At 55.1% G+C, this 270,319-nt stretch overlaps 16 protein-coding genes across 22 annotated transcripts in view; 9 read left to right on the forward strand and 7 right to left on the reverse strand.

Annotated features, from left to right (window-relative positions):
* TANGO6 (transport and golgi organization 6 homolog) overlaps positions 1-16,668 on the forward strand; it is a 25,680-nt gene extending 9,012 nt beyond the window's left edge. Inside the window, exons 8-17 of one of the 2 annotated variants that reach the window (XM_086469146.1) lie at positions 1,444-1,620; positions 2,830-2,956; positions 3,883-4,062; positions 7,497-7,631; positions 8,708-9,217; positions 9,385-9,442; positions 11,631-11,783; positions 14,302-14,453; positions 15,604-15,717; positions 16,435-16,668. In XM_086469146.1, the coding sequence (XP_086325272.1) occupies positions 1,444-1,620; positions 2,830-2,956; positions 3,883-4,062; positions 7,497-7,631; positions 8,708-9,217; positions 9,385-9,442; positions 11,631-11,783; positions 14,302-14,453; positions 15,604-15,717; positions 16,435-16,611 (1,783 nt within the window). In that variant the 3' untranslated portion in view covers positions 16,612-16,668. The remainder of the gene's footprint in view (positions 1-1,443; positions 1,621-2,829; positions 2,957-3,882; positions 4,063-7,496; positions 7,632-8,707; positions 9,218-9,384; positions 9,443-11,630; positions 11,784-14,301; positions 14,454-15,603; positions 15,718-16,434) is intronic. The other variant, XM_086469147.1, reaches the window with a different exon arrangement.
* A 3,868-nt stretch (positions 16,669-20,536) lies between these two features.
* Positions 20,537-22,862, forward strand: HAS3 (hyaluronan synthase 3). Its single transcript, XM_086469322.1, has 3 exons — positions 20,537-21,157; positions 21,737-21,838; positions 21,939-22,862. Exons 1-3 carry the CDS (start codon positions 20,537-20,539, stop codon positions 22,860-22,862), a joined length of 1,647 nt encoding a protein of 548 aa, XP_086325448.1.
* A 1,010-nt stretch (positions 22,863-23,872) lies between these two features.
* On the reverse strand, positions 23,873-24,973 carry CHTF8 (chromosome transmission fidelity factor 8). Its single transcript, XM_086469445.1, has 3 exons — positions 24,951-24,973; positions 24,688-24,805; positions 23,873-24,592 (listed from the first exon to the last, which is right to left on the reverse strand). The coding sequence occupies exons 1-3, from the start codon at positions 24,971-24,973 to the stop codon at positions 24,380-24,382; spliced, it is 354 nt and encodes a 117-aa protein (XP_086325571.1). The 3' UTR covers positions 23,873-24,379.
* Positions 24,974-25,755: 782 nt separating this feature from the next.
* UTP4 (UTP4 small subunit processome component) lies at positions 25,756-30,961 on the forward strand. Of its 2 annotated transcripts, none has more exons than XM_086469120.1 (16): positions 25,756-25,914; positions 26,397-26,588; positions 26,704-26,788; positions 26,924-27,013; positions 27,136-27,344; positions 27,490-27,661; positions 27,769-27,857; positions 28,223-28,319; positions 28,695-28,759; positions 28,886-29,008; positions 29,123-29,282; positions 29,579-29,685; positions 29,865-29,960; positions 30,137-30,392; positions 30,424-30,584; positions 30,832-30,961. In XM_086469120.1, exons 1-16 carry the CDS (start codon positions 25,756-25,758, stop codon positions 30,946-30,948), a joined length of 2,178 nt encoding a protein of 725 aa, XP_086325246.1. In that variant the 3' UTR covers positions 30,949-30,961. The 2 variants fall into 2 exon arrangements, with proteins under 2 accessions (XP_086325246.1, XP_086325247.1); XM_086469121.1 differs by having other exon boundaries at positions 30,137-30,322; positions 30,474-30,584.
* An 888-nt stretch (positions 30,962-31,849) lies between these two features.
* SNTB2 (syntrophin beta 2) lies at positions 31,850-38,573 on the forward strand. Its single transcript, XM_086469249.1, has 7 exons — positions 31,850-32,340; positions 36,344-36,554; positions 36,948-37,158; positions 37,383-37,525; positions 37,741-37,937; positions 38,124-38,305; positions 38,481-38,573. Exons 1-7 carry the CDS (start codon positions 31,911-31,913, stop codon positions 38,571-38,573), a joined length of 1,467 nt encoding a protein of 488 aa, XP_086325375.1. The 5' UTR covers positions 31,850-31,910.
* A 2,170-nt stretch (positions 38,574-40,743) lies between these two features.
* On the forward strand, positions 40,744-44,104 carry VPS4A (vacuolar protein sorting 4 homolog A). The gene is made up of 11 exons (XM_086469001.1): positions 40,744-40,804; positions 41,210-41,321; positions 41,442-41,589; positions 41,688-41,749; positions 42,063-42,182; positions 42,355-42,511; positions 42,815-42,963; positions 43,074-43,155; positions 43,237-43,456; positions 43,554-43,694; positions 43,810-44,104. The coding sequence occupies exons 1-11, from the start codon at positions 40,784-40,786 to the stop codon at positions 43,909-43,911; spliced, it is 1,314 nt and encodes a 437-aa protein (XP_086325127.1). The 5' UTR covers positions 40,744-40,783; the 3' UTR covers positions 43,912-44,104.
* A 271-nt stretch (positions 44,105-44,375) lies between these two features.
* On the reverse strand, positions 44,376-45,426 carry PDF (peptide deformylase, mitochondrial). The gene is made up of 2 exons (XM_086468847.1): positions 44,898-45,426; positions 44,376-44,772 (listed from the first exon to the last, which is right to left on the reverse strand). The coding sequence occupies exons 1-2, from the start codon at positions 45,424-45,426 to the stop codon at positions 44,615-44,617; spliced, it is 687 nt and encodes a 228-aa protein (XP_086324973.1). The 3' UTR covers positions 44,376-44,614.
* Positions 45,427-45,660: 234 nt separating this feature from the next.
* COG8 (component of oligomeric golgi complex 8) lies at positions 45,661-48,673 on the reverse strand. The gene is made up of 5 exons (XM_086468848.1): positions 48,354-48,673; positions 47,815-48,022; positions 46,922-47,740; positions 46,010-46,178; positions 45,661-45,890 (listed from the first exon to the last, which is right to left on the reverse strand). The coding sequence occupies exons 1-5, from the start codon at positions 48,671-48,673 to the stop codon at positions 45,661-45,663; spliced, it is 1,746 nt and encodes a 581-aa protein (XP_086324974.1).
* A 92-nt stretch (positions 48,674-48,765) lies between these two features.
* On the forward strand, positions 48,766-49,845 carry NIP7 (nucleolar pre-rRNA processing protein NIP7). Of its 2 annotated transcripts, XM_086468990.1 has the most exons (5): positions 48,766-48,827; positions 48,971-49,057; positions 49,173-49,311; positions 49,392-49,532; positions 49,616-49,845. In XM_086468990.1, exons 1-5 carry the CDS (start codon positions 48,772-48,774, stop codon positions 49,733-49,735), a joined length of 543 nt encoding a protein of 180 aa, XP_086325116.1. In that variant the 5' UTR covers positions 48,766-48,771; the 3' UTR covers positions 49,736-49,845. The 2 variants fall into 2 exon arrangements, with proteins under 2 accessions (XP_086325116.1, XP_086325117.1); XM_086468991.1 differs by lacking the exon at positions 49,392-49,532.
* Positions 49,846-50,499: 654 nt separating this feature from the next.
* Positions 50,500-52,732, reverse strand: TMED6 (transmembrane p24 trafficking protein 6). Its single transcript, XM_086468992.1, has 4 exons — positions 52,523-52,732; positions 51,268-51,394; positions 50,904-51,055; positions 50,500-50,727 (listed from the first exon to the last, which is right to left on the reverse strand). The coding sequence occupies exons 1-4, from the start codon at positions 52,721-52,723 to the stop codon at positions 50,500-50,502; spliced, it is 708 nt and encodes a 235-aa protein (XP_086325118.1). The 5' UTR covers positions 52,724-52,732.
* A 1,042-nt stretch (positions 52,733-53,774) lies between these two features.
* Positions 53,775-62,454, reverse strand: TERF2 (telomeric repeat binding factor 2). Its single transcript, XM_086469010.1, has 10 exons — positions 62,262-62,454; positions 61,918-62,013; positions 61,293-61,423; positions 60,897-60,983; positions 60,097-60,243; positions 59,278-59,693; positions 58,372-58,758; positions 56,287-56,372; positions 55,566-55,618; positions 53,775-54,782 (listed from the first exon to the last, which is right to left on the reverse strand). Exons 1-10 carry the CDS (start codon positions 62,437-62,439, stop codon positions 54,624-54,626), a joined length of 1,740 nt encoding a protein of 579 aa, XP_086325136.1. The 5' UTR covers positions 62,440-62,454; the 3' UTR covers positions 53,775-54,623.
* A 6,024-nt stretch (positions 62,455-68,478) lies between these two features.
* Positions 68,479-80,777, forward strand: CYB5B (cytochrome b5 type B). Its single transcript, XM_086469157.1, has 5 exons — positions 68,479-68,631; positions 76,627-76,755; positions 77,280-77,306; positions 79,151-79,182; positions 80,110-80,777. The coding sequence occupies exons 1-5, from the start codon at positions 68,479-68,481 to the stop codon at positions 80,198-80,200; spliced, it is 432 nt and encodes a 143-aa protein (XP_086325283.1). The 3' UTR covers positions 80,201-80,777.
* Positions 80,778-96,864: 16,087 nt separating this feature from the next.
* NFAT5 (nuclear factor of activated T cells 5) lies at positions 96,865-163,426 on the forward strand. The gene is made up of 14 exons (XM_086469183.1): positions 96,865-96,937; positions 121,637-121,762; positions 134,860-135,418; positions 140,289-140,481; positions 144,938-145,128; positions 147,057-147,229; positions 150,741-150,875; positions 151,049-151,101; positions 152,186-152,318; positions 152,870-152,947; positions 156,105-156,253; positions 156,752-159,191; positions 160,372-160,618; positions 161,511-163,426. The coding sequence occupies exons 1-13, from the start codon at positions 96,865-96,867 to the stop codon at positions 160,608-160,610; spliced, it is 4,542 nt and encodes a 1,513-aa protein (XP_086325309.1). The 3' UTR covers positions 160,611-160,618; positions 161,511-163,426.
* Positions 163,427-169,870: 6,444 nt separating this feature from the next.
* Positions 169,871-172,653, reverse strand: NOB1 (NIN1 (RPN12) binding protein 1 homolog). 2 transcript variants are annotated; one of them, XM_086469230.1, is made up of 9 exons: positions 172,576-172,653; positions 172,363-172,495; positions 172,114-172,247; positions 171,969-172,040; positions 171,736-171,873; positions 171,391-171,600; positions 170,968-171,065; positions 170,694-170,838; positions 169,871-170,439 (listed from the first exon to the last, which is right to left on the reverse strand). In XM_086469230.1, exons 1-9 carry the CDS (start codon positions 172,651-172,653, stop codon positions 170,170-170,172), a joined length of 1,278 nt encoding a protein of 425 aa, XP_086325356.1. In that variant the 3' UTR covers positions 169,871-170,169. The 2 variants fall into 2 exon arrangements, with proteins under 2 accessions (XP_086325356.1, XP_086325357.1); XM_086469231.1 differs by having other exon boundaries at positions 171,391-171,572; positions 171,708-171,843; positions 172,576-172,638.
* Positions 172,654-172,759: 106 nt separating this feature from the next.
* Positions 172,760-215,007, forward strand: WWP2 (WW domain containing E3 ubiquitin protein ligase 2). 3 transcript variants are annotated; one of them, XM_086469315.1, is made up of 24 exons: positions 172,760-172,799; positions 176,398-176,481; positions 177,174-177,321; positions 177,593-177,711; positions 184,841-185,122; positions 185,774-185,870; positions 190,994-191,133; positions 193,832-194,048; positions 200,436-200,525; positions 202,341-202,515; positions 205,686-205,740; positions 207,605-207,686; positions 208,312-208,440; positions 208,736-208,814; positions 208,970-209,041; positions 209,133-209,221; positions 210,433-210,592; positions 211,631-211,764; positions 211,892-212,032; positions 212,594-212,714; positions 212,866-212,970; positions 213,558-213,654; positions 214,536-214,608; positions 214,845-215,007. In XM_086469315.1, exons 1-24 carry the CDS (start codon positions 172,760-172,762, stop codon positions 214,942-214,944), a joined length of 2,829 nt encoding a protein of 942 aa, XP_086325441.1. In that variant the 3' UTR covers positions 214,945-215,007. The 3 variants fall into 3 exon arrangements, with proteins under 3 accessions (XP_086325441.1, XP_086325443.1, XP_086325442.1); XM_086469317.1 differs by having other exon boundaries at positions 184,841-184,978; XM_086469316.1 differs by lacking the exon at positions 172,760-172,799 and having other exon boundaries at positions 176,412-176,481; positions 184,841-184,978; positions 190,994-191,178.
* Positions 215,008-217,759: 2,752 nt separating this feature from the next.
* PSMD7 (proteasome 26S subunit, non-ATPase 7) lies at positions 217,760-223,965 on the reverse strand. Its single transcript, XM_086468952.1, has 7 exons — positions 223,892-223,965; positions 222,934-223,025; positions 221,574-221,666; positions 220,609-220,706; positions 220,223-220,303; positions 218,911-219,002; positions 217,760-218,244 (listed from the first exon to the last, which is right to left on the reverse strand). Exons 1-7 carry the CDS (start codon positions 223,963-223,965, stop codon positions 217,806-217,808), a joined length of 969 nt encoding a protein of 322 aa, XP_086325078.1. The 3' UTR covers positions 217,760-217,805.
* Between the last annotated feature and the right edge of the window lie 46,354 nt (positions 223,966-270,319).

The following is a 270,319-nucleotide window of genomic DNA, read 5'->3' on the forward strand; positions in this document are numbered from 1 at the left end:
CTGGGATCTCTCTCCTCCTCCTCCCTGGGATCTCTCTCTCTCCTCCTCCTCCTGCCTGGGATCTCTCTCTCTCCTCCTCCTCCTCCCTGGGATCTCTCTCTCTTCTCCTCCTCCTCCTCCCTGGGATCTCTCTCTCTTCTCCTCCTCCTCCTCCCTGGGATCTCTCTCTCTTCTCCTCCTCCTCCTCCCTGGGATCTCTCTCTCTTCTCCTCCTCCTCCTCCCTGGGATCTCTCTCTCTTCTCCTCCTCCTCCTCCCTGGGATCTCTCTCTCTTCTCCTCCTCCTCCTCCCTGGGATCTCTCTCTCTTCTCCTCCTCCTCCTCCCTGGGATCTCTCTCTCTTCTCCTCCTCCTCGTCCCTGGGATCTCTCTCTCTTCTCCTCCTCCTCGTCCCTGGGATCTCTCTCTCTTCTCCTCCTCCTCGTCCCTGGGATCTCTCTCTCTTCTCCTCCTCCTCCTCCCTGGGATCTCTCTCTCTCCTCCTCCTCCTCCTCCCTGGGATCTCTCTCTCTTCTCCTCCTCCCTGGGACCTCTCTTCTCCGATACGTGCAGGACCTGCCTCTCGGCAGCTCTCCCTCCCGCAGTGCCCAGTTCTCCCATGACTGATGTACGGTGGTGAGCGCCACGTGTGTCAGTCATGGTGGCGGGGACAGTGGTGACCAGGTGCTGGCTGTCCTCTCTCCTTTCTCCTCCCGGGCTTTCCCGGGGCTGCCCTGAGTTTGGGCCAGCCTGGTAAATGTACTCTTGGCTGGTTTACACTTCGCTTTGGTGATACTGGCATGTGGGTGCTGGAGGCTTTCCCTAAAAGGTCTGTGTGAAGACGGCCTCTGATATCATTAAAGGCGTCGTTAATCACTTCAAAGAGCAGCGAGTGCTGTGGCAAGTTCGTAGAGCAAGCCAAGTTAGCGCTGCTGCTGGGTGAGCGGAGTCGCTGCTCGCTTCTCTCTCTGCAGAGGAATTTGGCAGGGGTGACTGAAACCGCAGCTGCCTGGAAGCGTTCGGCTTTCCAGACCCCTGGCACAGCGCACAGCGCTGCTGCTCCACCTCGTGAACCTGCCTCTTGCCTTGGTGGGGCTTCCCGTGCCGCCCTTACAGCGCTCCCTGCCCCCTTCCTCCTCTGCTCTGGCACCGCTGGCAGCCCCGTGCTTGGTGGCGTTGGCGTGCGGGGGCTGCGTGGAAGCGGCCGTCGCTGTTCCTCGCCGGGCTGAGATCCTGAGGGGCCCAAAGCCTTCCGTCTGGGAATGCCAGAAGGACAGCGTGTGCTGCTGATCCCCTCGTAAACTGGCACAAGCGCCTTCCGCCGCCAGAGCCGTCAGCCAGAGCGTCCCATGGTCGCTCCAGGGCGCTCTTGTGGCTTCCCTTGCCCCCAGACGTGCGGTCCCCTCGCGGGGCTGGGGCGCGGCGGGCAGAGCACGGCCACCACCGCTTCCTCTCTCCTTCCCAGCTCCCCGTGCCAGGAGATCCTGCTGTGGTTCTTGGAGAAGTCGGAGCGGGAGGTGTCGCTGGCCGTGCTGGAAGGCTTTGCCGGGCTGAACGGCACCGTGCCTGCCCTCCACCCGCGGTGCCGGTTCCGCGCTGGTAGCGAGGGTGGTGCCGCCGTCGCGGTGGAGGAGACCGTCAGGTGAGCGCTGCTGGGGCAGTGCCAGCCGCGGAGGGCAGTCCCCAGGCATCGTAGGGCTTCTCACGGTGGGCCTGGCCGTCCCACCGCGGTCTCGTCCCCCCGGCCACCCGGGTAGCGGGCTGCCTGCGCTGAGCTCGGGCAGGCAACGCTTCCACCCGGCCCCCCGGGTGCCCTGTGCACGGCGCAGAGCTCTGACTCTCAGCCCTGAACGGCAGCACGCTCTGTCGGAGCGGTCGTGTGCCCTCTCTGCGTGCTTGTCCCGAGCCCCCGAGTCCTGCCCGCGGGGTGTCTGGGAATGGGACGTGCTTCTCCAGTCCCAACGCTCCCCCCAGTTCTCCAGCCTGAGCCTGTCTGGTGGCAAGGGTGAGCGGAATCCCTCGGGCACAGGCGGCACCGTCGCAGCAAGGACTCCGGTGATGCCAGCGTGGCAGAGCCAGCGACTGAACTCCCCTCCTGCTCCTGCAGATGGTCTCTGCAAGGAGAGACAGAGCGTGGCCATGTGGGGAGTAAACGGCAGCCGTTAGACTCCAGCCACGCCAACGGGGACCGTGGCATTTGGTTTGGAGAGGGGTAGCTGTTAGCTGGCAGGTAGAGCCCGAGGCGGTGCCATCGAGCAGGCGGAGCGCACGGCTCCTGCCCAGGAGCGTCCGTGGGCTGGGGGTGCCGGGAGCTGTGTGCACCCCTAACAAAACCCCCTGCAAATACGCCCGATTTGGTTTCGTTTCAATCTATTCCCGACCTGAATTAGAAGGAGGTCTGCGCTGGCTGAATTGGGTATGCTTTAAATTGACTCCTTAACTGGGTATGCTTTAAATTGACTCCTTAACTGGGTATGCTTTAAATTGACTCCTTAACAGCTGTGGCTCTGCCCATGTCTGTCCTGCTTTTATGGCTGTGACCGCTGCATGAATTAGCCAGCGCTAATCCCCTTCTTTATAGGGTGGCTGGATTAAACGTGTGTTTTGCGCTCCTGGTTTCTGCTGTTTCTTTAATGAACGCAGGTAAATTAATGAACTGAGTGCCTGATCACGTAGGCCAAATGAACTGAGCAGTAATTTGGCTCAGCTGCCTTCAGGCTTCTGCTTTCTGGTAGCGCTGTGCAGGAAGGTTTCCCAGAGAAGGCAGAAGCGGGATTTCACCTTGCTGTGGGGTAGTTTAGACCCCACCAGCTGGGTACGTTCGTGTTGGTGACCCGGCGACCTGTTTCAGCGACGAAGACGAGGCCCTCTACCAGAAGGTCTCCTCAGAGCAGTGCCGTGTGGAGAGCTTGGTGGAGCTGCTGTCTCACTGCCAGCGGAGCGGTCTAGCCGGAGACTTCTTCATCCGCTGCCTGAAGGTGAGGGCAGGCAAGGCTCTGGTTGGGGCACATCTGGAGGAGCGGATTCCCTGGGCCAAGCAGTCTGTGTGGCAGGTGGCAAAGGAGAGCGATCGTCCCCTTACGTGCCCCGGGAGCACTGAGCCGGGGTACGGCTCGCGGTGGAGCGGTCCGGCTGGGGGCCGGGCAGGAGAGCCTGGGAGAGGGAGTCAGCCCTGGTCCCTGGGGGGCGGTTAAGCCTCATTCCCCCAGGCTCTTTTGACAAAAAGGAGCATGTCTGAAGTGTAAGGGTGTGTTTGAGGCTGTGAATAATCCCTGTTGCTTCCTGGGCTGTAGCAGAGGGGCCGGGCACCTGCGCTCGGAGCCCCCGGGGTTCCCTCCCGGCCTTGCCTGGGCTGGGCTTTCTGTGTCCTTGCTGGCAGGAGGAGCCCCAGCCCGTAGTCACACGGGGTTTGCAGCATCCCGGGTGTAGGGACGCTGCTGTGACACAAAAGGGACACCCAGGAGCCGTGGGGCAGCTCTCAGAGACCTTCTCGATGTACCGAGCGGAAGGTCCTGGTCTTGTGGGGAGACAGCACGAGCTCCGCGAAGGGGACGGGGCGTCTGGGCGCCTTCGTGAGCAGCCACTGCCAAAAGCGAGGCGGCAAGCAGAGACCCAGCAAGCCTCGCAGCCCAGAGGGTGGGTGGCCTTAGGAGAAGCGCTCGGTGGTGTCCACGGGGACGGAGGCTGGCGAGGGTTTGGGCCTGCTGGCAAGTGTGCGTCTGGAAGGGGGTGAGGCTGGAAGAGGGGAGGTAACCGGGAGCCCTCGGCAGCAGTGTGGCGGCCGGGGTGACGCAGACCTGCTGCACCCAGGACCGCTGCTGTGGTGACCACGGCGTTCCCGGCACTGATTTGCCTGTGTTTAACCCCCGTGGCCTCTCCCTGCCCTGCGCTTCCTTCCCGGCAGGCGCTGACTCGCGTGGCTGCGGAGGACGAGGCGGCTTCGAGCTCGGCTGCGGCGCCCGGAGGAAGCCTCCTGGAGCTGGAGCGGTACCACGCCGGGCAGAGGAGGAAGCTGCTGGTCCTGCAGCTCGTGGCCACGCTGTGCGAGAACGTCTCGGGCACCGTGTTCGCTGACGTTGCTCAGGTTGGTGACGGCGAGGCCCTGGGGGGCCGGCAGCTGGAGCGCGGGGCAGGCCGAGCCCTGGGCTGCTGGGCTGTAAGGAGCCGGTGGCTAAGGAGCAGCTGGAGGAGGCTAGGGTGTCCCCAGGAAAAGCGGTTCGTCGCTTCGGTTGCACGTGTGTCAAGCCGGCGCTGTCCTGTGCGGTGGCAGCAGGAAGGACGGCCAGCGGCAGGGACAGCAGGGAGCCGCCCAGCAGACGTCTTCGTGCTTGTGCCCGTGGTGGCGTTTTAAAAGTCTGGGCGTTCGTCAGAACTCCGACTTACCAGCTCCCCGTCTTTATTTTGAGCCGAATTTACTCCCAAGTTCAACAAAGCTTGAAGGCGGCTGCGCCCGACAGACCTTTTGCTGCCTGCCCGCGGTGGCGGTGCCTGGCTCTTCAGGCGTGTCTCGGCAGCCACCTCCGGCAGCTGGGCGCCCAGCCAGACCGACACGGCACGGCGCCGCCGCATCCCGCTCACCCGTTGTCCCCAAACAGGCCGTTGGTGGCTTTTGCTCTGGTTTCTGCTGCTGGGACGCCCGCACCGGGTGGCGTGGGGGGTCGTCGGGGTTGGCGTGACGGCGCTTGTCCGGGTCTTGGTGAATGGGCAGCCCCAAAACGTATGGAATGTTGTCATTTCAGGGGCCAGCTGGGGCTCCTGGGACCTGGTACCAGAAGGGGTTGTTAAAATACGGCGCTTCTGTCCGCCCTGAGCCCGCGCTGCGGGGCCTCGGCCGTCCTGGGTCGGGAGGGCTGGTGGGTGCCGAGGGCAGCGCAGTGTTCCCCGACTGATCCGTGTGTTTTGACTTTCTCATCCTGGTTTTTGCTGGTTTTTTGGTTTTTTGTTTTTTTTTTTTTAACTGGGTGACCTGGTTATGCCAGTTAACTGTGACTGGCGGAGCGGGGGCAGTCGCGGCTAGCGCAGGTTTCGTTACTTTTCCCCTTGGGACAAAGGAGCCTTTGTGTGCGCTCTGCAGTGACAGAGGGGACCGAGCCAGCGCCGCTTTGTCCTCACCTGCCTCTCCATCGCACCCACCCGCGCGCGACCGCCTCCGCTCCCTGGGTCGGAAAGTCGGGGTGGGAAACGGGGAAGGATTTGGCCGGGTTCCTGGGTCCAGCCGTGAGTCTGGCGTAAAAAGAAACAACCACCAAAGGAGAAACCCAGACAAAAAAGCCATTATGCTTCCACCTGGGGGTTGGATTTCAGGGAGGGCTCCCTCGGGTTGGGACAGGCAGTTTTGAAGCAGGTTCTGCAGCACAGGGTTCCTCCGGGGCGTTTGTTCTCGCTGTGGGCACGCGGGCTTTGTGCTGAATGGGGTCGGGGCGAGCGGGAGCTGCCTTCCCAAAGCCGGGCCCCGGGAACGGCAGCAGCTGTGGACCCCCTCGGTGGCACAATTTATTTTATTTCCCTTTCCCTCCCCTCAGAACCAAGTTTGATGAGATGGGCTTGATTTCCTTGCTGCGCCAAGGATGCTCGCTCTCCTCCTGCACGAGGCAGAAGCGAGCCCCAGTGTTTTATTTTTCACGCTTTTTTCCCCCGTCCAGGTTAAAGTGGGTTTTTTTTCCTTCTAGATTGGTTTTTAACTTTATATTTTTAGCAGCAGCTACCTACCAATAGCTTATTTATTCACAATGTCCCTGTTTTTTCCGTTCAATACAGCTTCAACCCGTTCAGCTTGTGTGTCGCTGCTTTGTGAGAGCAGATCTTCTGACACTTGTTTTGACTTTCTCGCTGTGTTTGACGGCATTTCTTTTCTGGACTAAGCAGCCCAGAAGGTACCTAAGCCTTTTCCTCAGCCCTTCCCTCCTCGCTGCAGTAGGGACGTGCTGAACGAAGCTGGCAGCCACCAGCTCTCCTGCTGCTGAGGAAACGCGTTGCTTGCACCCGGTGCCTCTGCCCTGGGGGCTGGAAGTGTGGGGTTTGGTGCAATAGCACCTCCCTGCCCTCGGACTTTGTTTTCCAAAATAGTTCCTCTTCTTTTGCAACACGCCTGTTACGACGAAACGACCCCGATCCAGCCCCTTCCCAGCACGGCCGGGTGCCGCCGCAGCTGGCGAGCTCGCCCCGAGCCGTGCGGTGCCGGCGCAGCTGGCCAAGGCACGGGGAAAATAAACTCGCCGATTCCCAGCTCCGTTAGAAAGGCAGGAAGCCTGTGGGATCAAAGATGTCAGGGCCAAGTGTCGGGAAAGCCCGTGCCAGCCAGGCGGGATCGTTATGGGCTCGGGGAGGGGGGGGGGGAAAAAAAGTATTGTGAGAAAAATCACAAAATAAGTGCCCCGCGTGCTAAATGGTCCGGCTGCGTGTGGGGGAGTGGGGTGTGATCCTGGGGAGCTGCGGGGGGGGGGCTGGCAGGAGCTGGTGGCTGGGAGCAGCCCCGGGCTGGGAGCAGGGGCAGGGGCAGGGAAGGGGCTCTGGAAGCTCACGGGGAGGGCAGGGGCAGGGAAGGGGCTCTGCTCGTCCCCGGAGCTCACGGGGAGGGCAGGGGCAGGGAAGGGGCTCTGGAAGCTCACGGGGAGGGCAGGGGCAGGGAAGGGGCTCTGCTCGTCCCCGGAGCTCACGGGGAGGGCAGGCAGGCGCGATGTTGGTGTCGTGAGGTGGGTCTGAGCCGTGCTAACTCCCCGCTCGGCCCGGGGTCTGGCCATCGGGGCCGTGCACCGGCCGTCTCTGCTTCCAGCGGCTCGAGTTTTCCAAACCCCACCTTTTCTCCCGCACAACGTCGTAGGAACCCTCCGTGTTTCCCTGTCGCTGCCGCCATCCCCCCTCCTTCCTCCTCAGACCCATCCCAGTTGGCTTCCCAGCTGCCATCCCACTGCCCGGCCGCAGCAGAGCTGGAACAGGAGGCAGAGGAGGGGCTGGGCTGCCTCTCCCTGCTCCCGCAGCCCCCACGGAGGGGCTTCTGCTGCCGAGAGGGTTTGACCGTTGCCTTGTCCCAGGGGCAGATGGGCAGCATGAGCTTGCCCAGCCCGTGCTGGGGCCTGGCTGCTGGTGGACTGGGCTGTCCGGCTCAGCCACCCTCCCAGCCCTGCTCCCTAAATCCTCGGCCGCTGATTCAGACAGCCCGGTGCGGGGCTGGGGGCTGCGACCCCGGGAAATCGTCCCATCCGTGCCACTGCTGGAGGGGTGGTGGGCGGCAGCTCGGGGGGTCCAGCACCCCCGCAGCCGCCTGGGGAGCCCCAGCTCCCTCCTGCATCCCTGGTGCAGCCGTAGCTGGGCTGCCCCAGTGCCCCCCGCAGCCATCCCCCAGCTCCCCGATGCTGCTGGGCCCGCTCCCCGAGGCCAGGGGCACGGCGAGAGAGCTGGGGAGGTGCTGGGAAGGCAACTGGGATGGGCCCGAGGGGCGGGCAGCGGCAGCCTCCTGGGAGCACCCAGGGGATTCCCCCCCCCCTCCTCACTGCTCTCCCCCGCGCTCTCCGCTGGCAGGTGGTGGAGTTCGTGGCAGCCACGCTGCAGCGGGCCTGCGGCAGCCCGGCACGGGGCCCCGGCGCGGCGGCGGAGGCGCAGACCCTCGCCATGGCCATGGGGCTCGTGGCCGCCATGCTCGGCGGAGCCGTCCAGGTGAGGGGGCGAAGCCGGGGTGTTCGGTGGGTGCGGGGATGGGGGGGACCGGGCACTGTCCTGCTGCTCCCAGGGTGCTCCCTGCAGCCGGTGCTCCGGGGTCTGGGTGCTCCCGGGGTTGGGGTGCCTGTTCAGACCCAGTGTGTGTGTATATGTGCATATATTGTTATACATATATGTATATATTGGTTTATATATATATATATATGTATATGTTGTTATATATATATATTATTTTTCCCTGGAGTGGTGCTGGGGCGTTGGCCGAGGGTTTGATCCCAGCAGGGCAGCCCTGAGAGCCCGGCGAGTTCCTTGATAATCCAGAATCTGCTTCCAGTGACGGAGCAGCGCAGTCCCACGCAGCATCCTCAGATAACTGCCTCCTCTGCCTCCCTGCACGACCACAGGCTCCGTCTCCAGAGCGCCATGAACACCCCCGATGCGGGCTGTAGTTCTTGAAACCCCGCCGTAGGAGCGGTGCCTCGCTCGGTGACGCTGTCACGCGGTGTCGGCTGAGCCATCGCACCCTCGGTAGTGCAGCGGTCGCTCCGGCTTGCGCTTGCATCACTGAGCTGCCGGGGTTGCTTCATCCCCGGACTCGCCCGAAGGAAAATCCAGCTGTTAATGGAAAAAAAGATAATTTATTGTGTCTTGTTGCTAAATGCCTAACGTTGGGGAAAAAATAACATTAGCTGGAGTAAACTTAAAACCAGAGTCTTGCGGCTCTGATGGGCCCCCTCCCAGGCGAGCTCCCGCTCCGGCGTTAATGGGAGGAACTTAACTCGCCAAATTGGACGCAGAAGGTTTCGGAGGCAGCTGCAAAGCTCTTTGGGTTTCAACGGCCAAGGGTTTTTCACACAGCCATCCGAAAGCTCCCCAAAATCTCTGCCAAAGCGTCACTTTTGAGGTCTTACAGCCCAGATTTTGCTGCGGCAGTTAAAGCCAGGTTAGGGCAGGAACTTGCCGCCCCTGGGACAGCTCGGGATCCTCGCAGGCAGGACCGAGGGCAAACCCCCCCCACGGCGCTGGCGAGATGGTGGGAGGGACGTCACTGCTTCTCTTTTCCCCCTCCCCAGCTGCAACCCAGCGACTTCGCCGTGCTGAAGCGGCTGGTGCCGTGGCTGGAGGAGCTCTCCCGCGCCTACCCCGAGCCCCTCACCCAGGAGCTGGCCGCGGACCTGCGCATCGCCATCTGCACCCACGGGGCCTTCTCCTCCGGCGCCGTGGGCACCGCTGCCGACGGCGTGCTGGGGAAGAAGCCGGGGCTGGGAGCGCAGAGCCCTGCCGGCATCCCCGGCGGAGCCCCAAGCCCCGGGGGTGGCTGGGCGCCATCACGGCACGGCCGCAGCAGCCCCTCGGCTCCCGGGGAGAAGAGCGAAAAGCAGAGCCTGTGCCACGAGCCTGGCGCCGCTGGTCCCACTCCAGCCCCGTGTGCCGAAAGCCCGGCTCCGGCGGGGCTCCAGGAGCTCCTGGTATCAGCCTACGACCCCCAGCCCCCCGCCCGGGCAGCCGCCCTGCGCCGCCTCGCCAGCCTGATCACGCAGCGGGATCCAGAAGCGCTTCGGCTCCAGGAGAAACTCCTGCAGGTACCAGGCTCCCGCCGCGGCGCGGTGGTGGGCTGGGGATGGTCCGTGGTACCGGATCCCTCCGACCTCACCGTCACCGTTGGCCGAAGGTGCCGGGTGAGAAGGCACCAGGGCCGCTGCCGGCCCGGTGCGGGGCCGCTGCCGACAGCGCTCCCCTCTCCTGGCAGGTGTTCCTGGAGAACGTGCAGCACGAGGACGCCTTCGTCTACCTCTCGGCCGTCCAAGGTGAGCGATGCCCGGCCGGGGCGAGCGCTGGTGCTTCTTAGGAGAAGGTTTTGTGCTGGTGGGGGGGCTTGGGGCAGTGAGAGCGAAGAGCTGCGGCCGGGCTGGGGGCTCAGCGTCTCCCACCCTCCTGGGCTGTGCCGTTCGGTCGAGCCTGGAGCCGCGGGCGGGCCCTGCGCCCCAAAGCCGGCAGGCTTCGTCTCCCCGTTGTGCTTCCTCAGGGGGTGATTAGTTCATTTACCCTCTGACTGAGCGGCTGATCTGCCCAGACCGCCAGCACCTCCTCGGGGGAGCCGGAGCCTGAGGTGAGGGCACCCTGGGCAGGTTCACCCTCCGGGCATCCCCTGGCCAGAGGACACCCAGGAGCCGGTCACCGTCCCCACACCACATGGGTGCTGCCAGCCTGGGGCTGCAGGTTCAGCGCGGTGCGGGCAGAGCCCCGGCACCCCGGCCCTGCACCCAGCTGGCATTTTGGCTCACTGGTCTGTTCAGCTGAGGCTGGCAGGGGCCGTGGGGACCCACTGGTGCTCCCTCGGGGCTCTACCGCATCCATCCCCACGGCCAACGATCAACCAGCCGCGTGGATGTGGCACCACGGGCGCTGCCGCTGGCCGTGCAGGCGGGAGGTGGTTGGCAGCGGGGAGCAGGCAGGGGGCCGGCAGGCGGGCAGCGTGCCGCTCTGCTCGCTGCTGGCCGCCCTCTTCGCCGCGCCGGGCTGCTGCTGGGGGCGCCGAGGGCCACTGTTGCTCACGCCGCTTCCCAGGAAACCCTGGAGCCCGCGCTTGCCTCGGCACGCTCGGCGCAGCCCCGTCGGCATTCGCAGGCAGGTGCCTCCGCACCCGGGGTGACGCGGGCGGTCCTGCGCGGTGGCTGTGACGGCAGGTCGCGGTGCGCCGGGTTACGTGGAAGGGAAGTGCCATTCCCACGGCCCAAAGCGATGCCGGAGCCGCCGGGAACCGTTGGGTAGGGAACCTTTGGCAGCAGCAGCTGGAGAAGGAGCTTATCACCGGGCTTCCCTCTGCCTGTACGGTCTTGAGTGGGACGGGTCTGTCCTTGCCCTGCAGGTGAAACACAAACGCTTCAACCGTCCCCGGGTAATTAATACACCCCGTGCAGCTGCCTCCGTGTTTCGCCGCCCGGCTGCGGCTGTGATTAACCCTGACGCGGTGCCTTGCGGTGGTGCCTCACCCGGCTCACGCCACGCTGGCAGCGGCACCTGCGGCGCGCCGTGCACGGTGCCAGCCGGGCTCCCCGCTGCCCCGCTCAGGCTCCCCACCACCGCGGCAGCAGCCAGCCGTGCTGGGGCTGGGACCGGAGCTGGCTGTCGTGGCGCTGCTGGTTATCCCGGAGCCGGGCTGCGGCGAGGCGATGCCAGAGGAGAGGTCGCTGCCCCACCAGGCGTGCCCGGGCTTGCAGAGGGTAACCCACGCCAGGCACCTTCCGATAACCGGGGAATGGGGTTGGAGGTGAAGGCGGCTGCTCCTGGAGGGCAGGGGAGCTGGGGCTCACCGTGACTCAGCGCTTGGCACTGCCGGGGCAGCCTCTGCCGCACGCCCTTTCCCTGGAGAGCAGCTGCCTTTCCCCATCGGAGAGGCGCCCGGCGCTGCCGGAGCCCTGCCTGGCTCTTGCCGCCAGCCTGCATCTCCAGAGGGATGGCGAAGCCCGCGCGGCCCCACGGCGTAGCCCGGCACACGTCCCGTGGCCGGGCTCTGACCCACAGGCAGCCCAGGGGCTTCGTGGAGACCCGGCGGGGACGAGGACACACCAGCAGCGTGTGCCCGATGGCCGGGAGCCGGGAGCAGGGGCCAGACCCTGCGCCTGAGCGTCGCCTGCGGTGCCCAGCTGCCCTGACACTGGGCCAGCCTGGGGCGAGCCCCGCGGCGTCCGACGGCCGGCGGGCCGAGCCCGCGCTCGGTCCCTGAACCCTGACCGGCGGCGATTAGCGGGCGCCTGCTGCCAACTGCTAAATTATTTATTTCTCACCTTGGCACCCAGCACCGGGCTGCCCCGGCGCCGCGGCCTCGCACCGAGGGGCTGTGGGGCGAGCCGCGGGGCCGCGGCGCTGCGGGGGGACGGTTGCACCTGCTGCGCCGAGGGTGCCAGGGCGGCGCAGCCAAGGTGTAGTGGCGCATGCCGTCCTCGTGCCTGGCCCTGACCCGCGCTTTCCTCTCGCTCTCTTCCCCCCACCCAGGCGTTGCCCTGCTCTCCAGCGAGTACCCGGAGCGGATCCTGCCCATCCTGCTGGCACGGTACGGGTGTCCGGCACAGGGCACAGAGGATGCCGCGGCCACCGTCACCAGGATGAAGCTGGGCGAGGTGCTGATGCGTGTCACCCGGGCGCTGGGTGAGTCCACGGCCACGTCTGCGAGCACGGCGGTGCTGGCCGCTGCCGGCCGCCGCGGCACCGCTCGCCCTCTCGCTGCTCCCTGCCGTGCCACCACGGCCAAGGAGTAAAGCCCGTGGGGGCTTTTTCTTGTCCCGAGGTGAGAACCAGCTCCCTTGGCCCCGCCACGGGGGTGTCTGGAAGCCGAAGGGCAGCTGGCCGGGGGTTGCCGGTGGGCGGGAGAGGGGCGCTGGACCCTGCCAGCAGCCCCCAGTCCCCTCAGCCGGCAGCACTGGGCTTGGTGGCTGCCGGGAAGCGCCCGGACACGCAGGGCTGAGGGGTAGAAGCTGGAGGAGGCCTTTCCGGCAGCCGCTGTTGGGACACGTCCTAAAACGCCTTTTCTTCCCCGGCAGAGGCCCGGCCAGCGGGAGCGCGCAGCCGGGGAAGGCGACAGCCGGGCGGGGGTCCCCGGTCCCTGGGCGGGTGCTTTGTTCCCATCCAGCCACAGCAGAGCCGGGGTTGGGGCTCCCCCAGGGCCTGTGCCACGTGCCGGAGCTCTCCTCCGGGGCGCAGCCACCGCAGCGGTGTCCCTTGGCCGTGGTGGCGTCCCTGAGCTCTGCGGGCATCCCACCGGGGCCAGGGGTCCCTGGGCCAGGTCGTGGCGCTCCCCCGCCCTGCCGCCGGGATGGGGACGGGGCATGCCACGGGCCAGGAATCCCGTCCTCTCCCCTGGCGCTCCGGTGAGCGGGGCGAGCGGCGGCAGAGCCTCCTGCTCTCGGCAGGCCCCTGGGCGCCGTCCCTGCGTCCAGCCCTCGCCTTGCCCGGGGCGGCAGCCGCACCGCGCTGGGTTTCCCTCGGCAGCTGCCCACGGGACGGTGGGCACGGCCTCCGCTGCGGCTCTCCCCCCGCTTCCCCGTGGTGCCTCTGCCGCGGGCAGCAGCTCCGGCGCGTCCCGGCTCGCCTGCGTATTTATAGAACAAATTGCACGAAGTTGTTTTTGTTGCAAAGCTTCAGGATTCAAGAGCGAGGGTTTACCCGGCGCTTCCAGAAACGCTCCGCTCGGTGCGGCAGCGCTGCTGCGCTTCGGGCCGCTCCTGCTGCTGCCTGGGGACCACCGTGCCGCCCTCCTGCCCCGTCCCCATCCCTGCCTGCCATCCCGCTGCAGTGGCTTTTTCCCAGCCGGGAGGGGATTTTGCAGCAGGCGCCTGTCGCCCGGCAAACGGGCAGCGTGGCTGGAAGCGTGCGGCACCACCGCTCCTCTGCCTCCACCAACGCGGGGCCGAGCAAGTTCGTGGAGACCTGGTGCCGACCCGGTTAGCCACGGCAAACCGTTCCCCCTCTCCGCCAGGCCGCGCTGGCTGCAGGAAGGGGAACGCTCCGTGCTCTTTCGGTGGCTGCCTGGCACGGCGCCGGCGCGCTCTTGGCTTCGGAGGAGATGCATCATGCTGGGATCATCCGGCGCCGCTCACGCTGCCGTAATACCGACTCCCGGGGTGCGGGCACGCAGCAGGCTGCGGTCCCCAGCGAGCGCGGCCGTCCTTGGCGCCGCGGCGCTGCGCCGAGCGATCCATCCCACCCTGTGCCACGCGGGAGCCGTCCCTGCCCCGCCGAGTGCGCGGACATTTAGGGGGGGGCCACGTGCGATGAGTGAAGCGACAAGGAGAGGGTCCTACCCCAGGACCCGGCTGGTGCCGCCGTGCCTGGTCCTGCCCAGCACAGGCAGCGTTGCCCCTGCTCGCGCGCAGCCGGCGCTGCCGGCGGTGCAGGGGCTGGCCGGTCCCCAGCCCCTCGCAGCAGCGGCCTCGAGCCCCCCTGTGTAGGGCGCTGGGGACCCTCCGCTGCCCGTGGGGCTTAGTCCTGTCCCTGCGACCCCCCCACTGCCTCCATCGGCTGCGGGGCACCAGCGCCCGAGGGGCTTATGGCGAGCCGGGAAACCACCGAGCTGGCGGGCCGGTGAGCCCACCGGACCTTCCTCCGGTACTCCCCTCCGCCGGAGCAGCCCCTGCCCGGTGGGAGCCGTGCCCACGCCGGGGGGTGCACAGCCGCCGGCCCGGGCACCTCTTGTGCTGGGGGATTGTGCATGCCGGTCACGGGCTGCGCCGCCGGCCTCTAATTAGGCGGCTCGCACCTCGGCGGCGCCCGCGTGTGCTAATTGGGGAGGGGGTTGTGCGGCTGAATGACGCGAGGGTTTGGGCCTCGCACTTCTGTGTGCTGCGTCTGCGGGGGCCGGGGCCGGGGGGGGACACACACACGTGGGATGTGCCGAACAGCCCCAGACAAAGGTCCGTGCCGCGGGCCGTGTGCCGGCGGGGTTTGCCGGCGCCCCGGGGGACTGCGCCGCGGCGTCCTCGTCCCTGGCACCACCGAGGCTCTGCCTGTGCCTCGCTCAGGGCTGCGCTGGGCACAAGCCGTGCTCCAGATGTCACATCCAGCTGTTCGGCAGTGCAGCGAGGGGTGGGACCGATCCGGCTGCTCCCGGTGGAGCCGGCGCTATGGGGTTTTCCCTGCCCGTGACGTGCCGCTCCGCTCTCTCTTGCAGGGGACATGGTGTTCAAGCACCGGGAGCCGCTGGTCCAGGCCTTCCTGCGGGGCGCCCGGGACCCCGACGGCACGCTGCGGGCCAGCAGCCTCTCCAACCTGGGCGAGCTCTGCCAGCGCCTCGGCTTTCAGCTCGGCTCCATCGTCCAGGAGGTACCGGCTCCATCCCGGCGCTGCCGGCCCCTTCCCCGCCGTCCCTGCCTGGGGAGCGTGGGGCTGTCGCTCGTTAACGGGGGCCATCGTTAACGAGGGCGGTTCGTTAGCGGAGGGCAGGCCTGCCGAGCGCTTGCTGCTGGGGACGCAACAGCCTGGGGTTTCCATAAAGGCCGTGGGGGATATTTACTGGTAGCAGAGAGCGTAAAACTCGTTGGATCTAAAGCAAACGCTGGGGAAATTCTAGCCCTGATTTTTGGGGCTAAAAGCTTTATGAGCAGCTGAAGGTCTCGCTCGTGCCGGGAAGCAACAACAGCCCAAGGAAAGGCGGCGGTGGCGGCTCCACCCGTGGCGATGGCCCTGCAGGAGCGGACCTGGGGGCACCGTCGGTACCTGCCAGAGGCGCCTCCTCCCGCTTAGTGAGACCTCGTTGCCCTTCCCCTTCGCTCCGCGAAGGCGATGGCTGATCCCTCGCCCTGGCTGCGGGCTCCTGGCGAGATGCAGTTGCTGGAGCCGCTGGAGCTGTGGTGCCGGTGGGCTGAGCCCAGCTCCTGGGGGTCTCCTCCTCGGCGGGTTGGGGGAGGCTTGCCGGGAGCTGCCAGCGTCCTGGCGCGGCGGCTCTCGAGCTGGTGGGTCCGTGCCCCTGCGGGAGCCAGAGCTTCGGCCGCCAGTGCCTCCCGGAGCAGGAGGGAGGGCCGGAGACATCAGGGATGCGGTGCTCGGGCTTCTTCCCCGGTGCCGGCTCGCAGCCGCTCGGCGTCGCCGGGGCACCGGCTGCGTTGGACGAGATGCCGATGCGCCACGCGCTGCTATTTCGGGAACACGCTCGCTCTGCTCATTCTCCCGGCTGTCACTGCCGGGGGTTTAATTACCTTCCTTCGGCTCTGCCTGCTTTTGATGAAGCTTGCCACGGCGGCTGCGTGCCGCCCGGCCCCTGCGAGAGGGAGGGCTGCGCCGGGCCCTGCGAAAAGCCGATCCCCCCCCTGCTTGGGTGCCGGCAGGGGAACGTGCGGCTGCCCCGGGCTGGGCGCAGGGCTCCCGTCCTCATCGTCCAGCCCCAGGCCACCGAGGGACATCCCCACCACCGTGGGCAGCTGCTCTGCCGGGTCCCCGTGCCCGTGCTGATGGCCCCCTCGCCCTGTCCCCTCAGGTCACCTCCTGCTTGACGGCCATAGCCAAGACGGACCCCGAGGCGGAGGTGCGGAGAGCTGCCGTGCACGTGGTGGTGCTGCTGCTGCGGGGGCTCAGCGAGAAGGCCACCGAGGTGGGTCACCTCCCTGCCTGTCCCCAGGGCAGGGGCAGCCTCTGCCAGGCCCCTGGGCATCACCGGGCACCGGTGCTCCTCCGGGACAGTCCCTGCCCCGCGGGGGGCTGCAGGGCTCGTTCCCAGGCAGCTTCCAGGGAAAGTCCCGTGGGACCGGGACCTCCAGCTTGTGCCTCCCCCAGCAAAGGGCCCCCCCCAGCGCTGGATCCTTCCCAGGGCAGAGGGGACTTCGTGGGGGTTGTCCCTCTGAGCTGCTTTGCCGTGCCGTGCCGCGGGGCACTGCCAGCTCTTGGGAGCCGTGGGAGTTGTTCGTCGCTGATTTGACTTGGAAATGCCCAGGTTTTTTTCCACGGGCCGTGGCCTTCCCAGCAACGAGCGTGTTGGGACTCAGCTCCCATGGAGGAAACAGGCAGGTTCCCCACGGGAATCCCCGCAGCGGGGACCTCGGCTTCCCCTCGTGCCCCCGGGCCGGAGAGACGCCGCGATGTGCCTCTGCGCTGGGCTGCGCTGCGGGCGTGTGAGGAAACTGAGTCACGGGAGGGCCGGGGCTCACGCCTGAGGCAACGAGGTGGTGGTGGTGCCGCCGCCGTGTCCTGGCACCGGCAGCGTCGGTGGAAGGGGCAGCGCCGCACCTGCCGGGGCACGCCGAGGGTTGCGTTCCGGGTCGCGGCGGGCGAGACGCCGGTGGGTGCTGACGGTTCTGCCCGCTCTGCCCAGGTGCTGCGGGACGTCCTGCGCGACCTCTACCGCCTGCTGAAGCACGTGGTGGCGGCCGAGCCCGACGGCGCGACGGTGCTGCACGCCCAGCTGGCGCTGGAGGAGCTGGACGCCGTGATGAGGAGGGTCCTCTTCCCCCCGCGGGCGCTGGAGAAGAAGATCGTGGTGCTGCCGTAGCAAAGCCGCGACGGCAAAAAATGAACCGTTCCCGCCCCGGCGTCGGGGCCGAGGGGCTCCCCGAGGGGACGGCTGCGCTGTGCCTCCGCGGCGCTGCCGGCGGGTGCAGCCAGGGAGGAAACCGCAGCCTGGGGAGGGTGGGTGGTGGCCCCTGGGCTCGCTGTGGCCGGGCAGCGCGGGCTCCCTGGGACGGGGCAGGGGATTAAACGGAGACGTGCTCAACCCTGCGCCTGTTACCTCTGTGGGAGCCGCGCGAAGCCCCCGCGTGCCGTCCCAGTCCGTGGCTGGGTCGTGCTCACCCTTGCGCTCTTGGGGTGGTGCCCTAGCGAACCCCTGCAGGGTGGGCATCAGCCCCCAGCGCCGGCCCGGGGCTGCGGGAGGACGGGGCTGGTGGCTTGGGCTCCGGTGTGGGCAACCAGCACCCAGCGCCGCGGCTGCCCACGAGGGGAGCTGGGGGGGGGGGGGGGGGGGGTTCTGCTGTCTGCACCCTGCAGCATGGGCACCCCGGGGGCCGGCAGGGTGCTGGAGGGTCCTGGGGCTGCCGAGCCGGCCGGCAGCTCTCGCACACTTGCACACTCGCTGCTGGGTGCCCACGGGTGCGGAGGGAGGGAGCCTTTCTGGGTGCCAGCCCTGGCCGAGGCGTGGGGACGATTCCCTGGAGGCAACAGCCGAGCCACTTTCTAAATATTACGGTTTTTAGCTAAACCTGATTTTCCCGGGGGAGCAAACGTAGCCAGCATCGGGGTCACCCCTCTCCCTCCGGCCGGTGCAGCCCCCATGGGTGCTGCAGCACCGCGAGCCCCGCTCCTGCGCCGGGAGCGGCCGTGCACCCACAGGGCAGGGGCAGCAGGGCTGGGGAGGGGGGTGCCGTGGGGTCACACCAGAGCCCCTGGGGACCCAGCCTGGATTCCCCCCCTCCCTGGGCAGCCCCCCTCGCACCGCGCAGCCCCCAGCCCCGCTGTGCACAGCCCCGGGTACCCGTTTCTCAGCTGCCCCGTGCCGTGCCGTGCCGGATGGTGTGAGGGGCCCGGTAGCCCCCTTCCCTGCAAGGCTGGGGGTGCCAGGCTGTGTCTCCACCCCCGGCAAAGCCGCCTGCGCCAGGCCCACACCTTGCCGTGCCGCTCGGCCGGGTGTGCACGGGCAGCGGGGAGCGCATTGTCCTCGCCGGAGAGCGGCGGCGGCCGAACGCTCCTCCTCGCTCTCGCTGCCGCCAGCCCACACCGGTGCCGGTGCCGGTGCCGGACCACGGGCACGCGTTGGGATGCTGCCATACCGGCTGTGCCTCCCCGGGGCCTGCCGTGAGCGGCGGAGGACGGGTTTTGAATGAAAAGTCTCTTTTGATGCCGCTGGCCGGGCGTCGTCCAGCCGTCCTGCGGTGGGGAACAAGGAGGCGGCTGTGCCGGAGGAGGAGGGAGTTTGGTTTTCACCTTGGGCAGCCGCTGGCCGGCAGCGGGGAGAGGTGCCCGGCGGCCGCACCGAAAGGTAAGGGGCTGCGAGGCAACCCTGGGGCTGGGTCCCCGCAGAGGGGCACGGGGAGGGCTGCGGGGTGGGGAGGTGCCGCCCCTGTCCCCCTCCCCGCTTCCCGCCGGTGGGAGCCTGCAGCCACGGGGGACCCCCGACCACGCCGTGTCCGACCCCACCGCGTCATGTTTCGCACCTCGCGCCCCACCGCTGCCGCGCTCAGCCGGGCCACATGGGCTCCCTGCCAGCGGTGCCGAGGGTCCTGGCGCGTCCCTGCCCCGTCCCCACCGTCCGCAGGCTCACTGGTTCCTCGCCACCCGCTCCGGGCGCTGCTCCGGCACCTACGGTGGGGAGTTTCCAGCTGGCATCACCGCGGTGCTGGAGGGTTTCATCCGAGTGTGACCCACCTGGCCGGGGTGCTGCTGCCGGAGGGATCCCCTGCCCCGGCTCGGGGGGCTGGGAGAGTCCGGGCCTCATCCCAGCGTCACCTCGCGCCTGGCTCCCAGCCCAGCAGGACCTGGTGGTCCCTGTCAGGGTGAGGAACCCAAAAGTGCTGGATTGGAGCCCAAAGCCGAGGCTGCAGCTCCTCTGGACTCGGCAGTGTCCCTCCCAGAGCTGGTTGTCCCCAGCTGTCAGCTTGGCGCGGGGACATTGTGTGCGCCCAGCACAGGGCTGCTGTCCCCAGGGTCACCCTGGTTCTGCCCTGGGACCCGCCGGCCGTGGGGGACAGGGTGACACCGCGGGGCAGGCCCAGGGCGTCCCCAGGTGGCTCGTAGCCATGGAGGGGGGACACGGTGGCGTGGTGAGGTGACATGTGGGCGTCACGAGAGGGGCCCCAAGAGTGGAGCAGGGGAAGACGGGGTGGTCCTGGCGGGGTGACCCGGGTGGTGCGTGGGTGGCCCAATGCTGCTCCGGGTGATGAGCTGTGGCCAGTGTCCGGTGCGGTGCTGTGCCGGTGCCCGTGGCGCCTGCCGCCGTGCCGGGTGACGCCGGGGGATGTCGGTTGTGGCGCTGGTGCCGCGATGCCGGTGCCGGTGCAGCACCAGCACCGGGGGATGCCGGTGCCGGGTGATGCCGGTGCCGGTCATCGCTCCCGCAGTGCGGGGCTGGGGCCGGTGCCAGGCGCTGCCGGGGCCGGTGCCAGGCGGGTCCCCGCGGGCTGCGGGCGGTGCCGGTGCCAGGCGCTGCCGGGGCCGGTGCCGGGCGGGTCCCCGCGGGCTGCGGGCGGTGCCGGTGCCGGTGGTGCCGCCGGTGGTGCCGGTGCCGGGCGGGGCCCCCCGCGGGCTGCGGGCGGTGCCGGCCCCGCCGCGGTATAAAGGGGCCGCGCGGGCCGGGCCGGGCGCACAGCGGCGGCGGCGGCGGCCGGGGAGAGCGGCGGCACCGGCACCACCACGGTGAGTCCCGGTCCCGGTCCCGGTCCCGGTCCTGGTCCCGGTCCCGGTCCCTCCTTCTCTCTCCCGGCCCCGCCGGTGCCGGTGCCGGTGCCGGCTCGGGGCGCCTCCACCCCCGCGGCGCTGCGAGACCGGTCGCGGCCCCACCGGGAACGCGGAGCCGGCACCGGGGGCTGCGGAGCCCGGGGCGGGGGAAGCCGGAGGCGGCCGGGGGGCTGCGGGGCGGTGGCTGCCGGTGGCGCCGGAGGGAGGGGGGGGGGGTGTGTGTGTGTGTGTGTGTCGGTCCTTGGGGCTGGCTCTGCACCCCCTGCCCGCACCCCCTGCCCGCACCCCTTCACGTGCTCATGCACCACCCCCCACCCTGCCCGCACCCCGCGCCCCCCTGCCTGCACCCCGCCGCTCGCGCTGCCCTGCCCTGCCCGCACCCCCCAGCCCCACGGCCGTGCCCCCGCTGTGCAGCTCTGCGGTCCCCGCTGCCTGCACTGCCTGCCCGCGCTGCCTGCACTGCCTGCCTGCACTGCCTGCCCTGCCCGCGCTGCCTGCACTGCCTGCACTGCCTGCCTGCACTGCCTGCACTGCCTGCACTGCCTGCCCTGCCCGCGCTGCCCGTCCCCGGGTCCCCAGCCCGCAGCGTAGGGAGAGGGGAGGCGGGTGGTCCGACTCCTGCCGGGGGTCCCGCCGCAGCCCGTCGGCGTGGCCGGGGGCTCGGGGTGGCTGTGAGCAGGCAGGACCCCTCACCCCTGGGGACACCCCGGGGCCGGGCTCCCGGTGTCCCCGTGCCCTTCCCTGTCCTCCAGCCCGGGAGCGGCTCTGTCCCCGCTCGGCGGGACGGGGCCGGGCTGAGGGCGCAGGCAGCGGGGATGCTCCGGACCCCCGCGCCTCACCCGGCCCCGTGGAGGCACTGGGAAGGTCTCACCCCCCCCCAAACCGGTGACCGGCAAGGGACAGGGTGGCCGCGGGGCAGCGGACAAGCGGGGTTCCCCGGCTTTCCCCTTCTGGGGAGCCCCGCGGTGGGTCCCACGGCAGGTTGTCCCCTCGGCCCTGCCCTGACGCTGCCCGCTGTGCCCCCCCAGATGCCAGTGAGCCTCTCCACGGCCCTGCGCGTCGTCGGGACCAGCCTCTTCGCCTTGGCGGTGCTGGGGGGCATCCTCGCCGCCTACGTCACCGGGTACCAGTTCATCCACACGGAGAAGCACTACCTCTCCTTCGGGCTCTACGGGGCCATCCTGGGGCTGCACCTCTTCATCCAGAGCCTCTTCGCCTTCCTGGAGCACCGGCGCATGCGGGGCGAGGGGCGGCCGGTGCGGCTGGGGCGTTCGGTGGCCCTCTGCATCGCCGCCTACCAGGAGGATCCCGACTACTTGAAGAAGTGCCTGCGCTCCGTCAAGCGCATCGCCTTCCCCGACCTCAAAGTGGTGATGGTGGTGGACGGGAACGGCCCCGACGACACCTACATGCTGGACATCTTCCACGATGTGATGGGCTCCGAGCGCTCGGGCAGCTACGTCTGGAGGAGCAACTTCCACGAGTGGGGCGAGGGGGAGACGGAGGCCGGGCTGCAGGAAGGGCTGGCCCGTGTCCAGGCGCTGGTGCGCGGCACCACCTACTCCTGCATCCTCCAGAAGTGGGGCGGGAAGCGGGAGGTGATGTACACGGCCTTCCGGGCGCTCGGAGACTCCGTGGACTACATCCAGGTGGATGCGCGGGCTGTGGGGAGTGGGTGGGTGGGTGGTGGTGGGGGGGATGTGGGCAGCGAGCGTCCTGCCCGCACAGAGGGTCTGCGGGTGGAGCAGGAGCCGCCCCGTGAGCCCACGGTGACACCCGGCTGCCTGGCGCAGGAGTCGGCCCCACGCACCGGCTGCAAGCCACCGGCACGCCGGGCTTGGGGGGTGAAGCACCCACCGGGGTGGCCGGCGGGGGGGGTTGAGCCCTGCCTGCGCCGCTGCCCTCAAGGGTTTTGCATCCCCTCCTCGGTGCGTCCCCTGCCCCAGGCTGGTGTCACCCCGTGTGGCACGCTGCGGGGTGCCAGGCCCCCGCAACGTGGGCGAGGGGTGGCGGTTGGGGCAGGTCCCACCGTGGCGGGGCTGGGTGGCCCGGGGCAGAGGTGGCCGGGCACCGCGGGGCGCTCCCGCTCCCTGCCACCGCCTGCCGGTCTCCGGAGCTCTGCCTCGTCTCGCCGGCCGTGGCTCGGGCTTGCCCGGCTGCGGGTTGGGCCGTCTGCCGGGCGCGCGTGGGCGGCGGGAGCGGGGCTCGACGTTCCCTCTGCCCCCCAGGTGTGTGACTCAGACACGGTGCTGGACCCCGCCTGCACCGCCGAGATGCTCCGCATCCTGGAGGCCGACCCCCGTGTCGGCGGCGTCGGCGGCGACGTCCAGGTACCCCGGGAGGGCACCCGCGGGGTGGCCATGGGCGCCGGGGAGGACGGGGCGGTGGGGGTCGCGGCGGTGCCGGGGCTGACGTCCGTCCCCTCCCCAGATCCTGAACAAGTACGACTCGTGGATCTCCTTCCTGAGCAGCGTGCGGTACTGGATGGCCTTCAACGTGGAGCGCGCCTGCCAGTCCTACTTCGGCTGCGTGCAGTGCATCAGCGGGCCCCTGGGCATGTACCGCAACGCCCTCCTGCAGCAGTTCCTCGAGGACTGGTACCACCAGACCTTCCTGGGCAGCAAGTGCAGTTTCGGGGACGACCGGCACCTCACCAACCGCGTGCTCAGCCTGGGCTACCAAACCAAGTACACGGCTCGCTCCAAGTGCCTGACGGAGACGCCCACCCGCTACCTGCGCTGGCTCAACCAGCAGACCCGCTGGAGCAAGTCCTACTTCCGCGAGTGGCTCTACAACGCCCTGTGGTTCCACAAGCACCACCTCTGGATGACCTACGAGTCGGTGGTGACCGGCTTCTTCCCCTTCTTCCTCATCGCCACCGTCATCCAGCTCTTCTACCGCGGCCGCGTCTGGAACATCCTCCTCTTCCTCCTCACGGTGCAGCTGGTGGGCATCATCAAGGCCACCTACGCCTGCTTCCTGCGGGGCAACGCCGAGATGATCTTCATGTCCCTCTACGCCCTCCTCTACATGTCCAGCCTGCTGCCCGCCAAGATGTTTGCCATCGCCACCATCAACAAGTCCGGCTGGGGCACGTCGGGGCGCCGGACCATCGTGGTGAACTTCGTGGGGCTGCTGCCGGTGTCGGTGTGGGTGGCGGTGCTGCTGGGCGGGCTGGCCTACACCGCCTACAGCCAGGACCTCTTCAGCGAGACCGAGGTGGCCTTCCTCATCTCGGGCGCCATCCTCTACGCCTGCTACTGGGTGGCCCTGCTCACCCTCTACCTGGCCATCGTCGCCCGGCGCTGCGGCAAGCGGCAGGAGCAGTGCGGGCTGGCCTTCGCCGAGGTCTGACCGTGGCGAGCGCCGGCGTGGCTCCCCCGGCCGCGTGCCGGGGCGACCGCTACCGGTGCCCTCCTTGCCCGCCACCAGCCCCGGCACAGCCGGCACTGCGCCGTCGGGTGCTGGGCAGCGCTGAGCGCGCCCGCCGCGGCGGGTCTGATCAAGTCTTGTGCTTTTTTCTTTTTCTGTTCTTGTTGTTTTTTGGGTTTTGGTGGTGTTTTTTTTTTTTTTTTTTTCCTTCTTGTGCTCATTTTTCTGTACAAACGGGCTGCTGGCTGGGGAGAGGCCGAGCCAGGGCTGCCCACTGCAGCCTCGGCTGTGCCGGCGGCTTCACCGCCGCGTGCCGTCCCCAGCACCCCGGCGTGCCGTGCGGAGCGCTGCCGGCCGGGTTCCCCCCTCCCCATCGCCTCGGCTGGGGCTTCCACCCCTTTTCGGTGCTTTTTTTAAACGGGGATTTCGCCCTTTCCCCACCACCACCCCGTCCTCCACGGTGCTATGGCAAAACCGCCCCGTCTCCGGCACCGCTGGCTGGTGCTGCCTGCCGCTGCCCCACGGCTCTTGTATGTGCGGGCACGTACCCACGGGAAGCCCCCCAGCCCCCTTCAGGGGGATCCAGCTGCCCCGGGAGGGCAGCACCTCCCTTCAGCTTCGCCAAAGAGCCAAGGGGGGGACCCTGGCACGCAAAAAACAGGGGAAAACCGGGGCCGTGGCTTGGCCGGAGCGTCACCGCGGCCCGGTGGGCCGCGGTGACGCTCCGGCCAAGCCACGGCCCCATCATACCAACCCCGTTGCCTTCCCGGCGTCTGTCTAGACAGCGGGGAGACGCTGGGTTTTGGGCTCGGGCACGCCGAGGAGGGCGGGGAAGAGCCGGTTCCCAACCTCTCCCCACCCCGGGGAATTTATCCCGGTGTCTCCCCTGGGCCCTCTTTTTTTCAGGGCTTTAAAAAAAAAAAAAAAACAACAACAAAACAAAAAAAACCACAAACCTTTCTACGATGAGGCTTTTAGATTGTTTCGTTTAATTTAATACGAGGTTTTTTAGGAGACTTTTGTAGCTCTTTGGTATTCATACTTATTGCTAATAATTGTTTGTAAATCTATTTATTTTTTAACCTGCGGGGTTCTGTTTCGGTTTATTTTTTTCATATTTTGGAAAAGTCCGGTTTTTATACCCTGATGGATTTGTCAAAATAAAGACTTGCACAGAGAAAGGGAGGTGTGTGGGGAGGACAGCGGCGGGGGGGGACACAGCCCTGCCTGGGCTCGGAGGAGGTCCCTGCCCCTCTCCAGGACCCATCTCGCCTGCGGTGGCAGCTGGGTTTGAGCCTCAGGGCCCAGGAGCTCCCAGAACTGGACTCATTACCATGGGGACAAGCGCCCCGGGAAGGGCTCTGGGTGCCCAGACCCACGACCCAGCACCCTGAGGTGACCCCGGGAGTCCTCCATACAGGACAGGGATGAAGATGGAGCCGGCCCTGGATCTCCCCAGGCAGCAGAGCGGAGCTCACAGCAGCCCCCGTCCCGAGCCCTCACGCTTTCTTGGGGACGTTGGTGATGATGGGCTTGGGGCGGGTCTTGAAGAGGAGCTTGGTTTTGATGAGGGCGGTGACGGCGTAGCGGGCGTGCGGCTCGGCGGGGCCGGGTTCGCCGGCTCCTCGCTTCACCAGGACGGCAAAGGGCTTCTCCAGCTGCACCACCTTCCCGTAGAGGATGTGGTGGCCCACGATGAGCACCGGGATCCCCTGGAGAGAGCAGAGAGAGGCGGAGGGTGGGCAGGGCCCCGGCTGCCGGGGCTGTGCGTGTGTCCCCCCCCGGTGGCGGTGGGGGGCTGCCTCACCTCCCGGGTGTAGTGCAGGTCTCCCAGGAGGCTCCCCGCCAGCCCCCCGCTCTGCCGGGCCTCAACCTCGCCCTGCAGCTCCACCAGCACCCATTGCGCCAGGCTGCCAGCACCCTCGCTGCGGGCGAGAGAGGCAGCTTCACCCAGCGGCTCCAGCCCGGGGACGGGGGGACACAGAGCTGGGCATTGCCGGGGGGGAGGGGGCAGGATCCGGCCCCCTCCCCCCCCCCCCCCCCGGGACGTGCAGCCCACGGTGGCCTCACCTGGAGATGACGATCTGCACCATGCTCCGGGCCCTGCGGGGTACCGGCAGAGACACGGTCAGCGGGAGGCGGGGCAGGCCCTGCTGCGGTGGGAGCCCCCCCCCCCCCCCATGCCCGGGCCCTGAGGCTGCCCCCGGGCCCATAGACCTCCATGCCCAGAACCCCCCCCGGGCCCCATAGACCCCCATGCGCAGAGAGCCCCCAGGCCCCATAGAACCCCATGCCCAGAATCCCCCCCGGGCCCCACAGACCCCCCCCAGCCCAGAGAGCCCCCCCCGGGCCCACAGACCCCCCATGCCCAGACGTCCCCGGGCCCTGCAGCCCCCCGCCGCCGGGCCCCATAGAACCCTATGCCCAGACCCCTCCCGAGCCCCATAGACCCCCATGCCCAGACCCCCCCGCGCCCTGCAGCCCCCCCCCCCACCCCGGGCCGCCGCGGTTGCGCGGGGCGCTGGTGCCCTCCAGCGGCGCCGGTGGCGCGGGGCCGGCCCGGGGCAGCCTGGCCGGGCCGCTCGGCGGGGCCGGGCCCCTCCAGCCCACCCACCCCCCGCCCGCTCCCCCGAGCCCCCGGCCCGCTCCCCGAGCCCCGAGCCCGCACCCCCGCCCGGGCCGGAGCCGCCGCCCGGCAGCGCCCGAATCTCCCGCCGCAGTCGCGCTGCTTCCGCTTCCGGTCACGCCCGCTCCGCCACGGAGGGGGGGAGGGACACACTTCCGGTTCCGGGGGCGCCGCGCGCACGTGGGGGTTGCGCGGGGCGGAGCGGCGCCGGGGCCGGGGCCGGGGCGGGGGGCGCGGGGCGGCGGCGGGATGGGGGAGTTCGAGGTGCACCGGGTGCGGTTCTTCGGGCTGGTGCCGGCCGGCGTGCGCTGCCTGGCCTGCCACCCCCGCGGCGGCCGCCTGGCCCTGGCCCGCACCGACGGCGCCGTCGAGGTCTACAACTTCGCCGCCAACTACTTCCAGGAGAAGGTGAGGGGGCCGTACCGGGCCGTACCGAGTCGTACCGACCTGTACACGGTCGTACCAGCTCGTACCGAGTCGTACCGAGCTCTGCTGGCCCATACCGAGCTGTACCCGGTCATAACGAGCTGTACCGGGCCGTACCGAGCTGTACGCAGTCGTACCAGGTTGTACACAGCCGTACCGGGCTGTACGGAGTCGTGCCGAGCTCTGTCGGGCTGTACACGGTCATACCGGGCTGTACACGGTCATACCGGGCTGTACACGGCCATACTGAGCTGTACCGGGCCATACTGAGCTGTACCGGGCCATACTGAGCTGTATGTAGTCATACCAGCCTATACACGGTCATATCGGGCCATACCGAGCTCTACTGGGTCGTACAGGGCCATACTGGGCTGTATCGAGCTGTACCGAGCCGTGCCGGGCTGTACCGAGCTGTACCGGGCTGCACAGCAGGGTACCAGGTGTCCCTCCGTGTCCCTCCCCAGGTCATCCCCGGGCACGAGGCCCGGTCGGTGGAAGCGCTGGTCTGGGCGGCAGGAGACCGGCTCTTCGGGGCCGGCCTCGGCGGGGACATCACCGAGTACGACCTGGCCCGGCTGTGCGCGGCCTGCTCGGTGGATGGCGGCGGGGGGCCCATCTGGAGCATGGCGGCCAACAGCAGCGGCACCCAGCTGGCGGTGAGTGTGGCTGGGACCAGGACCGGGACCGGGGGGGGGCTCTCCCACCCCCAAAGCGGCGGTTGAGGGAGAGGGTCTGCCTGTCCCGCCGGGGCTGACCCCACCCCCGCCGCAGATCGGCTGCGAGGACGGCTCGGTTAAACTCTTCCAAGTCGTGCCCGGAGGGATCCAGTTCGAGCGGAACCTGGACAGGCGGAAAGGTGGGTCTGGGAGGGGGTCGGTGCTGCCGCGGCGGCGTCCCTCTGTCCCTCCTGTCCCTCCCGGCTGCCCTGGCCCTGGTGACCGAGGGGCTGCGAGTCCGCAGGGGGTCACGGCTGGAGCCTCCTTGCCCGCAGGCCGCATCCTGTGCCTCTCCTGGCACCCGTCGGACGCTCACATAGCAGCCGGCTCCATCGACATCCTCCGCGTGTTCGACGTCTGCTCAGGTACCTCCCAGCCCGGGGGGGTGAGCCCGGCCTGGCCCCTGCCCCGGGGACCGTCGGCGCATCCCGCGCTTTGGAGGGGGGCTCCCCTCGCCACCCCCCAGCCGTCCTTTGCCGCCTCTCAGGCCAAACGGTGCAGAGAATCATGGTGAACTACCACGTGCAGAAGGTGAAGCGCGAGTGCGTCGTGTGGAGCATCGCCTTCCTCTCCAGCGGCACCGTCGTCACCTCGGACTCCTTCGGGAGGCTGCAGTTCTGGGACTGGGAGCGGGGCACGCTGCTGGAGTCCCACACCGTCAGCACCTCGGCCGTCCTCTCGCTGGCCGTCTCGGAGGTAGGCGAGTCCCCCCACCCCGAGCCCCGCTCTGGGCTGGAGGAGCTGCCTGGCTCAGCACCTTTGGGCAGGGGGGCTGCCGGTCCCTGCCCGCCTCCCGGTGCTGCCCTTCCTGCAAACCCCGTTGCCTCGGTTTCCTCCCCAGAAGGAGGACAGCATCGTCGTGGGCACCTCGACAGGGGCCACCTACCAGTTTCAGCTGCTGCCGGTGAAGATGGGCAGCCTGGAGAAGCGCTGGGTGCGGACGAAGCCCTTCCAGCATCACACCCACGACGTGCGAGCCGTGGCGCACAGCTCGACGGCGCTCATCTCCGGGGGTAGGACCGGCTGCCGGCACGAGGAGGGCTTGCATCTCTCCTCCCCACACACACCACACCCCCTGTCCCCCCGGTACCGGTTTGGCTGACCTCTGCTTGGCTTCCAGGCCTGGATGCCCAGCTGGTGATCCGCCCGCTGATGGAGAAGATGCAGAAGGGCTACGACGCGGTGCTCCGCAAATTCACCTTCCCCCACGTGAGTGCTGCGCTGAGCGGCGTCTTGCGCCCGGCAAGGGGAGGCTGGCGGGGCTGGCTCTGCCTGCGGGAGGAGGCCCGCCCTCCCTGCCCCCTCCGGGTGCCCTCCCTGCCCCCCTGCGTCCCTTCCCTGCGTCCCCTCCCTGGCCCTGGCATGTCTGGAGGCTCCTGCCACAGAGAGGGTAGAAGCTGGGCAGCCCATCTTGCTGGTCCTGCCGGGTCTCCCATCTCCAGTCTCCCATCCCACGGGACTCAGTGCTTTCTTCCTGGCCTGAGTCGCCGTCACCCTGGGACGTTTCGGCTTTGGCCCGGCGCTTCGTGCCAGGCTGGGGGGGTTCACGTCGCTTCGCCCGTTTCTGCCCGCAGCGACGCCTCGTCTCCTGTGCCAGGAAAGCCCGGCTGCTCCTCTTCCAGTTCTCCCAGCACCTGGAGCTCTGGAGGCTCGGCTCTACCGACGAGACCGGTGAGTCGCGAGGCCCAGCTCTCCGGTGGCGGAGCCCGTGCTGCCTGCGGGGTTTCGGGCATGAACCGTCCTGCTGCTGGGGCAGCGGGGGGGTGGGTGAGCCCCGGCCCCTTCTTCCCCCCAGCCCTGCTCTGGCGGCGTTTCCCAGCGCGGTGTGTGCCCGGGCACGGGCTGCGCGGCCGGTGCGGGGCTGCGCTCGTGCTTCCAGCGGAGCTGGGCCGGGCCCTGGGGAGTTCAGCCCCCGGAGGGGGGGGGGGGGGGGGCAGTGTTTGGGGAAGGGTCTGTGCTCTCCCTCGGGACCCCCAGCCGCTCAGCAGGACCCGTGGCGCTTTCCCCACCGCCGCTGATGCGCCGCGGGGTTCCTTGCCGCCCCAGGAAAGGACGGCGAGGTCCTCCCCTTGTGCCGCATGCCCGAGCACCTCGTGCAGCTCAAGAGCAAGGTAGGGCTGAGCCGGGGGCTGGGGGGGTCCTGCCCCGGTGCCTGCCCCTCTGGCTGCGTGTGCCAGGCGGCCGGGGGGGGGGGGGGGTGTCTCACAGGGCCCTGTTGAGCCCCGCTGCGTTCCCAGGGTCCGGAGCACATCTACTGCAGCTGCGTCTCGCCCTGCGGCAGCTGGGTCGCCTACTGCACCGCCTCCCGCTTCCACCTCTACCGGCTGCGGTACGAGGGCAACGGCGTCAGCGTCCAGAAGGTGAGGGGGGCGACGGGCCGCGGTGGCGGCGGGGTCCCGGGGGGCTGGCACGGCCGGCGTTGCTCGACGGCAGTGGTAGGGGGCTGCCAGCGCTGCTTTGTGCCCCCCTTCAAGGTCCCCAGACCGCCCAAGCTGCTGCTCCCAGCCTACCAGCTCCAGTTCTCCGCAGACTCCGGCAGCCTCTTCGTCGCCTCCGCTCGAGGCTCCGTCCACGTCCTGCAGCTGCTGGAGCCGGGCGGCTGCAAACACCTGCACACGCTCCAGCCGCCCTCAGGTTCGGGCTGGGGGGGATTTGGGGAGGTGCTGGGGGACCCTGGGCTCCACGTCCCCTCCCCACTGTGGGTGCAGAGGGGTGTGCAGGGCTGAGCGTGCCCCCCCTTTGCTGGCCTGGGCTGTGTGGGTCCTTCCCCTCCGGCAGCCCCTGCCCTGTGTTTGTGGCCTGACGTCGGTAGAGGAGCGGGGTGCCCGGATCAGGAGGGGGGCCGTGGGTCTGGAGGTCCCCTGGAGGTGGGTCTGGGGCCCCGTGCAGGTCCAAGCACCCGTTAGAGCTGGTGTTGGGTGTTCCCCCAGGGTCCCCCGAGGCCGTTTACCTGCTGGCGCCGAGCGCAGACGGGCACTGGCTGGCCGCCGCCGGCGGGGACTGGGCCATCCACGTCTACAACCTGAAGGGCTTCAAGGTAGGAGCGGGCGCTGCAGGGCTGACCCCCGCTGCCCTCCTGCCCTGGGCGGGGGGCCGGGTGACGGTGGGCTCAGCGGGGAGGTCCCCGGAGCGGGGCTGGGGGTGGGCGTGAGGGAAGGGGGGGGTGGGAGGCAGCGCCGCTCGCTCCCGCCAGCGTGCCCCCCTCCTGCCTCGCAGCACCACTGCGCGGTGCCCATGTACGGCTGCGCGGTGACGGCCCTCGCCATCCACCCCGGCACCAACAACCTCGTCATCGCCTACTCGGACCAGCAGGTAGGAGCTCGCCCGCTCCCAGCCCTCGCGGCCCTGGCCCCTTCCCCGCGGCTCGGGGCTCTGTGGCCCGCACGGGGACCCGGCTGGCCTGCGCTGCCCCTGTCCCCGCGCTGGGCCGCAGCGGGGGTGATGCCATGGAGGACGGGACCTCCCGAGCCGCCCCGTCTCCCCTCCAGCTGTTCGAGTTCAGCATCCCCGAGAAGCAGTACACGGCCTGGAGCCGCACGGTGCAGAACCGCGGGCTGCACAAGGTCTGGCTGGAGAGGGACTCGCCCATCACCCACATCACCTTCAACCCCAAGAACCCCTCGCACATCCTCCTCCACGACGTCTACATGTTCTGCGTCCTCGACAAGTCCCTGGTGAGCCCCTGTGCCCGGTCGGGAGGGCTGGGTTTGTGCCCCAGGGTAACTCCCCGGCCCGGCTGTGCCCGTCCCCGCTGGGAGCGGTGCGTGGCGCCGAGGTGGTGGCGGTCGGGGCAGCGCTGACCCTTGCCGTGGGCTCTCCTCACAGCCCCTGCCAGACGACAGCGCCCTCCTGATGAACCAGAGCACCCTGAAGCAGCTCCCGGAGACCGCCCGGCAGCGGCAGCTCCACGCCTTCAAGATCTGCAAGAAGTTCCAGGTGGGTGATGGCCTTGCTGGGCACATCGAGGCAGGGGTGCTGGGGTGGTGGGGGGTTGCCCTGCACCAGTGGTCCCCACAGCCTCTTGTGCCCAGTTGTTGCTAGCTCCAGCGCCAGAGCAGAGCTGGGTCTCGGCCCCCGTCGTGGCGCAGCGATCTCGTGGGCTCCGATTGCCCAGCCCCGGGTGCTGACCCTGGTTAGGGCTAAGCCGTCACCGTCACCACTCTCCTTGTCTCCTGCCCCCCAGCCCCTGCTCTTTGCGGATCTGCTGGACGAGAACTGCCTCGTGATGGTCGAGCGGCCCATCATGGACTTCAAGACCCAGCTGCCCCTGCCCGTCCAACGCAAGAAATTTGGCACCTGAGAGCAGAACGAGCCGCTCCGGCTCTGTGTGTGGTGCTTTCCCAGGGCGCTGCAGGAATAAACCCCGCTGTGCTGTTACGGCTGCGGGCTCCGGGCTCGTCCTTGCCCCGTGGGGCTCCCTGGTGGGGGAGCAGCAGGGGCAGGTTGGCGTCGGACCGAGGACGTGGCTGCCCTGCCCCGGGGCTGGGGGGAACGAGGCGGCACCCCCAGTCTCCTGCAGGGGCAGCGTCAGCTCCTGGTGTGGCTTCTCTCCCTGTGCTGGGTGGGTCGGTGGGCACTGGGGTGCTGTTTGGGGCAGGGGACTCCCATCCCCAGGCAAGCCAGGCTCCACCACGGGGGTGCTCAGCACCCATCCAGCCGCACCTCGGGCTGGGCGAGCAGCCTTGTACCCCAGCTCCACACCTCGGGAGAGGCACTGGCTCTCTGAGCTGCATCCCCGTGCGATTTTAGGGGCGCAGCTGAATAACCGGGCGCTTTCTCCAGCCCTTCCAGTAACACCAGTACTCCCAGTTTGTACCCTCCGCGGTAGGACCAAGCGGTATGCCCACCCCTTCCAAAAAAAAAGACCTCTCCCCAGCCCCGAGGAGGGGAAAATTGGGACTGTAGGACCAGTTTCCTTAGGAATAACGGGGGGGGGGGCGGGGGGGGGGGCGCGGTTTTGGGCAGAGCCCGGGAAATGGAGCGCGGGGCGGGAAATGGAGAGCGGGGGGGCGTGGCTAAGGCGCCCCTCCCCACGCCCCGCCCCCTCCCTCCGCAGAGACCAATCGCAGCAGCGGCGGCGCGCCGCTGCTGCGATTGGTCTCTGCGGAGGGAGGGGTGGGGCGTGCCGGCCACGCCTCTCCCGGCTGCGCGCAGCCTACCGCGGCGCGCCATGCGGGCGGGGGCGTGGCTGCGATGCCACACCCCCTCCTCCTCTAGGCCACGCCCCTTCTCCCGGTACGCGGCGGCGGCGGCGGCGGCGGCATGGCCGTGTGGACCCGGGCTTGCAAAACGGGGCTGGTGGAGCTGCTGCTGCGGGAACGTTGGGTGCGGGTGGCGGCGGAGCTGAACGGCGAAGCGTTGAGCCTGACGGCGGAACCGGGAGGCGGGGAAACGGCGGTGGTGAACGGCGTGGTTAACGGCAACGACGCGGAGGCGGCGCCCGGTTGCGTGCGGAGGGTGCGGGTGGTGAAAGCGGAGGCGGGAGGGCTGGGGATCAGTATCAAGGGAGGACGGGAGAACCGTATGCCGGTGCTCATCTCGCGGATCTTCCCGGGGTTGGCGGCGGAACGGAGCGGGGCGCTCCGTCTGGGCGACGCCATCCTCGCCGTTAACGGCGTCGATCTCCGCGATGCCACCCACGATCAAGCCGTCCAAGCGCTGAAGAGAGCCGGCAGGGAAGTCATCCTCGAAGGTACCGACTAACTTCCAATCCCCCGCACCGTCCCTGCGACCGGTCCCCGGTGTTCCCTCGCTCCTCTCCCGGGTGCCTCCCCGCCCCGTTACCGGGTCCCCGGACACCCCCTTGCCGCTGTCACCGGGCTCCCGGAATCCCGCTTGGGCCCCTTTTCCCCCACCCCCATCACGGTACATGTGTATCCCCCCCCCCTAAAACCCCCAACCCCGCTGCTGGGTCCCGGTGTGACCCCGCCTGGCATGGGGACAGGGCTGTCCCCTCCCCAGCGCTCCTGCTTGCGGCGGGACGGGGACCCCTCTCAGCACGGGGACAGGGACGGGGCCATCTCTGCTGACCGTGGGACAGAGCTGGGGTCCCCTGGCTGCGGCATCCCCCTCTTACAGACTGTCCCCTATCTTTGGGGTCAGAGCCCCTGGGGTGGGTGCTTGTGCCCTCCAAGTCCCCAGGGCTCCCCGGGGGGGTGGGTTTGGGGTCTGCCCATGTCTCCATGGGCTCCGTGCCCGCGGTGCAGCCAGCTCGGGCCTGGCCTGGCACAGCCACCAGCTCCTGCCCGACCTGTTCCCGGCAGCCCGGCAAGTTTGGGCAGGACCCGCCTGGCCCAGCGGCACCGGGCTCGTGCCATGGGGCACCGCGCCCCGGGCAGCCGGGAGGACACGAGCCCCCCATGCCGTGGGTCAGGGTGACCCGTGCAGGTCCGTGGTGCCACAAGCACCATCCTGGCGTCCTGGCAAGGCCGTCTGTCCTCCGGTGTGTGGGGCTGCTCCATGGACGTCATGCCCAGTGGGCGCTGGGCTTGGTTGGCTGTGCCCGGCTCGCCCGGGCTGGCCGTGGTGACGGGCGCTCCCGCTCACCCGCTTGCTCCCAGTATGCTGCACCAGCACGAGGGCAGGTGGTGGGCACCCTGGTGCGGCCGCATGTGGCTCAGGGTGGCTCTGTGCAGCTCGGCCATGGCCACGCTGCTGTGGTGAAGCTGCAGCGTTGGGTCAGGGCCACTGTCAGTGGCAGCGAGAGTCCCAGCAGGACTCTGTGCCGGATTCACCATCTCCCCACCGCGTCCTTCCCTCTCCTCCCGTCCCGCGGCCGTTTGATCCTGTCCCGCAGGAGCTCCGGCCCTGTGCCGTGTTTGTCTCTCGTTTCCGCCACCGGCACGGCCGCCGCGGCAGCCGCCCCTTCCCTTCCCGTCGGGGCTGCTCATCCGACGGCTGCAGCCGCCCCGCAGCCCGGCAGGACCGTCCGGCGCCTGGCTGGCCTCTGCGGGCCCTGGAGAAGAGCTGGGGAAGACCTTGGCCGCGCCACCACCCCCCGTCCCTCCTCGCCAGCCCCTGGAGGTGCGACCACCCTGGCAGGTGCCGGGCTCCCAGGCTGGTGCCGGGGCTTTGCCTGGGCTCTGGGCTGGCGGTGGAGCTCGGGAGCACCAGTCCTGCGCCGGCTCCCCAGTAGGGTTGCAGCCCCCAGCCTGGGCACTGGGTTTAGCCATAGGGACCTGCACTGGGCGCCTTCCTCTTGGGGTGCCCATAGGCACACGGCTCTGGCGCGCTGGGGGAAGGGAGCCCTTCCGCCTCTGCGGGGGAGCTGCGGGCAGAGCTGCCGGCCGGCGGGCACCGGGGCGGGCCGGGTGCTGGCGAAGGGGAAGACCGGTTGCAAAAGCCGACCCACGTGCAAAATGTGGGGAAACCTCTTCGGTGTTTGCCCTCTGGGTGCCGGTGGCAGGAGGGGGCTGCGGCCCTGGCAACAGACCGATGCTGTCCGGATGGCGCATGGGGGCTCGGCCCCAGTGAGGCTGGCGCTAACCCGGCGTTGCCGTGCAGCCGGAGCAGCTGCCTTCCTGCGGCGGGTCGGGCGAGGGGTGCAAGCAGCGGCCGGGTTTCCTTTGCGGTGAGCGCGTAGGTGGGGAGGCAGCGGCTGTGCCGGGCTGGCTGTGCACCGGCCGCTGGGTCACCAGAAGCAGAAGAGGTGGTTGCAGGTGCCACCACCCTGGTGCCAGTTTTGTGCCCACCCGCACGGGGGTCTTCATGCACGTGCCGTAGCTGCATCTCCCCCAAAAGCAGAGAGCTGGCTTGGTGCCGGGGTCTGCCTCCCGCGGTGGCCGAGCTGGCACGGCCTGGCAGCAGCTGCCTGCGGGTCCCAGCCACCACCAAGAGCCCGGCCGAGCCCACGCTCCTCCGGCAGCGCCCCAGCACAGCGCTCGGGCTGCCGCACCACCAGCTGCCTGGCTCGGCCTCTCGCCCTCCCGGTGCTCTCGGTGAGCCTATCCTTCGGGGAGGTGTTGGCCGTGCCGCGGCGGAGGTCAGCACTGGCACCGCAGGGCCGTGGCACCGTGAGCTGGAGCCTGGCTGGAGGGTGCCGGGCTCCCGAGCGGCGCTGGAGGCAGCTGCCAACATCTGGCAACCAGCTGCCGAGCGGCCCTGCGGCGGGAGCTGCCGCCACTGCCGCTGCCCCGCGGCGCTGCCCTGCCCTGCCTGGCCAGGCAGCGGGATTAGGGGTGCGCGGGGACGGCGGTAATCCCGGGATCAGCGCGGCGGGAGGCTAATATTAACTCGTTTGCTGCCCGCAGCAAGGACAAGCGCCTCGTGGCAGCACGTCCCCCACCCCGCCACGCTGCCCAGCTCAGCAAATCCGGCGGGTGGGTGGGGGGCTGCTCCCCATCCCTGCCGCCATCTCCCCGCCGGCACCGCAGGCAGGTGTCGGCCCCCGTGGCATTGCAGCCGGCGAGCCCAGGGCCGTGGCAGGCGCCTGACCGCGGGGTCTGGCAGCGGCACGACAGGCCGAGAGCAGGACCTGGGTCCCGCCGGTGCTGTCGCTCCGGTGAAGCGCCGGTGGGCCGGCTGGCCTGGCTGCGGCTCCGCGGGCGCTTTCACCGGGCGGCAGGGAGCTTCGCTTCGCGGAGGATTACGGCTTATTTGCTTTTTTTTTTTAGCTTGGTTTTAACTCCCCGCTGCCCCGAGGGGTGTGGATGTTGCCGTTCCCAGCACGTTCGTCCTTCGGCGATGGGCTGTCGGCGCTCGGCGCAGGCCGGTTGCTCTTGTGCCGGCCGGAGCGAGCCGTGTCCAGGGCGTGGAGGCGCGGCGGGCAGGGGTCCAGCGCCGGCTGCAGGCGCCGCGTCCCAGGCTGCCGTCGGCGCTCGCTCGCAGCTTTCCTGCCTGGCCGGGCGGCCTCGTCCCCGCTCTGGCAGCCGGCTCGGCTGACGCTCCCTGACATCTTGGAGGCGTTGGCCGTCCCTGAGCGCGGTGGCTGGCTCAGCCGCTGGCGCTGGTGAGCCCACGGCGGCACCGCTGGCTGGGTGAACCAGGTTCTGTGGCTCCCACTCACCCTGTCCCGACTTGGGGTGGGCTCCGGGGTGCTGGCGCCTCGCCGGGGCTCTGCTTTGGCTGGGCTGGGTGGTGTTTGGTGAGGGAGAGTCCGAGGGGAATAGGAGCCGGTGCCTCCTTCCTTCCTGCCTGGCTTGGAGAGGAGCGTGGAGCCGGGATGTCCTGGCTGCAAACCCTCCTCCTCCTCGTCCTGCTGGGGTCAACTCGCCGTCAACGCCTGCAGCGCTGGAAACTTGGCCGGTGCCATCCTGGCAGCGCGGCAGCCGGGGCGGGCAGGATGGGCTGCAGGCTGACCTCCTGCCTGGCCCCATTGTGCTGCGCCGCCTTCCCTTTCCTACACCGGCTGCTGGTAACGGGGATGAGCCGCCGGCGCCTGTTGCCAGCTCAGAGCAGGGTGGGACCCCCCGGGCCGTACCCCAGTCCCCAGGGCTGCCGCACCCCCCGGGGCACGAAGGCAGGATCCCCCCCTTTCCTGCTGCCTGTCCTCTGCCTGCGGCACGAGGGGCACGGGCTGGGCTGGGGGACATCCCGCAGCCCCCCAGGGGCTGGCCGAGACCCCGTGCATGCTGGCGGGGGGACAAAACACCCCCACGGTGTGAGCATCCCCGGGGTGCAGGCTGCGGCGCAGGGGTGTGGGACCCCTGCCCAGCCCTAATGCGTGTGTGTGTGTGTGTCCCCCTCTGCTTTTCCAGTGAAGTTCATGAAGGAGGCGACCCCCTACATCAAGAAGCCCTCGCTGGTGTCGGACCTGCCGTGGGAGGGGGCCGCCCCGCAGTCGCCCAGCCTGAGCGGCAGCGAGGACTCGGGCTCCCCCCAGCACCAGGGCCCCCGCGACCGCAAGGTGATCCCCCTGAAGATGTGCTTCGCCGCCCGGAACCTCAGCATGCCCGACCTGGAGAACAGGTAAGGGCAGGGGCTGCCCGTACCTGCCCGCCCCCCCCCCCCAAACCCAAATATTGCTGGCCTGGGGGACCCCGCTCCCCACGGACCCCCCTTCCCTGCAGCTGTGACCTCCCGCTTCCCCCCGCCGAGCCACGGACGGAAAAGTCGGGGGGTTTGGCTGGGGCCAAGGCTGTGCCGTGCCCCCCCCCAAGCCTGCCAGGGCGGCTGGCTGCCTCTCCTGCCTACAGAAAGGGGGGGTCCCACAAATCCCCCCGGCGTTGCCTGCCGGCAGGGCTGCCACCAAGCTGTGCTGGAGGCTTCCCAGCACGGCCGGAGCCCCAGACCAGTGCAGCCAGTTTGCCAGGCTGGGCACGGGCAGGGCCACGCTCAGCTGGGCGCCGCGTCCCCTCGCAGGCTGATCGAGCTGCACTCGCCGGACAGCCGGAACACCCTGATCCTGCGCTGCAAGGACACGGCGACGGCCCACTCCTGGTTCACGGCCCTGCACGCCAACATCACCGCCCTGCTCCCCCAGGTCCTGGCCGAGCTCAACGCCATGCTGGGCACCGGCGGCGCCACGGCCGGTGGCCGGGAGGTGAAGCACATCGCTTGGCTGGCCGAGCAGGTATTCCATGGATTCGCTGCCCGGGAGCCGCAGCTCTGCCCGGGCACCCCCCGGGGGCTGCCCCCCGGCTTGGCTTTTTGGGACGGCCACCCTCGGCAGCGCCTTGCAGAGCTTCACGTGGGCGCTGCCGAGAGCCCGGCAACGCAGAGGTGCCGGCTTGGTGTTGGCCCGGTTGGCAGCTGCAGCCCCCGGTGCCCCTCACCGTGCCCCCGTGCCTCTTGCAGGCGCGCCTGGACGGAGGGCGGCAGCAGTGGCGGCCGGTGCTGATGGCGGTGACGGAGAAGGACCTACTGCTGTACGACGGCATGCCCTGGACCAGGGACGCCTGGGCCTCCCCCTGCCACAGCTACCCGCTGGTGGCTACCAGGTGGGCTCCTGGGGGGCTGCATCCACCCACCCGCCCGCCTTCTGTGGGGGGCAGCTCCCCTCGGCCACATCCAGCTCCTCCGCTCGTGCCTTGCCTCTGCCTCTTGCCGGCGCAGGGTGGGGGAGACCCCAAAACGCCCGTGGGCACGGGACGGCGCTGGTGCCGATGTCGCGCCCCTGATCCCCCACCTCCATCCGTTCCCCACCCATCCCCAGGCTGGTCCACTCGGGCTCCGGACGCCGCTCGCCCGCCCTGGGCTCGGAGCTCACCTTCGCCACCCGGACGGGCTCTCGCCAGGGCGTGGAGATGCACGTCTTCCGCGTGGAGACCCACCGGGACCTCTCCTCCTGGACACGCGTCCTCGTCCAGGGCTGCCACGCCGCTGCCGAGCTGATCAAGGAGGTGACTGTGGGTGAGTGCTGTGGCTGGGGGACACCCCCCCCCCCGGGGCTCCCCACTTCCCTCCCGGGGCTCTGGGGTGCCGGCAGGGCTCGGGTGCAGCAGGATCTGGGTGGCCCAGTGGGGACCCCCGCTCTGGGGGGGGTTCTCGCGAGCGGCGGAGCGGGCAGGGGGTGCTGAGCCCTGCCTGTGCCCGCAGGCTGCACGCTGGGCGGGCAGGAGGTGCAGCTCTCCCTCCATTACGAGGGCGGCTTCACCATCAGCCGGGAGGAGCCGGGCGGCAGCGTCCTCTTCCGCTACCCCTACGAGAGGCTGAAGATGTCGGCGGACGACGGCATCAGGACCCTCTACCTGGATTTTGGGGGCCCTGAGGGGGAGCTGGTGAGAAGGGGGGGGGGGTATGTGTCTTCCTCCAAGGGTGGCTCTTGCTTCCCCCCATCCCTGCAGATTATGGCTGCCTGGACCCACTCGGTAACACACCCTGGCAGCGGGACCGGGGGGTTTGGTATGCCGGTGGCGGGGGCTGACGCCGTTCTCCGTTCCCCCCCCTCCCCAGGCGCTGGACCTGCACTCCTGCCCCAAGCCCATCGTCTTCGTCCTGCACACCTTCCTCTCGGCCAAAGTCACCCGCATGGGGCTGCTGGCGTAGGTGGCCCCCGGCCCCCGCCTGCCTCCCCCCACCACAAACCAGCCGGGGAAAGCGGAGGGGCCCCCCCTCACCCCTCCTGCCCCACCAGTGCCTTGCCGGGGATGGGACTCGCTGCCCGGAGAGCTGCCGGGGACATGGCAGGACGGCTGCCCCGGGGGGGGGGGGGCCAGGGGGAGCCTCTCCTGCTCCGTGCCGGCGGTCCTGGTCCCCCACTTTGTGCTGGGGGGGCCGGGGCTCAGACACCAGCTTTAATCCCCCTGGGCCTGAAGCCATCACTGATCTCACCGCCTGTGCCTTAGAGCGGGGCGAGCCCGGCCCCACCACCCCCCCACCACCCTTGGGGGACCCCTCGTGTTCCCCCCCCGCCCCGGGTCTGGGGTAACCAGCGCCCTCCCTGCCGTGGGACTCCCCCTGGGGGGGGTCACGTCAACCCCACATGGGATGGGGATGGGGGGTCCCCCCCATTGCTGCAGCACGGGCTCCCCTTGCCCCATTCAGCGGGGGGGGGGACACACACTTGTCTTACTGGGGGCACTCAGGGGTACAGAAGGGGGGGCTCGTCCCTGGGGTGCAGGGTGCAGCAGTAAGCCCCCCCCCCCCCAATTCCAAAGCCAGAAAACAAACGTTGTGTCTCCGCTGCCCCGGGCAGAGGGACGGGGGCTGCTGGAGCCCCCCGGGCTGCCACCCCCCACGGTTTCCCCCCCCCCCCCCCGCTGCAGCCTGTGCCCCCCTGCCTGGGAGCTGCGGTGGGGTCCGGCCCCGCGCTGCCGGGGGGGGGGGGCTCGCAGGCCCCTCCGGATTTGGGGCGGGACGTGTAGATTGATGCACTTTCGCTTTTTGTATTTTCTCTCCCACCCCCCCGCCCCAAGGGGGGGGGGCAGCTCCCGCACCCCGGGGTGCTGGGGGGGAGCCCTGGGCATAGTGGGAGTGGGGGACAACCCCCACCCAGGGGTCCCCCCTCAGCCAAACTCCTCTGCACAATTTTCTGCTTGGCGTGGGGCCACGCTGGCCGGGGGGGGGGTCCCGGGGGGGGTGTGCCAGCCCCCGGCCCGGGGTTGCAGCTTGCACACAAGCACTACATCCCCCCCCCCCCCCGCACCCCCCCGGGCGCCGCCCGCCCCCTCTATTTTTGTATTCTTTGTAAATGGCTATTTATACCGGACCGCCTGCCGGGGGCTCCGAGTGTCACTCTGGGGGTGTCGGGGGGGCTGGGGGTATCGGGGGGGGGGGGGAAGGGTGCGTATGTCTGCTGGGGGGGGTGCAGTTAATTCCAGGTCCAACACGGGGACTGGGCTGCCCAGTATACGAGAGACTGGGATGTACTGGACTGAACCCGGCGGGGGGGCTCAGAGTTGTCATAGACCCGCCGGTGGTTGGGGGGGGGGGGGGGGCGAGGTGGGACACACACGTGTGGGCGCGGGGGGGGGGGGGGTGTGTAGGGGTGTGCACACGTGTGTTGGGGTGTGAAGAGGGGGTGTGGAGGGGTGTGCACACGCACACAGGTGTTGGGGGGGTGTCTGCGTGCACACGCATGTGGGGGGGGGAGTGCGCACACAGGTGTCGGGGGTGTGTGCACACGTGTGTAGGAGTGGGGGGGGTTATAGAGGTGCGCGTGCACACACAGACACAGAGGTGGTGGGTGTGCCTGCACACGTGGGTGCAGGCGTGGGTGTAGGGGTGCACACAGGTGTTTGGGGGGTTGTGTGCACACGTGGCTGTGGGTGTTTGTAGGGGTGTGCACATGGACACAGGTGTGTGCACACGCATGTAGGGGGGGTGTGTGTGGGGGGGTGTATATACACACACACACACATGGGTGTTGGGGGGAGGGTGTGCGTATGTGTGTGTATACACCCCCCCACCCCCCCCGTACCCGTGCGTGTGTGTGCACGCGCGCATGTGCCCACGTGTGTGTGTGTGTGGGGGGGGTGTCTGCAGGCGCCCGCACGCGCCAGGGTGCACACGCGTGTGCCCGCGCGCGCCCTCGCGCATCCCGTGCGCGTGTACGCGGGCGCCCCCGCGGCCCGGGGGGCGTGGCGCGGGAGCGAGGGGGCGTGGCGCGGCCCCGCCCCGCCCCGCGGGTGCCGGCGGGTGCCGGCAGAGGGCGCAGGCGCGCACAGCCGCAGTCGCGGGCGGTCCCGTGGGCCCCGCCGCCGCCGCCGCCGCCGCCGGGCCGGGCCGCACCAGGAGCGGCGACACCGGGCGATGAGATGACAACGTCCACCCTGCTGGTACGGCGGGCGTGGGGGGGGGATCTGCCGGGGCCGGGCCTCGGCCTGCGCCTCGCCCCCGGCCCGGGGCCTGGCCGGGCCTCCGCACGCCCCGCTGTGAGGCCGCGCCGGGGAGGCGTCACCCGGCCGCCGTGCTGGTCGCGGAACGGCCTCACCCGGCCCCGGTGCGGTGACGGTCGGCGAAAGGCCTCCCTCTGCGCCGGTGCCAGGCCCCGGGCCCTGCCGGGGCGGTGGGGAGGAAGGAGGGGGCGCCTCGTCCTGACGGGTGCTGGGGAAGGGGCCCCGCTGGCCGCCCCGGTGCGAGCAGGCCCGGCCCGACCCGCTCCGGGGTGGAGAAGGGCCTCGTCCTGCTCCGTTCCCGGTGCCGCTCCCCGGCTAACAGCCCTCCTCCCCCCCCCCCGCCAGAAAGCCATCGACCTGGTCACCAAAGCCACCGAGGAGGACAAGGCCAAGAACTACGAGGAGGCGCTGCGGCTGTACCAGCACGCCGTGGAGTACTTCTTGCACGCCATCAAATGTGAGACGGGGGCCAGTGTGTCCCCCCCTAGCCCGGGGGGGCTCTGGGAGGGGGGTGCTGGCTGTGGCACAGGCCCACGGGTGACATTTGGTGGTGCTGAGGGTGTGTGTGCTTGTGCAGATGAGGCTCACAGTGACAAGGCGAAGGAGAGCATCCGGGCTAAGTGCATGCAGTACCTGGACCGGGCGGAGAAGCTGAAGGAGTACCTGCGCAGCAAGGACAAGCAGGGCAAGAAGCCGGTCAAAGAGTCCCAGAATGACAACAAGGGGTGCGTGGGGGGGTGTGAGGGGGGGTTCCTCCCTGCCCGACGGCGGAGCTGGCAGGACCTGGCTGGTCCCGCTCCTGACTTGTGTCTCCTCTCTCCAGGAGTGACAGTGACAGCGAGGGCGAGAACCCCGAGAAGAAGAAGCTGCAGGAGCAGCTGATGGGTGAGGGGCTGCGGCAGCCGCAGCGGGCAGGGTGGCACTGGCTGGCTGCGGGATCAGCAGAGGGATTCCTGAACGGCTGTCGTGAGGGGGAGGCTGCTGGGAGTGGGGGGACAGACTGCGGCCCAGAGGCATGTTGCTGGGGTCTGGTATCCCCCAAACCAGCCTCTGAGCCAAGGGGTGGTGGGATTGGCGTGGGGGGGGCGGGGGTTTGGTGGGGAGGGATGGTGGCTGTGGGTCTCGCGGCTCTCGACGGGCGGCAGGAGCGCAGTGCCCATCTCCGTGGGGCCGCGTGAGCAGAGCCACCCTCTCCCAGGTGCCATCATGATGGAGAAGCCCAACGTGCGGTGGAGTGACGTGGCCGGGTTGGAGGGAGCCAAGGAAGCCCTGAAGGAGGCGGTGATCCTGCCTATCAAGTTCCCGCACTTGTTTACCGGTGAGCGTGACGGCAGCACCACGGCTGCCACTCGCCCACGGAGGAGGTGCTGTGGGGTGGGCACGTGCTGGGAGGTGACCCCGAGCAGCGGGGACATGTGTCCCTGCGGGCCCAGGCAGAGCTGGGCTGCACAGGGCCACGGGGGAGCCATGACACTGGCCTCTTGTCGCAGGGAAGCGCACGCCTTGGCGAGGGATCCTGCTCTTCGGGCCCCCTGGCACCGGCAAGTCCTACTTGGCCAAGGCTGTGGCCACCGAGGCCAACAACTCCACCTTCTTCTCCGTGTCGTCCTCGGACCTGATGTCGAAGTGGCTGGGGGAGAGTGAGAAGTAAGTTGGCAGCAGGGGGGCACAGCTGCCGGGGGCCGGGCTGGCAGTGGCGGAGCTCTGGTCGGGGTCAGGGAGCCACCGGTGCCGGTGAACGCTGATAATGGCTCCCAGGGGAGAGCACGGGCCCTCCTGAGGCTCCACAGCCCGGGGGTGGCCCTTGTCCCGGCCCGGCACTCGCCTCAGCACCAGCGCAGGGTTGCCGGGGCGGGAGGAGCCGGTGGCGTGTGGGGCTCCTCGCCCCGGGGCTCTGGGTGCCGTTGGTGGTCCCTGAGCCGGGACCCCGTCCCCCGCCTTTGTTCTCAGGCTGGTGAAGAACCTCTTTGAGCTGGCGAGGCAGCACAAACCCTCCATCATCTTCATCGACGAGGTGGACTCGCTGTGCGGCTCCCGCAACGAGAACGAGAGCGAGGCGGCGCGGCGCATCAAGACGGAGTTCCTGGTGCAGATGCAGGGTGCGCGGGGCGCCCCGGGGGGCCCAGCCGGCGCGGGGAGAAGCTGCCGGGCGCCTTCGTCCCGCGGCTCCCTGGGGGTGGCTCTGAGCTTTCTCCGTCTCTCTGGGCAGGTGTGGGGAACAGCAGCGATGGGATCCTGGTGCTGGGCGCCACCAACATCCCCTGGGTGCTGGACTCGGCCATCAGGAGACGGTGAGCAGGATGCGGCTCGCTGCCGGGGGGGTGGCCGTGCCGCGGCGGGGGGGCGGGGCTCACGGCCCTGCCTGCCCGCAGGTTCGAGAAGCGGATCTACATCCCGCTGCCCGAGGAGGCGGCGCGGGCGCAGATGTTCAAGCTGCACCTGGGCAACACCCCGCACTGCCTGACGGAGGCCAACGTGCAGGAGCTGGCCCGCAAGACCGACGGCTACTCGGGGGCCGACATCAGCATCATCGTGCGGGACGCCCTCATGCAGCCCGTGCGCAAGGTGCAGTCGGCCACCCACTTCAAGAAGGTGAGCTGGGGCGGGGCGGGGGGGCTGCTCCCACCGGGGCGCGGGGCTGGGCGGGGGGGGTCCGTCCCCATCACCGTCCCACCCGGCTCCGCTGTAGGTCCGCGGTCCCTCCCGCACCACCCCCGGCGCCTTCGTGGACGACCTCCTGACGCCGTGCTCGCCCGGCGACCCTGGTGCCACCGAGATGACCTGGATGGAGGTGCCCAGCGACAAGCTGATGGAGCCCATCGTCTGCATGGTGAGTGCGGCCGGCCCGGCGCCCGTCCTGCCGGCTGGAGGCGGCTCCCACCCCCCCCCAGTCCCGTTTCCCCCCACGCCACCGGCTCTCAGCCCCCTGCCTGCCTGCGTTGCAGTCGGACATGCTGCGCTCGCTGGCCACCACCCGCCCCACCGTCAACACCGAAGATCTCCTGAAGGTGAAGAAATTCACGGAGGACTTTGGACAGGAAGGTTAAGGTGGGGGGAGGACACCAGTGTGGGGCTGGAGCAGCAGTGCCCCTGCCGCGTGTGTCCCCCTCCTTCCCCACTGCGCCGGCCGTGCCAAACGGGTTCATCTTCCCCTCACTGCTCACCCCATCCCACTGCAGCACCCGGCAGGGCGCGAGGAGCACGGCCCGGGGGGGGGCTGACACTACGGGGGGGGTAGCATCAGAGCATGGCCTGGGCGGCTGGGTGCTCCCCCTGGCCGCACCCCACTCTTCTTCTTCTTGCTCTTTTTTTTTTATTTTTTAAATTAATGCTGCTTTGGGTTCTGTCTTGTTTATATGAAAATAAAAACAATCCAAAAGCTTCAGCCGGTGCTCAGCCCCTCTCTGAGGCTTTGACCGCACCGGGGGACCCAGCCCGGCCCCCCAAGCCCCCCCCCCCCCGGGTAACGCACTGCCTCAGGGCTGAGGCCCCCAGCTCTGCCTGTGCCCTGGCGGGGTGTGGGGCTCCCCGCGCTCCAGCCACCCCAGACTGGGATGTGTGGGTGGGCAAGAAGGGCGAGGAGCTGGGCCGAGTCCTCACGGTGTGTATTGGCTGCAATAAAGCTGAGTGGGAGCCCCCGGGGCTGTGACTCCACGCCGCTTCTTTCACCGGGGTACCGGCGGAGCCCCGGCGCACCGGCACACACACCTGGGGCTCCACCACGGCTCTGCTCCCCCGGGGCGGTGAACTTCAGTCCAGGAGCTCCATCCAGCTGATGTTGGTGAAGGTGCGGGGGTCCATGCGGTCGATGTAGAGGGTCCCGTCCAGGTGGTCCATCTCGTGTTGGGCAATGCGGGCGGCCCAGCCCGTCGCCTCCCAGCTCACCGGCTCCCCGCGCTCATCCACGCCTGCTGCCAGGGAGAGCGGCGGTCAGGGGAGCTGGGGAGGGCCCGCAGGGCGATGGGGGTGCAGTGTCCCACCCGCAGCACGGCAGAACCCCCCCACCCCCACCCCGGGGTTGGGGAGCCCGTACCGGAGACGTGGACGGCCCAGTGTCGCGGGACGTAGGCGGAGAAGCCCTTGAGGCTGGCGCAGCCCTCGGGTGCGGTGACGAGCCGGGCGTCGAGGACGCGGAGCACGGGGTTAACGAGGAAGCAGAGCGGGAAGGGCTCGATGCGGTGGGCGCGGCGCAGCGCCGGTGGGTACCGGTGGCACAGGTCCGGGGGTAGCTCGGCGGCGAAGACCCGCCACGGTACGCCGAGCTGCGGGGCGCTCAGCCCTAGGCACGCCCCGCGCCGCAACCCGGTCGCCAACGCCGCCGTCAGCTCCCGTAGTTCGGGACCCCCCAACAGCTCCGGGGTCACGGCGGCGGCGGCGGCCCGCAGCACCGGAGCGCCCACCTGGCAGGGAGCGGCGAAAGGCGGCGCGGGAGGGCCCAGCACCTTCCGCCGCAGCGCTCGCCAGTACGAACGTTCGCGTTGATACCAACCCACCGAGGTCCCGCACCCGCGGCCCGGGAAGGTCTTTCCTACCAGCCGCCATCCCGCCGTGAAGGCCGCCATGGAGGAGGAAGGGCGGGCTGCGCATGCGCGGCGCAGCGGGACGGCGCCCCCTGGCGGCGGGGAGGTGCGGCCTAGCGCACGGTGCAGGCGGAGCCTGCACCGTGCGCTAGGCCGCACCTCCCCGCCGCCAGGGGGCGCCCCCACCCGTATTGACCGGGGATTTTGGGGGGGGGGGGTGGCTGCCCGGTGCAAGCAAGAGCCGTGAGGGGGTGACCCGGCCCAGCCGCAGCCTCGCTACCCGGTGGTCGCCGGGATATCCGGTAGCAAAGCCCCCCCGGGAGGGCTCTGCCGCCCTTGCGGAGGCAGGGGTTCACGGGAAGCAGCGTCGTCTTCCCCGTTTTGGGGCTTCTGGGCCGGTTCCTCCTCGCCAGGCGCCGGCAGGAGGAAGGCTAACGGCTCCCTGAGGGCGACGGTGTCGATGCGACCCAGGCGGCCGAAGCGCTGGAGTTGGGTAGGGGGAACGCCTGCCGGAGAGGGGGAGAGTGGGCTCGGGTGGAAAGCGGGGGGGGGGGGGGGCCCCCTCCACAGGCAACACAGCACCCACCCCCTCCCCAAAGGTGGGAACCGGCGGGAGAGGTCTCACCCAGCGCCTGCGCGATCTGTGCCGGGGGAAAGAGGACCTGGAGGCAGCGGTTGAGGTAGGGCAGCAGGTCTTCGAGGAAGGCGGCGCAGAATTGGGTGAAGAGCTCCTGCTCCCGCTCGCTGAAAGCCGCCTCCTCCGCGCGGTGGAAGGCCAGGATGGTTTTGGTCACCTGCGGGGAAAAGCAGAGTCGTTAGTTCCTCAGAATCATTAATTCTGAACATGAGCCGGCCGTGGGACCAGGTGGCCACCTCATCCTGGCCTGTGTCAGCCATGGTGTGGCCAGCAGCAGGGAGGTGATCGTGCCCCTGTGCTCAGCACCGGTGAGGCCGCCCCTCGAATGCTGGGGGCAGTTTTGGGCCCCTCACTGCAAGAAGGACACTGAAGAGCTGGAGCGTGTCCAGAGAAGGGCAACGGAGCTGGTGAGGGGTCTGGAGAGCAGGTCGGGTGAGGGAACTGGGGGTGTTCAGCCTGGGGAAGAGGAGGCTGAGGGGAGACCTCATCGCTCTCTGCAGCTGCCTGAGAGGTTGTGGTGAGGTGGGGTCGGTCTGTTCTCCCAAGTGACAAGCGATAGGACGAGAGGGAACGGCCTCAAGTTGCACCAGGGGGGGTTTAGGTTGGGCATCAGGAGAAATTTCTTCCCCAAAAGGGCTGTCAGGCCCTGGAAGAGGCTGCCCAGGGCAGGGGTGGAGCCACCACCCCGGGGGTGTTTAACAGCCGTGCAGACGGGGTGCTGAGGGACAGGGTTCAGTGGTGGCCTCGGCAGCGCTGGGTTAACGGTTGGGCTCGATGGTCTCAAAGGCCTTTTCCATCCTAAACAGTTTTATGCCTCCATCCTACCAATACCTGGGGCAGGGCGAGCCCCTCCCCGTGTTCTCCCAGGACAAGGCCCAACTCCATCCCCCAGCGCCTCACCTCCCCCAGCGCGTCCTCCAGGCAGGCGGTGACATCCTGGGCCAGGGCGACCGGGCAGCAGAGCCGCAGGTCATTGAAGGCAACGAGGAGGCCATTGAGGAAGCAGGCGAGGGGTGGGAAGTCCAGCAGCACCATGGGGGGCTGCAGCGTTCCCGGCTGGGCCGTGGGCACCGGCACCCCTGCGCTGCCCCCCAGGACGGCCGGGGTGGAGATGAGCGTGTAGGAGTTCATCTCCTCCCGAAATTTCTCCACCGCCTCCTCCACCGCCTTCCTGAAAGCGGCGGCGGCCACGTGCTGGAAGAGGGGGGCCAGCTGCCCGCGGAAATCGGCCCCCACCCTGCTGAAGGAGAGGCCGAAGTACATGCACTGCCCCAGCAGCGAGTCCAGGCGGCCGCCCACCCCGCGCCGGAGGTCACGCTCCAGCGTCCGCAGGAACTCGGAGACCTTCTGCAGCACCCAGCCGTGGAAGATGGCCCCCTCGTTGAGGGCCTGCCCCTCGGCGGGCAGGAGCGGCTCCTCGTCAGAGAAGATGGCGCGGTACTGGGTGACGATGTCGAAGAGGTGGACGCGGCAAGCCTCGATGGTCTTGGTGAGGTGGAAGTAGGGGTCTGCGTCGGGGATGGCGGCCTGGATGGAGCGCAGCCAGGCGTCCCGTGCCTGCAGGAACTTGATGCGCAGCTCGGCCTCCGTGAAGACGTCCATGCGCCGCAGGTAGCCGATGACCCGCAGGCAGGCCGGCAGCGGGATGTTGGTGCGGAGCTGCTGGATGAGCTGGCTCAGCATCAGCTGGGCCGACTGGCGCACCTCGGCCACGATGCCCTGGGGCGGGAGAAGAGGCCTCAGCCGCGGCGGGGGCCGGGTGTGGGGCGGCCGCGGGGCAGAGTGGGGCCTACCTGGATGACGGGGATGGTGCTGTGCTTCCTCTCCAGGCGGCGCACGTAGGCCGCCAGCTCCAGCGCCTCCTCGTAGTAGCCGTTGCGGACGCAGGTGTCCATGAGCTGCGGGATCTCCAGGATCTCCAGGATCTCCGTGTGCCGGTTCAGCGTCAGGCTGTTCATCCGCCGGCTGCAGGCGATCTCCTCGGCATCGCGCACGAAGTTCCTGCGGGATCGGGATGGGATCAGTGCGAGGGTCGTGTCCCCCTGCTGGACCCCGGGACCCTCCCACCCACGCTGGCCTCTCCCCAGCGCTGCCTCTGCCCCCAGTCGCAGCCGGCCCCGATCCTCACTGGGCCCAGCGCCAGGACCCCTCTCCCAGCCCAGCCCTCCCCTGCCCCCAGGGCCGCTCCTTCACCTCATGCCCCGTCCCAGCCTCACCCCAGTCCTTCCCGCCCCCCGCCTCAGCCCCTCCACGGCCACCCGTGCCTTCCCCGCTAACCCCGGTCCCAACCCCGCCCCGGGTGCCCCCGCCGCCCCGCTCCCCGGCCCCGCACCGGCAGGCGTCCTGGAGAGCGGGCAGGCGGTCCAGCAGGCTGCCGAGGCGGCTCTCGATACCGCCGAAGCCGCGGCCGGCGCGGCCGGTACACTCGGCGGAGCGGATGAAGGCCCGGTAATGCTCGAAGGCCAGGCGGCGGGTCTCCGCCCCGACCCGCGCCCGTTCCGCCGCCAGCCGCGCCGGTTCCCGGCCCAGCTCCGCCAGCCCCAGCGCCGCCAGCTCGGCCACGTAGGCGGAGAGCTCGGGGCCGCCGGGCCCCGCCGCCGCCGGGCCGCGCAGCCAGGCCAGCAGCCGAGCCTCCTCCGCCGCCGCCGCCATCGCGCCGCTCTGGCCGCCACGTCTCGGTGGGCCGAGGAGCCACTTCCGGTTCCGCGACTTCCGGTTCCGGCGCGGTCCAGCGCGTGCGGCGAGGAGCGATGCGGCCGCTAACGGAGGCGGAGACGCGGGCGGTCTTCGAGAAGCTGGGGCGATAGTGAGGGGCCGGGCACCGGGCACGGGGGTGCGGAGGGGCTGGGGACCGGGAGGGCTGGGCCCCGGAGAGCAGCGGAGCGGCGGTAGGAGGGGGCCGGGGAAGAGGGGACCGGGACCGGGGCTCACGGGGTCTTGTCCCCGCAGCATCGGTGAGAACATCCAGCTGCTGGTGGACCGGCCCGATGGCATCTACTGCTTCCGCCTGCACCGCGACCGCGTCTACTACCTGAGGTGAGCGGGGCTGGGGAGGGGGGACAGCGGCGGCGGGGGGGACCGGGCAGCGGCGGGGGGGGGGGGCCGTTGGCCTGCGAGCCGCTCCAGCTCTGTCCCTTGGCTCTCCCCGCAGCGAGAAGCTGCTGAAGGTAGCTGCCAGCATCCCCCGGGACAACCTGGTGTCGCTGGGCACCTGCTTCGGCAAGTTCACCAAGACGCAGAAGTTCCGGCTCAGCGTCACGGCCCTGGACTTCCTCGCGCCCTACGCCAAGGTGGGACACGGCCCCCTGCCCCCCAGCCCCTCACCAGCCCCCCGCCCCAGCCCCTCACCTTCTCTGGGCCTCTCTTACAGTACAAGGTGTGGGTGAAGCCCGGCTCGGAGCAGTCCTTCCTCTACGGCAACCACGTCCTGAAGTCGGGCCTGGGCCGCATCACGGAGAACACGGCGCAGTACCAGGGCGTGGTGGTGTACTCCATGGCCGACGTCCCCCTGGTGAGCGGCCGGCGCAGACCCCACACTTCCCAGGGCTGGGACGTGGGGAAGACCCTCTCTCATCTTTCCTTTATCCCCCTCAGGGTTTTGGAGTGGCCGCCAAGTCCACCCAGGAGTGCCGGAAAGTGGACCCCATGGCCATCGTGGTGTTCCACCAGGCCGACGTTGGGGAGTACGTGCGGAACGAGGACACGCTGACCTAAGGGACCTCGGGCGTTTCTGGGCAGAACAGACCTTGTCCTTCACCGTGGGTGCAGCAGCGGTGGCGAAGGGACGCGCAGGGAGCCCGCCCCGAGCGGGGCGGAGGGACTGAGAGCTGCCAGCACGCAGCCCCGCACCCGGGGGGGCTGCTGCCAACGCCAGAAGGAGCTCCCCCCACGCCAGACCTGCCCCTGCCGTCACATAAAGCCTGTTCCTTCTCCCAAAGCGCCTGTTGTCTAGCGCGGAGCCTCGGGGCGGGGACAACCCTCGCCCCTTCTGTGGGTCTCTGCCCGCCTGGGGTGCCGCTCCAGAGGGGAGAAGCACCTCGCTGGGTTCGGCAGAGGGGGCTGGGGGCGGCTCGCAGCCCAGGGCTGAGCTGTTGGAGGCTTCAGGGAGGGCAGGACGGGGCAGGCAGGCGCCTGCGAGGCAGGACTGGCTTCGCCCAGGCTTGCAGAGGGGGGACGGGGGCAGCAGGCTGTGAGCGCTCCCCTGGGGGGTTCCTTTATTTGGCGCCAGGTAGAAAAGGCACGTTGGGACGTTAACAGCAGGTTGGGACGGACAAACCGACCCAGCAGGCAAAGCCCAGGCGAGCGGGTCGTGCTTTTCTTCCCTCGGGGTGATTTCAGCCGAGGCAGGGCTCGAGCCGGCGGCAGGAGCGGGGCGGAACTCTCCCTCCTCCTCCTCCCCGAAGCAGGATCTGGCTTTCCCTCCCGCCCTGCGGTGGGGCAGGGGGGCAGCTCGGTCCTGCCCGCAGTTCTGGGTGCCGCTAGCACTTCTGCCGGCTGGAGGTGGTCTGCACGTTGAAGAGGCGCTTCAAGAAGTAGAGCTGCAGCACCCCAGAGAGGACGATGACGCAGCTCTGAGCCATCGACCACCAGCTGACGTAGCGGTGGTTGGACTCCAGAAGGAAGGAGTCAGCCCCTTTCCGCATCCGGGCGAAGTTGTAGAACCGCCACATGTGGAAGATGTGGAGCTGCAGCTTCCGGATGCTGACCTGCGGGAGAGGGGGGTGCTGGGCAGCGGGGCCCGGGGCCGGCAGGAGCTGCCCGCTGGGCTCGGCGTTACATCGAGCTGCAGCTCAGCCAGGGGCAGGTGCCCCTCTCCGTTCCCTTGGGAGGCCGTGCCCATCCCCGCTGCGTTGGGGCGCCCTGTGGTTGCCTTGACACTCACCTCGATGGCCTCCAGGGTGTTGTTCAGCTCTTTCCTCTCTTCCAGCTGCTTGTTTTCCGCATCGAAGCCTTCGTAGTAGACACCGAAGTTGAGATACACCTGCATGAAGCCAAAGTGGTTTTGCTGGTTGTCCAGGCAGAGCTGGTAGAAGCCTGCAGAGAGAAATGGGGATTGTTGTTTCCTGAGCAGAAGAGTCACAGCCAGGCAGACCCACCCCCAGCGCTCGACTCATCCTCCCCGTTGGGAAGGAAGGCGTGATCAGACGGATGAAGGCTCAGGGAAGCGCTGGCTGGCTGGGCAGGTTCGGAGCTGCTGCTCCTGCCCGCCTGCAGCTGGGCTGGGCAGGGGCCGGGGCAGCGGGGACCTGTCTCCTCGGTGAGGAAGTCGATCTGTCCTCGTACATCCCAGGAACTGCCAAGCTGGAGGCCGTTGGGGTCACTTGCCGTGGCCAGGATGTTCCTGCCGGTGGCGATCCCAGTCGCCCGCTGGACCTGGAGGCAGGAAACACCCAAAGGGCATTCGTGGGCCTGACTCTGCACCCAGATGGCAGCCCACAGGAGCCCTCGTGCGCAGGGCAAGGACTCAGCGGGGACCTGGGCATTGGTTTGGGGTCCGTGGGGAGCTGCCCCCTTCGCTCCTGTGAGCTGAGGCCAGGAACAGCCTCCAGCGAGCTGCCAGCAACACGTAAAAGAAAAACCCCACGGCCTGCAGGCAGGGAGCCCTGCGGTTCCCAGCGCCTGCTCATGGTGCCGCAGGTGCTTGCACCGACCCCTCGTCTCCCACCCCACACGCCCACCCCATCTCCCTGCCGCCTGGACTGGGCGCTGCCGGCCACCGGAGCGTTGGGAGACGGAGCTGTGTCGAGCGCTGGGGCTGCACCGTGTTCTCACGGGGCTGCTCTGCCGAGCACAGAGCCGGGGTGAAGCTGCCAGCGCTGGGCACGGCCGTGCCCCGGCTCTCCTTCAACCAGCCTAGTGTAAACAGGAGATAAAAGGGCTGCAGTTTCCCCTGGGGGAAGGGGACCGAGCGCGGGGACAAGCAGATAGGGCTGTGCCCGAGACCTTCGGCGTGCCTGCCACCTGCGGCTCAGAGGGCCGAGGGCTGCGCAGCGGCCTCCAGCCAGCCCAGCCAAGGGCAGAGCTCCCCGCAGTGCCGGGACGCCCTGGAGCTCGCTGCCAGTGAGCTCGGGGTGCTCAGGCACCATGTCCGGAGCTCTCGGCACTGCTTGATGGTTTTAAAACAGGTATTTTAAAAAAATAAATGGCATCAACGATGGAAATGGCCTAAAAAAAGCACAGTCCCTGAGATGAAGCATCCAGCTGACTGCAACCGTTCCCTGTTTTGGCTGAGGACCTGCCCCACGCGAGGCAAACCCCTGGGGGCAGCAGGTCTGGAGTTCAGCCAGCCCATGGTTGTTATCCCACGGGGTCTCCTTCCACGCCTAAGCCTGGTCACAGCACCAAGGTGACGGAGGACTGCCCACCGCGGGACCCGCCGCGCCCTCGGAGCGGGCAGCTGGCACCGGCGGCAGAGCTGCGGCGTGGCACCGCCGCTCCCCGACCCCCACCGGCAGCTGCGCCGCGCCGACAGCTTCCCGGGACGCGTCCCGCAAGGCCCACCTCGTAGCTGAAGAAGAAGTTGCCAGTCTGGTGTGCGAACTGCCAGAAGCACTCCACGGCGCCGGCGGGGATGACGATGGCGAAGTCGTAGCGATCCGCCCCACGGAAGAGGGGCTCCTGGCTGGATCCGCTCAAGGGCTCGGTCTTGGGGCAGCCCGCGGGGCCCAGCAGCGCCAGGAGCACCAGCAGCAGCAGCAGCATCCTGCTCCCCAGCCTCCAGCACCCCGGGGCAGGGCAGGGCAGGGCAGGGGCCGGGGCCCGCGGTGGCAGGGGTAATCATTAACTGCTCCGCAGCGGCACTCGGCAGCGCCGGAGCCGGTGTCAGGAGGAGCAAGGCGCAGGATCCGCTCCTCAAGGTGATCTCGGCGCAGGGCAGGAGCTGGTCTGGCTCGTCCACGTTGGGGCTCACCCAGCTGAGCCCTTCTGCCGGGGCCGAGGCTGCTGCGGAGAAGCACCGTGGCCACCAGTGGCATCTCCCGGCTGCACCGAGCCGGTGCCCAGCCAGGCCCGCTCCCCTACGCTCGGCCAGTCTGTGCCTTGGGAACAGGGAAATGAAGCAGGAAAAGCTCTTTACTCCAAGGAACTGCCAGTTTAAGCCTTGGTCTGTGACACCCTCCTGGCACAGCCGGGGGCAAGAGCCCGGCACAGAAGAGGGAAGAACAGACTCGGACCCACACAGCACGAACGCGCCTCCTTCCCCCTCGGCACGACCACGGGGCACGGCCTCACCCCGGCAGCTGCCGGTCCAGCTCGTGGCTCACGTGGAGCGTCCGCAAGCACCGGGTGCTCCTGCCTGCACCCAGGGCTGCTCCGAGCCCAGGGCAAGGGTTTTACAAGCAGGAGGGGAGGGAAACGCACGGCCCCAGCCAGGTGCCAAGGGAAGCTCATTCCAGCAGCTGCTGCTGAAGGACGGAGGGGAAGCAGGTGTTTCCCCACAGGCTGCTCCCCAGCCCCGGCTCTGCCGCCAAGAGAAGCTGCTTTGAGAAAACGCCACCCCCGGCCCTTCGATTTCAACAGAAGTCTAGTCTAGAACCTTCTGCCTCACGCCTACGCCGATGCGGCAGCACCTCGCACCTCCAGGGCGTTGCTGCTCCACCCCAAGCAGCCGCTGACACAACGGCGCCAGCCGGCTCAGGAGGCAAAGGGGGAGCCCCCACGTTCCTGGGGTGCTGTGTGCCCCGGGCAGCGCCCCCAGCTGCCCCATTTCCTCCACCTGCGAGGTCCAAGCTCACGCTTACTACAAACTCCGAAATCCAACAAGAAAGGAACTTTATTTTACACGTGGCTCGGACACGGACTCCAGCGTTGGCACCCTCGGAGCTTGCAGGGATTGCGCACAGGAGGAGGACGTTACCAGGAAGGAGAAGTACCAGTAAGACATGACCAAAACCAGTAAGCACTGGAAATTCTAACATGGGAACAACCAACATTTAAGCACTAAACAAAGAAAATAATGTTTTTAAAGTCTCAAAGCTGGGAGGGAGAAATTCCCACTCACAGAGAGCCGTTTACAAAGGAGAAAGAAATGTCAAGGAAAAAAAAAAAAGAATCTAAGCAGATCACCTTGCCTAAATCCCTTCTTCAGCCCCAGCAGCTCTGGGACTACGTGCTGCCTCTCCCACAGGGGACCGAGCACAAACAGATGAGACAAGCAATTCACAGGGCAGACGATTAAAACACATAAAAGTAGCCACTGACGGGACGACCCTGCCATCCGACAGCGTCCGAGCAGAGCAAACTGTCGTTTCAGCCGCCCCTCAGGTTGGGATTCCTCCCACACGGGCTGCAGGTGTCAGGTGGAAAAGGAAGTCCCACTCCAGGCCGTTTCCGAGCACGTGCGATCAGGCCACGCAGCTCCCGCCACGCACAGAAGACCCAAACTTTGCAGCCCCAACTCGAGACACGAAGCCCCTCGGTTCTCGCCCGACATGGTTTCCGTCTGCCGCAGCAGCCTCGGGGACCAAGAGCCAGAGGCGCTCCCCACGCTGGCCCCAACACACCCCAGGGAGGAGCACAGCAGCCTCCCCGCTGCTAGAGCTCCGGGCTGTCTTTCAAAAGAAAAATGAGGTTTTTTGCACTGAAGGTCCCGAGGCGCCCAGCTTTAGAGGATCCCCAGCTTTTTCATGGTCCGCCAGCGATCCTTGATCATCACTGCTGTGCGGTTCTGGAAGGGGTATTTCTGGCAAATGGCCTTCCACCTCCCTTCTCCGAACTTCTTCACGCCATCTTTGATCCACTCGCTCTCTTGCATCGTCCATTTCTACAAGAGAGCAGGCAAGCAGCGTGCTGTGAGGACAGAGCGCGGGGCCAGGGAGGAGCTGCGGTCGGCAGAGCGCCACGCTGCAGCTCCTTCCTTAGCCCCCCTTTACCACCCGTGCTCTAACACGGAGGAAAGGCGGAGATGTCACACACACAGCGCTCAGTAATCACTTCACCGTGGATGTGCCCTCATCACTGTGACAAACCAGGGACGTGCTCAGCTCCAGCACGAGCCCAGCAGCAGTTCTGCCTCCCCGAGCACAACACTGATCCCGTGAAAGCAGAACATGAAATAACTGAAGCAAGCCGTTACCGGGGACAAGTGCTGCGTGGTGCACGGCAGCGCAAGAGCCAGCAGCCGCCTTCCCACCAGCAAGGGTGAGAGTTCCCAGCAGCACCAAACTTGGGACCTCTTCCCAGGTACAACAGCTGCCGTGCGTGTGTCCCGCACCCCAACAAGATGCTGAACTCTCCAGCACGTGGGGAGCTCGGCAAAGCCACCTCTGAACCACGGGCACCAAGGGACTTCGTGCACGTACCCAGCGCCTGGCGCGTGGGAGGCACAGCTTTAGCCAACTCCCAAACCAGACTGGTTTAAGAGAACCTCCAGGCAGCTCTGTGAACGAACAGACCTGCACAACTCGGATCAAGCCTGGATATTGCAAGCACCGGCCTCGGGAAGCAGCAATCCTCCCCAACACGCTTCAAACTGTCTGTTTGCTCTCCTATACCGACACGTCCCGATTTCAGGCCTGACTGAAAGGACTTAAAGGCTCCACGTTACCTGCTTCTTGGAGCCGAAGACCGTGGTGTTGTGGCTGTTTGTCCCAAATGATGCTGAAAAACAAGGCAGGAGGATTACACTTCACCATACCTCAGGCGACACAGACCTCCTCGAGAGGACTACGCAGTCAGCCCGCAATGAGAGCGCCCCGTGACAGACAATGAACCCAAATCCCTTTAATCCCTCCCTCTTCCGCCGCTATGGCGTGCACAGCCTTTCCATCCCAAGCCCCACTGGCTTTACGGAAAAGCTTTCCAACGAGATCTGTTTTGTTTTCAACCAGCCCGTACGTCAAAACCAGGGCTGTCCATCCGGGACGTGGCTACGCTGCACACTGAGGCTGGCATTAGACATCCATTGTCCAGCCCTTCCCACCAGCTAAGCCCTGTATTTAGCTGCAAAGGGGACTGGACTGGAAAACTGATCCGGCTGAAAGGGTCAGCTTAACCTTTATTCCACAGCACTGAAGTGGGCACAGGGAAAGGGCTGTCTGTCCTGCCAGCTAAGCGTGGTTGGTCTGAAACCTGACCAGGAGCTTCTGGCAGGCGCTTCAAGTCAGAGGTACAAAGAACAAGTATCTCGCAGTTGGGCAGCTACCCACTGTCTTGGGCGTTTCTGGTTCCAAAATTCAGCCACACCGAAGGCGGCAAGGCACCCGTGGATGAGCCCCAAAGCCAGGAGCATCATCAATTAACGCCTGCACCAGGGGCTCTGTTCTTACCCGTGTCCGAGAAGAGCTCATCCTCGTCGCTCCAGCTGTCTTTTTCTTCTTTGCCATACGAGCTGTTCCACCTTCCTTGGAAGGACCTGAAAGCACGCAAGCATTTACTTGGGCTACTGGCCAGGGAGAAGGTTTTAGGGGGAGAAGGTGGAGGGACACCTGGAGCACAGCGGGCAGGCCTGCGATGAGCAGAGAAACGCCCCATAAAGCGACTCACGAACCCGCCGCCACCTCCTGCTCCCCCCTCGGAGCGGGGAGGGCTCCTCAGGAGCCCCCAGCCGAACACACAGCATGCAGGATCGACCCGCAAGTGCAGGGCTGGGTGTTGTAGCCAGCTCTGGCAAGAGCAAGTGGCTGGGTATTAACTGCGCGATTAAGCGCTTTCAGCCGCACCCAGCGGGACTTCCCCCGCCTTCGCGTACGGCACAGACTGGCCGGCAGCTGTGGGGAGAAGCCTTTACTCTTCCCAAGACACATTTAATCCTTACTGTTTCACTGCTACCACCACTGAGGTCAACCAAGCCACAGAGGCCTCTCCAGGAGATCAAGTGCCTCAACGCGGTCGCCTCCTTCCAATCCTCCAGCCCAAACTTGTGGGATGAAATCAAGTCTGTCAAAACCCACCTCAGCAGGTTCGTCCCTGGCTGTCACATCCAATCTAGCTGAAGCCAGTTACGACTCCAGGAAAACAACTATTCTCTATTCTTACTTGAAGTTGCCTCTTTGTTGCACATAAACATTCGAGAACCAGCTGCCGGCGGAGAGGCACAGGATGAGATTCCCAGACCGACGTCACTGGCACCACTGCCACCAGTCCTGACCCTTGAAGGCTTTAAGACAAGACAGCCCCACAAGCAGCACGGACAGTAAAGCACTTTCCAGCTGAACTGGAAACCAACTTGCACAGCAGCAGGGCTGAAACTGGAGAACTGCTCAAGGCAGCAGCAGCTGGAAGTTTATTAAGTTCCCAGGTGACCCTATGAAGCGGACAACAGGGCGGGAAATCCCTCCTGGGCATCGCCTCTGACAACCAGTTCTACACAGACACACCAGCAAGACGTCCGAAGGATTTCACCACCGAGGTGCTGCAGCACATCTCCACTTGCAGCCGCTCTCCCGTGCTTCAGCGAAAGCCACTCCACCTCCCGAGCAGCCAAGCTGCACAGAGCACCGAGATCTTTACTGCCCGCCCTTCAAAACCAAACCTTGGCGTCCTGGGCATTCTTGAGCCAGGGACTAAGGGAAATTGCATTCTAGTTATCTTTTCAGAGACATCAAGCGCTCCTCGATCCTCCCAGTTTCACTGCTGGGGATCCAAGACACGACTACTGCTGGCTGCTGCGCAACTCCACTGAGCAAGCGGGCGGCAACTCGGACATTGAAGCAGGAAGCTTTGCTACACCCTGTCGAGATACTCACAAGACTCTCGGCTTAATTTTAGACTTCTGCCAGCCTACTCTGGCGTTTTCTGTGGGAAATCCTTATAAAAAGGAAAAGACCCAAGCACACCCCCACCTCTTATTGCAGTCATTTCAGCTGCAAGGTAAGCGATAACTCATACTGAAGAAACAGTCTCACAGCTACGACTAGGAGTTTCCTGACCAACACAGGTTTCAGGAAAAAAGAGCTTCAGTGAGGCCAGCGTGGCCTGTCTCAGGAGGTGGAAAGGAGAGTTTAACCTGTCCCACCAGATGCACCTACGAACGCTTTCCAGCTTCAGCGTCGCTAACCGAAGCGCAGAGAAACCCGCGACGCGCGCTGGCATCACCACCAACACCGACTGTGCTACCCCTGCCTCGCCGCCACGGGAAGCTGGACCGTGTTCCCCTCTCCACTAACCAAACAGCGCAGCGTGAGGACAGCTCTGCCCACGCCCCCACGCGGGACCGGCAGTACACTCATCCTTGGCAGTGGCAGGATAATGACTGGACTTGATGATCTTAAAGGTCTTTTCCAACCAAAACGACTCTATGATTCTACCCTGAATTAAAGAAAAAGGTCTTTGTGGTTCAGGCTACCGACGTCAGCTGCAAGTCAAAAGATGGGGTGCAGATTAGAATATACCACAAGAGATGGGCTCCATACTTGGCACTCTTAGTAGATACAGGCTGGTCATGCAATTTCTGAACAGGTCTGGAAGCAGAAGATACAACTGGCTCCTGGGAAGAGTCTGGGCTCTCACTCGACTCGCTGTACTGGCTGTCTCGCTCCATGACCAGTTTGCTTATGGTCAACAAGCGTTTGCCCTTATGGGATATTTCAGGAGGGTCTGAGATCTCAGAATCTTGGTTCTCCTCTTCTTTCCGTCTCTTGGTTCTGTGGGATACAGAAGGAGACAGTTGCTTGGGGAAAGAAAAGTCTGTTTCGTCCAGTTTGGTGAAGAGCGCATCAGAATCCCGGGAGTCCGACAGGATCTTGAAAGCTTCTCTCAGAACAGAAATCCCATACGCGGTTACGGCTCCAGAGGGCTGCCTACAAAACAAACACAACTGAGCAGGTTGTAGAGGTATCGCTAAGGTGGCTCCACTTCACCGACACTGGGCTCTGCCCCTACGGTGTCACCCTCAACAACTGACCCCAGGGTGCAAGTAACATCCACCAGGCGGGCACGCCCACCCCTGCCACCCGCCCTCCTCCTAAACGGCGCCGTGGGCAGCAGGTCTCGAGAGCGCCGCTGGGCGCCCTGCTCTTGCCCACCGAGGGCTGAACCACACGGGCACCGAACGCTGCTCCACGAGAGCCAACCTTCTGGCAGCACTGCCCTCCCTCCCTAGTTTACAAAAGTACTGCACATCTTCAGGAAAAAAAAAACCCACCCAATCCCAAACCACCTTAACAATTTTGGTGCGATCCAGCAGAAGTGTCACAGGGATAACCTTTGGGGTGGGCACACGGGGAAGTTAGGAGCTGCCTGGGCAGAGCAAACTACCCCTCGGAAGAGAGCTGCTGCCGCGCTGCATCCACAACGCAGGGCCAGATTCCTCTGCCCACCTTTTCGAGTCCCTGCAGGACACTCCTGGAAGTTCTGGAGCTGCTGCTGGTGGTTCTTTAGCTATTTCCATAGGCTCTGAAGCACCTTCCGAGACGTTAACCGCGGCTGCTATATGCTCAGGGGTCGCTGCTGGGTCAGAAGCTCCTTCCGTCGGCTCGGGGGCTGCTGTGGAGTCGCTAGCTCCTTCCGTCGGCTCGGGGGCTGCTGCGGGGTCCTCTGCCCTTTCTGCAGGGTTGGGAGCTCCCTCCAGGTCTTCTGCTGTCTCCGCAGGCTCTGGAGCTCCTGCTGGGCCCTCTGCCCCTCCCGAGGGCTCCGGAGCTGCTGCCTGGTCCTGTGGCCCATTTGCAGACTCAGGAGTCGCCGATGAGTATTTTGGTTTTCTGGCATGTTCTGAGCTCAAAGTCTTTCTCATTACCTTGGACAGAGAAAAAGCACGTAACCCAAATTATAAAGACAATTCCTGGTACTCCCAGCCCATTTCACCCCCTCCCAAAGGCTTTTTAAGCTGCTGCTTGCCGTTCCATCGGCACCACGTACAGAGCTCACCTCCATCAATTAACACTTGAACACATCCGTGTACCAACTGTATAAACGGACTGGATTTAAAGTATTTTGGATTCAACTCGCTGTTAATTAAGTGCCTAAGCTCTAACTCATCACTGGCACAGGAGGCAGGCAGAAGGCAAATCACTGGATTTCATCGCCTCGTGGCGAAGTAAGAGGCGGTTCTCCCCAAATCCTCACCTCGTGCCGCTGCCCCGCGCTGGGGCAGAAGCGAGGGCGGGCCGGGCAGCCCGGCGAGCCGGGCAGACACGCACCGTTAGCAGCAGCGGCTCCGAATCATCCACGTAGCTCTTCAGGAACTGGAACACACTCTGCTGGAAGTTCTTGTAAGAGAAGTTTTTGACGACCGGATGCGTGGAATTCTTCTCCCGGATGACAGTCAGCAACTCGTTCTTCTTTTTCTAGAGGAGAGGCAAGAACGCTCTCAAGGGGTTCGAGGGTACAACAAGGACAACCGCAGGCGCTGGGATCTGGGCGAGGACCGGGATGTTCTCCAGGCACCGCTGACACTGACGTGAGGTTGGGCAAAGGCCCGAGAGCAGGAGACCCATCTCGTCTCGGCAATCCTGACCTTCTGCTTCCAGAGCCCAAGACATTACACTGCCTATGGAAACGGGAACAGGGATCCTTCTGCTCTCAGGACCAGCCCTTCTCTCTTACTGGTGCTCTGTGTGTGAGCTGGAGGTTGCCTCGAGGCAAAGGATGAACGTTGAGGGGAAGACCCCTGAAGATACGTGAGGGAACGTGAATAACAGAGGGAGCTCCAAAGTGATGACGGACAGGTTTAGAAATGCCACTGAGAAACACTGAGGGCCCATCCTTCGAGGAGGATTCTTTCCACTTCAGCACCCTCACCCTTCCTCCTCATGCAGGCTTCCCCAAGAGGCACGCTTCCCAGGGAAACCCTTTATGCCTGCGATACAGGTCACAAGCGCCCCTCCCTGCCAACACCCCATACGACCTATCAGACCCCCCCCAAATATCCCCGCTCCCCCCGACCCCACAAGACATACCGGTCCTCAAGCAGCCACCTCTCCTTCCAGTGCAGACCCACCTGGCTTTTGGGCTCCTTCCCCATATGCCTCTTGACAATTTTTGAAGCTTTATCAAACTCTCTGTTTTTGATGCAGACGATCACAGCCTACAGGAGAAGACACAGACCAGTTTCTCTGCTGACACTGAACCGGCCGTGCTCTCTAGGTGAGCTTTGGGAAAGCAAGTGCTGTGATCAAGCACCACACCCAGGTAACAGCTCAGCACCAGCACACACAGAGAAACAGCTTGTGCGTTCACCGACGGAGAAGCGCACACACGCAAGATACACGGCTGCAGCCCAGTCAGTCCCGAGGACAGCGTTCCGCACACGAGGCAATTCCCACTGTCATTCACGCAAGACTTTTCCAAGACAAAAAATGAGCTGAGTATTTATTGAGAAAGAAAAACGACTTACAGCTTCCTTCACCATTTTCTGAACAGTTTCCATCGTCTTCTCAGCCACGGAGAACTCTCGCTGGATGAGCTCCAGGACACCGATCGCCGATTCAAGAGGGGTGAGCTCCGACTCTTTATCAAAGGTGCAATCTACAAGAATTCACAGACCACCAGTTACTCACCTGCACAGTGTGACTGCAAATTCTAGAGCTACTGAGGACGAAGATGGGAGGGAATGGCAGAACCTGTGCAAGATCCCACCCAGGCACGGAAAGCTATAGCAGCACCACCTGACTACAGGTACCTGGCCCGGGGGAGCGCTGCAGAAGCCACGAGGGGCAAGTTCAGGGAGACAGCCCTGAAGCCTGGGGTCGAGCATACTGCTCTTGGCTAAGGGCAACAGCCCTTCCCTTGCGACGGCAGCGCAATGCAGCCACGACCAGCCCTGCTCCCTGTGCCCTCGCCCTCAGGGAACAGCTCCTACAGCGGAACAGCTTCAGCCTGGAGCTCTGTTCTGCGCAGAAACGCAGCTCCAAGAGCGCAGGGACACGGCCGCAGGACGGGGCACACTCTAGCCAGGGCAGCGGGCTGCGAGCCCACACCGGGGCTTCCCCGGAGCCTTGCTGGGGGGGTTGGGGACCCACCGAGGTTCTCGCCTTCCTCCACCCGCGACAGGAGTTGCATGATGCGCAGCATCTGGGCCACCATGGGCTCCTTCTCCAGGGGCCGCATAAGCAGGGCTGTGGGACAAGGGGCAGGTTACATCGGTACAGCACGGCCCAGCCCCCCCCCCCCCCCCCCCCCCCAAACCCAGCCCTCCCTCATAGCCCCCCACCCCCATTCCGGGCCTGCCCCTTCCCAGCCGCCGCCCTGCTCGCCCCTCCCGCCCCCACAGCCTGTCCCCGCTTCCCGCCGCGGCCAGCCCGGCTCAGCCCGACGGCCGCCGCGAACACACACCCCCCCCCCGGGCCCGGCCCGCGCTGCCCACCCTGCATGATGTCGCGGAGCTGCCGGAAGTCGCGGTTCCGCCCGGAGCGGTAGGCCGCCAAGGCCTGGTGGAAATAGAACTGCAGGATCCAACCGTTCATCGTCTCCTCGGTGACGCCGCCCCGCGCCGCCGCGGCCATCCCCTCCCGCCGGGCCTCCCGCTCCCGCTTCCCCACCATCCCGCCGGGAACTGACGCCAGGCCTCGGCGGAAGTGACGATCGCGCCGAGCCGTCGTCCCCGCCCCCGGGTGCCGTAGCCGTATTACGCACAGGCGCTTGCAACTCCCGGTGTGCACCGCGCCAGCCCCCTCCGCCGCGCCTACAACTCCCAGCGCGCACCGCGGCTGCGCCGCGCCGGCGCCCTCTGCCGGGCGGGGGTGCGGGGCCGGGCCGGTGCCCGCGGGCAGGCCCGGTGCAGGCAGGGGCGGCACCGGCGGCACCGGCCGCGTCCCCCGGGGCCGGGGACCCCCCGCCGCCCATCTCCGTCTCCTGGGCATCGAGGGGGCTCCTGCCGGCCCCCACGCTGCCCGGCCTCCGCGGGGGAGAGGCCCCTCCGGGGCAGCCACGTTGCACCTCGGGCACCAAGGCCCGGGGGCGGCTGTGAAATCGTTCCAGCCCCTAAAGCGGAGCCGGTGCCGTCTCTGCCGGGACGGACAGACGCTCAGGGCTGACGGCGGGGGGGCAGCGCGGACAGAAACGGCAACCGGACCCGCCCAGCGGTCCTGCAGGGCCTCATGGGCGGCCATGTTAGAGCAGGGGAGCGGGAGCACCGGCCTAAGCGCAACCTGCGTTCGCAATGCCGCCGAACCCTTCAAGTATGAGATAGGAATTGTTATTTTCTACTTTATTTGTTTTTTTTTTTTTACTTTATGCTTTTTTTTCAGCCTTCAAACAGCCAGGATGTTTTCATAGGTGGCTGACACCTGTTCCTTGTACTCCAGCCGCCCCCAACCCCATTCCCCTGACCTGTAACAACAAAACGACGTCCCTGTTCCAGGGTCTCAGGGCAGAGATTTTCAGGCTTTGCGTAACGGATTAGAAGCCCTGCCTTCCCAGTGATCCCCGTGAGCGAGGGCCAAGAAGAACTGGTGCCCTGAGGAGGCAAGCAGGGCACTGGCAAGCAGACCCTCTGGATTATGGTGCTGTTCTGGGCTGCTCCAGGGTCTCTCTCACTCGGACACAGCGTCGCTTTGGCCTGGGGAACATCACTGACACCATTCTGTCTCACCTGAGGTGGAAAAGCACGTGAAAATTCCTCTGGCATTAGGTTATCCAGGATACTCCCTTCCCTCCACCCCTGGCCAGAGGAGAAGGAAACACACATGAGAAAAATCACATGGAAAACAGTAAAACTGGGAGGGATTTTTTTATGGGCAAACAAAGGGAGATAAAAATAATCCGTGCAAGAAAGGAAGGTGGCTGTTCCCCCCGGCGCGGTGCGACTGCCCTGGGGTGGGTGAGCGCAGAAAGGGAGCGGGACGTGGTGCCGCCGTGCCGTATGGGCAGCGAGCCGGCGCCGTTCAACGCTGGGAAGGATGCCGGGAGAGATCCCGACGGCTGTTCCCTGGGACGAGAGGAGATGGCAGAGCGACGGGCTTTGGTTAAAGCCCTTTCCCGTGTGAAACACTCGTGAGCAGAACAGTTGTGCTCTTTTTTCTGTCACACGCTGCAAGAACAGGGGACAGGGCCGGGGCTCTGCGCTTTGCCGTTCTCCCCTCGGTTCTGGGAGATCAGCCCCACCAGCAGCACCGCACCGTTCCCCACCGCGGCTTTTCGAACGCTGCCCGGGCTCTCCCGACCCCAAAACTCCCGTTTTTTCTGAGCAGCTCAGCGCCCACCGCTTCGGCAGATCCCCCCAGCACAGGACAGGGTTTGGGCTTTTGAGCCATTTCGTTTATTTCTGCTCAAAGATCAGAAAGAGCCCCTGGAGTCCTCTGCCAGGGGAAACCAAGCAAGCTTTCCCTCAGAGATGCCTCCACAGAGCCATTCGGGGGCAACCTGCCTTCTCCAAGCCAGGCTTCGCTCAGGAGCAGCAGCAGTTGTTGCTCGCCAGGTTCCACCCCCTCTGCCCCTCCAGGGCTGCCCTCCCCTCCTCCTCGCGCCCACCAGCGCCTCCCCAGCGAAGGCGTCGTCCCTCCAGATCTCCCAGGAGAGCTGCTCATCCTCCCGTGGGATGGAACTGCTCCGGGTCAGAGCAGACCGACGAGGTTTCTGCAGCTCCTGGGAGGGTTTGGCCAGGAGCAGCCGAAGGAGCCTTAGCGTGGTGACGCTGGCAGGGAGCAGAAACGGGCACGGCAGAGCCGCGGGGCAGCTGGGGAGGTGCTCACCTCCCACCAGGCTGCTGGAGCCGGGAGAGGGCATGTGGCAGGGGCCGCAGCCGTGGCATCTCAATCCAGGCTTCCTCCCCCCAGGCCTTCGCGGCCTGCCTGGGCCTATTGTGCGTTAACAGCACCCGGCACGAGCCCGAAATGGGGATTTCTAGAGGAAACCCAGAAATACAAACCCTTGTTTCCCTCTGTGATGAACGAGAAGGACGCAGGGATTACGGAAGCCGGCAGTGGGCCTGGGATGCAAGCGGCCCCGCTGTCCCCTTTCACCGAATCCTTGCTTGGTGTCATCATCAGTTTTCTCAGGAAAAGGTTTGGCGTTTCACGTGCCAAAAGAAACACCGGGCAGGAAGGCACAAATTACAGCCGTGTTTGTGCTTTTTAGTCGTAACTAGGTGATTGATGGATTTTGATGAAGTGATTACAGATGAAAGAAAACATTCCGGGGAACAAGATCTGCACGTTGCTGCGGTCTCGTGCCTGTCTCTCCGTACGAGTTACAGTGGAAAAGAAAACAGGAAAATCCCCGGGGGCAGCGGGTCGCCACGCGCTCCGTTCTCTGCCGCAGAGAGAGAGAGAGAGAGAAACCCGCCAGGTGTCCGTCTCGAGAGCGAGCCCAGGGCTCGCTCTCGAGACGGACACATGGCGGGTTTCTGGCTTCTGTTAGGGCCTGGTGATGGCAAGGAAGAGCAGGGATGGAGTTTTGCCGCTCGATAAACACACACAGAGCTGGTTTGTTACCTGCTCGTTCCTGCTGACGTGCCTAGAAAGCCCGGTCACGGACCAGGATGCCGCTGCGTTACGTGCCAGTGCAGAGCAGGTCGCAGAAAGGCAGCGGGCAGCTTCAGAGAAACAGGCAGCCACGGCACAGCGGGAAAGGATAACGAGATTGCCTTGCACAACACGCCGAGAAACCCTCCAAGCGGGAGAGCTGCAGAGAAGAAAGCACAGAGGCGCTTCTGGAAAGAATTTATCAAGTAGGTTGTAGAAACTGATGCTGTGAGGCAACTCGAGGCAAAGGGAAGTAGTTCATATCGAAACTGAGACAGGCAGGAACGTGCTGGGAAGGATCTAGAAAGAGAGACGTCGTTTGTGATGCAACCAAGGGATGGGGCCAGCAGAAACGCGGCAGGAGGTGGGTAGCCTGGTCAAAGCGAGAGGGCAGAGTCATCTTTGCAGCAGCTCTTTGCGTGGAGCTGGCCAAGCCCGGGCAGAAGGGTGTTGTGGCAACGGGGGCGCACGATGCTGAAATCCCAGGTCAGTTTGCAGGACGCAGCCTGGCTGGGGGAGCCTCCCCCTTAGCCACCTTCCACAGTGAGGGAACAGCGAGGAGCTAGAAACACCTCCGTGTCAGAGAGGATACACACAGGCTCAGGGAAACCTCCCCAGTGACTGGAGAAAGGGACACAGAAAGGATCAGAAGCGGCAGGAGCTCAGTATTTCATCTCTGCTGAGACTGAGCTTTTGGTTAGGTGACTGTGAAGAGGTTTCAGGACAGCAGGCCAAGACTTTAACAACATACGCTATCTGGTGAAGTAGACGTACAGGCTTGCCCAAACAGAGAAGATGCTTCATCTGTAAACGCAAACTGGGGTGTCCGTATTGCTGTGAAACAGCTGGGGAGGAAGCTGCGAGGCCTGCGCCCTCCGGCCTGCAGCAAAGCTAGAGAGGAAGAGGAGGCTGAGGGTGTCAAGCACAGCGTGACTTCAGCAGCTGCTGGGCACAGCCCGAGCAGGTACAGGCAGAGCGCTGGTTCTGACAGCCGGCTTGCAAAGAGGCACTGCAGACCTCACTGGGCAGCGAGGGGGTATTTAGAGGAGGACTTCAATGGGCGTGCGTTGCCTCAGCGGAAAAAACCCAGCGAGCAGAGATGAAAGGGCCGAGAGGGAGAGGAATAGTCTGGCTTGATGGCTGCCTCAGTAAGTGTCGCAAAGTAACACGAAGTTTAATCTAGGGGGTGGCCACACAGGAGCCGGCCGTTCCCCAGAGCAATCCAGCGAAGGCAGCGGTGCAACCAGCCGCTGCGCCGCCCACCAGGCTGTGGGAAAAGCAGAAGCCCCAGCTGGCTGTGCCAGCAGAGCGGGAGGAAGAGCTCTGACGGGGCCGAGAAGCTCGCTGGGAAGCACGGGGCGGTACGTGCGCTTAGAGACGAGCGCCCTTTGCTACAGCGGCGGGAACCGAGCGTCTTGAGGAGCAACATGAGGGAAAGTCACCGTCAGGCCAGGCACCGAGGGACGGGACACGTTCAGCGAGGTTCAGCCGTTGCTGTGGCACCTCCAGGTTTAGAGCCGACTTTCTGGGAGAGAACACGCCGGCAGCAGGATCTGAATCCTGCACGGACTGATCCGACTCGAACGCCTTCTCCCCCTGCACTTTATTCTCTACCCCACAGAACAGCTTTATTGCCTCACTGCTCCTTTGATGGCCCCTCATTTCCTCGCACAAACCCAGCAGAACGAGGCCAGGATAAGCCAGTGTATGACACCAGCTGCCACGCCAGGCCTCAGCCCAGAGCTTCAGCCGCTCCCAAAGGCTGCGCTACGGCAGCGACTGGATCGGGTGCCGTGGCCGCAGGCACCACTGGGGCGACTTCTTTCTCCCCAGCAACAGACACCCTTCGTCCTTACCAGAGAGTGACCCAGGAGATTTGACACACAGCCTGGGATCTTCAGGGAGCTAACCCGGCTTTGTACGGCAGTGGATGTGGACAGACAGCGGGGTCCGTTGGGATAACATCTTTGGAGCTGATAAATCTCCCAGCCTGTACCACTAGGTATGTCTCATTCCCACAGGGATCCCAGCTTAGTGGCAAGCCAGCTACCTGCTTCCCTTGTGCTCCTTTTAGAGGCCCAGCTGTAGCAAACTGCACAGGGGTTAGGCTGCCCAAATTCGCTTTGCACGCACCTTTCATCTTCAGTGTGGATAATGGCATTAGCACTTCTTACAACACAGGGCATTTCTGCCTCTGCAGCACTTATGTTAAAACAAAACAAACAGTCCAGCGTTATACCTGCACTGCAAGTGTAAGAAAATAAATTCCACAGCCACGACTGCGAGTTCACGAATGAAAATGACCCGTTTTACAAGTTACTGAGCTTCCAAACAGTCTCTCTGTCCCCAAACCCGTTCAATATGGCTGGCAGGGAAGAGGCAACTTGCCAAGCGACTCGCATCGGATCTGCATGTCAACACTTTCCTTCAGAAACCGGTAAAATGGCAGCGCTGGGAGGCGTGCTGCGCCTCCGCTGCCTCAGCGTAAGGACTGCCGAGATGGCCGCCCGTCGTGCGTCCTTGCAGAAAGAATCGAACTAAAAAGAGCAGCAAAAAAGCCGTTCCTGTTGGCGCTCGCACCACAGGGGCGCCTCAGCTCGGCCAAGGGACCCTGACAAACGACCCCGGTTCCCCCTCACCCGCCCAACGGGCCGAGTTACCAGAGGCTGGCGATGGACACCGGGCTCCGCCGCGGGCAGGCCGCTCTCCGGCGGCCCGGGTGGGGCGGCAGAGCGGCCGAGGCTCCAGCTTCCCGCCAGCCGCGGCCCGGGGCGAGCCGGAGCCGGAGTCGGGGCGGGGGCCGGGGTCGGGGCCGCACCGGCAGGGCCGGGCCTTGCCTCGCCTCAGGCGGCGAACTCCGGCCCGGCCCAGCGCCTTCCCGCCCTGTCGCTCTGGCCGCTCCCTATTGGCCAACGTCCGGCGCCGCGCCCCTCCCATTGGCTGCAGCCGCCGCCAGCCGTGGCCCCACCGCCGGTGTTGCTCGCTTCTCATTGGCCGACGGGCTCGGCCGGGAGCCGCCGCGGGCCTTTAGCTATAGGGGGGCGGGCGGGGGCGTCCGCCATCGCTACGGCGGCCGCTGGGGGCCAAGCCTGTCGTTCCGCGAAGCTGCCGGCGGCCAGCATGGAGCCTGGGGAGCGCTCAGAGGCCGGGGGCTGCGCGGCGGGGGCCGGGCCCGTCTTCACGCTGGAGGAGGTGGGGAAGCGGAGCTCCAGCCGCGAGGCCTGGCTCGTTATCCACGGGCGAGTCTACGATGTCACCCGCTTCCTGGAGGAGGTGAGGCCAGGCGGGGCGGGGTCCCGGCCAGGCGCCTCAGGGGCCGGCGGCGGGGGGTGGAAGGACAGGGCCTGGGTGGGGAGGGGGGAGGGAGGAGAGCGCCAGGGGGGCTGGGGCAGGGGGGGAGGGCGTTTGGGGCTCAGAGGGAAGGGGAGGGCCTGAGGGGGCGGGGGAGGGGGGGCAGGAGGGCTGCCATGGGGGCAGAGATCCCGGGGCGAGGGGGTCTGCAGGGGGAAGGGAGGGAGAGCAGCCCCCGAGGGGGGAGCTCCTGTGTCCCGAGGCAGCTCCCTGGCTCTCCTCAGCGGCCTAGCACTGCCCGAAGGGGGGGTGGGGTGTCGCCGGGGTGTCGCCAAGCCCTGAGGAGGGGCGCCAAGAGACCCGCTGGTGCGTTGGCCGCCTGTGTGGTTTATACGCTCGGGGCAGCTCCTGTCCCTGCTCAAAGACACCTGGAAGAAACAGGACAGAGGTGGCGGGTCGTGTTGGCAGAGGCCAGCAGAGCACAGGGGTTGTGCTTTTACTTGTTTGAGTTAACTTGTGTTTTCTTGGGGAAGTCTGTTCAGGCATGCCTGACGTGGGAGATGCAGCTCCCCTTAAACCGTGTTACTTCACTTCTGGTCTTGTAAACAGCATCGGGCTAGGTCAGTGGTTTAAATTTGACGTCTCCAGGGACACCCCAGAACATAAAGGAGAAGGTCATGGTGGTTCAGTAGGTGGGCATCTGCCTTCCCAGAGGTGACCACGCACGAAGTGATGCAGTCGCTGCTGCACAGTCTCCAGCCCTCTTGGATGCGGGGACAAAAGTAGCTTCTAGACTCGATGCTTTTGACTTCTGCTCTTGACAAGGTGGAGAGCGGCATCGTTTCTGTCTGGAGCTGAAAACAGAGTGGGAAGAAATGGTAACAAAATTTCAAAGGGCTTTTATCCCAGCTTCAAGTAACACCAAACCCTTTGTAGCGTCTGCAGGATAATGCCCAAAGTTAGTCTGAATCGGCTGTAAAAGAAGAGCCCTTCACTGAAAGTGCGCATGTTGCTGCTTGTCGGTTTTTGCTTGTCTAAATTAGACTTTCATTTTCCTCCAGGCACATAGGATTAAAGCATGACTGCTGTGTAGTCATAACACAGAATGACAGAGCTGCCTTGGCGAGGTGTAGAGGCTGGTCAGATGGGAGGGGAGAAGGATAACCTGGCAGCTCTTTCACGGCGGCCTGACAGCTGGAGGCAGTGCCTTTCTGTGTAGCTTTCCGTATTTATTTATAAGGCTGGACACAACCTATTTTGTTTGTTGCAGCCGGCATCGTAACGCTTCGTTCAGAGTCTGACTTGGAGTCTTCCCCCAACATTTATTTTAAGAGAGCCAAAGCAGGGAGTGGCCTTTACCACGGTGGCTTGAGCTGGCCTTTGCTGTGGCCAGTTCTGCGCTGTTTATAGCTTTTATAATGAAAAATCCCTCAATGGCTCCTGGCTGCTCTCTCCTTGGCTCACCGGGGCCTGCTGTTGGTGCTCCAGCACGGTCCGTGGATGCCTCCGTGTCAGGTGCCGGCTCTGGAAAGCTGCCTGCTGGGCAGCTGCTGTTCTTGGGTCTTTGATACTTGAGAGAGACTTTAGGCACCAGAGGACAGAAAAGTATGTGAGACCGTGGGCTGGTGCCCGGTGGAGGCGCGGCAGCTTGGCGCTACAGGGCAGCGGTGGCCTCAAGAGTGACCAGCTGATGGTCAGCTGTTGGTTCGACAGGAGAGCCTTCCGGTCCAGCAGAGGGGAGGGACTGGTTGCACGTTTAGTCACATCCATCTGCTGTTGATTGCGAGGTGCAAACTGTGCTGTGGTGGGGTGGGAAGGAGAAGACAGTTGCATTGAGTGCGGTTTTGACTCGGGAAGCTCTGAAATGGTGGAGCTACGAGCAGAATGAAGGTACTCGGATTCCTGTTCCAGGGTCAGTTCACGGGACCAGGAGTTTCCCAGCTGGTACGTGAGGATTTTTCGAGCCTTCTCCGTGCGCCCCCTCCCACGTCCGGGTTCCTCCCCACGAGGCCAAACCTGCCATCGGGCACCTGTCACATTCCTGGGAGAGCGCAGTGGAGCACAGAGCTGCGGCCCGGCTACCTCTGCTGATCCAAGGGCACGGGCAGGGGGCGGGTGTGTTTTAAGGAACGTTTGTTACTCCGCTGGTTTCTGACATCTTCCCTGTTTGCCCGCGTCTCGAAGTCCAGTACCAGAACCAGGGGACATCGGAGCCGCTGGCTGGAGTCAGGTTCAACACGGACAAACGGCGTTTCTTGCCGCGGCAGGGAGCAGCCCAGGGGAACTCCTTGCCAAAGGCCGCTGTGGGGGCACGAAGGTTAAGCAGATTCAGGGGAGGACGGGGCGAAAATGTGGAAAAATAATTCACTGCCGGTTTCTCAGTAACCAAACGCTGTGGGTTTAGGAAGAGCAGGACCCGCAGGAAGCGCGTGCCTCCCTCACGCTCCCCTCCGCGTTCCAGTTGCGGTTCCTGCTTGTCGCTTTTCAGACTGGAGCGTTAGAAAAATGTTTTCAAGATATTTTCCCTAGCGTGAATGACGCTGTGTTTCAGAGCACGGGCGCTGTGTGCTGGTCACAGTCTTCATCCCGGCATTCCCTGTGTCAGAGGGCAGCTGGGGCGTGCTCCCTGGGACACCTTCGGTGGCATCAACGAGCCCAGGAAACCCCCTCACTGCCCCCAGCGAGCCAGGTCTAGCAGTGCCCTGAATGTTACCTTGAGATGATATTTCACATTGCCCTTTCCAAGCCCTTTATCCCGTTTGTGCTTTTTCTGACATGAAAAATCTCTGCTTGGACTAGGGAAAGGAAGAAGGCGGCGGCTGCTGTTCCAGCTGGGCCAGCACGGCCGACGCACCGCTGTGCTCTGAACACCGCTCGCTGACACAGTGAGACTTGTAAACGTAGGTCAAGGCCTCACTTATTGGCAAACCCCAGTTTGTATCTGTTACCCCGCTGCAATCAGCCGAGTGACAGGGGAGCAACGTGCAGCTGATCGGAACCAGGAGCGTTTGTCGTGTTCAGAAGTTGCAGCTGCCTGACGAGCCGCCCTGCTCTGGAGCCCTGAGTTGCTGCAGCTGCAGCTGTGAGCGTTGCAGCGGGTGCTGTTTCCCCGTGATCCTGCGCAGTCCCTGAAGCGGTGCCTGATTGTTGCCTTTTCTGGCCTTTGCTCGCAGATTATTTGAACAGGATTGCCGAATTCCGCGGGAGCGTTTGCTGCCTCGGAGGGATTGCGCCACCTCGAAGCAGCCTCGCTGCGGAGGGGCGGTGGGGTGTTGCTGGGTGATCCCTGCAGGCTGCGCACGGCAGGTCAGCCGTTAGCCAGCCGACTCCAAAGCCGCGTGATGCTTGAAGCGTGCGTCGGTTCAAACTTCCCGTTGACTTTGTCATTTACCGTGTGAGAGGAGTGACAACGAGGACATTGATCACACAGTAAAATTCTACTGAAGTGTAAGAACGTGAACAAAGTGCGGGAGACGTGCAGAGACGGCAGCTGAAATGTCACAGATGTTTCTGGGAGTCTGCGGTCTCTCGTGCTTCAGAAAGCCTGTAAGTGCCTGAAGTGAAGTGTGATGGTTTGAAATCTGTGGCGCTATCGCCACGAGGCTCATCTGCTCCCAGATTTGGGGAACTGGACCACCAGAACACGTGTTAGTGCTCCTGACTGCAGTAGTCCAGGAAAGCAAGTGTAGACTAAGGCTAGACAAAAGGGGCTGGCTGCCCAGGTCGGTGTGACCGACGAGTGAGGAGGCGGAGGAAGGCAGACGTACCTCCCCGACAGGCGCTCTGAGGTCTGGTACTGCTCGCCCTTACTCCCTCCCCACACTGGTGTTAAAATCTGTGGCTTTTGTGCACAATCTGTGACAGACTTACGTTCACAAGCATTCTTACGACAGAGGGACATGGTTTATCTCCATTTTTACACACGACTAGAAGAGTTTGGAGACAGACGGTTCTTCAGTCCACCCTTTTGTCGTTATCTGAGTCCGCAAGCGCAGCAGCCACTGCAGCTTTGTGTCTTGGCACGTGCTGCTGCTTCTGATACCCGTGGTACGTGTGACTAGAAATCTGTTTGAACCGGTTTCCGAGGGGAATGAGCCTGGGTTGTGACAACTCTAACCCAAATTGGGCAGTTGGCTTCAAGTATAATGTTCTTCAAACTGTGCTTCAGAAGAAGGGCATACTCTACGACCCACAGCTTCTCCTGAAAATGATGTGCTTCTGACAGAGGTTACGCTCTTCCCGGGCAAGTGTACAGCTGAGGGTAGGGTCTGTGCTCGGAAGAGCTGGTAGTTAAGTGCATTATCATTGAGATGGAAGTAAAGAGGAGGGAAGTACCAGCTGGTTGCTTAGACCAAAGAGGCAGCAAGTTTTTAGATCCTTACCTCCCTCCTGCACCAGCAGGAAGAACCCAGTATTGACTACCCAGTAAGAACCCAGTATTCAATAACCTTCTTTGTCTTTCTGTGTTCAGTTCCTGCGTACTCTGGCGTAGCTGAAACCAGAGCTGTGAGGGAGAAGGAGGAATGTCAGAGATCTGGATTTGCTCATGCCGACTGGCTTCAGCTTTTTTTGGAGAAACCTGTTGCGTGTCTTAAGCTTTGAAGGATGTGTGGTGGGCGAACGCCACTTGTCTAGGTGGCTGCTTGTCCTTGTTTTCCGCTCTGCGTGGTACCTTACGCTCCGTACGCCTTCTAAAGGCTACGCAGGTGGAGCATCTCCTGAGGCCCCGTGCGTAGCTGCAGCCTCGCTGGCTGAGCGCAGGGGATGGACTACGGGAGCCGCTCGTTAGGGAGCGAGTCATCGAGGGCAAACTTTCTGTGCTCGCCGCCTTGGAGCATCAGCGACGTTTAAAGCGACATTTCAATGGGGTTGTACAACTCTCTACCTCTGCTCTTCCTCTCTGGACCCAGTTTGGAAGCTGGAGAACTTCATTCAAAGATCCCACTGAAGGGATGCTTTTGAGAGCACCTGCCGTAGCCCTGGGTATCGCAGAGCGCGAGGAAGTCTTGGGTTTTCTCCCCCCCTAAATCAGCTGATGTGGCAAGAGCGGGCTGCCCTCCCTCCTGCACCGCCAGGAGGGTGCCTGGCGCTGGGGATGGCTGTTGGGCTTTCGTTTCCAAAGGAGAGGCTTCTCCCCACGAAGCTCTTTTCTCTGCTCAGTGGTGTCGGTCGTCCCCTTCCAGAACTGGTGCTTCCAGGCCATTGCCGCTGTTGCCAACGTGATTTCCTGGGCACGCCGAAGGCTCCGCTGACAAGAGGTTCCAGTTCCATTGCTCTTGTTGAGGAAGGCTTCTGAGGGCTGGCAGTTGGGCCCACCTCTCTTGTTCTCGTTTGCTTTTGTCTGTTTCTTTCCAGAAGCAGACATTTTCCAGCCCTTGTTTCCTCTGGAAGTAGTTTGTTTTATTTCCCCCCCCCCCCCTCCACATTTTGCAACACTTCCAGTTTTCATGTTTTCCTGCAGGAGCTGTAGCTTTGAGACGTTTTGTGGCAGAGTAAATGCCATCCTGTATAAATAGTCTGGTTTTGCGTTTGCTCGGGCATGACAAGGTAAGAATTGTCCGGCTGCAGCCGTGGTTGTCTGGACTAGGGAGCCCCTTCAGAAATGTGATAGGCCAGGATGTTTTGAAATTTTTTCTTTGGGCTTGGTGATTGCAGTGAAGGACAGATGTGCACGAATAAATAATTCTTTTTCTTACTTGTGGATTTAGCAAGTGCGTGGGAAGGCTTCAGACCTGAAGATGTAAAGAGGAGTAAACTTTACTGCTCGCTCCTCTCGTGCTTTACCGTTCTTCTTCTTCTCTCTGGCACGTGCAGACGGGATGCCACTGAAAGTCAGCGTGCGCTGCATGTTCCCTGTCGCTGCAGGTTTTTGCCTGCCCTTTTAGGGTGGATGATCAGGAAAGCGAGGTTGTCTTCTTAAAATTCAGTTCTGCTGTTTTTCCATCTGAAATGAGGTTTCTGGTGAGAGATCCCTAGGGAGTTCTTCTAGAGGGCTCAAAGTAAACGGCCAGCTTTTCACCCCCCAGTTTCTGTGGCTCTTTGCAAACACACACATAAACCAGCTGGAAATTGGTCAGTTGTTCTGAGTGCTGTGCGTGGACAACACGCAGCATCCCACCGCTGCGGGCAGGTCCGGGAGTGTGGTCTGAGGGGCGCAGGGATGATCTACAGGGCGGTCTTGCTGCAGCCTGCGTTCCCCTTAACTCCCCTGTGTTAGAGACAGGCATCCGGCTCTGTAGTGAGCTCGTTCACAGCTACCCCAGCGGGTTCCTGTTCTTCTTTTTTGGTAGGGTGGGTTTCTGCTGGGGTAATCCCTGGTCTGCCTGCCTCTGAGATCGCCTGAGCCTCAGGGTTGGCGTGGGAGAAGCGGCAGCAAGCCCTGCAGCCAGGCACGGCGGGAAGGAGCGGAGTGGAGCCTCGCTGGGTTTTTAGTGACTGCCTGCGAACCACACCGTGCCCTGGGACTGCAGACTTTGCCCTGCGTGGCCGCTGAGAAAGCGCCACGTCGGGTTTGTGACATACCTGGACAATAAAGGGATTTATTCGGCACGAAGAGCTGCGATACGGGGATTGCAGAACTGGCTGCAGCAACTCCCTGGAGCGAACAACTGGGCTGTTGTTGTGTCCGTACCGAGTATGTTTGGTATGAGGTGTGATAGTCAAGTGGGAATGTTTAGATTTTGGCAGGAAAAACACAAGCTGGAGGAAGAGGAGCAAAGGCAACTGTGTCTGTGGGAAGGAAAAGGACACTACAGCGAAAAACAGGTGTGCTGGGCCTTTGGTCGGAAATTTAGTCGAACGTCCCTTCTCCGGTTCCAGGCTCGTGGCTGTTGGAGGCGTTCCAGGCAGCCAGCGAACAAGTCTCACCTTCTCAGCTCATCACGTTGGGTGCTCGTTGCCCGATGCTCTAGAGACCTGGGTTAGTCCCCGTGCGTGCGCTCGGAAGCCTGGCCACGTTATCGCCGGTGGCTTCAGCTGAGCTGTTTGTCCACGCTCGCCCTGGACAGGGGTCGCACTTTGCTGGCTTTGTGGTTAGGGCTTCCCATTGCCCGTCCGTGCCCGGAGCTGCGGTGCTGACTGTGCTAGAGAAGAGCCCAACCCACCGAGGAGAATAGAATTTTTTGTCGGTTCGTGCCGCTGGGTCCGACAGAAATGCCCGTGTCGTGGTGGAGCGTCCTGGGGATGTGGTGCTTTTGGTGTTGTCACTTCTGAACCTCTGAAATCAGTATATGATGGCAAACAGTGTAGTTTTTCGCGATGCCTTTTTTTTTCGTTTGTTTTTTCCTCTCCCCTGGTCGTTGCGTGGTTGTACGCTGCGTCAGGTTCAGTAGGGGTGGGCCTTCAGGAGTGTCGTAGCTTCTTATGCCGCTAGAAAATGTATCTCTCCTCTGTTCTTCTCCCCTCCTCGTTGCACAGCTGTGTGCAGAGAGACGCTGTCGGCCAAATACTGCTGGTTTTTGTAGCATCTGAAGAAGCAGAATATCCTTTCCTCCACGGGTGCCTGTAAGGGCAGTGTTGTCATGTGCTTCACTGACAGCTGCGTTGCCTCAGGAAAGTTCTTGAGAAGATCATGCAGGAGAGGCTCCTCCTGCACTGATTCATGCAGTGAAGCCCACGAAAAGCTGGGATGAGGATATCCATCCTTTGGTAGTGTTTCCTTGCCCAAATCCATTGCAGAATCTCGGAAGGGATAGCTTGGCTGTAGGGGACAAAGCTGTGCTCCCCTGTGAGTGTTGGGGATTCGCCTCTTTTGAATGATAAAAGTCCTCCCAGGTCCGTTCCAGGCTGTGCAGCACACGTCATTCTCTGAGAATTCCCAAAGGAGAGGCCAGACCATAATGAATCTTTGGAAGATTTCATTGATGATGTTGGTTTGAGGCATCCGTGACGAACGGAAGAGGTTGGGAGGAGGCTGCTGACACTCTTGGTACGTTTTTCGCACCCAGCCCTTTGCTCACCTGAAGTTTTCTCTTCCAGCACCCAGGTGGCGAAGAGGTTTTGCTCGAACAAGCTGGTAGAGATGCCACAGAGAGCTTTGAAGATGTTGGGCATTCCACAGATGCCAGGGAAATGCTCAAGCAGTACTACATAGGGGAGATCCACCCGGTAAGGACCAGCTGGCTGTGACAGCCTCTTTCAGACGCAGGATGGGACTGGGTAAAAGTGTGGCACTGCTTTGTGTAACCCACTAAACGCATACCCCAGGGTGTGTCTTGGGAAATAGGAAGGTAGTTAAGGGGTTTAGGCAGTGTCTGTGTCATCCAGGATTTCTGCTGAGGAAACAAAACCGATTTAATCTTCTCTTTCCACCGTTCAGAACAGATTTCTCGCTACAATTAGATGGGGGCACGTAAAGAAGCTGTTGTAAGCGGTTCCCTCCTTAGCTGGTGGTACCATAACTTCCCCTTGCCTTGGAATTAGAGCTCAGGAGGGTGAGAGATCGCAGGGGCGTGGTGCAAACACCAGCTCCTGCCTGCTCCGCAAGGAAGGACTCCTTTGAAAACCAAATCTGGGCAATTACCCCGTGATGAGGAGCGTGTGCAGGGCAGTTCCCTCGTAAAGACTGAGGGTTTCTCTTGAAGTCAGTGCTTATCTTTTTTTTTCTCCTTTTTTCTTTTTCCCCTTGACAGCACGATCGTAAAGAAGAAGGTTCCAAGGTAAGTGATTGGTGTTTCACTTTTCCATTGTAAGGGAGTGCTGGTGAAGCAGTCTTAGCTCACAGACCAACAAGGAAGCTGTCACATGCCCCCCCCCCCCCCCCCTTTTTTTTTTTTTTCTTTTTCCTGTGGCGCTTGTGGCTTTATGTTTACACAAACTGCAGTAATGAATAAATCTTCCAAGCAAATTACACCTTTGTTTTTGCTCTGAAGCTCAGCAGTCACCACAGAGCGAAATTGGAAGTGGTTTTGTGCCCCCTCTCCCCTGACATCAGCGATGTTATTTCCACACCTTGAGCCACAGCCCGGTTTTTTGCGTTCCTTGCTACATCCTGACCACTGAACTGTTGGAGCTGTTACATCCAAGCCAGGAGACGGGCGCAGCCCCCGTGGGGTTGGCTGCAGAACAAGAATTCTCTGTTAACTGCCCTCGTAATCGTCGGTGTCGCTTAAAACGCCGGTGCTCCTGGATTAGAACAGGGCACGGCGTTGCAAAAGCGCCTTTGAGATGGCCGGGGAGAGGGCAACGGCGGCGAATAGGATCCCGTCGGAGAGGTAACCGTGTGCCTGGCAGCCGGCTTCTCGTCTCGCCGCTCTGCCTCCAGCCACGCTTTCCTCGGGGGCTGGCCACAGCAGGGCCGCCCGCGGAGCGGCCAGATCCCAGCGGGAAGCTGTCACCAGGGAGGGCGGCGGCTGGGCCCTTGGGGGTGTCGGCTCGCTGCAGCCAGCCGCAGGCAGAGCGGCTCGGGCCGGGTGAAGCCCGCGCTTAGTCGTACCGCGGGACCGCGTGGTTACACGTACAGGATGTTGTTCGGTTCAGCTCCGTTTCGCAGACAGAATCGTGTGCCTGTGGTGCCCGTAGAAGTTAAGTAGGAATCCGAGTAGCTCCCTTGGATACGAGTTAAATATTTTTTTTCTAATATTTTGCCCTTCTGAGGAGGAAGTCCAGTTAGTCACGTCCGGCTCAGGTCTTTCTCCAGTGTACGTCACCTGTGTTAAAAGCAGGCCCAAGTATAATGCCAAAATAGCAGCAAGAGGTAGAAGTCAGTGATGGAAAAATAAACAGGGGGAACCACGGAAAGAAGTAAAACTTGCAGGTGTGTGCTCCCGTGACGTGGCTCAGAGGCGGGTCCCCGCAGGTCGGTGGCAGCGCTGAGCTCCCGCCGAACGTACGATGGCAGAGAAGCGAGCGCCGGGGCTCTCGGGGAACAGAGGTGGTTCTGTTTGGGACGGGCAGGAGAGGTGATTTGTGCTGGTGCGTGTTGATTAAACTGGAGAGCAGCGACAGCCGGCGAGGAAGAGGCCGCAGAGCTGACGAAAGCCCAAGTGAGACTTTCAGCTGCCTGGAAAAAGTATTTAAATTCTCCGAGTTTTATGAAGGGAGAAGTATAAAAGTTCGGACCCAGGCTGCGTGCGAGGGGAGAGCCGAGGGGAACGTGGCGGTGGTGCTGTGCGCCAGCGGGCGGGCGGCGGGAGAGCGAGCGGGGGCGTGGGCCGGGGTCTGGAGAGGGGGTCGCAGTGAAGGGGCTCTCCGTGTCGGAGCACGGGGAGTCACCCGTAGCGTGGCAGACGAGCAGGACCTTCTGTTGAGAGGGGTGCAAGTTGAGAGGGGTGCAAGTTCCAGTGCGAAGGTGAGGAGGGATGGGATTGAGGGAAGGGATGTGGAGGTGAGGATGAGGGCAAACATCCCCAGCAGCATCCGCGCTTGTGACAGAGGGTGTGTGGGAGAGGACGGGGGCGTTATTTTTCCTCCGTATCTGTAACCACATGTTCAGTCTTGCAGTCGTCTTAGCACATGTTCAGCGTTTCCCTTTCCCTCACTAACTCCCTCTTTCCTCCTTCAGAATCCAAGTGTGACGTCCTCGGGCCAAGCAAGGTACAGTATCTGCTTAAAATATGAGTAAGAAACCGAGGGGTTAGGACCCTCCCGTTGTAGAACAGCGTGTTCACCTCAGTGGGCAGGGAAAAACCCCCGGGGGTCTCCTGCACCGTCCTTCCAGCGAGCAGACGGCCCAAAACAAACCACCAACCCGCAGCTCACGGCGTGCGCCTCCCTGCTGGGAGGTGGAGACTCAGCTGGCAGCACCAGGTCCCCCGCGCCGGGCTGGGCAGAGCGGGCAGCCCGGTGTTCCACACTGCAGGGCTGGCTTGCTGCCGGCCGCGGGGCGACGCAGCCCAGCCATGGGCCTTTGGTTGGGGGGGTCTGTCCCGTGAGCAGCCCCATTCAGCTGGAAATCCTTCCAGCCAGAGCAGGGCCTCGGCCTTCTGCGGCTGCTGCAGAGCTTTTCTGCTGAGGAGGCTGCCGAAGGTGAGCCTGCGGCCTCTGGGTTGCGAGCGGGGAGGATTGGGGGGGGGGGAGCTGTAGCAATTTCCATCCTTGAGTCAACTCAGCTGTTTGTGTAGCACAAATTACCGTCTGCCTTATTTAAGGAAAAAAAAAATAACCGACCCCAGAACCACCAACAAAAACCCCAAATTGGTTTCTGTGTGTGCCGGGCTGGAACCCTGAGCGATTCAGCTGCTATTTCACGAGCCGCCAAGCCGCCCTGGCAGGCGTGGGGGCCTCTCGCAGGGGCCGGGCAGAGCCCCGAGCACGGGGACGGCTAGAGCTGCCGCCCCTGCGAGCCAGGGGCCGTGGGGCTGCTCTGTGAGCTGATGGGGGACGCGTCCCGAGCGTTCCCTAGAGGAAAGCAGACGCGTCGTACGTGATGAGCGTCTCGGGTGAGTTATTAGCTCCGTGTACTTTCTTCCGTTTCACGTTGTGTGTGCCTCTTGTTTTGTTGGTTTGTTTTTCTCCCCGTAGTTTCTGGTCGACGTGGCTAATCCCCATCTTCGGAGCTCTGGTCCTCGGTTTAATGTATCGCTACTACGTGTTGGACGGGAGAACCTCTTGAGCGGACCCAGCCGGGACCTCGGGCAGCCCGAGAGAGGGTGTGAGAGCGCGCGTGCACGCGGCGCCTGGAGTCCCGCTTCCCTTGACCTCCTCTGCCTTGCTTCTAGCTTTCAGTCTGCCAAGCAGGGTCCATATCCAGGCTGGGACCAAGCTAACGCCAAACTCTCTCTGTCCTGACTCTGGGACCCTCGGACCTGTCGTACCTTCCTCTCGCGGCGGCAAGCGCGACTCCCCGGTGTTCTCGTGGGCCTGTGCGCGGTCCCCTCGCGTGCGCGTGCTCGCGCGCTCTCTCTTGCTCTCTCTGGCTCCCCGAGGTAAACCACAGACCACCTTTTTCTTTCAATGCCTTTTCGTTGAGCCGGATGACGTGAAGCAGCTGCTCGTGAGCCTGTGGATTTGCCTCAGTCCTTCGCGTGGCGTTGTCAGAAACAAACTGCGAGCTGCCCGCAGTCCTCTCCAGACAGGCTGCCCGGAGGGTTGGTTCCGCCGTCGCTCTCCCAGTGCATGCAGGCAACGCTAATTGGAGCAGCAGGAAATCGTAGCTTCGCTACCTCTTTCTGTCCGTGTCTGTTTTTAACGGTTCAACAAATACAAGTGTTTTAAAAGTGATTCTGTTCATTTTGTAATATTCGTACTTGTCCCGTTAAAGTCTGTTCTGTGAAAGAATTGATACCTTGAATCCTCGTGTGTTTGGGTGCTTTTGTGCTGCACGTGGCCATGCCAGAGGGGAACTGGCGCGTGGCTTCTCGAAACACAGGTCTGTCTTTCTCCCCGAGGTCTTGATGGGGCGTGTGGATTGGAAACAAAACTCATTCTTACTGACCGTGAGTGTGCACCAGATCGGGGGGACACACACACAACAAATACATCCAATTGCTTCTCCCGGGGTGAAAAGGGAAAAGAAATCCATTTGGGATTTGTGCACAATGCTGGTGGTGTCTTGGAACAGAGGAGAGTATTTCTCCCCCCTTCTGTTCCGGTGTGTCGTGCAGTCGGCCCCCAGCGGAGCAGAGACAGCGTAGGGTGTGCTGCGGGACTCCTCCAGCTCTTCCAGCATCTCGGTCCGTGGCTTCGGGCTCTGCCAAATAAAGGGAGCTCCTGCTCTGGTGTCCGATGTCCTTCAGCGGGATGCGGCGCTGCTCTGACGCTGGCTCCCGCTGTGAGCATCGCAGCGCAGCCGCTCCTCTCTGGCTGGTGGCCAAAAGGGGAGCCAGGTCCTGGGGTCCTGCTTGTGAGAGCCTCCTGTCGGGGGTGGGCTTTCTCCTCTTCCGTGAAACCGCTGCGAGCCCTCGGGGGTCGTGTAGAAGAATTCCTTGGGTGTGGAATTACACTCTGCCTTTCTAACAGCGAAGGCCAAGGAGTCGCTGGGAGCGGAGGGCACCGCTGGGGCCGCGTTACTCCCTCCTCCAGGGGCCACGGGCCGGTCGCTGCCGCGGCTCCTCGCGCTCGCCGTTTCGGCAGGGGCGCAGCAGCCGTCCCCGCGCGGCTCCGACGTCCCACAGGGCTCTCTTCGGTGCCGGCGATTGTTTCGTCCCTCGCGGTGAGGGAAACCTGGAGCTCACGGGTGCTGAAGCGGCTCTGGGGTGTCCTGTGGCGAGCCACGGTTGCCCCTCGTTCTGCCCTGGCTGCTGCGGTTTCTGTTTGCTCTGTCCTAGCGAGAGCCTAGCAGAAGAGCAGAAATCTGAGCCAAGGGAAATCCAGTAGGAAAGACCTGGGAAACTCGATTTAGCTGCATTTTGAAGGGTAGAGGTGACAGGCCACGCAGCTGGACTTTAACGTCGGTCCCAGGCTGAGCGCTGGGTCAGGCGATGGACCTCTATGGAAAAAGGATCTTGTCGGTCCAACGCGATATTTTTGTGTTCCAGACTAGCTGATAATACAGGGATGCGCTGCTTAGGCTTCGGCAAGGCGTTTGGATCGACACGGTGAGGGGCATTGCCTGATTTGGCAAAACCAGTGCAGAAATCCCCAAGGACAAATCGCGAAGGGAAAGATTCAACAGCGGAAGGGCGGGAGTCAGTTGGTGAACGTGTTCCAGATTCCCCCTGAAGGGCGATCCCTGCTTGTTTAACTCGTGGCAGTGACCTGGAAGGAGACAGATGCTCCCTGGAAAACGGGCGAGCTTGGTGCTGGCCGCCTCGCACAGAGGGTGAGCCGCGGGCGCTGCTGAGGTCGGTGCGAGGTTGGGCACGGGAAGGCGAGGCGGGCAGGAGCGCTGGACGTCGGGCTGCAGCCTCGCGGCGGGGAAGCGGCAGAACGCGGTGCCGCGGGGTGAAGGTCCGGCGTGTTCCTCTCGGGCGTGGGTGGGAAGGCTGCTCTGTGTTCGGCGCTGGCGCTGCGGTGGGTGAACGCTACGACTGCGCCTTCGGCTTTGAAAACTCCAGAGAAATGCCACGGAAGTGACTGAAAGCTTGGAAAACGTTATTGACGGTGAGAGGCTTGAGCCCAGCGTAGCTTATCGAAGGGGAGGTTACAAAATCGTAGCATGGAGGCGCTCGCACGTGGAACAGAAACCTCATCAAAGGGCTTTTTGGACTAGAGGACGGTGGCCTAAAAAAGGCCACTAGCTAAAGCTCGAGCAGTTCCAACCAGAAATAGGTGTTTTTTCACGTTTATGGTGAAGTCCTGGACCTTGCAGGCGGTTTAGTGAGGTTTGTAGTGGATTCTCTGTCGATGGAAAGGTTTAGAGCTGGGAGGCACATGTTGGCTGAAGCATCGCCTCGCCGAGTCGGGTTTGTTCAGGGACGCGTAGGGCCCTACAGAAGTCGGCTGCTTTGATTGCAGGAGCGTTGGGCTCGCCTGGGGAGCGGGGCTGCTGTGCCAGTGCCCGGTGTGGTGGTGGCAACCTGTCTCTTTTCTCCATAGGCGTCACTTTCGGCATCACTTTTACCTGGATTTTGACAGCCTTATTTTTATTTTTTTTTAAATACTGACCGTTCTCCTGGCGCTCTCTACGTTCAGTTGCATTTTGGCTGCTGTAATTAATTTCTGCCATCATCAGCTCTTGCCCTTTGCTGTTGACGGTCGGGAAAGCTGCCTGTGGGTGCCCGTTTGTTACAGAGCCCTTCAGTTGTTGCTGCTGTTTCCTTTGAACCGATGAACTGCTGGGGGGGGAGACCTTCAGTCTTGCTCCAGGGCTTCCGAGCGCTGTGGAGAGCCTTGTCCAACGCCTTGCGGAAACCCCAGCGGCCTCTGCCCAGCAGCCGCCCCTTTTCTCCGCACGGGCCGGCTCCCTCAGAAACCTCGCGGTGATTTACAGAAGCCGCATCAAAGTCTTCCCACTCCTCCATCGCTGACAAGCTTGGAGCAGCGTCTGCGCGCCCAGTGCCGGGATGGGTTTTACTGGTCCTGCGGATCCCTCCCGCAGCTCGCTGGGGCTGGGGCTGGTTTGAAGGGCGGCACGACACGGTGGAGGCAGCCTGACGTGAGCCCGGTGCTCTCCCCTGCCCGGGGCTTCCTCCGGCGAGGTGGTGGGGCCAGCCCGCCTCTTCTCATTCCTTCCGTCTTTGCTGCTGGCTGAACGGTGGGTCCCGCAGGTGTGAAACTGCTCTGACCACAAAGGAGGCACTAACAAAGCTCGTTTGCCCGTTGTATTTGAGGATTAAAAAAAGACAATTCCGAATCTTTGTCCCTCCGCTGAACTTCTCGCCCAGCGAACGTTCGTTGCCAGGTCCCCCGCACAATGCAGGCACTGTCTCAGCTTTCGCCCTGCGAGAAAACTCTCCGGGTGAAATTAAAGCTGGGCGTGTGTGTGCTTTGCTTCCTGCAGGTGCTTTGGAGAAGGAGTCGAGTGGAGAACTGTAAACATGAGAGCGTGGAGGCAGCTTCACGGTTAACGTGGCGGCGTTAGGGCCGCCTGGGGCAGGGCAGCAGGGCTGTGCTGGTCTCTCCTGCCTCCCCCCCAGCCCCAGTTCCTTGGCAAAGCAGAACGTAACTGTTCGTTAGGAGGGCGGTTTGCAGAGGGTGGGTGGGAGGTCTGAGTGTGGTCCTGGTTTTGCTGAAATTGGCTGAGAAAGGGAAGGAAAAGCGAGGGGACGAGATGCAGAGCTCTCTGTGGCGCCAGGGTCGGACCCGGGAGCCTGGGCTGCTGCCCGGGCAGGGGGCGGGCTGGGGTGCTTGGGCAGCGCTCTGCTCCGAGGCAGGAGTACCCATGAAACGCCGTTCCTCGTACCCAGAGACCGTCTGCCCGGCGAGAGGTGCTGGGTTGGGGATTTGCCGTGTTCGGTGAAGGTGTGCAACGAGCAAGCGCCCGATTCCGTCCTCCGACAGGCGCAGAATGTTGAGTGGCTCTGCCCGCGCGTCAAGGCGCTGCTCGAGTGCCAGCCTGGGCGGCCGCCTGCTGTATGGGGCTTGAACATCCACCGTCCGTTGTGTTTCACAGACCTGCCGAGCTCCCGTCGCCCGTAGTTGAGGCACAGGGTCTCTGCTGCCCCTCGACGGGAGTGACAATGCCTTTGGGGGGGGTTGTAGGGGTGTTCAGCGGCCGCTTGCTGTTTCCCAGAACAACCCCCCCATTCCACTGAAGTCTTTGTGGGGCCAACCAGCGCTGCGTCGGTGGGAGGGGGCTCGAGCAGTAAATTGAGTTCTTGAAAATCGCTCCGTCGGGATGTGGGGCGGTTTGAGCAGGAAGGTTTTGGCCACGGCAATTGTTCTGCTTAGAGCTGAGCCGGAGCTAGAGCTGAGGAAACGGTGAGCTGTGGTGGGAGCGGGATTTGTCCTCCTGTCAGCAGAGGAGAAATCTTTCCGTTGGCATCAGTGAAGGCTGAGCCTGTGCCAGGGAGGATCAGCGGGGCGCAGTAACCGAGCCGCGCGACTGTTCTTGCGGCGTGTGGGGGGAGCAGCAGCTTGTGGATGGGCACCGTGCGAGCAGCGCTGCTCGAGTGTTTGGGGTGAGTGGGGCTTCCACGGAGTTCAGTGCCTTGTGGTCTAAATGTGGGTCGTTATTAACCTCGCCGTAATTAGGCCTTGTGCAATCGTTCTCCTCCTGTTCTGCCATTGCTTATTTGTAACAAAGATCCCTGTGACCAGTGGGTGCTTTTACCTTGCTGAGCGCTGTCGCACTTTTCCAGCGTGGAAAACGTCTGCTCTCGGATCACTGAATGGTGGGAGCTGGAAGGGACCTCTGGAAATCATCTGGTCCAATCCCCCTGCTGATTCACCCAGAGCAGGTCACACAGGGCTCCATCCAGGCGGGTTTTGAGTATCTCCAGGGAAGGAGACTCCACAACCTCTCTGGGCAGCCTGTTCCAGTGCTCTGTCACCTCATGTTGAGGCAGAAATTCCCATGCTCCAGTTTGTGCCCATTGCCCCTTGCCCTGTCACTGGGCACCACTGAGAAGAGCCTGGCCCCATCCTCTTGACCCCCACCCTTTAGGAATTGAGAAGTGTTGATAAGGTCCCCTCTCAGCCATCTCTTCTCCAGGCTAAATCAGCGGTTGCTGATTCTGTACAATATTTCCCTCTATCATCACGATGGGGCTTTTAATCATGCAGCGGGGGGGCTGTGAAGGCTGCCTACGTAATCCTGATAAATTCCCGCTACCACTTACGAAGTGTGATGAGCAAGTGGCCAAGAAGCTATGGAAGCAGGTTTGTTTTCAATGGGAAGATGAGATGGAGACCACGAAATACATCTCTTTCTTAACATCTGTACATATAAAAGACTGTAACACCCCACTCCCACAGCTGTCAGCAGAACCTGGCTCTCAAAAACGTGCCCAGTCGTGGCTCTCGCAGTGGCTGCAGCAGCCCGAGGGAAGCGGGACCCGGTCAGGTCGTGCCAGGAGGGAGCAGATCAGCAGGGCAGCTGACCCGCAGCCGCTGCCTTGAGCAAAGGGCGAGGGAAAGTCAGTGGGAACCGTCTGCTTTGGGCCTGGAGTGCAGCTGATGCGATGGGGGGAGAAAAGGCCGTTACCTGAGTGGGAAGTGGAGGTTTTGAGGGGGGTGCACACGCTTTGTAACCGGCGCTGGGTAACGGGCGAAGGCCACTGTGCATCTCCTGGGTCTCAAATCCGCTGTGTGCCCTGGGAGGCTGATACTGCGGTCGCGGGGCAGGACATCCTCGCTGTGCTGGTGGGAAAGGAAAAACCCCTTCGCAATGTGAAGGAAGGCTGTGAGTTATTTTCTTGGCAAGCACTATCGCGCTGTAAACTTTATCTTTGATCAAGGGGAATTGGATCCAAAATCCACAGAAAGAAAGTATTCTGAACTACTTTTAAATGAGCTTCCAAGTACTGTGGGGTCATTACCGAGCACAGCCTCGCTCCTCCAAGCATCGAGCAGGGTTTGTTCTGGTGCCTCTTGTTAGTCCCACGTCTCGGCCGTGGCTCTGTGCTCAGTTGTAGTTGCCCTTCGCTAGTGAAGGGAATGCTGAGATGGGTCAGGGAGAGGCAGGAAAGTCCCCCCAGTGCCTGCGACGGAGGAGGAGGTGACACGGCGACGGATGCGTTGGTCTGTCTGCACCGTCCCGTCCCGAGGTCTAACGAAGTGAGCTGCTGTTCACGTTTTCACTGCTCCCAATCAGCACATCTCCAGTGAGGGCTGTTATTTCTTTTCCCCTCCAAAGACTATTTTTACATTAAGAGTATCTTTTGGTTCTTCCTCGGAGGAAGCATCAGCTGGAGAAGCAAGTGCTTTGAAACGCCCCTGGGGCCGCGTTCGCTCCGTCTCGGTCCTCCCAGCCCTGTCCCAGCAGCTGCTGCAGCACTGGGTGTCTGGGCCAGAGCCACCGCTGCCGTTCCACCAGGCCGTCCCCACACACCATCCACCCCTACCTCCGCATGTCCAGGGGCAGGAGCTCAGTTCCCTTCTCTGCTGATTCGAAGCACGTTCAGCACGAACACCGCCCCGTGCTGGTTCCCAAGCCGTACCCAGAGCTCCGGAGGGGAACCCGTCAGCATCGGCCGCCTGCGTTTCCAGCTGAAACGGGGCAGTGGGGAGGGGAGAAAGAGGAGACAAAACACGAGTGCAATCCGTGTGCTTGGAGGGGGACTGGGTCACAGCTGCTGCCCAAACCACTGCTCCTTTTCCAGGGACGTTTCGTGCCGGCGGCAGGGAGAGGCGCGCTTGGGAACGCCAGCAGCCCTCCGGCTGGCTGGTCTGTGGAGCCGCGGTGCTCCCGGTGAAGCAGTCTGGCAAACGCCGGCCATCTCGGGAGCGTTCCCGCTGGGATGTGCCACCCCGTGCGGCATCGCCGGCCGAGCACCGCTGCTGCGGAGGGGCAACAGCTCCGGGGGGGACAAGGCGCCGGCACGGGAGGAGGCTGCTGCTCTCCGCACCTCCGGACGGGGCCCGGCCGCCGGGTCCGCGGTGCCTGCGGGGCTGCGCGGAGGAACGGGATTGTTACCTCGGGGACAAGTTCCCCGCGTGGGTGCAGCAGCGCAGGAGCCGGGGGGACGTGTCCTGGCCGGGCTCCGCAGCGCCCGGGCTGGGGTCCAGCTTTGCGGGGATGCTCCGACACCGCAGGGCCAGCGACGCCTGAGGAAAGCCGCGCGATTTCCGACGGCTCCTCTCCGCCGTGGAGGCCCTGGCAAGGGCTGGATCGGGGCTGCTGCCTCTGGGGAAGGTGGAAAACCTGCAGCTCCTGCCCCCGGGAAGGACAGTCCTGTCGCTCACCTTGAGCATGTCCAGGCTCCCACACCCGGCCCTGCTCGCCCAGGAGAGGCAGGATTTCGGCGCTGCTGCTTTTGCAGCGCTGCTGGGCTCTCCTCCAGCCACAGGCTGGTGGCACGAAGGTTTTCTGGGCAACGACACTATTCTGTAGGGAGTTAATTTTTAGTGAGGATGACAGACAGAAGGGCCAAGTGTTTAACTCGGACGAGCGCTGCCGAGGAGTCGCCTGTCCAGTTCGCACAGCCGAGGACGATAGAAATCTCCCACGTCCTCCGTGGGGGCTGTGACCCAGTGGGAGCCCAGACACCCGCTGGGTTCAGAGAGGACAGTGGTGGCAAGGACCTGCCGCTCTGCCAGGGGACAAGCAGGGAGTCTCCAAAATCCCGGAGAAATGTCTCTGCACGAAATGCTCCGGATGAACTGCAGCGCGGGCAGGCGGGGGCCCGGCTGCCTCCGCTCCCCGCAGCAGGACCAGGCGGTGCGGGGGGGAACCAGGGAGGCCCTTCCAGAGGGATGAAAAGGGCCTTGGAGCGACGCCACAGCCCTCCCCAGCCCAGAGCACAGTTACCTTTGCTGCAAGCAGGACCCACACATCCGCCGTCGTTTCAGGCAGCAACTCCCACCCTCCCCTCTGCGTCCCTGCCAGCGCAGCCGGGGGAAGTTGAAGGTCAGAGACCATCCCAGGGTGGTTTGGGTGGGAAGGGACCTCCAAGATCACCTAGTCCAACCCCCCTGCCATGGCAGGGACACCTCCCACCAGACCAGGTTGCTCAAGGCTCCATCCAGCCTGGCCTTGAGCCCTGCCAGGGATGGAGCAGCCACAGCTCCCTTAGGCAGCCTGTGCCAGGGCCTCACCGCCCTCAGGGCGAAGAACTTCTGCCCTGTATCTAGAAGCTCGTAGTCAGTTATTAAAGCTTTTACTGGACCAACTCTCGCCTCCTTCGCACCGACAGCAGCCCTGTCTGTCGCAGACAGAGGATGGATCCTGCTGATATTTAGACCGAGCGACACTTTCTTTTGCTCGGTGAACGCAGAGGACCCGAAGCGCGGTGCTCAGACTCTCAAAAGGCCCGGCCAGCCCGCGCTGTCGGTGCCCCGCAGCACCCCCGTCCCGGCAGCCCCGGGCTCGCTGCCCTCTCTGCGCGGGAGCTCAGTGCCCGGCGGCCGGTGCCAGCCCTCCCACGCCCCGAGCTGTTACCCTTACACGTAACCCCTCGTGAACGCGGTGTGAAACACATCGCTGGGCCTTTCGGCTCGCTCTGCTGTGCTCCTGCTCCCACCAGACGGGGTCCCACCATTCTGTCCTGCGATGATGAGAAACTCTCCTGATCCCCAGCCCCGATGTTCCTGGGACCAGTTCATACGTATGGGTCTTGTGTCATTACTGTCCTTTCATTTATACCCGTTCTCTTCCTCCCAGGTGTTCATGGAGATTAACCTCAGCATTCCCCGTGATAAATTAAAGAAAAAAAAAAGATATTTATCTTCCACTTATGGACTAGGCTCTGCTTTCCCTTGTAGTCACCTCCTGCAGCTGCTCCAGCTGGAACTGATGCTTTGTGACCGCAGTCGCACACAAAACATCCCAGACGAAGGTTTCCTGGAGCCTTACACCCTGCAAGACCCGATTCTCCATCGCTGTGGAGAACCCTGCCCAGGCTGCGTAACAAAAACCCCGCACCGGCAGCCGCAGGCACCTCGCAAGCGCCGCTTGTGTTTCCCCCTTTGCTGTTTCCAACTAACAGGGCAATAATTTATCACAGAAAATCCCACCAGTTTTTAAGCTCGTGACCTTGTGCTGTGGAGTTGCCCGTCGCCTCCAGCGCGCCGGTCTCTGGGGTCGCGCCGTTACCGGTGGTGGCATTCAGACCTGGCCGTACCGACACCCTGTGGTGTGGCTGTTCACTAGCCCTAACCCACCGTTTGTGACAGCCTCCTGCTGTGCTGAGATTTGGGACAGTGTTATTGCTCATTCTGCACAGTGCGGGGCACAAACCTGCTGACTGCAGCCCCTGGAAAGTCCTTTCAGGAATATTTCATGAAACGTGAGGAAAAAGCCCAATGTACTGAGCACCTTCTAGTGGTAAACACACCCCTGCCGCGGTGTTAGGCTGACCTAAATATAAACCAGTTACATTTTTAAAGAGGAAAAACGTTATTGAGTTATGCTGTGGCAACCGATACAGCTATTTTCTGCAATTAAATATAAACACAGGAGGTTAAACACTGCAGCTTTAAAAATACCCTCTAACCCCATCGACGGCCCAGCTGCCTTGGTACTACTGCAGCCTGAACACCAGGTTTTGCCCAATGATCTGGCAGGGACAGGGAGCCATCGGGAACAAACTCCTGCCCTGGGACATGCCTGGACAGCAGTGAAGCCTGAGTGAAGCCCAGGCTGGCCACTTGCCCGGCTGCCGACAGGCCACAGAAGCCCCGGTGCCTCCTGACGGAGCCAACTTGCGCTGGCACACCGCGGCTGCCGCTCTCGGGGGCACCGACGTTTCATTCCTGGGCTTGCCTGGGAAGACCCAAGGCTTTAACGGGTTGGAAGTGGCCCCTCTTTCCTCTTTTTAAAACGCTTTTGCACCAGCCAAATAGCGAGGAAACCAGTAAATCACGCGTGCCGGCTCCCAGCCCTTACAGTCGACCCCTGCCCGGCCGTCAGCCACGCAGCCCGGGATCCCCAGTGTCCCGTCCCCGGCTCCAGCCCGAGGTCCAGAGGTGCCGGCGGCTCCAGCCAGCAGCAGCCGCCGTGCGGCAACCCCGACGGCTCCCGGCCGCCCCGCGCCTCCATCACGAGGGCGCAGTTAACGCCGCTGTCACACGCTCCGTGTTGTCTCTTCTCCAGGGACACCGCTGACAGAAATTACTATAAAACAAGTTTCCTGCCAACCTCGGCGGCTCTAATGAGTCAGGAAGCAGCAATCTGGGAACCGGGGAGCTGTTGACAGAGCCTAATTATTTTCTGACAGTCTCTCTAACACAGTTAGAAAATAAAACACCTACGTGAGCTTCGAAATTGCAGATGGGGTTAGCAATATTACGCATGCACCTGCTAATTTATCCCCACGATCCTGGTTTAGACTCCTTCCCCCTCACACCTGCTGCTACCCAACGGCTCCTGCAGGGAGAGGAACTTCATTATAAAAATACCTTAATTACACAGAACACGTAACTTTTAACGGGAAGGCTCCTGTTTCAGTGCCTGGCAGTTAATTGGTTGGGATTTTTGAGTATTTTCGTCGCATTTATTCCACATATTGTAACTGCAAAATCAGGACACGCGCAGAACGCGTCTCCACACTTCACAGACGTGTGAGCGAGGACGGACCCATCGAGGTGCCGTCTCGGCCACGCGATGCTGCTCCTCGGTTCACTCAGGTCCCTGACTGGAGCCAGACGAGGTTCCCCCTCCGCCTGCCGAGCAGCGGCCCCAGCGCACGCTCCGGGGAAGAACACGCGACAAAGAGCCGACGCGGATGGGGATCCCACCCCGGGAGCCTGTCCCAAGCTTTGGGCATCGGCAATTCCCCAACCCTGGACTCCAAAAGCCGAATCCCAAGCGGAGCCCATCTTCTTCCAAACCTCTGCTGCGGCCACTGGAACACCCCACGACAGCCCCACTGCAATCCCTCCTGCTCCCGAACGGGACGCAGATTTCCTTCACCCTGTGTTTCAACTTCTCCCACAGGTCGGATCCTGCTCACTGCTTCCACCACAGGCACCGGCTGGAGTTTGCCCTTTCGGGACATGAAAGGTTTTGCCCATCAGCCAGACTGACAGCTGAAAAGGATCTCCAGAGCTTGTCTGAAGAACCCCCCAGCAAACCTGCCTACAGCTGCCATTGAAACCGCAAGTTGACCCAAAGCAAAAGGCACAAAATGTTCAAAAATCATAAAAGTAAAGCAAAACGCACAACAAGCTCAGCGGACATTCATCTACAGCTCCCCTAGCAATGAATTCCTTTGCCCCCCAAAGGCAGTGGAGCTACCTGCTCCATCCCTGATTGCTCCGTCCCTCACCGCTGCCCTGTCAGGAATAAGATCCGTTTTCCTTCCCTGTCACAGACCGGCTGCCAGCAGCACCTTCTCAGCAAGCCTCTGTCCCTCCTTACTCAGACAGGAGGTGGTTATAGCCCAGCCTTACATGTTTTTCCCCTGGATGCTTCCCAAATGGTTTGATTTTCTCATGCCAGAGTGGAGCAGCTCCCTCTCCTCAAGGGAAAGGCACTCCTCCCTCACCTGGCACAGACGGATCCACCTTCCCTCCCCGGGCTGGCAGGTACGTGACTGCCAAAGGGGGATTTTTCCCTTCGGCTCTTCCGAACATGACTGCTCCACAGCTTTTTCTTTCCCCCCCTCTCTAAACTTCCCACCATAAAAATAATTGCTGGTTGTCCAGTAAATTCATCATCTTATCCTTTTAATTCCGTGGCTGTATAATCTAAGCCTGCCAGTTCGCACAGGGCTGTGTATGCTCAGCTCTCCTCTTTCCTCCCGCGTGCTCTGACGGCTGCACAAGGCCCCTGTGCACTCCAGCTAAGTAATGCCTTGGAAATTCTTTCTTTCTTGGATTTACAGCCGGTGTTTGCCCTGATTTCAATCCCTTATCATGGCCACGTTTGGCAGATCGCTTTGCTGGTTTTCACGTTCTCAGGCAGCCCAACCGTTGAGGCGGGCTGCGGTCCCGCAGCCACGCTGAGCTGAGCTGAGCTGGGGGTGGGTGGGCTGCCCCGAGCAAGTCTCACCTCCCCACTGCACAACCTGCCCCGTGCTGACACGAGCGCCGAGCGGGATGGACCCGCGCAGGATGGAAACCGATCCCACTGCAAAATAACCTCACCAAAGAGAAGAACTTGCTTCGGGCAGGCTGCCTGATCGGCGCCGCTCGCCGCGGGACTGCTGGAGCTCCAGTGCCAGGCGCGGGAGCGGGTGGAGCACGTGGGTTAGGGCACCACTACCTCTTTCTACGGCAGCTTCCAGTAACACCGGGTTGCAGTGACCGTCACCGCTGCAGTGACGGCTGTCGCCAGGGCTGCCCCATCGCTGCCCGCTCCATCACCCTCGGCGTCCAGCCGGGCGTTTTGCCGAGGGGGTTCTGTGCCTGCTCAACCAGCGGAACCAGCGCGAATGGCGTGGGACGCGGCCGGGGCAGGCCGGGGCGGCGGGGTCCAGCAGGAGAAGCACTTTGTGCTGGAGCAGCGGGCGGTGGGAGCAGCAGCGCTCCCCCCCTTCGAGCTGCGGTGAGCAGGAGATGGGCTCGGCCGCAGCAGCCGGCACGCTGAGCTCGGCCAGCGCGGGGCTGTGGTTCACCAGCGGGGTGGTGGCCGAGCTGTTCAGCTGCTAGGAGCTAAACTGGGCAGGTCACAGGAGGAGATGTGCTGGAAAACACACCAGAGCGCCTTGCAGCACGGCCTCCCCCTCCGCGATACGAACCCCGCCTGGCAGGAGGGCACCCGGGGCCAGCGACTGGGGCTTCAAATTTAACTTCAGTTGGTCAGATAAAGAAAAAGCCCGAGCTTGGGCCCAGGAGGGGCAGAGTGCCCTGTTCAAGCCCGGCAGAAAAGCAGGGCTGGTATCCCCGGCGGAGCTCGACCGCACGTTGCTGTTCGCCAGGCAGCGGTGGCCCTGGCAGCTCTGCTGCCGCAGTTCACGGCTCCTTCCTACTCCTCGGGCGCGGGAGCGATCCCGTGTCTTTCCAGGACAAGAATCAAGTGGCAGCAACAGTTAAATGCGGCGCCTGAGTGCCCTGGGTGATACACAAAGCTCACCGTGCCTGTGACCTTCCACTACGGACCCCCAACGGCCCCACATCAGCCCTCCCTGCCCCGTTCCCCAGCTGTGTGCTGCCCACCCCAGCTTCCCACAGCCGCCGGTCGGGAGCTGCGCTTGTTGTCAGGGTGTCAGCCGCTTTCGGAGAGTGCACGCACCACCCCGCCACCCCTGCGGGCAGCTCAAATCACAGGCAGCTTCTCGGCGGCCAGCAGACCACGGAGCTGCCCATGAAACGCCTTCTTCAGCTGCAGTTCCAGGTCTGCCTCGCGTTGCTTCCCTTTCCTCCATTAACAGAAGGATTTTTGGCTCTGGTAACACTTCCAGAATCAGCTCTCTGAAGGACTGCTGCTGGGGCTCCTCATCTCCTTTCAGTGAGGGTTTTTTTTTGCCCAAGTCGGGCACACAGAACTCGGCAGCGGCACGCTGCCCTCGGAAACTCGGTAACATCAGGACAAACTTTTTCCCTGTGAGGGTGGCAGAGCCCTGGCACAGGCTGCCCAGAGAGGCGGTGGAGTCTCCTTCTCTGGAGACATTCAAAACCCTCCTGGACGCGTTCCTGTGTGACCTGCTCTGGGTGGTCCTGCTCTGGCAGGGGGGTTGGACTGGGTGATCTCCAGAGGTCCCTTCGAACCCCTGACACGCTGCGATTCCCTGTAACCCCTCCGTGCCATCGCCGTAACTTAAGGAACCGCAAAGCAGACAGCAGCGTTGCCACAAGGAAACGTCACCTGTCGGCTGAACGGTGCCGTAGTGATTACAGCAAAGCTCTCGGGAGGATTTTTAACCCGGGAGGATACTCGTGCCCAGCTTGAAGCACGTGAGCAACGTCCTGGCGTGACGCCGGCTGCCCGCTCCGCTTGGCACAGGAGCGGAGGAAAAGGCCTGCGCAAGCGCCGGGCACGGGCAGGGGAGAAACTCGCTTGGCGCTCCGGCGAGGCAGCAGCAGAGCTCTGCGGGCAGCAGCAAACGGCCGGGGAGGCGTCCAGGGGGCCTCGACAGCCTGTTCCGAGCAAAGCACCCGAGGGCCGCTCCTGGCTCTCGGCGCAAGCGGCCGGGGCTGTTCCCAGGGACGGTTGTACTCGCTGCGAAGGGAAGGAAAACACTTTGCCTCGTCAGTGGTTCGCCCTCAGACACGCTCTGCTCTGTAGACACGATAAAGATAACAGGTTTAATAACAATCCTATTGTTTTGTTGGGCAAATCCTTACACACCCGAGCACGGCCGGTGCAAAACTGCAAGGGGTGAGCACGTGAGGGGGCACAAACAGGGGACACGGCAGGGCAGACGGTGACAGGAGAGGAAGAGCCTAAATACAAACGAGCCCCCGGGCAGGGCTGAAAAGTTCAGGCGCGCGCCACGGCGCGAGCACCGTGCCCTCTCGAAACGCCAGGAATGGCGACGGAGTCAGGCAGAGGAGAGGAGAAGCCAGCGCAGCTCCAGGGGATTAGAGCGGCACGTCTGGGGTGAAAGAGACACCCGACTTCAAAGGCCACCGCGCGCGCGGCGCCCCGTTGCCATCATTCCTCCGCAGGTCTGCGAAACCGGGATGCCGTGTGCGTGCCGTGCCACGCCGACGCCCCCGGGGAACGAAATCCCGGCGCTCGAAGCGCCGAAGCAACGGTGCCGTGGGCGCGGGAGCGCGGCCGGACGCCTGGTGAAGACACCGGGCAGGAGCCTGCCCCACGGTGATCGGCTGAGCGACGGACAGCCGCCTTCAAGGAAACCCTCCCGTGCCCCGCGGGGTGCAGCGTTTCTGGAAGCTGCCGAGCGTTTTTGGAGAGTGGTTTTGTCGGGACCCGAGGGCGGACGGGCACGGGAGCCAGCTGTGGGAGGGATGGGAGCCAACCTTCTGGTGACACGGTCCCAGCAGGGAAACCGGACCCTCTGCCGCGCCGGAGGCACGCGTCAGCTGTTCACAGCTCCTTCCTCCTCCATTTTTCACAGCTTAAGCATTCGCTCGGCACCTCGGCTCGCTCACATGGCCAACCCTCTCGCTTTCCTGCCCCTTCCCCATTTCCCAAGCAGGTTTTTATCGCCCTGGAAAAGGGATTTTAAATCTGTGCGGGCGACCTTGCCGTAGCTCCTCCCGCTTCTTGCACCTTCTCACAGGGAGAGCAGCTCCCAGACTCCCTCACCTCAACTTTTTAGCACTCGGGTTCTCCAGATTCCCCAGGGCTGGGCTACTTGTTGTCTTAGGGTGTACGCAGCCCTCGTCTCCCTTGATTAAAACGCACTGTTGACACGCTTTCGACCTTCCCATTTTGTTTGATTCTTTATTTGGGGTAACGCAAACAGGAGTTTGGGGGGATGGCACGCTCTCCGCGCCGCGACTCACCATGGCAGAGCGCCGAGGGTGGCCAAGCCCCGCCAGGCTCCGGCGGACGGAGCTGCGATGGCCGCCGGGCCCCACGCCTGCCCCTCGCCTCTTCCCACCCCGGGCGAGGAAGGCAGCGCCGGGCCCTCGCCCACCACAGCCCAGGGGCTGCTGGGCCAGGCCCGATTTGCTCTGGGGACGGCGCCCCCGCAGCCCCGGGCCCTGCTCCCTCCGGCCTTCGGGGCCTCCCCCGCAGCCGCCGGTGCCGCGGTCCCCGCAGCCACCCCCCCCCCCGCGCTCATAGGCCCGCAGGGGCCGGACACCACCCGGTGCTGCCCCCGAGGCAGCGGCCGGGCTCCTCCCGGCGCCGAGGCCTCCCCCGCGGGGCCGCCCCCGCCCCGTTCTAGACGGTTCCGCGCCCCCCGCCACCGCGGCGGCTCTTCCGGCCGGCGGCCCCCCCGCCCTCCGCCTTCCCGCCGCGTTCCGCCCCCTCCCGCATGCGCGCTGCGGCCCTGGCGGCGGCGGCCGGGGGAACGCGGCCGCGGGTCCCTCCGCGCAGGCGCGCAAGCCGCGGCCGGTGGGCTGTTCCGTCGTCGCGTCTCCCCGCCCGCCGGGGCGCATGCGCGGGCCGGCGGCGTTGGGGTTCCTTGTCTGCGCCCCCCCTTCCCCGCCGCCCGCGCAGGCGCAGAGCGGTAACGGAGGGGGCGGTCGGGCGCGTTCCGTTGGCAGCAGCCGGTTCCTGTCAGCGGCGGCGGGTGGCGGTGCCCGGTCCCGACGGCGAGCGGAGCCCCCGGCCTGGCCCGACCCGGCCCGATTCGCGGCCCCGACGTGCGGAGCGCCGCGCTCTCGCCTGCCGGTGTCTCCCCTCCCCACCCCGGGGCGGCGGAGGCAGCAGCGCCCCCCTCCCGGCCCGGCCCCCTCCTCCCGCCGCCCCCCTCGCCCCTGCCGGGCCGCGGAGCTGCGATGCCCTCGGACTTCATCTCTCTGCTCAGCGCCGACCTCGACCTCGAGTCCCCCAAGTCCCTCTACTCCAAGGGTGAGTGTGGCACCGGGCCGGGGAGGCGGGGCCGCGGGGGGGGGGGGGGGGGGGGCGCCGTGCCCGCGCCGCTAACCGTCTGTAGCGCCCGGCCCTGCCGCCCGGGGCCGCGCGTCGGGCCGCCCCCTCCCACCTCCTCCTCTTCCTCGGGCCGGCGGAGAGCTTCGCCCGCCCCGAGGGCGCCTCCCGCCCGCCGCTGCCGCCGGCCTCGCCGGGATGCTCGGCCGCCGGCTCCCCGCCGCGAGGGGCCCCGCGGTCCGCGCTGGGGCTGAGCCCGGCTCCCCCGGCCGCATTCCTGGCCCGGCCGCGGCGGCCTCAAGAATGTGTCCCGACAGGTTCCTGCGCTCGGGGCCCGGCGGAGGCCCCCGCGGGAGCGGCGTCGCGGCGGGGGGCTGCGCGGCCGCGCCACAAGGCCCCTTCCCTCCCTTCCTCCCTCCCTCCCTGCCGGTGCCGGGCTGGGAATGCGGCCCCGGCCCCGCTCGCCGCCCTGTTTACCGAGCCGTTTGGCGGCGCATCCGCAGGGATGCGGGCCGAGCCCCGGCGGAGCCCGGGCGGGGACGGGGAGGGGGGGGCGGCCGCTTCGGCCTGGAGTTGGGAGCGCGGAGTAACGGGGCGGTGGGAGATCGCCCGAAAGCGGCTCGTTAAGTTCCTTGGAACAAGCGGGCTCGCAGAGGACGGGAACGTTGCGATTTGGGTTAGAAACTGGCAAAGAGCCCGAGGGGTGGCGGTACCGGGGGGGGGGGTCAGACGATCTCCGGGCGTTAACCCCGAATGTTGGCGTCTGAGGGGGGGAGCAGGGGGTCGAACGGCGGCGTAGGGGCGGGGGCGGTGGAGCCCGGGAGGGAACGTGGGGAATGCCGAAAGGAAGCGAACCGAACGCCCATCTTCATAACACCCGAATTTTGTTTTGACAAGCGCGCGGTGACAAGGAGGCTCTTAGGAGAGAGGTCACGCACTGCCCCAGCCCGTCCCTCGCCTGCGCTCGCTTAAAAGACTCCAGAGCCACCACTGGGAGTTTGTCGAACACATCTGCCCGCAGCACAACGGACAGGGAGAGGTTTTGGGGGTGTATGACACAAGAAAGGGAAAGTATTTTATTTCCCTGAAGTGAAGGCAGCTGGTCAGAGTTTCATTACAGGGATTTTTTTTTTTTTTTTTTTTAATTTTTGGAACTAATTGTAATATGCTTGTTAACTCCAGGTTGTGTGTTGTCAGTGGTGAAGCTAAAAAATAAAAAGACTTTAATGAGTCAAAGCAGACCTTTAAAGCTCTGAAGCTGCTTTAAGTCATTGTCTTGCTGTTTAGGGATCTTAAAAGTTACCAGCAGTGTGTAGTAGTTTGTAGGTTTTTTTTAAAGATGTTACTACAGGGGTTTAAGGCTCTCCTGTTATTTAACATGTGTTTCAGTCGTAGTGAAGGCAACAGAAGGGAAGGAGTATTTTGAAACAGGACAGTTCTAATTAAAAAAAATACAGATGATAAACCCCCATCAAAATGGTCATTTATCTACTGGAAATGTGAAAAGTGTGCACTGTTAAAATGATTTGTAAAACATTTAAAATAAAAAGGTTCCATGTAAGTTGCGAAATTCCTTCAAGGACTCGTGCTTCATTGAGCAGAACTTGTAAACTCAACAATCTTGCTGTGAATTCTCAAAATTTGTTGTATTTAATGAACTGGTTGAGTGTCTGTTCCGGGTAGGAAAAGGATCTTGCACTGATACATCAAGGGTGTATTTTTTCTTTGATGGTGTTGGTGTGGGTTCAGAGCCAGAAAAGGTCCGGAGAAGGATGCTGGCTGCTTAGGAGTGGCCGTAACGAGCCGCCTGATCCAAACAAGACGGCATATGATGGAGGTGTATGAAGCAGTGACGGGTTATAAAGAGGTTAAAGCAAGGTTTACTTTTCCTATTCGGTCATCGTAAGCGATCAAGGAGTTGTTGAAATGCAGTTTAATTTAAATTAAAACCTAGAACAAATGAATATACTTTTCCAGAATGAATAATGAAGTGATCCTCTTTGCTGTGAGGTTTATTAGTATGATTTTTAGCTGGATTTAGGAAAAGGTATTAGTGGTTATCTGATTAGTCAGAACACACTTCAGCGTGCTTTTTTTTTTTTTTTTTTTCCTAGATAGATACAGATAAACTTATCCTGTGGACAGATGCTGTGGATCAGAGTATGAATACAAGTGATGAGATAAAGGGAAAGGTCTGAACACAGTGAGAAAGCCACAAATATGCGTTTGTGAGGAGGGTGTGTTGGGAGCGTGTAGTTTCTCATAACTGCTCTCCTTTTAGAAATGCAGCTACCCCGCCGTTTGGAATCCAGCTCGCAGGTTGAATCGGGGCCAGTAACTTTTCCTCTGAATTGCATTCCTGTGTGCGCGTCGGGACGGTTGCGGTTGAATGAGACTGGTCTTGTAAGTTGGTTGAGGATGATCGCTGTGGGGTTTTGGAAATACAGAGATGATGGAAGGGAGAGAAGCTGTAGGATTGGGGTGGTCTGGGGAGTAACAGGGGTTTTCTAATGTATGAACTTCAGTTTATTGAAATTAAAGTAGAAGCAGCTTAGTGTTACTGATGAAAATACGCTCGCCTGCTCTTGAAAGTGAAGTTATATCGAAAACCCAGTGAATCGAGACGCAGCTTATGCCGGTGCAGTGTTTTATGGTGTGGTTTGTGCCGCTCCCCCGACAGACCGAGTCATGCCATCCGTCTGTCCCCACGCTGTGTGTTAAAGTTTTGGCTCGCCTGGCCATTTCAGTTAAGATTTTTGTTCTCGTATTCCTTGAAAAATGTTCGGCAAAACTTCTAAAAGCACCCAGCCCTGAGGTGAAACGGCAGCACGGACAAAGGGAGTCTCGTTAATTTAAAATCTGATCTGGTAATTCATTGGAGTTATTTCTTTTCATTTATGCGTGGCTTGGGAAGGAGAATATTTTTCTTGGAGTATCTAAATACTTTATCTTTCAGCTTGTACTCCTGCAGGTGTGGTTTCACGAGCAGTGCCAGCCCGTATGAATTCCCACTTGCCAAGCTGAAGCAGTCTTGTCCCCTGGCTTTTCCTTGCTGCTCTGCTGAAGGCAACACTCACGTGGCCATGCAGCGAACTGGGTTGGGGAACGGATCGGGTTAAAAGTAACTCAGCTTTTCCCTTACTCCTTCTTACCCTGCCCCCCAACAAGGAAAAGGAAAAGGGGAAGAGAAATGTTGATTTTTAACTAGGTGAGTGTCCTGGTCATGTTTGCTGTGGGTCTTCGTGAATGGCTCGTGCTGACTCAAGGCAAGGACATGTGAAGACTAGCAGCGGGGAAGGGTGGGACTGTTTCTCTCGGCAGCAGTGCCAGCTTATGTTGGCCTGAAATGATAGTGAAACCACTTCAGTGCCAGGCCTTGGAATATGACTGGTTATAGCTGTTAAAAAATAAAAGAAGTGCAAAGTGTTGTTTCCAAGGCCTGTCGCTGAAGCTCATCCCCACAGCTCCTGAGGAACTGACTTGGGCTGAGGACTAAACCCGGTCTTTTTATGTATAATCAATATTAAAAAAGGTACGTGCTTTGTAACCATTGCAGAAGGGTGGTGTCTTCTAATAGGAAGGTTATAGATACATGGAAACGTGTGACTGTTTCCTAAGATAATAGAGATATGTGTGAATATCTCAATCCTGAAAATGTTTGGAATGTAATCGGTTCAATTCCCATCTTTACATAACATACTGTCCTTTTTGAAATAAACCGACCCAAATGTGCATACAAGTTAGTAATGCAGTAGAAAAATCACTGGGGCGGAAAACCTAAAACCTTGAGGCTAGTTGTTCTGTGGTTGAGTATCCCATGCAGCGTTCAGATACAGCAAAGTTAGCTAGTCGTAAACAGGCAGGGGTGAAAGACTGCGATTAAAGCAGTTCATCGAACGTCAGGTACTAAATCAATTAATGAAAGGCGTGATTAATTTGGCTAATGCATTCATTTTGAACAATTGCAGAGTAACGTGGGTGTTCCAATAACGTTGCGTTTTTGCACTGCAGCAAGTACAATCAGAACTTTTATTCACATCACAAACCCCGCCCCTCCCACCTCATTTTGCTTTGTCCAGCTGAATAACTGTAAAAAAACTGTAAAAGGAGCAAGAAAGATGTTGGTAGTGTCCTGAATAGCTCTTTTGCCCTAAAAATGTCATATAGTTGAAACTCAGTTTTCCTCCATGGTTATATGTTAAAAGACAGTAATCTGCTTGTGTTTACTGAGAATTGTTGATACAACACGTGCATTTTGGTGATTATTTTTTTTTCCCTACTAGAACCTTTTTCTTTCCTTGCTCCAAGGGATAACTCTGGTGAGACACTGAGTTATCAAAGAGGGATGGAACAGATGCTTCGTAAAAACAGTTGGAGCCTGCTTTTAGTTTTGAACTTTAGAACTAGTACTAGCAATTTTTTAGGGCTAGAAATAGTACTTAGCTTCTTTCCTAGCTCATAGGTGGCGCCGTGTGCGACGCAGTGCTGAGTGTTAGGTGAAGGACGGCCTGCATACGTCCTGCTGCAGCTCTTCAGCTGCCCCCAGGATGTTCTGACTTAGGTCAACTGAAATGGATTCTACCAAAGTTCCTTTAATTCTGTGTTGGCCTTGTAAATGTCCCTTTCTACTTTGAATCTTGCTGGTTTATTTGCTTTAAAACCAAAATCGTGGAATATGTTGCTTCGAGATGCTTATGTGTGGTGCTGGGGGTAGGGGGGAGGACTTTGAGTTCACAGCTTTTCACGCTGTAATTTGAATATTCCAGTGACGGAGCTGTTCAAACAGACCCTTTTCCCTGCCGTCTGTTCTCACCCATGTACTGTTCTCTGAATTGTGCCAGCACAATAGTGTTTTGTGGCTGCAAGATGAATGGGATTAGGAAACCAATCTGGAATGAGTACACTGTACTTCTGATAGGATTTTCTAACATTGTTCTGCTCCCCGGTCTGGTTTACTGTGCAGCTGCACAAGTGGTGGTGTCAAGGCAAGAAAGATGGGGGGTGCTGAGGACTGGGATTAGATGGTAGCAGACGAGATGGAACTGGTAAACCGGCCCTGCTGCGGAAAGAAGCGCTCCTCACGTTGTGCCTCCTGTTGTGTTTGCTGTGCCTGCGCTGTGTGCCGAGACCAGGAGAGCCAGGCGTCCGCTCTGGGCTGGGTTCTTGGGGCTCGGTGAGGGAAGGCGTTTCTGGGGCTCGGGAGGCTGGGCGGGACGCCGCAGCACCTCTCCTGCTGCACGTGTGGATGGAGGAGCGGCAGACTGTTCCTGCCTTGGGTTCTCCTTTGCTGCCTGTTTGTATTGGCGTGTAAATGTGTGGTGAGGATCAAGGAGTAGGGGAAAGGAAGAGGAATTAATAAGCTTTTTCTTTAGTTCTAAGACTAGTTGGATTTTTTCAGTTGTCAGTTTTACTTGTTTTGGATATGGTATTTAGGTCTCTGGAAGTTGTAGATTTTTTTTTCTGTAGAGAATCTCCATACGTTGCCAGATTTTCTTGTCCTGTTTCAATCTAGATGCTCAAAGAAACCATAATTGAACCGTGTGTTTCAATCCCGTGGAAGGATTGGAGTATTGCAATGAGGGGCTTGAATTGGGCTTGATTTAGCGAGATGTCGGCGTGAGCGTGGCAGCGTGGCAGCGCTGCGTTTCTCAGGGAAGCAGGCGCCGGGGCTGCGTCCGCCGGGGCTGCTCCGGGAGGAGGGCGGCTGTGGAACAGACGCGTTGGGTTCAGACTTCTTCCACGTGCAAAGTCAGACGGGCACGTTTTATTACACTGTTTTAATTCAGCAGCGTTTGAGGGTCCTTGGGGACCCAGAGGTTGGAAAACTGTGTTGAGTTATGGTGCGGCTGTTTCTGACGGTGCGTATGCTTTAGAGCAAGACGCTCTTTTCCCGACACTTGTCTTTCCGCCCACCTCGGTCTTTCTTTTTTCAGCTCATCGCATTCTTCTGTGGTGCGAGGTTATGCCGTTCAGTGTCCCTTATAGTTTGGTTTGTTCCGGAAAATTCTTTGTGCAGGTTTGACACTTGCTGTAATGGACATCTGAGAATCTTCAGAATATGAAAATATTAGGAGTCAAGAGTACTTGGGCTTCAATTAGCTCAGGATCTGCGTGTTTGAAATCCATAATAGCTGCTTGTAAGGGGAAGCCGTAGAATACTGCTGTTTAGTATAGTCAGGAAATAGATTTTTTTATCATGTGTTTCCCAGATTGTAGGTTAAGATTTTTTTGATTTTTAGAAAGCATCTGATCTTTATTTCCAAGCTTTCCACAGCATAGTTACCTTTTGGGGTCTGTTGACTAAAAATGGTTGTCAGCCTGGAGCCTTGATCTGATTTTGCACCGGGACACAGATTGCTTGGCTTCATGTGGAGGTGTACCTCTTTGGGTGAGGGGGAATGAAAGAGAAGTAATGCTTTCTTTTCTACACAAAGGCAATGGCCTGAATTAGTCCTGAAGTTTAGACGTGCTGGTAAACCCTAGCAGGAATCGGTGAGTGGCCAAAGTGCAGGTGAAGTACGGTACGTGGTCATGTCTCTGCAGTTTATCACGTTTGTTATCTTCTCTGTGTTTATGTAAAGAGTAAACTGATGAGGTTGAATATTCAGACAAGTTTTGGCTTTCTCATCAGCAAGTAGAGTAATTATTTTAGGAACTGGCTGAAATGAACTCTCAGATCTAGCTTTGAACTGTGTTGTAACGGCGGATTCTAATGGGCACATAGCAAAATCTAAGTAACTGCTATTTCCAGAAGCATGCAGTGCTTCAGCAGTGTTTGAAATGTAAGTGCTCAACATCAGTTACGTTCTGTTGTTAACTCCTGTAGTTGTTAGTGATCCCTATGGTGGATATCACCACACCAGGCTGAGAGGAATGTCTTCACTATTTACGTAAATAGGCTGTGAAGAATCGTTCTTCAGTTCCCCTTGATTACTTGTCCCTCCAGCAGTTGGAGAGGTTTTACAGTTGGTTTGTAAATAATGAGAAAGAATTTCGGGTCACCTTACGAAGTTTATAGAACTAGTGCAGCATGCCAAGGTAATGCAAAGTGTTGATGCTAAGGGCAGGTTTGAGTTGCGGTGGAGTTCAGGCTGTTTGGCGAGCAAAGGGGAGATGGATAGCGGTTCCTGTTAACGCCCAGAGAAGATGAAGCATACAGGAAAGAGATTTAAAGACAGTAGTAAAAAGTTTTCAAGTGTTGGAGTTCTGCTCCTGCTCAGAAAACCTGACTTTACAAGCCAGTTGTTTCGGTCTCTCATTGTCTAGAGGCCTGATTTTTTTTTTTTTTTTTTTTTTGTATGGGCTCACTCAGCAGAAGAATCTCTAAGTTTTGATAGTAGCACTACAGAGTGATTGGAAAAGAATCAGCTGCCGAGTCCAGCAGCTGCTGTTCACTATGGCAGGTTTGTTTTGTGGGTGGGAGCACGTGACGTCCTGGTGTGCCCATCAACTGACAGTGGTCCCGCAGGCTGCTTCGTACAGCGGGGCAGGAGGGTGCGAGTCGTAAGTGACCATCTGCCTTCGTTAACGTTACGTTCCGTTCCGCTTCCCTCGGTGCTTGTCCTCCGGGAGCGTTGATGGCAGCAGCGGCTGCCCCTGAGCTGCGGGCCGTGGCGGAGCTACGTCTGGGTGTGAGTAGCACCGGTCCCCCGGCAGCGTGGCGCGGTTCGGCTGCGTCTGCCTTGGCAGTCAGGTTCCCCTGTACGCGTGCGGGTACACGCTTGGCTCTTTGGGCTGGAACAGCAGCATCTAGAGTCTTACTCAGGTCTCCTTTGACTCCTGGTTGGTTTTTGGATTCAGCAAGGAATTCCACAGTCCAGTTGTGTACTTGGTGAAGAAATATTTGTTATCTTCCACTTCAAGTTTACTCCCTTTTCAGTTGAATATTAGGAATGAGGAGATCTCTGGGTTTAAAATATTTTGAGTATGTTTTTGTTTCTTAAGGGGGAAAAAGGCGGCCTAGCTTGCAGGAGGTGTTCCTGTTAAAGGAGACTTGCTGAGGAACTTATAATTGCAGTTCCTAATAGTCTTGGTTATATCTCTTAAGTAAATGCTACAGACACGAGGAATCTGATTTAGGTTAAACTTTGGAAAACAATCAGATGTCCCCGTTGCGCAGGGTGTGGGAGAGGAGCAGGGCGAGTGCTTCTGGAGGCGCTGCCAGCTTTCAGTCACGCAGTCGTGGAGGTTGGCAGGGACCTCCTGAGATCATCTAATCCAACCCCCGCTCAAGCTGCGCCAGCTGGAGCAGTTTGCCTGGGACCACGTCCAGTTGAGTTTTGACTGTCTTCATGGATGGGGACTCCACAACCTCGCTCGGCAACCTGTGCCAGTGTTTGGCTACCTTCGTGGTTAAGATAATTAAGACGGAATTTAATGTGTTTTAATTGGTGCCACATCAGAAATTCTCATGTCTAGTGTTAGATTGCAGTCCTTTTCTTACTGGGGCACTAAGTCAGGTTTTTCCTTTTGAGTACAGCCATTTATTTTTCTGAAATCTGTCAGAAATGTACACTGAGGGTTACACCGGTTTATCCAGAGCGTGTTCCTTTGAAAATGACTTTCTGGGCATTCCTGGAGCTGGATGCTCCGGGCACACTTGGCACATTCGCCAGTTTTGAACTCCCGTCTACATTTGTTGGTGATAGAGGAAGAACTTGTGTCATCTCTTGTCTGTAGGTGTAGTGGTGTGAGTGTGATCAGTGCCCTTCCTTTGCCTCTGTCCAGATTTCATCGGGGAATAAATCTTACTCTGTTTTTCTTTTAGGGCATCTGAATTCTAGACAGGGCCATCTGCCTCGCTTTGAAACTTGAACCGCACCTGGAATGGAGTTGGTCTTTAATCAGAGGGGAAATCATTTGGTTTCTTATTTTGTGGCCTGAAAGGATTTGGTTTAAGCTTCAGTAATTCAGTTATCTGCTGCCACTTGAGTAAAAAAAAAAATAAAAAAGAAGGTGTTTTTGGAGGTGTGGTAGCAAGGAAGGGATTATATTGTTTAGAGTAAATTTAAGTACTCCTTGCTGTGCAGGTATTTCAGTACATTAATACAATAGCAAAAGAATGCATTTAGGAAGATTACTGCCTTTCTGCACTGGAGCCAAGGAGTCTACAGGCTTTATTTTTACTGAATTCAGCTTTTAGACATAGAGGAAAGACAGCTGAAGTACTGTGGGTGTTTCAAACACACTTTCTCTGGTGGGAGACTGGTTATCTATTGATGAAACTCTAGAGGGCAAGTTTTTTTTCCCCCCTTAGAAGTCCAGGAAGGAAAGACAGTTTAATCGAGCCGGAGAGATCTTCAAGTCTAACAGCATATGATTTTTGAGAAGCTGGCCATAGCAGACTGTAACAGCTCAGTTTATTGGGGAGTGGGGTGGGGTACTCGTAGACAAAGGATTTTGGAATCCCCAAAAGCGTTTGACTGGTATGCTGCATCCATCCAGATAGGATCTTTAGCTGCACGCTTGCCAATTATCCCCATGAACTCTAACCTCAAGGGGCTTATCTTCCATTACATTGTCTGTCCTTGAATCAATGTCAAGCTTTAGGGATAGCCAAGGAAAGCCATGAATGGTATGGCACAGAGAAATAGACCGTGCTTAGTTACTATTTTTTGTGACTCCAGAGATGTAAGACACTCAATGCAATGACCAGGCAGCGATTCCAAACAAAAGACAGCCTTGTTTTTCCTCCTTCTTCCCTTCTGTACACCATTTAATTGTGGAAACAATTGGCAGATGTTTTGGGTGGTGGAAGGATAAATGATTCAAGAATCTGTTAGATTTGTAGAGGGTATCCCTGTTTAGGAAAGCCTGTAAATTAGGGAGTCCGTAGCCGACTGTTAGAGTTTGGAAGGCCCGTTCTAAGAGAAACCCTCTAAACTTACTGGTTCTTGTAAACCCTTCCCTATAGGTTGCTGCTATCAGAGAACAGATGTGGGCTGATCAGTATTCGGTTTGATTTGTTACGACCACCCTTAAGTTTTACGTAACTTGGCAGTTCCAGCTCTGATTCTTTGGTTGCTGCTCTCCCTCCGATTCCAGTGGGGTTTTAGCTCTGTAGTGCAGAAAGGAATCTTTTATCCACATTTTGCTGTTAAATGGTTGGCTCAGGTTCCCACTTGTCTCCTGAGAGTCATGTGTGAACATATTTGGAGAAGAACTTGCTTAATAGTTTCAAAACCTGTTTTTTACAAACAGCTTGCATCTTTATTTCCTTGAGGAATTCCTTCCAGGTGCAGTACTTACCGCGGAGCTCTGCCGGTGGTTGGGTATGCACCTCATTAGTTGCATCTATCTTTATCTGCAGTCGAAGGGAGGCTTGGTGTGGATCAGCAGCGCTGCTTGTTAGAAAGAACAAAGGGCTTGTAGACGTAGAGCCTGAGATGGAACTGTAGCACCTTGTGCTTGGTGAAGCTTGCTTTGAACAAACGCTGTCTGTAACACATGTTCTGCTGTATCATTCAGGCTCACTAAAAAGGATTTTATTTATAACCTGCTTTTTCCCCTTCCTCTTTTTTTTCCAATTTCCAGCACGAGCATGTTCAGAGTAGCTGCCGTTGGTGCTAAACGTGACAAAGCTGAGCAGGCAGTCTGGGACTCGGGTGCCGAGGAGCCTTGTGACTGTAGGAAATGCGTGTGGAGCATCCAGGCTGTCTCTCACTGCTTTCAGTGTTTGTTAACGTGGATGCAGTTTCACCTCCTAATCTGGGTTCTTGCGATCCCAGAGGGAGGCTGGTGAGGTACAAGAGTCCTGGGCTCCGTCGCTTTCACACAACACATCTCTTTGACCTACCTTATCAGTCAGTTTATTAGAAGTGGTGGTACAGATGCCAGGCCTCAGCAGAGCTTTCTTTTAGCTGTGCCAAGGAGTATTGTTTGTTAAATGTTACTTCATGTTTGTTTTTAAAGATTATGTTTATCATCAAACATAGTGGTTGAATTCTAAGTAGAAAGCAAAACGATGGTAGGAAGCATAAATATTTCTCAGTTTTAGGGATGATGAAAGGAAATACCTCTTAATGTCAGTATCTTACTAAAATGAGTAAAGGGAGGGAGGCGTGAAGATGGTTTGTGGGCTTGAGGTGCTAGACATCATGCTAGGAGTTACTAGGACATGTGAAGCCTCATGAACATAGCCTCCACACCCAGGTTTATGATAAAATACTGGATCTGAGAGGTGGCTGCAATGTATTGAAAGTCTCTGCTTTTATTCTTCATGTCAAATATCGTGGTATAGCCTCAAAAGAAAAAAGTATGTGTGTTTTTCATTGCTGGTGTTGCGTGTCTTGTTCTACAGCAAATGTAAGAGATGGCAAAAATAACCCCAAGGGAAAAAAATAGGCAAATCTGAAAAGGCTGAGAAACGTCGTTCTGAGCCACCAGTAAGTTGAGGGTCAGGTGGATGTCTGCGTGGCTGTGAACTGGGCTGGTGACTTGCACCCACGGAACCGGCATAACTGGCTGGAGTGCCTGATTACCGCTCTGTTTCGGTGAACTTTGATTTTGAAACAATAGCAGTTTAGAGTGGTTGATAAATAGCTATTATTAGTATTCTTTGGTCATGCTGTATTTGAGTTTCTTTGAGCGTTTCAGAAATGAAGTCTTTGTAGTGACAGAATGTGAAGATGGGGAGAAAACCAACTATCCTTAAAATGCAGTTTAGTATAGAAACACAAATAAAGAAATGCTGTTGTTGTGATGACTGTATATAACAGTGTTACTTGGCAAAATGAGGTTGTTTGATTTCCTTAATTGAATTTTCATACCTATCATATTTGGACTCTTTCCAAACATAAGCTTAGCTCAGTTTCCTGCATGCTGGAAGATTAAAACATGGCAACACTGGATTTATTTCTCTTTTTAATTCTTAAGGTATTATGAACAGATTGATTTTTTTTTTTTTTAATTTCTTTTTTTTTCCTGCTCTCATTTTGGGTTGTTTATGAGAGAAATGTTCATCTTTGCCACATACGAGGAGTAGTATTTAAAGCCTTTCATACATGTTGCTGAAGGGTTCAACTGTTTAGCGGAGCAGAACCCTCTTATGTTTACGTACTCGCAGTTCTGTCCGTCCGTAGTTGCTCTGCCTTGTCCACTGTGCTGTTTTCGTAGCATCTTTTGAGTTCTTGGGGTTTTGTCTGCAGTTTACAACTGCACAGGGCACTTTTCACTAAGTCATTACTGGTCCATTTCTTGAAGTGACAATTACTAAATAATGTTGTTCTCTCTTTCCGAGATGTGTAAAATTGGATGCAAACAAGAGACAGGATTTATACTGCCTGTCTACATTTATAAAAGTACTCTTTGAGCTGTGAATGGGGATGACTGAAACACAGCCAGGAAGGCTTTATTTGATATTTGGATGAACGCCATAACTAGAATTCAGCTAGCACATGCCTTTGTCAGTTGTTGAAATTCAACTTTGAAAGGATTAATTTCTCAACCCTACCATGCTGTGCAGAATCTTGAATATTGAGATTAACAGCTTTGCTGAAGGTGGATAGAATCCTGCAGTAACTGATTTTTGTGCAGTTGCAATTGCTTGCAAAATTACCTTTTGAATACTAGCATTTTTGGTACTAATACTTGCGCTTTAAAAAAAAGTGCCAGAAACAACTTTTAGCTTTCATTTTTATTTTTAAGTGCAAGAAATAATGATACTGCAGTTGTGATAAAATTTTAATTACTTTGGTGGTTAATAATATATTACTGATCATCTTTCGTTGAAATAGAAGGGGCTGTCTTTCAGCAAACTCCTCTCTTCTTCACTAACATACTATAATGTGCGTTTCAGTGTTGTGTAGTGGCATTTGCAGGCAAGATTTGGGTTTTTACAGTGCCCAGTGCTACACCATCCACACAGAGTGCTCTGACCCTCTGCTGATTCTTCAGAGGGGAGCTGCACCGACACAAACTTTGTAATTATGAAGTTTTCTTGTGCGGGCAGAACCATGGCATCTGCCTTTCCCTATGTGCTCACGAATCGTGTTGGTTTAGGGTTCGCTTCTTTTGTCTGAAGCCAGAGGGAACTGGAAGGAAGATTTTCTGTTTGGCTGTGTAAAACATCCTTGTATACACTGCGGTTTCTTTGAAAACCTGCCACTGTTGCTGTAGCAGCGATATAGTTCTGCCAGTATTGACAATAACAGGAGCACTGGCGGGAAGACTCGCTTCCAGTCGTTCACCGATTTACATCTACAGATACTCTGCGTGTAGCGTGGCAGATGAGGGAGGGAATGGTACTCTAGAGTTTCTTTCCACTGTCCCCTCTTTAGAGGTGCTGCTGAAATGAAGGCAGCAGGACAATGGCAGGAAGTGTGCAGAGTGTCTTGCTGACCTACCTTCAGTTGAGAGCTCTCTGAAAAACAGTGGTCCAGGTGGTGCTGGGGCACTTACTGAGCATGGGTCGGTGGGTGCAGGAGCAGGAGGAGGTAGGCTTTACCTATTTTGGGTTATGCTGTCAACCTGAACTGAGTCCTACGTTTAATCACGTTATTCCGAGGCGTACCCAAAGACATGAAATGAAAGCCTCGTTTTGGTGAGTGTTGCCTAGTGGATGGAGCACTGGGTAGGACAGGTTTGATGTGTCCTGCTGCCGCCTGGCTGGGGAGCCCTGGGACTTATGTTCTTCCTACGACTCAGTTGTTGCATTTGGAAAAATAGGAGTAATCAGACTGACAGCTTTGTGAAATGTTTTAAGGTGTCTGCATCAAGACTCCTGAGCAGCGTGTGGTGTCCTTTTGCTCAGCTTCACTGACTACAGGCTTGTTCTTGCTCTTTGGCTTTTGCCCCACAGTTATGCAACAAGTATCTGTGGTTTGGTGGCAGCGTTAGGTTTACTGTTGGACTTGATGGTCTTAAAGCCCTTAATGATTCTGTGATTCTTTGAACAGCGCTGCGTTTTATCCATTCTTGTGTATGCTAGAGCAGGCTCTTCCCTTCTCGCTCTGGGTGAACCTTAAACCTGTCTTCAGGGCTGTTTGCCTTGTTTTAACTGCTGCTGAGCGAGCCTGGGTTAAGTCTGCTGAAGTTGCAGAGATGTTAGGAAATACAGAAGCTATGGTAGTCTGTAATATATCATAAATCCTCTTTTGACAGATAAAGAACAAAACCTGATTTACTCTTTGTTGTCTATTCTTTCCTTCTTCCAAATCTTGTTTGTAACTTTATCATATAAAATCTCTGCTCTACCTTGAGTAGAGCTGCCATTGTCTGCAGTTTTTGTGGGTGATTCTCACTTCTACAAATGAGAGTTTGAAACTCAAAACCAACCAACCAATGAAACAAAAAAGAAAGGAAAAAAACCCAAACCCAAACAACAACAAAACCACCACAGTGGAGCAGAAAGTACTTTAGCGGTCACGGATTCATCTGGCCTGTGCCTGTCCCAGTCTGTTTCTGTTCTTTTTTTATGCACTAGACTCTCTGTCTGTCTTCTAGTTGCCTTTCTCAGACTCTCAAAGCTTCCTCTGTTGAGCTTCTTACTGAGTCCTCGTTATCCTGCTTTGGCTTCCTGGCTGCGCTGTCCCTCTTGCCGTGCCCCGCGCCGGGCCCCGTATCACCGTGCCATCTCCTGGAGCAACGATTCTTAAAGCACCCCGCTGGCTACGGGCAGGTGCCGTTTCCTTCGCACGCAGGTGTAGGTGTGTATTCTCAGTGTAGCTGTAGTAACATTTCCTCTCGCTAACTCGGAGATGGAGAAGCAATAGACTGTATTTTCGCTGCAGGGTTTATCCCAGTGGGTCCTGGTGTTACTTCTCCCAGCGTAGCCTGGATGAAGCGAGAGCAGTCACTGCGCTATGAAACATGGAGCCTCTGTACTGGTTCTAATGCCTGGTGTACTTGAGGGTGGCCTGAGGTTTCTGAAGCGTGTCCTTCGTTCCCTGTGCTGTAGTAACCAAACTTGGCCAGGAAATGCTTTTCCTGGGATTTGCAGGAGAACCTGTTTGTCCTTGGTGGGTGTATGGCGGGAGCTGTGGGGAGGGCGAAGAACTGGAGGGCTCAGCAGCTGGCTCTTACAGGTTCTTCCTGACAGCTTCAAAGTGTTCCCACACCCAAGCTCTTCTAGGCAGAAAAAGCCGTGCAGGTCACATGACACTAACATTTTGCAAGAAAGCAAGGCTTTGGTTAGATGGCGAGTATTTAGAGCTGATGTAACACCCCCCCTGTTCCCCCCATCGTTCTTTAAAAACGTTGTGAACTAGACTATTGTGGTGGAGTCGGTGGCACACAATACACTCAACCACTAAATTATGTTGTTTATCATAGACGCTGGACTTCTGAGTACAGAACATGAAGATAAATGAACAAACCACAAGGTCTTCTGGCAGATTCAGAGGCCAAGTTTTTCAGCTGTGGAGTAGATTTTGGTTTTAGCATCTCTAACAACAAAAGTTTCTGGAAGATACTCGGTTGCGTGTATAGTTTTATTAGTACAGCTACCTTTGGGGCAAGGAGTGACAGTCAGGCCTTTAGTTGACACTTGGAACCTTGGGAATACGGGATTAGCCCAAAACTGTGTCTTAACGTGAACTGATCAGCGTCGTAGAATCTTGATACATGTGTGTTTGGTTACTCTGAACGTGAATTTGTATGCTTAGCTGGGGCTGTGGTGGAATATGGACACCTTCTATTTTTTCCTTTATAGAGTTTCCTTAATTAGCTGAGCACGTGTGCTCCTTTTGACTTTTCTCACCTACCTCCCGTGTGGCAGAGGCTACCTGCAGGTTCATGTGTTTCTAATTGTTTTTTAATCTTAGTTCCATATAAACAACTCTTTTTGCCTGTTTGCTTGCTTGGTTTTTTGATCAGCTTAGAGTACATCATTAGAAGAGATTTCTGCTTGGATGCTGCCAGCTGATTAGAAGAGTACACCAAGGTTTTGTCTAATCTCTGGTGTGACCGTCATGTGCTGCAGCAAGGAAATGGCTTTGGAAGAAGCAGCCAAATCTGTACGGGTATTAAAACATGTTGAGGAGACTAGTATCAGTGGGGATCAAATGGGCAGCCATTCAGTGCAGGGAGCTTATTAAAAGACAAGGATTAACTTTTTTTTTCATGAGGTCATCGAAGTGGTAAGGGATTTCCAGGATGTACCTACCCTTAAAGGCAAAAATGCCAGCTGCAAGTGGAAGATGCTCTGTCTCTGCCGCCGCTGCAGAGAGTTTGGCTGGTTCTCGTCATCACCCGTTTATTGATTGTGCTCGCCCGTGCGATTGCCTTTTGAGCAGGAAGGCTGTCACTGCCTTGTAGTCTAGGAGAGGGGATGAAAGGGGTGATGCTGAGGGACCCCCCAGCATTAGAGGGGGTGAAGTTGCAGGAGCAGGTCACCGTGGTGGAGCAGACGGATGGGTGGGCAGGGGGAGAGCTGGGCCTGTATTTCAACAACCTCCTCAAGGCTGGGCCTGGGGAACAACCTGGAGAAGTGGCCTTGAGGTGGGAGTCGGAGCTGCCACCTGGTTAAGTGATGTCTGACATCTTTGTTGTTAAGAGGAAAACTGTAGCAAAAAAAGGGATTTTCCACATCGTGATCAGAAATTGATTTAGAGGCTGTTATGTACGTGGAAGGATGGCTTCAGCTAAAGGCAGAAGCAATACTTTTTTCCTGGCTTCTGGTCTAGTGGGAGGTGTCCCTGCCATGGCGGGGGGTTGGAACTAGATGCTCTTTGAGGTCCCCTCCAACCCAAAGCATTCTATGAATCTATGATTTTATGATAACCTGCTAATAACACTTCTCCACTGTGTCAAGCTTAACTAGTTACTCTACTGAATTTACATTGATTACTTAAAAAAACCCCAAAAACGAGAGGGGAGGGGGAATTAGATGCCTAGAAAGCAGAAATGGCTATTTTACTGGATATTGCTCTCTTAGTTCTGTGGCAGGATTCTGTGGACCTGTAGCAGCCTGGAGTAGATGACCTTTCCACACGGTGATATCAGTCTCCCTCGACGTTAGTTCTGGCCTCGTTTGCTAGTAGGTCAGGGCAGAGTTCTTCATCAAGTTCGTAACTTGGCTTCCACGTGTGGAAGTTCTGGGTGGCATGGCTTTCCTTCTGGTACAGCCTTGGTGTATCTAAGGAGCATTCTGTAACGTTTGAGGCGTTTGGTGATACTGGCGGTACGAGGATGTCTACATTCATTATGGATGAGCCTGCTGTTGCTTTTAAACACTGGAAACGGGTATTCTCTGCTGTTTTCTGTATCTTCTGTGCTCCCAGTGTCACCAAGTGCTGAGTTACAGGAAGCAGCTCTTTGGTCATCCGATCAGAAGGGTCCTGGTTAGATTCACTGGTAGGCTAAGAAAGCCTCACAGAAATTTGAGGACAGACAAGTTCTTTTGTAACCTCATGAACCAGCCCTAGCCCAGCACAGGTTACTGAGGCGCTATGTTACTAGAAATCGCAGTTCTTTATCTGTATAGCTGAAATTCTTGTGTAGATGCAACCGAAAGGTCATCCAAGATTCATTAAAGGTGGGTAGCTGCAGAAAGGTCTTGCAAGTGCTGCATGTGATGGAATGTTGGATCCACATGCACTGGGTTTGCTGCATTACAGCTGAACTCATTATTTATGACTACTTTCATTAGCTATTTTGGGGAAACTGCTCCTCTTTCCTTTTCTGCATTCCGTCCTCTTGAAGTGACAGCATCTATCTCCATTTCAGTGTTGAACTTGTGCTATTTAACAAGAGACCCTTACTTTGAAAGTGGCTTCTCTTCTGACCTCAGGAGGTTATCTGGAATGCTGAAATGAGAATTCTCCTTTTTTGTTTTAAGGGAGAGCATTCTCCATGATGAGAATACGTACGCTTTGGAAGAAGAGGGGCTTTCTTTGGAACATGTCCAAAGCTGCAGTGACTTCTTACAGAATCTTACAGTTGCCTTAGCACACCCAAACAGGAACCACTTTTGTTGTGTTCCCTTTGCTTCCATAAGCTTAACTGCGATGTTCCTCAGATAGTTTAATAGAATCACAGTTTCCTAGTGAGTATGGGGGAATCCAGTGTTGCTGGTCGCAAGGCATGGTGTGTATCTGAAAGGTCCTTTGATCCTGTGGTGATGAGAACGATTTAAAAAATTCAGCGCAGTGTTTTCTGTTGGTGGCAATGGGGGAAGGCTGGAGTGCTTAGATTTTGCTGTAAGCCCGGGTGCCTGTAGGGTAGCCTGGTTAGTCTGTGTGTAGAAATCTAAAGCCAGCCCTACGAAAGGGGCAGCTCTGTGTGTGCACTATGTGAGTAAAATAGGGGGGAAGGAGCACTTAAAGATTTCAGTTTGCTGTCACAAACCACCAGCCTTCTGTACTTCCACTGTGGTATTATCAGATCAGCTTCACCCACTGTTTCCGACCTTCTCTGAGGTACTTTGCCTAAATCTTTCCAAGGCCTCTCCTCTCTCTCCCTCAAAGGCAGAAGTCCTGTCACCAGCTGCTGGGACTGATCTGCATACATGTAGACCCAAGGATGTGTTTTGTGCAGAGTGATCATAATGCACCCAGCCCTTTCACAGATAACTTTTGTTCAGTTCTTTTGATTTTAAATGGACTGATTTCAGTTGTTTGTAGCAGGTGAGCATCCCGTCTAGCAGCATTGTATATCCTCTTGAGTATCTTCAGGATTTATTGCTGCTCTTTCAGTTTTTTGAGAGAAGTGGTGGTGAGTACCTTTCACCCGAGACTGGATACTGGCTCGGCGGCTGCTGGTAGCCGAGTGTGCTGGAATGCTTATTGTTGGGCTGGGGCGTGCTGCTTTTGATGTGCTGCAGTAACAAGCAGGTCCAGTATCTTATTACTTGATTATTTTTCATTAATATTTCAATTCTGAATGTTTTGTGCACTTTCAAGCAGTACACTAACAAAATCTTGTCCTGCCCAGATTTAAAATTTTGTGGTGTTGGATCTTGACCTCGTGTTCGGTGCTGTTCTGGTTGGTACAGCCATGTGAAATACCACTTTCTGAACTGTCAGTGTAACTGGCAGGAAGATCAAAGTTACAGGCAGCTGATCTTGGATGAGAGATTATAGGGGTAGGATAATCGGATAAAGGGCAGTTGAAGAAATTTGACAGTTAAAATACTTTTTCGTAAATCTGTCTGTCCCGATTTCAGCAGTAGAATTTGCAAAGCCTGGGATCATCCAGTTGGTCTAGCTGAGGTGTTTTGAGGGAAGATAGGAGATTCAGTAGTTCATTGTAGATAGGATGTCTAATAGCTGATTACGTGGATGGAGGTGAAGGTTTGTATGTGGAAACGAGTGCAAATGCGCAACTCTTAACAAAAGACTGATCATCAGCTATTTTGTTTGTGTGTTGATCTTGTTTATATTTGATAATAACAGTAACCCTGAAACACATGTTCCTCTCTTCCTGTAGGCAGAAAGAAAATGTGTTTAGGGGAGATGTTGGGTGTAAATGGAGCTACTTCTAGCAAAAAACCCGTAAACTTGAGATCAGCTGATGTATCTGTCAAGGGGATTTGAAATCAGCAGTAGGTTATAAGACACTTTGTGCTGTCAGCCGGCTGGAACTTGACTCGGTTCAACACGGTGGCTGCTGAAAACAGGATTCCTGTCTATGTGTTTTTTCTTGGTAATTAGGTAGAAATACGTAATGGTGCTGAATTTTTGTTTCTACCTTCAAATGTAATGCTGCATTTACATAACAGCCTTTTCTTTTCTGTGGGTATTTTCCACATAGAATAAACAGAAAATTATAGCAGAAAATTTCGTATGCTCAGTGTTCGTGTGTGTGCACGCGTGTGAAGACGTGGTGATGGAGGGGAGGCTGATCAATAGGGGAGGGAGCTTAGCTATTTAAATGTGGTATCAGGCGTAGAGGGAAACTATATCCTCTGGGGAAGAATTAGTTTCCTTGCAACAACTCTAATCTTTCTGGGATTTGTCAGTTTTTGCTTTAATGCTATTTATAGTGCAGCATATATAAACATTGGCCTGTGTTTAGGTGAAAACACAAAGTTTCATTTGAAGTCTGATTTGTGTAGAGCAGGTTCGTTGCAGCGAGCTTTCTTAAAGGTACCCAAACAATTTCAGGTTCCTCTGAGAAGCGTTGAAATGATAGCTCCTAGTAATCCAGTTCAGACTGTGAAGCTACATCTGTTCTGAAGAAAAGCCAGGAGGTGTGTTTTCGTGTGGTGGGTGGTTTTTTTTTTGTTTTTTGTTTTTTTTTTTTAGGTTTGGATTTGACCTTAAACTTCTGCCTTGTGTTCATAGAATAGTTTGGGGTGGAAGGGGCCTTTCAAGGCAGGGATGTCTCCAACTGGATCAGGTTGCCCAGAGCCCCGTCCAACCTGACCTTGAATGTTTCCATGGATGGGGCTTCTACCATCTCTCTGGGCTCCTCCTAAGAGCTTGCTCTGTCCTCTCATTCTACAGCTGTCAAGGCTAATGCCAGCTTTTTTCCCAAGTGTAGGGCACATCTTCAGTTCTAGGTGTGGTATCCAAGTGTTGTAGGATTGAAAACTGGGTGTCGTCTTTTAGACCGGGTTTCAAGTAGTTTGGTCTTTCGTCAATGAAGCATGAAATTAAAAGATTTGCCCTCAGTGGTCTTGTGATGTTTGGGAATGTGCTGCAATTCTAATGCTAGCTTTTCCCTCCCTCCCTCTCTTTATCGTATTGTTAGAATTATTCACAACGATTATAATTGTGCTTTTGCGGATTACTGATAAAATTATGTGTTCCCTGAGAAGGAAATATGCTGTGGGAGTTTTGTATCTGAGCATCCCTTTAAAGCAGCAAACTTGACAGAACCTTTGTCACATTTGAAAGTTAAAAATAAATTTATTGGAGGAAAAAAAAAACACAAACCCAACAACAAACCCAAGGAGAAAAGCTCACTGTTACCTAATAACTTAGCTTTTGGAAATGAGGCTTTGTAATTGATGCCAAGTATCTTATGAGTCATGACAGAATTATGATGATGAGAGACTTTCTCCTCAAAGAGGATTTCTTGAGAGACAACAGAAAGGAATGAAAGTGTGTGCATGTATATGCGACATATATATAAAACTGTAACGGTTTCTCAACATACATATATGTGTTACAGTCCCTCCTTTGGGGCCTGTCACTAAACATAACCTTACTCAGAGGCACAGGGGTGTCGAGAAGGGCAGTACCCTCTCGTGTCACAATGGTGTTTCTCTTCGGCTGGTGTATCTGCTTTTCATTGTTGGGACAAAATCTGAACCTTTCGTTCTTCAGTCTCTTGCATTAAGATACTCTTCTTGAAGGAAATTTGTCCTTCAGCAGAAAATAGAGCCCCACACATCTCGTGGTTTCCAAAGGCCACATTTTGCTTGGAGAATTTTTTTGATGTATTGATGGCAATGCCAGCAGCCAGGCTTATAGGAGCTGTTCAACGTGGAAATGAGTCAACATTTTATCTGAAAACTGTTTGGGATTTTGTGGTTCACAGAAGCTTTCTCAGAATGCAGCATGACAAATAACAAACATCTGCAAAATATGCAGCGCTGGCTGCGTTTCTGTGCTTGCAGAGCGTGAGGTGGCTTGGGAGGGTGAGTTAGACCCGCTTGTTTTTGGAAAGGTGCAGACACGCGTGTTTCGTTCTTTCACGTAACTTCCCCGGGCTCTGTCCGTGAGGACTGGCTTCACAGCTTGTGAAGGAGAGGGAACTGAGACTGAAAATCCCCAACAGCCCTCAGTGAGTATGTTAATAGAGTTCTCGCTCTACTGCTGCTGTGTATTAAACCAGATTTGAATTTACAATGACACCTGTGGATAGGTTGTGTTGTCCTTACAGCGCCAGTGCAGAGGCTGCCTGATGGTGGCTATTGGAAGTAGCAACTGGGCTTCTTGGCTTCCCAGTTTGGGTTTTACACTGCCCTCCCTGTTAAAGCTGCGACTACAGCTGCATGGAGTCTTACATGCCATTAGATCAGACGGGCTCCTTTTTGCCAGCCAGGTAATACACAAATCTCTGGGCTCCTTCAGCAGATGATCCAGTCAGAACTTGACTGGTAGTTTTAAATGTTCTTTTACCCAAGGCAGAGTGGGTCAAAGTCGATCTTCTAGTGCCGTGTTTGTTCCTGCCGGTCTAAGAGTGCATACCTATTGCATCTCTTTCCCATGGATTGAGCACTTGTGGTTCACTGGCAGAAGTATATTCAATACAAGCAAAATAAAAATTCCCCGCTTCCTTCACCTTCCTCAGATGTTCTCGTTCAAATAGCAGTATAACTTTTTGGTTATTTAGTCAATGGGTTTTTCCCTCTGCACTCCCTTCCCATCTTCAAATAGAACTGTGCCTTGGTAGCCCCCTTTCTTCCCCCTCGTTGACACAGCAGGCGTAAGGAGATGGTGTTTGGGCAGTGACAACTTTAAACGCAACTTAGTTTGGTTTTTAATTTTTGAATTGGATTGAAGCCTGTATGCACATGCAACTTAGGTAAAAGTTGTATGATAAAAGATAAAGGCATGATTCACCTTTTTTTAATAAAGGCTAAAATTTAGAGAATGTTTAAACTATGTAGGTGCTCACCATACACACAAAAAATATACAGTATTGCTTAATAACTTGTAAATCACTAAAAAAGAACTAACCTTTTTTTGGGAAAAATACATGAAGTATAAAATGAGGAACATCACTGTAACCGTGTCTTCACATAACCAATTTTAAACTGGTCTAATTTATTTTACTTTGAAAGCCAGTTTTATGGTGTTGAAAATCACTGGTTCAGAAGAGTGAGAAATCGGGCCTTAACAGCTGAGGAAAAAGTTAATTTTAAAAAGGGAACTCATCTTTGAGGGAAATGCTAATGCAGCTGTTCCTGACAGCAAAACAGCATCAAAAGTGTGAACAAATGTCTGTCTGCTCCCTCTGCCTTTTCTACCTTTTCTTTGGTAAACACAAATAAGTATCATCCCCCCGCCCCCCCGGATTGTTCTGAAGAATAAAAGTTACAAATTTATAGTTAGTTAACTTGAGCTGCCTCAAAATTTTCCTTGTACGTTGTCTCAGCATTGCGGGTAACTCTTACTGAAAACCTCTGCAGGGATTTCTGCTAGGGATTTGGAGTGCAGCCTCTGGTTGCCAATATTTCAGTTATCCGCTTAAATGGAAAAAAAAATAGTTCTGTTTTGTGTATTTGTCATGGTACTGAAAAGTTAGTTCTCCGAAGAGTGGATGTAACTGGAAAGAAAAAAATATTGAAAAAGTTTTGCAGCAGATGGGGCGCAGTTTGAGGGGCTGTGGCGCTGGCTCCGGCTGTACCTCGCGGCCGGTTCGCAGGTACAGCATCGTCTTGGGCTCTTTTGATGCCGTTTTGTGGTGAGAGTGTTTGCCCTCTTACCCCGTACGGTAACCGTTCGAGTTTGTGGCATGGGTCCCATTTCTAATACAAGTACGTGTTGCTGGGTGTGGATGTATGTACCTGTGCATTTGCCTTGAGTCGGTTTCTTTTTTCACAGGGCCTAATGCAGATGAAGCTCTTTAGTTGGCAGCTCCATGGGTTTTCTGATTTTTACAGAAGAACTGCTCCTCAAACATTGTGCTTTAGGATCAGTTGTGTATAATTGTTGCTTCATAGGGGGAAAAAAGAACTTTCGAAAGGCACATTGAGTTTTCCATATCTGTCTCGGGCACCTATATAACACCTGTAAAGGAATTTCGTGCAGTTCTGTGGTGTGCAGTTGTTGATTCAGTTTATGGGTGTTCGTGTAGGTTATTTACGTCTCCAAATCAGGTGTTTGAAATGATGCATCTTCGGCGTATCCCCCGCAGCGGTGCTTTTACAGCTGTGTGTACTCCTGCCTGCGTGGAGCTGTTGTTGTCTCGGAATAACTCAGTGATGCATTCCCAGGCGTTGGGTGCCGATGGAACTCCGAAGGAGCCATCGGACTAGGCAGTGGCTTGCTTTGAGCTGTCGGCCAGCGTGGAGAAGCAGGTTGAACTGAGGCTGTTGACTTCACTCCTTGTGTCTTGGCTGCTGAAGCTGCCAGGTGGGCAGTGTGGGGTGCCCGTAGCTGTTTCACAATAGAGAAGGCATCAAAAAATTTCTTAGAGGTTCTGCTACTGTACAGGATCTGCCACAGTTATGTCGAAGAGATTTCTCTGTGAAATGGAGCGGCACTAGCCATCTTCGTAGGGGAGACTGCTTTCTCTGGAGCATCTGCCTGAGCCTACAGGAGTTTGAGGTAGAAAGAAATGTTGCAGATAAATGGAAGTAAAGGATCTTGTGTAACAAGATCTGGCACTTATTGCATGGGAAGACTTTATAGGATGTTCTGCGGATGGTGGTACTAATGAGGCTCTTTTTCTTTGGAAGTCAGTTGCACAGTTTGAGTTCTGAGAACAGGTTTGTCTTTGATTCTCACGTGATTTGTCGTACTTGCTGTCAGCCCCTTTGCTCTGAAGGGATACAGTTTCTGTGGAAGTTTGTGAATTATTTCTTTGTTTGAACAAGTTTGTATCCTTTTGTTTCGGTCTTGAGAATGTGTACCTTAATGTTTTTGTTTGTTTGTTTTCTGAAATAGCTTTATTCCATGATGTTAAGATCCCAAAGTGCTTAATGTAACTTTTACAAATGGTTCTCAAAAGGTTGGAATAATCCAACCAATGTTGGAATAATCCAGTTCATCTCTTGGGAAAAAACATTGTTTCTTTTCTCTTGCAGAGCATGAATAAATTTTTGATTACATGCTTTTTGTTCAACAGAATCTGTCTATGACCTTCTCCCAAAGGAGCTGCAGTTACCACCTTCCAGAGAAACATCTGTAGCATCCATGAGCCAAACAAGTGGTGGCGAGGCAGGTTCGCCGCCTCCAGCTGTAGTTGCTGCTGGTAAGCATTCCCATTTATTCAGTGGCTTTGTTAAGGTTTGCAACGTTCTGGCCAACATGAACAGTGCTGGCAAAGTTTTGATTGTAAAAAAGAGCTTGTGGACAAGTGACAGAGTTCATTCTAGGAGAATTTAGGTACTATAAATTAAACTGGGCGATAATAAATTATCGGATATTCTTTGTTAATGGTTGCTGTATTTCATACGTATCTATCTATCTCTGTCTGTCTGTATCTGTCTTCACAAGAAATACGTTCCCATTTTGCTGTTCTGTTGCAGCACAGGCCTGTCAACTCCTAGAACGCACTCTGTCTGCAGAGGTAATAAATACCTGTCTGGAACTAAGGCACGATGCTGACCGACTGTGAAACGGCGAATTTTAGCTAGGGTAAAAAATGAAATGGGAGATTGTATTTTGGGCCATGAAGCTTCTACCAAGCTGCAAGGAGGAGGAAAGGTCATGCTTTCCTTTAAGAGGCCTGAGGAAGCTTAGTATTTAAACTCCATTCACACATCTAGTGTAATGTGCTACAAAATTCTCAAATGCATGAGAATATAATCTATGTCAGGGTGGCACTTTTATAAACTGATAAATTTAAATCAGTTATTTTTCTAATTGACAGCATATAAAAATGAGGCATGACCTTTTTATCGTTGCCTTTATCTTATTCCCAGTTTTATACTTTGGTCTAAAGACTCTCGTTGATCTTCATTAAACGTGAACAAGTGAGGATTTAAGGACCAAGTTCTGATTTGTGAGGTTAGCTTTTGAGCTGGGTTGCATCTGGGATTCTTGTCAGTAACTTTTATATATTATAAACATCCCTGCAATGAGGAAAAAATTATCATTATGCTCATGGTAGATACAGCTTTCTTCATTGGATATGGGTTTGGGGTTTTTTTGGGTTTGGTTTTTTTTTTTTTGCATAATTTGATCCCCAGATTTCTTACAAGGTCATGTTCCACTTTCCTAATTGGCCTTAAACTGTTGCTTGAGGAAAAATGTATATATTTAAGGTGAGGATTCAGATAGCTACATTCTTTTTTCTCTCTATGAGTTCATATGCATTAAATGTTTGTGTGAGACTGTTTCCCAGATTTGCATGGTACAGGAATCCTGATCAGAAACTGAAGTGATTGTAGACTTGCCAGAGAAACTTTACAGCACTGCTCACCATTCATGTTTTGCCAGACCTCTTCTGAGAGAACCTGTGGATTTAACTGTGCACAGTGGAACTTTGGTCATTGAAAGAATTTGATGTTTTTATTTGTGATATTGAAAGGATTTGATATTTTTTATATCACTCAAAAAATAATTTGGGCATATATTTCTAAAATCACGGTACTCGGTGATCGGTTTGGTTCAAAGACGTAGCAGCAACCAAATCCTGTAGAAACATGTATCTTATAAACAAGGGAACAAAAAAATCCCACAAACCCTGTTACACTCTAAATCCACAGATAGACATGAACTGCTAATTAATTCTGTATCTAACAGAAAAGACTTAAAAACTTGAATGGAACTAAATGTCTGTTACCTCCAGGTATTTAGTGTCTGCTAACAGCCAGTCCAGTTCCTTCTAAAAAAACTAAGAATGCATTAGCTGTGTTTGGGTTAAACTGCAGCACAATTTTGTTGAAAAACTTCAAAAAATAGTATCGAGATTTTTTTTGTTAGCACTGAAAGGAGACCTACCCATGCAATTAAGGACAGTTTTCAATGTCAGAGATCGCGTAGTTTCACAAAGGCTCTAAGCTGATGCGGCTGCCGAAAGAAGAGCTTTTCACGTGCGTGCTGCTGAGTGTTGGCTCAAGGACCTAGGCCAGGTTAGAGTTGTCACAGGCCAGGTTAGAGTTGTCACAGGCCAGGTTAGAGTTGTCCCGGGCCAGGTTAGAGTTGTCCTGGGCCAGTTCACAGCGGGGCCGCACAAACGCGTTTGGTGGCACAAGGGAAGGAGGAATGCAGGGCAGTAGTCAGAGAAGGTGGAGCTGGCTTCTCTCAGTGGCTGTTTAAGTTGTGCTGGTTTAAATTGTTTGCCGAACTGTGGCTTTGGAGACCTTCTGTCGGTGTTGGGACGAGACGGCGAAGTTTCTGGGTGCTGTTCAAGTCACGATCAGAAGTATAAAGCACAAGCAACTGCAGTTCTCCAAGTTGTTAAAAATTATGTTTAAAAAACCTAACCAGCCAGACAAAAACCCCCAAACAGAGCAAAGACTTGTTTTGTTTTCGTTGCTGACGTCACTGTCCACTGCAGTGAGGGCAAGAACAATTGAATCTTGGTCTTTTATAAACAGAGAATTGTGATGACCAGGGTCCTTCATGTGCTGCGCCCACGGGGAAGGAGAGGTGAGCCCCAGCCCGAGGCGTGGAGCTGGTGCTCGTGCTGGCAAGCGGGTGCCCAGCTCCCGTAGGTGTCGGGGAAGGCTCAGCCTCAGCATTTTGGCAATGAATGATGCCAGACAGTTTTAGTGTAACATCTTAGTGGGGTTTTTATTCTGTAGGGTTTTTTTCCCTCCCCCCACTCCTCCGTCACATCCTTGAAGGAACATACATGTGTCTTAGATACGTGTTTACCTGCAAACCAACTCTGTAGGCTGTGTTCCAAAAGGATAGAGACAGAGCAGGAAGCTGAAAAGATCAGTCCCTGCTCCTCCCTGTGGTGTTGGGAGGTAAGATACAGGGAGGTGTGTGGGTATTTTTTTTTTTTTTTTTTTTTTAATACAAAGTTATGCCCCAAGGGTGGACAGATGGTTGGGTATTTCTGGTAAGTCTGAGGCCAGAGGTTTTTTTTCCTCTTTAAATCTGGGAACAGAGGAAGGAACTTCAATGTCCACAAAAGCTGTAGGTGAGGATATGAGGAGAGGTGAGTCTGCTCTCTGCAGGGGGTCTCAGTGGATTGTTCCATAGTCAGAGTCCCTCCTCCCACAAATTCCTGCTCTGTAGTGGCTGATTAGGATTCCTCCTCTAAGCCAGCTTGAACTCAGCGCTTCTGAACTGGTGCTGGTACCCGCAGCACACCGCTGCCTCGGAGCAGGAGTTCTCCAGTGTTCTCAGTCTCCTTCCAGAGTCCCGGGAGAGCCGTGGCTTTTCGTGGAGGTTAGCTGGGTTTCTTCTGCACCCGCATCTCTCCGCTTTCTCAAGAGAGCAGGACACAAGTGTTTTCGGCTGCATTCTTCCTGTAGCTGTACCATGTTTCTAGATAACAGGGTATCACGTTTTACTATTTTTTTTTTTTAAATTGTTTTAGGATTTGTACAGTGCCTTTGAAAAGTTGCTGCCACGTTTTCAAGCCCTGTCACCCTGCCTCGTGTAGCAGTGAGCAGCCTGGCTGGGCTGGGCTCTGATTTCTTAACAGGAAAGGAAGAGGAAGATCAGCCTGGGCTTTGTGCATGTCTATATGCTTATACCAGTAAAACATAAACACATATTTTATATTTATATTTTAAAAGACCAAGATTGACTGTTCATTTGCATATATAAAATCCTCAGTAGCAAACTATAGGCACATTTTTGAGGAGCTGACACTGTACAGATGATAGGGTGAGGAGGAAAGATGACTTTGGCAACTTAGTGTTCCTGTATCTGAAACTTCCCACTTGTTTTGTGTCAGTCTCTGTCTTTTAATTTTTATGTCGGCTGTAACTTGCTCTGAAACCTCACTTTTTTGGGAGATGATAGGGGAACAGTAGTTCAGTCTCCATAGCATTGTAGGTAATCTCATTTAGCCTTGTTTTTAAAAGGAAGGGCTAATTTGAAATGCTGCTGGCACGCTGTATGTAGAAGTCAATTGCAGATATGATTACTCTCGATAATGAGGAGATTATGTTGCAGGGAATGATCTGAAGTGGTGAGAGCTTTATACTACTCCTGTAACAGTTAACACAGTTTGTTCTCCGCTTCCCACAACATGGAGTAAGGTAGTATCTGGCTGAAATTCAGCTTACTTGAGGCCTTTCTGTCACTCGCTTTGCTGTGAGGTTTTGTTCCATATAAATCACATCATAGGTGAGAAATATATATTGCTGCAGTTAACTTCTCTGGTTTTTTTGGAGGAGCAGGATGGGCTGGTTTTAGCAGCGATGACCTTGCAGGGGCAGACTTCTAGTTCTTCCATTTGGAAATTTGTTTTATGATTTACAGAACAGTTTTAAGAGTTTTTAAAATGGAATGTTGCTGATTGGATTTTCATTAATTTGTTAATAAACGTGTATCTCATATTCATTAATCCAGACAAAAGAGGTATTACCCACTCTGAATATCAAACAGGCAAGTATAATTTAACAGAACTCTAGGATTTTGAGCTGCCATGTTCACAGCCTAAGCTGCTATCTCAAGCTTCTAGTTCTGTTACTCTTCTGGAAAGCAGAAGGGAGGAAAAGGATCTGGTGTTACCGCTAGAAACTGCGCTTGCCCTTTGAATTGCAAGTGTCTTTGTTCAGGGGACAGGAAAAGGAGGATTTTGCCTGGTGAGGTACCATAAACACATTAAATATGAATCATCTTCTAGGCTCTTGAAATACATGCGGGTGTCATGCTGAGAAATGTCATTGTAAGCTGTGCCTGGACAGTTCTTATACGAAATAAATGTGCCTGGAGCTTTAGTAATGCCTTCTACACAATATTTTAAGCTCCAGTTGCAAGGAGGGATGCTTGATTCTTTTCAGTTGGCTCTTAACGGTTGAACAGTTTTTTCGTGTTGATCAAGACACACTGAACAAATGCTTAAAATTTACACTGCTAGGTTAAGTCCTTTCTCAACGATGCCTTTCTAGTCGGTAGGTCACACCTTATTCTTGTCTCTTGGGGACGATTCAGGAGTGTATTCGACCATGTACTTCAAGCAAGCGTTGCATTTGCACGTTTCATCTCCAGTAACAGGAATGCTCAAACCTTCTGAACCCCAGTGGAGAAAACTGTACAGAAACTTACTTCTCTGCTTAGCATCCCTTCCTTCTCTCTGTAGCAGATCTTGCAGTGAGCTGCTTCAGCTCATTGATGATCTCTTAAGCTGCTCTCCAGTTTCCACAGAGGCGTATATCTATCTTCCCATATTTTTTATTTTTTTTTTACTGCTCCCCAGGACAGTATTTCCTGCAGCGTTTCCATTCTGACACTTTCCAGTTCTTATCTCAAATTGAATTCTCCACAGAGTGGGGTTCTTGCTCTAACAGAAGGGAAACACTTTTTATGCCACTGAAATGTATTTGCTGATCTCTTTTTTCATTCTTCATATTTGGATACAATTAATCTGTGATGTATTGAATTTTTCTGGCTCCCAGACATCTATGATTGTGTCCTGGGAAAGTATTTGATAAACAATGAAGCTTTACCTTTTTGTGGTCATGTCAATTTTGTGCTCCTTTTTAATTAAAGGGACAAACTACTTGTCCCAAACAGGCGTAATTGTCTTTTTTGATCAGAGTTATTACTGAAATACTTGCCATAAGCATTTTTGGTCATTTTAGTTATGAAAATAAGGCTTTGCTTCTCAATTGCTACTGTAGAGAAATGGATGGAAATACTTGCATCACCTGTGGGGTAGAGACCGGGTATTATGGGGTATGGGTCACATTTTCCACTGCCAAGATAAGGCTTTTTCATCATTCTTAATCTAGAGGTTCCAATAAAAGCCTCAAAAGAGAGAGGTGGGATGGTTTTTGGTGTGTGGCTGGTTCCCCCCCCCCGACAAGTGGCTAAAGTCAGGGTTCTTAATTTTTATTTTTAATGAAAATATTTTGCCAATTTATCATCCTTCCTGGTGTCATTAGTCAGTTTTTCCTGTTGATACAGAAATAATTACCAGAGATTTCAAAGGGGATATCAGTGCTGCTACTAATTCTATTCTCCTGGGCTTGTAATTACATGTTGTAAACAAATTATCAGAAAAAAAGATTCTTCTTTGTAGTTGGTCTCCAATGCCTGTAAAAACTTCCATTTCTTTGTAGGCTTTTCCCTTCCTCTTCCCACCACCCTCCCAGTTGGAAATGCCTTCCTGTAATTTCCTAGGAGGATGTCTTCCAGGGATTTCTGTCTGCAGCGTGCTTGTCTCAGTCACGTGTCAGATACTTCTTTCTTACAGCATTAATTTAAACGAGATCCTAATGCTCTTCAGGAGTGCATCTTCCTGGCGCTGTATGTTAGTGCGGTGCCCTGGCGTGGTAGCGCCAGCACGTGTGTGAGTGACCGCTGGCGAGAGCGCCACGGCGGAGCTGACGGCGTCAGCCGGGGAAAGGCCGGGGCGAGGGGCGCTGGAGGGGTTCCTTCATGGCGCTGAGCCGTCTGCTGATGAGAAGCCCTCATTTGGGAGCTGCGAAAGAAAAGGATTCCTCTTACTGTTTCCCTTTTACGGAAACCGCTTAGGGAGCGCGTTCTCGGCGAATTCGGTTAAAACGTTGTAGCTGTGGGGTCGTGCGTGCGTTGAGCGCGTGCCTGCTCCTCTGCATGCAGCACGGCTCCCTTATCGTTGCTAGAAAGCATTGTATCGAGGTACTCTAGAGCATCTTTTTTTCTAGATTAAGATTGTTTTCAGTGTTCCTGAGTCTCATAGGTAGTCACCAAACCCAGTTTTCCAGAACTGCTCAATCAAACACAAGCTGTTTTATCGTTCTGAGAGGTTTTTTTCATGGCAAATTCTTGCATTAAGTGTCTCCTATTCTTACATCAAAAAGGCTTGAGAATTACTTCGAGACAAGAGAATCCCCTGTTCCGTAATGAATAGTGAAAAAGCAAGCCAGTGACGGGTGGAAAGAGAACAGCCTTACTGTACTGTTGCTTGGGCACCTCCTTGCAGTAGCAGCGTCAAAGACTTCATGAAGGCCAAGAGGAGTTCTTCATTGCTTAGAAAAAAAACCAACCATATATCTAAAGAGCAAAAGAGTCCGCTTCTTAAATGGAAGTGTTCTTTGTCCGCGCCGTCAGTCCTGGCACCATCGTAGAGTCGCTTTTGTAGGGTGGCGGCTGTGGAGGGAGCTGAGGAGACGGCAGGGAGAGCTTGCAGGGAGCAGCTGAGCGTCCTAGAGTTCTGACTTGCTTGTGCGCAGCTGGTTATCGCTCCGAGTGGGGAGGATCCAAGATACATGGAATTGGTGTGTGTGAGCCACTAACAAAAGTGCTACTTAGATACCTAAACTTGAGTGTTAATTTAATAACGGATGTCATTGATAACAAAAACAGATTGATTGATGTATTTACCCAAAGTATAATACACTGCTTGGTTCAGCATGTGAATGTAAGGGGAATTTACACTGTTGGGCTTAATGTAAATTAAATTAACCTACCTATCTTGAATCTGAGTGTTTTTAATAACTGGTGAATTGGATTGCTTTATTATATTTGCTGGGATGCTAGTTTTTTTCTCTATTAATACACTTAACTTGCATTCTAGCTTCGCCATTCAGAGACAGGCATCGAGTGGTGGGTTGTGTGACAGTGTCTGTCAATAGTGAAGACAAATAGTGCCAGAGACACTTAACCCATCCAATCTCACCCAGGGTATAGGTCGGTCTTGTTTTCAGACTTCTTCATAAGTCTCTTTTCTTTCTTTCTTTTTTTTTTTTTTGTTTTATTTCTAAATAGTGGATTGATACTGATTTGAAACTAAACTTTTTGGAAAAGTTTTTGACATTACATCAGTAATACAAGAAGAAGAAAAAAAAGTAGAAACCCAAGTTTGGCATGTGAGGTGTTGAAAGCAGGTTTGCAGCCACTTTGTAAGTTCTGGTTTTTACCTTTAAAAACCTTTGGCAACGCAAGGGTTGATGCTGGAAATTTTGCACATAGTATCCTTCTGGTTTTGTTCTGAAATTGTTCTTCTGTGTCCAGTGGTTCAAATAAACCAATTAACATATGAAAGTCTTATCAAGAACATGACATGTTAGATAAATTAACAAATTTGATAAACGGGTCTACTTCATATGTTAAGCTAAACCTCAGCCCGTGTGGTGAGTTTTCGTTTTTAACACTTCATTGTTTTCTGAACATAGCCTGCGTCCCACGCGACCCCCGATGCTAGGTTCTGAGGAGAAGGCGAGTTCTTTACCGGCTTTTTGCTAGTCCTGGCTGTTCATGCACAGGTGGCCAAAAACCTTGTAAAACCAAAAATACCTCCAATTTATTTGTGTTTGCAAGCTTAAGCTTGCCAGTCTGGGAAATGACTTGCTTGGCACTCCAGCGCAATTTAAAAAAGTCATCAGGATGCTGTTTGTTTCTTTTTGAGGACTTGGTAATCCTTGTTGTATTTAAGGATCTCTTTGGAAAGAATGAACAAGGATTTCAGGATTGGCTCCACTTAAGTGTTATCTAAAGATAAGACCCCCTCGATGCCAAGTAGTGATTTTTTTTTTTTTTCCCCTCTCTCCTGCCTTTCAGACCTTTTTTTAGAGGCTGAATGCCTTGTTTGACTTCACAAGATAGTAGGATGTAGAAATACATGTCATTGCCGTAGTTGCTAACTCAGGAGGTAGTGAGTTTTCTTTGTACAATGCTTTATGTTATGGAAAAGAAAAAGACTGCACTGATTTGCTCATGGGGATGCTCTTGGCTGTGTGTTCCCGCAGTCTCTGATATTCGTTAGCCCGCGACTTTTCGCAGCATGCTGTTGTGCCACATGCGTGTTGCGTCCCTCCTCCCACCGCCTGCTTTTTGGCTGCTTTTTGTTTTCAGAAAGAACCTGAATTATTCGCTCTTGGGTGTGACAGTAATTCTGTTCCCTGCCTGAAAGCGAGGGAAACGTTTGGGAGCGGTAGCACCTTGTCAGCCTTTCTGGGAAGCGAACGTACAGGTGACTGGTGTCACGAACAGCTGGATTCCTTTGAAATACAGTCCTCCTAGGAGCAGTGCGGAGTAACTGGTTCTCTTCAGCTGCATTCTGGACTCCAGCACTAACCGCTTAGTTTGTTGGTTCTTGGTTATTTTCTCTCTTTATTTACACATTACAGAACCGCTTGTTACTGGTGTGTAAATTCTGATGTCCAAAACAGAACCAGGGCTCCTGCTGCTGAACTGTTTGATGCCACTCTGCCTCTGGCAGAGGAAAAAAAGCTTGTAGGGCAGGCAACAGATCTGAATTACTCCCTTCAACTACCTTACATGTGAGAGGGATGGCAATGAATAGATTCAGGAGGTTTAGTTTCAACAGTGATCAAAATTGCTCTAATGTAGAAGTAGTTTTCTTTTCTCTCTTGGTTTGTTTGTGGTTTGTTTTTTTTTTTTTAATTAAGAAAAAGGGAAAACCCACCCTGTGATGCTGGTGCATGTTTCATTTTTAATACTGTGGCTGCATACTTGCCATAACATGCACTTGGCTTCTATTCAGTGTTGTTGCTCTGAAAGCAATTTTTATTTTGAGGCTGTGTTAAAATACATTCAGTCTTATATTTCAAAATGTCCGTGCTCATTTACACTACGTATTTGTCATTGCAAGCACTGTTCAATTGCAAATGAAAGACCCACCTGTAACAGTTCCCATTAATATGTGTCTAAAGAAAGTAACCTCAAATAAAGGAAATGCTTAAACTGGGGAAGGCGTCTGTATGTTTCCACTCTGACCTGTCAGACCAGTGGCCAGGTACCCCCCTCACACCGAATGGCCACTGGTTCTGTTGGGTTTATTATCCGCGTGTTGGGGAAAACTTCATTCCTCAAAACCAGGAAATGCAAAATACTCTCACCTTTTCGGGCAATACCAGTCAAGTTGGAATTACCAAAAACTTTAGAATAAAACTTTTTTTTTTTTCCCCAAAATGCAGCATATTCAACCAAGAGATCTCCTTTGGGTATCAGGTACACGTGTGTTGTCACTGGCCTTAGAATAAATTGATAAACCAAAACGGGAGCCATGTAAAACACAGCGGTTTATTTATTACAGTAACTTTGTGAATTCTTATTTGATTGACCCCGTTTATTAGCTCAAGGGAAGATCAATTGGCTAAAGGCCTGCAGACTCTGTGAGAAAACATAGATTTTGCTGTGTTTCTTACTATTTGCATAACTTAAAACATTGCTAAAGCAATTACTAATTGATCCCCCAAAACAGAGTTTTGATTTGTGTATTTGAATGTTCTAATATAGCCAGTTTATTTCACTGGCTGTAACATTTGCGCACTTTCTTACATTCTTTTAATTATTATAACAGAGAAGACACTGGCCTGTACGTGCTTTAAAACACGTGCATGTTTCTGGCTGGTGATGGAGTCGCTGGAGAGTATCTGAGGCTCAGGAGAGGTTTTCTTGCCATTACCATTTGGCTTGGTAGTGTTCTGATAACTGTACTGTTACACAGGGGTATCTCTGGTAGATGGAGGAGAGTATAACCAATTTATAACAGGCAGTGTTTCTTTCCTTTTTAAATGTACGAAGATAAAACATATACACATATTCACACACACACACGCTTTTTAACTTCTAGGGGAAAAAAAAACTGGAGAAGGAATTGTTTTGGATAGCCATAATGATAGCAACTTAAATATTGCAAAGTGCTGCACCCTAAAATAATGACACCATTACCAGCTCTCTTAGCTTATACCGAAAAGTATTTTGTTTAGTGATTTATTTATTTTTTTTTTCCTAGGAAAGTGAGGGGGAAAAGTACAATTGTTGCATTTCTGGACAGGATATGCATTGAACCGTTTGATAAGCAGGGTACGGTCAGTGTTTGGCAGACCGGTGTATGGTTTGTCACTTCGAGTTTTTTCTTATAGAAAGGTCTTAAAAGAACTTTCTAAAACGTTCCCAGTACTTGCTGCAAAAAGATAAATCTTTGATATCAACCTATTGGAGGAAGAGTCTCCCACTTCTAGAGCCCTGCTGCCTGGTTCAGCGTGCATAACTGCTGGTTTGTCCGAGCCCTTGTCGTGCACAGGCAGACACGAGGCGTGCAGGCGCTGCGTTGCACAACGCACGGTACTCGGGTTCATCTGTTAAAAGAAGAATTAATTTTAAATGGGGGAAATACTGCTGTTCGGTAGCCAGTCCCGCAGCGTTACTGCTGCGTGCTCCACGTCTTCGTTTGCAGACCCTTGCGTGCAGCGTATACGCTGCGCGCTGCTGCGGGCTTCTGTTTGAGTGCGTAAATGATGGATGGAAACTAATTCTGTTTTAACAAACCAAAGTGAACATCCCAAATGGCAACGATCTTGCTCAACTCAAAGTGGCTGCAAATCAGCTCCTAAGTATTGTCACTGAAATTGATATCTAGATTTAATAGTTCTTGCCAATCCTATAAATGTTTTTGAACAAAGCATTGCATTAATGCATGACATAGAAAGGATAAATTTGCCTTTAAATTGGAATGCAGTTCAGAGTGACTGAATTCTCCAATTTCAGCCACTGTATTTGCCAAAGAACGAACTGGGAAATGGAACTGGTATCATTCATCTGCTCCTGGTTCACCGGGAGGTTTGGGGAAGGGACTTCCTATGAAGATAACAGCAGAACAGTTTATTGATAAGCTGTAATGACCACTAATTTTTTCAATCTGAAGGGGTGTAGGTTTGCTTTTAAATTCATTTAGCATAGAAAAGCTGTAAGAAACTGTAACGGTTTAAAAATTGTTCGTCATCAGTCGTTGCTACCCCCTGGCAATCACAAGTAGGCTCATTTATAGGAAGGTTTGCTAAGTGTTGCTCTTAGTTGAAGATATCTCGTGGCTGAACATACTTATTCTGTTACTTTTAAATAGCTTAAACAGGATAAAATAGTTCATGCATCTCTACGCTTTTTAGACTTGAGAGATTAATATAATATTTTGGATTTTAAAAAAATCCCAAAGAAAAAAACCCAAAACCGTGATGTTCCTCATAAGAATAGGTATTACCTCTGCGACACCAGTAGCTAGCTGAACGACAACGTTGTGTACTTATGTATATGTGTTCTGTACAACTTGTTTCCGAAATGAGGCTGTGCTGTGGTTCTGGTTTGTTGTGTAAGGTGCGGTCAGCAGTGCAGAAATACAGCAAATAGCATCTCCCCCCAGGAAGCTTAAATCTGAATATGAAATTCGGTTAGTTATTCCTCAGTGAGCTGCAGCGGATTTGAATAAATAAAGACCTATGTTTGTCCGTCCTGCTTCCTCTGAAACGTTTCAGCTGATGTTTTCGGCTGATTTGTCCATTAAAATTCCCCAGTGGAGGTGGTTACGATGCTCTCCAGAGATCTGCAGGGGTTTGTTGCAATCGTTAGCTGGCCTCTCGTGCTGCTAAACCAGATCGGTCTGTGTGACCGCCGGAGAAATCACAGTCGCACTGTTTAAAATACCCTGCTTGGTAGGAATTTTTCAGAGGTCTGTCCCAAGCTGTCTTTGTTTGCATAAGGGACTCGACTAGTAAAGTCTGAGAGAAATCGGTCTCGGTGACGGAAAGAGTCAAATTACAGAAATTTCGTATCGTCTTGTATCAGCGTGTCACCAATACAGCTATTTCCTCCCTGCTTTGAACCTTCAAAATAAACAGCTATCTCATAGTGACTGATACCAGTTCCATTTTGCCTACCAACTCAGTTGATTTTATATTTTATTTCTCATTTATGATGGAATAATCAGCAGCTCTTTTTCTCATTTATTTTCTCATATTTTTATTCCAGGATTTGCCTCTGAAGCAGGGAGTGTCTGCATTAAAAATGACCTGTAGTTCTCTGCTTCATAGGTTAGAAACTTATTTTAATATTTTGTGGCTAAGCACAGTCCCGTCTTTTTCAAAAATAAAATTTTCCAACAATAAATGGTTTAATTGGCATTGAATGTGGAATATAAGCATTTTGCATTGGGGCTTCCATTATTTTAGAAGAAATGGCTTCTACACAAATAATTAGTCCAGCTGAGGCAATGAAAGCTCTGTTTACTTGCAGCCATTTTTATGAATTAACATTAAGTTTTAAAAAAGTTGATTACAGTGGATCATGCTAAGTCTTATTTGGACATTTCCAAAGCACTGTACCAGCTAGGCTGTATTGCTTTAAGCACTTACATTCTAAAACGTACCAAATTCCAAATATTCCTTGGGGGAAAGAAATCGGTTCATAAATCACTTTATTTCAATGGGACTGCTATAGCCAGCGCACACCAAACCGTGTATCTTGTATTTACTTGTGAATTATACACCGCAGATGCTTCTTCAGCTCCTTCCTCTTCCTCCATGGGCGGTGCTTGCAGCTCCTTTACCACCTCTTCCAGTCCTACCATTTACTCTACCTCAGTCACCGACAGCAAGGCTATGCAAGTGGAGAGCTGCTCCTCAGCCGTGGGGGTAAGTACCAGAGGGGTAAGTGAAAAGCAGTTAACCAGTAACGCAGTCCAGCAGCAGCAGTCAACGCCGAAGAGACACACAGTCCTGTACATCTCGCCACCACCTGAGGACTTGCTGGACAACAGTCGGATGTCCTGCCAGGATGAGGGGTGTGGATTGGAGTCAGAACAGAGCTGCAGTATGTGGATGGAGGATTCACCCTCCAACTTCAGTAACATGAGTACCAGTTCCTACAATGATAACACTGAGGTGCCACGTAAATCACGCAAACGAAACCCAAAGCAGAGGCCAGGGATCAAACGCCGAGATTGCGAAGAGTCCAACATGGATATATTTGATGCCGACAGTGCCAAAGCGCCTCACTATGTCCTTTCTCAGCTCAGCACGGACAGCAAAGGCAACTCAAAAGCAGGAAATGGGTTGGTATCTGCTTTTTTTTTTTTAAAAAAAAAAAAGTTCTATCGCCATATGTAAAACCAAACTAATAAAACTCCCCCCGTGCCCCGCCAAGTGTTCTGCTCAGGTTCTCACATAAATCCCTTCCCTTCTCTGCTGTTCCCTTTGGCGTCCTAGCCCCTAATCAGTTCTCATTAGACTTGCTAATCTTTGTTTAGAAGATAAAGCTAAACTTTACTGCAACAATTGGACACACCACTGATGAGCTCATCCATATTCTTGTTTAAGTGAAATTCCTAGCAAAGGTTGCACAATTCCATTTAAAAAATGGCCATGGAAACACTACTGTATTTAAAAAGAAAGGCAGAAGTGGACTGGACGCACCCTAAATCTTAATGGTGTTTGCAGGATTTTATGTGAGGATTTCAGTCCGTACACTTTACCTGCTTCTGTTTGTCTCTTTCTCTATTTATCAAATAGAGAGAGTGAAGGGAGTAGAAGGTAATGCCGTGTTAGGATTTCTCATCGTTTGAATTAACACATGCTTTACTTTTTTTATGAAATGTTAAGATGATGTGGTGAACCAGATTTTGTTTTTTCTTGTGAATTCACTTCTGTATTTGATTTTTTTCAGAAATAAATCTCTAATCCTGTTTCTCTCTGTGCTTCTGGGTTGTGTGCATGCGTGTGTCTGTACGTGGGCACGCCTGGGTGGTGGTCTCTCATCTCTCTCACTTCACACTGTTCACTAAACGCATTTCAGTAGTTGCTTAAAGAGGAAAAAGTCCATCAGTTTACAACAGTGCGTTGATACATCGTTTTATTTTATTTTTTGACTTGTGGCTTCTTTAGTACTTTTAAGATGGTCAAGTGGGTAGATTTGGCTATTTTATTTTATTTTATTTTTTTGGAGAGGGGAGTGTATTTTGTTTGTTTTTACTTTTCTGTATGTGCTTGCAGTACGTTCTAATGTTCATCAGAGTAATGGTGAATATTAAAATTTGACTGATGGGAAAGATTATGAACTTCTCATATTCCAAAGGGAAAGAGCCTGGAGTCTGTATTCCCAGGGTCATTGCAGTTCCATACTTAAAATTTCACTGTGAGAAAGTGATTCTGAGAAACTCTCCAGAGTGTGCCAGCCTGGGCACCGCACCGGGCCAGGCGGAGCGGGCTGGTACCGGGAGCCGCGGCTCTGCCGCCCGACGTGTCCCTCGGACCTCGGCGACAGCCCCTCTCAGCTGGGCAGCAGTTGTCCAGCGTGGCTCGTTGTCACCAGCTGCCATGGATGATAAAGTAAACCAGCACCTGGTAGAGGGGAAGGAGCAGGTGAGGGTGTGGAAAGCAGCTGCTGGGAGTAGGGAACGGCCTCCCCGGAGCAGGAGGGGGTCAGGCTCTCCCTTGCAGAGGGAAGGGCAAGGGCTGCGTGGCTGTAAATGGGGTCTCTGGACAGAAAGGGGAGATCTAGTGACCTCTGGATCAGTACACATGATGTCAATCTAAAACATCACAAGACTGTAACGTTGCCTGAAATCCTTGGGGCTAACCAGTGAACGTTCCTCGGTTCAGCAGTACTCTGTGAGCGCAGGGGTAGATAAACATCATTTTTTTTTTTTTTCCCCACTGTGTCGTACACAGGCGAGGTTGAACTGCAGAAAACTCTTCGGTAACAGAATTGTCCTTTTAACTAAAAGCTCTGGGATAAGAAATGGCCAAGATACTAGAAAACCCAGTTCTGCATTTGGAATATGGGGATTGAGCATTACAAATCTAGGTCACAGCAGTGACTTTTTTTTTTTTTTTTTTAAACTTTCCAGCCTGATGGAGTTCAGCCAAGGGAGTTCATTTACTTTTGGCTTCAAGAAAAGAGCAAGGAAAGCACCCTTGCTCATTGGTGAAGCAGAAGGAGCGTTTGCCTCAAAAGAGACTTCTAGTCAGTTGTCCTTAGGAGCTAGGAAGGAAAAGAACATATTCCTGTGGAAACTGTTGGAGTCTGTGAAAGCCTTTTTAGAAATGGATGAATTGATGGTGATTTAGGGCAGTCTCAGGTTTCTGACACACTTGGTCTCGCTTTCGCTTTCAGGTCTTCCCTGGGAACAGCCCTGATGCCAGTGCAGGACCAGGCAAACCTTAACTCAGGAAATCTGTTTTAATAGAATTGTGGGTTTTGCCACCTACAGTTCTTCTTTAGAAAAGAAGTGCTAGCTTGGAGGAGACTTTCTGGTAACAGTGAAGCTCATCAGGAAATGCGTGTGTATGAAATACTTTACCCTTTGTATGTGCATGAGTATTAGTATTATAAATTAAATTAAAAGGATGTGTAAATGATATATCCTGGTAGTTTGAGAAGAAGGACCACTGAAGTTCTGGTGAAGGCTTTACAATTGCTTTCAAGTTCAGCTAGTGTGATGGAAAGTAATGATTACTTTAGGTTTCTGGAGGGAAGACTTACGAATTAATTGTTAGGCAGCATCTCTTTGCATAGCTGCGGCAATGCATAAAATATTAGTATGTTGACAACTGAGGTAACTTGGGTTTAAGAGTACTCTCAGGAAAACAGTGGTGTTGGAGAGGCCAAAGTGTTAACGTCACACCGCTAAAACAGCGCATTTTGAGTGTTAAAAGGGAATTTGATCTTGATGGCTGCCTCTCTAGGGCTTCCCTTCAAAATTCAAGAATATCTCTTCACAGCGCTGGAACTTCCAAGTGTGACAAGGTCAGACGGAGCAATCCCCGTGCTGTCTTTACGTGGAGCGCTGCAGGCCCAGCCCGCCTGGCCCGGGCGCAGGACGCACGGCCCCAGCACGGCGTGCGGAGTGACGCGGTGGCGTTGGCAGCGGCCGAGGCTGCCGGGAGTTCCCCCTCGTGTTCCTGGGGAAAGCGGAGAGATTGTAGCTCCGTGATTTAAAATTCTGAGTGAGAAAAAGCGAAGGTGCCCACTGGAAGTTTGTAAATGTATTCCTTTTAATTACTAGTCCGTTGGAGTAGCGTCCTGACAGGAAGACTAGAGAGAGTGATTATCTAACGAGCTCGGGTTTGATTAGTGTTTCTGCTTGACTTTACAGAAGCAAAGAGCGTAGTGGAGGTGATGACAGCTTTAGTGCATTGCAGGTTTTGTATAAGCTACATTGGAGAATAGTTTTGTCCCTTTTGTTTTCCTGAAAGAAGGTAGGGTTTTAGGTAGTGTTTTTAAATTTTTTTTAAACAGCCTGTTTGACTAGGCAGGGGCAGCGTAGTCAGGACGCCTTGGCAGAAAGGTGGCACTCTTGCAGGTTTTTTTTTTTTTTTAATACTATTTTTTCATCCTGATCCTGCCTCTCTGCTGGGTTGCAGACGAGCGAGCAGGGCAGGGCTGCTCAGGGACGAGCGCTGGGCGCCCGTCCTGGGCTCGGCTGGGTGAGCGGGGGCTCGCTGGGCAGCCCACCAGCAGAAAACGACGTTCATACAAAGCCCAGAGCTGGGAACAGCGCAGCAGTGTTCACTTTCACCCTTTGTGGCACGTGTTAGAAGATTTGGAAGGCTTAGTAGAAATAGGAGCGTTACAAACAGGACTCACAGGGGTGTGAGATGGAGTTGGGGGCGAAGCGCCCGACCTGCCCCGGGGCAGGAGAAGGCCCTTCAGTAGGACGAGGCTGGCAGGGGCTGGGGATGCCTTGGAAGTAGCCGTGTACTACGTGCCCTTGTGCTGTTCGTTGCACAGTAGGAGCTTTAGGGGAGAAAGGTGCTGCTGATGTTTGTTAGTGTAAATCATCGGGTAAGTGGGAAGAGCGCGCTGCGGGTTACCCCAGCCTTCGGGTCAGCGAAAAGCTCATGCAGTGGCAAAGCTCTCGCTCAGCCGTTTTGGAGAAAAAGCATTTCTTTCACCCTTCTCCCTGAGAAGAAAAAATCCTGGATAAATTACGTCCGTATGTTGCACCTTGAAACAGGATTTGGTTTTTTTAAGCAGTTCACACCTGTTATTTTAAACTGCTTTCTTCAGTCATTAGCTGTTAGAAACTACTTTTTGGTAGTAAAAAAGACGATTACGTTGGCGTGAATTCATTGAGCCCTTTTTCTGCCTGTACCGTTTCCCATGGCACATTTACATTTACTAGTCTCAAATGGGTTTATTAGGCTTCATTCAGGTTCGTTATACAGACCTGCTCTGTGTAAGATCACAAGTTATTTTCCGTTGTGCTTTAAAGTGGACACAGAATCGATCACACGATGTTACGCTTTGGAGGGCTTCTTCATTCAGGTTTTAATTATGGAACTGAACACCAGCACATCTTAAGGGACGCACCTGGAAAGAAACAGTCTTTTTGCATACACTGCAGATTTAAAATTGGTGCAATTATGTCAGAGCTTTTTACGACAACTAATTTGGTTTTAACGTAAATTTATCAGTCTGTTTTGACAGAAATTGGTATCTGAGTTTGCATGGATATGCAAGTTCGGGTGGAGACAGGCATGAGGCTGTTTTCCTATTCAAAGAAGTATCATTTAACCTTAAATCCATTCAGTGTGTGTGTGTACATATGTTCATTTGTTACAGAAGCGAAACAGCTCATTCAGGTAATGTCAGGCTGTATCGCAGACTATGAAAAAGCAGGTTATGAGCCTTCTTCTGTTTGTTAACATAGTTTAATGCTAATTGCTTTTTCCTTCCTTTATGTTGACACTGAAAAGCAGTTCCTATGTGCACTGGATGGAGCAGGCAGGGAAGCACCGTTCCTCTTCATCCTGCAGTTTTCCTTCTCTTGTCAGAAAGAGCATTCCAAAGTTTGCTCTCAACTATAAATCTTCTATCCATTAATATACACCCTTTACCTTTTTAGCTTTTCTGTGATTTACTTCGTTTTTACTGGGGAGCAGCTTATAACATCTTTTTAACGGTGTGCTTTGGCTTCCCAGAGCATCAGAGAACCAGAAAGGAACTGGAGGGAAGAAGACCCCAATGTTGTGTGGTCAGTATCCGACTAAGAGTGAGGGGAAGGAGCTGAAGATAGTGGTACAGCCGGAAACCCAGCACAGGGCTCGGTACCTGACTGAAGGCAGCCGAGGCTCAGTGAAAGACCGGACCCAGCAAGGCTTTCCCACTGTGAAGGTAGGCTGCTCAGCGTCAGCTGATGCGGGGACTCCTTTCCGAGGGATGCTCTGGTAGGATGGGAGACTGGTTCAGTTCAAATCGGCCTAGAGTGTCTATTTTTAGAGCTGGGGGGGGGCACTTTGCAGTCTCTTTGCTGTAGAGACTGTGCTGTGTCTCTTCTTGCAGGTAACAAGAAGGCTCATTTGCATCACAAAGTTGCAGGAGGAAGGAAGCTTTATGTCCAGGCAATGGTACATAATCTGTGATGCATGCCCCGCTAGACAGCAGTGATGTGAGCTGTGTAAACAGGCAGACACTTGAAGCGTGTGAAACTAGGGTAGTGAAATGCTCTAACTGTTTGATTGCTGATGACAGTGGGTCTTCGTTATGCCTTGTTGGTAAGGACATAAAACTGGGTTTCATTTAAAAAAATAAAAGTGGGGGTTTTTGTTTGTTTGTTTTTAATCAGAAGCATCTGAATCCGCACATCCGGTGTCTGTCTTTGGAGCAGAGCCGTAAAGACCTGACTGAGGTGTACCTCAGGGGTCCTGCTGCTCGGCAGGGTTAGCAGTAGTGAAGTACCTGTGCGCTAGTGGAGCTGGAGAACGGGTGGAAGAAAAGAGGAAGCAGTTGCACGCACGCCTCAAACGCAGCCTGCTCCCTCTGTAGCCCTCGATGCCTTGAAGTCGAGGTGTTGATAGTCGCTTGCTCTGAGGCAGGGATGAGCGGCACACGGGGCTGAATGGCGTCCTTCATCCTTCTGATCGAGGGGAAGGATCTGGACAGAGCACATGCAGTCAGGAATCCAGGGCCTGGCTGCAGAGCTGGTTTCTCCAGCAAGCATTTAGCTTCTTTGTTCACCTTGCTTCGTTTGGAGGGAGAAAAGGGTGACTGAGGTGATTCGCCTTACTCAAAGAGGGGAAGAATTGTTGGTGACCAGGCGTGCCAGCCTGGTGAGGAGGGCTTTCCTGTAAGTTCATTGGAGGATGGAGACCAAAGCAAAGGAGGGAAGGAGGAGCTACAAATGGGAGAAAAACACAGCGCGGCTACAAAGAGGCCTTTCACATTCCTGCTCAAAAGGGAGACCATTCAGGGGCTGTTTGCCAGTGCCTGCACACTAATGCACAGTGTGAGTTTGCAGGTCTTGTTTCCTCTCTTGCGCGGTCACAGGGCTGTGACTTGACGGGAATCACAGAGACTTGGGGTAGCGTGTATGGCTGGAATGCAGTCGTGGATGTGCAGCAGCTGGTTAGAAAGGAGAGAGGACATTGTGTAAGGAGCTCCCTGACTGCTCAGGCCTGCAGTGTGGAATTGGAGACAGGCCTGTGAGATCCGTGGAGGGAGGAAGCTCAGGGACAGTGTTTTGGTGCCTGTTACAGACTGCCGGGCTGAGAAGACAGGAGGTGATGCTTTCTGTAGGTAATGAACAGGAGTCTCCTGCTCACAGACCTCTCTCATCGTGAAAGGTTCCAGCCATCTGCCTCCTGCAAGGATGGCTGCAGAGCCTGGTGGAAGCAACGGAAGAACTTTGGGACTGTGCTTGGGAAGGTTTCCTAACGCAAACGGTAGGGAGCCTTCCCGGGAGCGCTGCGGTGCTTGGCTTCTGCGAACAGATGAGCTGATGTGAAATACCGAAATACCATCGCAAAAGTTGCAACGACCACAGTGTGAACGTGAGAGTGGACACTGAACTGAATACCAGCCAGCATTGCATGCTCGTTGGAACGACGGCAAATGGCATCCTGCTTATATTGGCAGGATTGTGGCCAGTAGACAGCTATAGATGTTATCATACATGTAAGAAAGATAGAAGACATTTCCTTTTGTACTTTTTCTTAGTCATGCCACTTGGAGAAAGCAGCAAAGCTGTTCTCAGTCCAAACTAATTTACCAGGTCCACAAAGAAATGTTTATGATACAGCCCTTAAAATTTGTGCAGACGGCTGCTGGCAGAGTATAGAAGTGTACTTATCTTTAAAGTCCCATTCAACAGTGTTGGAAACATCTCCTGAGTAATGTGGAAATCCAGTAAAGTTCCATAAGAAAAGAATCCATTCATATAGTCCTGTTGCTATGGTGATTTAGTGCTCATTTCTGTGAATTTTCTTAATGGGCCTTTGTTCATCTGAATTTCCTTTAAATTCTTTTCCCAATTACCCTTTAGCTCCCATCAGTGAAAATTCTGTTTGGAAGAGTCTCATGTTACTGAATTCCTGGAAGCTCGAGCTTGCTTTACCAGTAGGCAAACTAGTTCATACCCTGCCTGTAAAAGTCTGCCAGGGTTGGACAGACGAAGTGAGTCAGTGGATCTTCAGGAGATCTGAACTAGTGGAAAAAGATACGTATAAGAAGGCTTTTTGTTTTGTCTGGGGTTTTGGGGAGTGTTTTAAAGATGGGGAAGAGCAGTGTAAAAATGTTGGTAGTTCAGTAGAGATCTGGTGCTTGCTCTTCTCTGGCAGCAGCTGTGGCGGGCAGCCGTTCAGATGCATCACTCCTAAGCAGACTGAGGAGGAGAAGCAGGTTCTGTGGTCCTTTAAAGAAGACCATGTTACTGATGACTTGGAACTACAACATTACAATTGGATAAACAAACCTTAGTCAAGGTTTGTCTGGCAAAAGAAGGATTATCCTGAATGCAGTGTCAGCGGAGGTGTCCCAGCCATCGGTGGCAGATTTCCGTGTTTCCTCACTAATAGCGTTGCAAAGCTGGAGCAGATGCCATCCAGGTGATGAGAGATGCTCTTGCCCACCTTTCTTATCTCCTAACAAGAACACTGGGGAAGAAAAGCAAGCCTGGCTAGCTGTGGTGCTGCTGCTTCTGGCCAAGGAGACCTCGGTGACATGGCACAAAGACTGTTCATTCGGCTTTCCATCTAAAGGAGATTCAGTGTAGAACGTCGTCCTCTCGATGGCTGTTTTCATGGTCTTTTGTTTATTTGTGTGTCTTAGCTTCTGAGCTCTTTGGGCTGTACCTGTTAGCCCGCAGTTCATCCATGGGAGCCTGTACTGGGCTGGCTCCAGAAATCTTTTGGCTTTCCCCATCCGTGACGGTCGTAACCCGCCTGCCTGCTGTAAGCTAATTGCTCCTTTTGGACACGAGAAGCACATACTATCGTTTTGTCAGTATTTGCTGATTTTTTTTTTTTTTTCCTTTTTTCAGAAGTGCTAACAACTGCAGAACTGCATTTTCGAAGTGTGTCAGGGACTAACCCCTAAGAGATCCTCTGGAGGATTCTGCTCCCGTTTGTGTCTCCTTACTAATAAAGATTGAGATTCTTTCCACAAGTTTTGACTGGGCTTCCGGGCCCAGGATGAAACATAATGTCGTCACCCAGAAATAGTCTAGCAACAACTATGGCTTAATGAAAACGTTAAAAATACTTGGTTTATCTCCTCCTAGAATGCTGTGGCAAAGAATTTCCATCTCTGGCCTGGGAATTTGGCAGCGATCTAGTGTTTCTTTTTATTTGGAGTATTTTTCTTCTATTACCTAAAAAGAGTGAGAGAGGTTACTTCATAATGCAACGTCCAGCTTTACTTCGAGACATCTTTTACGTCAAAGTGTTTTTTAGTACGTAGCACCACAGTGGGATTCTGCTAATAAAAAAAGCGTTAAAAGGACAGAAACCCTTTCATGCTGGGATGGCGATGTTATAGTGACGAATGCATTCTTCATTAACGTGTTCTGGGATAATTATGGCTTGCGGACTGGGTTGCAGGAGGACTGTTAAATCATTGTGTGAAATACATGTCTGACCTGCTTTTATTTATGAGGGGTTTCAGTGAATCCTAACACTGGTCATAAACTTTTAAGTAGGAGATGTCAAGTTGCCATTTTTTATTTTTATTTTGGTGTCCGAAGGAAAAGCGGGTTTGCATGGTTGGACCATACAGTCATTCATCCCATTCCTCCCTCTGCTTTCTGCCTCATCCTGGTCTGACTCAGCCCGTGGTTTTGCAAGTGTTAGACAACTTTAATCTGGTTTCACAGAGATTGCAAGGTGTGGCTGGCGTGCAGATGGGATCCTAGAGGCGTAGCGTGCCCACTGATGATCAGCATACGCATGCTTGTCGCCTCTGGAACCAGCCACAGCAGACGTTCTCTTTCTCAGCTGACTGGTGGATGTAGATGCTGGTGGGGAAGCAGGATCCTGGAAGAGATGGGGAAACAGTCACGGTTGGGGTGAGAGGAAGGCGTCATCAGAGACCTGAAAGTTGGAGCGGGGTTAATTCTGTGTGAGGACAGATAGGATTCAGGCTGATTGAAATGTATATTAAATGGCTGGTGTCTCTTAATGGGAGAACTAATGATAAAAAATACTAGCGTTTTGTTTATTCCTGCTTCCCTTGGGATTGTTTCCAGCCACGCTGGGAGCAGATGCACTTCAAACTGAGCTGCATAAGATGTTTCCTGTTTTAATTAAGGGGCACTGCTGGCCAGTTGAGATCTTTAATGTGTGTTGTCGCGTTGCAGCTGGAAGGTCACAACGAGCCTGTGGTGCTGCAGGTATTCGTGGGTAACGACTCTGGGCGAGTGAAGCCACATGGGTTCTACCAGGCCTGCAGAGTTACTGGGCGAAACACTACTCCCTGTAAGGAAGTGGACATAGAGGGGACTACTGTTATTGAGGTCGGACTGGACCCCAGCAACAATATGACACTTGCGTGAGTAGTTCTTTTTTTTTTTTTCCCTACCTATTTTAATTTATTACCTTGTTTTCAGAAACTGATTTTCCATTTTTGGTTGGATTAGTAGTTAAAAGTCTGGACATCTTGGCACACACCAGGCACCTAGCGAGGCTACGTGTGTAAGGAAAACACGTAAATCACATTCGCAGTTTGTTTATTATACTTAACGCTTGATCTGGTCTTCCTTAAACCTCATCCGTTGCATTAGTTTCGTGTTCTGTTTGATCAATAACGTGCACATTCAGGCATTACCTGAACAGGTCACTGGTTCTGCTGGATGTCTTCTCTTTTAACGAGTACAGAATTGCTAATCAGAAGAGGGAAGGAGGATATGGGGATCTTGAGATCCCTCCAGGCCCAAAAGGCTGGGAGCTGTGGATGGTGAGGCTAAGCTCCAGCTTTTCTCTTCTCTCTTGCATCGCTTGTTCCATTTCCACCAGATGGTCCTTTGGCACAGAAGCCTCCTGCTCGGCCGTCTTTGCAGAGCTGGGCTGGTCGAGCGTGGGCAGCGTTTTGGGTGCAGTTGGCAGGCGCACTGCTCGGCCGCTGCTGAGCAGGGGTGCGCTCTGCCCGATGGCAGCAGTTGCCTGCGGTGGATTTTTGAGCCACTGGCCTCATCTGCCCGTGTGGTTTGGATCTCCCAAGAAACTTTAGATACAAGCGATTCCCTGATAAGCTTTTCACAGGTATCTTAATATATAGAAGGGAATTGATCTTCTTTCAAAGTATTCTTTTCAGTAGGATGTCTTTTTCTACCACTCTTCACTTAGAAGCTTGTCTTGTTTCAAGAGAAGAAATGTTTCTTCAACGTAGTGCCCGCTTTTTAAGCGGGATAACACAGTTTGCTAATAGACTGAATTGATTTTATTATTTATTTTTTTTTTTAATATGAAATACACTCCCATGATCAGTTTGGAAACTGCTTCTTAGAGAGAATTCTCTAATTGTCTTTAAGTGTTTATGTAAAGCCATCCCAGTGTAGAGATAAGAGAAAGACGAATTTGGAATTGTCTAGGGATAAAAGTCTTGCCTAGGCTGTGTTTCCAAAACCTATCTTGATGTCTCGAAAGAAATCTTCCTAATGTTTCAGTGGTGCTACAGCACCTCTCTGTTGATGGCAATGCCAGTGCCACCTTCTGAACCCCAGTTCCCTCCTCTCTGCTCCCTAGCTGTGCATGTTGGCCCTCAGGCAGCACACACGATCACTGTACTCAAAGGAGATGTCAGGTGGTGCCTGTACTTTTTGGATGTAGGGCCTAAGATCCTGGTAAACTTACAATACTATTCTTCTTAAACATCAGGCTGCATGTTGGATTTTCTTTGTCGTTTGGTTTCTGCTTGAAATCATTTCGGCATCTAGCATGTCTTTCTGACACTGGGCCCTGCATCACTCTCTCACCCTGGCCCTGTGTCCATTTCCCCTAGGACCACAGTTATGGTATGACGTATCTATCACTTCCCAGTTCCACTGAGCATAAAAAATAATATGACTACAGTAAGTTTTCTTCTACCACTGCTTTAAGTGAATGCAGAATATTTCGTAGTAGTAATCCTGCAAACCCAGATCTAGCCCCAGGAATGGAAGAATGAAGATCTGTGATTATAAATGGAATGCTTACCAGAATTGCTTGGTTACATTGCATTTTCTGTTTTATTTGTGCTGCTTTCATAGTCCTTCCTCCCATGATTCGTCATCCAAATTATGTAGAGTTGAATTGAAAACTGGGCTGTGTAATGAGAAAGGTCATGGAGAGATTTCATGTAAATAAAAAAATTAATCTAATAATATTTCAGTAATTACTTCAAGAGTTTTGACTTTGAGGCTTATGTAACTAGTCGAGAGATTATTAAGGAGGCTGAACGTATTAAACTCTCTTAAACTCTGAACTATTTTGTGCTGTTAGGGTTGATTGCGTGGGAATCCTGAAGCTGAGAAATGCTGATGTTGAAGCTAGGATAGGGATTGCTGGTTCGAAGAAAAAAAGCACACGTGCTAGGCTGGTGTTCCGGGTTAACATCACTCGCAAAGACGGTTCAACTTTGACTCTTCAGACACCTTCTTCCCCAATTTTGTGCAGTAAGTATCAGAGTAAAAGGGTGGTATCAGAGGACTCTGGGGTTTAGTGTGATTGCCGTAAAATGCCTTGGGGGAAAAAAAACAACCCCAGTGTTAATCTGTGATGATTTCAGAACTGCTATGGCTGAGATCACATGGGTTGATTTTTATTTGGGGTGGAGTTAAAAGTTAAATGACTGACCAGTATTTAAAAGAAGTTACAACTTTGATTAAATGGATTTTTGCCTTTTAAAAGGTCAGAATTTTTGTCACGATTGCTTTGAACTTATTGTATGACTTTTTGATACAGGTTTTAGTCTCTTCTGTGTTGCCATGTTCACCTCTCGGCTTTCAGCGACAAAAGGACTTGTGATAAGTCAGTAGGCATGGCTCTGTGCAGTTGTGGTGGTTGGTTGGGCCAGAGGCTGAATCTGTTCTGGTTCAGTGCAAGAATGAAACTTTTTATAGCTCTTTATTAAAATGCTCTGTTTAGCATCGGGCACAGATGGCTGCCCTGGCTGCTTAGGCTACACTGAACATCAGGGAAGAGGAAATCAGAGGAGGCAGCAGTACATCAGGGGCTGCCTGTGCCTCTGGGTGCTGGAGTGACTTCCAGTTATGGGCAGTTCTGCTCGTCTGCCCACAAGGAAAGACAGGGAAGTGCGTTCAATGCAGCTGTTGGTGGGACTGCTGATACTTCCTGGTGAACAAGAAGACAGGAGAGGTTTTTCTGCATCCATGGAACACAGTATGGTTATACAAGCTCCCGGGCACTGGTGTTGTGCGCTCCCCATTGTCTAAAAAGTTACGGGGTTTTGATGTTTGGGGTTTTTTTTCCCCTAAAGCCTGTCAGTACCTATTGTGTCAGGGCTCCTATTCAGCTCATCAGAAACTGCAGCTTTGTTGCCAGCAAAAGAACAGATTGGAAGAGGAGATAATTAGAAACATGTGAGCTTCCAGATCAGATACCACCGTGCAACTCCAGTGCCGCAGGGGAGAGGCGATTTGGCAGAGGTGGCGTGTAGCCCGCCTCTCCCTCCAGTGCTCTGCGCTCACAGAGGATCCCTTTGTAAGACCTGGGGAGATCAGGAGCCCTGCAGAAAGCCTGGAAAGGCCGATAACTGCCACTGTGATGCAGGGGAGCACTCTGCTTTTCTCTTCAGCCATGTTCTATGCTTTAGGCAGCAGTTTGATGTTTGGGGTGCTCTTCCAGAAACGTCAGCTCGAGGTGTTCCCATGCCTCTTTTTTTTCCTCCTCCTGCCGCTTTTTGATAACTTTTTGGTTTTTCCAGTGTTTTTTAAACTGAGGTGTTTCAGAGACAGATTTTAAAATAGGCTCTTTAGCCAAAAGAGCTGGATTTGATGCCCTTCCTGCTTGGCTCGTTGGTGAGGCCGTTCCACTGTTGCCTTGTGGGGGTCCCTTGTAGTCTTCAGTCTTTGCCGAATGCATCCATTTGTGCTCATGCCGTTAGTAGCTGTGGCTTGAGAGGTGGGCAGTGAGTAACAAGCAGAGTGTGTGAGAACAGTGACATGCTAAGGGACATTAGAAGAAAAGGAAGGAGGAAAGAAGGAAATAAAAGTTATCCTTCCATAAATAAAGTTCTAAAAAAAGTACAGTAAGGAGTATTTTGGTTTAGTTTTTAGCAAGCTGTGTTTTGGTCAGGTGATAAAATCTTCCTGGTTCTTTAGGTAGCTAAGAGATTGCCCAGGAATTTTACAGCATCTCTGTTGCTGGAAGACTAAAACAAAGAAACAAAATACTCTGGTTAGACTCGTGTCTTTGAGGAATGATGTGGGTGAAGTGATGGGGAGGTTCAGAGGGGGATTCTGGAGGCGCTTTCCAGGGTTCTGTGCTTGTGCTGGTTTAACTTACTGCGAAGGTGCGGTGACTTGCAGTAGGCCTTAGCCAACCAAATCGTGCTGGTACGTCTATACTGGCTGATCGGTATGGCATAAAATTTTATTAAGTTATTTGTTTATATAAATCACCTCCTGGAGCACATTACATCTGGTTTGTTTGCTACGTCGTATTACAGATGTGTATGGTACCTTCTCATAATCAGGTTTACATTTTCACTCCTCAGAGCCTGTTTATCTTGTGTTTTAAAACTAATGTCGCTGTCAAAGTTGCAGTAATGTTCCTGACGCCATAGGAAAGGCATTAAGTAGATGCAGGCTCTTTATTTGAGGTCTACGTTTTAAATAGGCTTTGTTAACTTGCTAGCAAACCTAAATCCAGTTACTCTTTTCAGAAGTTCATGTGCCTTAAGCATATTTAGTAGTTGCGTAATGGTTGCCTAGGAAGCCGCTGCAACAGTTGTAGAAAAATCCTTTCTGAAAGGTCATTAAATAATTTGGAGTGTTACAGTATGTATGTGCTTCCAGGTAGCGAGCCCAGAGATTACTGTTATTAAACGTTAAAAGTGGGCCACGTGAGTGCAAAGCACAAGTACAAGCTTATGCTACTGGGGTTTTATGTTGAACAGAAACGGTGGTTGAGAAACCTTTATGGGAAGCTGGATTGTTTTATAACGTGTTAAATGTGACAAACTCAAAACACGTTCTTTTCAAATGTACATCTGTATTTAAATTGCCTTTGGTGCTCATTTCCCTTGAACACACGTGGTCTTACTTGATTCGGGCTGTAAGAAGCATAGAAACAGTTTGCAGCAAAGACAATTTGTAATATGTGTTATATAAATCATCGTCTGAATCACTGGCAGAGGGGCAGGGGTTTCCAGGGATATGTGTCTCTAAGCCGCATTCCCTTTGCTAGTTTATAGGATAGAAATTGCTGTAATCCCCAACTACAGAAATGTGACTTGCAGGGATTTGTGTTAGCTGAAGTATATGGGCCTAGAAAGTCACAGAATCACAGGGTGGTTGGGGTTGGAAGGGGCTGTAAAGAGCATCCAGTCCAACCCCCCCGCCATGGGCAGGGACGCCTCCGCTAGCCCAGCCTGCTCAGAGCCCTGGGTTAGTTCTTGCACCCACCAGAAAGCTACGTCATGTTGAAGAAAAAAAAAAATCTGTAAAACCCCCCTAGGTAATCTGGGAATTACCACTTCTACATTTTGCATAGTGGAACAAAATAAGCTTAACAAAAAAACGGGTTTATGAGCTTAAGGGTAAGTTTGAAGGCGTGCTTCAGCTGTGTCTGAGGGCTGATGGATTTGTTTATCTCTCTCTATGCCACGAATTTACAGAACCGAATTTTCTTCTCCTCTGAACACTTGTTGAACTTTAGCTCAAACACTGAAAGTTTAATTTTGAAGATTTGATAAATGCAGGAGAAAAGGGAAGAGATGATTAGTGGATCATTTACCTAAGTGTGGTTTTCAGGAGCTCATTACGTTCAGTGAGGAAATAATAGAAACTGTTACCTTCTGAAAAGTTCTGTCATGAGTGATGTAGTAAAGGAAGCAGCTCAGGAATGATTTTGTTCTTTCCTTTATAATCCTGTGAGTAAAAGCTTTTTGTTTTGGATGTTGATATTTTCTTGATTTCAAACTATGTGTTTTTTCAATTGCAGCTCAACCAGCAGGAGTTCCAGAGATCCTAAAGAAAAGTCTGCACAGTTGTTCAGTGAAGGGTGAAGAGGAAGTTTTTCTGATTGGCAAGAACTTTCTAAAGGGAACAAAAGTGATTTTCCAAGAGAATGTTTCTGGTTAGTGTGAAAGCAGTAGTGGCTCGGGGTGCTGACGAGAGCGTGATGCTTGGTTTTACATCAGTGGTTAAAGTTGAGTTGTAGAGAGCAAACTGAGAAACAGAATCGAAAGCACGAAGATAAATTGCTTTGTATGACTGTGCAATAAACTATGGTTTTTAACTTTCATTTAGATGAGAATTCTTGGAAGGCAGAAGCTGAAATAGACATGGAATTATTTCATCAGGTACTTCTGTATTGCTATATTTAATAAATAAATAAATAAACCAACTTCTGTTTCCAGAGAAAAATCAAATAAGCCTTTCACTCTTCCTGTGCATTTCTAGACATAATACTCCTTTTCTTCAGATAAGTTCTTTAGTGAGTCCAGTAGAATGTCTTTGTTTTGGGTTTACACAAGTAAATTGTTCAATTTCTGATTGAGAACTTAGATACCACAGTAGGAGCGTGGTATCTGAACTTGGTGAGCAAGTCTTTGCTCTTACATACAATGTGATTAAAAGGCCTAACAGAATTTTCCCAGTAGCTTTCCTAAGGGCACATTAGATTACTGCTGAGTGGAAGCAGATTGTGTGTGTGCCCTGGTCCTTACACCTGCTGAATTTCTGTTCCACTCTGAAATGCTTCACCAAGTATTTGTTTCCTCTTTTTGGCACAACTTAGTGTCTTTGTGGACTGAAATTAGAGAAATTCGTGGATGTAAATGACGTCGGACAAACGGCAGCTTGCTCCCCCTCTGCAGGCGGCGTTCCACGTGGGCACTGGGAGAGGCGGTTTCTCACTGTAGTGGGATGGGTGGGTGGGTGGGGAGGGGCAGCTCGCTCACCGCTGTTGCTGTCGGTCAGTGCCTGCAGGCCTGGTTCTGGGGTCTGCTCACTGTTAAAGCTCCTGAAGCGCGGTGGGAAACCACGTCCTCCGTCTGCTCGCGCTGAGTGCAGAGCCCTGATTCGGCAGAGCGGCGAAGTGCCCGCGCCCAGCGGAACTTGGTGCAAGCTGGCTGCAGTTAGGGAGGCACGTTAGGCATAAGCGTATGTCCCAGGTCCTGGACTTGGTGGGTCTTTGCTTTCCGCACCTTCCATTGGAGCTGTAAGTTGCCCATGAGCACGTGTAGGCAGGTTCTTCGGATCTTTCTTCTGGCACGTTGGTTATCAGTGTACTTCATTGAAAGTGTAACTTGTCCAAGTTTCCTCAATGTCTGTGGTGTTTATCAGTTTGTTTCTCTGTTTGGATGAATATAAATACAACTAAGGACAATAGTCATGAAATAAGGTTGCTAATATGGCTTTTTTTAAATCATTTTTGCACTGCAGAATCACCTTATTGTGAAGGTGCCACCATATCATGACCAGCAAATAACCTCAGCTGTTTCCGTGGGAATATATGTGGTGACCAACGCTGGAAGATCACACGATGTGCAACCATTTACGTACACTCCAGATACATGTATGTAAACCAGAAAGCTGGAGGAAGGCACGGGCAGTTTCACCTGCTAAACATCTCATTTCTGATCTCGTAGTACTTAGTCCATACAACAGAAATGTTAACTAACGTGGATCTTTTCAAAGTCCTCTTGCTGGCAAGGTTTGCTCTGTTAAATAATAAAATCGAAAGGCTTGGCTTTTCTCGTTTACGTGGCAAGTATCTCAGGTTTCAGCTGCATGGAGACAGCTGTTCGTACAAAGCAGCATCCGTTCCTAGTGTAAGGTTCAAAATGAAGCGGAGCAGGAAAAAAGTAGATGTATTACAGACGCTGCACCAAATACAGCCGAAAAATAGCACCAGGCTTTATCCTGAGGAAAGTGGTAGTTTGACCATATCATGTCTGTCTGTTTGTTTATTTATCTATATTACAATACACAGTGCAAAAGTTTGTGTGGGTTTCAAAGAACCTTAATTTCTTTAAGATATAAGTAACTGTTTTGGTTTGCTTTGTTTTTTTTCACTTGTTTGCTGTTTTAACATAAGGAAGTCCTCAATGTGTTTTGTCTCAACAGCTGGTACTCTGAATGTTAATGTGAAGAAGGAAATCTCCAGCCCAGCCCAACATTGTTCTTTTGAAGAGGCTATAAAAGGTACTAAATTGATTCTTATCGTTGTTGTTAATAATTTAACTATAAATTCCTACCCAGATTTGGAGGACTGAATCAGACGTCCTGTGAATATAAGTCTGTGCTTGTAAAATCTGTCCATATTCTTACAGTGAGGTTTGTTTTCTGATTCTGAATATTTTGCTTTATAGCAGTATTGCTTCAAGTATATTTTAACGTGAGCTAGTATAGAAGAAAAACTTTGCCAAAAACCAAATTAATTTTCATTTTTCACACCTCAGGCCCTGCAGTCTAATCCTCATTTAATATGCTTCTAAGTGAAGAAGGAAAAAGAGAGAAGCCTAAGATGGCTGGGAATACAAAGGATTTAGAAAATGTGTGGTGTTAATTTAAGCAAAACCACACATAAAGGTAGAGGTGGGGAAGAACTGAGTACTGAAAACACGAATGTGCGAACTTGCTATTTTTCGGAAGCTGTCCTGTGTGTTGATAAGACCCCTTTCCGTGGGTCCAGTTAAGAATGCCAGTTCTGGCAATTTCAACTTAATCCCTTCAGTGAGTTGTTTTTTCTGACCATTCTGTCCATGCAGACGTCATCATTTTGTTCCAAGGGAGTAATTTTTAGGTTTGCCTCGTTTTTAAGTGTGAAGTGAATTGATCCTTCCAATAGTGAAACAGAGGAAGGAAATGTTTCTTAGTTGATTGTTAAAACTATGATAGTGTACAAAGGTTAATGGAAATTTCCATGGCCTGCTCTGGTGAAGGCAGGTTGAAAGGTAAGCAAATTAACAATGTGATCACAAGTTTGATAGGAATCCGTAGCTTCAGGTTAAAATCCCGAAGCTCATGTTTGAAGTTAATAGCTTGGTCTTGGCAGGAGCTGTATTTACAAGTTGGCTTTACAGCTTGTTCGGGAGGATAATACAAGATAATGATGAGTTTAAACCTGCAGAGAATATTTGGGGGTGAAATATGCAAAAATATTTAGGGCAATGAAACAAGCTGATAAAAGGACTGGTAACCTTCTAGGTGCAAGATGAAAAAGATGAGGAAATTAATAGCTAATCTATCAGGGCCAGCCTGACATCCATCTGATTTTGTATGGAGGCTTAACCAAAGGAAGATGCCAGCTGCTTAGTTTACACTCTTGTGTGGGCCAGCTCGTTTTTTGCTGCTCCGTTCCAGTACCTGTTCGACTCCTGGCTGGTCACGCACCAGAGGTCAGCCCGTTCTGGGTGCTTTATGTACTTTGTCTCTGCCTGTGTCCCAGTCTGTCCTTCCTCGCTGTGCTGAAGTAAGGACCAGGTGGGGATCCAGTGGGATGCTACTTCCTTCCCATTTCCTTTCACTGGGGCAAAATCCTAGAAGTCATGATTCTTAAGTGATGTCATTTCCAGCAGCCCTGGCCAAATCGAACGACCCGTTGCTGCCAGGGCCGTGTACGGTTATGTGCTGAGCTACAGGCCTTTCTCTTCCTGTCACAGGCAATTTGAATCTTTGTCTCGGGTGCCTTTGAATATTTTTTAAAATAACTTGTATTACGACACCTGCGTATGTAAAAAACCAAAGCGTGGCTGCCCGAAGCCGTTACAGACTCTTAGCTCTAGCGCTTTAAGAGTCTGCAAGTTTGACAGACCTCAGTGACGAGTTACGCTCCAAGACAACAAATTTATGATTCTAAGCTGTTCTGTAAAACTGGAGGAAGACAGGGGTGTGTGGAGAGCCATGTAGTTCAGGTCGTTGTCTTCTAACACCGAAGTAGCGCTGGAGCGTTGGTTTTTAAGTGGTTAATGATGGTTTCAGTTTCCAGCTTTGGGAGAAAAGGGAAGGAGGGGGTGTGTGCGCCTCGATAAGGTGGTAACTATTCCGAAGTTCTAGACTAAGTGTGTTACCAAAACCAACAGTGTTTCTCTGCTTTTGAGACTTCTTTATTACTAATCTTACTACTTTTTTTGCATTCTTCCAACCAAATATGTTACTGTGAACAAACATACCGTTGCTAGAGTCTAATCTGTATGCCATTGGCATTTTTAAAAATTACTTACCTTTTTTTTAATTGTTTCTGATGAACACAACATGATGAAGCACATGGAAGAGAAACCCTTGTAAATTGTGGCTACAGTGTAGAAAAATACTGACCGCTGCCTTTAAATGCACTGTGTGACGAGCTGTCCTGAAGCAGACGTATTTTAGAACAGTCTCACCCAAATTGCTGTCCCTGCCAGCGGCACAGCCCAACACGTCAGGTCACGGGGCTTGTGTTTCTGGAGCCACCCCAAACCTGTGAGTTAACAGAAGGAGAGAAAGAGTTTATTTGGCTGTCGGTACATTGACAACTGTTGCCATACTGACGGCTGAGAGTTTATTGCTGAAGATAGAAAATAAGATTTCAGGAGAGAGTCTTTGGTTTTACAGAGAATAAACACACAAGAACCGTTACTGAGGACATGGCATTCTGTTGATATAAATTTGCAGGAATTTTACTGCCATGTTACTGTAAGATTTAAATTTGTTTAAAGCACAAAAGATCTGTTGCGTTGTGTGGAAGATTAATTCTTTAATTTACTTTTAAAATACTGATGGAACTGTGGTTTTTACAGGCTTTCCCATTAGTTTGTTTTAAAAACCTTTGTTTCCAAAAGGCAAAATAACAATTTGGTCCTGCTCCAGAGCTGGCATGCAGATTTATCAAGGTTTTGCTTGATTAGTCCTTTACCAGAGTAAAATTACAGTCTGAATGCTTTGAGCACTCTGTTCGCCTGGCTATCTGAAAACAGATGTTTTTCAAAATGAAATCAGAGAAGTTGCACGGTTAAAGTGCAGTAAAGTTTAAAATCTGATAATTTGTGGAAAGATGTCTTAAGGTTTTCTGTCGGTAGTTTAAGCAGTTGGTGGGTGGCCACCCTGCTCTGGAAAGATACGAAATGGAAGAAAACCAAAACTATGGCATTGGTGTAGGTCTTAAAAATAACCTTGGAAGGTTTTGGGTTTTCTAGGATTATTTGAAGTATTCGGATGTTTGCAACGCTCTCTCTGCACGTTACTGTCTTACTTGAGATGTGAGAGCTCTTACGGTAGGGCTGAAAAGTGAAACGGGAAGCAGGCCACCGCTAGAAACCCGCTCTCTTCTGTAGTCAGTGTTAACGTGCGGTTACCCTTTTATTTTTATTTGTGCCTGCAGCAGTGAAGGCCACTGGCTGTAACCTGGAGAAGGTAAACATTCTTCCTAGTGCCTTGATAACTCCGCTCATCCCAAGCAGTATGATTAAGAATGAAGATGTGGCTCCAATGGAAGTAAGTGCAGAAAAAAGATCTCCCCCTGTCTTCAAGGTGAGTTTGATCGTGATCTGAAGACAGCGGCTTTAATAGTCTTGGTTACATCTACCCATCAGTCCTTGTTGTGATAGTGGAGGGGAGTAACACACAGGGAAAACGTCCTGTCTGAATCGGTCTGGGCCAAACATACGATCACAGAGATGATGGAAATAATAGACAATTTCCTTTGAAAGTAACTTACCTTGTTCCTGTGTTCAAACAGAGTGGTTGGTTAGTGATGCTGAGATGAATCTGTTTTGTCCTGTAACACAGCACTAGTAAAATAACTATAAGAATACTATTTTAATTGCTTCCTGGCATTGCTTCCATTAAATTGTACTTTGACTCCTTCCTTGAAGTAGCATTTCCACCGCTAGTCATCTGCTTGCTTGTTCGGCCGTGCACGGAGAGATACACGGCCTTCGGTCTCTTCCGAACGCAGCGGAGTGGGGGAAATTTTGTAAGCGTGACCTGAGTAAGTTAACGAATTGGTTAACGTGTTGCTCTCTCCAGGCTTCAAATGTGGTTGGACCAACTCAACAAACATTGGAAAACAGTATGTCCGGCATATCAACTTCTGCTTCCCATCTACCTTCTGAAAATGAAAACCAGCAGCAAATACAGCCCAAGGTGTATAATCCAGAGACACTAACGACTATCCAAACGCAGGACATTTCCCAGCCCGGTAGCTTCTCAGCGGTCTCTACGCCAGGTCAGCTGCAGAACAGTGATGCGTTGCTGCAGCAAGCTGCACAGTTCCAAACGAGAGAGTCCCAAACCAGGGAGGTCTTGCAGTCAGATGGCACAGTAGTCACTTTGTCACAGTTAACCGACGCATCGCAGCAGCAACAGTCTACACTGTCAGAACCAGCACAGGCGTTGCAGCAACAGATTTCATCAAGTATTTTCTCATCAGCAAGCGGCGTGAGTCAGTTACAGAACACTATACAGCAACTGCAAGCTGGCAATTTTCCAACAAACACTGCCACTGGCAGCAATAGAAACGTTGACTTGGTGCAACAGGTATTGGAAGCTCAGCAGCAGTTATCTTCTGTGTTGTTTTCTGGCTCAGACAGCAGTGAGGATGTTCAAGATCAGCTAAATGCAGATATCTTTCAGCAAGTTAGCCAGATACAAAGTAGTGTAAACCCTGGGATATTTTCCTCGTCAGACACAGCTGTCCATTCCAGACCAGAGAACCTTTTGCCTGGACGGGCTGAAAACGTTCACTCACAGCCTGAAAACGCGTTGTCCAATCAACAGCAACAGCAGCAGCAGCAGCAGCAGCAGGCGATGGAGACTTCTGCGGCAATGGTGATAGGAATCCAGCAGAACATTTGCCAGGCTGCCACACAGATGCAGTCCGATTTGTTCTCTTCAACAACTTCAGGGAACGGAGCCCTCCAGCAGTCACCTGTTTACCAGCAGGCTTCTCACATCATGAGCGGGTTATCAACAAGCGAAGACATGCAAATGCAGTGTGAATTATTCTCTTCATCTCCTGGTGTTTCTGGAAGCGAGACTACTCCTGCTCCTCAGCAGCAGGTCTCCAACAATGGACCTACTATCTTTCAGGCATCAAATTCTGCAGATGGAGAAGAAGCTTCAGGACAGAGCAAACAGATGCAAAGCACTGTATTTCAGACCATGGTTCAGATGCAGCATAGTGGAGAAAGTCAATCTCAAGTTAACCTCTTTTCCTCTACAAAAAGCATGATGACTGTTCAGGCAAGTGGGACTCAACAACAAGGAGGGGGTCTGTTCCAGCAGGGCGGAGAGATCATGTCTATTCAGTCGGGAAGCTTTATGCAGCAGTCTCCACATTCACAAGCTCAGCTTTTTCACTCTCAGAATCCTATTGGTGATACTCAGAATATACCGCAGGAAACACAAGGCTCTATTTTTCACAGTCCAAACTCCATCGTCCACAACCAGACCAGTACTAATTCCTCAGACCAGCTGCAGCCCCCCATGTTCCACTCGCAGAACGCCATGGGTGTGTTGCAGAGCTCTTCAGTTCCTCAAGACCAGCAGTCTGCCAACATGTTCCTTTCCCAGAGTTCAATGAGCAACCCTGGCACTCAGGAAGAACAGATGTCCTTCTTCACAAGCCCAAATTCCATTTCTCCTCTTCAGACAGCGACGAACACTGAACAGCAGACTTCTTTCCAACAGCAGACGCAGATCTCTCATATCCAGAGTTCTATGCTTCCCCAGGAACAGCCCCAGACTCAGCCTGCTCAGCAAGGTTTGTTTCAGTCCCAAGTGTCATTAGGCTCCATCCAGTCCAGTTCAATGCCCCAGAACCAGCAAGGAGCCATCTTCCAGCCTCAGCATTCGATAGTCGCTATTCAGAGCAGTCCTCCATCTCAAGAACAGCAGCAGCAGCAGCAACAGCAGAACATGATGTTCAGTAATCAAAACGCGATGAGTACAATTGCTTCTCAAAAGCAGAACATGATTTTCAACCCCAATCAAAACCCAGTTACCAATCAGGAGCAACAGGGCCAGTCCATTTTTCATCCACAGACTAACATAGCATCGATGAACCAGGAGCAGCAGCCCATGCAATTCCAGAGTCAGACTACAGTGTCTTCTCTTCAGAATCCTGGATCCAACCAGGCTGAAGCACAGCAACCAGCCATCTTCCATAACTCGCCCCAGATTCAGTTGGTCCAAGGGTCACCAAGTTCTCAAGAGCAACAAGTCACCCTCTTCATCTCTTCAGCTTCCATGTCTGCCTTGCAGAATAGTATGGGCCAGCAAGAGCTGCAGCAGTCTCCCATGTACTCTTCTCAGAACAGCATGGCCGGAATGCAAGGAACCGCTTCTCCTCCGCAGCAGCAAGCTTCTCTGTTTCACAACGCAGCGGGAGGTGCTATCAACCAGCTGCAGAACTCTCCTGCTTCGTCTCAGCAAACATCAGGAATATTCCTGTTTGGCATTCAAAACAGTAAGTGATAGATGCCCGATTCTGAGCTTACAGTTTAGAACAGCTACTCATTGGAGACCACAAGACAATGATGGTTCAAGTCTAAGATATTATAAATAAATAAATAAATTGGGACTAAGTAGTGTAGCACTACGATTGAGAATATACAGACTCATTGTGTCACTCTGAGTGTTGTTGATTTTGCATGAGAACTCTTAGTTTAAATACCTGTTGGTGGTCTTATACTTAGGATTAACGTGACAAAACCACCTTAGAATTGTGTGTATGTCTGTATAGAACTAAGTGTGTGTATATATATAAAGTATTACTAATAACACATGCATAAATAATACATAAATGTACACACATGTTCAAAAAAAGGTTATGCGCTCTTAAGACAGCTCCGCTAACCCTTCTCTTGCTGCATTTGGTTTCCACAATCTGCGCAATGGCTTTCCCTGCGCAGTGTTGAAGGAAAGCAAAGATTTTTGAAGCTGCATAGTCTGGAAAAGTGACTGTTGCAGTGTGTTGGAGACCCCTGTAACTCTTGTCAGCCTGCGCTGAACCATAGCTCCTCTCCGAATCTGGCCTCTAGGACAGATCCTTCGGGCCGTAGATCCTTTCGCCTGCCTGCGAGGGGCTGGACATCCCTGTGAAGTAGCAGATGCAGGCGATGATTGTAACGGGTTATAAAGGGCCTGGGCAGAAAGCCGTGGCTGTGTACTTGGTCTGTGGTGGTTCCTGACTCCGTGCTTTGCGGTGTGAGCTCTCTGACGGTCAGGCCAGATACAGCCAGGCCTTTCCATGGAGCTGAATCCCGCTACTGGTGGGAGATGGGACGCGATTTGCAGCTTTACGGGAGGAGCTCTGCGTGCCTTGGCCGAACCGAAGGCGACACGTCTGTAACTCAGGCAGACAAAGGATGGGCGTATCCAGCGCTGTGCTGTGCACGTTGGTTTTCTTCTGGCCAGCTGTTGGCGTGTTCGTAGCGTCGGGTCATGGTGCAGAGTCCGTACGTTCAACACGTACAGCTCGACCCTCTGCTCGTGCCTGGGGGCGCGCTGAGCCGAGGGGTCGTGTGGGCAGAGCGCACTGCCTGTGCCGCTCGCACCAGTACGGGCGCACGTGAGGAGGTGGGCTGGTGCCGTGCCTGTGTTAACCTGCTGTCAATGGTCCTGTGCTCTTCCCTCACCGCTCGCAGACTGCGGCCAGCTGCTGACTTCTGGACCAGCGCCGCTGCCGGAGGAGCTGATGGCTATAAGTCAGCCCGGCCAGCCGCAGAGCGAAGGGCAGGCAGCGGTGCCAGCGCTTCTCTCCCAGCAGATATCCGAGACTTCTCCACTACCTTCGGCTATGGCGACCAACCAGAATATTGAGAAAATAGATGATCTGCTCGTGTCGTTGCAAAACCAGGGGAACAACATGGCTGGCTCGTTTTAGTGAGTCAGGTACGTCACGCGTTGGGGTTTCTGGGCTCTTCCCTGCCTGCTTCTGTTCAGCAAGTCTTTGCTTCGGAGTGTATCCCCTTGCTTTAGCGGTCAGCTGAAACGCCAGTAATGCTCAATTAGGAATATAATACCGGTGGGTGGGATGGAAGTTACTAAAAACAGTCAGAGGTCAGGAGTGGTACGAAACAGTTGGCTCTTGTTGTTCAGTTGCTGTATGTTTTGTCATCTGCCGTTACGGTCTAGCACTTTATTAGGAAGGAGAGTAGGTCACTGACAGCTCAGCAGGTAAAAGCATTATGAAATATGACTGTCGTTAAAAACTTAAGGCTTACTGAGTACGTAACACCTCAAGTCTGTACTAGTCTGAAGTTGCCCCCCGGGTTACAGTAACGTAGTGTGAAAACAAGTTTCGGTAGAATATGGCAGCTCCTGGGAGCGTGCCACATGCTGAGTCCCTGTTAAAACTGAGCTGGCGGGATCAGCTGTTACTAGGAAACATTCTGCTTTTAGGTGGTGCCTTTCTCAGAGAGGTGAAAGAGGCTTTGACTACAAATGAGTACCAAGAACCAGGAGGACTCTGGAGTCTGGTACTGTCTGCAGAGTGTAACTTGGCTCTGGTTAACTCTGATGCTGTCCTAAATCCCCCATAAGTTTCACTTGCGATACACTTTTTCTAATCTAAACTTTTGTATGAAAAAGTAAAAAAAAATTAAGAAAAAAAAAAAGTGAGGAAGGAGAGTAACACTGCTGTAGGAAAGTGCTGCGTTCTGATACTCATCGTTCCTTGTCTGCTTGTGAAGAACAGTTTCAAGACGAAGGAACTATGTAGGAGTAAGAGGATGACTTCCCTTAGTTATGCCTAACTTTTTTGCTTGCTCATTTTTTCCTGCAGAAATTCTGTGAAGAAGAAAGTGATGATTTCCCAGATCCTCCCAGACCTTCCGACTCCGGATTAGGCTGTGTGGAACTGATTGCTTCTGTCAAAAAGTGGCCCTCTTCTCTAAAGAGCACACACGTGGCCAATTGCAGCGTCTAGCACCTGAGGCTATGACATAGTATTTGGGATCTGTAGTGCCAATAATGCTGAGAAGCTATGCTTTGTTTTACTAGGGCATGGGATTGTACTGTTACCCGGTTCCTAAGCCTCATTAGCCGTGGGGTGCTCTCTGAATTTAAAGCATATCTGGTCAGTTGTTATTGTTGTTAGAAGGTAATACACGTTACCGCGTTTACTTTTTCCCCATCCTCTTCCTTCTCCACGTCCCCTCTTTTGACTAGAAAAGCTTGTGAAGCAGCAACATCAGATGCCTGTGACACGAGCCCTGCCTCAGAGCTGGCAGCGCAGGGGTGTTGTGCCGGTGCGTGGGAGAGCCAATGCCGCGGTTTGGTAATTGCAGCGGGCGGCACTGAAAAGTGCCGATAACGGTGACAAACAAGCAGAGAGCTGCTGGCTGCTGTGGGGAGCCGGGGGTGGGCGCTTCCCACCTGAGAATGTGATTAACAGTTTTCCCTGTCTCTTACGTGTAGCTGTGCGTAGAGCAAGGGTTTGGTGGCTCTTACCCATGAAGAAATGAAGGGGAACTTTCAATTAGATTTTGCCCTTAAAACCTTACCCTCTCAAACACCTTCAGCTTGAAAAGGACGTTCTGCCTGGCTGAGGAGAGAACTCCTGTGTCTCTCACTGACCGTAGGGGTCAGGGCTCTAAAGCTGCATTAGCCATTCTCAAACCAGCCTGCTCCTTTTCAGTCTTTCCGTGGTTTTCCTTCTCTCTCCCTCAGTTTCATGTTGTGTTTTTTTTTAAAAAAAAAGACATAAATATCCTACTGGCTTTAAAGATTGGAAGCAGCTTTTTAGGAAGCCGGGGCATTAAATTGCGTAGTCAGTAGAAGCTTTGACAAATAACCAAGGATTAAGGAGAGAGGAAGCAAGTTCTCCACCACCTTCTGAACGCAGGAAAATCTCCCTTAGCCAGTCATTTTCCAGCTGTTACTGGTGTAAACCTTCAGCTTGACTTTACTCCAAATGACACCGTTTTCAAGCGTTGTTGGAAATTCAACTTCATCCTGAGCTGTTGCGTCTTTGTAGCACACCGAGCTCACGGCAGTGCTGAAGTGGTTGGTTTTTCCTACCGCCAGTCCCCAAGGCTAGTTTCCCGATTGTCACGTCTCAATTCAAAAACAAATCGGCCGATGTTAACGGAATGTAAAAACAACCCACTCCAGACCGTGCAGGCGTATTGTGAGGCGTGTGAATTTTTTGGGTGCTCCAACTATGCGGACAGTTCTGCGATGTCTCACTACAGCCTCATTCAGATCGTTGTTTCTTCTCCTTCTGCCCGTAGAAAGCTGTCGCTGCGGTTAGAGCCGACAGCTGCCCTGTATGGCTATTCTGCCTTGGTCGAGCGTAGTTGGTATCACGTCATTTTTCACTTTTGTTATTTTGAATAACAAAGAATAGTCTGTAAATGGTTTTTAAGTTACTCTCGTCTGGTTACTGTGTGTTTTTTCCCTTAACTTGTGCGCTTAGTTGAGCCGTGTAGAGTTTTTGTTTGTTTTAATGGATTTTCCTGTTTGTCCGTCTGTCATAACGTTCACTTTCTCTTTCTGTCTCTCTCTTTCTCTCTCTCATTGAGAGGCATTGAATTACGTTTTCAGTAGTAAGGCTTCTTGCCGATATGAAGGGAACTTTTCAGAAAGAGACCTGCTCTGGGTCATTTAATTTTGAATACAGTTTTCAATCGTTCAAGTTTTGGATGGTTTATATCTAATGTGTGTTTCATTTTTTTGGAAAGCTATATTTTGTATTTAGGAAATGGTATACTATTTTGCTATTTGTACTGAGTGAGTACATTGGCATAAATATAAAAATTTATATATATACATATATATAAAATATTCTTTTTTGCCACACATTTTTGTGGTAAATTTGTGAGTTTGTCTGATGTTCTACCACAACGTGGCGTCTGATAACAGTGGGGTGGGGTGGGGTTTGTTATGTCTTTATTGAGTATTTAAGTACTTTTTGCAACATAAATAACTTGTTCATCTCTCGCCATTCCATCAGGCAGTGTATTGTTCCAGCTGGCTATGAGAAGCTTCACCGCGTGTTCGGTGTGTCTGTCACTCGGCAGCACGAAACCCGTGCGCGTTCCGGCGTGCGTGAAACAACGGGGTTTCATTCAGAATGAGCCATTCAGCTTTTATCCACTATCATTGTCTATTTAATATTTTATTATTAGCGCCTCTGTGTTTTAACTCTTAATTTATGATTATGCTAAAATGTTTAAAATTGTAATCATGAAAAAAAGAATTCCGTGCTTCATAATGTCCAGAGCTGCTTTAACCCTGAACCATACTTTTTCTTTCTGTGATTTTTTTTTTTTTTTTTTCCTGCTAAAACAAAATATTAACAAAACGTTGTTATGGTTCATGCCATGGAAGCAGCAGTCTCGCAGCGTTGACCGAATGCTGCAGGAGGCTGCGCAGAAGACTGAGAATTACGGACCGAAACAGCTTCCAGGTGGTCGTGGAAGTCGATAGCCAGTTATGGGAAAACGAACTGGTGGCTTTTGCAGGATCTCGCAGTCCCAGGACAAGCTGCTGGGTGTCACCTGGGGCCTTCATACACAGAAGTAACAGGAATGGTAGATGCACTCGTGTGCTGCTTCGCTCTGTTCCGTTGCTCCGGAGGGGTGATTCCCCCCGTCGCAGCGCTGTTGGTCAGTGCCAAGTCACCAGGGACCAATTCTCCACTGAACAAGATGGGTGTCCAAAAGAGAACTTCATGCCAAGACTGCTACAGCTCCAGGGGAAGGGTGTGTTGGAATCGTGTGCGTATTCCAGGTCGCTTACGAAGGGAAGAGAGAAAAAAAAAATGTAAAAAGAAAAGAAATTAAAAAAAAAGAAAAAAAAAAGAAAAGAAAAAAAGGGCTGTGCTGTCACGTTTTTCACTTCTGGGTAACACCTTTCTTGTGTTAAATTTCTCTTGTTCATTTTAGGTCAATGTTTAAATGTACAACACTTGGAACATGTGATTTGGTTACAAAAAGTATTTGTCTTATGGATGGAGAGCTTGCTCGGCGGTTGATCAGTGCTTGAGCTGCTGCTGGCAGACGGCCGGGCGGAGGCTGCCGAGGTGCGACACGCCGGTTAAAGACGGGTGCAGGATTTCATGGCAGAAAGGCCCAAGAACAGGGTGAGCCACATCTGTGTTTTATCAGAGTCCTGGACATCTTCTTTGTCATTGAAGCAGTTGATAATTGGAGCTTACTCTGCTTTTTTCTTTTATCCTGAGTTTACGCCTCTGCCCGCTCACGCTGGCGTGCCTCAGCCACGCTTGCCCGAGGGGAGGAGGCGGTGGCATCGTGTCTAGTCCCCTTTGGTTGAGAATGTTAGAAGGTACCGAGAGATTAGTCTGTGCAAGTTTGAAGTTCCTGACACCGTTGTAGAGGGGAAGTTACTGTCGTATCCACACAGCAGCGATGACGTGCAGAGATGTTACTGGGTGAAAACCTGCAGAGCCGCCTTGCTGGGTGGGTTTTCGGGATCTTGTGTTTTCTGCTGCTCGAGCTTGCTCTTCAGCCTTGTATCTCAGCCTGCGTGTTCGGCGTGGGCTGTGCGCCCCTCGAGCACCCGCCGTCCCCTCTCGGCACGGCGCCGCGCGATGGGGCTTTACAGGGAGACGCACCTGCTCGCCGGCCGTCGGGGCTTCTGCCTGCAGGCCCTTGTCTGCTCGCACGCTCTGTGTGTGTCTGTGTGTGCGTGTATGTGAGAATCATGAGAATTACAGGCAGCACCCAGTTACTAGCGAAACCTCTCCTCTGGCAGGAAGCGGTCGGTGTTTTGTGCTTCGTTAGCAGGTCCGCGGTTTGTCGTTAATTGCCTCCTCGCTGATCTTTCAGCAGTTGTTCGAGCCAAACGCGTTGCTGTTACTTCAGCGTAGAAGTAGTTCAAGGAATCATTTCAGCCTGGCTGTTTCAGAGTGGATGTTTAGTCGCCGTTCGGTTACGGTGACTTGTAAGTACTGACGGGCAGTTACTTCCTACGTGGTTTTACTGTAGAACAGAGCATGAACAGGTGAGCGGTTGTAACTTGGGCAGGTCTGTGCCTGGAAATGCCGGGAGTCTGGGCAGCTGTATCCGTGGACATTCCCCTAGTTCAGAGAAGTTGAACAACTTTTTTTTTTTTTTTTTTAAACACTTCTGTTGTTGATTTTGATTGAGGATATAGTTTCTAAACAGAAAACTTGTCTGAACAGATTTTCTACTCCCATTATCTTCCCAAAGTCTTCGGAAGGAACACCAAACAAGTCAGAAGCTTGCGTTTGTCTTAAAACGTAGCTTAAATCGCTCTGTGAGTAGCAGGAAAGAGGATTTATTCAAAAGCAAAATCAGAAAAGTTGTTACTGGACCGAAAGCGCTACATGTCGTTTCCCCCAAGGGCCAGAAGAGGGTTTTAGTGTCAGCTCTTGAATCTGGTGCCTCTGCACGGCGAGCCGTGGGTGACTTTTGCAGGGTAATGGCAGGAGAGGAGCGCGAGGGATTGCGGCCCTTGATCTGAGTGGTAGAAGCAAGGACGAGGAGGATGAATTGCTTTGCGTGCTCCGAGCTGGGAGTTGTAGGTGGAAGGTGAGAAGAAGAAATACTGGTACCTGGTGACTGCTGACGAGTGCAGTGTTCGTTTGCAGGGAATAGCTGTGCTTTGTGTTCCAGAGGCAGCTCCCTTGTAGAAGCTGAAAGGAAACGACTCCCGAGATGCTTGCTTTGTTGGGGATGGTGGTTTTAATTTGGAGTCGTCTTTTGGGACAGATGCTGAGCACTTTGTGTTCATGTTCAGACCAGTTACGCCAGTCGCAGACGACAGTAGCCCCCTGAGCCCACAAACCCGCACGTCTGTGCCGCTGCCGGCTGGGAACCGAGCACAGAGGGTCGCTGTTGGAAATGGGATAAACGGCGGTTAGATACAAGGGAAAACGCAGCAGCAGCTGAACTCCTGTAGAAGTGAACTTGTAAAATTCTGTGGTTGGGTCTGGGGCGCTGAGGGGTCACACGAGGGGAGAGGCTTTGCCTTTCCTGCAAGCTGTACAGGCATGTAAATACGCAGTGCTGTATATTCTAGGATTATATATATGTATATAGAGGAGTCGTATATCCATTCTATATAAATAATCAGTACACATGCATAGAATACGGTTATATTTACATTTTTATAAACCTAAAGCAACATTACTTTTCCTTAGTATGAGGTTATTTACCGAGGTTTTTGTAGTAACTCACCAGTAGTTGTATGAACACCTTCCAGGACTGTACCTGTGGCGCTGTTGCTGACGTGGCTCCAGAAACTCCCTCTGCTTGTGAACGCCACGAATATCCCCGGGTTGAACACAGCTGTACACTTTTGTACTTTTATAGGTTTTTACTAACAATTGCAGACGTGGCGTTAGCCGAACGGTAGGACCGGGAGCCGCGGTTGGGAGCCTGCCCACGGGACGGGCTCGGGGAGCGCCGCGGCAGCAGCACGGGCGGTCGGCGTCCCCGTGCTCGCCCCGAGGGACTCCTGGCTTCGGGACCCGTCCCGGTCCCGGTCCCCCAGCAGCTCCTGTCGACAGGGAATGGAGGGGGCTGCGTCGCTCTGGAGGAGCTGGAGCGACACCAGCAGCTCTCTCCCAGTGGGGTTACGAATTGTTCTTGGGTAGCAAAGGCTGCTGCGCGGCGGGGTTGCGTTTGGATCGGGAAGGGGATGCTTAACCTGTCCTTCCTCTTTATTCTCAAAAAGGCAGGCATCTTTACAGATTTTTTTTTCTTTTTTTTTTTTTTTTTACTTATTTTGTACTGCAACAGTCACTGTCTAGAAAACTCTCCTTGAAAGCCGGTGGGCGCTCTCCTGGATGCAGTCCTGTGCGACCTGCTGCAGGCGAACCTGCTTTCGCAGCGGGGGTGGGCTGGGTGGTCTCCAGAGGTCCCTTCCAGCCCCCACCGTTCTGGGCTTGTAGCTGTGAGGAGCCCTGCCGTGACAGGTACCGATTGTGTGAGGAAATTGGGCTCCCTAAGAGAAATCCAGATGGTAAAGTCAGTAGCACGTACTTTGTCCACCCCGACTCTTCAGGCCGAGTCAGGTGCGTTCTGCTGCCGTTTGGCACGAGGCTGATGGACGGACAGGCGTTTCTGTCCCGGTACAGGCTTTGTCAAAGCGCCTCTGCCAAACCGCAGGCTGGTGCCCTTGTTTCTCCTGGAGCCGTCGGTTTGCAGGTCTGATCTCTGCCAGAGATCTCTAACTGTGGCTGTTACAGCTCATGAAATTGCCTCACAACGCTCAAGCGTATCGGGACAAGGGCCTGAGGATTTCTCTGCCTGCGGTGGGACGCTCACCGACACTCCCTGCGAGTGCTTGCTTCGGACTCCCAAACTCCGTTTTTAGCAGTAGCTGCCTCCCCACCTTCCTTTCCCTTACGCCCTCAGGGCCACGGCGACAGCAGCCCGCTGCGAAACATTCCGGTTGGGTGCGTTTGCTCCGGGGTTCGGATCAGCGACGGGTCCTGGGGTCCCGTCGCGTAAATGGCCTTCGTTTCGGGGGCTTTTCAGTCCTGGGGGTGCCCCTCTCCGAGCCGGGGAAGCTCCGGCCCGAGTGTCCCTGGGGCGGGTGGGTCCCCGCGCCGGCGCTGGCCGCCCCGGGGCTCGGGCTAACGGCGCCGGGGGGAAGCTGCCCTGCGGAAGGGGAGAGCGTGGCCCTTCGGGGTGCTGCCGAACTGGGATCGCATTCCGGTATCCTGCTCAGTCGACCGCCGTATTCCTGAAGCTTTTTTTTATTCCGGACGCTGAAATGAGGCGATTTGAAATACGTTTGAGCTCCCTGTCAATGAGTAAGCTCCAAAACCCTTCAGAGCAGAGCTTTCTACCTCTGTTAGTCGCTGCATCGTTGAGTGGCTCACCCGCCTTTCTGCCGTGTGTTCCTGGGGTGCACTGGTCGACCGCCGAGCTGCCTCTTCCACTGTCCTGCAATGTGAAAGTAGCACCAGATACTCCTTTGTGCATTTCTGTGTATATGGCTTTCGTAGTTGGGATTTTCAAAGCACTGATACCCGGTGTTTTCAGTTTGTTCTCTGAGGGGATATTTTATTTGCATCTATGTTTTTAGCTATCCTGTGATAACTTGTTGAATATTAAAAAATAAAAATATTTTGCTTCTATTGGGACATTTGTATACTCGCAACTATATTTCTGTAAACAGCTGCAGTCAAGAATAAAACAATGAAAGTTTTCATTTTGCAGTGTAAAGTCTTGTTGTGTTTTTTTCAAGGGCATCTTCTCTCTGCCGGGAGAAAGGGCGGTTCTTCAGCGCGGGGTCGGCCCGTCTGGGAGCCGTGTGGCGCTGGGGTCGGGGTGTCCTGGGCGCCTGTGGTGGCGTATCCCGCCAGAGCTGCTGCGTGAGGAAAGGCACGGTGTCGTGCCTGCGCTTATAAACAAGCATTGCAGCGTTTCTCTTCGACTTCCTAGTGTGAAGTCCGAAGGGACATTGGTGGTGGACTTCCCAAACCCCAGCCTGCAGGTTATAGAGCGTTCTAGGGAAGTGTTTTCATAGTCAGCCTGAAGCAGGATTCTGTCCCTGAGGGCCCTGGGGGAGATGCGAAGGTCTCCCCTAGACTGGTCTGAGGGCTGCTCTGCCTGAGGGAGGCGATGCCAGAGCTCCGGGAGTTACTGCCGCGCTAGAACTTCTGTGCCTGTCAGCACAGCCCCCCTTTAGCCGCATCTTTGGCGTAAATGAGCTGGGGTTGCTGCGGCTCAGGTGCGTGTCCCCCTTCCGGGGGGGGGGGATGGTGACCCCTGGCAGGACCATGGGGCTGGCAGCCAGGATCGGTAGCTTTGAGAAATGACAACAGGGGCAAGAAGAAACTGCAGTTACCCCGAGAGCTGGGGCAGAACTGCTTCCCTGTGAAAGATTTCAGCAGATCTGTCTGAAAGGCTTCCCCCTGGTGCTGCCCCCAGGGCCTCCCCCTTCAGCCCTGCGCCCACCGCCCTGGGCATCGCCTGCTGCAGCGGGGCGACCGCAACCCCCTGCTGCTGCCTCCTGCCCTGCTGGAGCTGCCGGCCCTGCTGCAGACACTCCTTAACCACCCCCCCTCGTCAGCGCGTGGGACAAAGGAGAACGCCCTGAGAAACCCTCCCTCCCCAGCCTCCTCTTCCTCGCGAGGCTCAGAGCACGGATTCCTGGCACAGGCAGTCACAGAAACAAGGCTGAGCCAGGCTGCTTCGGCGTTTCGTGTTTATTAGCGACGCAGTCCCTGCCTGGGGCCGAGCAGGGCAGGCACTACCTCACCCGGCTCCCCCCGGTCCTGGCAGGCCAGCCTGGCTCAGAGCCTCCCCAAACCTGACTGTGTGTCCCCCCGCCCCCATCACGGCTGCTCTTCAGGCACCAGAGAAGTGCGGAAGGAAAAGCCCGGTGGCTGCGTTTGGAAGGGTGCTGGGAGCCGCCTCGCCCTCCCGGAGCCAGCAGCAGCAGCAACATGCAACGTCCCTCCCTCGCAGCACGGGCTGCAGGAGGCCCCGTCCCGCCCTTCACCTCCTCTTCACAAACTTCTTTGTCACGGCGTTGGGGTTCAGGCGCCTCCTGCCAGCGCCCAGGGCCACGTCCCGGATCTGCAGATGGGCCGCGCGGCTGTAGACGTCGTTTTCTGCAAAGGGCGAGACCCCGGCGACGTAGTCGGGGTCAAAGACGTTCGTCTTCTGCCTGGCCTTGCGGGACAGCCGCTGCTGCGGGAAGGGCTGGTCTTCCACCAGGTGAGGGTTGTTGGCGTGCTTCCCTCCTTTCGGGGCCGGCAGCGGGTACTGCCAAGAGAAGAGAGGTGGTTAAACTCTGTTCAGAGGCGACTCTTGCTCAGAGGGACTTCAAGATGACAGCAGGCCTCTTGGAGAACTGAGCAAATGAAGCCGAAAGGGCCCGTGGTCAAGTGGAACAGCCGGAGGACGATCACAGCTTTGCTTTGGTTCCCACCTGGCAGCGGCTCCCTCCAACCCACCGGCCGCAGGCCAGGCGCTTGTCCCAGCAGCAGCCGCCCAGCACGTCACGTACAGCTACTCACCCTGAGCCCTCGGGGGTTCAGCACTTTGGGGTTGCGGGAGAAATGCATGTGGAGGCTCCCGTCATCGCTGACGCTCACCGCGACCTTCTTCAGGGTCTTGTTACCGCAGTTGGGACAGAAAACCTTGGTCATGTCCGAAGTGGTCCTACGAGACAGGGACAGGAAGAGTTTACAGCTCCCTGGGCCGTGGAACACAGGCTTAGCCCACCAGCAGGACCACCCGCCCAGGCCCAGCGAGCGCTGCACGCCCGTGGGCCAACGACCACACGCTCACTTGAAGCAGCCGTGGCAGCGGAGGATGTAGCTCCTGGCCTGGCGGATCAGCATGCCGTTCACCGCCAGCACGTGGAGGCCCATCTGCAGCAGCACGTTCTGCAACGAGGAGGGAGACACTGGGATACCGCGAGCTGGGGCTGCCGGGAGCTTTAACCGGGGCTCGCCAGCCCAGGCGGTGAGAGAGGCCGACAGAAGCAACGCCAACGGAGAGACCGGGCTGGTTTTTAGATCAAAGGAGCCGTCGCAAAGCCGGTCTCATCCTGTCCAGGGGACTCAGCAGTGCGCTCCTCTGCCTCGGTGCGCTGGTTTAACCAGCCCAGATGTTTGAGTAACGGGGGAATCTGCCCTCAGCCCACCCTGGCAGCCCCCCACGCTCCTGAGGCGGCAGCCGGGGCCGTGCAGGGCCGCAGCCAGCACCCACCTGCATGGCAAAGTCAGTGGTGACGCAGCCGACCTGGACATCGACGGGAGCAGTGTCACAGTGCCCTGTGTCCTGCTGGACCTGCTTGAGGTTGCTGGGTGTTATCCAACCCTCATCATCGCTCTCCTCCTCTTCCTCCGCACTGGTCCCATCCTTGGAGCTCTGGTGCTCCTCCGTGGTTGCTGGGCTAACGGAGATGGCTTGGGCTTTCTGGGGGAGAGGAGAGAGTCAGCTCTGGCACCCGCAGCGCTCCCAGTGCAGGCTAGCACTGCGCAGAGGAGCTGGGGAAAGCCAGCCAGGAACCAGGGCAGAGGGACAGGGAGGAGAGGAGAGTCCGGGTCTCACCAGCAGCTCCTGCAGCTCCTCCTCGATGCTGGGCAGGGGGGCTCGCCAGTAGAGGAAGGAGCTGAACTGGTTGCTCTCAGATGGGACTGTGCTCCTCTCGGGGCTGGGCTGACGCTGGCCTTTCCCCGGGCGCTTGTGCTGTGGGGGGGACACAGGACAGGGGGTCCCTCGCCCGCCGCTGCCTGGGGGCTCTGCGGGGCTTCATTCCCCGGCTCCGGGTCCCCGTCGCTTACCTTGGCGGGCAGGTGGAAGCCGGCGAGGTGCAGGGGGGCCTCGGGGTGCCGCGGGGTGGAGCTGAGCCGCACCTGGGGAGGCAGCGGAGGGCGTCGGTGGGGCGCCCAGGGGACAGGACCCCCATCCCCGGGGGTGACCCCTTACCTTGTCCTGGGGCTCCCAGCGGAGGCAGCCGGGCCCGTCGGTCTCGGCCTGCAGCTGGCAGGTGAGGGCCAGCACCTGCAGGTCGGCGGCCGAGAGGCTGGGGTAGTCCCCGGTCTTCTTGGAGAACTCGGTCACTGCGGGGCGGGGGGGAAGCAGCCGTCGGGCCGGGCCGGGGGTGTGTGTGTGTGTGTCCCCGAGGCGCCGGTGCCGTCCCCCAGCGGGGGGGGGGCGGCCCGGGGCGGTACTCACCGAGGCGCAGGAGGTCGGGCCGCGGGCGGCGGAGGCGCAGCTCGCAGGGCAGCGCTGCCAGGCGGCGGCGCGTCGGCCGGTCGCGGATCTCGGCCAGCACCTCGGGCACGGTGTACAGGTTCTGCGCGATGTCCTGCGGGCGGCGCCGTCAGACCGGACCCGGGGCCCCCCCCGGTGTCCCCCGCCCCCCCCGGGCCGTGCCTCCCCCGGTACCTGCAGCGGGGCGGCGCTGAGGAAGGCGCCGGTGTCGGCCACGACGTGCGCCACGCGCGCCATGTCCGCCCGTCCCATGGCCCCCGTCGGCACCCGTCACCCGCCGGGAGCGGCAGCGCCGCGGCCCGCCCCCTCCGCCGTGACCGCTTCCGGGCGGCGCGGTCAGGTGACCGGCTGGTGTCACATGACGGCGGGCGCTGGAGCCGGAAGCGGAGCGGTTGCCGGTAACTGAGGCGGCGGGACGGGACGGGACGGGACGGGACGGGTCGGGGTCGGGGTCGGGTCAGGGCTTTGGCTTCCCGGTACGGCTCGCCCGGCCCTCCCGGGCTCTCCCGCCTGGCGGGGCGCCCCGAGCTGCTCGGCCGCGGGCTCTGCCCGCCCCGGGGCAAGACCGGCCCGGTGAGGTGAGGCCCGACCCAGGGCGGCGGGGCCCGCGGGGAGGGCTGCTCCGGCCGCCGCCTCCCCTTCGCGGTGCCCCCGGGGCGTCGGTCGCGGCCCGCGGAGCCCGGCCGTGGCGAGGGCCCTCTGACCGCTCTCGCCCTCCCCGGTTCTGTTCGGGGCGAACCGTGCCCGGCTCCGGGGCAGGACCCCGGTAGAGGGTGGGGGCGCCCAGCTCCCGGGACTCTGCCCCGGCCCTGCCGTCGCTCCGGGAGGCGAGGCCGGGCCGCCGGCAGCGGGAACCCCAGGGGAAGCCGGGGAGGGGAGGCCTTGACCTTCCGAAGAGGGAAACGTGCGGGCGGGGAGCGCCCCGGGCCCGCACCGGTCAGAAGGCGGCTGGGCAGAGGGTGCGAGCGGTGGACGGAGCGTGCGGGAGCGGTAGAAGGCGGGACGGTGAGGGGAGCTGGGCCTGTGGGGCGGCTCCGACTGCAGGGGGGGTTTCTGGGAGTTGAGAGGTGTTTACCGTGGCCGGGGAGGTTACAGCCAGCGGTAGTGAAATGGTGCAGAATCGGGAAAAGAGAACATGGGGGAGAGAGGCAAGACTGCAACGGGAAAAGGGATAAACGCAGCCCAACGGGACGGCTCTCTGCCCTCGTCTTGTGCAGGGGGGGCGGTGAGGAAACCGGCGGCCGGTCTGGCCCGGGGTCCTCTTCTGTCCTGGGGTGCTCAGGCGAGTCTGGGAGCGCAGGGCAGGTGTCCCCGGCGCTGGGGCTCAGCAGGAACGGGGGAGAGCTGCGAGGGGTGAGGGCTGGGAAGTGGGAATGCCTCTGTAATGGGTAATGCTCAGGGACTAACGAACCCTAAACTGCCTTTGCTGGCAGGGGGCAGCAGGGCTGGTGTCCCCGTGGGGGGCGGCTGGAGAGGAGCTGAAGTGACTGCGAGGGAGGATCAGGGATGCAGAGTCCCCGCCGCGGGGAGCGAGCCTTGGGTCTTGCTGCAGTGACCCTGAGGCGCGGGTCGTTCATCTGGGTGTAAGGGAGGCCCTGAGGGATGAGTCTGCGGGTCGGTCTCGCCCCGGGGCTGGGGCTGGTGCTGGTGAGGAGGGGCGCGCGCGGGTGGCTGCTTCCTGTGGGCCTGCCTAATGGCGCTGCTGGAGTCAGTGGTGATGCAGAGTGGGGAGTCATAACAAACGCGAGGGGTAACGATATCCTGGGGGAAGGCTGGGGTGATCTGTGGGCCAGGGTAATTGGAGCAGGAGTCACTGTAGTAACAGCAAGTGCAACTGTGGTGGTGGAAGACCTCCTTCCTTAAACCAGTCTGCCCCACTCCTGAGGGGGAGGAGGTTGGCATGAGTTAGCGAGCCTCCAGCGCTGAGACAGCGGCAGGTCTGGTACCAAGCAAGGATTTTGTCTGCATTTAGCCCATACCCAGGGCTAAACTATAACAGTTGCTCTGTCACCCAGTGACCCTTCACCAGCCAGGAAGGGGGGATTGGGAAAAGGAGAGCAGACCCATGGGTTGAAGCGAAAACAGATTTAATGAGACCACACCAATACCAGCAAAGGTGTATAAGGTTATACTCACCCAAATGAATATGCAGCCTCCACAATCAACAGGAGAGCAGTCTCGGGAGCAGAGAGGAGCAGAACGACCCCCCCAGGAGCTCCCTGTCCTCCCCAAACCTTCCCCCTTTACACTGACCATGACATTACGGGATGGGCTGCACCTGGGGCTGACTCAGGGCAGCTGACTGGACATGGCTCACTGGCTAACCCCAGCCCTGCCGGGCAGGGATTCTGTCCCAGCCACGCCAGGACAGTTTTCCAGGCAGAGGTGGGGATTGCACAAGGCACCGGCCAGGCCTCCGCTGAGCACGGGGTGCCGGGTGGGTTTGCTGGCCTGGAGGGAGTGAGGTTGCAGAGGGCTGGCATCGAGAGGGGGATGGAGAGTGGAGAGCCTGGTTCGTGAGAAGGGGTTTAAAAAGGAACCTGGCTTTGGGCTGGAGCTTGGTACGGTCTAATGAGGGTGTGGGGAGAGGGCAGGGAAGAGAGGGACGCTCCTGCCTGCACGGGGAGGTGGCAGAGGCTGGAGCTGCTGGAGCTGCTCATCTCCCCTTTGTGTACTTCCCTCCCCCTGACCGGGGAGGGGGAGGTTGGCCAGCACTCGGGTCCAGGGCTGGGCAGGAGGGCTGCCCTTGCCTTTGGTGGCTTGGGAGGGGGATCGGGTGTGACCCTGTGTGAGCCCTTGCTGCTGCCCCGGGTGACAGGATTGAGGCTCCTCTTTGCTCCTGCCTGGGGGTGGGCAGCAAGTGCCTCTGTCTGCCCCGCTGCGCCGGGGGCTTGCGCAGGCAGGGACCCTCTGGCCCGTGACCTTGGCAGCCACTGCAGGCGCCTGCATTCGGCGCATCCTCTCCAGCTTCTCTGCCTGGGAAGCACGGAGAGGAGGAGGACGGTGTGAGTCGATTGCTGACTCTGTGGTCCCAGACCAAGCACCTCGTGCTTCTGCGTGATACGTGACCTCATCCTTCTACTTTGTGGTCAGTCGTTTCGGCAGAGGCGCCCAGGCACGTGTTCTACCGGCGTCCCTGGGTGTTACAGCTTTCGTCCTGCCTGCTCCCGGTCCGCTGTGGGTGACTCCAGGGGGGAGCTGCAGCAGAAGGGGCAGGGGGAAGCGCTGTGCCTGTGGTGACAGCGACGTGACGAGCGAGGAAGTGGTGAGCGCTGGGGGAAGTGGAGGTCTGAGCTTGTAGCGTGGTCCTCCTCTGTGTGCAGAGCAGCTGTGGTCCCTGTCCCCTCCACAGTGTGTTGAGAGCAGGTGGGACTGATTTTTTTTCTGTGGGATTTTGGGGCCAGGAAGAGACCCAGGCTGCCTTGAGGGCTGCAGCTGCTTCCCCATGCTGAGACCGGACCTTCCTCTCCTGCTGGTGTCACTGCCTTGCCCTTTCCGAGGGGTCCCTCGTGTCGTGGCCGTACAGGCTGCTCGTCAGCCGGTGCCGCCGCTCAGCAGCCCAGAGCGGGGTGCGAGGCAGCGTGTCGGCTGAGGGCTTTGGAGCCCGCTCTGTCCTCGGGCCGGCTGGGATCGGCACCGACCTCTGGGTCAGGGCGAGCCGCAGCCACCCCAGTGGGGTGTCCGGAGGCCTGAGCGCTGCCCAGCTTGCCTCGGCTCTCTTCGGGCCGTGGCGGTGCCGTGGAAGTGGGGGGTGTCACTCCCGGGGGCGCAGCGTTGCCGTTGCCTGCGGTGCAGGGCTGGTTTATCAGGACTGAGAGGGAACGTGTTTTTCCCAGGCATGTGCCTGCCCGTTGCCAAGTCTCCCTGCCGTGTGGGTCGTTGCAGTATTTGCCATGTTTGGGCCCAGAAGAGCCAACCTGGGACAGCCCGTGCCTCCCCGGCTTCCCCCGTGCGGTGGGAGCGGTGCTGAGGGGTCTCCTCTCTCTCTGCTTCCAGCCGGGGGTGATGCCATGGCCGCTGCGAGCTCCAGCAGGGCCAGGACCGGGCCGCCCTGCGAGAAGTCCCAGCTCTCCGTGAAAGGTGGGTCCCGCTGGAGGTGGGGCTGGAGTTCCACGTGGTGGGGAACGTGGATTTCGGGTGTTTCTGGTGCGGGCGTGTGCTCCTCTTGCACCCCGGGCTGGGAGACCTCCTGCGGGGGGAGCAGGGGCTGGGGGTGGCCAGCGCTGCCCTGCGTCCCGTGGGCACCCAGGGGAGCGGAGCGGCTGTCGGCCGGGCTCTGCCACCTCCTCTCCCCGGCTGCTGTCGGGGACGTGGCTCCGTTGGTGCTCCCGTGGCCGCGAGGTGGCCCCCGTCCCCTGGAGCTGCGTCCCCAGGGCAGCCCCTGCCTGGGCACCGCTGGCCTGGGGGGCGGCTGCGCCTCGCCTGGTGGGTGCCTCTACCCAGCAGCTCCCGCAGAGCCCCCCTTGCCCGCCAGCCCTGGGGCAGGGTGGTGTTTGTGGGGGCCGTGACACTCCTGCAGCCTTTGGGTGTGGGGCCGAGGCGTGGGTGAAGCCGCAGGAAGGCAGTGGTGGGGGGCTGGTGACGGGAGCACCGGGACCCGGCCATTGCTGCCGTCAGGAGGATGGGTTCGTGCTCCCCCTCTCCCAAAAGCAGTTTGACTCTGCGGTGAGTCCTGGTGCCCTGAACTGTCAGGGATGGGGCACGTGTGGGGGGGGCAGGGGACAGGGTCTCCCGGGTGGCTGCCTGACCCTCTGCCTGTCCCCCCTGCCCAGTCGTGTCCGTGAAGCCCAAGGCGCACAGCCGCCCGTCGCGGATGAACTGCTACGTGGAGGTGGCGGGCGACGGGCTGCCCAGCGAGACCAAGAAGACGGGGAAGCAGATGGGGAGCTCTGAGCTGCTGTGGAACGAGATCCTCATCCTGTAAGTCTCCATGACCCCCTGCTGTGGGGCTGGTGCTGAGGCTGGCCCCGCGCTCCCCAGTGTACCCCGCTGTGCCCCGCTCGGATGCCGGAGATCTTTACTCCCCAGAGGACACAGCCAGGCTGGGAGGGTGGCGGGAGGGGTGGGTTTCCCATCGCTCCATGGCCTTGCCTGCCTCCCTGTGCTGCCTGGCTTTGGCAGGCCTGGCACTGCCCACTCCCCCAAGCAGGGACGAGGCCACGGTGATGGCCGCCATCTCTGGTCTTCGCAGGAACGTCACCGCTCAGAGCCACTTGGACCTGAAGGTGTGGAGCTGCCATACGCTGAGGAACGAGCTGCTGGGCGCTGCCTCCGTCAGCCTCGGCAACCTGCTGAAGAGCGGCGGGAAACGTACGTAGGGGCCTGACCCCAGCGGGGTCCCTCGGCCTCCGCCCTGACCGGGGGCCGTGCGGGGTCCTGCCGCCTCGCCTGCCCCTAGGTGCGCGGTGGGGAGGAGAGACGGTGGCCGCGGCAGCTCCCGTGCAGTCCCCCGCCCCGGGAGGGAACAAGGTGCCATTGTGTGCCCTGGGCCGCCTGTCAGGGTCGGGGGGCCGGGGCGTGACGGAAGCCATACCTCTGTCAGCCAGGGTGCCGCAGCCTGCATGGAAACACAAACCCCTCAGCTATTTGCTGCCATTTGTGGTCGCCAGCGCGGGGGCTCGTGACAGCAGCTCCTGCATAAAGGCGGCCATTCAGGGCTTGGGCCACGCAAGCGGCTGCGCCGGGCTGGAAAAGGCTCGCTCTGTCTTTTCCGAGCGCAGCTCTGCTGCTTGCGAGAGACAGACCTGGTATTGAGCGGGGAGAGGGGCCCCCCGTGCCCCGGGGGGATACGGGGCTGGTTCAGACTCTTCCCCAGTGCCAGGGGTGAGCTCCTTCCCCTGGCACTGCGGGCTGTGAAACCGCGGCGGTGTCCCCGCTGCGCTCCCTGCGGCGGGCAGGCTGCCGTGCCCCTGGGTGGCACCTCGTCTTGCCGGGGCAGCGAGGGAGGGCCACGCGGGGAGCTGCGCTGCTGCCGCCGCCACCTCGCCAAGCGCCTGAGGACCTGAACGGCCGCCCTGGGTGGCTGCGGGGCTGGGTTACCTGTCGCTTGGGCGGCTGTTGTCAGGCAGCCTGCAGCGGGGGCGTCTGCCCCAGGACCCCCGCCCTCCTCTGCAGCTCGCTCTTCCCGAGCGGTGCGAATGCCCTGCCGTGCTGGGCTCCCGGAGCCGCTGCTGCTCCCGCCCTACCTGCCCGCTCCTCCGCCGGGGCACAATCGCCTCTTTCATTAGCGTCCCAGGGGGCTGTGTGGAAAATGAATGGAAAAGGCAACTGGCTGTTCTAGCTTGTCTGTTAACATCCACCAGAAAAAACGTGTCAGATTTTTCCTTGACACCGTGGGCTGGGAGGGAGGACTCTTAAAGCTGCAGAGCCTGCCCTGCCCTGCCGGGAAGGTGCTGCATGGGCTGGGGGTGGCCGGCGCTGCCCGGACAAGCCACGTGCTCTTGTCTGCCTGTTTTGTCTGACCTGGCGTCTGCCCCTTCCTCTTCCCTGCAGACTTGCTGCTTGGCCTTTGGGCTCTGCGGCAGCTGAGTGGGCCGGAGACTGCTGCCGGTGTCCCGGGGGAGCCTGGGTGCCTGGGAGGCCCCTTTCTCGAGAGGGCCGCTTGCCTGCGGAGAGGAGGGGAGCCCATTCCCTCTGCCCGCCAGGCTGGGGAGGTGGCCGGGGCGTGCAGAGGGCATTTGGGATTTCAAGCCATCCTGAGTCAGACACTTCATGCCCTAATGCAGCCTGTGACCCTCTGCCTGGGGAAGGCGGCAAAACGCCTGTGCTCTCTGCCGCCGGTGGGGAGCCGGCCGTCCTCTCCCCGTCCTGGGGAGCGCTCGGCAGGAGCTTGCCTTCCCCGAGGCTGCTCCTGCCGGGCAGCAGACACGCTTTCTAGCTTAGTTGGGTTTGCTTTGGGTTTGGGGAGGTTTTCTGTAAGTCACTGAGCGTAGCTGTGGCCCTCAGTTTGTGTTCCTGTAGTTGTTGTACTTGGTGTGGAAGAGTTGTTCTGGTTGCTCTGCTTTTGGGCAGGGGTGGTGTTCTCGTTGCCGGTGGCGTCCGTGGCAGTGCGTGCAGGGCTCCCGCCTGCCAGGAAGGCACTGGAGCTCCCCTTGTTCTTTCTGTCGGCCCCTCTGCCAAGCACACCTCATTCAAAGCACACCTCATTCAGGTGGCAGAGGCTCTGCTCTGAGGCCTGGAGCCTGGAAAAAGGGCTCGATAGTGAGCCTGGTCAGGCCTGAGCTCCCGGGAAGCTTGGGAGAGCCTGCTGGAGTGAGCAGCCCGAGCTGTTGGACAGGAGCTCCTGCTCCAGGCGGGTCCAGCCTTGCTTTCAGGCTCGCAGCGCTTCCCACCGCCTTGGCAGGCGCCTCGGGGGCCTCTCCTCTGGCAGGCAGCGCCCTCCCGCTTTCGGAGGGGATTGGCCAGGGAGGTGGAGAGGTGGGTAAGAATGGGCTCAAGCACAGAAAACGAGCTGGAGCCTTCCACATCGCTGAGCTGCTCCCAGGGCTCCCGTAAAACAGCTAATTTGCCGTGGCACAGCCCCCTGCCCCGGCCCCCGAGCCGCTGCAGAGGCACCTCTTTGTTCCCAGGCTCCAGGAGCTCCCTCGCCCGCTCCTCCCGCAAGCTCCCAACAACGTCCCCAGCTGGCCTTGTCCCACAGTCTGCGTGGAAGCCGATACTGGGCCTTGCTGGTTTTTGCTGGTCCCCCCGTGTGCCGAGCCGCGATGTCTGTGCAGGAGCTGGAGTGAGCCCGGCTGCAGCTCGCAAACGAAAGCGCTCACTTTTATTGCTCGCTGCTCGAGTGGCGAGTTACATCAACAGGCTCCTGTTTCTCGAGTGGCACCGCACACCAGGGCTTTGCAAATCCTGCAGAGCCTTTTCTTTCCCTGCTGCTGCGCCCCAGGCAGAGCTGCTGGAGCTGCGACCTCGCGGGACCCTCCAGGCAGCCAGCAGCAAACCCCCAAAACCTCTGGAAGGCTGTAGCTGCCCCCCCTGCCACCCATCGTGGATTAGGTGTCAAAGGAGCTCGGCTGCGTGGCCCGGCAGAGGCTCTTAGGCAGGAGCAGGTGGGCTGAGGTGACTGCTCGGTGGGCTGGCTCTGCACCAGCAGCCCTGTAAAACTGGTTGTCCCAGCCAGTAAGTCTCCGTGGGGTCAGACCTTGCCTGCCCTGTGTCCCCTTCCAGGTGTCACATCCCGAGTGTCCTGCAGAGCTGATGGGACTGTGACCACCAGCACTGTCCCTGTGCCCTGGCCACCTCCAGGCTCTCTTTGGATGGGGGGCTGCTCTCTGCGCCCAAGCCGGCGAGGAGGCAGGATCTGCTGGCTCCCCTCCTGCCCTGCCCTGGCTGGGCAATTCTGCAGCCAGCCGACCGCGCCCGGTCAGAGGTAGCGGGGTCTTGGGCTTCCTTCTGCCGTCTTGCCTTCCCTCCCAGGGCTGTGGTGGTTCAGGGGGAAGAGGCAGAAGTGTGAGGTCCTCCTGGTTATACCTGCCAGGTAAATGGAGTGGGACACGGTTGTCTCTAAGCTGCTGGTGGCTGAGACTGGGTCAGCAGCATGGGCAAAGCTTCCCGCTGCCTGGGGAGACTTTTACTTTTTTACTGGGGACAGTAAAGATTATTTCTTCCCCTTCCTTCCCTTCTGGGTTCCTCCTTGGTTTAGGGATGGCGGTGGGAGGTCTAACTTCCCCCCTGCTTCTTGGTGGAGGGGCCGTAGCCACAGCACAGAGTTGTTCCTTTGGCTGCAGGTCTGCGCAGAGGTTAAGCCAAGTCTGAACTTGCCGAGCGCCAGGGAGGTGGGTGCCGCGGGCGGTGCTGCCCACCCAGCCTGAGCTCTGGGGTAGCTCAGAGCCCCCAAGACCCGGCAGAAGCCGGCACGGCCCTGCTGCCATCATTTGCTGCCCTGCCTTTTCTGTCTAGCACTGGGCTGCTTTCGGGGCAGGGCTCTGGCTCCGGGGTTTGATCCTCCTGCGGATTGATGCCGGGCAAGCAGGTCGCTGGCCGGAGTGTGTGGTTTTCGGGGTAGCCCGGAGGAGCTGCCTGTCTGCTGTTTGCCTAAGCGGCAGTCCCGGCTGCTCCTGAGGGGCGATGGTGGCTACAGCTTCGATCGTGGGGAGCCGTTTGAGTGGAAACTGGCCTCTGCGTCCGGTGGAACTGTGCACAGAGGGGCTGGGGAGCTGAGAGGGCGGGAAGCACCGTCCGGCCGTCTCTCTGGAAATCTTCCTGGCTGTGTGGGCAAAGATGGAGCCACCCCACTGAGGGAAGAGGCAGAGGGGCTGCCCCCTCCCGCGTGGCAGCTCTCTGGCGCTTGTGCCCGGCGGCGTCAGATGCGTGTGGTTCCTGGAGGGCTCGGGCTCGGGCTCAGCCCGGGGCCGTTATCGCGCTGGCTGCTGCCAGCCTCATTTTGTGGAACCGTAAATCCGCTTAATGGGCTGGGTGGGAATTCCAGCTCACCGCCGCTAAATGGGAGCTCTGATGCTGCGTGCGGGGCACTGGAAGTAGCTGAACTGAGACCTTATTCAGGACCAAATCACCCCCCGACCCCCTCCCAAAATAATAATAATCCCTCTGACATTCTGGCTGCCGGTGGGACACAGGCAGCCTTTGTGCTCGGCCGTTCAGGGGACCCTCTGTTGGTGCAACAGCAATGTCCCTTTGTGCGTCCCGTGTGCTGGACGGGGACAGTGAATGGAAGGTTCTGCTAGTGTTTATTTTCTTTAAAAAAGCTGAAGGGGGTGGAGAGGGGGAGAAGGAAGCCGGCTGGGAGGTTCATGTTCACATCCTCCACTTGGAGACACCTTGTCTTTGCTCCTGTGCTGCCACCCCCTCGGCTGGGCGCTCGCACAATGAGGGCTTGTGCAGCTCCGGCGGGGAGAGCGGCGAGCTCGGCTGCCGGGCGCTCACAGAGGGGGATGGAGCAGACCCCCGGAGCGTGCGGGCACGGCTTCCGCACGGCTCGGAGAAAAGGTGAATTCCTATGGAGCAGCCGGGGAGGAACAGGGCCTGGATTTGTTCTGGTTTTTGGCCGTGCTCAGTAGCATCTTCTGTCTCTTAAAATGGTCTGTGAGATTGGTTCCCCTTGGAAGCAAACTGGGAGCAATTCCTTTAGGCAGAGGGGTGAGACCAGGCTCGGCAGGATCCCTTGTCTGGTGGTGGGCGAGTAACGAGTGACAGTTGGGCTCCAGCCTCCGTGCTGTGCCCCCGTGACCTTGTGTTCCTGCTGTGCCCGGACCCTGGGCACTGAGGGGACGTCTGTGTCCTGGGCACTAAAAACCTGAGACTCTTTCACAAGACAAGTGCAGCCTGTCCTGCAGCCCTGCCTTCGCTGCAGACCCCGTGTCACTGGGCTTGGGGGTGCCTGTTGAGCGCCCCGCGGGGCAGAGGCTGCTCGGAGGAGGGGGTGCTGAGTCCCAGCGTGGGGCTGCCTGCCCTGTGGCTGGGTTCGCCCTCGCAGCACCGGTCAGCTCGGAGGGTGGACGGCTACCAGCCATGGGCCGGTGCACGTGGTGCGAGTGCTGTGACTGGCCTCACGCCAGACCCCTTCTCCATCCCCTTTGTGTCCCTCCCCAGTTGTACGAGCCGCTCTGGCCAGGGGAAGGAGGGCAGGAGCTGCTCTCGGGGCCGGCATGAGAGGTGTGCGGCTGCTTCTGGTCCTGGCACGGGCCAGGCCAGCGCCCCGTGGCACCACGGTCCCTGCGCCTTCCCCCCGGCGCTGTGCGAGGGCTGGGCTGGCAGCTGTAGGTGCTGTTCGGGTGGCTGTTGCACACCCTGGGGCCCTGCCAGCGTGTCTCACCCTGGAGCTAGAGATGGGCTGAGGGGTCCGTGGGGAGCGTGTTCCCGTCCTCCTCCTGCTCCCGCTGGCGGGTACCGCACCCCGTCCCCGTGGCGGACTGGGACAAAGCAGGTTGCTAAAAAATGGTGCCATTGTGTCATGAGCGATCTGTGCGTAATAAAAATATTATTTGAGCAAGTGAGTCAGGAAGCGTCTGGGCCGCTGTCCCAGGCTGGTGCAGCCAAATTTTTCTGGCCTTCTGCGGCGGAGCTGGGTGTTTGGTCCTGCTGGCTCCGGCAGGCGTTGCCGCGAGGGCGCGAGAGCCCTGCCCGCCCGTGGGCACTGGGGCTCACGTCGTCCTCCCATCGCCCCGGGGGGTGGTTCACCGCGCGTGGCTGCAGGGGGCTGTGGGCGGCCTGCGGGCAGCCTCTTCGCCCTGTGCCTTGCTGTGGCCGTGCTGGGTCCCAGTGGCTTCCCAGTGGCACTGGGGACGCCCCTCGCTGCTGTGTGTGCGCAGCAGGGAGCTGCCAGGAGGCCTCGGAGGAGCTGGAAGGGTGGCGGGTGTCTGTCCCGGGGCGGCGGGTGTCTGTCCTGGGGCGCCGGGGGCAGAGAGCTGCGGCTGCCAGCGTGCGTCGGCAGAACGGGGCAGGCGCTGGCCCTCAGAGCAGCTGCGGGTGCCCCGGCCCGTGGCAGCGTGCGGCCTGTTGGCTCCCCTTCCCCGCCGCGGCAGCACCTCGCCCTGTGCCCGAGGGGAGAGTGCGGAGCGGTGTTCCCGGGACCGTCACCGCTGAGCAAAGCCGCAGTGTCCAGCTGTGCGTGGAGCTGTGACTGGCGAAGTCTTGCTAAGCTGCTGCAGCCAAGCTGGCTCACGAGGGGAGGAGAGTGGAGCTGGCGGCTGTCTCCAGGAGCCTCCAGCCCCTGCCACCCGCTCCAGAAGCTTCTGCGAAGGCAGCCTGACGCCGCCGCGGCGCGTTTCCGTGTGTTCGGTGGCAGCCCTTTGCGCCGGTTGCGTTCGGTGGAACTGACTCACGGGGATGAGGAGGGAGGGATGGGCCTGGGGTTTTCCTTTGCTGCTAACCTGCATTTCCTAGGCGGCTTGGGGATACCCCCGATTCGGAAAGGTGCTGCTTGCTGCTCTCCAGTCAGCCAGGGCTTCGGGCACCGTTGGGCAGGTAGCCTTCAGCCTGCTTTGTCTCCCAGGCACCTGCTGGTGGTGGTCACCCCCATGCAGGACCCTTCTTGCCCCACGTGCCATGTCAAACCAGCCGAATCCCTCTGCTTTCCTGCCACAGTCTCCCCTACAGCCCCGGCTTCTAGATCTGTGAGCGACGGTGGTCTCGGCTGTGTTGCAGCCAGGGGCCCTGGGGCAGCTCCTCCCCCATGGAGGGACCCTGTTTTGTGAGCAGTGGCTGGTGAAGGAGGGTCTTCCTTGGGAGCTGGTGGTGGGGCTGGCTGGGTGTCCTTTGGCGATGCTGGTGGGTACGTGTGGGGCCAATGCTGATGGTGCTCACTGGGACAACTGGCCCTGAGGGAGCGGGCACATTTGGGGACGCAGGGAGGCCTGGAGGGGACCAGGAGGCTGATGTCCCTTCCTGTGGGGGAGCTGGGATGGTGGAGCCATCCTCCATCACGGCTGGCATCCCAAGTGGTGACCGCTTGGTGTCTTTCTCCATGTCCCCTTGTCTTCCACAGTGGAGAACAGGCAGCTGACCCTGGACCTGCAGACGGAGAACAAAGGCAGCGTTGTCTCTGGTGGAGAGCTGACGATTTTCCTGGACGGGCCTGCTGTTGATCTGGGAAGCCTGCCTAATGGCAGTGCCGTGACAGAGGGTGAGTGCCGCCCGTCTCCGCATGCATGCGGCGGCTCTGAGCACGAGGCGGTGAGCAGCAGCGGGGAGAGGAGCGGGGCTGAGAGCGCGGCCCCCGGGACCCCTGAGCAAGCGTCCGAGTGCCAGCAGCCGCCTCCTCTCCCAGGTAAGGCTCCGGCCCCTCTCTGCCCTCATCCCGGGCTCCCGTGGGAGTGAGTGTGTGGCGGGACAGGAGCGGGAGCGTCGACAGGCCCTTCTCCAGGCCCTCCACTAGCAGCCGCCTGCGTGGCTCGGCCCCTTCCCTCCCTGTCCTGTGTAGGCTGGGGAAAGGCTTGTAGTGAACTGCTCAGAAAAGGGCTCCCTGTGGCAGAGGGCGTGTGGAGACGTGTTCTGGTGTCTGACCCATCGGGGCTGCCAGAGGAGCGAGCAGAGCTCGTAGTGGAGAGGGGCTGGTGCATTGCTTCCTCCCCGGCTCCTCTTCCTCCCTGGGAGACGAAGCCTGTGAAATCTGGGAGTCTTAAATGCGGCCGCTCTCCTGGTGCTGCCAGTTCTGCAAAGTTCTGCCTTCACCTCCCCCAGTGCTGCGTTGGGAGCCGCGGGGTGCTGAGGGGACGGGCTCTGCCGTTGCACAGCAGTGGGGGAGGAGAGCACCTCAGCGTAAAGGCAGGGGGTCCTTGTGTTGAGGGGTCTGTCCTGTAACGTTTGGGCTTGTTGTGCTTTTGGGTCTCCTTTCTGGAAGGAGGGAGGGAAGGAGGGAGGGTGGAACTAGCAGGTGCCTCAGTCATTTTCTTCACCGACTTATTCTTCGCCCATTCAGGGTCCCAGCTGCCTGGACGGGACCCCAGCAGCGTGGCTGCAGCCACGGAGGGCAGACACCAGCCTCCCGTTACAAACTGCTTTGGAAGCAGACCAAGGTAAGGGTCCTGTGCTGGCAGCACCTGTCAGACCATTACTGGGTGGTTGCTGCGGCCGTGAGGCAGCTGAGAAGTTTCTAGATCATCCTCGTGCAGCGAAGCCCATGCTGGGTCTCCCAGTGAGCCCCCAGCAAAGCGGGTGTGGAGCAGGGGTGGGCTGGCCGACCTCCTGGAGGGCGGCAGAGCTGGGAGGTGGCCGTACCCCCGGGGTGTGGCCAACCTGAGCCTCTCTTCGAGTGTTTGTTTCTCAAGGAACGTCAGGTCTGTGATGGCCCGGACAGTTTCCACCAGTTGCTCTACCGGCAGCCGAAGGAATGGTCTGTCAGGGAGATGGGGGGCAGGCTGTGACCAGGCAAACCAGCCAAGGGCCGGTCTGCAGGGGTCCCTTCAAATGGCAATGACGGGGACCCCAGCTCTTGCCTTGAGCACAGCCCTGGCCAGGCACTGGGCCAGTCTGGGAAGCACAGTGCCCGTCTGGGCGATGGTCACAGGGGGACGCTTCCGAAGGTCCAGGGAGAGCAGGAGGAGCAGAGCAAGCAGAGCTGCAGGGAAATAACAGCTGCTTCCAAAGGAAATGAGATGCTTGGGCACCAGGCCATCCCCTGCCTGGCACGGTGCCCTTCCTTGCCTTCTCGCTGGGCTGGAGCGGCTCAGCGCTGCTCCTTTTGGAGCTGTGGTTATTGAGAGACGTGTCACACTGTCAACATGGAGTTGAATTTAACACCTATTTATGTTTCCAGACCATGGCGGTGGCCCAGCAGCCTATACAGATGTTCTGGTTAGAAGTGTGGCTGTAGAGAGGGCGCCTGCAGCCTGCCCGATGGGAGGTTCCCTGTGCCCCCAGGCTTAGGAGCGCTCTCAGCAAGTGCTCAAGCCCCACACCTCAAGCTCCTTCTTCATCTGCTGGGCACCTACAAGACAGGAGCAAAGGGGAGAAATGTTTTTGGCTCTAAAAAGCGACCCTCTTCTGTCATATCGTGTGTTTGTCTCCTGCCCAGGGAGGGAGTGGGATGGGAAATTGGGAGCAGGTTGCTGAACGCCGTTTGTGCCCTTTTGCTGTGGCTGCTCCTCTCGATTCCTGCTGTCCAGGTGTTAAAGCCTTCTGAGGGTGAGAGAGTGCTCAGTGTCCTGACAGGAGCTGGGCTTTACAGCCACTTAGCAGCTGTCAGCAGGTGCTGGAAAGCCTGCGAAGAAAGTTCTAGTTTGGGAGGCTCAGCCTGGTGCCTTCTGATTCCTGACTGCCTTCCGATGGCCTAAAAGTAGTTTCTGCTTTTGGTGTCATCTCGACCTGCCAGCGAGTGAGAGATGGGTGCTGAGGTCTGGCCAGTGCTTCTGCAGGGGACCTTCAGTGGCCTTCCAGGTGTGTTTGCAATCGTTAAAAACCCCACAGCTGCTCTGCTGTGGGAAACGTCCTAGCTGGTTTTCAATTCATCCTGCACTCACCTGAATTGAGGATTGTCCTGGACAGAACTCCACGGTTTGATGTAGTGCTGCTACACGAGGCAGAACGTTGCTGTGCGCAGCCACCGTGGCGGCAGCTGCCTTCCCCGGTGCGGGGTGCGGGCCCGTTGCGCGTGGGAATGCTGTTTGATGTTTGCTGGGTTTGTCCGCAGAGCCGTGTTTGTTTTCCTGGGCTCGGTGATGGATGCTGGCGAACTCGCTCGCAGGCAGGGTGGAAAGAAAAGGGTCATTCTTTGCTCCTCGGCTATTTCTGCACTGTCCCCTCAAGGGAAACTGCTTGGTCAGGGCTTCTCTTTCTTCTCCTGAACAAATGTCATCTGGGGATTTGCTGCTAATCTTGGTGGCGGGGTGTGAAATTCCACAGCCCTCTGTGCCGAGAGAAGGCAGAGCCCAGAGGTCCCCGGCTGAGACCTGGTGCCATGGGTGCCGAGAGCGTTGCCACAATCCCCGTTTGTCTTGTGGTGGCCAAAGGGGCCTCTCTGACAGCAGGGGATAAAGTAGCCTGGTTTGCCGCTCGCCCTGCGGGGAGGCTCTGGCTGGCGAGCCGTGTCGGGTGTTGTGACCTAGGGATGGCCGTGAGAAACCGCTGTCACCTGTCCCGAGCTCTTGCAAACTCAAGTAATTTCTTCAGCGCAGCGTGCTTCGCCTTCCCTGCTTGTGATGTCCGAAAGCCACCGCCCAGCTAGCGACAGGTCCCTGAAGTCGGGTGGGAGCCGCTCCTCTGGGTCGCTCAGACAAAGTATTTCCCTTCGTGAGACCCCTTGCTCTGCAGAGCCCCGCGTGTGGCTGCAGGACGTCCCCAGACGTGTGGCTTCTGGCGTGACGCAGCGGCAGCGAAAGGCCGGGGGAGCTGCGGTCCCCGGTTGCAGCCTCGGCACGGGCAGGGGAGCGGCAGGCAGGGCTGGGGGGCTGCTCGGGGCCTTGGAGAATGAGCTGCGAGATGGGTCTTGGGTCAGCTGGAAGGGGGTGGGGAACAGGAAAAACCTGGGTTCAGGGTTTTGGAGCCAGGCGCCTCTTCAGCTGCACGTCCCGCTGCTGTGGGGCGAGGGGGTGTTCCTCCTGCCCCGGCTCTAGGGTGGTGGTACCCGGGTGGCGTCTGCTCCCAGCACTGCCGGTGTGAGGGCTGGGTGCTGGGGGATGTGGCTGCCTTCTCCCCCCTTTGCAGGGGCAGAGGGAATTTCTCAGCTCCATGTTTTGGGACCTGAGCCCCTGCTGCCCACGTGGCACCGGGGCTGTCCCGGTTGTGTTTCCTGGTGGTCCTGTCCTGAGCCCCTACAGCCAGCGCTGGCTCCCGGCTGCGTGCTCTGCCGTCCCGCCTCTTCGGTGATCTGGCGTGCAGAGTGGGACCAAGGCTGGTGCTGCCACCTCTGCTGGCATCTCGTGCCAGGACCTTCTGGCCACCGCAGCGGGCGGAGGCGGCCGTTCCTGGGTTTCATGCCTGTGGCGTGGGGGCTCTGCCTTGGCAGAAGGGAGGGAGCCGAAAGGTTGATGTCACCCTGGCTGATGCCACTTTCCCCTTTGGCATCATCTGCTCCCTCTGTCCTCCAGGCCAGGAGGGGTGATGGGGCAGAGCACGCTGTGGGGCAGCCACTCGCGGTCCCCGATCGACAGGGGACAGCGGGGGTCTTGCCAGCTGCCCGGGAGATGGGCTGCCCTCCGCGTGCCCCGCTCCGTCCCACCGGCGTGGCTGCGAGAAGCTGTTCCCATCCGCGCTCTGCCTTGTTTTCTCCCTGCCTCTATTTTAAGAGCGTGTTCCCAGCCCCGCCGCTCTCACGTGGCCTCGCTGGGTTTGTTTCCACGCGTCTATTAAAAGACAATGCCCAGATGGGAGCACTCGTAGGAGGGCTGGGCTGGGCGGCGGGCCGGCTAATTCAGGCCCGGTAACCCTGTGCGGCCGGCTGGCAGCCTGGAAACATCCTGTTTTGGTTTCTAAAAACTCTCTGGGCAGCTCTGAGCTCATCTGCGCGGAGAAGGGCAGGGATCAGAGCCATCCTGCGCCTCGGGGGCTGCTCCCGGTGGGACTGGCTCCTGCCGATGGTGCCGTCTGCCCACTCCCCCCACCCCAGCCGGGGCTCCGGGTGCCCTGTGCGGGGAGCTGGGTCCCGGCCAGCTTTTGGAGTGGTGCTGATGTGCCCCACTGAGCCCCATGCACAGGCGGCGAGGGGCAACCTTCGCCTCCTGACCGGGGGAAGAGGAGCCCGTTCTGCACCTGCAGCTGCTCCGAGTCCCCAGGTGCTGGTGGCCAAAGCAAATCCCCGGGACGCTGGGGTGTCCTGGCGCTAGACGTGGTTTCTGGGGCGAGTTGAAGGTCTGAGGAGCCCCTGTGCGGGGCTGCCCTCCTGGGAAGGCCTGGGGCTGGTTGAAGCGGCCTCGGCAGCTCCTGCTCACGGGCTGCTCTGCCCGTGGCTCTTAGCTGATCTATTTTGAACCACCATCTCCTGCTTTCCCATGTCTCCTCCCGATCCCAGCCCTTCCTCTGCACTGTCTTGAGCCGTTCCCCAAGGAGAGTGGCTTCGGAGCGCGTGGGAGGAACCAGGGGCTCGCTGGAGCTGGCGAGGGTGGCATGACTGATGCTGCGCCCTGTTGCTGCCAAGCTGCCGTCCCCTCCCAGCCTCAGCGCTGAGATGTGGGGACAGTTTGCGGGTTTTGCCCTTTTAAGGGGAGAACTTGGCTGGGGCAAACCGACTTCCTAATCCCCAGGGTCCTCACCCTCTGTGGTTGCTGCCCTGGGCGGTGATCCTGGGTGGAGGTAGCCGGGCTCTGCCCCTGCTCCCCTGGCCCTTGGATGCGGGAAGGCAGCAACCCCCTCCCGCCCTGCCCTGACCCCCTCCCTGCTTGCAGTAATGACCAGGCTTCTTAATCAAGGGGAAAACCCAGCCTTTTCTTGAGCACCTTCGGGCTGACTCAAGGGCCCAAGGGTGGTTGGAGGGGGAGAATTTCCTTGGGGGTGCTGCAGGCACTCTGCCCTGGAGGTCGGGCTGCCCTGGCCATGGGGACGTGGTGGCACGGGAGCTCCTGCGTGGCACAAAGAGAAGACCCCCCTGAGAGATGGAGCAGCCACGTCTGAGCTAGTCACAACCTGTGCTATGATTTGAGCTCCCGTCTTTCCCCGCTGCTTGTCCCCTCTGTTGCCGGAGGCCGTGGCCATCCCAGCAGCAGCAAACGCTTGCGCCTTCCTCACCTGCTTTTGTGCGAGGCTTGTAGCCGGGCAGGAGGCGTGGGTGAGGGTTCCCACCGCCGTGCAGGAGCTGGTGTGGGATCTCTCCTGGGAGCTTTACTGCGGGGGGTGGATGGAGCAAACTGGTTGTGAAGGCTTGGTGCTGCAAGCCAGTTTCTGGCCGTGAGTGCCCGGGGCCGTTCCTCGTGGGGCGGCCGGAGCGAGCACCTGCAAACAACAGCAAGGTCATTGTCACCCAGGTCACTCCTCCACCGGCGGGTGCCAGGGCCCAAGGGCAGGCCGGCAGGTCTGAACAAGCAGCACGAAGTTCAGGGCGCTGCTGGAGGCGCAGAGCAGGCCCATGGCTGCATCCTGGCCGTTCCTGGGGGAGAGCGGTGGCTGTGCTGGGCAGGAACAGTACGAGACTGAGGCAAAAAGGCAGGAGCGGGGTTTGCTCTGTGAGGCCGGTGGTGTGTCTCATCTCCCGCGTTCCTTTCCCTTGCAGGACGCACCGACATGCGTCTGGAGTGGCCAGGCAAAACACGGGGAGTGGAGAGCAAAGTCCCAGCGCCAGGAGCCGGCACCGGCAGCAGGCCAAGAGCACGCAGCACGCCAGCATGGCCAACGGCACAGCCAACGGCACAGGTGAACCAGCGCTCGTGGGAGGGGGGGGACGGAGCTCGGGGCTGCGTCTTGTGGGAGTAAATCAATGTCTGCTAAGGCAGCGGATCTTGTAGTGCCTGGGAATTTCCTCCCTGCAAATTGATTGACTTTTTTATTGATTTTATTTTCGATAAAGTGGGCAGCTCGGCAGAGCACGCTGGTAGGATCCGTTCTGCCTGTTGTGAGTAATTCCTGTGGCTCCTCTCTGGAGCCTCCCTGACAAAAAATACTGCACCCAGGTTTTTAAAAGGATACTGGGACAGCAATGTCCCTGATGCCACAGCGAGGAGGACAGTTATCACAGCTGAGTGGACCTTTTTCAGGGTTGGGAGTGTTCAGCTGAATTTGGCCATCAGTCTTCAGCAAAAATGTTTTGAGCTTTTTGCCCGCTGAAGTGGGAGGAGCAGCTGTCTGCCAAGCACCGGAGAAGGCACAAACCCACCTCTCGCAGCTGATTCTTACAGCAGAGGGTATTTTTGGAAAGGTTTCTGTTGTCTTTTCTTGGGTTTGTCCACAAAGCCATAAATACCTTGTGGAGCAGGGACTGGGACGTGCTGAGTGCCTGGCTACAGGCAGCTTACCTGCTTGCACTCTCTGGCTCTCCTGGAGCTGGCCGAGCAGTGCGGCATCTCCTGCTCCTCCGCCCTGATTTTGCAGGCAGCGCTGTCCTTTCTTTTGCTTTTGTCGGAGACCTGGAAGGAGAAGCAGGGTGCTTTGGTTCAGAGAGAAGGAAAAGTTTTGTTCAACCCCAAAGGAAGACCTCCCCCCCGCCCCACCCTGTTTCATTGGAAAAACCTGGAGTGATGCAATTTCGGTTTTGCCAAAACCCCATTTTGGGAGGGAGGTGGGGGAGCGGGGGGCTGACGTGAAGTGCTGCCTTTCAGCTGTCGCTCCCGGTCCGTGCCGCCCTTGCCGGGGCTGCGGCTCGTCTCTGCCGTTGGGTGCAGCTGTACCGGAGGCGAACGCTGCGCAGTGTCCCCTGTGCCCACCCAGCCCTTCCCGGGGTCCTGGCTGGGCGGGGGACGCTCCCTCAGGCTGTGGGCAGAGCTTTTGTTTCTGAGTAAACTCAGCTCCTTGGTTTTGGTTTGTTGAAAACACGTTTTATTGGCCTGGCCCCAGCCTCCCAGGTGGCTTTATGACTGTGCCGTCCTCGTCGCCGTTTGCCCCTCCTCAACCTCCGTGTCTCCCGCAAGTCCTGTCGGCGAGGACTGGTTTTACGCTTGAGGACGGGGAGATGAGTGTTTTGGGTGGTTGGGCTTAGTGCTGGACAACCCGTCTTGCACTCTGTGGAATGCCTCCGGAAACCATCCTCTTCCTCCTCAGTTGGGTACATTTTGGTGACGTTAGGGTTTTTGAGCAGACTGTTGCATGAACATCCCCCTTGCGTTTGTCACTCACAGCTGGAGTTTCACTCGACAATAAAAGGAGATTATTTTATGACATGTTTTCTCCCCAGCCACGTTACTTAGCCTGAACTGTGTTCCCCCTGGAGCCCTTCTTATCGGGTGAACTTTGGATCAGCTTTTCCCCTGCTTTGCCCAGGACTGAGATCAAACCGATCGCAGTGCAGTTACCGGGTCGTTCTGCAGGTTCCCTTTGAAGACTGGCACAACGGGACTGAAGCTTCCAAACCCCCCCTTTCCAAGGCTTGCTAGAAACGAGCGGCAGGCAGAGACCTCCTCAGCCGAGTCTTGCGGGCCTCTGGTGGAAGTGGCTGTGAACCTGCTGACAAGGAAATCTTCATCCCAGATGCTGCCCGAGGGGCCCCTTTAGTTGCTGATGCTGCATACCAGGGTTCCTCTGGTGCTGGAGGGTGCTGTCCTGCTACCCTCCAGCTGCAAAGCAGAAGTGTCCCGAGCAGTCTGCCTCTTCTACAGAGTGTCTGTAGCTCTGCAGTCTCCTCTCTGGGGGCGTTTATACTGTTGTGAGGGTTTTTCCTACAGTACTTCTAAATACTTGGGTTTGTAGACGCAGATATTCTCCTTACAGTTTTCTGCGTTTCTCAGCTGTAACTTGTGGAGCTCTGTCTGCATCCCATACTTCTTTGTTACTTGTTGCTGGTTTGTTTTTCCTGCTTTTGCTTTGCCACTGAAGCCAGGATGTCTTGTAGAGAAAGTTATCCTCTGCTGGACTGCCAAGTCCCAGGGCTTTTTGGCTATCTAATAAATATTCGTCAGATTCCCTTTCATTTTTTTGGTCTGCGTTTTCCTCCTCATCGGTTTTCTCTGTGATTTTCCTTTGCTTTGTCTCTTACCCTTCCCTTTTCCAAAAGTTCAGTGGAATCCAGCAACATTTAGCTCTTACCAGTGCAGCTGACTTGCAGAGCCTGGGCCTCCCTCTGCCTGGGGGGGGACACTGCACCAGCAGTTTCTGAGCTGCTGCCTGTTACCTGAATTCCCGTTCGGCACGCAGGATGTGGGCAGTGGCAGAAGAGATACTGAGCACACATGCAAACTACCCTCTGCTTTTGTCTCGGGACAAAGGCAGTGGTTCCCAGAGGGATCTGAGTGCTGGGTGAAGGAGGTGCTGCCTTCGCTGCAGGCTGGGAGCACTGTGAGCCCTGGGCTTGGGTGGTAGCGGCTGCCACCCACCATGTGCTCTGCTTCCAGGGCTCGTGGTGCAGTAGATCAGCCCCCCTACCCTTTCTGGGGGCTAACATCTCTGCCCTCTGCTTTTCCAGTGAACGGAGATGCAGCGGGTGCTGCAGACGTCGAAGAGGAAAGGCCAGCAGCGGGAGCGAGCGTCCCGACCCCGGCAGCATCGAGCATGGCTGACAGCTCCGTCGCTCCTGCCCTTCCTGCCCTGCCCAGCTCTGGAGAGGCAGAGGAGGCAGCCTCTGGCTCCAGCGCCCCGCTGGCCCGGGCAGCGGTGCTAGCCCTGGACGCTCTGCCCCCCGGGTAAGCTCTGCCCGCTGCTTGAGACTTTGGTTCCCCTGACCAGGCCAGCACAACGGAGCGCCTGCGGCCCCCGGGGAGGGAGGCATGGCCCTGGGAGGACGGCTGGGGCACACGAGCGAACTGGGACACTGCTGTGTGATGGAAGAGGAGTATGTTTGAGGGAGGGGACTGTGCTGCACCAGGAGTCGGTGGAAATGATGGTGTTCAGCAGAGAAGAGAGGGCCTGGGGGCGTGTGTCGGGGATCTCGGTGCCCCCACTTGCCTGGCACAGCCTGTCCTCCCTCGCCTGAGTGTCTGGTCGGGGCTTGACTGTCGTGGATTCCTCCTTTGGGCTGAGGTCTGATCTGTGTCCGCCGTGGGTCTCTGGGGTAACGAGCAGTGAATCGCATCTCTGTGGCAAGCAGCCTCTCGGCGTCTGTGCCCGGGGGAGCAGCAGAGTCCTCTGCTCTCCTGGGGCTGCCGAAGCGGTCAGTCAGAGGCCAGATGCCTGGGAGCGTGAGCGTGGGTTTCCAGGGAGCTCCCACTGAGCAGGAGGGCAGCAATGTGCCCTCCAGAGACACTGTGGAGGCACTGTCCACTGCTGGGGGGAGGTGGGCAGGACCCTCGCATGTAGCTGTGCCCGTTCTTCTCCCTGGTGTGGATGCTCCACATCCTCCTCCTCCGTGGGACGTGGGGAAGGGGCTGGGGGGAGAGCTGGGGCTGGCTGAGCAGTGCTGGTGGGCACGCTGGCTCTTGGTGGGGGCGGCAGGCAGGCTCTGGGCTCAACCCCGCTCCGCTGCAGCTGGGTCGTTCTCCCCTTGTGTTTCAGACACTTTTAGTTCTGGACTGAGAACGCGAAGTGGCGAGAGGGGGGGATTGAAAATGCCTTGTGTTTCGTGTGAAGGGAGCTGTTTATTTTCCTTTGGCTGAGGCGATGCCTGGAAGGTCAGGGCCTCGCTCGTGTGTCAGTCACAGGTAATTAGGGTTAACAGCTCACTGTGCCTTTATGCGGGGTGTGTGAGGGTTTCTGTTCTCCGGCCTGGGCGCTTCCTGTTTCCAGGCAGCTGGAAAAGTCCAGTGCTCTGAAAAAGGTCTTTATTCCAGCCAGAGCTTATGCCCCTTTCTGCTCCTACCAGGTAGACTGAAGGTCTCCTTTTCCCCACCTCTGCACAGCCCGAGGTGGAAACAGGCTGTTGTTTCTTTCCTGGGGTGGAGAGGAGCCCGCGCGTATCTCACGGTGAGGGTTTCCAGAGGCTCAGGGGGGTTGCGAGCGCTGCTTTCTAAGACACGCCAGGCTTGCCTTTACCCGGTCAGCGGGGTGGAAGGGTGGTCCGTGTCCTCCCCGTGCCTGTCTCCCTGCGGTGCTCAGGCACCAGAAAATCGTGCGTGTCGGAGCGGGGAGGTGGATAAAGCTGTTGTGCTCTGGGAGACAGCTGGAGAAGAGCAGCGAGGGGGTAGTGAGCCATCCTCCCGGCTGAACTTGTGGAATTTGGATCTCTGGAGACACCTTTGGTTGGCACCTTATGTATCTGTCCCTCCCTGTCCTGACTAGGATCTGTAGGGGGGAGAGAGGGCAGCAACCCTTCTGCAGGTGCTGTCCGAGTTATGTGCTCGTGCTGGGCGGGCTGGGGTAGCAGTTGACCTGCTCAGTCAGGTGGAGGCCAAGCATCAAGGTCTTCCCAGGTGAAGGAGAGTGGAGAATTGAGTCTCTTGAGGTCTCCACGGTGCGAGCGCTGCCCTGAGAGCTGCCAGACCAGGGTCTGGGCTAACAGGGATTTGCACAAACAGGGATTTGCTAAACAGGGATTGCACAAAACACTGCGGCCCTGGGGTGGTGGAAACGAGCTTCTGGGGATCTCTTGAGACCTGATCTAGGGCAGCTGAGTTTTGGCTGGCTGACCACACTGGGGTGTTGCTTTGACTAGTGGCTTGGGGCCCAGCTTGGGAGATGGGGAGGCAGCTGGCTGGGCTGGTGGAGGCAGCGGTGTCTCCGGCAGAAGGGGTGCAGACAGAACCAGGCCGCCTCAGCTCTGGCAGCAGCATGCTCCGCAGAAGGCGGTGCAGGATAGCCTCTCACTGGCCCGGCTCCCGCAGGGATGGCTGTGCAGAGAGCGCTGCGGAGCCCGAGAGGGGTGGCTCTTGCTTTGCTGCTCGCAGGAGCAACTGCAGAGCTGCCAGTCGCTCCGGCACTGAAGAGCCAGAAAGCTGTCTTGTCCCTCCTGCTTTCTGCATGAGCCCTGCCTCGTTCCCCCAGCGTCTCCTTTCATCCGCGGGAGCGCGGGGAGCACTCGCGCTCGGCTTCCCTTCAGCCTCTGGAGGGGTGGCAGCTTTTCCGAGCTGCCTGCTGGTGGGTGCGCTGAGCCCCAGCCTCCCTGCTGCTGCTGGGCTGCGTGCAGATGGAGTCGGGAGCAGGGTGGGTTCATGTGGGGATTCAGAGCTATTTATTCTGCTCAGATTGCGGCCTCTGAACATCTGCACCAGATGTGGCAGGCACGGCAGCATCTCTCACACAACTGGGAGTCTGTTCTAGGGGCTGGAGGGTGCTGGAAGGTGTTCTGAGTAATTCCTGCCCCGACAGCGCCCAGAACCTCCTTCACATCCTCCTGGCTTGGGCAGAGCGCGTTGCCTCGCGAAGCCGGGGAGCGCGTGTGGCACCAGAGCAGCCGGTCGCAGCACTCGAGGCCTTGGGTGCAGGGTCCTGGTTCTCACGTGGGGGGTTCGGAGCGGACTGATAGCGAAATGGGGGGGGGGAGGGCCCACGAGCCGCTGGCTCCTGCATCTGGTTCCTATCAGTGATGATCCCGCGCGGGGGACAGGCGGCCGTTAGCGCGGCGTGTGTGCACGGCGCTGTCTCGCCCGTACAAAGAGGTACATTATGCTGCCTGGCAGAAGGCGCGGGGCTGCGGTTTCTTACATAAGGAGGGCGTTTTGTTTGGCCTGCAGGGTTGCCTCAGCACTGCCGCTCCGCACCGGCCGTGGCTCCCTGCATCCGCCGCCGTCGCAAGCCTCGCGGGCGGGCGGAGGGGAGCGCGCGGGGGCCGACGCGTCGCACGCTTCGTGCTCGCAGCAGCGGCGCACGTGGGTGAGCGCTCCCACCAGCTGGCACTGGCCGAACCGCCGACCTTCCTCGCTGGTGGCTGTGTGGCAGCAGGCGCGGGGGAGGAACGCTGGCTGGACTTCGGGTCCCCAGAAGAAGAGCCCGTTGTCCCGCATCTCCCTGAGCCCTGTGGGGTGGCAGATGGGATGCAGGGAAGCCTGCGAAGAGCTGGGTGAGGTGGCCTGAGCAAGGATGGGCTGCACCCGGTGCCCCTGTTTGTGAGGCCGTTGCTGTGTGTCAGCAGGAATAAGAGTTTGTCACAGCCTGCTACGAAGGGCGGTGATTCACTGTTCGTAGGGCGAGGCAGCCCTCAGCGCATTTACTGTTCAGGTCACCGGGGAGCTGCGGACCTGAGGAGCATGTGAGCTTGTCACCTGTTTGTATAGGCTGTGAGGTGGGGACAGAGGACATAAATCAGTAGCTGCCACCACCAGCAGCTCTCTGCAATCCTGCGTGGCAATTTGCAGTCACGAGGGCACTCGGAGTGTCTGAGGGACCCAGGAACACTCTGCCCTCAAGGAGTCCTCATTGTGGGATTTCTGGTCTCTACAGCCACAGAAATGGTGCCTTGGGGCTCGAAAGCCTCTTGTCATAAAGGACTTCCAAGTCCTCAGAGCCATATTGATCTGAGAACGTGTTGTTAATGAGCCTGGAGGACCTGTCCCCTCCAGTAATGATGCTGGCACCACTGGTTCTGTGTGCCCGAGGCTGAGGTCCCGTTCATCTCTGAAGCGCTGCATGTCAGCGTGGACAGAAAAGGTGGGACATCTGGCTGGGGTTGTCCTCGCTGCGAGCAAGCGGTGCTGCAGTCTGTAGATCTGTCCAAAGGCAGCGGTCAGGTACAACTGGCCTTGGAAAGACGAGGTTTAGAGGGTTTTCGCAGGATGCTGACTCCTGCAGTCTCATGGGCAGGGCTGTGCCTTGGAGTTGTGTTGGCACATGGTGTTCCTCCACCGCGAGCCTTGTGCCGCGTCCGTATCTGGTTGCGGGTGGTGATCCGAAGCGCTGCAGCGCGAGTCTAGGAAGGGGCTTCCCAAAGCTCTGCCTGCAGCGGGCAGCGGCACTTCCACAGCCCTGCCTTCTTTCTGAAGATGCCTGGGGACCTTCTGCCATCCATCTCGTGGGGTGGACACGCTGGTGTCTTCAGGAAATCGCAGCTGTGCTGATTTTCTCTTTAGAGATTTCAGTCTTTTTTTTTTTTTTAGCTGTCCTGGTGCTTTTACGCTCATGAAGCACCGAGTCCATCATTAGTGAAATGGGAACTTCAGGCATCTCCTCTCTGACAACTCCCAGTGCTGCCCAGGGTAACCCAGGAAAAGGCCTGACCGTGGGGTGGGGAGACCAAGACTTCCCGATGGCAGAACAGCAGCGGGTAGTGCTGGCTCTGCTCTCACGTGGTCGCTCCTTTGGGCGGTGTTACACTTGGCAGCGCCTCGCTGTCAGAAGTGTAGAGGTGCTGTAGGTCCTGCCATGGACTCTTGCCATCAGAGATAACCACTGGCATCCCTAGATCTGTTCTAGGGCTCGGAAGGCTCCAGTGCTGCTGACTGGTAGCAGCATCTGCAGGCGTTACCTGGTCTCTGCAGGTGCGTTACGCTGACGGTGTGTTTGCGAAGGAGTGAAGCTGACAGCTCTGATTTGGGATAGTCAGCTACATCCTGAGCCTGGCATTCGTGTTTCCCTCCTGCTCTCAGGGAAGTGACTCTTCTCTTGGAGTGCAAGGTTGCCTTCTGCCCAGGGCAGAGGGTTTTCAGGCTGCCTGCGTGGCTGCTGGGCCGTGGAGGTCCCAGCTGACGGCTCGCTGCCGGGGCTTGGAAACGCAGCTGTAGCTCTCCCTGTTCCTGCCTTCCCCCCTCTTTCGAGAGCGCGTGTGGCCTGTGGTCATAGCAGGTGGGACGTTGTGGCCGAGGTCACTGTTGGGTGGCTTCATCATCCCCTGGGGAGGTTTGAGGGTGAGCAGGGAGGGTGCGAGCCGGGGCGGTGGGGCATTAGTGCTTAGAGCATCTCTTTGATAAGGGCTGTCTGCTTTCTGCAAGCCCGGCTTTGTTCCCTTGCTGTCACAACAGAAGCTGGTATATTAATTTCCTAGGGATTTTTGTGATGATTAATTGAGGCTGAAGATTGAATCGGGAGGGAGACCTGTGGGAGCAGAAGCGTGGCAGGAGAACACTTTATCTGTCAGCAGCTGCCGCCTCACCTCTCTCTGTTGCAGAACAGAAGCTGACGGGAAAGCAGGGTGCTCCATGGAGCTTTTCCCTCTGCCAGGGTGTTCGCTTTCATGAGTGAATTAAGGCAAAGAATGGTTTTCAGTGGAGCCGGGTAAAGCCAGGCCTCCCTACCGCACCGGCTCCCCTTAGGGGCCACCTCCGAACCAAGGGCCTTGTGGCCCTGCAGTGATTTTAGGCGGTGTCTGTCAGCAGCGAGCAGGAGGGCTGCCAAGGAGAAAATTCAGCCCCAGCCCAAACTCAAAAGCTCCCCTTTAAAGATATATTAAGAAAAAAACCCAAACAAAAACTACATCAAAACCTCCCAGGACATCAGACTGACCCTGTGTGAAATCTTACGCTCACCCTCCTGCTTTCTGGAGGAAATGAGGAAATTACGCTCCAAATGCCGCCTGCTTTCAGAAGGCAGGCGGCTGCAGCACCTCTCCGATAGTCCTGATCTAGCAAGCCAAACAGCTGCCCCGTAGACCTGCTGTCCTTCGGTATTTTCAATAAAGGTTAGAACGCCGTAGCTCGGCAATGCAAGGGGGTGGGCTTGCTAGACCACCAGATGCAGCTCTCTGGACCTTCTAGGTGATGATGAATTATTCCCAGCTCGCTGGTCCGTGGGGGAGGCTTGGCTGCACGGCTGCAGTCCGAGTCCATGGGCACACACCCCAACAGTTGCTCTAGGGAGGCTGTTCGGGCAGGGTTTGAAGGAGAGGCAGGTGCCTGGGAAGTCTCTTGGTCCGACATGCAGCCCGGCTCCGGCTCTCGCTGCCCTGCAGACGCAGGGGCTGAGGCTGCTGGATCCGCGATGCTTGTTCCAGCGGCGCCCCTTCGCTTCGCCTCTGTTGGGGGAGGGCACAGGCGCAGGCTCGTCTGCCTCGGGTTCCCCCCACATCCTCCCCTGCGGGGTGCTGCGCTCCCCAGCCGGCCCGGGAGCAGTGGGGCAGGCGCCCGGGGAGCCCTGCAGCGGGATGCCGTTGCTCTGGCTGACATCGCAGAGGGCCGTTGGTTTTGGTGGCTCCACCTCGGCCGGGGTTCGGTCTCTGTCCTGGCCGGTATCAGCTGTCTCGTGATTAATTTTTTTTTTTTTTCTTGCAGGTGGGAACAGCGGGAGCTGCCTAATGGTAGAGTCTACTATGTAGACCATAACAGCAAGACCACTACGTGGGAGAGACCTCTTCCTCCGGGGTGAGGGGCTCTGGGGGCAGCTGGCGTCTCAGATACTGAACTAACTTGTTGTAGCAGATGCACGGGAGTCTGTGCAAAAGTGGGGAAGGTGGCAGGAAGGTCTTTTAATGGCTGGAAAGAAATGGGGTGAGATAACCGAGTGTTTACTGGTCTGAAAACACACGCTGTGTCCTCAGAAAGGTCTTTTCGGCATCTGTAAAAGGAAAGGGCCTTTCGATCTGTTGCCTTTTGACCTCTGTTAGAGGATTATATTTTTTAAACAGCTCATGTAAATCACAGAACGCTGGAGCAGTGGCACGACCACTTGGGGGCAGAGCAGAAGGGGGGACCTTTGGGATGGGGCATCAGCCAAGTCCCGTTGAGGACCAGGAGAAGGGAGAGGGTGGGCCTCATGTCACCTGGCAAAAGAGATGCTTCTGGCTGAGGGCTGAGCTCCTGGTGAGCAGAAACAGGCACAGTCAGTGTGCCCCAAACCTGGAGCTGGACCCTGGACTCTCTCAGAGGGGCCTCTTGTGTTCTCGGCTGCATTGGGGTCTGCTTGTGCTCAAGAAGAGGGTGCTGCTCAGCGCCGTGAGGCCTGCAGGAAGCGCTCTGCAAAGCTCGTGTCCAGGAGGGTCACGCTTTCGTTTGCAGGAGTGAACAGTCTTCGGGTCATAAAGGCTGTACACAGCCCTGGGGGCCACGTGCTTTCCAGAAGCTTGTTGAATTCTCACCTCTTTGTGCTCCCGAAAGCAGAGAACTCGATACAGCCAAGCTGTTGTTGTTCTCTAGGCCGAGTTTGTTCAAGGCAGGAATGACTGAAGTGTTCTTTAACCACCAGTGTAACGTGTGAAAGTGAAATACAAGCCCGTCCTGTTTTCCTCCACGGGAGCCTCCAGGTTCCTGTGGGCACACGCTGCCTTCAGTTACGCTGTGATCTATGCAGCTGCTTTCTGATCCTACAACAGCTTGAAATCTGTCTAGTGTTAAAAAAAGGGAGGTTGTTACCTGGAAAAGTAGGTTTGGGGGTACCCCAGTTGTGCTCCTTCCCAGCACCCTGCCTCTGCCGGAGGCCAGCTGTGTTGGAGGAGTGCTTACAGCATCCTGCTGCGAACTGTGCTAGTGCCCAGGCATCCCATGGAGGCTTCACGTGCCTTGCAGGGAGCTGCTTCAAGTCTTACTAGTCTTTTGTATGTCCCTCTGGTGGATCTTTGTCCAAAAGAGCCCCTGCAGCTGTGAAACCGGTGGTTGTGCTGGGAACGGAGCCCTTGTGCTAAAGGGTAGCTTAGTCTCGTGAGAGGAGCCAGAGGGTGAGTGTCTGAAGCCAGCCTGTGGTGTCAGAGCGAAATGAAAAGTCACGGTCTCCACAGCTGGACCCCTGGGCCCAGGCAGCTCTCGGGTCTTCCTCCCCTGGAGGACCATGAGCTGCTTTTCTCACCTGCGTTTGAGAGGCAGAACTTGACCACAAATCCCCTGTCGAGCCACTGCATGGGGAGCCCGAGGGGAGCGTGGCAGCTGGGGAAGGGGCTCGCAACCCCGTGCTCCTCTCAGTCATGCTTTCAGCGCGGTCTGGGGCAGCAGCTGGATATCCTCAAGCCGCTGTTGTGTGGCCAGGGCCCTGGGGACAGCCCTCAGGCAAGGGCAGCGGGAGGTTCCTCTGTGTACCACCATGGTCCGTGCCTTCTGCTGTGCCTCCTGGCCTCCCTGGGGTTTCTTTCTGCCGCCTTCACACCAGCGTTTGTACCGAGTTGCCGTGTGGCAGCTGGAGGCACCGGCCAGCAGGACCCGCCGAGCTGTCTGAGGACAGGCAGTGACATCTTCCTCTGGTGTCTCCAGGTGGGAGAAACGCGTGGATCCTCGAGGCAGGTATTACTACGTGGACCACAACACCCGGACCACCACGTGGCAGCGCCCCACGGCTGAGTACGTCAGGAACTATGAGCAGTGGCAGTCCCAGCGGAACCAGCTCCAAGGAGCCATGCAGCAGTTCAGCCAAAGATTCCTGTACCAGGTGAGAGCCGGGAGCAGCAGTGGTGGGGATCTCGCCCGCCTCTTCTGGTGGTCTCCCCTGGGCTGGCCTGGGAGGCAGAGAGTGTGGGGAGGCGCTCGCTGGGCTGCGTGGGGTCTGTGGGCTCCGTGAGCTCAGCAGAGCAGCGCTCGGACGGGAGATCCCGGCAGCTCCTCTGCTGCGCGCAGAGGACCGTGTGGGAGTGACTTTTTATAAAACAGCTTGTGCGGCCCTGAAGGGTGGTGGGAGGTGTCCTCAGCAGCCTGTCCCCAGGGTCCCTTCAGTGCCAGCGTGGCTAGGCACGCGCTTTCTCCTGTGGCTCCCGCCAGCCAAGCCTTGCTGCTGACCTGCGAGGCTTGCAGAGCTTGCTGCGTGCTGTCGGAGCTGGGTATATGCTGAGGAAGCCATGGAAGCCTGGTCTGTAGTGGGAGAGGAGGCTCTTGGGGTTGAGCTCATCCCTCCCGACGTCTCCGTTGGGCTGAGGACAGCGTGGTTGGGTCCTGGGTGGCAGCAGGAGGCAGCAGGCCCAGGGTACAGGTGCTGACATGGTCAGGGCTCCAAGAGCCGGGGGACCAGAGGGTGCAGGGAACAAGCACTGTTGGGCTTGGTGACCTTCCTCCTGCTTCCTCCACTGCTTCCCCTCGTTCCTGGTTTGGGCTGAGTAGCCGCGTCTCCTTGCTCGGGGAGTGGTCTCCCAACAGCCCTGCAGAGCAGTAGCTCCTGGGTACAGAGCGCTCTTGTCCTGGACTTGCCTTTGCTGCTGCAGCCACGACCCGCCTTCCAGCGGTGGCGAGCACCCTCTGATAACCAGGATGGCGCTGGTGGCCGTTGTGCTGCAGGGCTTGGGAAAGAGCCAGGCTGGAGCGTTTCTGCCTGGCAGAGCAGCCACGTCCGTGCCCTCCGCCTGCCCCGTGCCTCCCGCGGGCTGTGCCGTGGCGTAAAACACGGCTCCTGCCAGAAGGTGGGGAGGTGTGGGGCGGCCGGTGCGGAGCGGAGGTGGGCAGAGCAGAGCGACCAACTTCCCATCGCCGTTTAGCTCCGCTCGGAGAAAGCCAGGAGGCTGATGTGTCGCTGCTAGCGCTGGGGCGAGCTCTGCGCTCCAGCGAGGAGCTCGGATGCTCTCTGGGAGAGGGGCGCAGAGTCCGTCCTCCGGTGCTGCTCTGGATGAGAAGCAACCAGGGCTGCGCCCCGGGGGTGCGGGAAGCTGCTCTGCCCGGTTCCTCCCCCTGCCCACCTTTCCCTGGACTGCTCGCCAGCCCTTCCGAGCCTCACGGCAGGAGCTGGACCATCATGGCTCTGCTGCCCTCCGCCCGCCTGCGCTCCTCGGCACGCCGTGGTGGAGGGGCTGGTGGGAGGGGGCTTCCACCGGGGGCCGAAGGAGGCTCCGGGCCTGTCGCTCGCTCCCATCTCCACCAGCGCCAGCCTTGGAGCCCCTCCAGCGCTGTGCGACTTGCCCTGGCCGGGCTCCACGCAGCGCGGAGGGAGGGACTCGCGCTCCAAATTTAGCCTGATGAAACGATCGTACTTTTTGTTTCGAGCTCTCCGCTGCCAGCGGCGATGGCTCCTGCTCTGCCTCCTTCCCTGCCTTCTGCTTTGCCTCGCCCTCCAGCATCCCCCTGCCCTCCTTGGCGGGAGAGGAGGGTGGGGAGGTGCTGAGCACAGCGCTGCAGCCCTGGGCCGGGCCGAGCCGTCTCTGCGCAGCCCCTGGGGGAAGCCGCAGCTCGGGGGGCAGCCAGGGACCCCTCTGCCAGCAGGCACCGCTGTGCCGCAGAGCTCCCCGGGCTGTGCCCGCACGCAGCATCCCTTGCACCGAGGGGGCAAGGTTGTTCCCAGGGGCTGCGGCGAGCTGCAGCAGCGCTGCCTCCCCGGAGCTCTGCCCCGGGCTCTTGTGTCTCTGCCCTGTTAGTTTTAATTAGCTATTTTCGGGTCACAGTGAGGCGATACCTCTGGATGCGACTCGGCGGTGTCTCTGGCCAGCCTGCCTGGGCAGGGAGGGAGCGGAGGCTGCCCCAAGCCCGAGGCACGCCGTGCGGGGCTGCCCGCCGCCGGGGCAGCGCTTCCCGTGCCCGGTCCTGGCGTGTGGCGTCGGGTACCAGAGACGAAGCTCGGAGTGGCGCGGGCTGTGCCAGGGCTGCCGTGGGCTGCCCCGAGTGCTGCTGGTGCCTGTCTGGGGGTGGGGGGGGTCCCAAAGAGCAGCCATGCCTGGGCCTGGGGCTGCCTCCTGTTCCCAGGCCTGGACCAGCGGCTGGGTTTCGGGAGGTGCAATGAAAGTGCCTTTTTGGTAACAACACGTTTCTTATTGAACCGATAAAAGCTCTCGCAAGCCTCCCTCTCCCCTGACCCCCCGGCTGCCGGGGCTGCGCCTCCACCCACACGTCCACAGGGAGCTGGAGACGGGGGGCTCAGGCACACGGGGGGCTCAGGCACACGGGGAGCACGCCGGCCTGCTCCCCCCGTCCCCACGCATCCCCCGGTGAACCCGGCGGGGTGACGGCCGCCGGTTCTGCCCGCCCCGGGGAAGAAGAAAGGTGCTTTGTGCCATGGCCCCCAACCTGCTGGGGGCGGGGGGGGGGGGCGGGGGGGCGCGGAGCCGCCCGTCTGGGCGGGATGAATGCGGCCTCAGTGCGAGGGCATCCCGCACCCTGCCCGGGGAGGAGGGGGCCGCCATCCCGCCAGGAAGCGCTGGGCGTGGACAGGGCTTGTGGGAATGATTTCATTGGAAAGGCCTGCGATATTTTTTCCCCTCTTGTGTGTGGTTCTTGGAGGAGGCTGGAGGTGTATCTGGTGGGGACGGCTGGCGGGAGCCGAGCAGCCGGGCACATCTGGACCTCGCCGTCCCGCTCCCCTCCGTGCGGCACAGCCCCTGCCTCGCCGCCCCCTTGGCTGCCCCAGCCTCTGTTTAGTTTGTGCTTTTTTTTTCCCCCTTTTTTTTTTTTTTTTTTTTTTTTTTTTTGGTACCCCCCCTTGAGTGTGCCGGGTTGTTTTTTGGGTTTGTTGTTTTGTTTTGTTTTTTGTTTGTTTTTTTTTTTTTTTTTAAAGTTCTCTGGGAGCTGCGGGCCAAGGGGAGGCGAGTGGGAGCGGGGGCTGCGCGGCTCACCTCCACACGCTGCTCTTCCCAGGCGTCCCTGCCCTGGTTTTTTATTTTGTGTTTTTGCCCTCCCTGTTGTCTCTAGTCGTCCGGCGCTCCGTCCGACAATGATCCTCTCGGTCCCCTTCCTCCTGGCTGGGGTAAGTACTGAGCCGCCTCACCTGCCCGCTGCCGCGCTCGCCGCACAGTCCCGATGGGGACGCTCCTCCGTCACCCACAGCGGGACCCTGCCTGCCCCACGGGGAGGACGGTGCTGTCAGCAGCTCCTTCGCTCCAGTCCCTGGCGCTGCTGGGGACGGTGGCTGGGGAGCCAGTGTTCCCTGTGCTCTGCTGCCTGTGGGGCTGAGTCTGCCTGCGATTAGCACGATCTCTGATTTGAAATCCAGCTTTTTTTCCTTTTTTTCCCTCTTTTCCTGGAGGAGTTCCCAGTCTCTCTCAGCTGCTGAATGCAGAAGTGCTTGTGGTTGTTCTTTGGATGGGGGGAGAAGTTGGGGATCCAAATCCTCGCTCGTCCCCAGACCCCTCCTCTGCCAAGCAGGCACCCCTCCCCCTGCCGTGCGTGCCTCCCGGGATGCCCGGTCCACAGCGGGGCTGGGAGCTGACAGGAGCAGGGCTGGCTGTCCTGTGCCCATGGCCCAAGCATCGTGTGCCAGGACGGCTTGAAAAGCCCCTGTGCCACCCCCAGGGCGGAGAGGCCCCCCCCATGGCGAGAGCATCCCTGGAGAGAGCAGGCTGGGATGCTCATGGGTGCGGACGGGCTGTGCTGTGCCAGGGAGGGCAGGAGAGGGGTTAAAACTGCAGGGAGCTTGGAGCAGGACAGAGGGGGCCCAGGCTGCTAAGGGGGTCTCCAAGGGCAGGGACTCAAGGGGGATGGTGCTGGAGCCTTTACTGCCACGCTGGGTGGCCCACCTCCTGCATCAGCGAGGAGAGGGGCCCCGTCCCCAGCATCAGCTGGGCAGGCTGGGGGGAGGCACGTCTCTGCGTGGGGCTGAGCACCCTGGAGTGGGGATCCCCAGGATGGATGGGGTCCCTGGGATGGATGCAGCCCCGGTCATCATACATGGGGTCTGACAGAGCCACGGTGTGGGGGCTGCTTCCCGCAGTCCAGGAGTGAGACACAGCAAGGGGGCTGCGGTGGCCGGGAGGTGACAGGGGAGCGTGCGTGCAGGGCGTCCCTGCCGGCATGGAGCAGGGTCGTGCGTCACGTGGAGGGAGGAGGTGTGTTGCGTGTGGGGCACACGTGTTGGTGGGGAGGCAGCGAGCGTGCGTGGGTGTGCGCAGGGGGTGGCTGGCGGGAGGCAGCGAGGTGTTGGCAGGCGTGCAGGCGGGACGAGAGGGGCTGCGCGGGGTGGGTGCAGGGGGACGGTGAGGTGGGGAGTGGGTGCAGGATCAGCCCTGGGGTGCCCAGCCACGCCTGGGAGGCTCTTGCCCTTCCGAGTGTGCAAATAGTGTCGGGAGCACGCGTTGGGAAGGGGGTGCCCGGGGAGGTGCGTGAGGCTGCAGGCACAGAGCGGGTCGAGCAGGGGTGCTGGTGTGAGTGGCGTGGTTGTTCTGTGTGCAGCAGGAGGGGGGGGGGTGGGGTGTGGGGGGTGCCCCAGCGGCAGGGCCACCAGGCAGGGAGTTCGGGCCGGAGGGATGCTGCGCTTGCGGAGCGCGGCGTGTCCGAGGAGGGCGCGTGTGCCGCCTGCCCAGCGAGGCGCGTGGCCGAGCACGCCTCTTGTGCCAGCCTGGCGGGGCCTTGGCAGGGCCGGGCTCGGCCGTGGCGCCTCCCCGCACGCTGGCCTTGGGGGCACCAGAGAAAGCCGGCCTGTGCGCTTAGAAGAAACGTAGGGGTTGGTTTTTATCCTACCTTTTCCAAATGAGCTGGGGCAGTGCTGGCGGGAGGTGGGGCGGGAGGAGCTGACAAACTTCTCGTGAGCTGGGCAGGGGAAGGCTGTTTGCGGGACTGCGGGTCAGCGCTGGCCGGGGCGCTGCAGCTAACGCTTCCTCTCCCTTTTCTCTTAGAGAAGAGACAGGACAATGGGCGAGTGTATTACGTGAACCACAACACACGGACCACCCAGTGGGAAGACCCTCGCACGCAGGGGTAGGCAGCCTGCGGGGAGAGCAGGGAGGGTGCTTGCGGTTTCGGAAGGTCCGTGCGATGGGCTGCCGGGCGGTGAGAGCTGGCCGTGCCAGGGGAACGAGCGGGCTGCAGCGCTGGGCAACCAAAAGCCCTGGGAACCGCAGGCAGCCAGCGGGCAGCGCTGGAGCCCGGGAAGGTTGGGCGCTGCAACCCTTGGCAGCGCGGGGCAGCTCTCTGGCTTGCCGGAGCTGCGGGCAGAGATGAGGAAGCGGTGGGGAAGACTGCAGGGCTTTCTGGGCGGAAAGAGGCGCTTTCTGCTTGCCCTGTCACCTTCTCGCAGAGCTGTGCTTGGGCTCCTGAGAGCTCTGGGCTGCGGTTCTCCAGAGACCTGGCCCAGGTCTCCACTGAGGCCACCTTTCCTGCAGGCAGAGAGGGAAGCTGTGACTGTGGCCGGTCCTGGCCCAGGCAGGGCTCCTGTCTCGGGGTGCAGGCAGGCGCTCGCTAATCCCATGCCACGAATCCTTCCTTTTGCCTGGCACGGAGCTGCGAGCCGAAGGTGGTCCCCAAGGGCAGCCATTTGGAGGGCTGCGGTTCAGGGTGAGAGATGCCCGAGGTGCCTGCCCGCTGACCCCCTCCCTGTCGGCAGGATGATCCAGGAGCCGCCGCTGCCGCCCGGCTGGGAGATGAAGTACACGAACGAGGGCGTGCGCTACTTCGTGGACCACAACACTCGAACCACCACCTTCAAGGACCCGCGCCCTGGATTCGAGTCTGGGTAAGCGCTTTTGGGCCGGGCCCCTCACCCTGCAGCCGGGCTGTGCGCTGGGACTTGAGCTGCCTGTTCACGGCTCGTGCCTCCCTGTGGTCACGACGCGGAGCCGGGGCAGTAGGTCAGCTTTGTTGCAAAGACCCTGAGTGGTGGGTTTGGGGCCTCACGTTTGGCTCTGACAGAGGTGAGCTATGCCCCAGAGATCTTCCTCCTGCCTGGCAGGCGATGGGACTGCTGGGGCTGGGCAGCCCGTGCTAGGGCAGGCAGGGATGCTGAACCAAGGCCTGTGCTGCTTTTGCAGGAGCAAGCAGGGTGGCTCCCCAGGAGCGTACGACCGGAGCTTTCGCTGGAAGTACCACCAGTTCCGCTTCCTCTGCCATGTGAGTAGCGAGGCCGGAGGGCCCCGGCCGCTCGGGGGCTGCTGAGCCGCGGGGCTGGGTGGGTGCGTGGGCAGCCTGACCCGGTGGGCAGGCGCGGGCGAGGAGAGCCGCTGTGCCAGGCTGCACAAAGCCTCGTGTCTCTGCCTTACTCGCAGTCGAACGCGTTGCCCAGCCACGTGAAGATCAGTGTTTCCCGACAGACGCTCTTTGAGGACTCCTTCCAGCAGGTGAGGAGGTGCTGGTGCCGCGGAGCCCGGGGAGGCGTGGAGCCGGCCCTTGCACCGGCCTGTGGTGACGCTTCCTCCCGTTTCTCCCCAGATCATGAACATGAAGCCCTACGACCTGCGGCGCCGGCTGTACATCATCATGCGAGGAGAGGAGGGCCTGGACTACGGCGGCATCGCTAGGTGAGCGCCGGTGTGCCGGACCACGCGCCTGATGCTGAACGGGGCTGTGCCCTGCCGGCGCCGTGAACCCCGAAAGGGCAGAGCAGGCAGGGGAGTCTGACTGGTCCCCAGCCGTTCTGCAGTGGCTGCTTGGGCAGAGGAGCCCGGGGTGTTCAAACAGGGAGCAACGTGAGTTTTAGGAATGGTGGAACACCCTGAAAGCGTCGCACTAGCCTGTCCCTGGTGCAGAGAGGGCCGGGGGACCCAGCTGGGGCTCTCCTGTCGGCCCCGCGGTGTGGGGGCGATGGGCCAAGTGGCTGCTTCTCCCCACAGCCAACGGGCCCTGGTGTTTCCCGGGACAGTCGGTGTGTGCCGGGGCAGACGTGTGATGCAGTTGCTGCAGCCTCCGCTGCCTGCCCCGAGGGTGGTGTTACCACAGAGTATGGGCTGCGTCTCAACTGGAGGGGGGGGGGTCCCATGTCCCCCCACTGCCTCACTCGGGGCGTCTGCCTTGGTGCTGGGCTGACGCTTCCCCCACGCCTGCCACCGCCCCGGCATCGTGCTGCCGTGCTCTCGCCTGCTCCTCCTTCGTGGTGCCGCTGCCCCCGGCTCTGGTGCAGGGGCTCCTGCTCTCCGCCTCTCTGTGTCCTGCCAGTGGTTTTACCCTATGGTAGGTTACGTCATGCTGTTCTACCACAGGGTAGAACCACGGACGGGATGCGGGGCTGCCTCTGCGTCCGAGGACTCCCGTCTCCCTGCACGGCCGGGGAGCAAAGCCAGGACAGTGCCCGTCCCGCACGGCTCTGAGCTCGGGGTGGGGCTCCTGGGGGGAGTCTGTGCGGGGAGGCTCGGGGGGTGTGTTGCCCAGCTGGGGTGTGCACGACAGCGTGTGTGTGTGCGCGTGTAGGACGGCCTGGGTGGGACTGAGCCGCACGGTGCCTGCCGGCATCCTCGGTGCTCCCAGCAGGGCCTCTGGCGAACCGGGGTGTTTCTTGCTGGTGTCTCCAGAAGCCCGTCACAAACCACGCGCAGGACCCCCGGGGCGCAGGATGCCCTTGCCAAGTCACGCCGGGGCCCAGCGCTTGCCCCGGCACCCCCAGGAGTCGGGCACCCAGTTTGTGTGGGCTGTGCTGTGGAGGCACACGGCTGTCCCCCGCAACGGGGCGCAGCCTCCCTGGGTACCCCGGCTCCTCGAGCCCCTCGTCACCGCGCTCCCTCTTCCTCTCGCCCAGGGAGTGGTTCTTCCTCCTGTCCCACGAGGTGCTCAACCCCATGTACTGCCTCTTCGAGTACGCTGGCAAGAACAACTACTGCCTGCAGATCAACCCTGCCTCCTCCATCAACCCCGACCACCTCACCTACTTCCGCTTCATCGGCCGCTTCATCGCCATGGTGAGAGCCCGGGGTGACGGGGCGAGAGGGGTTGGGGAGGCAATGGGAGACAAGGCTCTTCGTTCGCATCCCCCCCTCCATGGAGCAGGGACCTTGCAGGGAACGGGGGTGGTCAGCGGGGCGAGGGGCGGCTCGCGTGCCGTGGCTGGGCTCGGCTCGGCACTGCCACCCTCCTTGAGCCCCGTCTCGCTCAGGTGCGGGTCTGTGGGAGACGGGCCATGGAGTGGGTGCTGTGGGGTGATAAACCCAGGGAATGGCCTTGGGGCCAGAGGGGACCTGGTTTCCCAGGGACTCTGTGGTGGGGATGGCTCCAGGTCTTTGGCTGCCACCCCAGGTGGTGTCAGGTCTGCAGCTCTGGGGACTATTTTTAGCCCCAGCAGTGTGAGATTTTCCAGCTGCCCAAGCCCCAGAGCGGCTCCTCCCGTTCGTCTCGCATTCCCCGAGGCCAACGTGCTGCAGGTTGCCCAGCCCTGGGTGGCCAGGGGGGCTGCTGGGGGCTCCCTGAGCTTGGGGAAGGGTCCCTGGCCTGTGGCCCTGCAAGGTGTGTGTGGGAGGTGGCTGTGTGCTGCTCAGGTCCCCACTCTGTCCTGCCCTGCCCTGCGCGCTGCAGGATACCAATAAAACCCCAGACTATTACTCACCGCTGGGCCGTTCTAGACAAGCGTCTGCATTATTTTTGGCTGCCTTTGCCTTGGGGCTCCTGGAAGCCAGGGATTCAGGGAAGCCGCAGCACAGCTCTGTTTAAACAAGTGCTCTTAATAGAGCTGTGAGGGGAGAAGGAGACACGGTGGAATTCGCAGTGGGGAGGGGAGAGGGGCTGCAAGCACACCCGCACCGGGCGATCCGCCCCTGGGCAGCGCTGTTGGGGGGAGCCCACTCCTCCCCAGCGTGTTTTCCAGCCCGGAGCGAGTGCTGCAGCTCTGGGACCCTGGGAGCCGTTCCCTTTTGCCCCGTGGCCGCCCCAGTGGCGGGGCATCGTCGCGCCCCACGGGTCTGTGCTGGGGTCCCCTGTGACCTGGTGTCGCCTCCCCGCCGCAGGCGCTGTATCACGGGAAGTTCATCGATACCGGCTTCACGCTGCCCTTCTACAAGCGGATGCTGAACAAGCGGCCCACGCTGAAGGACCTGGAATCCATCGACCCCGAGTTTTACAACTCCATCGTCTGGACCAAGTGGGTGCCCCGCGCTCCCCCCTGGCCCGGGCCCATCCTGCTGCGGGGGAGGCAGCGCCCCTCCCCAACGGCCCCTCGCTGCTGCGGGTGCCTCTGTCAGAAATCACATCCCTGTGTCCTCCCGCAGGGAGAACAGCCTGGAGGAGTGCGGCCTGGAGCTGTACTTCATCCAGGACATGGAGATCCTGGGCAAGGTGACCACCCACGAGCTGAAGGAGGGTGGCGAGAGCATCCGGGTGACGGAGGAGAACAAGGAGGAGTACATCATGTGAGTGGCCGTCCCGAGGCCCCTGCTGGGCACCTACCCCCGCCGGCTGCAGGGCAGTTCTGGGGTGGGAACATGGGGCTTGGGACGTGGCCGCTTCCCCAGGCTACGTGGCCTGTGACAAGTATGGGCTGGCGCGGTCGGCCGAGCTCCGCTGCGGTCTGGCTTGCTGCTGGCTGGGCAGTTGCCAGTACTTTCAGGAAAGAGGAGAGGGGAGAGAGGGCGAGACGTCTCTCCCTGTCCTGTGGCTGCTCACCCTGCCTGTCCGCCACTGGGCTGGCTGGGGGCTGCCGGGGCCATCTCCTGCCGGGGGACGTGGTTTGCACCCCTCGACCTCCCGATGGCTGCCGGTGTGTGCTCAGGGCTGCCCTGGTTTGGAGGCGGAGAGAAAAACCCACTCGTGGGAATTGAGGGGAGCCCTGGTGATTTGCAGCAGCCCCTCTCCTCCTCCCCACGCACCCTTGTGGCTCCTGGGGCCCTCCCTGCTGGCGGGAGGGATGGTGGGGGTTCCCTGTGCCGGGCCAGCGGCGCTGGCTGCCTGCCGACCACCGTCTGCCTTCCCAGGCTGCTGACGGACTGGAGGTTCACGCGGGGCGTGGAGGAGCAGACCAAGGCTTTCCTGGATGGCTTCAACGAGGTAGTGCCGCTGGAGTGGCTGCGGTACTTCGACGAGAAGGAGCTGGAGGTGAGCTGGCGCCTTTGCTGGGACGGGGAAGCGGAGGTACCGGTGCTTCCCACCCTGCCTTGGGAAGCCCGGCACTGGAGGGGTCAGTGCTTCGAAGCGCGGGCGCAGGGCCCTGTTTCTGTCCCCCCTGCTGACTGTCCCCTGTCCCCAGCTGATGCTGTGCGGCATGCAGGAGATCGACATGAACGACTGGCAGAAGAATACCATCTACCGGCACTACACCAAGAACAGCAAACAGATCCAGTGGTTCTGGCAGGTCAGTCCCAGCGCCGGCAGCGCCTCCGACCCGCTCCACAGCCCTGGGATCGTCCCCTGCCCGTGGCCCGGGGCCGGCAGCCTCGCGGGCTGTCTGGAAGGGCGAGATACCACCGCGAGCACATGTTCCGCAAGCAGCATTTGGCTGTGGCTGGCAGAGGCCCTGGCGCCGCCGCTGAGGAGGGCAGGCAGCACTTGGTGGCCAGCGTGCTTCTAGCCATAGCTGCCGCTCTGGGGCAGGACGATGGGAGGGGGTGATGTGTGACAGAGCTGCGCCAGTTCAGGCAGTGCTGCTCCGCGCTGGCTGGGAGAGAAGGGGGACAAAAAGGGCTGTGAAGGAGGGCAAGGCCGGGCAGAGCGGCTCCCCGCAGGCCCCTCGGGGTGTGCTCATCCTGAGGATGCAGGACGGGAGGCGAGGGCTGGCCCATGTGTGCCTGGCGTGCGGCACCGCCCCGGCCTGTGGCCCAGCCCGGCCGGCGTGGGGTGTTTGTGGCAGGAGCGGTGCTGCAGGACAGCGCCCCAGGCCCGGCCAGGCTGCGGGCTTGGGGGTGCCGGGGGTCCCACCCTCCTGCCGCGTCCTTGTCGCAGGTGGTTAAAGAGATGGACAACGAGAAGAGGATCCGGCTGTTGCAGTTCGTGACGGGGACCTGCCGCCTGCCCGTCGGGGGGTTCGCGGAGCTCATCGGTGCGTGTGCCGGGCGCTCGGCTTTGGGCAGGGGGTCCTGGGGAGGCGAGCGGGGGCCGCGGCCGTGCGCAGGGCCCGGTGGAGGGACCTGGCTGTCGGTGGCTCCACCGCAGAGTGCGGGCAGCCCGCAGCACGTCAGCGGTGGAGCAGCTGCGACGCCCGAGCGCGGTGGTTTCATCTGGTGGCGTGCCGTGCCCAGACAAATTCCTTAGCTGTGAACTGTGCCGCCACAGTTAACTTCATCAGCCCAGTTTGTAATCCCGTTTTGAATGAGACTTGATTTTTTGATTTAATTTTTATTTTTTTGTGATGGAACCCCTTTTCCAGAAAACCACAGCGTGGCGTTACTCTGCTCTCATCCTTTAATTTGCTGCGTTCTGGGGCCTGTACCAGCCTTTCCCTTACTTTCCTGGAATCAGCATCAAGCTAACCAGCTAACTGAGCCCACTCGTTTATTCTTGCTGGCATATTAGCTTTTTTCCAGCCCCCTGGAACCTCTCCAGCGTTCACAATCTGTTAAAAAGTGACCTCAGTGACTCAGACTTCCTGAGCCACGTCCTTTAAAGCTCTTGGACGGACCCGCTCAGTCGTGTGGGCCTACGGCTAAAGAAGTTTTAGCACTTGCTATTTCACCATCCTGCTTAGCAGCCGTGCTGTTCCCTCTCTGTGCTTTTCAGCTTCCTCCTTGCCCGCTCTTTGTACGTCCTCGCTGCAAGGGGGCCAGAACAGGCAGCGAGCGCTGCTACGGCTTTACGCCCCGATGTGTCTCTAGGACCCTAAGGGTGTGTGATGGTGCGATCTGCTGGCGGACGGCGTGTCGGAGGGTTTTCCTTTTCAGCTCCTGGTCATGTAGTGAGATTTGCTGTGCTCACAATTAACAGGCAGCAACGGGCCCCAGAAATTCTGCATCGATAAAGTTGGCAAAGAGACGTGGCTGCCTCGGAGCCATACATGGTAAGTCGTTTCTCCTTGGCCGTTAGGAGCACGTGGGGACAACCGCACACAGCCTCTGCGGGGCTGCACAGGGCCCCGGGCACCCGCCGTCCCCTCTGCCTGCGTTCCCGCGGGACGTGGCTGCTGTTCCTGGCCGTGCGTCTTACCGCAGCTGCGCGGCTGAGGCCGGAGGGACCCTGCCGCGGGGAGGAGAATTGGGATCGCAGCCCTGTTCCCAGCCTCTGCTGTCTCTCCAGCTTTAACCGCCTGGATCTCCCTCCCTACAAGAGCTACGAACAGCTGAAGGAGAAGCTGCTTTATGCGATTGAGGAGACGGAAGGATTTGGACAGGAGTGACGGAGCTTTGGCGCTTTCCCAGGGCGGGAGGGCCCTGGAGCGCTGCCGGCCGCGAGGTCCAGCCTGCCGGCGCCCGCGGAGCCCAGCGCCGAGCCCTCTCGGCGGGATGGTGCGCAGGCAGCTGCGGACACTGTTGCTCTTGTTCCTGTGCGAGATCTGCACTAATGCAGCCTTGGGGGAAACGGGTCCACGTTTCCCTCCCCAGACGAAGCTGAGGTGTGGTGGGGTCCTCCCTCGCAGACACAGTTAAATGAGATCTGGTTTTGGCACAGGCTATTTTTTCCCCCTAGTGTTTTCTGCCTTTTCGTGGCATTTTAGTACATGCAGGTGACGAGGGGAAATGAAATGCCTCTTGAACCGACTCTCAGGTCACATTTGGGCCCTCTCCTGCACCCAGCAAAGGTAACGGGGAACCCCCCGTTGATGCTGCTGGGGCCGATGCACTGCACGAGGGCCAGGATGGCCCCTTCCCGAGACAGACCTGTGGCCACCCGGACCCAGGGCTTGACTGACACGTCCATTGCGCGTTTTGATTTGCAAGTGTGTGCCCCTGGTGCGGTTGGATTTAGTAGTGAAGTGGTTTGGTGCTCGGAGCTGGTGCTCTGCAGCAGCCTCGGGGGCTCCGGACACGGTGGGGGCGCCTCTGGCCTTCGCTTGGTGTGTGGGTTCGGCCCAAACGCCCTGTGTTCCCTCTGCTGCTGGCCAGGATGGTGGCGGGAGCTCCCGGAGCTGCGGGTGAGGGCAGGATCAGGCCTCTGCCCCTCACCTGGATGCCACCTCCACTGTTGTCCCCCGGCTCTCCCCAGCGTGCGCGGGGGAGAGGGACCTGCGAGCGGTGGTGTACGTAGCTGTACATAGAGGAGGTCTGTGGATTCAAGACGCTGCAATAGCTTTTGACTGGTAACAGGATAGTTTTGTACTGCACCATCCTGCCTCAGCGACGCCGACTTCTTGTGCAATAAAGGATAAGCAGCTGCCGAGACGCGCGTCCCTGGTCGGTGTGTGGCACGGGGGGACAGCCCGGCGCCGTCCCTGGGGTGTCTGTGCGGGGACTTGGCTGAGGGGCCGTAATGTGTGCCTGGAGCTCAGCGGTGGGGTCATAAATAATCTGTATGTTTTTTCCCTGCACACACTGCAGGAGGGTTGGGCTGGGCACAGCACTCCTGCCATCACCCAGGCTATTCTCCCACTCAGCTAAAAACACCTCAAGGACACTTTGCCAGAGCTGGAGCTGCCTCCCTGCGCCACCGTGGGAGCCCCAGAGCGGCACTGGTGGAACAAACCCAGCTGCACGAGGCCAATGGCTGTAGGCTGGTGGCGTTTAGTTAAAAAACCCCAGAAATCCAACACAAGCAGAACTAAACAAACCCATTATTCGGATCCCTGGGGACAGCCCCTATCCAGTAGTTTTGCTTTTCAGCAGCTGCCTTGGCTGGTTGGTTCTTTGTGTGGGTTTGTTTTTTTTTTTTTTGGGGGGTGGGGTTTTTGGTTTTGTTTTCCTGCCAGGCGTGGCACAGCCGGTGCCAGCCCCACCCCAGAAGCAATGCTTCCATCGCTGCGGTCATCGCGTGCTGACGCAGTGCCCCTGGAGCCCTGGGCACTGCTCAGGCCCTGGCCTGGGAGGTGGCGGGGAACTGGCAGCGTCTTGTGCCTGGGAGAGGCACAGCCCCCTCCGCCCCAGCTCCTCGGAGGTGCTGCAGCCCTCGGCCCCGTCCCTCCTGCCCCTTTGGCCCAGGCGGGCAGAGAGCAGCGACCTGCCCACCCTGTGCCTGTCATGGGACGGTGACGTGGCGCAGGACGGCAGGTTACAGCCGGGGCTGTGGCGGGAGGCCAGCCTGTCTCGGTGCCACCGCACGCGGTTTAACCACGGAGCTCGAGGCGCGAGCAGCCGGGCGCTGGCAGGGCACGTGCTGCAGCGCTGCCAGCCCGGGTACCTCCCCGGCGGGCAGCAAAGCGCTTCCTTCACCGGCGCCGAGCTGCGGAAGCTGCAAGAGCAGCGACGTGCTCCTGGCGCTACCCCGGCAGGCGCCCAGGGACGGTGCAGCTGGGAACCAGGTTAAATGTACGGATGTGTCGGGCGCGTGAAATTGGCCAATTGTGAGGCAGCAGCGAGCCGCACGCTGCGAGCTGAACCCAGCACTGACCTGGTGTCTGTCTTAGGGGAGGAAGGGAAGATGCTCTTCCCAGTGGGGCAGCACCACGCCCAGCCTCCCCCAGCCTGTCACTGGCCAGCTAGAGGATAGCAAAAAGCCCACAAAGTCATACAAGTGCAGCACAAGGCACAGCCGGGAGCACGCAGGCAGCAGCAGCACCTCTGTGCTTGTCACTGCGCGGTGCTTCCGAGCTCGGCGCCTCCTCCTCACCTCCGAAGTGGAGCGACGCCAACAAACCAGGGATCACACAGGGCTGACATCTCGGCCGGGTAAGACGCCTACCTAGACTGAGGGCTAAGGCAGCACGTGGTGGAAATCCTCAGCTGTTGGCCTAGAAGCCCCTGAAGCCGCTCCGGGGGCAGGCAGTGCTGCACTGAAAGAGAGAAATAAAAAACGTTTCCCCCGGCTTTTACCCCTTCCCAGCCCAGGGCCGAGGCCCAAACGGCCAGGCCTGCCCAGCCGTGGTGTCCGCTTCAGAAGATGGCACCAGAGAATTGCTTTGGTTGGAAAAGACCTTTAGGCTCCTCGAGTCCAACCGCTCTGCTAGCGCTGCCAAGTCCAGATCTAGCCAGCCATGTTACGCTGGGCACAAAAAGCAGATCCCAGAGCAAAGCAGAGCACTGACCCCTTCAACAGGAGAAAAGAACGTGGCATCAAAGTGATTTAGTTTACAAGATTTTTAATTTACAAATAAAAAAACTACACATTTTACTTCTTCTCCTTTTTCTCCTCTTTCTTGACATCACTCTTCTCCTTGTCTTTCTCCTTCTCATCTTTTCTCTCCTTTTTACTTTCTTCTTTTTCCTGTCCTTCCTTCTTCTCTGCATCCCTGTTGGCAATCTTGTTGTTAATGAGGTTGTGCAGGGCAACCACGGAGCGAATCAGAGAGGCCAGATAAACCACCACCATCTGGTCATTGGTCTTCAGATAAAAGGCCTTGACAAACTCTTGCAGGTTGACGTCTGGCAGCAGGTTGAAGACGTCCTGAAGGTGGTAGATGATCTGGTGGTTGATGGGGAGTTTGCCCATGGCTACTTTCTCTAGGTAGCTCCTGATGTCCAGAAGCTTGGAGTTCAGTCCCTTCAAGCCATGGACCTGGTTAGTGATCCGCTGGGACAGCGTGCCCACCGTCGTGTCCTTGATATCTCTGAAACACCCACAACAGAGAACTGGCATTAGAACGTGACTTGGCAGTCTCACTGACCGGCGGGCGCGTTCACTGAGGGGATCTTTCCAAATGAAACACAGAAGCAGCTCGAGGCACAGCTGAGGCACCACGGACATGAATGCTTCCAGGCCGAGGGCGAGAACAGACCGACAGACGCCACAAAGCGTATCTAAAAGTGTATCGGGGTGTCCTGGGGCGCGCGCGCGTTCTCTGGAACAGTATTTGTAACACCAGTTAGAGGGGCAGAGAGAGGTATCAGGAGTTCTGACTGGTGGCAAGGCGTCTATAGGGCGACTACTCTCTTTTTTTGACCGGGGAGCTACCGACCCGTCAGCAGCGCTCCCGTTCAGTCCCGCTCTGAGGTACAGAGCGGCCGGAGGCAGTTCCACACGGCGCACTGTTCTGCAGCTTCAAGAGCCTGACTATGCAGTTTTCATCATCCCATCAGTGGGCAGCCACGCTTGTCACTAGCAATGAGGGCACACGCCACGCAAGACTGCTAAATGAACGTGCTTTTCGAACCTAAGCAGCGTGGTTAACAAGATCCACGTTTCCTCCGGGAAGCTGGCACTGGGAGCTGCCAGATGGAGCGCGGTCGCTGCTAAGCAAGCCTCCAGAGAACGCTGTCGCGTTAAAGCCGCTTACCGTAGCAAGTGTTCGACACCAACTTCCTCTGCCTCCTCCGCTCCGATCTCACTAGTCACGTGCTCGAACGTCTTGGAGGTCGGGGTGCCGTCCTGCGGGGTGCAAGGGTACAGGAGACGCGGTCAGGCCGAGCGCGGCGCTGGCTGCAGGGGCAGAGGCGCAGCCAACTGGCCAGCACAGGGGTGGCACGTGCCAACAGCGGGGCAGCTCGCCCAACATCACAGCGTGGCATTAACTGATGCCTGTTTCCAGGAAGAGGCAACGGGGCAAATTATGGCAAAACAGTGTTGGGGGCTGAAGGAGAGGCTAAGGGAGAGGTCTGTAAGCCAATCAGAGTGCCTTTTAAAAACACGGAATTCTAGACAGAGAAATCCCGTTAATGAAACGGGCAGAGTAGCTGTGCACAGTCCCCAAGCAATCAGAGAGGAAAGAAAGGCTCTAGCTGGGTGTCCCTGGGCTTGATGAGTGTTCCCCAGTGTCACAAGCCCAGAGGCACCAGCAGTTCCCTCTTCCGTGTGCTCTGGGTCGCTCTCAATGAACGTGTTTTGCCGGTCTCTGTACAGGTGGGTAGGGCGGGAAGTCTCCCTGAACATCACGATTAGTTCTTTCTTTCCTGATACAACCTGACTACATTTTGGGAGACGTTTTGTCATCCCGTCCTGGCGTGGCTGGGACAGAACCGCAGCCCAGGCGTGCCGGGCAGGCCGTTAGCAGAGGCCAGCCAGCCAGGGCAGCTGCCCCGAGTCAGCCCCAGGGGCAGCCCCTCCCGTAACGCCAGGGTCAGTGTAAGGGGGGAGGTTTGGGGAGAAAGGGGAGTTCTGGCTGATTTGAAGTGTTGTTCATGCCTGACCTCCCTGCTCGGCACTGGTGGGTGCACGAACGAGCAAGTGTGCAACCCCTCAGGACACCTCTGCAAGCGGGCGACACGTAAAAGTGACATCTCAAGTGTTCCACCCCGTGACTTTCCTCGTGGCCACAGAGGTGACAGGAACAGGCAAGAAGCATTTAAATGGGGCAGCTGGAGCCGTGGAATTCCTTAGGCCAAACAGTAACGCACAGCTTTTCTTCCGAGTGCTGCTGGTGGACCAAAGCTTTAGTTCCGAGTGCTCGTGTTACGCCTGGGACTTAACCCCTGGTTTCAGCAGGCTTGGGCTGCAAGTCAAGGCCCTCAGCAGCGAGTGCAACACCCCGTGTGTGAAAGGGAACCGCGTGCACGGGACGCCCACCCTTCAGAAAACAAGGCAATCCCAACGGCCAGCTTTCCGTGGAAACCCTTCTCCTAGGAAAAGGCAGAGACACGTCAAATACTCACATCGTGAACTTCTTCAACCGAAATATAAGCTTCCGTGGGCAGCCCCAGGTCCTTTGGCTTCACATCAATGATCACCAGCACCTTACGGAAAAAGCCAACATTTCAGAAAACAGGGTTTCACTCAAAGACTAGGAAAGAATCCCAAAGCCAGCTCTGTGCAGCAATGGTACGCTGGCTGCTCAGAGGTGGTAACGCCAGGCATGAGGAGATGTCTGCAGCTGCTTGAAAGATGGATCCGAGCCCCTCAATCGCTTTACAGCTACCAGGTCTTCAACACGCTGTATCACCCGTAACAAAAGCGGGGGCCAAGGCTGCCCAGATCCCCCACTTAGGAAGGTAAGAGGAGGGAAACCCCCCCCCAAACCCCAAGAAAGCGCTGCACTTACAGAGTTCGGACAGTATCTCTTCATCAGTTCATTGATGGCGATGTCGTTCTTGTGCAGTTTCGGGCCCGTGTGGTACCAACCAACTATTCTTTCTCTAGCTGAGCAAAACCAGAAAGGATTCTACATCACAACCGTGTGGTGAGACAACAGCACAAGGATTTAGGGAGAGACTGAATCGGCAGCTCAGGGGTGAAAACCTGATGTGTGTGGAAGCTGAGTGTGAAGTCGGGGGAAATGAATTACAGAGGGCAGACACTGACACGGCAGTGACAAAGGCAGTTCACTGATCGCCCTTACTTGTCGTAGCTCTATCACATACATAACTTTACTCCTAGGTTCTTAACTAAGCTGCACTATTTCCTATCATTTATTAATTCTGTAGATACCAGGACCTGACAGCTTGAAACTCTGACATGTAGAGAGGCAAAAACCCCTGCATCATCAGAATGACAATTGGTCCCAGGGCTAAGAAAATTCCTCAGAACTGAAGTTGTGACTGAACATGGAGCTCTAAGGTCTCAAGCTGAGACGCTGTAAAGTCACTTTTTAAAAAAGCGGTGAAGAGCAATTACTTAGAAAAATAACTTACAAAATGTGACTCTGTAATGTTTACAATTGTTACAAATTTCAGGACACAGGTACAGAACAGGTTACAGAGAAGAGAGCTTTGAAATTCTTCAGAAATAATGGCATTTTTGAAATCTGGACTATTCTGAAAACACAAAGCTGTCAGGAGACTTGGGAAAGCTAGCGAGGTACAACTTAACGTGTTAGGAACACAAACCACTTGCACCAATTAACCCACGGAAAGGCATCAGTGAAAAGCGAAGCCGTGCAAGGAACTGGCACGGAGCGGTCTCTTACGTGAGCAATTAACTCTCTACCTTACTATGGGTTCACTCCCCTGCCCTGAGTCAGGAAAGCTCCTAGGAGCCTGCCCCGACCGCAAGAAGACCTCAACTTACCGTTGACCTTCTTAAACATCCCATACATGTTCTCCAGATAGTCGTGGTCCAGAAACCACACGGTATCATCCTTGTCGTCCTCGTCAAAAGGTACTGCGAGCAGACCAAAATAGCAGTATTTACGAATCTGACTTCCAGAATGAAAATGCTTACAGGAACGCTGGGGTTTGGCTGCTAATGGAGAGGGGATTTGAATCGGTGTCAACTGTCCTGCAGCGCTGCGCTGCACAAGGTGACCTGCAGCGCCGCCCGCTCTCTGGGGCAGAGGCTGTCCCGCAACCACAAACAGTTTAGACCTGACGAACGACGTGCAAAGCACCCGGAGGGTTATCCTCAGGGGACAGCATCCAGCTCCAGAGAGAATCCCTCCCACGTACAGCAGTGACCCAGAGCGCGCACAGACACCTGATGTGACCCACGGAGCACCCAGCAGGCTTTGGAGCCTGGCGATCCACCGCAGTCTCCCTACAGTTTTCAGTCTGGAACATGTCAGCAGCACTTTACTAGTGCCAGACTAGTAAGGGCTCTCTACCCTCGAGTAATTGCCTAGTTACTTTATCAGTTAGCACCCATCCAGGCACACGGGCTCAGTTCTGAGAACAAAGACTGGTCTCAGTCTTTTAATCTGGAGGTACGGGGAAACCTGAGTCGAAAGGCTGTCAAAATGACAAAACCCCCTCTTTCACCTCAAATGGAAAAACGTTCTTCCAACAACGGGAAAAACAGTCCACAAGTGGAAGAAGGACTCCACAGAAACTGTGAAACTCCGTATATAAACCGAGATAATTCTGCTTTGTCACAGAGAAGCCCCCCAGGAAGGAAATGACCCAACTAACACAAACGGGTTAGTGAAAGTCAAGCATTCAAGAAACACTTTTACTATCACGTATAAGTATTTAAGAGGAAACTATTTCAATACTATTAACGACATACTTTAGGAAAGAGCTAGTATTCAATTGGACAAAATCTGAGGAAAAGAAGTAAAGCTAAAATATACCTTAAATCTTTACACAAATAGGTAACAGCCACATCAGCACCGAGCCCTGATTCCTGCCCGACACGCTGATCACTCCGCAGAGGTCAGCGAGCCCAATGCAGCAAAATGTGCACCAGCCTTTTAAAAGAGGTTCAGATCCACTCCCGAAACATTCTGTGTTGCACAATATTACAGGGAAGACGCAGCACAAGCCTGGCTGCAATAGGGGTGTTTTTGGCAGTGTTTCTTTATCAGATATTGGCTGATTCGTACATGGAGGGAACAACCTGTGCTCTGGCACGGTGGCTTAAAAAAAAACCCCGACACAATTCATCTATTTAATAATTCAGTACGTGTGAACAAGGGTAGGACACCCAAACTCACCTGCAAAACTGTTGGACACATCCAGTATTTTCTTCTGCCACGAGCCCAGGAGCACACCAACGACTCGCTTCTGATTTCCAACTTTTCCTATTCTAAAGGGAAAAGACTGTCAGTGCCTACGACAAAAAGCCTGATTTGGGAAAGAAGGCAACAGCGGCCGGCTTGCTTCTCCCCATCTCTGCAGGTTGCACAGTACGGAACAGAGGAAGAGGCGCTATGACTGTTTTATTACTGATTGTTAATTTACATCCAGAAAAAGGCGTTTTGGTGCCCTCAGATTCAAACCTTGTACCCCAGCGATGCCGAAAGAGAACTATGTGGTCTGATGCAGCCAGCGAGGGGGAACGTGACCCAAAATAAGCACGGCTGCAGCCTCTCCGCAGGACAATGCGCTATAAAAAAAGTGAGTAAGCGCTGGAACTGCTCGGCGTCATCCGCAGGTTGCTTTCACAACAGCAGGCTTGGTCGCCTCGTGAGATTTTGGGGTTTTTTGACATTAAAACTGGTTGTGAATCGGCGCAATGAAGTTAAACGAGGCACAAACGGCAGGAGGCGGGCGGAGGGATGGGATTTACCCCCCGCTCAGCCGAAGGGGTTTGTTCAGGCGCAACCTCCCCACTCGCGGCTCCCGAGCCCCGGCGGGCCCGAGGAAGGCGCTGACAGCCCCCGCACGGCGCCCGAGCGCTCCCTCGCCGCGGGCCGGAGGCGAACACCACCACCACCACCCACGGCGGCCGAGGCCCGGGGGCTCCGGCGGCTCCCGCAGGCCGCGCTCCCGCCGCCACACGGGGATCGCGGCCGCCGGCCCGGGCCCGGTCGCGCCGCCCCCCTCACGGCGAGGGGTCCCTCCCGCCCCGATCTGCCCGCCCCGGGGCGCTCACGGCCCCGCTCCCCTCACGGCCCGGCCCGTGACCGTGACTCAGCGCCGCGGCGCCACGCCGCGCCCGTCCGGCCCCACCTGTTGAAGTGATCGACGACGCTGAGCAGCACCAGCGGGTGCACGACCACCCGGTCCACCGCCAGCTCCGGCATGGCGCCCGCCCGGCCCCGCTCCGCCGCCAGCCCGGCCCGACCGCCCGCCCAGCCCGCACCAGGCCCGCTCCCCGCCGCGCGGCCCCGCTCCCAGCCTGCCCCGCTTCGGGGCGGGGCCTCCGCCGCCATTTTTAAGAGGTCGGTGGCGGCGAGGCACCATCTTGGAGAGGTCGCGGGAGAGGGACGCGCCGCCGCCATCTTGGGAAGGTGCGTCTCCGCTGTCGGCGGCGCGGCACCATCTTGGGGAAGTCGCGGTCGCTCCGCCCGGAGGTGAGGGGCGGGACGGCGGAGCAGGGAGGCAGGCAGGCAGCGAGCGGCCCTGGCCCGGGGGGCTCCGGGGGTGCTGGTCTCCCTTCCCTGGAGCTGCGGCTTGGCGAGTCCCGCCTGAGGCGGGGCGGCGGCTGCGGGGGCCCGTTCCCGCCAGCGGGGGTCTGAGGGGGCAGGGCCGGCGGGAGGCGGGCCGCGTCCGGCCCCAGCCAGCGGGCCTGTCGTCCGCCCGCTGAGTAAGCGGCGTGCGAGAGCCTTTGCCACATCATCCTCCTAGGGACAGGGGTTCTGGGGGCTGGCCAGCCTTCCCCGGCTCCCTCTGCTGCTCCTGTGGAAGATGAGTGTGGCGTTTGACTTTTTCGAGTTGTCAGGAACGTCTCCTAATCACCGTGACCTTTCAGAAAATGAGAGAGCAGCCCCAGATGTTGTAATTTTACCATTAGCACCAGGCTGCAGGTTTAAAACGCAGGGGTGCTGTCTTCTCGTCTCGGGAGGGAGTTGAAAGCACTGATGGTGCGCACAGGGTGGTGTCAGGGCCTTCTGTGCTCTGCCCTGGCCCTGTCTCTGCAACTTGAGAAACCTGCAAAAACTCCATCCCCTGGCCTCTTGTTCCAGAACTTAAGGTAACTTCAGGGTTCCCTGTACTGCAGTGATAAAAGTCTATGTAAGCAGGCAGAAATCTTTATTGGCGTTTGCTTTCTCCTGATGGGGCTGTGCTAGGCTGATTTGTTTTGTTAGCAAACCCAACACCCTTCAGCCTCTTGGATTTTGTAAAAGTTTTTGCTCTCTGAAGTGCAGCTTTCCTCGGTGGAACAGGAGAGGCCCTGACCTCAGCCGAGTGCTTAGGCTAGTCTTTGGAGGAGGGTTTTTGCACTTCAAGAGCAGGACCTGGTAGATACAGGGCTTGTCTTTTGTACTTTACCTCTAGCAAGAAAGTAGAACCTGAGGCTGTTACTCCTGAATCTGTCATTATTAACGTGAAAAGTATTAGCAAAATTTTTGAGGATAGTCTCTCTGTTTTTAAAGCATTACAGTAGCCCTTATTTTCTACGCTTTTCCCCACATGTTATGTGGTTTTTTTCGTATTTCTCAGGTCTGACCAAATGGCGGTATTCTGGATGAAGTCTAAAGCTCTGAGTTGCTGTTCGGTATCTTTTAACACTTAGCAGCTCTCAGCAAAAGCAGCATTCACGTACAAACTCTACAAGAATTAAGAGACCTCTTGTGGAGTTTTGTAGGTGTTACATCCTTTGGTGTTGCTGCTTTTAAAAAACAATTCTGGTCGAGTTTTCAGAGGTTTCTTTCCAGCAGAGGGAGGCATCTGACCGCGACATTCAAATACAGCCAGTATTCTTGTAGCTTGTTTTATCAATATACATATAAAACTCAATGTTCAAATTAACTAGTTCAATAAGTAATTTAGCTCATTGATTTTTGGGCATATCCTAAGTGCCATTACAAGCTACGGATATTTTAAATGCCATTACCTAATAGAAGGAATGTTTTAAGCACCTTTTATTGATTTTATTACTGCTTTATTTTGCTGTCTTGGTTTAAAATCATTTTAACCACTCTGTAATCAAGAAGAAATATATCGTTGGTGAAATACAGTCAATTTCCTAAAAACCTTTGACATCGTTAAATAAGGAATTACAGTTGTTAAATCATGTCAGGCAATAACCGAGGGACAGAAAAGATATAAAATTTGGAGCAGTGGGCCAGCATACCAGTAAGCTGTTTTGACCTTTGGCATTCTGACTCCGTATGTGACAATCACACTTCAATTCTGCTCTTGATTCTTACATCAGTCAGAAGAGATTTAAATTCTCAGCATGCCAGGAAGGTTGTGGAAGGATAACAGAGTATGATCTAGAGACAATTAAGGAGCATTTTAATGACCTGCTGTGACTTTTTGTTAAAATTACTCTCTAACTTAGCACATTGGAAGTTTCATTTGCTGGATTGTATTGCTAGTAGTTTAGTGTATTGATGTTATACACAAAAGGAGTAAATTGAGTCTGCTCGTAGGGATTTCAGTTACTTCCCTTCCCAGCTCCTTTGACTTGAGAAGATTATCAGTATTATTGAGCTAATCAGCTAGTAGATGTAGACTGGGAATACAGGCAATATGTTGCTTAATCAAAGAATTGAGAAGTAAGTAATGAATGCTGGTGCTCAATAAAAAACAGCTAATGAGTTGATTGCATTGATGCTTGATGTAATTTAACTGTAGAGTGGCAAACATCAATACTTATATATGATTTGTCTCATGGTTGCTGAGCTGAAACTCAAAGTTTAGAGAGGTTCTGCGATATGCAAGCACTGGCAATGGACCTGAAGTGGGGAGGGGGGAGCTGCATTTTGATCTTGAAATGGAACAAGAGATTCCAACATTAATTGTTGGGCTTTTATTTTATTTTATTTTTTTTAAAAAAAGCCAAATAAAAACCAAAACCACCCCCCCAAACCCCTCAACTTACACATAACTGTTTTCAGAATAATTTCTTGATTGAAAAATAAGACTAAATAATCATAAAGTAGTTTAAAAATAAAGATTATAAATGTTAAAGCAACCTCTAGTCTTCCTTTAATAGTGACCTTGATAACCTCAAGGGGGAAGCCAGCAGCAGAGAAACATGGTGCTGTCTGGGGAGGTGGGTGTCTGCTGTTGGAACTGGCTGTCCCATTCACGGAGTGTCAGTTACAGCTGCATTTTAAAAGAGAGTTTGTTGCAGAAAGTGAATGCAGTCTTGAATGATGCTGCCTGTAACCTCATTCCGGATTCACTTTTTGCCATTATTCTCTTCCTTCTGGTCTGTTAGGTGTTGTAAACTCTCCTCAAGTGCAAGGGTGCACTTCCTGGTGGCACAGAAGGACATCTTTGTGGGTTTTTCTAAACCACGATCTGCCACTGTCAGCTGCCGTGAAACAGCAGGAAGAAAACTGTTGGTACCCAGGTTCTGAGTGGTTTCTGTATCTTTTGGCACATTCTGACCTCTTTTCCAGCCTTGGGGATCGCACTTCTACTTCAGGAATCTCACTTCCATCAGGAATTAGTGTTTGTCTTTAAACAGTGAAGTAATTACATGCTTCAGAAATTTGCTTTTTATTTCTGTGAAATGTCCCGTGTTGCGTTTGAGCCTAGATCCTTCCTAGACGGGTGGCACGTTCTCTGGCAGCCATCAGGCCTAGCTTTATGGAGTCTTTGCTTGCCAGCTGTTTGCTGCTTTAACTCATGCTGCCCTGCCAAGCCACAGTAAGGCAGCCGAGGGACACTTTAGTGGCCTTACCTCTTGCCTTCTTTCAGTCTGTCAGTACTGGGGGTGGGGGGCAATGATGGAACTCTGTAATGGGGAAGAACAAATGGAGGTGATTCTGTGGGTAGAATCACAGAAAAGCCTCATCACCTACAGACTAGGGAAGCGTACATTTACTGCATGCAGTCAATTTGTATTTCTAGGTGTTCTTTTCAATGATGAGAGTTAGAAACGTCACAGAGCTTTAAGTGAAAACGCCAGCATGGCACAGTAACAGCCTCGGCTCATCGAGGCCCTGAACTGAGCCTCGAGCAGCTGTGTGGTGGGCTGCGCCTCAGCCTTACAGCCTGCCTGGCGTGGAGCTCTTGTGTGTGTTTTTCTGTCTTGTCTGAGAAGGAGCTGCTGTTTGCTGGTCAGTAGCCTCTCCCTGGGAAGAAAGGGTTGGTTATCCAGGTCACGGAGTCTCTCCCAGGTGAGGAGGGTCCTCTGCCTACCTAAAGGGCAGAGTGCAGGAAGGAAGATTGCAGAAGCAGGCAGATGGTGGGCTGGGGGTGTAGGGAGGAGGGTAAGTCATGCAGAAGGCTGTAACACTTCAGTCCCATTTGCTTTTTCTCTGCAGCTTTCGCTGTCAGCTGGTGATAAGTGTCATCCTTGGGACTTTGGCTGCAAAAGATGCAGGGAAATATTGATGCCTGATATTTTGGATCCTGATTGTAAATGACACTTAATAATGTGCTCCTTTAATACTACTAGTCTTTGTTTTAGGGAAAAACCCTACTTTATTTTTCCTAGATTGGGGTGGGGGCAACTGAACAGTTAAAGAGACAATGCCCATTAACGTGTATTTTCATTGAGATGCCTTCTGAAATGTGTTTAAAATCCAGTCAACAGAAGCTAGGCTTTCTTTAGACCTGTTGATAGTTTGTCACATAATACCTTTGTGCTACTGGTTTGAACAGGAAATATATTTATTTCCCTATAAATACGTTTAGCTTTGTCCAAATAACTGTAGTTTCCTGTTAAGATTTCCTCGGCCAGGGTGTGCCATAAACTGTTTTAGAAGGAATGATGCTGCCTGGAATTGAACGAGGATAATGCAAGCCACGGAAGCAAAACAGAAAGCCACCACAACATTAATTCTAATTGTTTTCGGCTAAACTGTGATTCGGTGAAATGCTGACGCTGTGTATTCAATGCGTGATGCCATAAGTGTCCTTATCCAGACTGCAGGTTGCTTCTGAACACCTGCAAATAACCGTTTTTTCCAAATGTCTGTCTTGTAGAATGTAATCTCTAAAGCAAACTTGCAAGTCTTTGATCTCTTCACTTTATGATATGATCTCTAAATACTTGTGTTGTAGTTTATTTCTTTGTTTCCCTGTGGGGTGCTGTTGCTTGACCAAAAGGTACAGACACAAGTAGAACTCGTGCTGCTTACCCTAATTTGGCCGTTGGTGAGTATTGGTGTAGTTTCTGCCAGTGTCCCTCCCTGCGGGTGAGCTGGTGGCTCAGGTAGTCCTGTCCTCCCTACAGCGGTATCACAGGGGAATCTCCATGATAGCTTTTGGAGGTAGAATCGTCTCTTTCTTCAGTTAAGAACGATTTGTAGAAGCTTCGTCAACAGCTAATGTAAAACTATGGAAAAATCTTTCATGTTTTATATTTTGTTGCCCTGTCCAGACATCACAGGCTGTAGGAATGCTAGAAAGATTTTAGTATTTTTTTAATCACTAAGTCACTGACTGTAATTTTTATTTTTCAATACAGAGTGATTTGCTTATTTTATTCTGGTACCCTTGCTACAATTTTTTTTTTTTTTAAGTAGTGGAAACAAACAGTTAAAAAAAGAAAGCACAACAGGTTCTGGTCATACTCATTTTTCCACACCTTGAGGACTAGCAAATTCTTTAATATGAGATTTTATTTGTACAAAGCAAAACTTCAAAACCACTCAAAAGCTTTCTTATTAACTGCTGTCAGTCCTTTGATTTACAAGGGCAATAAAGATCTAGAGGGGGCACATTTATCATGGAGTTCAGCACACCAGGAGCCATTTTCTCAAGCGGTAAAGCCAAGTGATAAAATGAGTTCTTTTGTTCTATAACCAAGACACATTCCCTGTTTTTAAAAATGTGTGTGTTGGACTTCTTGGCTTGTAGTTTGGCTGTGTTCCTGTAATACATTTATAAATAATGAAAAATTGCTAACATGCAGATGCTGATGATGCATCTGGAAAAACAGACTGTCTGAAAGAAAGAAACTTACTTTCAACTTTGGTTTATTCACTAACTTTTCTCCAGTGCTAATTCTTGCATGAATTTTTAACAGCACTTTTTAAACTGGAGGGTTTGTGGTGTGGATTATTTATTATTTTTTTTTAAAGTGATCATATACCTCTGCAAAGCTGAAAGAATTCTGGTCAGGAAGTAATAAAAATACACTGTTTAAAATAAAAAAGCCATGTTCATAGGGTATAGTGCTATTTTGCAAGCTTCAGTTGCTTCATCTGTTTCTAAACTTGATTTTGAGTGACTTTTTGAATGCTGTCCTTTAATGTTAGCGGAGAGAAAAGTTTTGCTTCTTGTCTAGACCAAAATATTGATGGCTTGTAGGGGCACTTCGTTAACAGGCATAGCTGTGTGGGAGGAACGGATTGCAAGAGTTGCAATGCGAGCAAGGGGCTCAGAATCTGACTGTCAATTGAATATTAAAAAAGTGAATTCTGTTTTATCCATATAAAAGTGCTGCCACCTACAGCCTCTTCCTGGGAAAGAGACGCATTGCTGCTGTCACCCGTCAGCTGCTGAAAGTTCTGTGAAGGCCGGTTGTGCTCAGCTGCCCCATGTTGTTGCACAGGCACCTTCGCAACAGAAGGAGGAGAACAGACTTGCAAAAAGTACTTTCCGATATGATTTTGAACGTAAGAATCTTTAAACGTTAATGTAAAACTGTGAAGTTGCTCTTGATGTTTTGGCTTCACTGGGGCTGCTGTCATACCGTATGGAAGAGTGAGTCTGGAAAAGGTCAGAGGCGTTAAACCGTGTTCATATTTAAGTTGGCGCCGCACGGTGGTGCCGGTGGAACTACAGCAGCGCTGCGGCAGTACCTGTTTGTCCCCCAGTTACCCAAACCGTGATGGATGGGCTTGGAAGGCAGCTTGGACAATAGCTGTTTCTTTGGTTTTATTCTTGGTTTCTTTTATAGACAGACCTTTAAGAAAAGCCATGCTGTAAGCAGATTGCACGTGTAGCAGAGTTACTGCATAGCTCTCGAATGCGGTGTTTTATGAACAAAACCCCAGAACAAAAGGACCAGTGCGGTATCTGGTCTGCCACGCTTGCTTTGCCCATGCTCAGCAGCTGGTTTGTAGGTAAGTGTTAGAACAGGGCAAACATACAGGGGTGTTGGCAGAATAAGAGATGTGGAACATCACAGGTTCCTACTCACTGATCTTAGGTAGACCCTCTCCAACTGTACAAGCTGTGTGGGAGACACAGTTGTTCATTCGCTGGATGCTGCGCTAGGTGATTTGGAAGTAGGACTCGCCCTAGTTCATGCGCCTGCGAAAGCACATTACTGAGAAATTAAAGACAATGTTTCGCGGGGGCTGACTGGCAGGAGTTACTTATGCAGAAGGAAGCGGTTAGCACAACAGCCAAACCCCACCAGAGCTGCTGTACTCGCCGATGGAAAACTAGAGCTTCGGCTGACCTATCGTGGCAGTCAGCTGTAGCGCAGGGATTTTGCAGATCTCTTTGCTGTAATTTTATGTTGGCACTTGAAATTTAGCAAGAAAAGACGTAGTCTAGGAGGCCCACCTTTTTGTACAGCTGTGTGTGTTACTTCTGATACTTATATTGCAAAACCTTTAGTCTCTGATATTTAAGATCAGAAATTCTAAGTGTGTGGTGGGTTTTTTTTTGTTTTAACCCTGGGGCCTCTTATACTGTAGTGTCTTGAAAGATCCTGAAGCTTTGAGGGGGGGGAAAAAAATCTAAATACTTTATTTTATGAAGCAGTTTTGGGGTCAGTTTTTCTAAAATGAATGCTTTTATGTTGGATAGTTTAAAGACCATCTGTTAACTGAAACCAACCGTAAGTGAAGTTGCAGTTATGTTTCCTATTAGTCTTGTATCTTTCCTATTAGTCATGTATGAAAGAATACAGAGACATCCACCAGAACTCAAAACAAAAATTGCAAAAGCAGATGTTGGAACTGTTGCCTTGTTGCTTTTCTTCTACAGGAGCAAGTAATTATTAATGGATCACAAAAATACTGTAAGACTGGGTTTGTAAACTATTACCTAGAATCACAGCTAAAGATGTATTTCTGATTATTGTATATTGCAGTTGAAAATTGGAGTATTTCACTTGGAGATACTGAAGAGGGTTTTTAAAAAAAAGATTGTGACTGTTATGTCTGGAAGCATACAATGAAAGATAAAATACAAAATTTTAAATAGTTATGCACTTCTAGTCTCTCAGGGCTCATTTATTATGTTGTCATGGTGAGCAAGGAATAAAAAATAAAATAAAAAGGCTGTTCCTTGGGTAGTTGTGACTTATTGGTAGTTATCTTTTACAAGAGTTCCATGCTGACTTAAGTAAAGATCTCCAAGAAAAAAACCAAACTTTATTTTTCAAATAAATTCAGCTAAGAGCTTGCAGCCTTCCATGACACCACACTGAATTATTATTAGTGTACACTGCTGTGAGAATAACACTCACTGCTGTTTAACAACAATGTCTTTCCATGGAATTTCAGAAAGTCAGTAGGAAAATGAAAGGCAGAATTGAGTGCTGAAGCAGAATTAAACCAGTCCATCCTGAAGCCAGGATACTTTCAACCTTACTTCTGTAAGGAAGAAGGATTAACATGTCTTGTATATGCAGGTCCATATGATTTGGTTGAAAAATTCTTAATGGCTTGTGTATGTGAAGCAGGAGGTCCTCTCTTGCCTGAATAAAATCTCCTTAAGTATATTTCTTTCAGACTTTCTCTTTTTTCCATTCTTAATCTGCAGTCAGATATCAGGAATGTATGCAATTTGTCTGTGTAAAGCTTCATTTGTCACAGAGAGGAGAGGTTGAATTTTTTTTCTTGCTTACTTCTGTCATGATGGAAGGTAATGTGTTGCCCTTGGTAGATGATGGGATTAAAATATCTGGGAATTACCAGCTGTGGCTAGGCTGTTCTGTAAGATTGTTCAAAGACTGTCCCAGCAAGGTTCCTTGACTGTGAAATGCCACTGAGCAAGCTCTTGGATGCTTCTGCGCTCCCTTGTCTTCAGGTTCTGGAGGACATCTGAACTCATGGGTACTAAGCCTGTTCCACGAGTCTTCTTACTGCTGGAGGAAGCTTGTGCGACTGGCCTGTGGCAGGGCAGCAGAATGGTACAGGCTGTTCCACATCTATAAGGAGATGCCTCTGAGGTTTGTGTGTGCGATGTGGCAGCTGAGGTGTTTCCTTGGGACACTGGATTTAGGAGACAGGACAAAGGTCCATCAAGTGTCACAATAATCATTGCAAGGACACAGAATTACTGTTGTGAAGAGTAAATCACTTCATTGCCCTTGTGGGCACAGCTATGGACAAAACCAATTCTTGGAGAAAATCTTTCAGAAACCCCACTTGTGAGAAACCTCAGTCTCTAGTCCTATGGAGGTGACCCAAGCCATGTTACAAACCTGGTGTTAGAGGGCAGTAGGCTTAGAGCAGTGAAACAGCAGTTGATAAAAGTGACATTGATGGGGAGACTTTCTGGTCTGGATACCCAGTTACCCAGATTTAGCATGGTTCTGTGTCAACAGCTTTTTGCCCTAAACATGATACACAATGCCACCAAAGACATCCCTCTTTGTTCTATTTTGGTGTACCCTTCAAATCCAGTTTAAGGCCCATCTGCCAAGGCACTTGGGCAACTGATCTCAGTGGAAGACTCTCCTATGAGGAAAATCTTGTGGAAGCACCGTGATAGCCAAACCATCCCTATGACGCTGTCAGCCTTCGTGGTCCAGCTGGTGTGGTCATCTCCAAGCACCTTGTCTGTCATAAGACTGGACTTGGGGAGAAGTTGAAGACCTGTCCTAGCTCAACAGTAAAAGTCTTCTCTCGGACAGTGGTCTGTGCTGGTTGTAGGGAACAACTCACTTCACTTGTCACCAAGGCCCTTGAATGCAAATGTTCGAAGATGAAAGGAATGTAACGTGCCTGGAGTCCTCTCAATTCTCATGACAGCCAGGCCAAGATGGTATGAACGATGCAGCAGAATAGCCTTGGAGGGGCTGTAACATGGGAAGGCTGATGTAGCTGATGTTGCGGTCTTGTTCTGCTACTGCTTTGTTGTATGGTTTGGACAGAATCACTTTTTCATTCTGGTACAGCAGGCTCATTTAGAAACTTGAAAGTGAGTTGTACAGGTGCTGATTTTGAAATTCCTGCAGTGGACATGTTTTAGAAATGTTGGTGGTAGTGATGTAGTTTATTCTTGCTTAAAGAGTGTTGAATATATGCCACTGGCCTGAGGATGCACAAATTTGATTTAAATGGCTTCCTTTTGTGGGAGCACCTGTCCCTGTGAAAGGTGCTGGGACCAGCAGAGAGAGAGAGAGAAATTCTGTTTCATACTTTGCCACTGACATGGTTACTCCCTCTTCTATGTACACCAGTGTTTTTAATAGGATGCTTTACCACTTTTGTTGGTCCTGATACCCGATTTGTCACAACTCGAGGATAATGCAAACACACACCTTCTTTCAGCAGACAAAAGTGGCTTTACACCATTTCTCTGTAAGCCTGATAAGGAAAAATATGGGAAAAAATAAAATAAACCTCCTGTAGCAACTATTTTCTTTCACAGAAACAGATATTTTAGGACAGCATTTACCAAGGCTTTATTGGTACTGCATTTCAGTCTTTCAAAACTGTTTCCATAACTAACAGAAACTTAAAATGTATTTGCTTTATGTCAAGGCTTTAATATTAGGCAATTACAAATCCTGTGTAGCCTGGGCCTGCATTTTATAGATCAAATTTACTGTTGTTCTCAGTGCTGTGCTGTGTTAATTATGTTGTAACGAAACATGTGTCACAGGGATGTCACGTTCGTTTTCCATACCTTCCCTGGAAAGATGAATTCCTTCTGTAGCTACGGCTGACACCGTGGAAGCAGGCTGGTGTTGAGCACCGCTGCAGAGCGGCACTGCGACCCGCCACAGGTACATGCCGGGCGTCTCCCCCTCGCTCCCCGGTCAGCCCGGTGGCTGCTGCTGGCTTCTCCCTTTGGGCATGCAAAAGGTCCCTCATCCGCACACCTTCTCCCTCTCAGCACAGATTTCACTGCATGCGCCCAGCTCAACTGGTGGGGAGACGAGCCTCATCCAGGTTTTGGGAGGGAGATCCTTCTGCCTCCCACTTGTGCAGCTCTTTCTTTTCCATGTCGTTCTCGTTTCTGGAAAGCTTGCCGCTCTGGGTAGCGATCACCGACTGAGTCAGCTTTGTTGGCGGGGTTGTTGAAAATGTGCCTGCCCCCCTTCTGCACGGCTCACTTACCGCTAACAGCAGCAATTCCCATCGGAGGCAGGGAAGACTTTTTTCAGATATTTAAGAACTTCCGTGCCATCTTGTCTGTGTCAGGCTGTGGACAACTGTGTGGTCTGATACCCTTTGCCCTGTTTCTCATGTGTGGATTCAACGCCAATACACAAGTACAGATATGTTAGTGAGCCGGTATGTTAACATAAACACAAATTGGCTTTTTCACTTGAGTCTGGCCAAATACTGTTTGAAACTATGACCATATAATCATGAAGAAAATGGGGTAATCATCTCTTGTGGTTTTTTAATTACCATTATAATGTCTTTTAAGAGTGCATCTTTTTTTTGTATAGATACGTGAAGAATTCAAAACACCTGGCGTATAAAGAATTTCTTTATGCTTAATGTTTTTGGTATTACCCTGCTGTTGTTAATGATGCTGACTGTGTGTTGGGAGTGACAAGTGCTGGGACCTCTGCTTTCTAGAGGTAAATCGAACTGGTTGTATGGCTGTCAGTCGGTAGGTTTTTAATAGGTGATCCTATTTAAATAGGACAGAATACTTTTAGGAGAAGTGGATGTTTTAATATCAAGAAATCCCACATTTCTTTGGAATCAAACCAGAAAGAATAGAGAATACCAACCACACTTTTGTTTTGTCCTGCTTTGAAAAATCTATTGTTACTTTGTTTCCCTGTTTTCAGAAGTCTGTTGAGGTGAGAGTGGGGAGTGTGTGTATGTGTGTGAGTGGTGGAGAATGGGAGACTGAAGAGTTCTGCAGGATCAAAGGGCCGGAGTCGTTTAAACTTAGTGAGGGAAAACATTGTACAAGGGGAGAGATAATCATTGAATGGTGAACTCTTAAATTACTTTTCTAACTGATAAGCTGATTGGGTTTTGGATGTGGGGTTTTTCTGGGTTGTTTTTTTTTGTGTGGGGTGTTGGTTTGTTTGTTTTTTTTTTTTAAATGGAAAGCATTCTTTACTGGTGATGCATCGTGGAGACAATTACCCAAGTGCTGTTTTCATATTAAAGCATTAAATGCTATGTTTTTTGATGGAAAAATGCACAAGGTTTTACTAAAGATTACTGTCTCATCTTGTGGAAAAATGTCATTCTAGCTCATCCATTCTCAGATTCTGGTGATAGTCCTTTTAATTTCCCATTGCTCGTATTGGATTCTAGAAAAGGTTAATTAGTTATCCACTGAGCTTGATAGCAGAAGATTTTTTAAGAATAGAATATTAAGGAATGTTCTATTGGGGTATGAAGGTAACACCACAAGGGGGTACTATAATTTTATCAAATTTGCCTTGGTAAGTTGTTTTATTAAGGTAAAGTGATTACAGCCTGCAGAGTTAATTTTAATATGCTAATACACCGCAGCAAGTTGGAAACTTAAATAAAATGATACAATTAATTTAAATTTATAGAAGGTAGAGAAGCTTAGTAAGGTCATCTGTATGTTATATTAAGATTGCATATAGGCTTACCAGATTTGAAAGTCAGTTTTCTTAGCAGCAAGCTTTAGAAGATTGCTGTGTGTACTTTATTGACCTTTGCATGAGGAAGTTAGCGTAGTTCTGTGAAAACTACGTTCTACGAAAAGTTCGTTTTCATGTGAGAAAAATAACCCTTCACTCTCTGTGTACAGAAAGCTGATGTTAAGGATGTGTAAGTTTTAATGGTTTTAACACCTGTATGAAGGTCAAAATTCATTAGGACTTTTTTTTTAAATTTGCGATGGAAAGATGCATCCTCTGGTATTCTTCTTTTAGTGAAGTAATTACTTGTGGTTGAACTCTTTGATAAATCTTTGATAGGACTTGCTGTCGGGCACATGGATGCAGGAATTGTGTTGCTCAGTTTTGGGAAGGAGTGGATATTGCTCTTGTTTTGTTTTTGAAGCAGAGAATATCAGCACTGTAAAATATCTGGGCTTTTGAACTTCTGTGCCACTGCAGTGTTCAGATAATGCCGTTCTGAGCTCTACAAGAATCGTGCAGAAATGAATTTACCAGAAACAGGCTTTTTGAAAACCTTGCTGTTACATTTGGCCAGGGAAACTAGAAGTATAAAACCAAAAACAAAATAAAGAGTGAGGGAACTAAACCAGAGCACAGCAAAGCAGGCACTGTGGGAGACTAGTTCTAACGTTTTGTTTGTATGCAGCCTGTCGCCATTTGGCTGTTTTATCTGTCAGAGCAGAATTTATGTGAGCAGCAGAAGTGCCCCTGGTGCAGAGAAGCCGTGATTTCAGGCTAGGGGCTCTGGATGCGTCATGCAGTCGTGGAGCAGCACCAGTGCCGGTAATACGGAATGATTGCTGGAAGGCGGGTGGGGCTAGTTAAGTCCCAAGGGCTGCGGTGGGGGATATGAGAGGGAGGCGGTCAGACTGTCAACGATGGTCCTTGTTGTCGTTGGACATTTGGATGAGGTCCACAGAGAGCCAAGTCAGAAAACAGGAAAGAAAGAGTGTGTCAGTAGAACACACGAGAAAATTATTTTCTCCTAACTTCCACAGAGGATAACTAATTTGTCATTCCTGCGATCCCGTGCCGTGAGTTTTACTTTCATTGGGAGCATTGTTTCCCCCAAGTTATGGAAAACCAGACTGCACATCAACAAACCAGTCGAGAGACTAGTTTGCCAGAGACGGTAATTGGCAATGATGAAACAAAATGGGATTTTCTGAATGCTTTTAAAGATGTTTTCAGCGGCCATTTGCGGTCTGTTATTAGAATCTACACGTAGCTTCTGTGTGTAGCGAAGGGCACGCTGGACCGACAAGGTCAGTGTTGCAAACCTGCTATTCGTGCAAGGAGGCAGATGTATGAAACCCACAGTCGTACAAGGACTGATCCGGGTTATTAGTAAAACCTGCCAGATTTCTTTTTTCTGAAATCCGTGTATTGTACAAACTCAGGTGAATTGAGGATTATAGTGGCAGTGGCCTTCTGGTGGGCCCCTCTCGTTTGGTTTGTAAACCAAGCAAAGCGCTGCTGCTCGTGCCATTTACTGAGCGCTCCCTGTGGCTGGATCTTTGTCCCTGCGTGAGGAAGTAAACAGGTCTGTTGAGCTTGGGTTTTGGCATAGCGTATGGAATCGTGGCTTTCTGGAAGGTCGTAATTAGTCGGCTTCTGCAGAAAATGGGTCCTGCTGTTTTACTGTGACCACCGTTTGTAGTGGTTTCCAGAGATCTGGCTTTCTCCTAAAACTGCACACCAATGGAAAAGGAGTAGGGGAGAATTTTGCCTCCGATGGCAGCAAAATGCTGTTCGTTCTTGTCACGGCTTTCTGTGGTCATTCCTTGTCTTTGTGTTGAAGGTGTGCCTGAGGAGCATCATCAGAACTTCATTAACAAAGTGAGGTAGCGTGTCTTAGGGTTCTGCATCTCCCACAGCAAGAACAGGAAGCTGGATTTAAGGGCATTTGGGTAACACTGACAGGGTGTGATTTCACTGGGTATGTGTTTTGTCCCGTTTAGGAAGACTGCAGGCACAATATGGCTGAACTGGGAGTTCTGATAATAAGAATGTTTATTCACAGAAACTGTGAATGTAATTTTTTCCGAGAAAAAAACCCAAATGAATGCATTCTAGATTTGTATAACAAATTATTGGTATTGAATTATCAAATTATATGCACAATTAAATTTTTATTAAATAAGAAATAATGTATGCAATATTATGATAATCTTCTAAAGTATAACAAGTTTTTAACTTTAACAGCACCATGCACTGTGCCTCTGCTTCTCAGGGGACTAATTTTAAAAGTATGGCATTCAGCAATTGAAAAGGAAATTATAAAATTAGTCACTTGAGTAATTTAAACATGCAAATAAGTATCCCAACTGTGGTGATACCAGATTTAGCTGAATTTACTAGGGCTGCTTAGACTTTATCATCCTAATTATTCCAGCTTTGTGTCAGACTTAAGAAAGCAGAAAGACCCAATTATCTGTTACAGAAGTTTCTTGTGGTACTGTATTACTGTACTGTGTGTTCACTAATGCACTCACTGGCAAAAACTTACTCCAAGCTTTTTTTTGCTCCTAATTAGCAGAACAAAGGCAATTGGGACTGTTCCATCATTGCTTCTCATAAGAATACCAGAGATTTGAAAACACTTTTGCCTGCTGAGCTGAGTGAAGCATGACACATGGGTGTTCTGGTATAAAATGATACAGCGTAATGGGTTGAATTCCACATGTTGGAGCCTCTTATGAATTCGGTAAAAATTAACTGTAAGAAGGATATGCCAGGTTGGGCCTTCTGTGTGTTGTAGGTTGCACGTGACTTCCATACAAGATGTTGACTGGAAGCCTGTCTCAGTACCGTGGGTGGTTCGCAACCGTTACTCTTCACTGTCTGGGTCGTGTTGGTATGCAAACACCCCCTGCTGCTGTTGGGGTATTAACCAGAGTCATTCCCCTGAACAGCTTCTACTGCACGATGGACGGAGACAACGAACAAAAAGGAGGTGGTGCTAACAGGGCTGTGAGCCACGGCTGCGCACGCCTCGCCTGTCCACTGTGGATTTACTGTGAGCATTATGCCAGAGGAGAGCTTTGTCTGAAGAGGCACGATGAGGTACGTCTGATATTTGTGATACTTCTGAGCCACAACTGTATTGTAGGAGAAGGTGAAAAATATCTTCCTTCAAAATGAATTGACAGACGTCTTCAGTGGAGCGAGGGTAAAGATTTCAACAGTGAACAAAAAATAAAGGCAAGGCCCCTCATAAACTTGTAACTCTGTAAGTGATGAAGTGCCTTGAAAGTAGACACGCATGGTTTTGGTTTTTATAAAGAGGGTAAGCAATAGGTAGAACTGCAAAGATGGATTTGTCATATTAAAAAAAAAAAAGTTGAGAAAATTATTCTTGAGGCAACTTTTTAAATGGGTAGAACTTAAGCAAGGTTGCATTTATCAAGGCTGTAGAGAAGAAGGTTGTAGGAGTTATGATGTTATGTGATAAAGGCTTCATCAAGACACATAGTTGGATGGAAAGGAAAAGTCATGTCCTAATAATGTCAGGAAGGAAGAGCATGAAGTTAGACTTGATGGAAGAAATAGAAAGATGAGACTTGGTAATGGCCTAGTCCTAAGTCTGAAGATGCTGAGCACTGTTTGTGAAGATGAGTCGGGAGAAACAAGGAATTCTTGAAGGCAAAAGCTGAAAGGTATGCTTTGGTAAAACTGTCTTTCGTCTTGTGGTTGGACATACACATGAAAGAAAGGGACTGTGATTTTAGCTTGGGCTGGGGAGACCAAGCAGGTGGAAAGAACTAGAAGAGAGGTGTTGGTCTGAACATAACGGTTAAAATCATGCTTGAGGGTGAACGCGCTGAAGGAGAGAGTATATGGCTGAACCATTACAGCTTTCTTGAATGCTGCAGGTTCTCAGCTGTGTCCAAGGTCCACACTCCCAGTGCATCAAGAAATGTCACTGGTGCAGCTGCAGCTCTCCAGTTGCCTGTCTAAGACCATCCCAGTGCAGGGTGCAGCTGGCTGAGCTCTGGCTTCCTGTTGCCATCTGGGGACAGACAACTGTTTGTTTGGTCATGCCTTTCCCAAGGAGACCTTCATGGTGGTGAAAACAGAAGGGGGTTTGCCTCCTTTCTCTTGCCTGAGCGGCATCAATTAAGCGGAGTAGGACAATGAATCATCCTTGTAGACCGATCCATTGTTCCGTCATCTGTTCCAGGCTTGCTGTGGTAATCGCGAGTTTGTCAATACTCTGCTTTTGTTGTTATGTTTAGATAATGAATTTTTTTTGCTCAGAACCATCTCCTGTCGTGGTGTTTGCTTTGACGTTAAAACGTATCTGGCTACCATGAAAATATAAATATATTTTAGAAATCTTATCTACAAGAAACTACTTAAACCTTGCGAGAGGAATGATGATGAAAATAAACACATGACCCAGTTACACATGCAGGACTGTTTTCAGGCTAGTGTTAATCTTAAAATAGTGTTAATACAAAACATTAAGAAATCGAAGACCAGTCTATACCCACATAAAGTCCAGGATCTCCCTGCTGAGCTTTGCTTGACCAGCAGGTATAGAAGTTATGTTATTAAACTGATTTAGACCTCATTATTGGCATTTGGATGAGCATTCAGGAAATAGAAGATTTTTTTTTTTAAAAGGTATTTTAGTGATAAAAGGATGAGAGTTAAACAGACATTTTTTTCTTACTTTTTGGCATAAATTTAGAAATTTTTCCCCCAGGAACTGTACATAACAACCACATTTTCCACATGTGAGTAGAAATGGAAATAATCTTTGCAGCTGTGGATGCTTCTTAGTATTAGTTGAAAGTAAAGATGCACATAGGGCTCCAGCTCTATGAAGAAGGTGAGAAAACAAATAAGAACAAGTGTTAATTCGTGTACACAGAATTTGTGTCTCCACAGCAGGTGAAAAAGCTACATTAATGCTGGAAATATCTGTCCTGCTGTGTAGTTTTCCTTCCTTTTTATTACTTCAGTGTTTGGTCTCGTATGAATGCACCATACTTATTTGCATTTTGTCACGATGGATTCCTCTTTGCTTCTAGTTATCCATATAAAGAGATAGATGCTGCACATGACCTCAGTGAAGTATTCAAGTGAAATACTATATTAAAAATATCTCGCTTTCCATAGTGCAGTGTATATATACATAAATACTATTTTTAGCCTAGGTTATTAATTGCACCCAAAAATGTTAAATAAAAAGAATATTGTTAAAATGTAATGTCAAACACTTCTAATTATGGAAATGTCAGAAGCAGGGTTCAGTCAGAATCTCCATGAGATTAAATTGAAAATTATCTAGACTGTGTGGCTCAAAGCATCTAGTGCCGTGGAGCACTCTCTATGTGAAAACAAATCCCATTAACTTAGTACCTGAAAATACGCAGCACGTTGCAAGCGACACCCCCTGTTAGCAGGCTGGAGGTCAGTATCTGTGGAACATACAATTAGCAACTACCCCAGCAAGTCTGATTTAACTGAGTGGCTTAAATTTGTGGAAGTCATCTCTCCAGGGCAGGATGAAATTCGATTCTCCAGGGAAGTGCTTAGTTGTCCGTAACAATTGGAATTTTCTTCCTCTTACTGCCCCCAGACTGGCCTGACCTGTGTCTCAGAAACCATTAGCTGTGGCCACGGTGCCACCACGGAGCTCAACGATGTGTCTTTGATCAATGCCTGTTTTCAGAAAGGGATTCAAATCTTCATCCGCCCATGTACAGGGATGGAGAGTCTGTGCTTTTTGGCGAGTAACTTCCCAGTGATTAGTACTGTCATTGCTGAAAACTTGAGCTGAATATCCAGTTTGAATTACCCTGTTTTCAGTAAAGAAAGTATCTTGCCATGGTTTCACGGGAATGCAACGGCCATGTGGCAACTGGGGCAGGGCAAGAGGAACTTGTACACCAGTGCAGGCTGCTCTGCATGACCCAAGCTCGTGCTGCCATCAGGTGTTTCGGGTGTATGATGCTTTATGTGTCTTCCCACTAGTTTTCAGCTGGGTTTTTATTTTAAAAGAAGGGAGACTAGTCATGTGGTGGTCCTGAGGTGGGTTGCAGACTCTCTTGGTGCCCCAGGTGGTGGTCTCCATCCTCTGGCGTGTGGTCAGGCTGCACTAACATTGTGGGCATCGAGGGCAGGGATTCGTGCTGGGCTGCCACAGGACCTAACGACCAGAGCTAATGATCGTAAATCCGCCGTTTGTTAGAAGATGCACATACTGGTATATTATTTCATCTGCTAAGTGTATTCAAGAATTCGGTATGAAAATCTCTGTGGACAATGCTTCATTTTGTTTGTGTCCAAATGACTAGCTATGTCAAGCCCGTGTGTATGAATAATAGCGCAGCGTTGGAAATGTGTGTTCCAGGGTTTCACTCTGTTCTGGTTTTCTGTTGGATCTGCAGTCATCTTGTCTTTATATATATGTTGTGGAAATAATTCCTCTTTTTTTCTTTTTTTTTTTTGTATAAGAGAATAACAGAGACAAGAACATAAGAAATCCTAATTAATTTGATGATTTGGTCTTTCCATCCGCACAAATTCCCAGTCAAAGCTTGTTCATCAGGAGGAACTGAGTGTGATACATGTCACACTCTGTTTTGGTCTGTATATTTGCCTACCTATTTTATTAATGCTATGTTACCCTCTGAAAGGGTCAAACAAAGGCAGCATATAAAGGGGAATAGTTTTTTTAAAAAGGGAAATGAGTGCAGTAAGTGGAAGAAGGGCGAAAGCACATAAAAAGACAAGCATCACATCAGTCATTTTAAGTTACTCTTCCAGACTGCTTTATGTGGCACTTGCATTTTTCCAGTGTTTTTCTGATAATGCTTTATGTATTTTACTTGACACATCAGGTACTTGGGATTTGTACTTTCGTATACATGAATCACAAAATGGGCTTTTTATTTAAAATTGGTATTTTTACACTGTTTTATGCAGCCAAGTGGTGAATTGGTGTGCTAGTACTTCAAACTGGCAGGTCAGTAAAGCACGGTAATAGTCAGAACATTGACTGTAAAAGTGACATCATGGAATCCTCGTTCTTTTTCAATGATTCCAGCAAAATAGCAGTTTACAAGCTAAAATCTGATCCCCCCCACTGACCTTCTTCCCTTAATTGCATGCTCTGGCCTCTGAAAACCCGTCTGTTTTCTGTCTGTCTCATACATGATCATCAGTAATACAGGCTCTGCAGTCGGAGCTTAGTGAATGCTGCTGTGTATGGTGAGGCAGGCAGGCTCCAGTTCACACTTCTCTATATGTGTTGCTGCTGCAGAAATAGAAAGAATAGAAAATTCTTTTAATTACTGTAAGGAAAAATGATGTGCAGAGAAGAAGCAAGGGCTGTTTTCATATTGGTACTTCCCTGATCGTATCGAGAATTTTAAAAATACAGTCGGGCCACGCTTGTCAGCAAGCAGTGTGACAAAACCTGCCCAAGGGAAAAAAGATCGCATACTCGAGTTGCATCACAAAGAACAGGGGCAGGGTGGTTGGAAGCCCTCTGAAGGGCTGTCTGAGACCTTGGCTGCTCGTTGGGATCCCTTTCCTCAGATTCCTGATGCAAACAGTGATCTGCTGTCGGAGAATTCCCGGGGCTGTGTGCAACTTACTTGGTGCCTTAGGTGTTGGTAAGTTAAAATAGTGCTGGAGTGCTCCAAGATACAGTTGGGACTCGCAGCCTAATTCTGAGGTACAGGATCCACAGGCATTCCTCACATCTAGGCCTTATTGAGATAACCTGAAAATGTATGCTGGTATTTTAAAGTACTCAAGTGCTTTACAGAGTAATTAGCTTAATGAGAAGAGTGGAGGTAAATGAAGCAGCTCAAATGTAAAGAAACATTACATGCTGAAGGATGGGGACACAGCTACAGCTTCTGTAAGAAGCCTGCTGTATGTTTTTATCTTGAAAAAAGAGGACTGTTATGAACTTAAGTGAAATGAATCTTATAAGCAGAAAAGAGCAAGTTGTTTATATTCCCGCTCATCTTTCATTTTACTGTGTACTGCAAGGTTGGTCACAAACCTGGAAATACATGAATTTTCTGTGTGTGTGTGTTTTGTTTTTTTTTTCCACGAGAGGGCTTTGGGGAACAGTGTAGAGGTGTAACTTTTTACAGGTAAGTGAAACTAAAGAATTTCAGTCTCCAGGGCTGCTGTCCCCTGCACAGGTACCTGTTACTTGTACAACTTCTTTGTCTTATCCTGCCGGTCTTTGGGAATTTACGTTATAACTGCTCAAAAGAACAGAGCAGTTTGAATGTATAGCAGTGGTGTTCCCCTCTGAATATTGACATCAAAATATTCCTTCCTCCTAAGAACATGAGGTAGTAATACCTGGTGTGAGGTTTGCAACTTCTAGTTCCCACGTGCTGCAAAGAGAAATGGAAAGCTGTTTCCCATCAGGTGTGATGGGTGTTGGAGTAATCTTCAGTGCTCTGCCCCCATTGCATGGCCACAACCACTGGAGCTGCTGCATTCCATGGGCTACATGTTCCTCCTGGAGTGGTCAGCGTAGGCATTACCTAATGGTGACTGCACCTTGCCAGTTCTGAAGAGAAGTAGTCTGCATGATGTAATTAAAAGGAACATTTTCTTAATGAACCACATGATCAGAGAAATCTCTTGTGTGAGTTGGTACCCGGCACAGTGGTTCAGTGAAACATCTCGAGTGGCTTTGTATGTGCAGCTGCTGTATTGGTGCTGGCTGGAGGAGCAAATGTGCTGCATCTCAGGGCTTAGCTTTCTTTTTGTTTGTGGTTACTGGCCCACCAGAGGCAGAACTGTGCCAAAATAATGCTGAAAGGTACTGACTGGCATTGTGGGAGGTGATTGTTCTAGTCTCTGAGTCTACGGTATCTTCACTTTGCTTATTGTGTTGTCAGCGTTTTAGAAAAGTTTGTCTTTCAGGTCTTCAATACACAGTGAAATAATTAATCATTTAAAGTTCAGATTTGGTCTAGAAATGGAAGTAGCCTGGATCCTATGGAGAAAACTCAGTGTCTCCAGACAATATCAATACCAGCTCTTTAAAGCCAAGTTGGCTCTTGGCTGCCCAGGTGACCTTGGGGCATCCCTGCAGCCCTGAGTCAGTGGGGAGGCTGGATTCCCTTCCAGGTTGTTTCTGGAGCTTCCACTGGGCTGCAAAAATGTCACTCAAACTTGTGATTTGATGAAGTTGTTGCTCTGCGAAGAATGAGTTAGATGAGGTAGCTTTCAAAATATGTGCTTGTTTCTCTTCTGACCTACAAAGTCTATTTTTTGTTCCCTGATGTCATAGGGCCAAACTCTCTCTCTTCATTGACTTTAGAAAGAAGACTGTGATTGTGATACCATGTCGGATGTGTTGAGGACTGTGTAATTAGCATCTGAAATCATCACTTAATAGCTTGTCTTCATAAAGTTATTTTCCCTTCTTCTGGAAAAAAGTGTCGATATTTTAAGCATTTTAACTGTTCCTGCTTATTTTTTTGCTTCCTTTTATGATATAAAAATTCAGTTTGCTGGTTCATTTTGAGCCTGACTGGAAGGCTAAGTTTGTTTATTTTGGCAGCTTAGTTGTAGATCGGCCAAGAGGAAAATGAAAAACTGTAGCCTGTAGGCATTCTGCGTGTGCTTATCTAAGTACTGCTGGAGCAGGGATAACCATCCTTCTCAGAGGAAAGGAAAAAGGGTTGGGGAGAAGCCTTACTTCTTTGTTTTCTCTTTTTGTTTGTTTTCTACTGTATCAATTATGCATGGCATCTTGAATGTGACAGGTCTGTTGTCAGCATTGCCAGTGGCATCGACACACCTACACACAGCAAGCTGAGGGTATGGTCTAAAGTGCTTTTGCCCAACAGTTTAAATCAATATATTAAATATTTGCTTTTTCTTCCTCTAATGTTTTGAAAATAACTTGAGACTGTGTATCTTCTGTCTGAGTATTAATCTAACAGTGAATCACAAAACAATAATAATTTATGTAGGCTCCTTTTTTGGTGTTATAATTCGAAAAAGGGCATGCATTCCAACGGATCAGGCACAGCCGGCTGGTACCCTCAAGGCTCTGCTCTCATCATGGTCAAGGACAGGCGTTGTCGGGTTTTATTGCTGTGATCCCAGGATCTCACACATTTTACCAGTTCCATCAATGCCCAGACGGGACATGTGAAGGGTGAGGAGGGAGCCTTGCTGCCACCCGACTCTGAAGCCCCTCGGCTGCAGCACCCTCTGCATTCTGTTTTTCTGTAGGTGGCGTAAGCGCCATCAGCGGTCGCTGAAGTGTAGAGCTTTGTACCGGGGAGCTGGCAGGTAAGTTATGGGTGGCTTGTGCCCGCTCTGGTTTGTAGCCTCTGGACCGTGCAGTACACTGCCGTGCTGATGTGAGATACTGAATAGCTTTGTTCTACAGGTCCTGTGATGCTCGCTCTGAATTTGCTTTTACGAAGTGCAGGGAAATAGAGTATCATCATATATTTCATATTAAAATATTTTAAAGATCTGTTTTTATGAACTTTCCAACAAGTTTTATCACTTTTATGTGTTATCTGTTTTATGTGCTGTATATCACTGAGGTATGTGGGAATTTTTCTTATAAGAGAGGATAAACATGCAAAATCCTAATTCATTAGGAGTTGTTAAAAGTTTAAATACTATTGCTGCTCTGCTTAAAAAAGGAGATACTAATAAGGTAGAGAGAAGAAATGAGATTGAAAAGGTGAGAGACCTATGGTTTTTTGGTGTGCATGTTTTTTTTTTTTTCAAAAATTCTCCTTGCTAAAAGATGACTGTCATATCCTCTGAGGACCTGGGTATTGTTTTTATGTCAGTTCTTTCACAAATAAACTATTCTTTCTGTTATTCTATTCATATATGTACACTAAAGCCTAATAAAATTCTTCCTCGCGTATCCGAGAGAAATACCGTCGTCTTTTGGTTTGGGAAGGCCGGCGGCTGCGGCTCTGGTGGATTAGCAGATGAGAAGCTTATTCCAGAGAAACAGCTCTTTCAGGAAAATTACTTTGACAGAAAACTCTAATTCATGTGACCAGAACTCACATGCTTTAAAAGTAATTAGGGTGACTGGCTTCAGTTAAAAATAAATACAGAAAACAAATGCAACAGTAGATTTGGCTTTTGCTCAGCACCCATCCTCTGGCCGTGGGTCTGTCCTGCTGCTGGGGGGAGGGGGGTAGATGTGGGGGGAGAAGGAGTTTCTGGGGGGTGGATGAGGAGCCCTTATTGCTGGGAAAACAAAATCATCCCTCTCCTTTTAGCTAGAGCTCTGACCTTCAGGAGCCAGAGATGCAAGCAGCCTCACTGCAGAGGTGCCGTGTCCCGTGGCCGTGCCACGGGGAGGCTGTGGGTTGGCAGGCGTCGGGCTGGAGCTGCATGGTTTAACGTGCCTGCCCGTAAGGAACGGTGCAAGGAGGCGCTGAGGATGCTGGGCATTAGGGTGCTGAACGCCGCTGGCAGCAGGTGGCTGTGTGCCTGACTGGCTGCTGGTGGCATCTCCCGTAGGACACCCGGTGCGCCTCACCAGGGGGAGGAGGAGGAGGCTGGACTGGCAGCGTAGTTCCCCAGTTCACCTGAATGGAAGAAAGTGTGTGTTTTCCTGATATGTCTTTAAATCATTAAAAAGCTTTTGGAGTGGAAAGGGGAACAAAACCTCTGGGAGGAGTGATGTTTTTGATGGCCTTTTCCTTGTGGCCAGCACACAGCACTGAGTGTCGTTCCCCGCCCCCCTTCTTTTTGTCCTAATAACAAATTAAAGTTGTGGATTTAATGCCCTTTGCTGCAAGTTGTGTGCCCGAGGCAGCCCCTTTCCACTGACTCATGGTTTTCTGCTCTCAGTGTGTGCACAGGGGGAATGAAGAAGGCTGAGGGTGTGCTAGGCTTCTGTGCCAGCCGGGGCAGACCCGGCTGAAGGAGAAACAGCTTTGCTCTGACTTACTTGGGACTGACCCTAATTGTATTTCCTTATGCTGCTGAAGCACATTTCTCTCCCTCCTGCCTCTGATCCTATTGCAATAGAGATGACAGGTCATGATTAAATAAAAGCAAAATCTGTCTGTGGTATCTGATCCACGTGTGCTGTGGCAGCAGCTGGATGGGGTGGGAGTTTCTGTGTTTATATTTTCTTACAAAAGTTTGGGAAAAATCAGTGTGTGGAATCAGGATGACTCTGGTGCAGAATTCATGTGTAAACCAGGCCTGCTGCGGTGACTGACTGGCGCAGGGCCAGTGTCACACAGGGGGTAGGCGAGGTGGCACGGGCACCTCCTGTGGCTGTGCCACTGGAGCATTGTCATCCTGCCCTGTCCCAGACAGGGACATCCTGGCGCTGGCACCTGCCAGGCGCCCAGGCCGGTGGTGAGGGGCATCCCCAGGGCTTCTCACAGGTGGGTTTGGTGTGCCAGGTGGTACTGGTGCGCAGCGGGTGCTCCCCTGGCCAAGCCTGGCTGGCAATGCCCGAGCCTCGCCTGGGGAGGAACGTGACCAGCAAATTTCTCCCAAAGGAAACATGAGGAAAACATCTTGTTTTAAGAGAGATATTTAATATGTTTTTCATATTTGGAAAGCAGTTAATGTCTGGGAATGTCCTTTTGCTCCCTGGCCAGCACAATTAATATTACTTTTGATCTTTTTTTTTGAAAAAAATTTAAAATGATTTATCTGCAACAAAAGCAACAGCAATTACTTACCCTGCATTAATGTTTAACGTTGCTTTCTTTTAAACATTATTTTTGGGAGGGTAAAAGTTCTTAAAAATAAACATGGTTTGAATTATTTTTAGATTAAAATACTTTATGGAAGGAGAGCTGAATTTTAGCGTTTGAGCAGTAAACCAGGAAGTCAAGACTTTGGGGAAAACACAGATGTAGAAAGGCTGAGCAAACATGTGCTTTCAACTGACTCAAGCTAATTGCATGGAGTGCCTAACGAGGATGCCTCTGTTATTGTGCCCAGGTGGGTTGGTTTGCTGCCTGGCTGTGCTGGGGCTCAGCTGGCTGTGCAGCGCTGGGGGGGGACGTACTGTGGCGGGCGCAGGCAGGAGTTGGGCACGGGCCTTCACCAAAGCAGGGTGGGATGTGCCCAGCCATCGTGCGTGGGAAGGCCTTGCCAGTTCAACTGGCTTTGTAAAGCGCTGAGAAAAGCTTCCCTCAGCAGGGCGTCATCATGTGCGTTATACAGGATTTTAAGTGAATGCTCAAGTAATTCAGGATGTGCTTGAAGAGCTGTGTCAGAATGATTTTTGTGGCTTTTTTGCCTGTGAAGCTGAAGGCTTCATCTGCCTGGTCCTCAGTGCTGCAGTCTGGTGGCGAATCACTGATCAGGATGGGGATTGTGGTATTTTAATACGTATTAATTGTACCGTGGTCCCTTCCAGAGCCAGCAATAGGCACACTGTCTGGCCCCTCTCTGCCCTGGGGAAAGGGGGGCTGCAAACCCGGGCCCACTCCTGCACTGAAAACAAGCGGCTGCAGGGGCTCAGCATCTCTGGCTCCGTGCATCTGGCTGGGATGTTGGTTGTGCCCGGCTGCTCTGGGGGGGGAAGAGAGGAGAGGAGAAAAGCCTGCTTTTGCTCGTTGTTTTTCTTAGTTTAAGTGTTTAAAGAATATCTCAGCTCATGTGTTAACTTTGGGAGATGTGATAACTGGAGATCTCTCTGCCACCCATAGAAGGGGTTTTGGGTGTGCAGGTGAAAATGGCAGGTGTGGAAGGATGGAGGCAGCGGCTGTTGTCACAGGTCCCTTATGGGCAGAGAGATTACACTAGCTTTACAGCCAATGAGGTTCTGGCCCAAGTGTTTCCCAGGTTTTATACCCATTTTGTTCTTATTTTTCTCCATTTCAGTTTTCATAACTTTTTTAGATGTAGGTGTTTGGTGTTATAGTTTTGTCTTTAAGCCTAAAATCCAGCTTGCAGTAACGCTGCAGAACAATTTTACATGGTGAATTCTGGTAGACAAGTCTTTTTTACCCAGGACTAATCTTTCTACGAATGCATCTCCAGAATGCGTTGAGGCACTTAATTCAGATTGACACTTTTAATAAGAACACAATTAAATGCCAATAGATGTTTCCAGCAGCAAACAGGGGTGTTTTACTGTACTGCTGGTGGTACCTGATGGCCCTCGGACGGGCTCAGCTCATGTGGTCAGTCACCCTGTTGCAGAGGGGAGCGTGGTGGTGATGTGAACACCTTTATTAGGCATATGAGTTACTCAGGATGGGTCTGCCTTCAGACAGTGACCTTTATGAATGCTTCTGGTTACTTCTAAACTTCAGCATTATGTGTAAACAGGCTTCATTTAACTCAAATTGCATTTCATTTAAAGTTGCAAGTAAGTTCTGTTGCAGGAGAAAATGTGATTTTTAGGGAAATAAAACTTAATTACATTAAAGTAATATTTCAGCCTCTTTTGCATCAAGCTCTGATCAGTAAATGTTGGATCTTTGGAAATCTTGACAAAATGAGCTTGTGATCTGTGTGTCCTACTAATGAGGCAAAACATAGTTGCCAACATTTTGTATTATTACTATGTGATACATTCAGATTTAGTTAAAATTAAGATACGTTCCACAGATGTGGTGGGTGAAAGCTGCCCAGGGCTGCACATTACAGCCAGCCTGGCGCAGGCAGCGGATGGGAGCTCTGGCTCGGGGGCTGCGTGGCCGGTGAGGTACGAACCCACCCACAGCTGCAGAGCAAGGGGTGGTTGGTGGCTAACGTGGGGAGATCTGGCCCATTGCTGTCCCCAGCGTGCCCATCTTGTGATTCTCCTGTGTCACCTGCACAGGAGTCCAGAGACCAGAAGTGTCTCCTGGGTGGCCACCGGCAGCGAAGGTCCAGCTGGGCAGTGAGCAGAGGCCTATGGCCTGGGATGCACTGAGTTTGGATCTGTGCTTTTGCTTCTAATTGCTTTCTGCCTCTGGCCATGCCATGTCTAATTAATGATAACGTATTAAAAACCCAGACTAACCTATTGAGTCCGTAACGCGTGAATAAGCTAAAAGGATAATGCCAAGTTACTTCTTCCCTGCTTATAGAACTGAGGTTTTCCTTTTGTATTAACACCTTTCAGATAGGATAGCGCATTCCGTACCACATATGTGATTTTCAAAGGGAACATCCTTTATCCTTCTCATTTGATTAAAGTCTGGGATGAGCAACAGAGACTTCCTTTTACTTACACCTTCCGTTATGGTCCTACAGAAGCCGTTGAGGTGGAAATGGTGCAGTGGTCTGGTTGTCGTGCAAAATCACCCATGTTGTTTTCAGCCTTAAAAGCCTGAAGTGATGTGTGTCCACTACAGCGGGGACAGAGACACCTGAAAGTGGTTCTGCAGGACTCATGGATGTATTAAATCCTGGGAAGCAAACCGCTCCTGCTGACGCCCTCCTGGGCATCAGCTCTGTCCCAGGGTTTGCTGGGGGCTGGCAGGGTGACCGTGGCTGCAGCGGGGAAGCAGGGCTGGGGCTGACCCACCTTTACCCCCCTCAATCCTGGGGTTTGGTTCAGACTAAACAATACGAATTGTTCAGATGCGGCTGCGCTGGAAACTTGGTGCAATACAAGCAAAATAAAGATTTAAACTTGAAACTCATCTTTAGTTAATCCCTTCTACAAAAACATGCCTAAAGAGATCCTTTACATTTCTGAAGCCCATGTGTGTGTTATAGTAATGTGACTTTCCAAGAGAAGTCCATTATTTCCTGTTTTAATATACGAATAATCTTTCAGGAGTTGATACAAAACCATTATTGCTTCAATGTCTTTCGGTTTCAGTGACTGATAGCTTGCATCAGTTCTTTAAAGCTGAAATTTTTCTTGCCTGGTATCTGTTCAAATATTTCTTTAAATAATTCAGAGTCTGTTGGATTTCTGGATCTTAGTGTGAAAATAATGTCCCTTTTAAATTCCTCCTTTGTGCAAAACCCAAAACCGTTGAAGCTAGAGTTTCAAATTCAGTAGATGATGTGATCATTGTTGAGGAAGGAAGGAAGTAGAAGCCAGTTTTGTGGAAAACATGTCCAGTGTTTTTAAATATAGGGATATTTCAAGCTGGAGTACTTGTGGATGAGCACTGGAATAATTCTAAGTTGGAAGTTTTTCTGTGATATATATTTAATGAAAAGGCAGCGGGGCTGTGTATGGGCGTAGTCCCCAACGGCTCCGGGTCCTGCCGTGTGGGCAGCTGGAGCGAAGCCAGGGATTTCCTGCTTCCCGTTGCCTGCACCGGAATTGCCGTCGCCCTGAGCCGGGTCTTGGGGCCGTGGGGGGCTGATGCAACTGGTCCCCACCATGGCACTGGGCGGAGAAGCCCCTTGGTCCCATGCTCCTCCACTCCATTCCCGCGCTGAAAGACCGTGGCATGGCAACTCCTTTGCGTTATTGTAGCTGTACCGCAGGCAATACCGAGCTGTACGAAGTGGTGGCAAGGTGGGCAATAGAGGCTAAAGTAAGTGTTCTATAAAAGGCGCGGCGTGTGCAACATCCACATGAGTGTTTTCTTCATCCCTTTTGCCCTGCTCTGTCTCTTATGGAAGAGCTTAGTGAGGGGGTGTGGGGGGGTTGGCCAGTCTGCTCTTTCCGCTTGGATCTCCTGTGCCTTGGTTTCTTGTTCGTGATGTCATGTAGGACCCTCATCATGGTGCTGTTGGCAGCCTTGGCAGGCTGACATGTGTTGCTGGGCTCGGGATGGGCTCATGCCTGGCTGGGGCTCTCCCGGCTTCTTTACCTCTAGTTATTTGATAATACAGAAGGTGTTTTGTGCTTCATACTCCTGTTGATAACGTCAGAAAAATTGGCTGCAAAATCACTTGGGATGGTTTTGTTCTGGATGCATGAACTCAGACTTGACTGAAAGAGTTTATCATTTCCTCTGGCATGGCTGAGCAGTTAGGTTGTTTTGGTCTTATGAGCATTATATGACAAAGGGATGTGGCCAGAGCAAGCCCATTTATTGAGCCATGACTCATTTCTGGGTATCAAGTAGTCCGTGACTCACTCGTGCGTCGCTCTGTGATGCCACCCTTTATCTGCAAGGCTGCTCTGTCAAACATCTGCTGATTTTTGATTTGCCTTCTTGAAACTGCCTCGGCACGAGGTTATCCAGGATGAGCATATCAATCAGTAGCTTGTTCGGATACAGGATAAATGTTCTTGTTGTGAGCGATGTCGTGCAGTGCTCACCAAACTTGACCTCTGGACTGTGGCAGAAATGATTCCTGGTTGAATTGTCTTTGCTTTGTGCCAGCCCCATCACATGCCTGGTCTCCTGGTGTGGTTAGCCCTTGGTGTCGATGTGGGAATAGCTAGCAGAGGATTTTGATTAACACAAGCGACTCCTGCAGGGCAGCTTTTTCTGTTTCAGGATGCTGGGAATCTAAACCTTCGGGCTCACCCACTTTGATACAGTTGTTTGTTCTTTTCATTTTTAGTGTACAAAACGTAACTCCACTCGTGAGTTTACGCAGCTAAAACTACCCTGTTCCTAAAGGGGAAGATCTGTCATCTGTCTTCGTTGTATCTGTATTTACTGTATTACAACCAATATTATAAGCAGCACTTCAAAACCCCCCTGTATTTGGGAATGCTTGTGCTGTTTCAGAAGAGATCTTCTGCCTCTCGTGCTGCTTGCCTACCTGGGGCTTGGTTCTGTTAGGCTTAAGGGTTTCCCTCTTGTCATAGTCTTCCCTGCTTTGCCCTCTTGATGCAATAGGCCCAAAATTTTTCATAATCAGAAATACTAGACAATTTTTATTGAACCTGAACAAATACCTCCAGTATTTTACGCACATTCCATTTTTCTGTCAACATCCATATTGTCATATCTGGAGTACAAATGCGATTCGGTATCAGGACAGTTCTCTGAAGAATAGTCTATAAATTTCTGTCCTTCCTGAAGTGTCTCCAGGTTTGGCAACTGGTTCCTCTGATTTTTTTTTTTTCTTATGCATGTCCACACTCCTTGCAGGCAGGGAGTCCTCTGGTTCCTCCCTAGGTGCTTTGGCACCGCACATGTGACACTTGTGCTTCAAATCCAGAGTGAGCTAAAAAAATACATCCTTGAGAGTGCTAAGAATTGTGAACACTGTGAATGAGAGCAGCAGTAGCAGAGATATAGGAAACAGATGTTGTGGCTTCTGGTTTTAAATTTGTGACTGGTCTGGTAAAATACCTTAGACTTTTTAGATACAAAAAGATGCTGCAAAACCACACAAACCTGTTGGACTTGAATGGTGGTGGCTACCACGCTGGCTCACGAGCTGTGGAAACTTGAAATAGGTTGTGAGACCCTGTTGTCTTGAATTTGTTGAGTAACAAAATTACCTGAAGGAAATGTCAGTGAAATCTACTCATCTTCCTTATAGTAATATGCTCCATTTCCAGAAAAAAGGAAATGAGACCATCTTTGGAAATTTTGGAAACAGCTGCTTCTTAGTAGTCCCTGTCTAAGTCCAGACCACCTGCGTCAACGTGTGTGCATCTCTGCAGACTCCTCTCCCGACACGCAGGGAAAGCATGAGTGCTGCAAAGGGCAAGAGGGACCTGATAGGTGGTAGGACGTGTGTGTGGTCCACGTTGGTGCCGGTGGCTGCGCTGGAATATCCATCTCACACAACTCCTGCTTTTATTCCCCCAAGGTCATTACTTTCCACCCCTTAAAGTGGCCACAAGTGTGTGTCCTCCATCGTCAAGGTCAGGCTATGCAATGTTGGAAGAACCTCTACTTTGAGATTAAAAGGAGAAGAAAACTTTTCTTACGAGGTAATACAACTGTTGAGCACCTAGGTTTGATAAGTTACAGATAGCTTTTGGGATGCTGAGTTGCGGTCAGTACTTCTGTGAATACGAGTTATGCGGTTCAGTGATTTTGGGGATGGTTATCGCCACTATGCTTGGGTGAAAATGTACCTTCTGCTGCACGCACTACCCTTATGAAGTGTATAAACAGGGTTTTTCATCTGCTTTCCATTTACTGTTACGTTTTGTTGTCTTTGCCATGGGCATTTAAAACTGAGATGTTCTAAAGAGCCCTGCATGAAATTTTAAAGAGACTGGACCTTTCATCTGCACAACAGCAGGACACCAGATAGATGAACAAGAAAGAAAGAGAAATTGTTTTTGAAGCAATAGCAAAAAAAATAACAGTAGAAGCAATTATTTTATCAAAGGTTTATTTTCTTTCTTGTTTTTTAAAGACCTTTCCTCAGTTGAAGTTGGCTACCTTCTTATGTATGTTTGATTTGTGGTTTTCACAAGGTCCAAATGAAAACTGTCAGCTAGAAGATGTGTATTGTTAATGAGCAATCACAATGGCACCAGCGATTTCAGTGAATTTTGGTGCTCAGGGAATTGCAAAACTCTAGTCTTCTACCCTCAAAACAGGCACACGTTTCTCTTTCATATCTCAGTCTGTTCCTTGACTGTGGACAGACCTTTTCAAAGAGTAAGGATGGAGTTACTCTTTGTTTGTCATGTTCTGGCTTGTAGTGAAATAAATTGTGTTCCTTATGATAAGGAGCTAGATTGTGATCCATCAATCCCCTCTTTCAGGCCGTTAAGCAGTAATCTCCACTTATGTCGCCTTGCCTTGTGTTGGTGACCTGACTGTGAGAAGTTCAGTGTTGCGTTGCTGGTTCCAGATCCTTTCAACTCACTGCCGTTTTTGATTAGTTTTCCTTCTGCTGAATTATCTCCTGCCTGTTGCTTCTCACCCCACAGGGGGATGTTTCCCCTGAGGTGATGGAAGCTCCTCTGGAGCTCCGGCTGGACCCCACTGGTCAGCTGGGGTGGCGCCAACTTGCTGCAGATGTGCAGGTAGAATAGCTTCAGTTCTAATTTTGGTGGTGTTCTGGTGGGAAGGAAAATAAAATTCCTCTCCTTGTATGTTTATTGTATGAAAAGCTGGGAACAGACCACAAATATCACTGGGTTCTCCCAGAATTGGTTTGGAGCAGAGGAAGGGTTTAAGGAGAGAGCAAAGCCACCAGCTGTGACAGCACCGAGTCACGGGGAAAGAAAAGTGTGGGGCTGGGACTGACAGCTTGGCTGATCTTTACTCGATGCTAATAAAAACATTATTCTGGAGGACTTCAGATACCACGTTGTGTGGCTTATTGAAGGATGAGAAACATTGGAGAAATCTAAAATATGAATAAACATATCTTGTATTCCTCAATTTCAGATATATGTACCTTGTATTAATTAAATAGAGCAAATGGGCAGAGAAGGTTTTTCGTACTGCCAGTAAGTATTGAAGCTGGGATCTTGTTTGAATTAAGATGATGTCTGCTGGGCAAGAGAGATCTACAGAGATATATAAGGCCAAAGCTTCCAGCAGTCCATACTGTCTTTACTGAAAAGCATATTTATATCTTCCAGACTAGTAATTAATCACTCGGTAGGATTTTTTGGGACGTGCATTCACAGAAGATCTTTTTGTACTGCCAGGAACCACAAAGCATGGGCACAATTAAAACACTGATTTAATTTATTACGTAGAGCCATGGAATGGGAATGTTTTAAACGATGTTGACAGGCCAGGATTTCAGAACCACCTATTTTTTAAAAATAGAAAACAAATGCTGCTCCTTACAAAAATGAAATTACATTGATAGCAGCTTTCTAATACACTGCTGAGAAATTACAGTTTTGGTATTAATTAAGATGTGAAGAAATGGTATAATTTTTAAAGAGAATACATTTCAAAGTTGTCTATTTATAAAACTAAAAGATACTGCCTTTTGTTGAAATACACTTTAAAAGCACATGGCTCTCTTGAAAAATTAAAAATAATCGCTGAAAAGTTTTTTTTTTTTGTATTCTGATAGTTTCATCTTCAGTTAATCTTGAGCGTCTCTGCAGCTCCTGTGGTCCCTTCTCGTGCCCCTCATACCCCTGACGGGGACTTGCAGAAGACACGAGTTTCCCCACAATCAGTCTGTGGGCAGTCGGGGTTACGGGACACTGTCTGCAGCCTTAGGCACTGTGCAGGTCCATACACATGGGCTGTCCTTTGCGGCAAGAAAGCAGCTGTTTGGTGACTGTGGATTGATAGGACCTTGTCCGTGTGTCCATCTGCAGCTACCCACTTTCACGGGGTTTGTGTCTGTTTGAAGGAGAGGGTCCTCAGTGCTGGAGGACTTCAGGAGTGGAGCAGGTGGTTCTCACTGCTCCGGCGGGAGGAAGCACCAGACGGGTTTGTAGTGTCCCTCGGCACCACGGCCTGGAAGGCTGCGGCGGCTTGCGAAGCAACTCGTTAGCACGGTGGAGAGAAACAGCCCAGAGCTCGGGGCTGATCTGGTCACCCTAGTCTGTCCTGTGCAAACGTGGAAAAGCTTACAGCAGTCAAAGTGAGACTTGTGTCTTGCTCCCGTTGTTTGTATGTTATTCAAAGGAAGCTGTTTTTCTTCATTAAAAAAATAAAAAGAAAAATTAGTAGAGCCGGATGCAGCAGAATACATACATGTCAGCAGCAGACAAAGGATGCTTTTTCTGCAGCAAAAGTTCCTGAGATGTTCACCAATTTCCTTCTCGTGGTTATGACTTTTATTTTTATTTGTTTCTTCCTCTGTTTCAAATATGAAACAGAAAGGTATCGTCAAAGCATAGGGTTATGCAGAAGATAGATTAATTGCAGCTTTAATTTGCCCGGATCCAATTGGAGTAACTCAGATATTTTAAATGTAGACTTAATGGTTTTAATGTTCTGGAAAATTACATTGTACTGAAACATCAGATGGGCTGAGGCCATGGCTTGGGGCAGGGCTGCCCAGTGAGTGGTCACCAGCTTTGTGTCTCCACCATCTGTCACACAAAAGCCCACTTGCTGTCTGGCCCTTTGGTAAACTAGGGTGGTATAATCTGGACGCCATTTATCAAGAAGGTCAACAGCCCTGGACAAGAAATTTTTTTTTTTTCAAGAGTTCTTGATTCTGTTTCCCCTTACTCACAGGTGCCTTTGTGTGACGTCAGCAGTAGATGTCATTCCACACTTTTTTCTCCATCTGGGGTCCATCATGCATTGTCACATCCCATGGTCATGGAGGGGTGGCCCCAGCCGCTGTGCACCGTGGGGGGCAGCTGCCAGCAATGCTTCACTTGGCCTCGGTGTGCGGTCAGCTGCCGGGGCGGGTGCTGGGTAGTGACGTGGCGTGGGAATGACAAGAAACCAGTGGGGGGGATGCTTGTAGCTGTGTGGTGAGCTGGGACACCAGCTGTGACTGTCTGCTCTTCGCGAAGTGCCTCGTACCTCTCAGGGCAAGGTGGGAGTTGGATCTTCTCTGCCAGGTCACAGTATGTCTGTGTCGTGCAAGCAGTAACAGCCCTCAAAGGTGTAAAGGGTACCTAATGTTCCCAGTCTGCAATATTCCCTGTTTTTCGAAGAGATATTGCTCTCTGCCTGCAAATGCAAGAGAGGATGAGACAGTTCTAGCGAAGCTGCTCTTCTACTTTTGTTTGACATTGTGCAGGTATCCTCCTTTCCGGTTTGAGCAATAATGCTTGTTTTGAAAGCTGCTATCATGTGTCATTGCAGTGGTCTGTGAATTGATAGAAGTGTGCTTCCATTTAAGGTCATTTGTGTGACCTTAAATAAAGTTTAAAATAATTGTGTGACCTTTGCTTTGAGATGTTCTGACGTGTCTGTCGCAGAGACCGTTTTCTCTTTCACTGGGAGTAGTTTGTCACTTTTAGCATGACTACAGGGAAATCTCTGCTCGTGCAGCCCTTTTGTGTAGGGTCTGGAGAATGTTGTGCAGGATTAGGGCTTGTACGAGCTCTGGTTGCCGCTGCAAACGCCTCTGGAATATTGTCCATTTCTTGGGCTAGCACTTGGAGAAGGGTGCTGAAACAGATGCAGTGAAAATTCATGAGGATGATTAAATGACTGGAAAATTTATCTTAGGTTGACAGATGAAAAGAAAAATCAAGCCTCTTCTGTTATCAAAAAGGCACTTAAGAGGTGACTTGAACATGGTCAAATAAGTGCCTACGCAGGCAAAAGAAATTTGAGGATAGAGAGCTCTTAAAAGTATCAGAAAAAAAATATAATGAGATTTAGTGACTTGAATTCAAGGTAGACAAAAATTTGACTAGAAATAATGTACATGTTAATCAGGCAAGGTGATTAATCACTGGAACAGCTTAATGGCCATTATGGTGGCTATTTTAAAATCGAGATTGGATGATTTTCCAAAAGCTGCAGTTCAAGTGCAACTATTGAGCCTTAAACTGGAAGTAATACAGAAAATTCTGGTGGCCTATATTATGCAAAGTGTCAGATCAAATCATCACACTACCTAGAGTCCTATGAATTAACAAGGCACTTTTGTTTCTGAATAAACACGACCTCTAATAATTTCCTGTTTCTTGAATAATTCAGCAGCCCTACCATCCAGTGTTTTTGATATGACGTTTTATTCCATCACTGTGAATTGTCTGAATGTGGGATTTCTTCAGTGATGATCCAAAGTATAGAAAATAAATGATAATGCAATGAGCTGTCAGAAAAATATATTTAAAAAAAATCCTTGATATTTCTGCCTTTTTGTGTATCCCTGTCCAATCTTCTCTTAAATCTCCTGTGCTTTATGTGTCTGTGGCACCCTGTGTCAAGCGCAGTGTTATGCAAGGCTGGAGTGACAATCCCAGCTTTAATTTTGTTGCCTTTTGTGAATGTCACAACATTAGCATTGTCTGTTTTATTATTTGGTATTTACTGTGTCTATATATGTACGTCGTGTTAGTTTAATGATAGAGAGCAATGATGGGATAAACTGCAAGGAACGGAGAGAAGTGACAAAGAAGATAAAGGATTTTCATTTTAATAAACTGCACGCTAACACGTACTGTTAAAAAAATACTCCTCTTGCTGAAATATGATGCAATACAGAGTGAATACAATGAATTATGGTCACAGAGATAAAACACCAAAGAGTGGCTGGACTGTCATCCTCAATCAGAGGCATACCTTTTGGAAATGACTCTGAAGGTTATCTTGGAATAGCTTTCCAAATTGACTTTACATTTCAAATGCAGAGGAATTGACGGATGGATGGAGAGGTAGTCAGGGAAATTAAATGTGGGTGACCATCTGCATGAGCAGAGATTTTTATACAGGGTCACACCTGACCTATTTATTTTTGTCATAAACTGATTACATATTGTGCCCAGAGTTCTATAAAGACGATAAACACCGTAGAGCTTTGTCTCTTCCAAATAAGATCCCCATCAGCCTGGTCCTGTAAACAAGATTCACCTGCTGAGAACTCGCTACATTAGCTACCTTTTCCCAGATGCCCAGGAAGCAGGATGCAAGTCTCCTCGGGGTGGTGATGCTAGTCAACCTAATTTCTGTTGTTCGCGAGGGGAAATGAGTCGCATCTTTTAATTTTCAGCATACTTGTGTTCCCCAAGAAGGTCTTCCCAAAATACCTTTGCTTTAGCAGACACTTCCACTTGGGATCTAAATGGCACTATCTGTCTTGGCCAATGTGCTGATGGGGTGGTTCATTTTGGGTGAGATGGGAGATCTCAGTTTCCATGGATGACTGGTGATAATGGAATCGGAAAAGGGGTTGCTGTCGCGTCCCTCCTTGTGGTTCTCTGAGTTGTCAGACATGCAGGCCATGCTGGGTTGCCCTGCGTGGGTTGCTGGATGTGATCCAGCTGTGCAAATCCTGGGGTCAGAGGAGGCGCAGTGGGGGACCGGTAGAAGACGCTGTAGTGACGGGGCTTTGTGCACGGCTGCAGCGGTGGGGCAGTGGTCGTGGCACACCTGTGGGCTTCCTGCGGCACGCTCTCGCCTCCGTGCAACGCTGCCCTATCCTCACACATACAAATCTCGTGATGCTGTGTTTCTCCGTCAGAAAACCAACAAAGGCTCCTGATTCTCTTTAATACCTTCAAAAAATTGCAGTAGCATTTATTGTATATGTTGGTGTTTTTTCTGAGAACAATTTATTCAGATACTCTCTTCAATTTACTTGTATTTATTTCCTCTTTCTCCTCTTCTCTTTCAGAGTTTCCTATTTACTTTCCAGTTCCTTTCCTTTTGTACATGGATGGTTATATTTTAAGTGCACAGGCAAACTCCTATTAACAAAGTGTCTGTTTTTTGTGACAGAGGAGCTGTTCAGATATTTTTTTTTTCATATTCCGTTTATTTTCTTCTGCCCAAATGATCACCCCATCAGATGAGAACCCAGGTTCTACTTGCTTGCAGCCTGCTGACGTGTTTAACCTGCTCAGGCCCTCCTGCATGAACACATTTACTTAAACATTGAATCAAAGCCTAATGCGGGATGCATGTCTGCCTACGTTCAGTGCAACATCAACCCGTTCTCGCGAGTGCTGTGCTGAATGCTTCTCTTTCTCCCTGTCCCTTTGTCTCCTCCTTTCAAGCCCACCTCTGGCGTTGCTGTTGTTCAGCTCCTCATGTCAGCCCCAGCCTGGTCCTCGCTGGTGCTGAGGTGAGACCAAGCCCCTTGCAGCACGCAGGAGAAGCTCGTGGCAATTTCAGCTGCCCAAAGACTTCATACTGGAAATGCTGGAGTTCATAGAACAGAAAATATCAAAGACCTTTGCAGTGACAGCACGGCCAAATCTGATAGGAAGAGATGAACAGACGAGTAATGACACTTTGAATTAAAACTGAATGTGATAAAAGTCATAAAGAGTAAAAATTTTTAAAACTATAAAAATAATTGAGTTTTCAGAGGAAATTTGTCTGCAATTTAAGGCTATTTAAAATAACATGTACAGAGATCTTTGCACTGGAATCTGAAGGACTCTTTCATTAATGAACTGACCAGATACCTTTTAAAAAACGTACAAGAAACCACAAACAGATTTTCAAACCTGTTCCAGGACAAGTAAAATTTCTGTATGATTTACAGGATTCCTGAGGGGGATACTTCACAGTGCAAGTCTCTGTTTCTGCTGGGACTTTAAGAGACATTTGTTATATGTGTTTCCGTATTTTAAGAAGCGGGTATTATTCCATGTACTGGTACCAAATGGTTTTGTCCCAAAATGGGAAGAGTTTTATTGCGCTGTTGACGTCAGGGTCAGGAGGCCAGGGCACACCTGTTTGTTTGGCTCTTGGTAAGAACTCCGGCCGCTGACATCTTTGTAGATTTATTCACACACTGGAAATTGCAGATGACAGTTTCTCTGACTTTCTTTTGAGATTCATGGTTTGTGAAGTTTTTTTTCTTAATGAGCTGTTAATTCATAACAGTATTCACTAGTGATGTAAAATAGAAATCTGCTGCTTTCCAAGCTGGTTTGCATTGTGCTGTAGTTTGCAATTTTTAAAAGAAAAGGATTTATTTCCTCCTGAGATTTTTTTTTTTAGATCTCAAAATTTCCTAAGGATAATATTTTTTTCACTTGTTTGTGGTTCGTATTTGCACAAATGTGTGCAACATCTGACTGCAAGTAATTGCATGTGCACCGTTGCATTTTTATATCTATTATCTTGGGTATAAAACCCCACACCTGCATTCTTCCAAACCCTACCAAAAAACGTAGACAAAGATGACTTGTGACACTAAAGTGATCTCGATGGTTTACTTCTGCCCTGCTGGTAATTCAATGTCTTCGACCTGTGCCCAAGCAGGGCTATATGCCCGGAGGGAAAGGACTGTACGAGAGCTGATGTGCGCAAGTACCTGCGGCTGTGCTCGGTTCTGGGTGGGCGGTTTGGGTTTGGCAGATGCCTGTGTTGCCCTTGCAGCCAGCATTACTGGTAGAATCTCCGTTCTGAAAAGCAGGACGGGAGCAAGCACAAGTGCAGGGAGCAGAAGTGGGCAGCCCCTGCAGGGCAGAGGCGGGAGGCAGCGCCGTCACACTGCTCAGAAGATGTTCAACAGAACTGGGAGAGGTTGTGAAGAGCCACAAAAGCAAAGAGAAGGAGCCTGTGTCTGAGGAGGGGAGAAGAGGTGGCTAATGGAGGGCTGTGGAGATGTGTGATGCACACCAGGTGATGGATGGGGAAATTATCTTTGCGGTAACACTCCAGACAGGCTGTGAACAGAGCAAGAGTACATTTGTCAAGGACAGAGAAGAGGATGCTGCAGTAATTGAGCAATGTCTCTCTTCTTAAGACTAGGAATTTAAGGCAGCAATCCCCTTGAAATTCACTCTGGCTGTGTGGAATGCCCCTTCCTTTCAAAGTACTTGGGTTTTGTCCCATTCAAATGGATAAGGTTTCACTGTAAGTGGCAGTATATGTCCCTTGCCTTTTGTTTGCTGCTTCTGTATCCAGGCTGGGATGTTGTGCTCTTCTGGAGACACACATGGCGATTTTTGAGTTTTGTTACCGTAAAAGTAAAGTGGACAAATGCTATTAGCTCTGCTGCAAATATTCCAATATTCGACATCTAGCAGAGTCTGGCAAAATCTGTCAGAAGAATGAGCACTCCCAATCGTTCTCGGTAGTCAGGTACAGTGAAGAGCTACCACGCCAAATCTTCCATTTTTTCCTGTTCGAACATTTTACTCCATTTTACTTCTGAGCAGTACTAAACATCTAAGTAATTTCACAAGGTAGGTTCTTCAGTGGTGTAGAGATAAAATTGAAATGAGAAATTAGCACTCGAAGAAAGCACCGATTTGGTAACTGTACACGGGGCCAAGCTGTAGCTGATAAGAGAGGGTGTGGGATGAATGTGTGGCGATGGAGGCTCGGAGATCATATTCTTGTTGCTCCCACAGTGGCTAAAAAAGAAACGGTCGATTGCATCAGCAGGGGGTGGCGGGATGCCGCAGTCAACACACGTGCAGCAGGTGCCCGAGCCAGCCCTTGTCGCCAGCTCGGTTTTCCTAGCTGCTGGAAACCGGGTAAGGGCGAAGCTGGGGCTGTACCTGCAGGGTCCCGCTCCCATCGCCGCGGGAGGGCACCCGCGTCCCCGGGCACACCGGAACGGGGGGAGTGCGCGTTCAGACATCAAAGATGAATGTAACTAGGAAAGAGGCCAGAGATAAAAAGGACCATAAGGCTGAAACAGTCCACAGAGATATTACATGTTTATAGCAGGGTCTGTGGGAATAATGGGTGTTTATAAATGAGTTCAAGGGGATAATGCGTATTGAAATATGAGTCCGGAGGGAGAGTACGTATTCAAAAACTATCTACTGTATATAGCGTAATAATCCCAGTATTTCATAAACTCATAGGAAAGTATTAAATAAAAATAAATTACAAATGTCTGTGGCTTGATTGCAAATCATTTCAGAAAAAAGGAGAAAAAAATCCTTTGCAAAATGTGGAAACCATCTTGTGTTAAACAGCACCAGAAAAAAAAAATAATTGTAAAAAGTAAATGTCAGTTATAGTTATTACAGTGGCCATGTTGTTTCCAATAACAATTTGGCATTTTATTTAGTCTGTAACAATCTACAATTTAAATTTAAAATAAAGATTTTTCTTTTATTTCCCTCTGAAGTTGTGTGCCAAGCACAGCAGAGCAGAATGTAACATCTGTTGATGATTAAAACAAGCTTTCCTATGGGCCCTGAATACAAAGTAAACATGGATTTTATCCATAGTCAACAGCATTTACAAATGTAAAGGGAGGAAGCTACTGAGTTTTTGAAGAATGAGCTGTGAGAGAGGAAATATAAGTACGGGGACGGCAGATGGCGATAATTAGTTCCATATCGTGAAAGGCTTCTATTAAAAAATAAAGAGGACAGGGTCCTGTATTATGCTGCTGTTTTATTAAAGCGCCCTTTATTTGCCATTATTCCCCTCCTGGTTGAGCTGTACCTTTACCCGCTGGCCCGGCCTGAAATGGGTGAGTGCAGCTGGTGTCCATGGACGCTGGTGGCTGGCAGTGAGCACGGCCACTCAAAATAAGTATTTTCCTTGATTTTCCCCACATAGCACTATAAACACTTTGCTGGCAGTAGGCAAAATTTGGAAGGAGTTTATTATGTGGACCTATAGGCTGGTAATCTTGTGTTTTATTCTGGTTTAATTTAGATTTAGGGGCCAGGGTATCAAAGGTTAAAGGCTACTGTACCTCGGTGATGCCCATTATCTCCTACTTTTGCCCTGTTTAATCATCCGTTGTGTGATTCCCACCTTGGTGTTCAGCTATCTTCGCGAAGAGCTACTTCATTTTATCTCTTACCAAGGCAAAATGCTTTTTTGTGCTTCTAGTCTATATGTTTTCTATGGTCTATCTGTGCTTGTTACGTTACTTGGTTTCACCGTATTAAAGAGCTAATTATTACTGCTGGAGTAGTTTCATTTTGTAGGGCTTTGCTCTGCCTGCTTGCCTTATCCTGTCTTACTTTGGATTTTTTTTTCCAGTTATACTTAACATAGAGCACAGTAAGTGAAGTGTCAAAATGAGATTCTGATTTGCTGAGATTTACCTGCTTCCGAGGGAGAGGACAAACCTCCTCCAGCTCCTAGGGTGCGAGCCAGCCCCAAGCTTGCACAAGAGTTTTTCTTCTTTCAAATCTGGGCTGGTTTTGGTTTGCAACAAAAGCCACTTTTTTCTTCTTTCTTTTTTTTTTTTTTTTTTTTCTTCTGAGAGTATTTTGTAGTGTTCCAGTTCATATGTTATTTTGGAATTCATTTCAATTTTTAATTGCAATTTCTTCTTTCCTCACTTCCATCCTTCTTCAGATTTCTTTCCAACTGGAAGCTGTTATAACTGAGCTCAGCGCAGGCACCCGTGGATGTGCCGTTGTAGCCCTGCACGAACACAGTGTGTGAATCTGGTGCTCGCAGTTTTTTTCTTTTTTTCTCTCTTCTGTCATTTTATAATTACCCGAGGTGGTAACAGCTTTTAAGAGCCTCGTCTGTCACCCTGGAACCAAATGCTTTTCATTGAAAATTAAGGAGAGGCTTCAAAGTTTTTTAGTTCTTTCAGCAGTGAAACATAACAGTCCTCCAGTAGAAAGAGTATTTTGATGATGGATCCCATTACACTGGGTAACGTGGGATGTAAGTGTGCTTTTGTGGTTAAGAGGAAACATAAAGACCGGAGGCTTGTGCTTGCTTTCAGAGACGTGCGAAGCGCTGCCTCGCCTGGAGAAGGCACCGAGCGAATTGCAGGGGCTTTGTCGAGGTATGCAGAGCCCACATGCACCCCGCAGGAGTCCCCACCCGGCAGGAGAGGCTGTGAGAGCAGCCACTGGCCCTGCTGTTCTCCCAGGTGTTAGTGAAACTGGCTCCTTAAGCAGTACAGCTGGACTGCTGTTAACTATTGCAGAGACAGCGAGAAGGTGCTGAGCAAGGAGGTGGCTATTATGGATTGAAAAGGGGGCAATTTGTCGTGATGATATGAAAAACGTGCATTAAATTTAAAATGCAAAATGAAAAACTGCATGGGATTCAAAATTACTTTTAAATTGCTGAAAGAATGTATGGGAAGAGTTTTAGGCAAAATAAAACTAGATCAAACCAAAATAAGTGTCCAGATCTGCTGAGACGTATGTTTTGGGCAGAGTTTTCCTGAACTTGTAGCTTTAGCAAAGTCTTCAGGTAACAGATATACTTAAATGTCCAACTTCAAAGAGAAATGACTGCAGAAGCAGCCTTGCTTTTATTTTTAATTAAAAATTTGAAAGCATTACCTGAGTGGACCCCAAAAGTTAAAAAGCAGAAGGCAAATAAAATGTTATGTCTTTTAATGTCTTTGAAGTGGAATCTCACAGTTGCTGGATCCTGTTACCATGGGGGTTTTGCGCATGTTTGCGGGTGGGTGTCCCGCACCAGGCTGGTGGCAGAGGGGATGGGTGAAGCGATGGAGATTGCAGAGGTGTCCACCGAGTAAGGGACTTGTCAGGGATGTGCTGGAGGTGGGGGAGGTTCCCACCTCACATGTGAGGCTGATACCAGGTCTCTCAGGAGCTGGATCCCAGTCCTTCCCCTTTAGGACCCATGTAAGAGGAGTGCCCAGTGCCCTGTTGCACTTCTGCAACTAGACAGTAATCATGCTCCATGGCTGTGTGTGCAGTAGTACCATGACTGTATTTGGCCCGTTTGCAGCAGCGTTTTGTAGTTAACTTCATGGAAAACCCAGCCTGCCCTGCTGCCTACATCACATTTAGCATTTAAAATGTAGCGTTTCCCTAGAGCGGTCTGTATATGACAAATAATTTACAAATAGACTGCTGATGTTTAGGCAGGTGCAATGAACGTGCCGTGGTTTAAATGACTTATGACCTTGCAGCATCAGAAGATGCTCTGCCTCTTAAAAAAGAAAACACCCAAAACCCACCCCAGAACTTGACCCTTGCCAATTCTCCTCTCCCCTCTGGGAAGGGCAAGGTGAGCTGTGGTACCCAGGGCTTGGTGTTTGGAGGAACCTTGGCCTCCTCCCAGCTTTCACCGTTTTCCAGGCAATAATGGCTTTGGAGGCCCAGATGAGTATTGGAGCCCTTCCAGCAGATGATTATACTTCATCGGCTGGCCCCATAAGCGAGGCTGCTGGAGAGCTGAGTGCCAGCCCAGGCCTCTCCGTCATGTTATGGAGTGCTACCAGAAGGCCACCAGACTAGCTCTGCCTTTTCTTTTAAATAAGCAGCTTAATCATTCTCTGCTTGTAATTAAAATTTTGAGTCGGTCACATGTGTTGTAAATCTGCACATGGAGAACTTATTTAACTAATAAAAATTAGCCTGAAGTTGTGTTTACCTGAGCAACTGGAAACTAAACTCTCTGGATACATCGGCTCCACTCTCCTATAAGCGAGCGTAAAGCCTCTGTTCCTCAGGAAGCTCGCGCAGAAGCTAGCCAAGGGCCAGCCTCAATCCTCTTTAATAAAAGCCATTATTTCAGTTTCGGCACCATTTGGAGCCCGGCCATAACATAGGATGAGAACACCTTGTAACACTTACAGATGATCTCCTGCTTTCCGTGGATCGAGGCCAAACTTCCGTTCAGCTTTCTTGTTTTCTCTGCAGAACTGGATGCGGTGGCTGGTGAAGCGTTTCTGGTCCAAGGGGTAGCGGGTATGATAGCGGTGGCTGTAAGAAGCGTCTCCACCATCACATGCTCTTTATGGTGATGGTTTTCCTACTGCCCTTAGCCATCTTGGGCAGATAAGATAAAATGGGCTCACGTACCAACGCTGTGTGATAATACCTGGATTTTCTTATGCTTTGCCGTGTGTTTCTGTCAGTGGTGTGACCCAGTACTCCAAGGCCTACTTGAGAAGGTGAACTCAAGTGAAGGATGGGGCTTGTTGCCCTTAAACCAACATGAAGTAGCTTACTGTGGTAGCGAGAGTCTAGTTGGGATGTGACAACCCCTGTGTGCTCCCTGGTGTCCTGTATCTCTGCCCCTCCGCTGGGACAGTCACCTGCTATGGAGCTGGGGCAGGGAAAGCCGTGCGCGGTGTTTGCTGCGTGGTGCAGCCCTGTTTGCCCAAAGGCTCAGACTCAGAATCAGTCAATTCAAACAACACTATGAAACCTAAAAAAAATCAATGTTTGCTCAACAAGACTCTGTACAAAACATTTGTGACTTGAGTTAATTTTATTCCCATCCTCTAATATTTTATTGATCAAACTCTATATTAACTTCCATTACTTTCTGCTGAGGATTGATGTCAGGTTAAGTAACCTACAGTTACAAGTCTCGGTTGCTCTGTGCACGTATGGATACATGCTCTTCCAGTATTCTGCAATGTCCCTGGTATGTTAACTTTTTCCAGTTCATATTGACAGGTTAGTGGTCTCTCCTGGCAACTGTTTTACAACTTAGTAGCACAAGGCATCCAGAAACCGTCAGATTTTAGTTATTTCTAGCCACAGGGAGTATTAAACAGACTCAGACTAGTTCATTGTCTTCATCTGATTTGAGTATGCTGTCTATGTCTTTCCTAACAAAATGTTTATTGACCAGTTCTGCCCTGTCTTTATCCTTATTAATAATATAATCTCCTCCATCAAATAATAAACCAGTTCTTGGAATTTCTTTTGGTCCTGATATGCCTAACACACTTGCTCTTGCTGCTGTCCTTAATCAGGCCGGCCCAGACTTTGACATCTGCCGTCTCCTGTTGGTGATCTACACCTCAAAACATCTAACGCTGTATTGATTCCTGCTTCTTTTCCCTCCCCATAACACGGATAAAGTTGGTCTGGAGCTGTCATTGGAAAAGGCAGTTTGGAGATGGTGGCAGTCCATGGTGGCAAGTAGACATGGAGGCTTGCCCCTGTCTGTCTCCAGGGTCTGCTCACAGGACTCTCCAGTCCAAGAGCCCCATCGTGTCCTCAAGGTGTTCAGTAGCCTGGGACTGGGCATCTCCGAAGGGCAACAGTCAACAGTTTTTCCCTTTAGCCACCTGTCATGAGACTAAAGTTTACTTCTGAAAAATAGAGTTTTCTTGTGGTTGAGCCCAAGTTGGGACAGACTGCTGTGAAACAGAAACCATTCACTTTCTTCTGCTCCGTGTTCGGTCAAAACTTCTGCAGTCTTGTGTTCACTACTTCTGCAGTCGATGCAGAGTCTCCAGAACAAATATGACCGCTCGCCAAAAAATTGCCTTACAGCAACTTTAAAATACTCAGATGTCGACAGCTTTTGAGGTTTTGTTGTTTATGTGACTCAGATGGTCTGCATGGTACATTAAAACAGGTATGCAGGCAAGACTTCCCCCTTGCATTTTTTGGTTTGATTTTTTTAACAGATTGTCAAGATGGCAATCTCCTTTTGGATTACTTTTTTCTTTTGCTGCAATAAAATGCCTACCTTTAGGTTGCTCTGAAGTTTTCTCTTTGAATGTTTAAGAGAGAAGTG

Source organism: Leptosomus discolor, chromosome 8, assembly GCF_034619465.1.
Source record: "Leptosomus discolor isolate bLepDis1 chromosome 8, bLepDis1.hap2, whole genome shotgun sequence".
NCBI lineage: Eukaryota > Metazoa > Chordata > Aves > Leptosomiformes > Leptosomidae > Leptosomus > Leptosomus discolor.

Excerpts from the sequence above, each read along its gene's own strand:
- HAS3 (XM_086469322.1), top strand. The coding sequence starts at position 20,537 with ATGCCAGTGAGCCTCTCCACGGCCCTGCGCGTCGTCGGGACCAGCCTC. Across the intron at positions 21,158-21,736 it reads ACTCCGTGGACTACATCCAG|GTGTGTGACTCAGACACGGT; the intron begins GTGGATGCGCGG and ends TCTGCCCCCCAG. Across the intron at positions 21,839-21,938 it reads GCGTCGGCGGCGACGTCCAG|ATCCTGAACAAGTACGACTC; the intron begins GTACCCCGGGAG and ends TCCCCTCCCCAG.
- CHTF8 (XM_086469445.1), bottom strand. The coding sequence starts at position 24,973 with ATGGTGCAGATCGTCATCTCCAG. Across the intron at positions 24,806-24,950 it reads GTGCAGATCGTCATCTCCAG|CGAGGGTGCTGGCAGCCTGG; the intron begins GTGAGGCCACCG and ends TCTCGCCCGCAG. Across the intron at positions 24,593-24,687 it reads ACCTGCACTACACCCGGGAG|GGGATCCCGGTGCTCATCGT; the intron begins GTGAGGCAGCCC and ends TGCTCTCTCCAG.
- UTP4 (XM_086469120.1), top strand. The coding sequence starts at position 25,756 with ATGGGGGAGTTCGAGGTGCACCGGGTGCGGTTCTTCGGGCTGGTGCCG. Across the intron at positions 26,789-26,923 it reads GAACCTGGACAGGCGGAAAG|GCCGCATCCTGTGCCTCTCC; the intron begins GTGGGTCTGGGA and ends CCTTGCCCGCAG. Across the intron at positions 29,009-29,122 it reads ACGGCGTCAGCGTCCAGAAG|GTCCCCAGACCGCCCAAGCT; the intron begins GTGAGGGGGGCG and ends CCCCCCTTCAAG.
- SNTB2 (XM_086469249.1), top strand. The coding sequence starts at position 31,911 with ATGGCCGTGTGGACCCGGGCTTGCAAAACGGGGCTGGTGGAGCTGCTG. Across the intron at positions 36,555-36,947 it reads ATGCCCGACCTGGAGAACAG|GCTGATCGAGCTGCACTCGC; the intron begins GTAAGGGCAGGG and ends GTCCCCTCGCAG. Across the intron at positions 37,159-37,382 it reads TCGCTTGGCTGGCCGAGCAG|GCGCGCCTGGACGGAGGGCG; the intron begins GTATTCCATGGA and ends TGCCTCTTGCAG.
- VPS4A (XM_086469001.1), top strand. The coding sequence starts at position 40,784 with ATGACAACGTCCACCCTGCTG. Across the intron at positions 42,183-42,354 it reads GTTCCCGCACTTGTTTACCG|GGAAGCGCACGCCTTGGCGA; the intron begins GTGAGCGTGACG and ends CTCTTGTCGCAG. Across the intron at positions 43,457-43,553 it reads CGGCCACCCACTTCAAGAAG|GTCCGCGGTCCCTCCCGCAC; the intron begins GTGAGCTGGGGC and ends GCTCCGCTGTAG.
- PDF (XM_086468847.1), bottom strand. The coding sequence starts at position 45,426 with ATGGCGGCCTTCACGGCGGGATGGCGGCTGGTAGGAAAGACCTTCCCG. Across the intron at positions 44,773-44,897 it reads CTGGGCCGTCCACGTCTCCG|GCGTGGATGAGCGCGGGGAG; the intron begins GTACGGGCTCCC and ends CCCTGGCAGCAG.
- COG8 (XM_086468848.1), bottom strand. The coding sequence starts at position 48,673 with ATGGCGGCGGCGGCGGAGGAGGCTCGGCTGCTGGCCTGGCTGCGCGGC. Across the intron at positions 48,023-48,353 it reads GCTCTCCAGGACGCCTGCCG|GAACTTCGTGCGCGATGCCG; the intron begins GTGCGGGGCCGG and ends CCGATCCCGCAG. Across the intron at positions 46,179-46,921 it reads TGGAGGACGCGCTGGGGGAG|GTGACCAAAACCATCCTGGC; the intron begins GTGAGGCGCTGG and ends TTTTCCCCGCAG.
- NIP7 (XM_086468990.1), top strand. The coding sequence starts at position 48,772 with ATGCGGCCGCTAACGGAGGCGGAGACGCGGGCGGTCTTCGAGAAGCTG. Across the intron at positions 48,828-48,970 it reads TTCGAGAAGCTGGGGCGATA|CATCGGTGAGAACATCCAGC; the intron begins GTGAGGGGCCGG and ends TTGTCCCCGCAG. Across the intron at positions 49,058-49,172 it reads GACCGCGTCTACTACCTGAG|CGAGAAGCTGCTGAAGGTAG; the intron begins GTGAGCGGGGCT and ends CTCTCCCCGCAG.
- TMED6 (XM_086468992.1), bottom strand. The coding sequence starts at position 52,723 with ATGCTGCTGCTGCTGCTGGTGCTCCTGGCGCTGCTGGGCCCCGCGGGC. Across the intron at positions 51,056-51,267 it reads CTTCCTCACCGAGGAGACAG|GCTTCTACCAGCTCTGCCTG; the intron begins GTCCCCGCTGCC and ends TTCTCTCTGCAG. Across the intron at positions 50,728-50,903 it reads ACACCCTGGAGGCCATCGAG|GTCAGCATCCGGAAGCTGCA; the intron begins GTGAGTGTCAAG and ends CCTCTCCCGCAG.
- TERF2 (XM_086469010.1), bottom strand. The coding sequence starts at position 62,439 with ATGGTGGGGAAGCGGGAGCGGGAGGCCCGGCGGGAGGGGATGGCCGCG. Across the intron at positions 60,244-60,896 it reads GGAAGGAGCCCAAAAGCCAG|AAAAAGAAGAACGAGTTGCT; the intron begins GTGGGTCTGCAC and ends CCTCTCCTCTAG. Across the intron at positions 54,783-55,565 it reads TCTTCGGCTCCAAGAAGCAG|AAATGGACGATGCAAGAGAG; the intron begins GTAACGTGGAGC and ends GCTCTCTTGTAG.
- CYB5B (XM_086469157.1), top strand. The coding sequence starts at position 68,479 with ATGGAGCCTGGGGAGCGCTCAGAGGCCGGGGGCTGCGCGGCGGGGGCC. Across the intron at positions 68,632-76,626 it reads TCACCCGCTTCCTGGAGGAG|CACCCAGGTGGCGAAGAGGT; the intron begins GTGAGGCCAGGC and ends TTTCTCTTCCAG. Across the intron at positions 77,307-79,150 it reads GTAAAGAAGAAGGTTCCAAG|AATCCAAGTGTGACGTCCTC; the intron begins GTAAGTGATTGG and ends TTCCTCCTTCAG.
- NFAT5 (XM_086469183.1), top strand. The coding sequence starts at position 96,865 with ATGCCCTCGGACTTCATCTCTCTGCTCAGCGCCGACCTCGACCTCGAG. Across the intron at positions 121,763-134,859 it reads TCCAGCTGTAGTTGCTGCTG|ATGCTTCTTCAGCTCCTTCC; the intron begins GTAAGCATTCCC and ends TATACACCGCAG. Across the intron at positions 156,254-156,751 it reads GATCTCCCCCTGTCTTCAAG|GCTTCAAATGTGGTTGGACC; the intron begins GTGAGTTTGATC and ends TGCTCTCTCCAG.
- NOB1 (XM_086469230.1), bottom strand. The coding sequence starts at position 172,653 with ATGGGACGGGCGGACATGGCGCGCGTGGCGCACGTCGTGGCCGACACC. Across the intron at positions 171,874-171,968 it reads GCTTCCACCTGCCCGCCAAG|CACAAGCGCCCGGGGAAAGG; the intron begins GTAAGCGACGGG and ends TCCCCCCCACAG. Across the intron at positions 171,601-171,735 it reads AGGAGCTGCAGGAGCTGCTG|AAAGCCCAAGCCATCTCCGT; the intron begins GTGAGACCCGGA and ends CCTCTCCCCCAG.
- WWP2 (XM_086469315.1), top strand. The coding sequence starts at position 172,760 with ATGACGGCGGGCGCTGGAGCCGGAAGCGGAGCGGTTGCCG. Across the intron at positions 202,516-205,685 it reads GCCAAAGATTCCTGTACCAG|TCGTCCGGCGCTCCGTCCGA; the intron begins GTGAGAGCCGGG and ends TGTTGTCTCTAG. Across the intron at positions 212,033-212,593 it reads AACAAGGAGGAGTACATCAT|GCTGCTGACGGACTGGAGGT; the intron begins GTGAGTGGCCGT and ends CTGCCTTCCCAG.
- PSMD7 (XM_086468952.1), bottom strand. The coding sequence starts at position 223,965 with ATGCCGGAGCTGGCGGTGGACCGGGTGGTCGTGCACCCGCTGGTGCTG. Across the intron at positions 223,026-223,891 it reads GTCGTCGATCACTTCAACAG|AATAGGAAAAGTTGGAAATC; the intron begins GTGGGGCCGGAC and ends TTTTCCCTTTAG. Across the intron at positions 220,304-220,608 it reads AGAGATACTGTCCGAACTCT|GTGCTGGTGATCATTGATGT; the intron begins GTAAGTGCAGCG and ends TTTTTCCGTAAG.